The 288,358-nt window shown below is 36.9% G+C and overlaps 12 protein-coding genes across 18 annotated transcripts in view; 5 read left to right on the top strand and 7 right to left on the bottom strand.

Annotated features, from left to right (window-relative positions):
* Positions 1 to 112,770, top strand: part of LOC106071194 (enterin neuropeptides-like) — a 118,727-nt gene extending 5,957 nt beyond the window's left edge. Inside the window, exon 2 of the mRNA XM_056008574.1 lies at positions 110,017 to 112,770. Coding sequence (XP_055864549.1) covers positions 110,017 to 112,326 — 2,310 coding nt within the window. The 3' untranslated portion in view covers positions 112,327 to 112,770. The remainder of the gene's footprint in view (positions 1 to 110,016) is intronic.
* Positions 38,293 to 39,061, bottom strand: LOC106079517 (programmed cell death protein 5-like). Its single transcript, XM_013240688.2, is given in 1 exon segment — positions 38,293 to 39,061. A coding segment is annotated over 1 exon segment (384 nt). The 3' UTR covers positions 38,293 to 38,677.
* A 6,430-nt stretch (positions 112,771 to 119,200) lies between the features above and the next one.
* Positions 119,201 to 135,933, bottom strand: LOC106071193 (putative tRNA (cytidine(32)/guanosine(34)-2'-O)-methyltransferase). 4 transcript variants are annotated; one of them, XM_056008027.1, is made up of 11 exons: positions 135,909 to 135,933; positions 129,913 to 130,059; positions 128,603 to 128,672; positions 127,795 to 127,897; positions 126,705 to 126,783; positions 125,543 to 125,595; positions 125,380 to 125,433; positions 124,020 to 124,122; positions 121,999 to 122,082; positions 120,694 to 120,797; positions 119,201 to 119,538 (listed from the first exon to the last, which is right to left on the bottom strand). In XM_056008027.1, the coding sequence occupies exons 2-11, from the start codon at positions 130,031 to 130,033 to the stop codon at positions 119,218 to 119,220; spliced, it is 1,092 nt and encodes a 363-aa protein (XP_055864002.1). In that variant the 5' UTR covers positions 130,034 to 130,059; positions 135,909 to 135,933; the 3' UTR covers positions 119,201 to 119,217. The 4 variants fall into 4 exon arrangements, with proteins under 4 accessions (XP_055864002.1, XP_055863999.1, XP_055864000.1 ...); XM_056008024.1 differs by lacking the exon at positions 135,909 to 135,933 and adding an exon at positions 135,658 to 135,888; XM_056008025.1 differs by lacking the exon at positions 135,909 to 135,933 and adding an exon at positions 135,706 to 135,888.
* A 283-nt stretch (positions 135,934 to 136,216) lies between these two features.
* Positions 136,217 to 151,749, top strand: LOC106080209 (phenylalanine--tRNA ligase beta subunit-like). Its single transcript, XM_056008022.1, has 19 exons — positions 136,217 to 136,422; positions 137,544 to 137,599; positions 138,059 to 138,156; positions 138,260 to 138,316; positions 140,805 to 140,877; positions 141,544 to 141,603; positions 142,829 to 142,884; positions 143,147 to 143,297; positions 144,394 to 144,502; positions 145,308 to 145,440; positions 146,138 to 146,189; positions 147,005 to 147,066; positions 148,173 to 148,283; positions 148,687 to 148,783; positions 149,475 to 149,555; positions 149,682 to 149,774; positions 150,445 to 150,562; positions 150,873 to 151,025; positions 151,505 to 151,749. Exons 1-19 carry the CDS (start codon positions 136,365 to 136,367, stop codon positions 151,654 to 151,656), a joined length of 1,770 nt encoding a protein of 589 aa, XP_055863997.1. The 5' UTR covers positions 136,217 to 136,364; the 3' UTR covers positions 151,657 to 151,749.
* Positions 151,750 to 152,147: 398 nt separating this feature from the next.
* Positions 152,148 to 169,159, bottom strand: LOC106080210 (fatty acid-binding protein 10-A, liver basic-like). Of its 2 annotated transcripts, none has more exons than XM_056008020.1 (5): positions 169,103 to 169,159; positions 164,024 to 164,104; positions 161,612 to 161,787; positions 157,584 to 157,688; positions 152,148 to 155,880 (listed from the first exon to the last, which is right to left on the bottom strand). In XM_056008020.1, the coding sequence occupies exon 5, from the start codon at positions 154,666 to 154,668 to the stop codon at positions 152,293 to 152,295; it is 2,376 nt and encodes a 791-aa protein (XP_055863995.1). In that variant the 5' UTR covers positions 154,669 to 155,880; positions 157,584 to 157,688; positions 161,612 to 161,787; positions 164,024 to 164,104; positions 169,103 to 169,159; the 3' UTR covers positions 152,148 to 152,292. The 2 variants fall into 2 exon arrangements, with proteins under 2 accessions (XP_055863995.1, XP_055863996.1); XM_056008021.1 differs by having other exon boundaries at positions 154,569 to 155,880.
* On the top strand, positions 164,792 to 166,029 carry LOC129922560 (uncharacterized). The gene is made up of 2 exons (XM_056009202.1): positions 164,792 to 164,857; positions 164,968 to 166,029. The coding sequence occupies exons 1-2, from the start codon at positions 164,792 to 164,794 to the stop codon at positions 166,027 to 166,029; spliced, it is 1,128 nt and encodes a 375-aa protein (XP_055865177.1).
* A 5,411-nt stretch (positions 169,160 to 174,570) lies between the features above and the next one.
* LOC106065264 (uncharacterized) lies at positions 174,571 to 197,641 on the bottom strand. 3 transcript variants are annotated; one of them, XM_056008564.1, is made up of 7 exons: positions 197,093 to 197,641; positions 194,235 to 194,472; positions 187,136 to 187,238; positions 186,040 to 186,205; positions 181,579 to 181,996; positions 181,013 to 181,146; positions 174,571 to 178,761 (listed from the first exon to the last, which is right to left on the bottom strand). In XM_056008564.1, exons 2-7 carry the CDS (start codon positions 194,292 to 194,294, stop codon positions 178,254 to 178,256), a joined length of 1,389 nt encoding a protein of 462 aa, XP_055864539.1. In that variant the 5' UTR covers positions 194,295 to 194,472; positions 197,093 to 197,641; the 3' UTR covers positions 174,571 to 178,253. The 3 variants fall into 3 exon arrangements, with proteins under 3 accessions (XP_055864539.1, XP_055864537.1, XP_055864538.1); XM_056008562.1 differs by having other exon boundaries at positions 187,124 to 187,238; positions 197,093 to 197,640; XM_056008563.1 differs by lacking the exon at positions 197,093 to 197,641 and adding an exon at positions 195,432 to 195,450 and having other exon boundaries at positions 187,124 to 187,238.
* A 5,524-nt stretch (positions 197,642 to 203,165) lies between these two features.
* Positions 203,166 to 214,247, top strand: LOC106065262 (uncharacterized). Its single transcript, XM_056007893.1, has 6 exons — positions 203,166 to 203,521; positions 204,895 to 205,173; positions 206,613 to 206,656; positions 207,101 to 207,137; positions 207,779 to 210,466; positions 211,955 to 214,247. The coding sequence occupies exons 1-6, from the start codon at positions 203,292 to 203,294 to the stop codon at positions 213,735 to 213,737; spliced, it is 5,061 nt and encodes a 1,686-aa protein (XP_055863868.1). The 5' UTR covers positions 203,166 to 203,291; the 3' UTR covers positions 213,738 to 214,247.
* A 64-nt stretch (positions 214,248 to 214,311) lies between these two features.
* LOC106065263 (nuclear pore complex protein DDB_G0274915-like) lies at positions 214,312 to 237,611 on the bottom strand. The gene is made up of 14 exons (XM_056007894.1): positions 236,915 to 237,611; positions 231,743 to 231,970; positions 230,402 to 230,494; positions 228,956 to 229,027; positions 228,477 to 228,816; positions 227,655 to 227,761; positions 226,172 to 226,274; positions 223,999 to 224,115; positions 223,476 to 223,590; positions 222,380 to 222,571; positions 221,285 to 221,347; positions 218,059 to 220,524; positions 217,133 to 217,291; positions 214,312 to 215,741 (listed from the first exon to the last, which is right to left on the bottom strand). The coding sequence occupies exons 1-14, from the start codon at positions 237,442 to 237,444 to the stop codon at positions 215,656 to 215,658; spliced, it is 4,671 nt and encodes a 1,556-aa protein (XP_055863869.1). The 5' UTR covers positions 237,445 to 237,611; the 3' UTR covers positions 214,312 to 215,655.
* A 2,518-nt stretch (positions 237,612 to 240,129) lies between these two features.
* Positions 240,130 to 261,065, top strand: LOC106059996 (transmembrane protein 47-like). The gene is made up of 6 exons (XM_056008983.1): positions 240,130 to 240,423; positions 247,178 to 247,261; positions 253,247 to 253,412; positions 257,750 to 257,899; positions 258,415 to 258,496; positions 259,064 to 261,065. Exons 2-6 carry the CDS (start codon positions 247,190 to 247,192, stop codon positions 259,242 to 259,244), a joined length of 651 nt encoding a protein of 216 aa, XP_055864958.1. The 5' UTR covers positions 240,130 to 240,423; positions 247,178 to 247,189; the 3' UTR covers positions 259,245 to 261,065.
* Positions 261,066 to 264,843: 3,778 nt separating this feature from the next.
* LOC106060002 (cytochrome P450 2J1-like) lies at positions 264,844 to 272,097 on the bottom strand. The gene is made up of 4 exons (XM_056009172.1): positions 271,961 to 272,097; positions 270,774 to 270,979; positions 269,853 to 269,967; positions 264,844 to 266,348 (listed from the first exon to the last, which is right to left on the bottom strand). Exons 2-4 carry the CDS (start codon positions 270,968 to 270,970, stop codon positions 265,194 to 265,196), a joined length of 1,467 nt encoding a protein of 488 aa, XP_055865147.1. The 5' UTR covers positions 270,971 to 270,979; positions 271,961 to 272,097; the 3' UTR covers positions 264,844 to 265,193.
* Positions 272,098 to 281,366: 9,269 nt separating this feature from the next.
* LOC106060000 (cytochrome P450 2J2-like) lies at positions 281,367 to 287,481 on the bottom strand. The gene is made up of 4 exons (XM_013217723.2): positions 287,226 to 287,481; positions 285,797 to 286,002; positions 284,142 to 284,256; positions 281,367 to 282,792 (listed from the first exon to the last, which is right to left on the bottom strand). The coding sequence occupies exons 2-4, from the start codon at positions 285,991 to 285,993 to the stop codon at positions 281,638 to 281,640; spliced, it is 1,467 nt and encodes a 488-aa protein (XP_013073177.2). The 5' UTR covers positions 285,994 to 286,002; positions 287,226 to 287,481; the 3' UTR covers positions 281,367 to 281,637.
* Positions 287,482 to 288,358: the final 877 nt, after the last annotated feature.

Genomic DNA, 288,358 nt, shown 5'->3' with positions numbered 1-288,358 from the left:
CCGTTGCCAAGGTGACATACAAAACACCATATCAATATAACATCAGGTACCTTTAAGCCATATTGCAGAAAAAAACGGAAGTGCTTTGCTTTCTCATAAGATTATAGATCTTGTAATATTATGTTGATTAAAAAAAAGTTTGTTTCTCGGATTAGTTGAATTTTTTTTTATTTATAGATTTAGATTAAAATTCATTTTTCTTTGTTTTAAAGTAGACTAGCAGAAATACCCGGCATTGCCCGAGCTCATTTTTAAAGGTAAAATAAAGTCACCATGACTTAACCTACTTTTGGCTCACAGTGGAATACAAGGATCGCAACAGTACTACAGAAGCATCCTTATTTAGACCCATCCTGCCATCTTAAAATCTCTAAAACTGGGGTATTTTTCGGTACTATCACCAGGTGATGCCGACTGATACTTCCCAACAATTAGTTACACGAATATTCATGCTTAGTCATATGTTCAATGTTCAAAGAGTTAAAATGAATGAAACACTTCTAGTGGTTGCGAGTTACTTTTCTTTTCTCAGTGATAATTATAATAATCTATGCAAATATTGTATTTGTTTTCAAGAAAGTTGCTTACATTAATGATATTGCGCATCTTCGAGGATACTGTGATGTTTTCATAAATCAATGGCTTCCTGGTCGTGCGGTTTGTGCGCTGGAATGTCGTTTGGATTTATCGATGGTCCCGTGTTCAAACCCTGCCCGCTCCCATCCCCCTTCGTCCTACGGAAGGTTTGGACTAGGAAGTAAACTATCTTCAACTCTGAAGGAACATCCGAAACATGTAAAACATTTTTCAAGCAAACACAATTTGTAAATAATTAAAAATTATATTTTTAAATTTACATATATTAATCATGGGTGTGTGACAAATGTCAATAGTTCAAGGCAGGTTACTTCTCTTTGAAACTTAAAACATCGACTTGGAAGTAACTCACTTATAAGAAAGATAGAGTGGCGTCAATGATTGTGAGGGTTTTCCTGGGCCAATTAAAACAAGTCCTCATGAATCACTGCATCGTCAGCAGTACTCTTTTCTTTTAAAGAACAGATATGGTGTAAAAATAGAATGAAAGTAGTCAATGTAATGGGAGATCACTCGCCGGGCTAATCGAAGTTTTAACGTGAGCGGTAACCAAGGGCTTTCATTTCTGTTACCATTTCGGTCTCATGGGTTATCTCCCCCGGTACTCTGGCATTTCGCAGTGCGCTCTTTGGCGCGTGAGGTGTACAGGTCGCAGAGGGGAAAAGCAGGTGGGGGTGTGCGTGGGAGTAGTAAAAGTGGAGGGGGGTCTGGGAGAAGGTCAGGGAACATTAAATAACCTGCTTTGTCAATACTATGCTCTTGTATGCTATATAGGGCATTGAAAAAGGATTCTTGTAGTTCATTTGGCGCTCATAGCTGACCAGTGCTGCCAAGTTTTCCTTCAATACAGAACCAGGCAAGTACCAAACGTTTATCTGCCTGTGGGTCCTAAATTCCAGAGACAACTGTTTCCGCAAACATCTGAATGGAATTGAGCCTTCGGTACTGTAGGTAACAGTTTGAAGAGTAGTATAGCACTGCGTTTCGGGCCAGATTTACCCCGTGGATCGTAATCCGCGCATCACTTATGTATAGATTTATTAAAGAGTAAAGTTTCCATGAAACATAAAGAACAGGTGAAGCGAAGGTCAAAGGATTTAGGGTCAACATTAGAACATGTTATATTAACTCCCTGGATATATGGTGTTGACTTGTAGCACCAGATCGCTAGTAGACAATTAGAGCCGATTTAGGCGTATTATATTTTTGATTGTTGAACTTGATATAATTTTAACAAACTCAACAAAGCTGAATAAAAATTGTATAAACCATATAAACTAATTCAACTTGAGATGAGATATAGATCTAATAGTAATAAAATAAACTACTGTTTAATCAAAATCTAGAACACTACAAAAACACGTCTTTACTGTTTCAAATGTCTAACGTACTTAACAAAGCTTACGACAGTCGCTTATCTAGCATCACTCTACGAAACCTCACTAACCTCTATAGACGTCCAAGCTGTCAAAAGGATGGGGCAAACTTAAATGGTATGATCTCGGGGTCGTCAATGGTTAAAGTTTTAGAACCTTTGTTACAAGCTCTAAAAAAAATCTACGTATTAAATCCTTTCATTCACCTTCCTTTCACCTATTATTTAAGTCTGTTGAACCGCTGGGGCACCACACAATATTTCTTGACCGTCTTTCTCCATTCCTCTCTGTCTTTAGCCTTGTCTCCCACTGACAGAGCTGTCCAATCTCTTAGGTTGCCTTCCCATCACTTTCTCTGTCTACTTCTTCATCTTCTGATACTGTTCCCTGAAGGAAGGTCTATGCGAGCCCTGAGAACCTTATGATATGGCCATAGAGTTGAAGCTAGTGTCTTCATTAAGGGCATTATAGTTTATTTTACAGTAAACAAAAAATCGATTAATTACGAAATGAGACAAAAATTAAGTTGAAAGGTTGGCCCACTCTAGCTTCCACTCTCTTTGCTCGTTGAGCTATTAGGGTGAATGGCCCTTCAGTATGTCACCCTGACGTCATAAGATGGCAGACGCGATGGCACGACTTCCTGACCCACCAGGGCCTCGCACATGTCATAATTACAGGCCGACATGAAATGGTGGCGTCTTAGCTTCGATTGAATGCTGAGAGAGACATTGACTGAAAGACGGACAAATAAAGTAATACTCTGACAAAGTGAAAAAGAGAAGGAGTGAAAGAGAGAGGAAGGGGGAGAGAGAGAGAGAGGGGGAGGGGGAGAGAAAGAGAGAGGGAGAGAAAGAGAGAGAGGGAGGGAGAGAAAGAGAGAGAGAGGGAGGGGGAGAGAAAGAGAGAGGGAGGGGGAGAGAAAGAGAGAGGAAGAGAAAGAGAGAGAGAGGGAGGGAGAAAAAGAGAGAGAGGGAGAGAAAGAGAGAGAGGGAGGGAGAGAAAGAGTGAGAGTGAGAGAAAGAGAGAGAGAGAGGGAGGGAGAGAAAGAGAGAGGGAGGGAGGGAGAGAAAGAGAGAGAGTGAGAGTGAGAGAAAGAGAGAGAGAGAGAGGGAGAGAGAGAAAGAGAGAGGGAGAGATGGAGAGAAAGAGAGAGAGAGGGAGGGGGAGAGAAAGAGATAGAGGGAGGGAGAGAAAGAGAGAGGGAGGGAGGGAGAGAAAGAGAGAGGGAGAGAAAGAGAGGGAGGGAGGGAGGGAGAGAGAGAAAGAGAGAGGGAGAGATGGCGAGAGAGAGGGAGGGAGAGAGAGAAAGAGAGAGAGAGAGGGACGGAGGGAGAGAAAGAGAGAGGTAGGGAGAGAAAGAAAGAGAGATGGGGAGGGAGAGAAGGAGAGAAAGAGAGAGAGAGAGAGAGATGTTAAAGAAAAATGAACCAACCCAATGCTGTAAATAATCGCACTAGAAATCAAAACTCATTCAACCGTGTCGACCTTGGCTCTACTAACCCACATTACTCCGTCCAAGTCGTTTTGTAATCCTTCATTGCTTGGTACCCATTATTTAACAAGTAGTGCCAATTATTGCTCTGGTCCATTCCCCTCAATTTACTGCTATCGCCATTGGGTCTCTTTTTAGCTGTGAGAAACTCGGAGGCAGAGTGTCTAGAACGTAGAAGAGAAAGAAGAAATGAATTTGATTCACTCCAGACACTCATGCGGCACATTAGACAAACACCTGACACTTAATCAATGTTTAACTTTCGCCTTACAGACTAGAATTAGTTCTTTAAGTACTTCAGTGATGCTCAAACGGTTATTGATCCGAGGGGCATATACATTTTCGACTCAAGCGACAAAGACAGCATGACCGTAAAAAAAAAGGGCATCGAGTCCCATGACACCTCTGCTGCTTCATTATGAGCAAAAGTTTTAAGGCACCGGAGAAGCACTGTGTGAAAAGCCGAATATTGGCCGCGGGCCGTAGGTTGTGTATCCTTGAAACGCTTAATACTTTTTAAAACTTGAAACCTGCTTGTTTAAACTATTTCAAAGTGCTCTTTTAGAATTAAAAAAAATGTGATGTGGAATATATTAGTGCTTTTTCTAACCTGACATATTCACGATACAATGGCATGGGCCGATGGGTTACAATGTAGTTTCAGATTAACGTTGTGGGATGTTTGGCTTAATTTCTTTGACTACTTATCAAGAGGCCTCGAATTCGAAATCTCGACTCTAGCTTAGTTGTGTTTATTTCGCGCCTAATGGCAGCACGGAAAACTTCTTCCAAATATCCCTTGCTCCCATATGTCCGCATGATTTTGGACCATAGCCCAAAGCGCACTGAGTCTGGTGTAGATTAAAAGATGTGCCTGACAAAAAAAACAACATATTTAACTGACTTTCAAAATCTTGTTTCAGTAAACTTTACAGTTGTGGTGGCTGAGTGGTTAGAGGCTTAGCTCCCAAGTCTCGGGGTCTCGAGTATGAATCTCAGAGAAGGCTTGCTTTTGAACTCCTGAACTTTTAGACGCCTTTGAGTCCACCCAACTGTAATTGGTACATGACATTAGTAGGGGTAATTAAAGACGGAAGGTTCTTGTTCTGGCCACATGACACTCTCGTTATCCGTTGGTCCCAGAATCAGTCATTCTTCACATTACCTGCGCTACAGATCGCAAGATTTTTAATGAGATCAGAAGAGTTGGAATGAAAACAGGGGAAAACTTTTGAAAGAAATACTTATTAACAGTGTTTCAAAAATGGTGTATCTGTGTGATAATAAAACGTTTTTGCATATTTGATTTTAAAATAAAATATCTCAATTTCAAAACACCGGAAGTAGACGTTTGCACTTAAATTGATCAAGATACAGGCCATTGTGAAATCAGTTTTTCACCACCGTTTTTCAATTCCGTGATCTAAACGTGACAGACAGACTGACAGCTCCAAACGATATAACAGCTTTTCCCTGCGGGAGCCGCTGAAAATACAAACATGTCTGCAACACCATTAAGATTCCTGTACATTCGGATAAACTGCCACAAACATTGCTTTTCACAATTTTCAAGTTCTTGAAATCCAGAGTACAAAGAGGGCAGCAAAGTTTCTCATTTCTTTTGTTTTGAGAGTGTATTTGTGTGCGCGTGTGCGACCTCAAGACCTCCTCCTGAAAGTGCAGACAATTTGAGAACAGAATTGAATCTATTAGTTATTGGCGATGTAGTTTTGTGTTGTCTCGGGGACAGTCTAGAATAGCGTTGTCAGACATTAATTTCAACTCAGCGCTGACACACAACAATAGAAGACACACAGACACAGACACACACACAATAAAACAAAAAACGTTTTTCGTCCTCGAGGCTAGCGTTCGCTGAAGGTCAAGGTTAGTGGGGCTCGACGGAAGTGACGCAGCTTTTACGTTAGTACAAATTTTCACCGATATTCGACCATGACCTAAGACAACTCTGGCAGTCGATACAGAGACCTTGACACACATTTGAACAATGTGAATTCACTGCTTACGCAAAATATCGTTTATAGTCTTTCCATATTATCTCTGGGTCAGTAGGCCAGAGGTAAAGGAATATGCAAGAAGGCAAATAATTTTAATATGAGACTATGACTAAGGACACAAGTCTCTGCATATAGGCAGGGCCGGTCCTACAGATTGCGGGGCCCTATTCGAAACGGATAGCGCGGGGCCTATTCTGGGTTGTGATAAATATAATAAGTGAATTAGAAAATAAATTTGTCTTTGCATTTTATTCATACTTTACTAAGTACAAAATCACTGTGAAATTAGCCTTACCAGCCCTCTACGGTAGATGGTAGTTTTTCAACAAAAAGCTAATAAACATTCAGATCTGCCTTTTCGATTTACTATCCCCTAGCAAAATATTGCTTTTATTTTTTTTTTAAGAGGTCGAGATAGATTTAGATATATGCCAGTGACTATTAAATTAAATTAACAATTTGAACTTCTTGTTTTGGTTCAAATTCGCCTTCATTTGTATTAAATGAGAGCTGACAATGCTGGTTTTTTTTTTTGCTAGTAGGATAAGCGTTATTATATTGAATGACACCCATAAATGACGATTGTGTCTGTTTTTAAGGAGATTTGCATAAGTTCTCAGAAGATTTTAATAATTTCAGATTTTCATGACTTTACGTATATTTTACAATTTATAGTGATTTACTCCAGAATTTGTGCGGGGCCTATGAAAGGCTCGGTGGCTGAGCGCTTGGCTACCGAACCGGGGCCCGGGGTTCGAATCCTGGTGAAGACTGGGATTTTTAACTTCAGGATCATTGGCGCCTCTGAGTCCACCTAGCTCTGATGGGTACCTGACGTTAGTTGGGGAAAAGTAAAGGCGGTTGGTCGTTGTGCTGGCCACATAACACCCTCGTAAACCGTAGGCCACAGAAACAGATGACCTTTACATCATCTGCCCTGCAAGGTCTGAAAAGGGGGACTTTTTTTTTTTTTTTACAAAGAAAGTGCCGCCGTATAGGATGCAGTGACCTAAGACCGGCCCTGCATATAGGTATAAGTTAACGCATTATAAAAGAAACAAAAAAAAAAACTCCCTCCAAAGTTGGCGAACGTAAAGTATAATTGAGGTCGATAAAATGTTTTAGGAACTCAAAGAGTAAGGCAAGAACTCCCTCCCCCATGACGAAAGATAAGTCTTTGTTCGGAAGAGGAAATAATGTCATGTCATTGTTCAGTAAAACGCTTACATTGACGGTTGGGTGAGAAGGAAGAAGCTTACTGTCACGGACTCTTTAAATTGGAAATTGGTTTCAGAACAGAAAGAGACATAGTATTGTGTTATTTCGTTCGTGGTTTATGCAAGGCCGTTGTTAGGCTTTAAGATTTTAAGCTCTAGGCATCGATCGCAGTGTGATCCCGGAAAAATACAAACAATATCGAAGGTTTCATTTATCATTACTTTTTTTTTTTTAAATGTTCTTTTATATAGCGCACCTTCATCTTCTGGGAGAATGTTTCCTTGTTATAAAACACAACTCTGTTGGGTTCGAGGATTCCATCTCAAGCCCTCATTGATAGGTAGCATAGTGGTTTATGCGTCACGCAAGGACAAAATAAACTATGAATGTTTCATCATTTTCCCTTTGCGTTCCTCATGGAACATAGGGCCTCAGTAAAAACACGCTTCTCCACGGTCTCTTGCTAGTTTTTTTTTAAAGGCTTCCCAGCTCTGTCTTGTCCTCTCGGCTTCACGTGGTACACTGCATTGCCATGTTCTTTTTGGTCTTTCCACTACGACTTGAGCCCTGTGTCAGCATTGTCCTGTCTGAACTGTATCAGCATTGTCCTGTCAGAACCTTATCAGCATTGTTCTGTAAAAACTGTATCAGCATTGTCCTGTCAAGACTATATCAGCATTGTCCTGTCACAGCTGTATTAGCATTGTCCTGTAAAGACTATATCAGCATTGTCCTGTACAGCTGTATTAGCATTGTCCTGTCAAGACTCTATCAGCATTGTTCTGTCAAGACAATATCAGCATTGTCCTGTCAAGACTCTATCAGCATTGTCCTGTCAGAAGGGATATACAAGAATAAAGAAACTCCGAAACCCAACTCATTAAAAACAAGATTTCAGCTGCCCATCAACATTAGGAAACTAAATGCGGCTAGATGGCCGACTTACCATGAAATGGGATCCTCCTGACATTTTCTGCAATGTCATGCCTATCAATTTCAGTTTCAAAGTTTACTAGACAATATAGTCTGACTATGTTCGGCTGTGGGGGCGAGTTGGCTGAGTGGGTAACGCGCTTAGCTTTCGAATCGAGGGGTCTCAAAATTGATTTACGGTGAAGATTGGAATTGTGAGCTTCGGGATTTTTTAGACGCACCTGAGTCCACCCTGCTCTAATAAGTACCTGACATACTTTGAGGAAGTAAAAGTGATGAGTCTTTAACCATTGGCCATTCGTGCAATTGAGCTTTCTATTACCCCCCCCCCTGTAGAAAGTTAAGTGTTAAAGGGACGCCTAATAGTATTACATTAAGACAGGGATAAAACCACATTATTACCAAAAAAAAAAAATTACTGATTTGTTGACAAAGATTCAAATCCTAGTTCATTTTAACTCATAAGACTTTCTTAACTTTTATTTTTTTTTTAATTTTTTAACTCTTTCTCTCCTAACAGACGATACCAACGTTGATTCTTACATAATGTGGTAAATAATTACGTAGAGAAAGAGTTAAACACACAACTCGCTAAACCAAGACTTACTATTATTTATACATAAATTAATGTTATCGAATGCTTAAAGACATAAAATAGAATTCTTATTTGGTACTCTAGAACAAACACATATAGAACTCTTTTCTTCAAAGAGCCATGACAATACTTAACCGGGCTTTCCTGAATTCGCTATGAACATAAAAGGAAAGACAAAGGCATAGTCCTCAAAATAAAGCCCTCGAAATTAAACATCAAACTGATTCGTTTCCTGGTGACGGCCACATTCGATTCTTGCCTTTAACTCTATGGCCATATCGTATGATTCTCACGGCTTGCAAAGGCCTTCTTTCAAGGAACAGTACCAGGAAAAAGAAGAGGCAGACTGAGAAAGACAACATAAAAGAATGGAAAGGCCTGCCTTTAATAAACATTCTATTAAAAGCAACAAAAAAAAAACCAGAGAAACATGGAGAAAGTCGGTCAACAGATCTTATGTAGTGCCCCAACCGTTCAACAAACTAAGGGATAGGTGAAGGTGGTGTATAAACACACATGATTTGTTACTGTTAACTATTCGTGGAGTCGCCTTACCTTAAGTTGACAACTTTTGTTATACCACTCTTAACAAAGTACAGAGTCTATCTTGTGCACTCTAACTAGATCTTTCTTGAGCTACTGTTGTACCACCCTTAACAAAGTAAAGAATCTATCTAGTGCACTCTGACTAGATCTTTCTTGAGCTACTGTTGTACCACCCTTAACAAAGTACAGAATCTATCTCAGTGGTTCCCAAACTTTTTTGTCTCGTAGACCCCTTGCCATGTTTTCTGATTTTCGGTAGACCCCCTGCTTAACTTATATTGCATTTTTGCACATTCACAAACTAATTTTTTAAATTAATTTCTAACTGCAGTGAGTCGAAGAGTGAAAAGGTAATTTAAGGCTACATCATAAGTTAGAGAGATCTATCTTTTTTTTACAGATAAAATTCAAATTTAAACCTATTAAAATAACAATTAATATGTATTGCTGGAATCACCATGCACATTGGAAATGTTGTTTTTTTTTTTTGCATGTTCATCATCCGTTTCTACGGATATTGTTTCATATAGGAATTCATTGTTCTATGAAGTAGTCCTTCAAACATTACATATTAATTTATTAATTTGCCTTATGTATTATTGTAAATGTTGTCGCAAAGAGTTTCTCCTGTATTTCTTGATCTTTCACGTTTGGCTCAAATATTGAGCCTGCGGACCTGTTTTCACTAACAGGAGAAGGGGCAAAGGTGAGTTACTGGCGCCTAATCCAGTAAGCTTCGGGCAGGAGGGACTCGTTAGCCTTGGCTTGCAGCCTACCTAGCCGAAGGAAAATAGAATTCAAACCTCTGCTGCTGGGGAAAAATATGGAGCTAAGACCATTGGGCTGTTTGCAGCTTTAATTCTCATCAAACCGATGTGCCCTTGAACTGTAGTGTTGCTAAAAGAAATTCGTTTCATAATATCAGATGAAGGTTTGTGTAAAACAGTTTTTAAAACTACTTCAAGGGCTGGTAAAATCAATGTTTTATCTACATTGTTTTCCGTATTTGGCTATAGGTAAAGGGATCTTGTAAAATGCCCACAAACCACCATCTTTTCTATATGATGTTGAAGAAAGATTTTGTGAGTCTATTCTGAACTGTTTTCTCACTTTTCTCTTTTTATCAGGGTGGCATCGTCTCAAATAATCCTCGATTGTAATTGGTTTCATCTGGTCACAGAAAGGCTCTTATTATAGACAATCGCTTATTTAACTAGAAAATAAATAATCAACGCTTTAAAATCAAGATTTCTTTTTGTTAAACATTACTTACATGTAGACAAAATTAACTATTTAAATAAGCATTGAAATTAAATACATCCATTTTACTTTCGAATTATTCGGTAGATATTTGTAATTAAGTACAAATCATTTATAAGTGTTTGAAATAGTTACATTAATGGGGTGTGAACATTAAAGTCATAGACCCCCATGGACATCTCATAGACCCCCAATTTACTTTTTCACTTTCGTAGACCCCTTGGAAGTCTTCGTAGACCCCTGGGGGTCTATATAGACCACTTTGGGAATCACTGATCTATCTAGTGCACTCTGACTAGATCTTTCTTGAGCTACTGTTGTAGCACCCTTAACAAAGTACAGAGTCTATCTTGTGCACTCTGACTTGATCTTTCTTGAGCTACTGTTGTACCACCCTTAACAAAGTACAGAGTCTATCTTGTGCACTCTGACTTGATCTTTCTTGAGCTACTGTTGTAGCCCCCTTAACAAAGTACAGAGTCTATCTTGTGCACTCTGACTATATTTTACTTGAGCTACTGTTGTACCACTCTTAACAAAGTACAGAATTTATCTTGTTCACTCTGACTAGATCTTTCTTGAGCTACTGTTGTAGCACCCTTAACAAAGTACAGAGTCTATCTTGTGCACTCTGACTAGATCTTTCTTGAGCTACTGTTGTAGCACCCTTAACAAAGTACAGAATTTATCTTGTTCACTCTGACTAGATCTTTCTTGAGCTACTGTTGTACCACTCTTAACAAAGTACAGAATTTATCTTGTTCACTCTGACTTGATCTTTCTTGAGCTACTGTTGTAGCACCCTTAACAAAGTACAGAGTCTATCTTGTGCACTCTGACTAGATCTTTCTTGAGCTACTGTTGTAGCACCCTTAACAAAGTGCAGAGTCTATCTTGTGCACTCTGACTAGATCTTTCTTGAGCTACTGTTGTAGCACCCTTAACAAAGTACAGAGTCTATCTTGTGCACTCTGACTAGATCTTTCTTGAGCTACTGTTGTAGCACCCTTAACAAAGTACAGAAGCTATCTTGTGCACTGTGACTAGTTCTTTCTTGAGCTACAACAGAGTTCTTCGTCAACTAGTTAGCTAAGAAGTGCCAAGCTGCCTTCATTGATTGGTTTGCCTTAAGTTTAAAACAATAATATCCAAGTACTACATGCGTACTATCTATGTACCATGTGTGTACTATATAGGTACCACCTATATATGTTCTACCTAGAAACTAAGTGTGCACAATGATGCACACTCTTAGTATTATGTGTGTTGTTGTATTTTTAGGTACTACGGGTGTACTTTCTAGGTACTACTGGTAAACCAATTAAGTACTTTCGTCTACAAGCAAATGTCCTTTTCATCTGTAGGTGATCGACTCTAGAAAAAAAAAGGCCAGCTTTTTATAAACCGGCTGAAAATAAGATCACGGCTAAAGCAAACATGATACTGAGTTTAATAATGTCAATGAGTAATAACAATGAAAGCGATCATATAGAGGTGCGTCATTATTTCACCATTCAATACGTCTCACTATGATTATTTATGGCTCTGTTGTTTTTGTGTGCCAATAATCTCTAAGACAAACGGTATTAGCTTTCACGGGAGAATATCAGCAGACTAAACAAAAAACCCGATACTTTGACGTCATCGAGATACTCTTGCAACCAGACTCTACATAGGCCAATGCCGTATTTGTTAAAGATATTTTAGTTGATTTTGATTTCTGAATTTTAAAACGAGTTTGTTCGCCCATACTTGTAATTGACACTATACAACAAAATGACTATAGTTATTTTTAATTATAGGATCCTCTTATTTCTAGATCAAAGAAACATTTCTGTCTGTCTGTCTGTCAGGTACAAATTTTGAACACGTTATTTTTCCCACTTCCCATTCTCGGATCAAGTTGAAACTTTGCACTACTATTAATTGTTTCTAATAAATCCTCAATCAGTTTTAAAAAAATAATCATTAACTAATTTTAATGAAATAGTGCATTTAAATCATTTTATCCGATATCGAAAAGCGAAATAAATCTCACAATTTCTTATTTCTAGATCATAGAAAAATTTCTGTCTGTCTGTCTGTCTGTCTGTCAGGTACAAATTTTGAACACGTTATTTCTCCCACTTCCCATTCTCGGATCAAGTTGACACTTTGTACTACTTATTATTGTTCCTAATAAAACATCAACCAGTTAAAAAAAAATAATCATTAAATAATTTTAATGAAATAGTGCATTTAAATCATTTTATCCCATATCGAAAAGAGAAATAAATCTCACAATTTCTTATTTCTAGATAATAGAAAAATTTCTGTCTGTCTGTCAGGTACAAATTTTGAACACGTTATTTCTCCCACTTCCCATTCTCGGATCAAGTTGAAACTTTGCACTACTATTAATTGTTCCTAATAAAACATCAATCAGTTAAAAAAAATCATTAAATAATGAAATAGTGCATTTAAATCATTTTATCCGATATCGAAAAGCGAAATAAATCTTAAAATATTGATAAAGTTGCTGTAAACGTAGACTTCTTCCTTTTATAAAAGTTGGTTTTTATATTTTGCTGTTTAGAACATCTCTTGTAACGTTACTTTCTAATTCTACAGTTTAGTATCTCAAAGAAATTCATACAAAACTCAAACTTTATCAAGGAAACAAATCTTATCATCCCTATTTTCTGAAACAGATGACGTCGTCGGGGGTCCATTATCCTCCATCAAAACCCGAGGATGATGTCTGGAGCAGGAAATGTGTCTGAATCAATGATTCAACAATCTGTCTTGTTGTTTGGTTGTTAAATATAATTGGTTACTTTATCTTCAATTTTACTCTTATTTTAAGCTGAATATATCTGAGAAAATTTTTTTGGGCAAATATTTCTTGCCATAAAACCTAAATTCTCTATGTGTGTCTCAGTGACGTTTGCTGATCCCCACCCCTACCCCCGTATGAATAGACTAGTGTAAGTAAGTTCCCCTTTCAGACCTTGTGGTCTAAAGGGCTGATGATGTAAAGGTCATCTGTTTTTGTGGCCTACGGTGAACGAGGGTGTCATGTGGCCAGCACAACGGCCAACCGCCTTTTACTTTCCCCCAACTAATGTCAGGTGCCCATTAGAGCTGGGTAGACTCAGTCGCCCAAAAATCCCGAAATTAAAAATAGAACACAAAGGAGTTAAATGAAGATGCTACACGAGCTAGGACGGGCCTTTGCTGGCTTGGCTAACACACAGATGAAACTCTACTTACTTGAAAGGTTCTTTTTAGGGCCTATATGGTCATAAAAGGCCCGGTGGCTGACAGGTAAATCACTTGGGTTCCAAATCGAGGAATCCCAGGTTCGAATCTTGGTGTAAACTGGGACTTTCAAATTCGGGATCTTCTTCTGACTGCACCCTGCTCTAATGGGTACCTGGTATCATTTGGGGAAAAGTAAAGGCGGTTGATCGCTGAAATGGCCACATGACACCCTCGTTAACCACTAAAGCAGATGACCTTGACATCGTTTTCCACATAGATCGCAAGGTCTAAATGGAACTTTACTATATGGTCATATTTTAAATTGTTACTCGGATGCTGCCAGGCATTGTGCCTCGTTTGGAGCTTCGTGGCTCGAGTCGGAGCTTATGTTTCGACCTATTTCGTTAGTCGTCTTTTCTATTGTACTCTGTTATATATTTCATCCATCCCAGTGGCAATACAGCCTAGGGAGGTCCTTGGCCTGCTGAAGCATATCTCTCCATTCTGATCTATCCTGGGCTTTACGTCTCCATGCCTGGACTTTTAGCTGTGGTAGATCTGCCTCTACACTCTACACTCACCAAGCCACCGTACTCATGATCTGCCTCTGAGACGCCAGCCTTTTTGGTTTTGAGCTGTGAACAATCTTTGCTCCTCTGTTCTCTGGCATTCTCTCGAAGTGACTTACCCCCAAAGTAATATGTTTCCCTTTTAATTCCGTCACTACGGAGGGGTCTTTCAATATAACTATATATGTCAATAATGTAGAAGTTATTTTCCTTATTCGACATCAAACAAAATATTTAATTAACAATTACTAATGAACTAATGGGTTATACGAGCACGAGTAAGAACGGGCTTTTTCCTGGCTTGGCTAACATACAGATCATATAGGCCCTATACTTGAAAGGTTCTTTTTAGGGCCTATGTGGTCATAAAAGGCGCGGTGGCTGAGAGGTAAATCGCTTGCGCTTATAGCTGGTATATTTTTGGGTTGGTGCGAATCCTCCTTTGTTATGGTCCGTGTGTGTGTTGTGTAGTTTTTGTGTTTAACTGGTTTTATCACTATTCTCTCCCCACCCCCAAGCCGTATATCTCTCTCTCTCTCACTTTCTCTTTCTCTCTCTGTTTCTTTCTCTCTCATCTCTCTCTCTTCTTTCTATTTTCTCTCTCTTCTCTCTTTCTCTCTATTTATCTCTTCTTTCTCTCCCCTCTTTCTCTCTCTCTCTCTCTCTTCTTTCTCTCCTCTCTTTCTTTGACTTTTCTCTCTCCTCGCCTCTCTTTTTCTCTTTTCTCTCTTTTTTTCTCTCTATTTCTTTTTCTTTCTCTCTCTGTATGTCTAGTTTTATCTTTCAAATTTTATAAACTCTAACACTACTCTTTGATATTATCAATATTTCTCTCTGTGTCTAGTGTGTAAATGTCGCTCTCCCTCTCTCTCCCTCGTTCTCTCTCTTTCTCTCCCTCCCTCTCTCTCTCGTTCTCTCTCTTTCTCTCCCTCTCTCTCTCTCTCTCTAGAAAGATATACAGTAACATTAGCTTTCATATGAACTCCCCAGACAAGAAATGCCAACAGGCAAGGGAAGCAACCATTTCAAACCAATGACACTAATATCCTTCGACAGTTCATGCCAGGCCAGAACACTGCAAAACAAAAGTTTACTTTAAACGGAGCCATTATTTTATCATTTTATCCGGATCTTGTGTTTCATCACAAACTCTAAAAAATCTAAACTCAGCTTTCTCTGTTGGAAAGAAAAAAATCTTGTATATATAGGTCAGCATTGAGAACTGAATATCTAATTTGTCAAGGAAAATAAAGATAACGTGGAATATTTCTTTTATATATACATTGTACTTTTAAAATTGTAATTAAATAATGAACTGTTTAATTCGGTAGCAATTTATGAACTAATGATCTAAATTTACATAGGATAAACGAAGTTCAGTGTCGAAAAAAAATGGAGGAGGGGGTGATTTCCAATGCGCGTGTCACAGACCACATCATTTAAAATATTTTCACGTGAATTGAAACCGAGGCTCTGCAGCTTTTAATAGATTCTATTTATTTTGGCTATGTTTTGAAGGCTGCTGGGGAAAGTGAGTGGTGGTACATTGTAGGAATCTGACGAGAGCTCGGCCTTCGGCCTCGTGTCTCACACTGAACTGGTATGATAAAATGATCATCTAGTTGATGGGTGACTTCCATGTCAGAGAGGTCGGTGATGAAGCAGTCCCTCATTGTAATGTCGACTCTTTTGGTCAAGTGCCTTAAAAAGAGCAAGCTCGACCCTTATGAACACTCTTGCACCGCAGGCCATTATTTTAGAAACTCTCTTTATATTTATCTCTTATATATTTCCTGTAGATATAAATCATTTTATGTGAAAAAAAAATATTATTGAATTAGATAAGGCTGACAATGAAAAAAAAAGACGGGCTACTTAATGAGAAAGTCAATACTCTGGTGAACTGTATGAATCTTCATCATTATCAAACTCTGTTTAAGAGGGAATCAGGATAGAAACCCTGCAGTTTAGAACCGGATTTAGATTTGATAAGGCCCTGAAGTAGTTGAAATATAGGCTGTTTAACAAATCCAGCTGTTGTCCGTCATTTTCAATATATGATTATTGAGGCCTAAATATACGATTTATACAGATTCTTCTTCTTCTTCTTCTTCTAGCCAGCTTAATTACTGCTGAGCTGTGAGCTCTTTTGCAGATCGTGCCAAGAAAAAAAAGTGTGCTGTTTTCTTCAGTTGTTCAGCACTGCCGTACAGGGTGTTGGTTATGTTGGGCTGTAGTGGAAGTAGGGTCTGCATAAGGTGGATTTGGGAGAGGCATTCAAAGAGGATATGGTTTAAGGTTTCATAAGGGTGGGCGCAGTATCTGCAAAGGGGAAGTTGTGTGGAGTTTATTTTGTTCAGATGGTAATTTAATAGAGGTGTGTGTCCTGTTCTTAGTTGGAAAATTGTAGATTGTTCTTTGCGGGGGAGGAAGTTAATATTGTCCAGTTTGTTAGGCATAGTCATTTCTTTGTACATGGCTCTGGCTGTGTTTCCTGATGCCCATTGGTTGAGACACTCCTCTTTGTGATTGTTGACGAACATTTACCTTAGGGTGAGGTAGTTAACAGGTCTATCTGGTTGTTCCATAGATGAACCTGCCTTTGATAGCTTATCTGCCTTTTATTTATACATATAAGATCATTACAGATTGTGAAATAAAGCATCTTTTATTTGAAATCATTATTATTCACGAAAAGCTCTTCGACAATTTTTTAGGACCCCCAAGGAAGTAAGGGCTTAAAGCTAAGAGCTTGTGTAGCCTAGAGGTTGCTCCTGCACTGCTGCGCTGTATGTAGTGTATCCTTGTTTCCGTACCAGTCAATCCTAAGATACTTCCAAGACCAGTTGAATCGAAGTTCGACAAGTCTGGCGAATATGAGTCACGATCTCGTCCTACTAGCGGATGGATACATTGCGTATGTCGTCATCGTATGGCGTCATCGTCCTATTTTGTATGACGCACATTTACCATTAGGGTTGTTATTTGTCCGCTGCTGATTGCGACATTTTTGGCTCATGCATTGATGCTAATCTATTTTCTCAAGCCTTTAAGTTCCAAGATTTATCTGCAATCACTTAGTGCTTAGCTTAAAACTGAAGCTCGCGTTAAAAACCTACTTCTACTTTGTGGATGTAGGATTTGGCTTTTCTAAATTTCCTGAAAATTGAAAAAAAAAAAATGTGTTTAACGGTTTCAAGTCTGGAGATAGCGCCGTTTGATTGGCTAATACCCTGTTTGGTACGCATTTGGCTTTCCCAGGAAAACAGCCTTGGTTCAGAGATTGGCTGATGTCATGGATCTGAGCTCCAGGTTGCTGCCCTCTAAATGACATCTAAATGACAAATTTTACATTACGTTCTAATGTCACGTTCCATTTTGTCCCGAGCTTCTCCCCCCCCCCTTTTTTTTTTCTCTTTAATGATTTTCTATTTTGGTTTAGGCATTAATTGTAAGAAAAAAATATTTACATTAAAATAAAAACATTTTTTTTTTTAATTTTCTTTCGAGATAAGATAATAAAATCAGGTTTAAATTAAACAAGACATTCTTCTCAAGACGTATCGACTGTAGATTGCTATCTATCTATCTATCTATCTATCTATCTATCTATCTATCTATCTATCTATCTATCTATCTATCTATCTATCTATCACTCTTTATTGCTCTTGGCTTCTAGACCGAGAGGTTCTAGGTTCGGAAAACAGGGATTTTGAATTTCGGGATTTTTAGGACCCCTTCCCCCCTGAGTCCACCAAACTCTAAAAATTCAATAGTGCATGAGATAATAATAATTCAACAGTAATGTCCCTTAGCTTCTCTAGTTGTTGACTTATTCTTTGAGATTGTTAGGCCAGATTGTAAGACTTCGAGAGTTGAAAGAGTTGGATCCGATTTGTCTAATTAGAGAAATAGTCAAAACACTTAGCCTTACTTTCTTCAGCGAGGTTTTAAATACTATAGCAGTAACAAGAAGGTGGAGTACTGTGTGGGCGTCAATTTGTAGGATTACTTTGATTTTTTTTACATTGCTATAAAATCGTTACAGTTAAGTAGATACTAATTTGATAAATTTCCAGTTATTTTTAATATATAAAGCAGACAGTAAGGCATATGTATGTGTGTTTTATGTATATATGTGTGTTTTATGTATGTATGTATGTATGTAAATATGTATGTATGTATGTATGTATGTATGTATGTATGTATGTATGTAGATCATGGCGGAGACCGTAGTGCATGTTTAATTTCCCTCCCACAACCAGATGGGGGGTGGGGGGGGGCTGAAAATAGACAAAAGTATCTAATTGTATCTCTATTAAAGAACAAAACTTGCTAACAAATCCGATTTCACACTATTTATATATTTGATATGAATATATCGGGCGAACGGATAAACCCATTTCGTGGCGAAATAAAACAAAATTTGAAGGTAACATTCGCCATGGTTGACAAATCTAAATTCATTTTAGTAGATTAGTCTTACCCAAACTAAGGGCCGCGAGTCATATCTGGCTAGTTTTTAAAATGTCGAAATTTTCTAATAAGAATTTTAAGAATTCATGGATTCTTTTGTTGCATCATAGATTGAAAAAAAATATTTTTTTCTTATTTAACTATCTTATGGCCCACTATAAATAGTAATGAAAACGTGATGTTTATAGTATCATGAATATACAATTTCTTGCCCAACGCGTTCTTGCATTATATAGTAACACTAGACATATGTTACCCGCGACCCGCGGGTCTTTATTTGCGCATTACTTTCGATATAGTCACTGAGAGTGTTTTGTAAGCAATTAAACGAAATAATAATGTAATAGGTAAAGCGAATGTGTCAACGTAAAAATAGTGTGAATAATGCTATCAAATCAAAATAGCTAATAGGCTTAAATCCATTTTTATTTAAATTAAAACATTTGCTTTTGAATAATCTAGTGGATTGGATTTAAATGTATGTTAAACGTAGCTAATGATCCTTTCACGTTATTTCAGTTTCGCTACGAAAATAAAATTAGTTTTGCGAAAATGGTTTACCCAAAGTCGATACATTCTTATCTATTAAAAACGAAAAGAGCGATAGCTTTGTTAAATAAATGGGATTATAAAGTGAACAATTAAACGAAATAATTTTTAGTACGCGATTCATGAATGAATATAGATCTAGGCCTATCTCAACTCGGCTTCGCAGCTTGCGTAAGCGAATGTAGCTTTAGAAAACCAAATTTTAATATTTATTTGATCAAAATATGAAATGAATGGACTTTAATTAATATATTTATGTGTTAAAGTATAAAACTATCTGTGCGAAGAGAAGTTTTATCATCTTAGAGTTGGATTAGAGTTTTAGATCTAGGGATGGTATTATAAAGTGAACAATTAAACGAAATAATTTTTAGTACGCGATTCATGAATGAATATAGATCTAGGCCTATCTCAACTTGGCTTCGCAGCTTTCGTAAACGAATGTAGCTTTAGAAAACCAAATTTGAATGTTTATTTGATCAAAATATGAAATGAATGGACTTTAATTAATATGTGTATGTGTTAAAGTATAAAACTATCTGTGCGAAGAGAAGTTTTATCATCTTAGAGTTGAATTAGAGTTTTAGATCTAGGGATGGGATTATAAAGTAAACAATTAAACGAATTAATTTTTAGTACGCGATTCATTACGTATTGTCTAATGAAAGAATGTTCGTCAGGAAATCTGTAGTCACAGATATAAGGAACTAATTAGTGTAAAAAATGCTTTTGAAACACAAAATTGAAGGTTAATTTTATTATATAATGAAATCAATGGATCTTCTTTTGTCTTTTCATGTGTCAAAGTAAAAAACTATCTGCGCAAAGTGTATTTCTTAAAATTAGATCTAGGTCTAAATCCTTTCTATCTTTTCTCATGTCAACATTGTAGACATGGCCTAGATCCATAAAATACTATAGCTGTAATAGAGTCGGACAACTTTATTTTTTTTGAGGGTCTTACGTTTGTTTTAGGGCTACAATACATTCACTAAGGTCTAAGTTGGTACCCAAGGAACATTCCTGCCTAGTTTTATCAAGATTGGTCAAGCGGTTTTGATGTCTATAAGTAACATACATACATACATACATACATACATACATACATACCCCTCACATTCTACTTTATAATATAGATCGTTAGACTCGCTCAATACCACAACCTAAGAAATCATTTAAGTTTATAGAAGCACATTTAATACAACTTAAAGTCTTTATCTCATTCGGATAGCGCAGCAGGGCCGGTCTTCGGCATAAGCAAACTAGGCAGACGCCTAGGGTTTCTGATTGGTGGGGGCCTTGCACAGGACTCTGTAGGCTACATTATTTTGGAGAACAAAATAGCGAAACTGTTCTTCTAAGTTATTGTTGGAGTACACTAGATTTTTAATAGGGCCTCCAATCATCTAAGGCCGGCCCTGATCGCAGGAATAGAACAACTCCGAACTATTCTTTACGTTCACGACTGTTTTGTAAAACAATGAACGCAGATCGATCGGGAACAATTATCTTTCCTATAGGAGTTCTTTACGCCAATATTTCTCGAGAGTTCTCGCCGGCACGCGACATTGCGTTAAATCACTTTCTAAGCACTCAGCCATTGGGCCGTAGACTGGCGACGATCTACTAGTCTAGCACAAAGCCATTTCATTTGTAAGTTGCCGCCGCTTTAACAAAGTAAAAGACTTGAGTAAAAAAAAATGTTAAAAAAAAAAAAAGTATTGGGAAAATTGGGTCGTGGAAATTGAAAGTAAATGAATCTCGTGCGTCAGCGGCGCTGGTTTTCAGGGTTTCAACGCCCCCCTCACCCATGGTTTCCTGCCTCTTTTTTTTTTTTTTTTCGCGATACAAGTACATGATGATTTCCAGACCGCCTCCCTCCTTTCCGCGACACAAGCACCTGACGCAGGCACAAATATAGTCCCTAGAGCAGGAGTTCTCAACCTGTGGGTCGCGACCCTCTTGCGGGTCGATTGATGATTTGCCAGGGGTCGCCAAAGACAATCGAAAAAATGAATTGTTTTTGTCTATTCTTCTATACATGTGTGTGTGTGCGGAATGGGGTGGGGGCGGCAGAGTGGGAGATTGTAAAAAGGGGTCGCCGAGCATAAAAGATTGAGAACCGCTGCCCTAGAGCATCTAAAACACAATTAGGACAAACTTTTGTCTCTGGACAGGCTGGTGTGAAGGGACGGGGCGCTGTCTCGTGGTGGGTGACCGGGGGGGGGGCGGACTAAGACTGAAAGTGTTATTCCGAAACTGGTAGCTACAACCTAGGTCAAAGTCTCAAACTCCTATCAGCATGTGGGCCGCAGAGGTAAGTAACAACCACTCAGCGGGCCGCACCACGAAAAGAATGTTTTTTTCATTAAATTTTACAAACACTTGTCACTGCAGTTAAATGCTAAAATAACGTTTTTATAATTATTAATTACATTTAGTGTAGTTTATTACATGCACAGGCAGTTTAGTTTACTCAAATAAGTTGACGTTGTTTCTGTCACAAATAAAAAAAAAAGAAACTGTAGTTCCCCAAAAACAAAAACAACTATAATTATTAGGCCTACTGCAGATGGCTCGTCACTCATGTTTCTGTCCACTCAGCTGAGAGCGATTGGCAGAGACCAGACCATCGACGTGAGGCCTGAGGTCGCGTGTAGTGGTAAGCCGCAAAGTTGCTCTCAGATTCTCATCAGTCAGTCTTGATCGTAATGCTGTTTTGTTGATCTTCATTCTGGAGAAAAACTGTTCGCAAACGTACGTACTCCCAAACATCACTATATATATCAAACATATCGTAATTTGTATTCCACAATCATTTGTATCCTTTGTTTGCGGCAGAGCTGGCTACCAAGCTAGAATGTTTTATTTCAAGTCCAAGTTTTGGGGGGATTTTTATGAGACCCCCAACCTACACACACACACACACACACACATACACTAATATTTCAGTTGTAATTGTGCAGTTGACGGTCGTTGACTTGTAGCCCCAAACTTCTGCTAGACAATTAAACCACTGTAGGCGTGATATATCTTAACTATATAAAACTTCCAATAACTTGAATGACTTCCTCGTGAGCAATATTAAACATTATTGTTATTATGATGTAGACAAAATCAAGTTGATATGAGACACTGGCGGATCCATTGGAAGGGGGGGTGAGATAGGAACAAGGGAAATTCATTCTTCAGTATTCAAAGATCTCGCTACTTCTCCAACACCCATTCTCAGATCAAGTTGAAAACTTGTGTACCTAACAAAACAAGGATCATTTAAAAATATATCAATCAGTCAATTAATTATTGTGAATTAGTTATTCTGTTTAATATTATAGGATGTGAAGAAATTAGAGGATTAAAAATCGAAATCTTAAAAAAAAAATCATTATTGTCGTGGTCAAATTTAACTTTCATAAATGACATAAGGAACAGTACATTGTTCCGTTCTTTAACAGCCACTATGATTCTACACGTACTTGAAAATCGCGGCCATGTTACATTTAATCTTTAAAAAATCGTTATCAATTCATTCTATTCACATATCTCGTAGCGTTTCAATAGAAACAAAATCTAAGCGTTAGTAGAACAAGTGGAGCATGACTCTGTCCAGCATGATGGGGAAATAATCTCTCAAGGCTCGGCTGCTCATAAGAACACGTCAGGGTTCAAAGTTCACAGAACAAACGAGCAATTAAAATGGCGTCAACTGTTTTTCTCCGTAATTATTTACCACATTCTGGTGGAATCAACGCTGGTATCGTCGGTTAGGAGAGAAAGAGAAAGATTTATGTCCACGTGACAGGAAGAATAGAAACTAATGAAATTTTACACTGATTCCCACCCCATCAGAAAATGTGTTTTGTTTTGTTTTTTCCCCTTTACGCCACATTCTGTTTATACTGTTTTGGCACAGTAGACTCTGATATAAGATCGCGCGTTAAGCAGAAATCCTCGAAGCGTGATTGGCTGGCTTATAAATTACACGCAATTGATTGGTCAGTCGGGTTTGACGCAGACGTTAAATTGAAACTAATGGAGGCTAATGGTGGCTGTGAAATGTTCGTTCTAAAATAATACGGGGGGTCGTGTAAAGCAAGTTTTAATGGCTAGGTGGCGTTTGATGTACCCCAAGAGACATTTGATGTTTGGTTTGGACAACTGCCATCGATTTAGGCCAATCACGTCAATAAAATGTCAGACGAAAACAAAGGTAATGTTAGACAAAAACATAGATAATCTACGTTCCAGGGCCGGCCTTAGGGCCTTTAGGCCACTGAAACCTTTGTGGCCTTAGTAGGCCCCGCACTTTCATAGGCCCCACGAGATTTCTACGTGTAATTTATTAAATTCAACCCTTATAACTTATAACATAGTTCACGCGGCCTCCTGATATTCCAGAAACTAATGGAAATCTCCTGAAATTATTAAAATAATACTGAAAAAAAAGGAAACAAATTGTCATTTTTCGAGTTTCATTCGATTACTTGAGGTCAACAATTCTTGAAGATAGATTGAACAATTTGGCACTTTTTTGCTATTGAGCATTATCTATGTAGGAAATTTGATGATATACTGTATGACTTGCTACACGCAAGACTCATAAAGTTCATTTGATCGGGATTTTGTCCTCACTAAAGAATGAATTAAATGCAAAGACAAATCTTAATTTTCACTTTTTTATCCTTATCCCTACCCAGACTGGGCCCCTGCGCAATCCTATTCTCATAGGGGCCCTGCTATTGTTAAGTCCAGCCCTGGCTATTTCAAAGAATGATCAGCTCTATTTGAAATACGATTAAGTCTATTTGAGAGAGTTTGAGAGATGCTATAGTATTGAAGGAACCTAGTTATCAGCTACAAAGACCGCATTGCTAACGAAGAAATTGGAAACAGGATCACAAGTGGGCCCCACGACCTGCAAACTGAAAACTCGAAAGACCTTCCTTCAATGACAGAACCAGGAAAAAGAACAAAAAAAAACAGAGAAAGCGATGAAAGACAACTTAAGAGATCAAGGCAAAAGACAGAGAGGAATGGAGAAAGACGGTTGACAGATCCTATGTGGTACCCCAACGGCTAAACAGACTAAGGGCTAGATGAAAGGGGAACGTGGCAACAGAGTGTCTGCCAAGAGTGGTCCAGTCTTCATTGGCCTAGGAGGGTCCAATACATTTCACTTGTGTCCCTTGCCTGATCACTGCAAGAGATTGTTGCGTCCAAAGAAATCCTTCCTCGGCGCTTTCATTATGGGAAGAATTTGGCGGGGTCGGATTGCACCACTTCACTGTTGGATAGTACTACTTCATAAGCATAATAGCACCACTTCATAGGTCGGATAGCACCACTTCATAGGTCGGATAGCACCACTTCACCTCTGGATAGTTCTACTTCATAAGCATAATAGCACCACTTCACTGTTGGATAGTACTACTTCATAAGCATAATAGCACCACTTCATAGGTCGGATAGCACCACTTCATAGGTCGGATAGCACCACTTCACCGTTGAATAGTACTACTTCATAAGCATAATAGCACCACTTCATAGGTCGGATAGCACCACTTCATAGGTCGGATAGCACCACTTCACCTCTGGATAGTACTACTTCATAAACATAATAGCACCACTTCACCTCTGGATAGTTCTACTTCATAAGCATAATAGCACCACTTCATAGGTCGGATAGCACCACTTCATAGGTCGGATAGCACCACTTCACCTCTGGATAGTACTACTTCATAAACATAATAGCACCACTTCACCTCTGGATAGTACTACTTCATAAACATAATAGCACCACTTCACCTCTGGATAGTTCTACTTCATAAGCATAATAGCACCACTTCATAGGTCGGATAGCACCACTTCTCCTCTGGATAGTACTACTTCACCTCTGGATAGTACTACTTCATAAGCATAATAGCACCACTTCACCGCTGGATAGCACCACTTCAAGGGCCGGATAGCACTTCATAGGATGGATAGCAACTGATAGCACCACTTCACCTGCCAGAAAGCACCAGTTCATAAGCATGAAAGCAACACTTCACCGCCGGATAACAAAACTTAATAGGCTGGATAGCACCACTTCATTGGCTGGATAGCCCCACTTCATTGGCTGGATATCACGGATATGGCTGCGGGTCGTACACTTTACCTTCACCTGACCTGACTTGTCTTCCCATCGCTTTCTCTGTCTGCCTCTTCTTCTTTTTCCTGGAACTGTTCCCTGAAGAAAGGTCTCTGTAATATAGCCATAGAGTTTTAGTTTGCGTTTCTTGACAGAAGTTTGCAGGTTATCGTGGGTTCAACACGCCTACGCCGTTGGTCGTAATGTATACCAATCTGTTCTAACATTTCTATTCCTATAAATGGGAGTTTTTCACTCAGTGTGAATCAATATAGAAAATGTGGAGAATGTATGTATAGTACCTTACAGTATTTCGTTTATAATAATGTTAAGAGCTTTCATTGTAATTGGTATCGTATAGATTTCAAAATATTGAATTTAAAGTCCACAGCTACGAGAACTGGTCTGGTTTTTAATAATGATGGTTACAAGGGAATGCCCTATCGTGGGGCTTGGATGGTTGCCCCCCACGCCCCGCCCCTGACACCTCATCCGTTCCCTCTCCACCACATCGCAACTGATAGACCTTTCAAATCATTGCATTTACACCATACTTGTTATGCTATATTAAAGCCAAGACTTTTTAGGATTTCACAGTTCGGAGAGCTTACCCAACGCACTTCCTGTTAGTTTCTAAATAGAGAACTTTTGGCCTTGAAGAGTTCTCTCGTGTTGAAAAACATCACGTGAGCTTCGATTAACAACAAACATTCAAGAAAGTAAATGATGTGTCCAAATAATACAACAGTTTTACAAGTAGTGATTATTGAACTCCAATTAAAATAAATTCCCATTTTATTTTTATCTCTTGGGTGTTTACGGGTAGAAATGCTAGTTAAAAAAAACATAAATATTTCCGATGACATACTAGCTTTGGAGAAAAACACACAAAAATATGAGCATTTAAGAATGTCAATGTAATCTTAATGAAATCTTAAAGTACAGAACTTTTGTCTTGTTCAAGTCAGGCAGTTGGATTTGAATGAATAAAGGGAGATAACAGTTTTAAAAAGGTCATCCCAAGTTAATAATTTTAAAATAATAACTATTTATGGAAATTTTATAAAAAAGATTTTGAGAAAATGACCAGAAACACTTTAAGAAGAAAAAAATAATAAAAAAGAATATTTTTTTATTTATTTAGACCAAGATTGTAATTTTTAATTTTATCTTTAAGCTGGTTAATGGAGACATGTATACTGTACAAGGTATTTTCGTAATACACAATTACATAAATAACAGACATATTGTGCATATATATCTATATATGATGAGAGTGTAGTGAATCTCATATAAATATTATTTCGTCGCATACTGCCGAGTCCTAATACAGTATAAAGCGTCGTGACGCTAGCAAGTTGTTTTTTTTTTATCTTTTCTATAACAAGAGCTCACCATGTCTCACTTAGAAGGCGAACAAGAGAGTGGTGACTTTTTTTTGTGGGATCCAGATGTGTATCCTTTTTCTAATTATTTTTTTTAAAGGAGAGTTCAAATGAACAGGCCCGTACGCCCATGGTATGAGCCCCCACTGGAGAATTTGAGTATTTTTTAAGCTATTTTTGTTATTCTAAAGGTATTAAAAAGTATATATTTTTGCAAACTCACATATCGTTCTACATTTTGTAAACATGTTTATTTATTTATTAGCATTAAATTTTAAATTTGTATTATTTTTATCGAAGTTTCTATTTTTCAAGAATTTTATAATCAGAGTTACCCCTAACTGCTTAGGGCAGGGGTTCTCAACCTGTGGATCGCGACCCCTTGAAGGGTCGATTGACGTTTTGTCATGGGTCGCCTAAGACCATCGAAAATATGGATTGCATTTAGTGTATTCTTCTATTGCTGTGTATGTTATGGGGGGAGGGGGTCGCGGCAGAGTGGGGGATAGTAAAAAGGGGTCGCCGAGCTTAAAAGGTTGAGAACCACTGGCTTAGGGTATGTTAAGGATTTTCGAGCCGGAATTCAGCTAGGTTGGGTGGAGAGCGTAGTGAGCATCTTTGTACGTGTGTATGTATGTTACATCCTGGTGTGTTCGAATAATAAGTTCCTATCTTTTCTTATATGATACAGACGTTACTTCAAAAAAGAAGATGATTACGTCCTACGCGTCATGCATTTAGCCATGCATATTAACCAATGGCCTAAATTCTGCCAAGTCACTGGTTTTCCTGGCTAGCTCAGACAACCCATTCCATGCTCTAATAGCAATAGGGAAGAAAGAGCATTTGTAAAAATTTGTCCTAGTATATGGAAAAGAAAATGTATAGTTATCTTTGTGTCTTTCAGAGTATTTAATTTAATTTTGTTTTTGTATTTGAAGCTTATGGTTAAGTGTTTTAAGTATAATTGCTACTTTACTTTGAAATCTTCTATCCTGAAGACTCTCTAAATTTAGTGATTTTACTAAAGGTGTTACTCTAGTCTAGTCAAATGTGAATATTCGTTTGTTATATTATTTCCTCTTAAATAAGTCTTAGTTAAACAAAAATAACAAACAAACTTAAACTAGAGAACAGGTCTAGTTGTTGTTTTTAATAAGGGAAACATTTTAAAATCAAATGGCAACTGGGCTAATTGTACAATGCATTTCTATGTTGTCTATTGGAAGTTCAGGACAGATGTTCCTGCATTCATTTAAACCGATGACAATTTGATATGGCTTTTACCTAATTAGAATACAATCAAATTTTTTATTTTTTTTCAATGAAAAAAATATGGGGACATAATTAACATTGATTATTTCCCTTTGTTTCCATAGAAACGAAAAAATGCAATTTAAAATAAAAAAAAATTGACATTTACAGAATTAATAGGCTTACCTATATTGTTTTTTTATTATGGTTAGTATCATTATGAATATCTGTTTAAAAGCATTTTGTACAGTCTGAAATATCTGAATACCAATGTCGAACCTTTTATTTGTATTCATGTGAAACTAGCATGCTTGAAGACAAATATTCAAATAGTGAGCTTTTTAATGTATAAAAAAGGTAAAGTACCCCTTTCAGACCTTGCATTTGATTATAGGGTCATTTGTTTCTTTGGGCCACGGTTAACGAGAGTGTGATGTGGCCAACACAATGACAGGCCGCCTTTACTTTTCCCCATCTGACGTCAGTTACCCATTAGAGCTGGGTGGACTCGAAATGTACAAGTTATTTCTCTTATTATATATCAAACATAATAATTAATTATTAATCCTTAATTGACTAATTGGTTACTTTTTAAAAAAAACGATTTCTATTTGGTTATGTACAATAAATAATTGTTTAAATTTTCAACTTAATCAGAAAATTGGGGGGGGGGGGGGGGTTAGGAGAAATAACGTGTTCAATTATCTAAGAGGACGAAACCCTACATATTTAGCCTTACTATAAGTCCTGAAGGATAAATTTCTCTTGTTGGTACCAAACAAAATAATTAATTACCAATAATTAATTGACTAAGCAATTTTTTTAATTGATTCGTGTTTTGTCTATACCAATGTATAATTGTACAAAGTTTCAGCTTGATCCAAAGAATTGGTATGAGAGAAATAACGTGTACAAACTTTTTTACCAGACAGACAGACAGATAGATTGGGTTGATATAAGCTTTGTAACAATGAGAAGATTTCCGTGATTGACTATCAGTAATGAAAATCCATAATAGCCTACGTGTGTAATACTTCTGAAAGCAACTATTTAGATTAATTACTAACTAAACATACATTCCATTTAATAACATTTAATTTTAAGTATCTCGAGAAATAAAAAAGTTATTGAGTAATTCCTCCCACAACCAGTGATCCCTAAAGTATGGCCTGCGGACTATATTCAGCAAGTGGCGCGGTGCTACCTAATCCCTTAAAAGTTTTGATAACATAAATCTTACACTCGCTATGCAAAATGCTGCGGACTCCCCTGTGTTACCGGCCGTTGACTTGTAGCACCAAGTTGCTGGTAGACCACTAAACCGCTGTAGGCGTAATGTATCTTAATTAATAATACTTTAAATAACTTCCTTTTATCAACAAACTAGATGATAACCTTAATAACAAATAAATGTATTAGACTTTAGTAATGATATTCTTTTAACAAAACCTAACTCACCACAATAATACAAACTTTAAGTCTCACATTCTGGAGTCGTCTCCCCTAACTAAGATTAAGTGACGACATTGCCACCTATGTTGCATCATTCACAGCCAATCGCTAACCTCTTTCCTCCGTCACCATAGAAACACACACACACACACGCACACTCCATGACACCCTACAATGTAGTTACAGATCCACAACAAATTAGAGTTGGCATTCTCAATGGGAAAAAAAGATGCGTTGATGCAGGCCAGAACTCAGAAGTCAAGGAATTTTATCCCTGGTATACTTTCTTATAAAAAAAAATATCCTAGTTCGCGTTAACAAGAGACCACCAGGTGTCGCTTTTAATTATCTCGAGGGTTTCATTATATGCACATGAAAAAATATGAATTGTATTCATATAGGAAACAATGCACATGAATTCAAATTGTTTTAACTCCGGGAATACCCGCAGTCTATTTTGATATTCTGTGGACAACAGTTGTTTTTTTTAGGTGAACTTAGAAAAAAAGGGCGTGTCTCGATTTGAGCTTAGATTTGAAACTAGGCAAGTAAATAAAAGAAAACTTTTTTTTTTACCTCTTTCTCTAGAATAGTTATCGGAGATTCTTATACATGGCGGAAAACCTATAAATAGCCTTTATAGATTGTCGTCTTAGGATTAGTGAACACAAACATGAAATAGAAACAGTAGATAACTATACAATCTTCCATGTTCATAGACTCTTCGCTAGCAGAGTGGTTACCGCGTTGGCTTGAGAAGCCTGAGAAGGCTTTAGCCTACAAGTTAGAATTCAGGTCGTTCCTTTTTTCAAATACATTTAAAAAGCTATCCCCCAGATACCCCGTTCTCTCTCCTCCTACCCGTTAGCAAATGTATGGTGTCTAGCAGTTCCATCTGATGACCCAAAGTTAAATGTATGCCGAGGACCATTGGTTTTTTGGGTGACGAAATAACTTAATTCCTATTTACGAATTAAGATAATTTAATTATCAGGTAGAACTCTCGAAGAACACACACTGTATATTAAACAACAATACACTCTATAATTCAAATCCAATAATAAATACACAATAGTAGACTCAACATGAAGCTTAAAATGTCAATTTCTACACCTCGAGATATAATTGTCTCCCCTATTTATAGATTTCCAAACTCTGAAACTTCTCTAATTTTCTTGAGCCGGAAAAGGCGGAAACCAAATAGCTCCACTTCGATTATCCACTCTTCGGTGTAGAAACTTGAGCTTCCAGAAGACAATTTGTAGCACAAAAAAACAAACTTCCTGTTTACATTACTGTGTCAACCATGATGCGTAGAACACGTGACATGGTGGAAATTAGGACTTGAAGGCGATTTTTGGTATAAATAAATATACGCGCATGTTCTTATCTTCACTTTCAAAAGAGAATCTTATAAAACCGTTGCATTGCTCTTTCATCTGTAAGCGCGTGGTGTCGTCGCCATTTTCTTTGTAGAGTGTCTATAAGTATCGAGTTTGCGCCTATTTTTTTTACCCTTGGTTAAAGGATTTTAACCAGAAACAAAGAATGACAGGACTCTTCACTGACCTCTGCCTGCATGTCTTTCATGGAATAGATGGTCATTTAATGACATTCGTCTGTTTGAGACACAGGTCTTTGAGTTCTACCCGTCCTCCCCTTTTTTTTTTCAGCGAGGCCGGAGGCCGAGCTCATGAGAGATTTTTCCGTTTTCCTATAATTATACTAGCATTAAAATAGAGTTTTAATAGCGTACACCCACAGAGAATAACAACGTGGCGAATAGGATGGCTTGATATAGTCTTTTAGTTTTCTCTCCATGTTCAATGCGTGTTTGCTAGAACTCTCTGTGAGAGACCACTGGAAGAAATGTTCTTTTTCATTTTTTTTGCCTGGATATCTGTCTTCGTTATCAGATGTTTCCACCAAAGTGCCTTGCTGAGGCTAGAACAAGATCCTCTCGGGTCCCTATCACCACGCCCTGCCATGACTTTAATATTGCATTTTTTTTTGTTAAGTTTATCAACTGTATAACCTTTTATTTCACTTTTTATGTTAGGCGCTTCGGACCGGCAGAGACGCCACTGGATCTAGGCTCGACATTTAGACATCCAATATTTCCCAGCATGCAGTTGCTGATCGATGTGGCCCTGACTTAAGCGAGCGTCGATAAGTCATTTATTGACACAATAATTGCATTCGCAAAGGCGAGCTGGTTCGAGACCTATAATTTCGACACGAACACAAATTTAATGTCATCACAGAGGAAAAAAAAAAGATCTACATTTCTGTCATCTTCAGGCAGTGCAGAAAGTTATGCTATAACATTAGGTTTATTCTGGCCGTACACTTGACCTTTGAGTGTTATGCGTGCTTGTTACATAAAACTAAAGGGCACTGAAATACGCTTTTTAAGTAGCGAGAACTATTTTTTTAAAGCTTTTATCCACTCTGTCTCTGGATGAATGGCTGGAATCTTGTACACGTCACTTCTCCCACATTCCGTACTCGGGTCAAGTTGAAAATTTCCACAATTATTCGTTGTCAACAAGACAGGAATTATTGAAGAAATCGACCAATTATTGTATTAATTATTCTTTTCAGGAAATCTATGTGGTCTAGTGGTTTGTTCTCTTAGTATTGCGTTTCTGGAGGAGTCGAAACCTTGGCTCCATAATTCGTGCCCTGCTAAAGACTGTCCCTTTTTTTTTACTCTAAATATTTCACAATTTTCTCGCACAAAAAATGCTGCCTTTATAAATGTAATATAGGCCTAAATGCGTCAATCAATGAAACATGCTAATCAAAAGATTCATAACTGGAGTTAACTTCTATTTAAGAAAGTAGCAAAACCTGATTTAATTAGGCCATTTTGATGGTCTAGCTGTCCCCTTTAAACATGCATAGTTAGACTTTACCATAGGGTTACCACCAGACATTACACCCATGACTTTTAATGATCTGGTCGATTGGTAGTCCCGCCTGCAGCAAAAAGAGGAACAACCCTCAATCCCCCGAGATAGTCAGACATAAAAACAAAATATGGATATTTAAAAAAAAAATGTTTACTCAATAACAAAGTTTACCTCGGGGCAACAAGAAAACGTTAAACTAAGCAGTTCTCAAAACTTGATATCCTGGGAACATACACTTCCAAGACGTTTCTAAATGTCTGACACCCACACAAAGGTGTCGGAAACAAAAGTTATTCGTAATATCTGTATGTTTATCGTCTTATTTCGCTACTATAAGAAGATAATAAACCTTAACCCTGCTAAATGAGTTCCGGTCCTCTAGTTTCAGATAGAAATGTTTGAGAAACAATTGTATGAGGCCGGAATAACCCCCCCAAAAAAGGGGGCATGAAGCCCCCCCCCCCCCCCAAAAAAAAAAAATCATAGCTGAAAGACACAATGGTTTGAGACACAATGATTTGATAGACATTTATTCCTGACACAATGGTTTGAGACAAAATGATTTGATAGACATTTATTCCTGACACAATGTTTGTTTGTTTTACATGTTTCGGATGTTCCTTCAGAGTTGAAGATAGTTTACTTCCTAGTCCAAACCTCCCGCAGGACGACAGGGGATGGGAGCGGGCAGGGTTTGAACCCTCGACCGTCGATAAATCCGAACGACAGTCCAGCGTGCAAACCGCACGACCAGGCAGCCATCCAATGGTTTGAGACACAAGGATTTGATAGACATTTATTCCTGACACAGTGGTTTGAGACACAATGATTGTATAGACATTTATTCCTGACACAGTGGTTTGAGACACAATGATTGTATAGACATTTATTCCTGACACAGTGTTCATGAGACACAATGATTTGTGTATTCATTTATTCCTGACACAATGTTTTAAGACACAATGATTTGATATTCATTTATTCCTGACACAATGTTTTAAGACACAATGATTTGATATTCCTGACTTAATATTTTGAGGCACAGTTTTTCCAGACACAATGGTTTAAGACTAAATGATTTGTGTCACAATGTTTTGAGAAACAATGGTTATGAGACAGTACTATTTAAGACGAAAAGGTTGCGACACAATCCTTTGAGACACAACTTTCTGTTTTTACCACGCCCCGTCATTCTGACCGACTTCAGAACGAGTGTCTTTAGTTCAGATCTTCTTCAGATCCAAACTATTTCGAAACCTGGGATAACTCTGCCTGGTAATAATGTACCATGAACGGCTGCCAGAGTATCGTTCAAGAGTTATGGTAATCGATTCATAATGATACTCGAATCCGGAATTACGTGTTAATCGCTGTACTTTATTGACTTTATGATTATATTATGTTTACACCTTGAATACGAAAACAGTTTTTATTGGCTAAAACGAGGGCGTTTAGCTTGAGTCGTATTTTTTTTTGTACTGCTAGAAAGATCAAGACAGAGTGGTTAGCGTGCATAAGATCACCAATGTTCTTCAAGATATTTCTAGACAGTGTTGGCTAGAGTGGGGTACATGATTTGTGTGTGTGTGTGGTAGAAGAGAGAAAAGACGTTGGGTGAGGGGGAGAGAGAGAGAGGAGAAATGAGAAGATTTGAAAGAGAGAGAGATAGTAATAAAGAGAAGACATGTATAAATCTAGCGAAAGGCGACCGAAAGAGAGAGACAGAGAGAGTAGGGAGGAAATAATGCCAGTATGTTGAGATGTAAATTTACAGAAGAATATAAAAGTAGAACGATGATAGATAGATAGATAGATAGATAGATAGATAGATAGATAGATAGATAGATGATAAATAGATAGATAGATAGATAGATAGATAGATAGATAGATAGATAGATAGATAGATAGATGGATGGATGGATGGATGGATGGATGGATGGATGGATGGATGGATGGATGGATGGATGGATGGATAGATATATAGATAGATAGATAGATAGATAGATAGATAGATAGATAGATAGATAGATAGATAGATAGATAGATAGATAGATAGACAGATAGATAGATAGACAGACAGACAGACAGACAGACAGACAGACAAAAAGTAAAGTTCCCCTTTCAGACCTTGAGGTCTATAGGGCAGATGATATAAAGGTCATCTGTTTTTGTGGCCTACGGTTAACCAGGGTGTCTTGTGGCCAGCAGCACAACGACCAACCACCTTTACTTTTCCCCAACTAACGTCATGTACCCACATTAGAGCTAGGTGGACTCAGAGGCGCCCGAAAATCCCGAAATTAAAAATCCTAGTCTTCACCTGGATTCGAACCCCGGTTCCCGGCTCGGAAGCCAAGCGCTTTACCGCTCAACCTTCGCACCTCCAGATAGATAGATAGATAAGATAGATAGATAGATAGACTAAAAAGTAATGAAGGCTGTAACAGCCTGCTATTATATATCTATACTTATAGCTTCTAGAAACTACTTTAGTTTCACTCTACGTGAAGGTGTCACTGGGTTCCGCTGTAATTACATCAAACACTTACACAACCCATCAAAACACAGAAACTTTAATAAACGTCATGGCACATATCACACGCTGGCCTGTCTCTTCTGGCTGACAACTCACACACTTCCGGTCATTCGCGCATTTTTTCAAACTAACATATATAAGCAAAAATAGATTATAAACACATACGGTCATACATCCGTGACAAAGACCTACTAGAGCAGGGGTTCTCAACCTTGTGGATCGCGACCCCCTTGTGGGTCGATTGACCATTTACCAGGGGTCGCCTAAGACCATCGAAAATATGGATCGCTATTGCCTACTCTTCTATTGCTCTGTGTGTGTGTGGAGAGAGGGGGGGGGGGTCACGGCAGAGTGGGGGATTGTAAAAAGGGGTCGCCGAGTTTAAAAGGTTGATATGATATCGTAATGGACCAAAAACCAAAAGACTTGCAATAATGGAAAATGTTAATGTCTATAAAGTTTATCTCATTGTTATCAAACTCTGTGTGAAGCTTCTCTAGTACCGTTGTCTAATGTTGTCGCCTTTCATGCGGACTTAAATGACTTGTACACTGGGTCAGAGGCTCTCAAACTTTTTTTTTGACCCGGCACATAAAACTTGCCCACGGACCCTGAAGTGGAAAAGCGACATAAATGCAGAGTACAAAAGTTACAACCGTAAACAAAAACATTTGAAGGAGAGTGTCTATGGAGTTTATAATTTTGTCTAAAATACATTTGCAAAAATAATAATAATAATAAAATATTTCACATCATTTTTATTAACAATGGAGATTTAGCTTTAAAAAAAAAATACATATGGTTAACACTAAAACAATAAGATAGGTTTTCAATAAACAAAACAAAATCATGGCTACACAACAATTATTTTTTTTAGGAAACATCAGAATTTGCGCTATTCAATTTTAGCTTTGTCATCATAGGAATCCTTGGGCCTTAGGCCTCTTTTCTTTGCCTATTTTTTGGGCTTTATATGCCTCCTTTTTGGGTCCTCCAGCCTCTTTTGTGTGCTTTTTATTTATTTTTTTTATTCAATTTTATTTGTGAGTTCTCACATTTCACAAATATTAAATCATAAAGAATTAAAGAGAAAATTTGAAACATGATTAACCTATACGTAAGTGCTTTACAAAAGTATAATAAAAGTAATGAAAATATTATTTATTAGCAAAAGACATACTACAAAACTATTGAAACCATCAGAGACAGAAAAATGATACAAGGATTAGCATATCAACAACTAAAGGATAACCAATCCAAACTTAAAAGCCAAAACACACCAACACGTACACACTAACACATGCATGACCGCACCCACATACCAGATAGGTACTGAAACCATCAGGTGTGATGGATTATTCAGAGGCATAAATTTGATATAAGATATAGCATATCAAAAACTAATAAATAGCTAACCGGGAATAAAAGTAAATACACAAATATACTTACACATTCATTAATAGATGCATAACCATACATACATACTCTTCATACATATATAAACACAAATAAACACTCTTTCTTTTCATCTGTCTTAAAACATATAATATATATTACCAACTCCATTTCTGGAATACTGCTAGAGTATTGTACAACCATTTAAAAATCAAACTAAATAATTCTCTACCCTATGATCAATAATTTTCCTAAATGTCAATTCTAAGTAATTAAAGTCAAACACCTTATTATTATGTAAAGCTTTGAGCCTGCTAGTCCAAACAAGATTCCGATATTCAGAAACAATCAAATTGAAATTATAAACCATTTTATTTTTCAGTTTTGGCCACAAAATTATAAAAGGCAATAAAGAAGAATGTAAATATGTAGCACCAATAAAATTTCGTGGTTTTGATTATAAGCAATAATACATAAAACACTGAACCATAATCTTCAAATACAAAAACAAAATTTAATAAAATACTCTGAAAGACACAAAGATAAAGGCACATTCCTCGTCCCATATGCTAGGACAAATTTGTACAAATACTCCTTCTTCCCTAGTGCTATTAGAGCATGGAATGGGTTGCCTGAGCTAGCCAGGAAAACCAGTGACTTGGCAGAATTTAAGTCATTGGTTAATATACATGACTAAATGCATGACGCGTAGGACGTAATCATCTGCTCTTCTGAACTAGCGTCCGTATTATATAAGATAAGATAAGAAGATAAATATTTTAATATAATGTAGTACGAAAGGTGTTATCTACTTTGAATAAATGATGATTACTAAGGATAATTATTTATCATAGTTTTATCAATTTAATGCTACATATGCTATCTACTATATAAAACTAGCAGCACGCGCCATCTACGCCTGTTGATTTATTCATAAGTTTTAAAATGATTCTTATGGCTGGAACACCCCCCTTCTTTTCTGTTTTCGAATTTTAATAAACGGCCCACATTTGAACGATCAACCTAACTATTTTTAGCCCGTAAATTAGTGTATCAGTTACAATAAAATTTCACAGCCTTCTCTATCTTTCCTTCTCTCTCTCTCTCTCTCTCTCTCTCTCTCTCTCTCTCTCTCTCTCTGGAACTCACATTTCCATAAATAAAATAGCAGGTTTTTTCGGTGTATCTTGTGTACGGAATAATGAAGCGTTGGTAGGCTTTGATCCCCTTTTATACCTTCGATCTAAAGGGTAGATTGGTAGATGATGTAAAGGTCAACTGTTTCTACAGCCTACGGTTAACGAGGGTTTTATGTAGCAAGACCAACGGCCTTTACTTTCCCATGCTAACGTCGGGTACCTGTGAGATCAGGGTGGACTCAGGGGAGTTCTTAAAATCCCGAACCTCAAATTCCCAGGCTTCACCGAGATTTAAACCCCAGATTCCTCGGTTTGGAAGCCTAGCACTTTATCACTCATCCATCACAAATACTTTTTGGTTTATTATTGTGCCCAATTTAGCACTGTGTCATTTTTGTTATTAAGATATGTTTTTTGTTTTTTTTCATATACCAAATTTTATTATCAAAATGTTTTGTCGTAACACCATACAAAAAATCAGAAGCAATCTTTCTTACACTGTCATTAGGAAATCAAATAACATAACTCAAGAACAAGAAGAAAATGAGCACATTTGGCAGAATTTAGATTTTACAATAACATTTCAATGCATTTTTATGATGACCAATTGCACATGAAATGTCTAAGTACAAACTTACTGGTATTACATGCAAATAACTTGGTTCAGTGAGCACTCCTGTACATAGTACTTCAGTCTCAGATACAACATGAGTATTTACTTAAACTCTAGTCATGCGACACAAGACATGACAGCCACTAAATCAAATTTTCTTTCTTGATAATTACAACATGCAGGCATATGTTGGCTTATCTACTGTAGATAATAACCTTGTGTTAATAAAAAAAAATAGCCTGTGCCAGCTTATAAGTAGTTTCTATAAATAAAATTAAATTACAATAATGGGCAAAAATTCATAATCTCTGAAAAGTTAAGCATAGCAATAAGAATATTTTTTTAATGTATTTTTTTCTGAGCAAAAAAAAATTATTAATGAAGTCTGAATTACTAAAATGAAGTTCAAATTTTATGTTGAAATAGAATACTATTACAAGAATAACTTTAAGTATCAATTGCTCATAACTAAAAAAATAATGAACTAAAATAGCTTGTAGCAATAAATAATATACATTCTTTACTAAAGAACTGATAATTCACTAATTAATGAAAAAAAAGGCTGCTTCATAGTGCAGGTTAAATAAAGATCGCTAGTTTCGATGGCTAAGGACTAGAAGATTGTGTGGCCAGCACAATCACTTGAGTTCTGATGTTATAGGGAAGGGTTGTTGGGATTAGGCTGAGCTAATATTTTACAATAATGTTATCAATAATCAATTCTTATGACCAGTAGTTAAATATAAAGCCTTTTAAAATATAAATGCTCTTCCTCAGAGCCAACCAGTGTATAGCCCTTTCTTCAATTAAAAGAAAAATTGCAACTTAAAATTAAAGGCACAGAGAAAATATTGGCAATGACAGACTGTCTAAAACACAGTATATTTAAAGTGACGTAAGTGAGACCACAGTAAATGCATTTTTTAATTGGGCTTATCACACAAGTTATTTCAGTTAAACAATCACTATCTTACAATGCTGGCTTAGAGGTCTTCATCAGAATCATCCATGTGGGCTCGTCGACGGTCAAACTTCACAGTTGTCTTTTTTTGTGTTGATGAGCTCACTTGTTCTAAGAGATCCTAGAGTTGAGCCTCAGACAACTTTTGTCCTTGCAGTTGGCCAGTCCTTGCCATCTGAATAATTAGGTTTTCAACCATGCGTGCTTTTTCTGGTTTTGCAATAGCAATAGTATTTAATCTGGCTCTAGCACTCTGATCCAAGACTTGACCAAGTATGACATTCTTCATCTCATTCTCTCTTGTTTGTTGTTCAGCTTGTGTTTTAGCTCCATCGCCATGCCCCTGCTGACTTTGCAGCTCTGCCATATGCCTTGCTCGAATAGCTTCTAGATCGTCGTCAGCCATTTTTAAATAAGTTTGTAGATTGACATACTTTTTCGACGCTATACAACCGGATAAAGATTCTTGAAAATCTACAATTAAGTAAAACTTTCCTGTTGTAGGGAAGGTGAGAGACAATAAGAATGAGATTGGAAGATCGAGAAAAGAGAAGAAAAAAAGTTGACAAGGACAGAAAGATGTGGAAAGAAAAGAGAGAGAGAGAGAGATTGACAAGAGAGAGAGAGAGAGAGAGAGAGAGGTGAATTAAATGATACAATCGTTTTTTTAAAGAAAAAATAAGCGTGGGTTTGTTATAACTTAATAACTATTATTCTCTTATCTTATTCTCTACTAAGAGAGTATCTCTAAAGAAGTCAAGCTGTTGACCACAGTTCGAATTATAGTTTGTGTTCAACTGATTCGAATGACTAGCTTTCAGAGCAATGCCCTGGAGCGTGAAACTTGTGCCACCAATTTATCAAAAGTGTATTCCCTCTCATAAAAAAAAAAAAGAAAAAAAAAACAAATAACTCAATTCAAACGTCTGAAGAGTTTTCTAAAAAACCCAGACGAGCGATAAATTGTCCGATTCATTAAAGCTGTCAATTGAAATAAGTCGCTGAGTACAAAACATATCAGCTAATGTGAGACACAATGAGTGTCTGTCCGCCTGTCCGTCTGTTAATGAGCGTTAACTCTTTCTCTCCTAACAGACGATACTAACGTTGACTCCACCAGAATGTGGTAAATAATTACGGAGAGAAAGAGTTAATATATATATTATGTTGTTTGTCATAGTTCGACACTTCACATCTTGGAAGTTTTCTCTCCATTCTCTGTTTCTCCTTTATCGGCGTCGTTTTAACTCTTTCTCTCCTGATTGATGATACCATCGTTGATTTGACCCCATTAAATTAACTCTTCTTCATCGTTCCCATTTTTATGTCGGAGTGTTCATAATGACTAGACCAATATATGAGATGAACTGCGCAGTGGTTTCCAAATCAGAGAGCTCTCCATATAGTTTTCTTTCTATTGGGCTGTTTTGGGGCCAGTGTCTTGTACGGGCCTCTTCGTAAAGAGAGCAGTTTTGGAGGACGTGGTATTTACTTTCTTGTCCCTGCTTCTGGCTCCACAGGCAGAGATAGAAGAACCACCAGCTCGCTTGCGTGGGCTCCTTCGAGGCGGAGAGCCCGGCCCCCTACCTGCGCGGCGGGATTCCACAGGCAGGACGCCACATCTATTAGAATCGTTACTGAACTCCAACATAGATGAGGTTGCGTGTCAATGTGTTATCCGCCAGGAGGCCCATTGACTCTGACTTCAGCCTGCTTTTCTTTCTGGGTGTGCTCCCATAGCCTTTGATCATCCAAGATCATCTGCAAGGCAGCAGGTGTTTATTTTCGGAGTTTTCTCTCCTAGATGAACTGCTATCCCTAGCTAACCAGCTTCATCTACCCGGGTTTAGAGTTAGAGCGCCCTATACTCGCTTTTTGCAATCATTTCCCTGGATTTCTGAGATGTTTTTAGTAAATATTCTAATCACTGGAATACTCACCTCATCCTCCATGACTGCAAACCAGTTGGTCCGCGGCTGTTTATTTGCTATTCACAGCTAACCCTTATATCTAAGGGTCTTTCCCCTATACGCCACCTGGGGACGCGCTTGGTAGAAAGTGGAAGCTCCCCCAAGTTAATTAACTAAATTTTTGGGTTCATAAACTTTAATGGGTGTTATATAAAAAAGGGCAAACATTTATCTTGCCAATTATAACATTGTCTGATGAAAAGAAAAACGTGATTGAAGTTAAACCCTAACAGGCTAGTGAAATACAAATGGGAAAAATGAATAAGTCCTTCTGAACGCGGAAATTAATTACGGAGAGAGTTAAAGTAAATCTTCATCTCCTGAAGGCGAGGTGGATGAGTGGTTAGCGCCATAGTGACCCTGTTCCGAATCCCATCATTTGTGGTCTTTGTAGGCAATACCTAGCAGTGGAATTAAGATGCTATAGAAGTATTCTCTTAGCGTGGCCCTTACGCAACGATGACACGCCGAATTCATGAAGCGTTTCATATTTTTAAAGAGGCGCGGTGGCTGAGAGGTGGTAAAGCTCTTGGTTCCCGAACCGGAGGTCCCGCGTTCGAATCCTGGTAAAGAATTGGATTTTTTAATTTCGTAAAGTAAAGGCGGTTGGTCGTTGTGCTGGCCACATGACACCCTCGTTAACCGTAGGCCACAGAAACAGTTGACCTTTACATCATCTGCACTATAGACCACAAGGTCTGAAAGGGGAACTTTTTTAGAAGTATCCTCGGTATCAACTACAAAGACAAAATAAAATGCAATTCCACAAAAACAAAATCCAATTAGGTGGAAATTAAAAAAAAAAGACTGTTGGATTTACCAACTAATGGTTTGTTACAATGGGCAGCATATTGTGTACTCAAGTACGCATGTGTGTGACAGCGTCCATCGTTTCCCATCAAGCCTTGCGGGGATGACGCCAACCGGAAGTTTGGCGATTATACGTCATTCAAACTCATTGACCCTAAAATTTGATAGCCGCTCTTGATCGGACACAGAGCGGTTTCAAGTGGCCGAACGTTCTTGAAATAGAAAGGCCAAGAGTTGGCTGTAATAGTGGCTAGTGTTGCCCATTCAGGGTGTGGCGTAGCTGGGCATAGGAATGCGGTCAACGGATAGGACTAGAATAGAATCCTTGTTTTCTGATGTTTTTTTTCGGAAGTTATTTTCTGCCATATTGTCATCACAGAAATCAGAACGCCTTCCCCATTTTATTTTTGTTTTGTTTAAAGCTAGTGATCTATTGGACAGATGGCGTGAATATGTTTTTAGACTCACAGTCCACGATGGAGGTGCGTTGACAGCACAACGACATATCGCCTTTGCTTTAAAGTGTAGTTATTCCATTTAGAGTTGAGTGAAATCAATGACTGCTGTCCGGGCATTAAATCTCTTGATGTTTAACCACCAACTTACGTATCGGCAACCCAGTTATTAACTTCTTGACCATGTCATTTGGACTCCTCGTAAGGTACTTCATCTTTATCTATAGTTTGTGTCCTGTTGAACCGTCGTTGACCTTCCACGCTCCTTTAGTCTTTTACCTTTAACGGCAAGCCCGTCCATTCTTGCTGTCTTCCCATATTTCCATCGATCATTTTTCTTTTTCCTGGTACTGTTCCGTGAAGGATTGTCTTTGCGAGGGACCTTGTGATATGGTTGTAAATTCAACGTTTAGAGTCGTTGCGTTGATATAGTATGACTATAGAGGGACTGGTCACTACTACATGCTGGGTTCGTGCTTCCTGGAGTACTCTTGACACGTGACAAGCATAGATACTACAAATTGACTTAAGTCCGTTTCAGTAGACACAATATAAAAGTTATTTGACAATAATAATAATAGTGCATTCCTTGTTAGTTACACAACTCAAGAAAATCCTATCCACATAACAGGAGTATCAAATATATCTAATACATTAAACTCTATAGAGTAGAATAAAAATCACGTCCGCATCTCAGCGGGTAATACTGTACAGAATATACAGAATAACTACTAGAAATACATGTCTCAAAAAGACCACTGGCATCAACTGCCCAAAAGTAACTATCTAACTGAAATTACTACTCGACTTTTCTAAGTCACTACTGTCCGTCCCGGAACAAAATATACTTGACCGCCCGGTCTAAAGAATGCCATTTGACTGACTTGACTGAACTCAAAGTCAATTTTAATCATTCTACTTCCTGTTTTCTACATCAGTTGAATCTAAATCAATCACGTATTTTAAAGAGCCTTGGGAGAGGAGGGGGCTAAAACTTTGGGCTCTTGACAGCAAGGTATATGTTACACCCTCTAACCTGCTAATTATCCAGCACCCTCTGCAAAACTCTTTTTATCTGTTCTGTGTTTCAAGCACATTCCGTGCTGCAAAAGGAATATCTGGCTGCGTATTGTAGGCCACGCAGACACAATGATGTATTGACAATCAGGTTAACGGCTGCGGCCTGGTTAATTCCACGATTGTGAATGGGACAAATTGTATTGCGTCAAACTGCATTTAGTGTTAATGGGTTTCTGACGAACTTATTAGAACAGCTGATTGCATGACTGGAGCGCTTTCCAGCTCACGATTCGACACAACCTTGCGGAAATCAGTAAAAAAAAAAAAGGTGTAGAGGTGATAGAATAGAGATCAAAGGACAGTGGCGTAGCTTATGGGGGGGGGGGCTCTTTTTTTACGAGAGGAGGGAGAAATGAGTGGTACTTGATGTTATTATACCCACAGCATTACTTTCCAAACTGAACCACATTTAAGAACTTTTTGGTGTCTGCCTTTAGAAGTATAGAAATAAGATTTGATGAAGAACTGATTTCACCATAAGAGTATACACCCCTGATTATCAGAATTTAAAAAAAAAAAGGACAAAGCTATGGTTTGAAATCCAGGCAAGAAGAGTTCCAACTTGAGCTGCTCTCCCCCTCTCATCGATTCACTACCCAGTTTTAATTATTTATTGCGGATGAAGATGCCATTTCGACAGGTGGGAGAATGCGCGATGACATTTCAGGTCGATAGTTCGGATGTTTTGACATGTCGATATGTTTCAACGCGATGTGCTATTGATATTGTCAGCAACGTGTGACTTCCTGATTCATGTCTTGAGCTATTATATACCCCCCCCCACACACACACACCCCTTCGCACATAACTTATATTTTTGTGTCTGTCTATCAGACAATCAGAGCATCTGTCTCATTATTGAGGCTAAGATCTTATTTTAACTGCTAGACTAGGTTTTTAAACTTAGGCAACACTGTGTATAGCTTTCCTGTTCTTATATGACATTATTAGTAATGATAGTAAAAGCACTGTATATATACAGAGAGAGAGAGAGAGAGATGCGTTATAGTTCTTTCCTTTTGCACATTCTTGTGTGACTAAAGAGGCCAATCCCTGATACACAGCTGCGGTCACAGATTGGACAAATGTAATCACCAGGCGCCGTTGTACTTTCACCCTTCTTTCTATTACTGATGTATATGGCATCTGCAATATATCTGCAATACATCTGCTATACATCTGCAATACATCTGCTATACATCTGCTATACATCTGCAATACATCTGCTATACATCTGCTATACATCTGCAATACATCTGCTATACATCTGCAATACATCTGCTATACATCTGCAATACATCTGCTATACATCTGCAATACATCTGCAATACATCTGCAATACATCTGCAATACATCTGCAATACATCTGCAATACATCTGCAATACATCTGCAATACATCTGCTATACATCTGCAATACATCTGCAATACATCTGCAATACATCTGCTATACATCTGCAATACATCTGCTATACATCTGCAATACATCTGCAATACATCTGCAATACATCTGCTATACATCTGCAATACATCTGCAATACATCTGCTATACATCTGCTATACATCTGCAATACATCTGCAATACATCTGCTATACATCTGCTATACATCTGCAATACATCTGCTATACATCTGCAATACATCTGCAATACATCTGCAATACATCTGCAATACATCTGCAATACATCTGCAATACATCTGCTATACATCTGCAATACATCTGCAATACATCTGCAATACATCTGCAATACATCTGCAATACATCTGCAATACATCTGCAATACATCTGCTATACATCTGCAATACATCTGCAATACATCTGCAATACATCTGCTATACATCTGCAATACATCTGCAATACATCTGCAATACATCTGCTATACATCTGCTATACATCTGCAATACATCTGCTATACATCTGCAATACATCTGCAATACATCTGCAATACATCTGCTATACATCTGCAATACATCTGCTATACATCTGCTATACATCTGCAATACATCTGCAATACATCTGCAATACATCTGCTATACATCTGCAATACATCTGCTATACATCTGCAATACATCTGCTATACATCTGCAATACATCTGCAATACATCTGCAATACATCTGCTATACATCTGCAATACATCTGCAATACATCTGCAATACATCTGCTATACATCTGCAATACATCTGCAATACATCTGCTATACATCTGCAATACATCTGCAATACATCTGCAATACATCTGCTATACATCTGCAATACATCTGCAATACATCTGCTATACATCTGCAATACATCTGCTATACATCTGCAATACATCTGCTATACATCTGCAATACATCTGCTATACATCTGCTATACATCTGCAATACATCTGCAATACATCTGCAATACATCTGCAATACATCTGCAATACATCTGCAATACATCTGCAATACATCTGCTATACATCTGCAATACATCTGCTATACATCTGCAATACATCTGCTATACATCTGCTATACATCTGCAATACATCTGCAATACATCTGCTATACATCTGCTATACATCTGCTATACATCTGCAATACATCTGCTATACATCTGCAATACATCTGCTATACATCTGCTATACATCTGCAATACATCTGCTATACATCTGCAATACATCTGCTATACATCTGCAATACATCTGCAATACATCTGCTATACATCTGCAATACATCTGCAATACATCTGCTATACATCTGCAATACATCTGCTATACATCTGCAATACATCTGCTATACATCTGCTATACATCTGCAATACATCTGCAATACATCTGCTATACATCTGCTATACATCTGCTATACATCTGCTATACATCTGCAATACATCTGCTATACATCTGCAATACATCTGCAATACATCTGCAATACATCTGCTATACATCTGCTATACATCTGCAATACATCTGCTATACATCTGCAATACATCTGCTATACATCTGCAATACATCTGCTATACATCTGCTATACATCTGCTATACATCTGCTATACATCTGCAATACATCTGCTATACATCTGCAATACATCTGCTATACATCTGCAATACATCTGCTATACATCTGCTATACACCTGCAATACATCTGCAATACATCTGCTATACATCTGCTATACATCTGCAATACATCTGCAATACATCTGCTATACATCTGCTATACATCTGCAATACATCTGCTATACATATATCTCGCATCCTCTCCTTATCCTTTTTCTCTCTCTCTCTTCTTCCCTCTCTCACCTTGTCTATCTACCTCTCTACCTATCCTACGTTTATTATTATTATTATTATCTCTCTTTTGGTTAATCTCCTACTCTCTCTCCTTCCCAACCATTTGTCACATCTCCTCTCTTTTAACCTTTCTCTCCTTCTCTCTCCTTCTCTCACACTCTCTCTCAAATCTCTTTTTTTTTTTTGGCCGCTCTTCTATCTCACTTTGTAATGTTTCACTATATTTCTACAGCTGTGACTCCATTTCTTTGTTTCTGTGTTATGGATCTGAAACCAAGGGAAGTAATCGGTTGTATATTCTAAAAGAAAAGATTGTACACAAATCTTAAGTGCCCCTGTTACCTGCAATTAGTGGATCTAAATAAAGAAACAAATGTATCAATGTGATTATTCCTTAGATTTAATATCGTTATAATCATAACACAGCATAATTGTGTTGTAGGCCTCCTAGGCAAGTACAGGTGTAGCAGTGTGTTGTAGCAGCGTTAAGTAGCAGTGTAGTGTACAAATTGTGGTGTAGCAGTCTTGCAGTGTCCCAGTGTAGGCGTGTAGCAGTGTAGTAGAGTAACAGTGTAGCATTGACTTTTTTAAAATAGAAAACTTGTCAAAGCTTCACCGAAGCGATCCTACTCGACTTTTTTAAGACAGAGGTCGAATTCTTTCCTAGTATCGCATCATGCTCTCCTGGCGACTTTTGCGGAACAAAAACAGAATCGCTAGCATATGTCAGAAATAACTTTAAGACGAAACAGTTCATTGTGGTAATGTCTTTTGAATTTTAGTATTTGCCAGTAAGCATCGTTTGCGGACGTATTTCTGCAACTCATATTGTAGGAAAACGTGTGACACTGTCCCTTTTCATCGGACTTTGAATGACAAGCTCACAGAGCTCCTCCAGCTGGCTAAGGGAAGCGCGAACGCAGTTTATTTCGTTTAAGGGGCCCTCACAGAAAGTGGTTTAGAAACACTGCCTTGGTGCCCTGACGTAAACAGGTTTAGAAACACTGCCCTATGGATTTTCTTGCATCGTCCGAGTCTTCAGTTCTTCTATTCACGTTTTTTTTTAAGCACTAAACTATAAAAACAAGACCATGGCTTGAATATTGCTGGTCCATGGGTCGCCTCTGAGTTTGTGTGATAACACAAACTCTCTTTGTTATCTTGTTTTGTGTTTTTTTTTTCTTTTTTTTTTTCTTGCACTGTTAGAATGTTCACAGCACTGTTTATGTTTATATTGTCCAATACTTTTCAGATGTCTTTCAGTAGACGCCCTCGGTGTACACACACTCATCCATGTGCAATTCACAAAGACATAAAGCGGTGACGCCCTAGGCAGTAGCGTAGCTAGGATGGGGGAGGAGGGGGAAATTTTGAGTGTTTTTTTACATTAAAAATTTAATATTACGCAAAATGCAGGGGCCGCCAATGAGGTCAAGCCCCGCGGGCCCCCAAACGATGGAAAATTCCTAGCTACGCCCCTGGCCCTAAGTATAAATATTCAGTGCTGTTGATTTACTGTGTCACATCCTTCAAAGACTCGGCTTGTACGTCAAACAATGTTGTATCGATAAAACTCTCAACGCCCACGATACTGTGTCCCGAGTATTCATATTACAGGTAAATAATGATGGCCATCAAATAGTAATACTCATTTCTGACCGGAGATTATCGTACACGTCTATAATTCATAAATACCCGAGAGATAGAACCACGATACCCCATCCCCTCCCCCTCACCCCTCCCCCGAGTCTCATTTCCTCCCAGTTTCTGCCCCACCCCCCAACTCTCACCCACACGCTTCCTTACATCGGACACCGTGTTAGCCTACTGGTCATAAGCCATCTATTATTGACGCTGGACACATAGTTTTAAATAGGAGTCTAGGGCTTACGGAGAACTGCTGCATATTCAACTCACCGTCGGTCAGTTCGTGCAATGCCCTGTGGTCAACAGCCCAAATCAAATGTTTACATATACCCGTGTTGGATGCCAACAAATGTAAAGGTGAAATGGTGGTCTCTTTAGGAAGTATTAACACTGGAGTTTGGGGAGGGGAGATAATGACTTAAGTCAAGGGAGGGGGGGGGGCAATGTTTAGAGGGGGACGATCCCAGCATGCACGTGCGTCGATAGAACAAAGCGTATGGTCAGGAGATCGTTTTTTAAAAGATATATTGATAGATATGTAGATGGGTGGATAGATAGATAGATAGATAGATAGATAGATAGATAGATAGATAGATAGATAGATAGATAGATAGATAGATAGATAGATAGATAGATAGATAGATAGATAGATAGATAGATAGATAGATAGATAGATAGATAGTAAACTCTAAATATGCAAAACTCTGAAGTTAAAGCTGAATAAAGACACAGTTCGAAAAAAAAATTAAATAATATTTTCACTAGTGTCTGATGTTCTACCGAAGCAGAAAAGCACTTTATATAACCTCCCAATTGATTGATTGATTGATTGACTGATTGATATTTCTTATATAGAGTAATGTTAAATAAGGTATCCCTTCACCCCTAAAACAATGACTCCGAACCGTTTGACCTCTAGAGTCTGTAGAAATGAACGATGAAAGCTAAGCCCAGGCGAGATACATTGATCGGGACCTTTCTTTGAACCTACTCGGGACTCAAATCGGGAACTCAGTCGAGGTCTGAGGGGTGGAGTGTGTCGTCTGTAGCCACTCGCAGTTCAATTAGCCCTAACTAAGAGACAGCAATATGAACCCAGTGCTGATACTAATATCTATGCCACTCACGTAAAAAAAAAGGGGGGAAATCACTGCTAGCTGTTGGTCCCTATGAATTATCTCCCGCTGAAGACTGTTTCAGTTACAGAATGAGTTATCTAAAATCTGATACAATGTATGGGCTACATTTACCTAGTACCGGGGTCGGCAACCTGCGGCTCGCGAGCCACATGCGGCTCTTTGGCTGTGAAGCTGCGGCTCTTTAGTTCCATACGCAAATATTAATTATTTTAACGAAACATTTTAAAAAATAGTTCTGAAATGTTTAACTAGTATTAGGCACCGATTCTATTTCTCAGCCTCTTGTACTCGCTTTTCACCACACCCCTTCCCCGTGACACGAGTCGTCACTGTCGTCAGTCCGTTGGAAGCTCTCGACTGACTTAGTCGTTGGATGTTTTTATGTAGGTTTTAATTCTCTTTCGATGCAAGACAAATTGGCATTTTCACCACACGCTTTGGCTGTGACGTAAAGTGTGGTGTTTTAAGTAAATGAGTTAGAAGCGATTATCTTCTCAAAGTTAGAAGCAATCTACAAGTAACGCTAATCTGGTAGACTTTGCGGTACCACTAGAAATTGCACAATAAGGCAACCCATTTACAGATGGTATGTCAAGACTGCTTCCTGCATGCATCTGAAGAACTGCTTCGTGATTTTAAAAACAAACCATAAATCTTAAAAAAAAAATTTTCCTCTATTCGCTAAAACAGTGAGAGATAGAAAAGCTAAAATGTTTTCAAATATAACATATTTGCAGGTGGAAGATATTCAGCTTTCTTCTGTCTTATCACTTGTTGTGGATGAGTCTTGCGGAATATACACAAAGTGCAAGGTGCCCTTTTTGTCAGGATTATATCTTCCCAAGCTCCAAAAGAATTACTTCTAGGATTACTACCATTCTCATTACAAACTAAAGGGAAAGATAGAGCGAACGCCGTGCAAGAATACCTTGAAGACAATAAGATCGATTTAAATAAAATCATTTCAAAAGAAACTTATGGAGCCAGAAATAGGACAAGAAAAAAAAAAGGGACAACAATGATTCTTCAAAGCAAACTAAACCATGGAATTCTTACATTTCACTACATAATACACCAAGTAGCGCTTTGTGCCTAAAACAATTACAACCGAAATAGTTAAGGTCATAAATTTGGTAATCAAGATTGTTAACAGCATCTTGTCAAAAGCATCCTACCATCGTCAGTTTAAAGACTTTTTAAAAGTCTTTCCAAAGGTTGGGGTTAGGGCTTCTCTCAATATATAATTCTCTACGTCACCCAACCATACGGGACACCACGCAGGCACGCAGACTCTCTAACACTCCTCCCGCGCCTTCCTCGCTCTCCGGGCATGCGCACTCAGTCGTTTGCCCCAAACCCACCCCATTCGGAGAATGGAGTCTTTCAGGAAGTGTTCACCCGTCACTACATAGCGTCGTAGGCTACGCCTTGGGTCGTCAACTAGTACGTCATAATTCTGCTCGTCACGCGACTATTTATAGTGTCTTTAGTGCGCATTTTTAAAGTTGCTGAATTATTATTTTAGCCCAAACCTGCTTCGGACTCAAATGTCAACACAGTGACATATTCAGTTGATATAGTAAATTGTAAGGACAAAAATTCTAATAAAATGTTAATTTTTTAGAAGGAAAAAAAAGGGAATAACTTCGCAAGAAAACTATATCTCTTAATTATGTAGACGTTATTTTCCTTATTCGCTATCAAACAATTTAATTAATTACCAATGATAAATTGACTAATAAGTAATTATTATTATTGATTCATGTTTTGTTAGGTACAATATCAAACAAAATAGTTAATGACCAGATATTAATTGACTAGTAGGTTAATTTTTTTTTCTTGTCTTATCTATGCTAATGAATAATTGTGCAAAGTTTCAACTTTAGCGAGAATGGGTGTGGGCAAAATAACATATACACGCTTTTTACTAGACAGACAGACAGATTGATATAAGCTTTGTAATAAATGTCTTCTGTTTTTTACTTTTTTCTCATCTCTCTCTCTCTCTCTCTCTCATTCTCTCTCTCTCTCTCTTATTTCCACTACATTAAACAACTTAGCTCAAATGCTGCCTAAGTTTATAGACTTGCACCAAGTCATTTGGTGTGATTGGCCCCAGGGAATACAACAAACTTAGATCTGGCTGCTACCAGATAATGTTAAATATAGTACTGAACAAACTTATTTCAGCAAAAAAAAAATCAGAGATCGGCTTTGTTATACAAAGTCCACAGGTTTTGTAGAGTCAACCTTGGCGCCAAAAACAGGTTGTCTAGGCTAATATGCATGACTAGATGCATGACGCGTAGGACGTAATCATCTTCTTTTTTTAAGTAACGTCTGTATCATATAAGATAAGATAAGACAACAGTAAAGTGTCCTTTTTCTTTGGGATCTATAGGTCATCTGTTTCTATGGCTAATGGTTTAGTTTAAAAGGTTGTCATGTGTTAGCACAACCACCAACCTCCGTTAATTTTCCCCCAACTAATGCCAGGCACTCATTATAGTTTGGTGGACTTATGGGCGTCCTAAAAATTACGAAATGTTTGTGTTTTGAACCCAAAACCTTTCGGTTCATAACCCAAGCGCTTTAACGCTCAGCCAGCACGCCCCAAGACATACAGCAAAACATTAAGTAAAACGGAGATCGAAGCTACGTTGTCAATTTGCATACAATCCCAAAATTAAAAATTTGGCTCTTGCTTTTGTTTTTTTCTGAAATACATCGGCAGGCGTCATATGCGTCACATTGACCTGTTTCTTCGGGTCTTCTCAGTGGGGGCCTCTTAAGTTCCCCTTTGAGACCTTGCGATCTAAAGGACAGGTGATGTTAAGGTCATCTGTTTCTTTGGCCAACGGTTAACGAGTAGGGTGTCATGTGGCCAGCACAACGACCAACCGCCTTTACTTTCCCCAACCACAGTCAGGTACCAATTAGAGTTAGGTGGACTCAGGGGCGCTCTAAAAATTCTGTAATTCAAAAACCCAGTCTTTACAAAGATTGGAACCCAGGACCCCAGGTTCGGAAGCCAAGCTCTTAACCACTCAGCCACCGCGCTCCCATATGGGCCTGTTGGATTCTTAATATTCTGCTCCAAGATGCATTACTTTATCAGGTACCATTCGTCAATAGCAGCTGTACGTTGTAAAGTACACTTTTGTTTTCTTGTGTAACTATATATTGCAAGTAATTGATATATATTGCAAGGAATTGATATATATTGTAAGGAATTGTTTTGTGTTATCGTGCCTCTAGGTCAGGGGTTCTCAACCTGTGGATCGCGACCCCTTTGGGGGTCGCCTAAGACCATAAAAAATAAGGATTGATTATTTCTATTCTTCTATTGCTGTGTGTGTGTGGGGGGGGGTCGAGGCAGAGTGGGGGATGGTAAAAAGGGGTCGCCGAGCCTAAAAAGGTTGAGAACCGCTGCTCTAGGTGCTGTCTATTGCCAGGAACAGTTTGATAATGTCCATAGCTCTAATCTATAGCCCAAAAATTTTGTCAATAGCCAGGTCTTGCTATCTATTGCCATAAAATTCTCTAAGTTTTCAATAGCTGTTTTAAATTGTCAAAAAAGGTTTTATGTTGCCTGGAGCTGTTTTATATTGTCAGTTTCAGTTTTATATTGTCATGGGCTGTTTCATATTGACAGTTATTTTTTTATATTGTCAAGAATTGTTTTATATTGCCAGCTTGTTTTATATTGCCAGGAATTGTTTTAAATAGCCAGGATCTTCTTTTACATTGCCACGAGCTGTTTTATATTGCCAGCTTGTTTTATATTGCCAGCTTGTTTTATATTGCCAGGAATTGTTTTAAATAGCCAGGATCTTCTTTTACATTGCCACGAGCTGTTTTATATTGCCAGCTTGTTTTATATTGCCAGCTTGTTTTATATTGCCAGGAATTGTTTTAAATAGCCAGGATCTTCTTTTACATTGCCACGAGCTGTTTTATATTGCCAGCTCGTTTTATATTACCAGGAATTGTTTTAAATAGCCAGGATCTTCTTTTACATTGCCAGGAGCTGTTTTATATTGCCAGGAAATGTTTATACAACGAGGATGTTTTATATTGCCAGCTTGTTTTATATTGCCAGGAAATGTTTATATAACGAGAATGTTTTCTATTGCCAGGAGATATATTTCATTGCCAGGAGCTGGTATTTATTCTCATGAACTGTTGTCGTTCACTGGGACCTTATCGTGATGTCCATGGAAGTATCAAATGGCGTCGCGTTCCTTTTTCATATTCTTGTCTTAACTTAAAATTCTTCATCGTCAAAAAAAAATATATAAAATTTTTTGACGTTTAAACAAAATCATCACTATTATATCTCTCTTTCTGGTCGTTTCGTGTCTGATCACATGACTTCAACTAATGAAGACAGAAGAAAGGGAAAGTAGAAGCAGACATCACGATAGTGACTTCTTTCTTTAATTAAAAAAGTAATCGTCAACTTTACCAAGACATTAAAAAGTATCGAATTCATTCTGATTTTAAAGTTTTTTTATCTTCCAGAAAATTTGATATCCTCTCAAAAATCAAAAACAAGAAGAAAAAAAAACAATTATAAATTTTTTCTAAATAGACTAAACCTCCTTTCAACATCTTATATAGTGATACTGGCAAGCGAATGTATAAATCTACTACACCTTATAATATTCCAATGATAGGCGTCTAGATTTAGACTTAGAAGACGATCCACTTCAAATATCTAGGAAGTATAGTATCAAGTGTCGCCTCGCTTTCAAGGGAAGTTGATAACCGTCTGGCCAGGGCCAGTAGTGTTTTTTGGACGCCTTCAGGCGAGAGTTTGGCGGAATAAATCGCTTCGCCTGCCTACAAAAATCAAGGTCTACCGAGCGGCGGTTCACTCAACCCTTCTATATGGATCTGAGACATGGGTATTATTCAGAAAGGGGCTGTCTGATCTTTGGAGCTGAGTAGGTTTTATTGGGTGACTTCTGGAACATGACTTCAGTTTTCCCGAGGTTTTATAGATACACCGAAAGAGGCGGCAGCGTAAGCAAATTCGTTGACCGCGTCCTGGAGCTCATGTTCATTGTGAGCTAGCAGGGCGCAATCAGCTCCATTATGGCCATTTCTTTTGTTTTTGTATGGTATATATTGCCTCGGTCACGTGGTACTAAACCTACAATTAATTTAATTTCATTGGCTAAATCAACGTTGGTATCGTCGATTAAGAAGGAAAACGTTTTAAAAAAGATATATCTTATTTGTTTCTACTTTGCGAATGTAAGTCTAGAACGAACCTGTTTGTAAGGCCATGTTTAATTCTCTCGCCCCCGCTATGCTACGCTGTTTACGTCTAGTTAATGTGGTTAAATGATACAAACTGTTGTTGTTATTGTTTATATCTTTTATCCATTCTCGTGTCAGGAATAAACCCACAGGGAGAACCATTTGTAAATATCAGCCTTTTACAAACACGCGCATTTATTATACATATGAAGTATTACAGCCTATAAAAAATTCTTTCTTTAAAGCTTTGTTATTAATAGTAAAGAAAATTGCTTTCTTGCTACCAATCACACTAGAGTTACCTCAAGATAATAAACACTCCCTGTATTCACGAGGCAGTCACCTTTTAAAAGCTTTGTTGTTCTTATTCTGTCAGGAGACCGTCAGATGTGAGGTTAATATTTAATGGTAGACTAAGAGAGTCTTTTATTAATCACTGGAATTGTCCTGAATACCGTGACCCAATGATCAAGCCAGCGCTGTTTTAATATTGTGAGAAGGATTTAAAGGATATATCGTTTCTGGTTCAAAGCGAAGCATAAGTGCTCGCTAACGCAAGGGTTCCCAATCAGGGATTTCCGCACCCCTAAGATATAGTCAACAATAAAACGTTTTCAAATGGTCACTTCTCAAAATTAATGGAAACTTTTCAAAGTCAACAAAATAAGAAAGAATATCTCCTCTTTTAATAATAAAACTACATCACTCTTATTCTATTCTTAAAAAGCTTTTATCAACTCACCCAGTCTGTAAGCTTATATCAACTCACCCAGCCTGTAAGCTTATATCAACTCACTCTGTCTGTCTGTCTGGTAAAAAGTTTGAACGCGTTATCTCTTCCACACCAATTCGCGGATGAAGTTGAAACTTTGCACAATTATTCTTTGGCGTAGGCGGGTAGATAATACATTATGCCATTTTAAATAATAGCCAATTAGTCAATTAATTGCTTGTAATTAATTATTCTGTTTGATACCAATAAGGAAAACTAATCTTCAGATATCGCTAACTATTAGGGTTTTGCCCCCTTAAATAAGCGTACACGTTATTTCTTCCACACTCATTCTCAGATCAAGTTGAAACTTATAACGATTATTTGTTGTGCATAACAAAACATGATTGAATTAAAAAATCAACTATTTATTTAATTAAGTATTGGTTACTAATTATTTTATTTGATATCGAATAAGGGAAATAACTTCTTTATCATAGATATTTAAATATATAGTTATACGCGCGGAGTTCTTCCCATTAGATAAGTTTAGTTTTCTTTTTAAAGGATTTTTTTTTATATATCGTTTTTTTTTTTTAGGTTATAGTCTTTACTTCAACAAAAGAAAATAATTACCTCCTACGCGTTTTTATGTGTTCGTCTGGTCGAACATGTCACTAGGGTTTTAAAGTCTACTAGGTCATTGGTTTTACTGGCTGATTTAGGTGTTAGGCGCTTCCGGGGTGTGTCTTATGCCGATAAGTCGAACGGAGATAACTCTCAAATAACGAAATCAAATAACACAGTCGAAAGGCCAACACTAGAAGTTAGTCGACTCTGATAGCGAATGTCGAATAAGACGTTTAAAAATAACAAAGGGAACCGTCGAATGTCGTCGAGCTAAATCTCTACGTCCCTAAAACTGCCTCTCTCTCTCTCTCTCTCTCTCTCTCTCTCTCTCTCTCTCTCTCTCTCTCTAAAAACGTCAACAGTAGTCTGTTTACATTTCGCTGTTCGTCCTAAAATCCTAGCCTAGTTTTTACTCGTCGCGTCATTGTCTCTAAGTCAAAACTTTCCCTTTTAATGAAACAAATAACTCATTCCTAATAGTGCCTTAACTTAGGCAACCTGATTTATTCTATAATGACACTAAGAATGAAAAAGCACTCATATAAATTTGTTCTCGCGTATGGAATAAGAAATGTATTTATATCTTTGCATCTTTTTGAGTTCTTAAGTTGTTGTTTTTTTTAATATCCTTTTTATGACTAGGAAAGTAGAACCTAATCATACAACTTTTCGATGCAAGAGGAAAAAGTTAATTTTTCGATTTATGCACAATACTTGATGGACTACTAGATGAGAACACAATTATTTCTGTCTAAAATAAACATCTGGTCGACCAAACGTATCTACTGTCCAATAAAAGACCGGCTTCTCCCACAGACTAAGTTTGCAATAAAAAACTGTTGACAACAAGTCTAGTGGGCGAATGCTCTCTTTTATTGACTTGCGAGTTATTTTGGGCAGTCAATAAAAACTGATAATGAAGCTTTTGACTTCTGAGGCTCTTAGCATTGAATTGATCACTGACTGAACGGAACATTTCGTATTGTACATCTCCCCCCCCCCCTTTGAGAGAGTCAAATTTAGAATATATGTGTGAGCATGTGTGAGTGTGTGTGTGCTACTCTTTAAAAAAAAAGACACGAAAAACGTGAAAAAGAGTTGTCTTCAATTTTTTCTTAACAATCATTTTAACAAATTACAGACTTTGGTCATTTGTTAAGTGAGTCTGTAACTTTAGTTATGTGACTGTGGCTAATATTTTGTTTCAGCAACTGTATAATATATGTGAATGTTTTTGTTGTGTTGTCGAATTATTGCAATAAAGCTCTTGTAATCACATCAAATTTCCATAAGGATTAATTAAGTAGTCTTAGTCTTTATCTTAGTCTTAAGATTAGTTAAATGATTGTGCGAAAATCTGTTTCATTGACAGTGTAACATTAGTTTCCGTCACTGCGTAACATTTGTTTCAATCACTGTGTAACATTTGTTTACTGTTTCAAATAAAAAACGGCCACTTAATGAAGGAAGCCTCCGAAATTCCCACATATTTTCATGGTTATAAGTCTTCCTCTTCATCTTGCCAGATTTTTTCCAAACTGAATGTAAAACTTTTTTACAACGTACGTCTACGAAAATGAGCATGCTGTTTTTCTCTGCTGTTGCGCACTGCCATACAGAGAGTCAGGTATGCTGGGATATTGACGTAAAATAACCAACCACTTCCGGCAGTAACAACCTTGCGAAACAAAATATCTATTTATTGAATTATTAACTTTGCATCATTCTCCGAAAAAAAAAAATCATTTTTTTTAGAACCGTAAGCAGAATGATGAAAAGACTTGTATAGAAAAGAAATTTGTCAGAAAGAGTCACCCTTGTCTACAGCTTCGATCATGAGTTGTCATGGAACCAATGAAGCAGTCCGCTATCATTCAAGTAACTGACATTAGCTCTAATGGCTTGTTCAATTTCTATCAAACTGCTCATCAATACGTTCAGGTCAAGAGAAGGAACTCATGGCGCCATATTTGTGACTTAAATTAAATGCAAAGAAAATGTAGGGAAAAAAATAATACCATAAGATAATAATAATAATAATAATAATAATAATAATAATAACAATGATTGTTGCCACGTTATAGGTATGTACGACGTGGCAACGAGCTACTGGTCTCGACTGCCTACAGGTTGTGACGTTACAGGTCAGTGATGAGACCTTCTATAACAAATGGTCTCGGCCTGTCGTGTAAGCTCTAAAGAAAATACATTTAATTTAAGAGAGTTAGGGGTTAAAGGGGGAGGGGGGGGGGAGGGAGAGAATCAAATTCACACACTTTTCATTTTGTTCATACGTGAAAGGTCGTAAATCGATTCTAATGAGTCTCTAGAATCGACACTCGCGACCAAGAAGTAGGGGGACATAAACCAACAACTCAAAGACTTCGATTAAATTATCTACCCTTCTTTCATTTAATTATCAGCGACTATCAGCGTAGAGCCAAGGAGGGAAAAAAAAAGTTTAAAATAAAACACACACACTCTCTCTGTTGAGCCACAGCTTCAAAAGCCCCTCAATCTAAAGCCCACCTTTGCCCCTATTATAAAGTACGCCCCCCCCCCTCTCCCTTTTACAATCCTCTCAGACAGTTCAAGTTTTTTCTAGGTTTTTTTTCTTTCTATTCTCCACTTCTTGGGCTTCAATCTGTGGCTCTCCGCTTAGCCCTCTGGTGACGTCAACACACAGTTCTCCGATGGTGACCCGATGTGCCGGTAAGATAAGCCGTTGCTGCCGCTATCCAATGGATGTTCGCCTTCGGTGGTAGTCGTAACATATATTTGTAGCTTTGAAGTTTTGGCTTGAAGAGATGTCGGTTCGATACCTGTCATAGATCTGTTTGTTTCGCGGGAGACGTTTTAGAGTCCTGATCTTTTAGGGTCTCTCTTTCCCTCATATTCTCTTTCCCTCACATTCTCTCTTTCTTTCTCACTTTTTGTCATTCTCTTTCTCTCTTTTTTTCTCTCTCTCTCTTTCTGTCTTTCTCTCTTTCTTTACCTCACATTCTCTCTTTCTTTCTCACTTTTTGCCATTCTCTTTCTCTTTTTATCTCTCTCTTTCTGTTTTTCTCTCTCTTTCTCTCACTTTTTCTCTCTTTCATTCTCCTTTTTTGTCATTCTGTCTCTTTTCTCTCTCTCTCTCTCTCTGTCTTTTTCTCTCTTCTTTCTTTCGTTCTCTTTTTCCTTAATTTTTTCTTTCTCTTTTTTCCTCTCCCTTTTTCTCTCTTTCATTCTTTCTCTCTTCCTCTCTCTCTTTTTCTCTCTCTTTTCTCTTTTTCACTTTTTCTATCCCTCTCTTTTTCTGTTTCCCTAATAACCTGTTTTAAAACTGACTTCAAAAGAACTCCATATACTGAAGAAAGTGGCTGGGTATATAATGGCGGAGTGAAAAAGCTCTTTTATTTTGTAGCAAAAGGCTTAACATTCGAACCCCGGCAAAAAAAAAACAACAAAAAACAAGGAAAGAATAAGCCTGATCGAAAGAATTGTCAGGAATGGAGAAGGAACTCTGCGCCCACGCTTCTGCTTTTAAAGTTCTGCTGTTGGTCGGGACACAGCTACAGTTACAAAACCACTACATCCTTCTACATTTGCGAACTTTGTGTCTCACAGCTCGGAAGTGCTCATTGTTCAGAAGACAAGAGAGACCTCACTTCGTAACTGGGAGGGTGGGAAGGAAAAAAAAAAAGAGGGTGGCGAAGACAGGGTAGGAAAACAACTTTTCTGTGTCCTCACCGAGCATACTGAAGCTTTCTTTACAAAATTGTTTTTCTAACCTTATTTTTTTTATCGTAAGCTCATATCAAGTCCATCTGTCTGTCTGTCTGTCTGTCACACATTTTGAACACTTTATTTCTCCCACTTCCCTTTGTCCCAAGCTGAAACTTTGCACAATTATTTATTGTCGCTAACCTGACAATTAACAAATTTATTAGTGGTAATTAATTAAGTTTGCTTAGTGTAGAAAAAGGGAAATAAACCTTACAGTATTGGGATATATAATTGTAAATGTACAGTTCTTTCCTTTATATAAACGTTGTTGTTGTAGTTTTTTAAGTATTTTTTGTTGATTTGAATATTCTTTCTATAGTTCCTCTTCCCTTCATCACTATGATTGTCTGTTTTAACTCAATGGACTTTGTTGCATGCCGGGTATACGAGATGACGCAGTAATGTAATTTTTGTTTTGGTAGTTGTTGTTTTTTTTTTTTAAGTAGGTGTCGACTTGAGCGCCCTGTTCTGAAACTCACTAAGATGTTCACAGCTGGCGCCTTTCCATCCAATATTTTACTCTCGGCACGCAAGACTTTGAACCTGATATAAGAGTCCTGATTTTTTTAGACCGAAGGAAAGAAAGTGTTTCCTATTTGGATGAATCATATTTGTAGAAATATTGACTTAAATCTCACCGGACAAACAAATACTATAGAAAGACATACACACACACACACAGACACACACACAGACACACACACAGACACACACACAGACACACACACAGACACACACAGAGACACACACACATAGATGCGAACCAAAAAAAAACAAACCACTAGATGAAAACTACTGTAATAAACAAGGAGAAACTAAGCAATATGTTAAACTACTTTAAAAAAAATACAAAAGCATAGCCTTTCTAAGGGAATAAACAGAACTCCACATTTACAGCTATATACATTTATCAATAATGTAGAGCTTATTTCCCTTATTCGATATAAAAAAATAACTAATTAGCAATAATTGATTGACTAACTGGTTAACGTTTTAATGAACTTATGTTTTGTTAGGTAGCTTAAATGCATGCGGTTTTGGAAAAAATAATGTGTACAATTTTGTAAGTGAACAAAAACCTACATATTTAGCCATATCTCTTTATACTAAAAGATTAATGTCCATTTTGGTATCAGACACAATTAATCGTCACTAACTAATTGAATAACTGATTAATTATTTGTAAAAAGGTGAAACTATTCTAATCTATATAAAAATGAAAGTCCAGTGGTTATTTTTTAACCTCTTGGATCTGAAGCCAGATGTCGGCTGCTTCCAAGTTCACTAAAAACATGTTCTCACTTCGCCCCTCGATAGAGCCTCTTAACATCGCGATGACATGGTCCGAGCCTTTTAATCAAGGGAGAGAAGCCTCGCATCTCAATCTCATCTGCAAGCACTCAGTAGTGACCGGTTGTGATACCACCGCTCCAGTAACTGATCTATCGTCATCTCCGCCCCCCCCCCCCCTTAACGCTCTAGTTACTGACCTGGACTACTAAACTACTTGGCCATTTTATCATCGTACTGCTGCTTTTCTTTTATAAATTGGAGAAAGTGGCAGAGATAGGAACAGAATGAGTGAAAGAGAAAGTGGGAAAGATTGGGAGAATGATTGAAAAAGAGACGGATATTGGGAGAGTTTAGGAGTGACAGATTGTGAAAGAGTGTGAGAGGATCGCAGAGATCGGGAGAGAGTATGAGAGATTGAGAGAGATTGGTAGAGATTGACGAAGATTGGTAGCGATTGACGAAGATTGGTAGCGATTGACGAAGATTGGTAGAGATTGACGAAGATTGGTAGAGATTGACGAAGATTGGGGGAGATTGACGAAGATTGGGGGAGATTGACGAAGATTGGGGGAGATTGACGAAGATTGGGGGAGATTAACGAAGATTGGGGGAGATTGACGAAGATTGGGGGAGATTGACGAAGATTGGGGGAGATTGACGAAGATTGGGGGAGATTGACGAAGATTCGGGGAGATTGACGAATATTGGTAGCGATTGACGAAGATTGGTAGAGATTGACGAAGATTGTGGGAGATTGACGAAGATTGGGGGAGATTAACGAAGATTGGGGGAGATTGACGAAGATTGGGGGAGATTAACGAAGATTGGGGGAGATTGACGAAGATTGGGGAGATTAACGAAGATTGGGGAAGATTGACGAAGATTGGGGGAGATTGACGAAGATTGGGGGAGATTGACGAAGATTGGGGGAGATTGACGAAGATTGGGGGAGATTGACGAAGATTGGGGGAGATTAACGAAGATTGGTAGCGATTGACAAAGATTGGTAGAGATTGACGAAGATTGGGGGAGATTGACGAAGATTGGGGGAGATTGACGAAGATTGGGGGAGATTAACGAAGATTGGGGGAGATTGACGAAGATTGGGGGAGATTGACGAAGATTGGGGGAGATTGACGAAGATTGGGGGAGATTGACGAAGATTTGGGGAGATTGACGAAGATTGGGGGAGATTGACGAAGATTGGGGGAGATTGACGAAGATTGGGGGAGATTAACGAAGATTGGGGGAGATTAACGAAGATTGGGGGAGATTGACGAAGATTGGGGGAGATTAACGAAGTTTGGGGGAGATTGACGAAGATTGGGGGAGATTAACGAAGATTGGGGGAGATTAACGAAGATTGGGGGAGATTAACAATGATTGGGGGAGATTGACATAGATTGAGAGAAAGAGATTGCAAGAGTGTGTGGGAGATAGGGAATAAATTAGAGAGATAGTGGGGGGAGTGTGGGAGAGTGGCACTGATTGGAAAGAGAGATTGTAACAAAGAATGGAAGATTGGGAGAAAGCTATTCATTTAGAAAGTGTCCAGGAGAATGTGAGAGAAAGATGAGCGAAACTTGAACATATACACAAAGAGAAATGCAGAGTGATTACAATTTGTTCTATGCAGCAGAAAGAAAAGGTTTCATGTACAAAGCAAATCGAATTTGTAATCGAACTGCAAATTACACGAACAGGAGATAAGACAAGAGTCCAGCTTGAGATAAACCAGGTCATAAGGATATTTACAGCTTTTAGGGGATAAAACTTAGAGCCCCAATGGCACCGCTGCACTTGAATCTTTTCACGCGATCTCAGCAAGTTTCATGGTTAGCAGAAACAATGCTTTAACCCTCATAAAAAAAACCCACAGAATCTGGGTATCATGGTGAAAATAAGGCCTGCCATTTTTTAACGTTTTTGAAATTTAAGTCTTTTTTGTATAGAAGGATTATTATCACTGATAAAAAAAAATATAACATCAAGCATTACGATAGAGGGGTGAGTGCAAGCAGGGTTTCGAGCTGGTGACAATCGTAATGCAAGTCTGAACACTAACCTTATGGCTATGTACCTGTGAAAGTAGACCTATAAGTAGTTTTTTGTTACAGAATTGCAATTTTAGCAATGTAGTGAATTGCCGCTGTGCCAACTTTGGACAATCGCCGCATGGCATTTTGCAAAGTGGCTAGAAAAATTCCAGAAACAACCGGCCTTCCCAAAAAAGTGGTTAATGTGTGATACTAAAATCTTCTTATTTAGATGATCAATTCCCGATTTGGCCGTGTTGATATAATCTCTTCGAAAGAGTGGGCTCATATCCCACCGCTGCCACCATGTTGATATACTCTTAACTACAAGTAGAAATAGATAGACGACAAGGCCGATTTACAAAACATACACAGGCTTTATTCAACCATATTAGATAACCAACAGTAATACACACCTCCTAATCCGCTAAGGGAACTAACACTCACGCAACATTAACAGGCCGAATTAGGGATTTGACAGTACGACGAACAAAGACGCACACACATTAGAAAATTAGATTTTTCGCTTTCAGAAAAGAAAAAAGAACTTTCAATGGTCTAAAATATGATTGTGTCAGATTTTCAAAACCTTTTCTAGTTTACGAGATCTAAACGGGACGGACGGACAGACGGACAGACATTCCACATAAAACTAATAGCGTCTTTTCCCCTTTCGGGGGCCGCTAATATCTAGATCTATATATATAACATATATTCGAAGTAGGCGTTCTTCCATCTATAAAAGACTCTAGTTCAGCTTGTTTTACGAACATTATTACGTCATAGCCCAAATGTTTTCCATCACGGACGAGGATGACGCGCACAGGTTTCGAACTCATGGCCATCGCAACGACAGTACCAAGTACTAACCACACGACCACGCAAATGTTTAGAAACATCTCCTCCTGTTCTTTAATTTACTTCTGAAAACGATGCTCGCGAGTCTTCTGCAGTAAAGTTAAGGTCAAGGTGAGGTGGCGTCTTCTGCTGACCGAAATTTCCCTCCTTTTTTTCCTTCCTTATACTTAATGAGAATTGATCAACTCGTGGCTAAATGGGGATAGGAAAAACTCAGATCTGAGTTAAAATACCTAGCTTTGCACTAACCGATAACAAGTATTCGAATTTACATGCTTTAAATTTAATCTTTGATCTACGTAAACTAGCCGGCCCCAGACTCTCGTCTGCTGTGCCTGTAATATATCTGAGGTGAAAGGTCAAAGTGCCATGGAATGCACGTGGCTTAGGATCTAAAATCCTCATCATCCCCGTCAATGTAATACGTGAGGCGATTTCCCTGGATGCACTGAAGTGGGTCATGATGGGTCACCTATCAAACTGACAAGGCACGTGTAGATTCTGTCATACAAGAAGCATCCCATCAAATCCCAATCTTTGCAAGGATTTGAACCCTAAGCCTTCGACCTTCGATCTTAAGCAATCCTACACAAATTTGACACCTTTTGTTGTGTATTAGGGCCTATAGTAGAACATCATTTTTCTATCTTAAAATGTGTTTAACTTCGAGCCTAGTAATGAAAAAATTTACGGCCAATGGATCTGCCACTCGGACACCCATTATTTCTGAGGAACTGTGGATTTCGAGCATTGCAGAGTACGTTTTGTCTACCGCTTACACCCTTATGTCCTTAGTGGCCTCTTACTTAGATCCTCCCGCGCCGTACGGTGCATTGGGCGGCAAGTTGTCTCCACAAAGATTTGTCACTGGCAATGTCTGAAGCTTCCTGATGTTCACTGCTCTGAGGTCCTCCCTGTTTGCGCTTTCCTCGTATTGGCCTCCATGTAGCAATTAGGATTCGTTGCTTAGCATTGAAGGGCCTCTGTAAACAAAGTCAGCTATATCATTAGTCAGATTTATAAACATTATAACAAAACAAAACATTTTTTTTCTATTTCAACATTTCAGGAAAGAATATACAGAGACATATAGCTTGGTTTTTTTTTGTTTCTTAAAAACACAATATTTCGCAATTCTGGGTTTTTCTAGTCTCTTTCTCACAATAAAAACACTATTGTTTTTACAAATTCACTCCGTCCGTCTGTCTGTCTGGTACAGATTTTGTATACGCTATTTCTCCTTAAGTGTACATTATAGGTTTATTAAATGCTACCTTAAGTGTACATTATTGGTTTAGTAAATGCTTCCTTAAGTGTACATTATTGGTTTAGTAAATGCTACATTAAGTGTAGATCAAAGATTTAATAAATGCTACCTTAAGCAAGTGCTACCTAAAGTGTACATTATAGGTTTCACAAATACTACATTAAGTGTACATTATAGGTTTAGTAAATGCTACCTAAAGTGTACATTATAGGTTTATTAAATGCTACCTTAAGACTTAAGTTTACATTATAGGTTTAGTAGACGCTACCTTAAGTGTACATTATAGGTTAAGTAAAGGATACCTTAAGCAAATCTTGTTTAAAAAAAAGGTTGTTTTAAACAACGCGTTTATTGTTCACTTGAACTTTTTGAACTCAATCAGGTGTAAGAAACCTTTTAATAAGCAAACCCATTAGCTGCTAAAGTTGGCCATATCTTCGAACATGTTGTAGGAACTTGGACATTAGTTTGAAAAGTAAAAATCTGGGGAAGCTCGGATATTTGAGCAGTTTAGTGGAAAATCAATCCCACAATGGTACTTAGTACAGCGTACTTGATCAGATTGAGTCAAAGATTTTATAAACACTGATGGATCCGTGTGTATTTCTTAATTAAGATTTAAGGATGGATATTGTAGATATTTGGATATTTGAAAGTAAATCGGTGAAGGCGGAATTACAATATCGCTATTGGAGATTTTGAATGTTGATACATAAATATTATTATATTAATATTTTAATCAATATTTGCATGCTCAAATTAAAGTGTTGATATTTAATGCAGTGGCGTAGCAAGGTGCTCGTGGGCCCGCTCTCATTGAACCCCTTTGCGTTATGGATGCTACGCCACTGATTTAATGCTGATCTGAATCCTGTTTTCATACTGACACTCAAAATATGAGATTTGGGTGTGAGATTTGATTTTTATGTTTTAATTTGAATGTTGAACTACGATGATGATATTTGAAGTATGGGGCAGATTGTGTTCATTATCTTCGGCCATTTTGTATGGCTGACATGATCTGAACTCATGACCTATAGGTTTTAAAGCCAAGCGTTTCTCCACTAGGCCACCAAGCCCCAATTAACCGTTTCTAAAAGACTTGAATCAAACACTGCACACTAGCTCTATAAGTAACCTATGTTTCAGACTTAAGAACATGAAGATTAATTAGAATATTGACTAACTGTGGAATGTCGCTCACAAATAGCCAGAGGGTCAAGAGAGAGAGAGAGAGAGACTAACAAGAAGACTTTGCTCGCTGTCCGGTCACTCAGACATGAACTGCCACTCCACATTTCCGTCCAGCTCTAAATGAGACCCCTTTCAACGTTTGTCTGGCCCGACTGTGCCGTGACCTGCTGGCCCCCAGGGGACACGACAGTTGCTGGTAGGTCGGTGGCCCCTGCCGTAGAACTTGACAGGACAGCCGATGTCCACATCAGTTATCTCTCTTGGGTGTAGTTAGTCTATTTATGGGCATACCGGGTTTATACTTTTAATGTCCAGTAAGTTTTTCTATGTAATTATCACTTCAAGCTGTTTTTTTTTTTAAAGTGTGTTATTGTGTTGGTTTTAAGTTTTAAAAACAAAGACATCTAGCTTGCAAATAAAATAAGACGAAACTTAGATGGCTGGACGAAAACGAGGCAAACTAAAAATAAACAAAAAAGGTGTCGTCTGCTTCTTCCTTTCTAAAAAAAAAAGTCTCATTCTTCTCCACTTCCGGTAAGGGTTGGAGCCAATGCAGCAATCCAGTAAATGTGTAAAGTAAAGTAAAGTTCCCTTTTGAGACCTTGCGATCTATAAGGCAGATGATGTTTGGGTCATCCGTTTCTTTGGCCGACGGCTAACGATCAGTGTATCATGTTGCTAGTACAACGACCAACCGATAGACTCAGATACCCATTAGAGTTGGGGGATTCAGGAGCGCCCTAAAATTGTTGATAGTCGAAATCCCAGTCTTCAATGAGATTCAAACCCAGGACCCCTAGGTTCGGAAGCTAAGCGCCTAACCACTCAGGCACCGCACTCCCAGTAAATGTGTAGCACAATGGAAAAGATTTCTGACAATTTTTTTCATACATAAAGGCGATTCTTCGATTCCGCTTCTGTCTGAAGAATGCTCTTTGTGGAGTTCGTTCTGGAATTGGCTCACTCCAGGATATAGAGCCCTGATGCAATCTGGGATGGATGGCTGCCTGCTTGTGTGGTATGCGCGCAGCACTATTGTTCGGTCGTCTCGATGGCCCCGGGTTCATACCCTGTTTGCTACCATCCCCCGTCGTCCTGCGGGAGGTTTGGGCTAGGATGTCGATTTTCTACAACTCTGAAAAAAACATCCGAAGCATATACAACATTTTGACAAACATGTGTACATTTGTACAAATTAGATATGTGATAGTGGGAAGCTTGGTCGAAAGGCTAAGTGCGCTTGAACTTGGCTTGTCTTGGCTTGGCTACCTAGAAGGGGGCTCGAGGTTCGACACCCGACTCGGGCAGAGTTGCGTTTACGTAGCGCCTAAAGGCAGCACGGAAAACCAACTCCTAGATACCCCCTCTCCCCCAAAGACATCTACAAATGAGATTGGAGCAAAGCGCTCTGAGCATGCTATAAGCATGAAAGTATAAAACTATAATAATAACAATTTGTTTTCTTCACTTAAAAACTATTTGGTTTATATTATCATAGAAGTTGATGTAGTGAGCTTACAATATATTATAAAACAAAAGATTTATTGAGACTCATTAATTGCCATGTATCAGATACCTCATGACTTGTTAGTGTATTGGACCTATTCAGTCTAATTAGGGCGTTTTGTGTGACTCAAGTATCATTCATTTAGTGTCTGCCTAGAGTCTGGGGGGCTAGACTAATTATCTGCTTCACGTTCATGCTATTGGCACGGATTTGTTTCTGGGTTGATCACTCTACAGCAGTGATGCCCAAAGTACGGCCCGCGGGCCAGAACCGGCCCGCGACGTGGTTTCATCCGGCCCGCCGAAACGTCGGCACAAAAGTAGAAAATCCTCACCCCTTCAAAAATGTTAGGGCTCTTACTTTTTCTATGATGGATTGGTACCATGACCTTTAACGATTGTGTGTTTATGAGTTTATGAAATGGGACTCTGAATGTAGAATCTACCAAGAAAAGTGAATGGATCTTTTTTTGTGGAACATGATAATTAGCCAGCATATTTGTTTTGTAAAGAAAGTCTGGCTGTTTCAGAAACAACAACATATACAGCGGCAATATAAAACAAATATGAAGGTCTTTTTGGTTTGAGCCGCGTATAAAAGATTGGTCAAACTACGCCTAGAGATTGGAGGGTCGATGGGAATATCAATCAAAAAGAGACAAGAAAATAAGTTGGTGGTAAAGGTAGCTACAATGTCGCTCACATTTTAAGTAGAGAAATGAACCCATTTTTAGACACGTAGAAAATGATAGACTTTAAATATCTCATTAATTAATACTAGATCCAATTTCCAATAGTTTCAGGTGAATTTGGATTTCATTTTTTTACCTTTTTGTTGATGTGGCCCGCGACACGCGTGTCGAAAGTTAAAATGGCCCGCAGGTCGAATTCGGTTGAGCATCACTGCTCTACAGAGATTTCTAATTTATTCATTTTCTGTAGTGTACAAGTGATCTATCTCCCAAGGCGAATTGTAAGACCCAAACATCATTTCATTTAAAAACACCGGTTTTAGTTTAGCTCAATGATGCTCGAGTTATCTGGCCAGTGATGCAGTGATATTTGATTCAGTGATATTTAACTTCAACCTACAGTTAACAATGAAGCCTTATATGCTTTTATTGGACTTGAAGACTTTTTGTTTTTACTGTTGCGGCCAGTAACTTTGCTCACAAGTTCCCAAAAAGGTTTTGAACCACTGAGTTAGACATTAGTCTCCTGCCTTCACAACCACCAAGTCCGACAGCTATGGTCGATTGATTTAAGGACTCCAAACTGTCTTCAGTGTTCGAACCTTAACAACTGACAGAACTTTATGCATAAATAAGTGAGAAAAATACATATAATCTCCCTAAAATTTATGTATTGTTTTTTTAAAGGTTTATTTTTATTAAAATACGGTTTGCATATTTTTTTTAATAACATGGAAAGCTTTCTGTAGACAAAACCTAGCAATTGCATCTAAACTTAGCGAGTCACAAAATGTGGTGAAATCAGATTTTAAATAACTCGTCTACTTTTCACATCTGAACGTGACAAACAGACAGACCACACAAAACTAATAACGGCTTTTACTTTTATAGTGTCCTCTAAAAATTCTCTCTCTCTCTCTCTCTCTCTCTCTCTCTCTTTATTTAATTAATGTAGGCCTATGCGTTTGTCTTAACTAAAAGTATGATTAATGAATTATTACTATATGATGTGCACGGATTCTTTCTTCTATATTATATAGATAGATACTGGATTAGCCTATCAGCTACTTCAGCGTCCCTGTAGGCCTAAACTTTAAAAAAACAATTCTTTTAGCTTTTTTTTTTTTTTATATATATAAAAAGATACAAGTTTCTAAAAAGAAATCTTCGAATATAAGAAAAAAAAAGTTGTATCTTTTTGAAACTGAAAATTCAATTTTGTTTGATATTTCTGAAGCTTAATCTCGTCAACGAGATCTCCAACGAGAGTTCGCGTGCTATTTATAGATTTGTTCTCTTCTGCTCGCCGTGTTGAAATGTAAGTGATAGTTATCTTTCCATTAACCCAACCGGAGCTGCAAGTAGTGTGTCAACAGTTCATTTAATAGAGTACCGGGCCCGACAAGTTGGTACTGAACCGTATGCAGGACTCACACTACTTGAATGACTACTCGTAACTGTGGTCATTGATAGCTATCCCCAGTATGGCGAGCTGAACTCTTATTTTGTTTACATTAGAAATAGTTCAATCTACTTCTCTTTTATGATTAAAATTCAGGAATTTCTCAAGAAACATATGTGTGCCTGTGTGTGTGTGTGTTTTGAAAGGTTAAACAGATGTCTGGAAGCTTTGTTTAGACTATGTCTTATTGGTTAGCAACTAATGACTGTTTGAGTCCCAACTTCTGCGTCAGTTAGTCCACAAATAGAAGTGACAGATTTCCAAGGGAAGCTATCCCTTCTTTCAATATTTCGCAGAGTTATCTTCCAGCGATAATTCTTCATTACTGGGCCACGGCTTATATAGATCCTTTCAACAAATAACTCAAGGAGAAATCGGGGTGGCCGGGGTGTCAGAAACCGTTTGGCCATCTATCAATCCCCCTCCATTTTTCTTTGGACATCAACCTCCCGTCTAAGTTACTGAACGATTATCTCCCCTTCATTGTTCCCTCATTAAGCGGAGATTTCAGAGCCGAGGTTCTAGTCTGTTAGGTGCGATGGATCGGGTGAGAGTGAGGAGGAGAGGGGGGGGGCTAAGAGTTTAGAGGGGAGAGGAGGGATTTAAGTGACGGAGGTTAATGCGGCTTCACTCCCGAGCTAAAAGAATGATTAGGCTTGAATATCATTTGATCTCGCTGGCGTGTGAGTGAATGTTTTGATAGCAAACAGAGAATATGACCCAAATAGAGTTCCATAACTACGAAAAGATGTGTTTTTAATTTAGGTACAACACAACTTTCAATGTAGAGTAATATACAGATAAACTAACAGATACAAGACAAATCCTTTGTTTCCTTGGTAATTGTGTTTTTTTTTACATCTCGACAGACGATCATTTTCCCTTTGCTATACTCTCTCATGTGACTAATGTCATGCGCTTTGGACTGCCATTGATATTAGCTGTCAAAGATAAATAGACACACAGTCAGACAGACAGACAGATTGACAGATTAGATAGATAGATAGATAGATAGATAGATAGATAGATAGATAGATAGATAGATAGATGATAGACATATAGATAGATAGATAGATAGATAGATAGATAGATAGATAGATAGATAGATAGATAGATAGATAGATAGATAGATAGATAGATAGATAGATAGATTGATAGATAGATAGATAGATAGATAGATAGATAGACAGATAGATAGATAGATAGATAGATAGATAGATAGATAGATAGATAGATAGATAGATAGATAGATAGATAGATAGACAGCAATGTAAACTACATACATAAAAAGAAGTCAGTTATATTTCTCCCATTATAATCTCGCTCAAAGATTGTAAAAACCATATAAAGTATTAATGTCACGCTTAGACTGATGAGCTCTCATGAATCCCACACGATCGTGTCTTGGCCAGGATCGGACAATGTCATTTCACTCTTGCAATTTTGATGCGAATACATTCAATATTTCAGCGAGAGCGCCATAACGTGAGTAACGGTCACGTGATCTTGAAGACGTATTTAATTTCTAGCGTAAATTATTTCAACAGCGGATATTAAATTTATCTCCGCCTCGTTTTCTCGATTACCTTGGTAACCGAATGCCACGAACACTTGGAAGAGGGAAATGTATTTCAAAGGGCGTTTACTCCATTACGTGATTTTTTTTATTAGAGTGCTTTCCCTTTTTTTTTTTTTTTTTTTTTACAAAAAAAAATATATTATAAATTATTGTTTAAATATAATGCAATAAGAAAGTGTATTGAATAAAGATATTATTTTGCATTCGAATAATTGAAATCTTATGAAATTTGTCCAGTAAATGAATCTAGCTCTTAAAATGAGTTATCTTCTTGTATAGTCAGGACCGGATTTAAGTATGAGAGGCCCCTTCACGTTTTCGAAAGCTTTAATTAAATATTCACTAATAAATTAAAATAATTATATTTAAATTCATGCTATATTATATAAGAAAGAAAAAAGGCAATCCCATATGCTATCGGACTTTCCTGGGGTTTTTTTTTCATGGAGTAGGCTACCTGGTTGTGTAGCCCCACCTGCCCTCCCTTATATCCGGCCCTGTTTATACTGCTAAATAAAAGATAAAACTACGCTTAACACACATTGTTAGGGTTGTCAAATGGTTGTTAAGGTCATAGTCTGTCTACCTGGGGGAACTTAAACTTTATTGGTGATCAATAATTCCATTAAGTATAACTAACACTATGTATCAATCAATATTTTCTACTAGACCTATAAATGACAACGTGTTGCAATAATATCAAACTTACCTCCATTATGATCAAAGATAAGTACAATTTCAAAATTCTATATTATAAAATATGTGACATGTTTCGGATGTTTCTTCAGAGTTGAGGATCTAATCTACTTCTTAGTCCAAACGTCCCTCAGGATGACGGGGGATTTCAGCGGGAAGGGTTTGAACCCGGGACCACAGAGAGAAGGGAACGGACTGTCCAGCGCACATACCGCTCGACCAGGCAGCCGTATGCAGACAAAGATGAGCACAGTCAGTTGTACATTGTGCTTCATTACTTTGACCTGTGATTTATTACAGGGGGGATCACTCAGACATGGCGTTCATCAGCTTTTAAGTCTCGTAATAACCCGGAAGTCGCAACATACGTCCATGTTGTACGTAAATACTGTCAGCACTTATCATTTCGTAACACCTATCCTAACACCTATCCTAACAGCTCTCCAAACACTTATCCTAACACTTATTCTAACACCTATCCTAACACTTATCTAACACCTATCCTAACACTTATTCTAACACGTATCCTAAATTCCAAACACATACAATAAATTCTACACATACATCTATGCTAACACTTATCCTAATACTTATTCTAACACCTATCCTAACACTTATCCTAACACCTATACTAACACCTAACCTAGCACTTATCCTAACACCTATTTAAACATAGGTCCTAACACTTATCTAAACACCTATACAAACACAGTACCTTGAGTCATGGAGTGTGTGTGTGTGTTTGTAGTATGACGGCAGGAAGAGGTCAGCGATTGGTTCTGAATGATGCAACATAGGTGGCATTGTCGTCACTTAGTTGTAATTAGGGGAGACGACTCCAGAATGTAAGACTGAAAGGTTGTATTATTGTGGTGAGTTAGGTTTTGTTAATAGAATATTGTGACTAAAGTCTACTACATTTAATTTATTTCTAATCAAGTTAATTTAATTATATAATAAATAAAGTTATATATAGATGGCTGTCTGGTCGTGCGGTTTGCGCGCTGGACTGTCGTTCGTATTTATCGATGGTCTCGGGTTCAAACCCTGCCCTCTCCCATCCCCCGTCGTCCTGCCGGAGATTTGGACTAGGAAGTAAACTATCTTTAACTCTGAAGAAACATCCGAAACATGTAAACCATTTCACAAACATCTCTCACAAGGAATTTATTCAAGTTATTTGAAGTTTTATTAGTTACGACCTACAACGGTTTAGTTGTTTACCAGCACTTTGATATCATACATTAACAACAGGTAACAACACCCTACATTAAGTACAAATAACAAAAAAAAATGACTTTGTGTTACATTTCCAGCTATTGGACAGTGTTGTTTTACTATGTACATCAATGTTTCACCTTTTTTTTTTTTGTTATCGCATGTTGTTATAAAAAAAATAAATCCCAGACTTGTTAACTTTCCTTCTCTGACTCTAACAAGCATCTAATCCCATGACGTCATGCTTTGGCGCACTCTGACACTCAGGCGCGATTTAACACGACTTTTTTTCGTTGTTTTTTTTTTTGCTCTGAAGGGAACGAAACAAAAATTGTTGCATGTTTTTTTTTATTTTATTTGATTGATGAATTCTGGATAAAATTATCTGTAGATCTACATGGATTGTGGAGTGTCGTTTCTTGTTATTTTAGCTTTGCCGTCATGGCTTAGGTCAGTGGTGCTTGTACTTTGTCGTCATGGCTTAGGTCAGTGGTGCTTGTACTTTGTCGTCATGGTTTAGGTCAGTGGTGCTTGTACTTTGTCGTCATGGCTTAGGTCAGTGGTGCTTGTACTTTGTCGTCATGGCTTAGGTCAGTGGTGCTTGTACTTTGTCGTCATGGCTTAGGTCAGTGGTGCTTGTACTTTGTTGTCATGGCTTAGGTCAGTGGTGCTTGTACTTTGTCGTCATGGCTTAGGTCAGTGGTGCTTGTACTTTGTCGTCATGGCTTAGGTCAGTGGTGCTTGTACTTTGTCGTCATGGCTTAGGTCAGTGGTGCTTGTACTTTGTCGTCATGGCTTAGGTCAGTGGTGCTTGTACTTTGTTGTCATGGCTTAGGTCAGTGGTGCTTGTACTTTGTCGTCATGGCTTAGGTCAGTGGTGCTTGTACTTTGTTGTCATGGCTTAGGTCAGTGGTGCTTGTACTTTGTCGTCATGGCTTAGGTCAGTGGTGCTTGTACTTTGTCGTCATGGCTTAGGTCAGTGGTGCTTGTACTTTGTCGTCATGGCTTAGGTCAGTGGTGCTCATACTTTGTCGTCATGGCTTAGGTCAGTGGTGCTCATACTTTGCCGTCATGGGAAACACGGTTGTGCAGTATAAATACATTTAGACCTGGAGGAGTTTTCACTTCTTCGATGATGTGAAAAAAACATTTTGTTTTACTCTCTTAAAAGAAGACCGAATGAAAGTAGTGTCTTTCCTTTTTTTTTAAGTTTCGAAAAGTCCTTCAGGAATGAAGATAATACGCCCAAGTTCAAACTTTATGCAGGAGTCACACCTTTAGTAAAATTACTCAATTTAGAAAGCCTTCGGGATAGAAGACTCAAAACTAAAGTAGCATAGAACACTGAATCATAATCTTCAAATACAAAAACAAAATTTAATAAAATACTCAGAAAGACACAAAGATAAAGACACATTCCTCGTTCCATATGCTTGGACAAATTTGTACAAATGCTCCTTCTTCCCTAGTGCTATTAGAGCATGGAATGGGTTTCCTGAGCTAGCCAGGAAAACCAGTGACTTGGCAGAATTTAGGTCATTGGTTAACAAGCATGACTAAATGCATGACGCGTAGGACGTAATCATCCTCTTTTTTTTTTTTTTTGAAGTAACGTCTGTATTATATAAGATAAGATAAGATAATATGTCAGAGAGCTGGGTCCGAACTCGGAACGATCGAGATGATCAAATCGCACGACCAGGCAGCCATGGAAGAGTGCTGTGAGCTCTAAGGGGATAAAATAAAGTTGAAAATGGCAAGAGGGAGCCTTGATTTCGGGTCAATAAGTGACTCTCGGGTCAATTACAAGTGAGACGATATTAAATGGGCTGACCACACCCTCCCCTCTCCTCGTTCCAAAATAGCAGCTCAATACGTGAGAGGGATTTGGGGACCTCACACCCTTGGGTGTCTGCCGGGATTACTGCTCAATGACCTGGAGAGATTAATTTAGATTGGACTAGTGACTATCACGCGGTACATGTCGCCGCTCGTGAGGCAGTGTTTTTTTTCCACACCCACTCACACGCATGCATAAACACCCACCCACACACATGCTCACACGCGAAGCGTAAACACTTACACCCACACACCCATAGATTAGAATCTGGTAATAGCAGGCGAGTGTTTTGGAAATTAAGGTTGAGTTTAGTTTGAAGCAGAATGATATCAAATAATCTTAAACAGGGGCGTAGCTTGGAATTTTCCATCGTTTGGGTGCCCTCTTTCAGGGCCCCTGCATTTTGCGTAATATTTAATTTTTAATGTAAAAACACTCGTTTGGGGGACCCTTCCAAGTGGGGGCCCGGGGTGGATTTTCTAATTTCCCCCCTTCCCCCCACCCAAGCTACGCCGCTGATCTTAAATGGTGGTCAAGAATCTGAGCTTTGTGTCACTAGTGGAAGGTTATATGTTCGAACCCTGGTAGTATATGTAGTTTGAATGTAACAAATCAACATTTATACATCAATACATTTACCAATGGGAATCGCAACTCAGTTATTACCTTTTAGATGTATTTGTCACGATTGTATTCAAGAGAGTTTATATTGTCTATACAATTTTATGACAAAAGCAGATTCGGGGGTGCCTAGGAATCTATCCAACACACCAATAGGACTCAGTCAAGCAACTCAGCGCTGAATATTTTTCTCAATTTTCATGATTTCACACTTAAACCAATAAAATTATTCATTCAAATTATAAAATGCGTGTACAATTACAACTAATATTGTTGAAATAAAACACAGTAAAGATACTAGCAGAGACGCGGTAACTGAGGAGTAAAGTGCTTGGCTTCCGAACCGGTGGTCCCAGGTTCGAACCCTAGTGAAGACTGGGATTTTTACTTTCGGAATCTTTCTCTGAGTCCACCCAGCTCTGATGGGTACCTGACATTAGAAAAGGTGGTTGGTCGTTGTGCTGACCACATGACACCCTCGTTAACAGTGGGCCTTAGAAACAGATGACCTTTACATCATCTGCCCCATAGATAACAAGGTCTAAAAGGGGAACTTCTCTTCATCTTTTTTAAAGGTACTAGCCAACAAATAGTAATCCAGTTAAGAATACACATTCTAGAAATAATGACTGTCGACTGTGAATAATATTGTAAGAACACCGGTAGTTGATAGTAATTTTAATACCTTCCCATGATTCCATTTTATGACCCTCTATTTACTTTATGCAAATCAAATGATTTCCAGAAAAAGCGGCAAACATAATTTGACTGCTACTCTTCTGGTCAACACACGGAAGTGTTACAGTATTAATGTCATTACACTCACATCAGTAACAATATATGTTCAGTAGTAATATTTACAAATTGAATACATATGGATCCTTTTGAGGGTTCATATGGTGGGCCCCTATGGAAGAAGACGATATGGTAACAAAACGAAATTAGATTGTTAGTTTAGCTAGCTAGCTACGCCAGTGTGTGTACAGCATTGTCGATATCCGAAATAAAAAACGAGTTTGCGCTCAGTAGTCGATTAGTCTCCATTGAAACACAATACTTTCGCATCAGAGACGGCATGCTTGAATGCTTTATGACCTCACCAGTGGACACCACGTTGCATTTTTAACACCGTGGGATAATTATCATGAATTAAACAGAAAGATGGGACTAAAACCTTCCTCAAATCCTTAAAACCCATACTGGCAATTAGTCTAAATATGACAAGTCCAGTTTACCTGTAAAAGTCATTATAGTTTATCTCATCTGGTCTATTTTAGCTTTGGATATCTAGTCTAGTTTAGCTATAGATATGTAATCCTGTTTAGCTTTAGATGTCTAGTTTAGCTTTAGATGTCTAGTTTAGCTTTAGATGTCTAGCTTAGCTTTTGTTGTCTAGTCTAGTTAAGCACTATATTTTTGGTATAGTTAAGCTGTAGATGTCCATTATAGCTTCAATTTAGATGTGTCGTCTACTTTAGTTCTAGATGTCTAGTCCAGTTTAACTTTTAGATCTCTAATCTAGTTTAGCTCTAGATATATGGTTGAGTATAACTTTAGATGTCTAGCCCAGTTTAGCTTCAAATGTCTAGCCCAGTTAAGCTTTAGATATCTAGTTTAGCTTGAGATGTCTAGAATACAATCAGGAATTGAATGTTTATCAAAATTCAATGGGCCAGCGGTTCTCAGTCAATCTCTCAAAAACTCCTCAATCTTTAAGTTTCACTTTAAATCCCACCCCTTCCCAATTTTTTAATCGAAACATGCAGGACTTGTAGTTTTTTTTTAAAGCGTTTTCAAATCTTGGTCAAGACTGGGATTTTTAATTAAGTGATCTTTAGGGCGCTCAGACTTCAGCCATCTCTATTGGGTACCTGGAATTAGTTGTGGAATAGTAAAGTCGGTTGGTTGTTGTGCTGGTCACATGACACCCTCGTTAACCGTGGGCCACAGAATCAGATGACCTTTACATCATCTACCCCATAGATTGCGAGGTCTGAGGGGAGAACTTTATCCTTTATATATATAAAGCTCGTGCTACAAAATCCCCGTTACAGAATTGTTCCAATGTCACAGTCTGTCTTTGATACTACAGAATTACACTTTGGTTACAGAATCAATCTTATGGTACAGAATCAAAAAATGCATGAGACAATTACAGGACATGACAGTGTCAGGGTTCGACTTTACATATATACTATATAGTGCTGCTATGCTCTGCTTGTCTCTTGTCTTGTTGTGTTTCTTAACTTGGTTCCTGTGGCTCACTAGGGATTTCTTGAATATCAAATAATACTTGCTTGGTACTTTCTTGGTTACTCAATTATAATTCAATACTTGCTTAACTCAAATACGAACACTTAATATACATCAACTCTAACTCCTTATATTCACGAATATCGATAATACTTTAATACTTAATAAAGCACATAATTATATCACTCTTATGAAATACACAAAACACCAGTCCATCAACTTATAAATATATAAATGCATAAATACCAGTCCAGGAAGTAAACGTCCAACCTTCCTGGACCGGGAGCAAGACCTTACTGACTTAACACATTCTCTCGCACATTCAACGAAGACTTAATCACTCAGTTCACAACACGTGCAACACTTCGCATTCATAACAAGGGGATATAACAAGGGGATATAACAATCATACCAAAATATCAAACTAACATTCATTCTCGCCATACCTCTCCATGACAGACAGTTAAACTAGTGTATCCTTTTGTTTACTGTTTTGATACGTATACACTTGGTCATCCTTAATCAGGTTTACGACCCCCTTTTTTCATCTAACGAACACACTTTTGTTTAGTTTTTATGCCAAAAAGCACACACAAGAGTGCAGATCTACTTCGGTGCACACAAGAGTGCAGATCTACTTCGGTGAACACAAGAGTGCAGATCTACTTCGGTGAACACAAGAGTGCAGATCTACTTCGGTGCACACAAGAACGACGTTTTCATTTATATGACTAATCTTATCTTATCTTATATAATACAGACGTTACTTCAAAAAAGAAGATGATTACGTCCTACGCGTCATGCATTTAGTCATGAATATTAACCAATGACTTAAATTCTGCCAAGTCACTGGTTTTCCTGGCTAGCTAAGGCAACCTATTCCATGCTCTAATAGCACTAGGGAAGAAGGAGTAGTTTGATTCACTGGTCAACCGTTACAAGCATTCCAAATTATTAACAGCTAATTAACTATGGCATTTTTTTTTTTTTTTTTTTATTTTAGGAAACCTCAGCATTTGTGCTTTTCACTAAGCTTTTTCATCATGGGTATTCTTGGGCTCAAGGCCTCTTTTGGGGCCATTTTGCCTATTTTGTGGACTTTCTTTCTTTGCCTCTTTTTGGGCCATTCTGCCTATTTTGTGGACTTTCTTTCTTTGCCTCTTTTTGGGCCATTCTGCCTATTTTGTGGACTTTCTTTCTTTGCCTCTTTTGGGGCTATTCTGCCTATTTTGTGGACTTTCATTCTTTGCCTCTTTTTGGGCCATTCTGCCTATTTTGTGGACTTTCTTTCTTTGCCTCTTTTTGGGCCATTCTGCCTATTTTGTGGACTTTCTTTCTTTGACTCTTTTTGGGCCATTTAGCCTATTTTGTGGACTTTCTTTCTTTGACTCTTTTTGGGCCATTCTGCCTATTTTGTGGACTTTCTTTCTTTGCCTCTTTTGGGTCCATTCTGCCTATTTTGTGGACTTTCTTTCTTTGACTCTTTTGCCACGCGTTGTGTTGAAAATCCAATGTGATTAATTGTAAGTTTTCCTTTTCTTTTTCTTTGATACTTTTTTTTTGTAATGGTGTTTATTGGTTTACACTAAAATTACATAGATTGTATTTATTTGTTATAGGTAGATGCGGAATATATAACTTAATTAATTGTGTTATCTTTACTAATTTTTATTCAATCTAATTATGGTTGTTGTTATTTTATTATTTTGTGGAAATATTTAGTGCAATAAACAGTCAAGTGAAATCATTTAATGACCACACTGAAAAAAAAAAGGTCAAATGTTTTGGCTCTAAAACAGTAGTTCCCAAACTTTTTTGTCTCGTAGACCCCTTGCCATGTTTTCTGGTTTTCAGTAGACCCCCTGCTCAACTTGTAACTTGCTTAACTTCACGTTTTTGCAAATTCATCAACATTTTTTAAAACAAATTTCTAACTGTAGTGAGTTGAAGAGTAAACGATAATTTAAAACTACAAAACTACGAATATTATGTTTTATATACGAATTTGTCGTTCTACGAAGTAGTCTTTCCAACATTAAATATTAATTTATTAATTAATTAATGTGCCTTAAGTATCATTGTAAAAGGTTTCGCAAAGAGCAGTTTCTCGTGTATTTCTTGATCTTTCACGTGTGGCTCAAATATTGAATCTGTGGAACTGTTTTCATTAACAGGAGAAGGGTCGAAGGCGAGTAAATGGAGCCTAAACCAGTACGCTTCGATCTGGAAGGGCTCATTAACCTTGGCTTGCTACCCACCTGTTTTGATCAAAGAAAGATACCGCAGATTTCTGATTATAGTATAACACACTTTCGTATTTCCTATCCTATTGTGTCGGGTCACCACATTTCAAAATCCTATTTTTGCAAGTTATGCACTTTCATCATAGGTGAAAAAAAGGAAATGATATAAAATTTTAAGTACACTCATTCTCTGCAAATGTGGCGTAATTTCAAATGTATTAATATTGAAAAAAGATAATCAACAAAAATGATGCCCAGGACATTAAATTACTTATAATCCGTTACTTTTATACACATCATACATAAGTCTGTGCTATTTTGTCTTGTGCTATTATGTCTGGAAATTTCGCGCTATTTTGTCGGCGCTATTTTGTCCGCGCTATTTTGACGGGTCACCTCTTTAGCGCCATGTATTCTTAGGCCGTCCCCTCTTTCTCTTTTTTGGGGGGTTCCAGGCTAGGGCTTGCCTTGTTATGTTGGATGCAGGCTGGCGAAGGATGTGACCTATCCATTTCCAGCGTCTCTGAAGGATATCTACTTCAATGGGCTGCTGCTTTGTTCTTTGACACAGTTCCTCAATCGAGATCTTGTCTGGCCAGCGGATCATAAGCATCTTCCTCAGGCAGCTATTGATGAATAGCTGGATTTTTTTTTATGGTGGTGATGGTGGTTCTCCAGGTCTCCGCGATCTGGAAGCAGATGAGCAAGACGTGACGACAGTTGGAGAGATTCGAACCGAGATGCCTGGAGGAAGCTGGTTGGTAACCTATGCCCAGAAGGGACCACAGGCATAGATGAGATGAGATGGTGACCATTAGACAGTTTGTAGCACACAGCGCTACACCTTGTCAGACCAAACTGTATTTATGTCTTTTGCAAAGATTTACATAAGAAACTTTTGTCACTCATGCCACCGAAGCGAGCTTCAACTGTATTGTTGCTTAAAGAAATTCTTTTAATAATAACAGATGTAGGTTTGTGTAAAACGGCTGGTAGTATCAATGTTGGACCTCTGCTGTTTCCGTATTTTGTTATAAGTAAAAAAAATCTTTAAGACGCTTACAAACCATCATCTTCTCTATGTGATGCTGAACAAAGATTTTGTGGGTCTATTTTGAACTTTGAGTGTTCGAAAGTTTTTCAAATCTTTATTTTTGTCAGGGTAGCATTGTCTCAGAGGATCTTCCAGCGAACCTGGTTCATATCGTCAGAAAAAAAGTCATTTAGGCAACTGCTTGTTTGACAAGGTCGGAAGGAATCCCAATTTTAAATAATTAATGCTGTACTGTCTACATTTTTTTTTTTGTAAATATTAGTTACATGTAGACAAAATTAAGCTATTTAAATAAGTATTGACATTGACTACAACAATTTTTCGTTTGAATAGCAGGCTAAATATTTAAAGCATTAACTCGGGTACAAATCAAATATTAGTGAATGAAATAATTACATTAATGGAATGTGAACATTAAGTAACTCGACCTGCATGAAATCTATTCTCGTAGACCCCCGTGGGCATTTCATAGAGTCATAGACCCCCAAATTATTTTTTTACTTTCGTAGACCCCTTGGAAATCTTCGTAGACCCCTGGGGGTCTATATAGACCACTTTGGGAATCACTGCTCTAAAACATTAAAATGTTAACAGCTGACTCAATGCAATGACCGGGAGGAAAGTGACCTCGCTAGATAGGAATTTTTTTTTTTCTCTTCTGGTAACGATTTTGTGTAGAAATCTGAGCGTTGACGCTACACGGTAGCCATTTAATAATTTCTGTAGTTATATAATTGGACGGCCCCCGGAATAGACTTACGCTTTTTTGTGACACCCGAAGAAACGAATTATCTCGCAAGACTTAATATACAGTTTAAAGTTAGAGAGGATAATGATAGCGCTTTAAGAAGAGCAATTAGTCGACGTAAAAATAATCCCCTTATAGCACCGAGGGAGATAAGAGTGCTCTGCCCTTTTAGCACTTGGAAAGAAACAAATATAGTTGAACGAAAGGAGCTTAAAGGTTGAAAAAAAAATCGACATTAAAAAAAACACAAGATTCTCCAATTGGTCCGAATTAAAGGTCAACAGACATGTTTTGACAGTTAAGGAATGTATAAAAATAAATAAATAATAAAATGAATATATAAATATATATATACAGTCCTTTTTTTTTGTAAAATCCATCAGTGATGGATCTCCTAACTCTGAACTACTAATCTATATATATAATTCTCTTCGTGGCCCAACCATGCGGGACACCGGGATGAAAAAGTCATGGAAAGATAACTCTTATATTTCAGGACTGGTCGGACTAGAGTTACCCCACGTAAATTTCGTGGTGACAAAGAGGAAGGCTCAGAACAAAAAAGAAGGGAGGGCGTATGCTACGCCGCGGGTCGGCTCGTAAGCTAAAAATAAACAAGAAAAGTAATATTTTTTTCCCCACATCGAAAAAGGTACCGTCGCAAAAAAGGACTGTATATATACAATTAGCTCTACTGATAGGGCAACAATTGTTCTAGAAACAAAAGGGGGCTGCTACTCTCGACCATTAAATCTTTAAAAAGTTATACGATCTAAGCTTAGACTGATCCCAGTGCTTTCCCTTGCCACATCCAGTAAATACAAATCTCTTGATAATGTCACCATGCATAATGTATATTGCTTTCATTACAAATATCAGATCAACTGGCATCTATCTTGTCGGGTGGAAAAATGACACCCGGCCAATGCGAACAAAAAGAAAAACGTAAACCTGTCCAGCGTCCTTATCAAAACTGAAGCTCGTGCTACTTGATACCTGTATAACGCACGAGAAAACCGATGTCATTTTTCAACGGACATTTTTTGTTAGCTCATTTCAAAGTACTTGCCTCAAAGCGTCTAAGCTCAAAATCTAGTTTCAATAAACATTCTCAAATAATGCATTTTCTCTGGTCAATTTATTATTACTTTCTCGTTGTCAGAGGCGTAGGCGATTGAGAACGAAGAAGTTCCCATTCAGACATAGCGGTTCCAAAAAAAGCAGATGTACAGCTCAACTCTTTTTTCTGGTACACGAGAGTTTTATGAGGCCAGCACAACGCCCAACGACCTTTACTTTCCTCCTCCTTGTGGTGGCCCCTTTCTAGTGGTGGCGCCTTTCTTGTGGTGGCCCCTTTCTTGTGGTGGCGCCTTTCTTGTGGTGGCGCCTTTCTTGTGGTGGCGCCTTTCTTGTGGTGGCGCCTTTCTTGTGGTGGCCCCTTTCTTGTGGTGGCGCCTTTCTTGTGGTGGCCCCTTTCTTGTGGTGGCGCCTTTCTTGTGGATGCCCCTTTCTAGTGGTGGCGCCTTTCTTGTGGTGGCCCCTTTCTTGTGGTGGCGCCTTTCTTGTGGTGGCGCCTTTCTTGTGGTGGCGCCTTTCTTGTGGTGGCGCCTTTCTTGTGGTGGCCCCTTTCTTGTGGTGGCGCCTTTCTTGTGGTGGCCCCTTTCTTGTGGTGGCCCCTTTCTTGTGGATGCCCCTTTCTTGTGGTGGCCCCTTTCTTGTGGATGCCCCTTTCTTGTGGTGGCCCCTTTCTTGTGGATGCCCCTTTCTTGTGGTGGCCCCTTTCTTGTGGTGGCGCCTTTCTTGTGGTGGCGCCTTTCTTGTGGTGGCGCCTTTCTTGTGGTGGCGCCTTTCTTGTGGTGGCCCCTTTCTTGTGGTGGCGCCTTTCTTGTGGTGGCCCCTTTCTTGTGGTGGCCCCTTTCTTGTGGATGCCCCTTTCTTGTGGTGGCCCCTTTCTTGTGGATGCCCCTTTCTTGTGGTGGCCCCTTTCTTGTGGATGCCCCTTTCTTGTGGTGGCCCCTTTCTTGTGGTGGCGCCTTTCTTGTGGTGGCGCCTTTCTTGTGGTGGCCCCTTTCTTGTGGTGGCCCCTTTCTTGTGGATGCCCCTTTCTTGTGGTGGCCCCTTTCTTGTGGTGGCTCCTTTCTTGTGGTGGCCCCTTTCTTGTGGTGGCCCCTTTGTGTGGATGCCCCTTTCTTGTGGTGGCCCCTTTCTTGTGGTGGCCTCTTTCTTGTGGATGCCCTTTCTTGTGGATGCCCCTTTCTTGTGGATGCCCTTTTCTTGTGGATGCCCCTTTCTTGTGGTGGCCCCTTTCTTGTGGTGGCGCCTTTCTTGTGGATGCCCCTTTCTTGTGGTGGCCCCTTTCTTGTGGTGGCCCCTTTCTTGTGGTGCCCCTTTCTTGTGGCGGCCCCTTTCTTGTGGTGGCCTCTTTCTTGGGGAGCCCCCCCCCCTTGCCCTGTCTCAAACTCAGCCCTGTATAAAAGTAATTACAATAGTGCTAAAAGACACCAGAGAGGAGGGAACGGGGGGGGGTTTACTATATGATGTCTAGTAGAATATATTACAATACAAAGGGTACATTTGGACCTGTCAGAGTATACTGCTTTGAGTCATTAAATAACATTTTGCTTTTTCAAAATTATAAACAATATGTTTATTCAAGTTGGGGTGGGGGGGGTATGAAAAATCCTTTCACTAAATATTAAACACTAACTTTAATAACTTTTTTTCTTCCCTAAAGTCTACGGTCACATTGAAATCACTAGATTTAAAAAATTCAGATGGACTCCTGTAGATCTATTTATACATTTCTCCCTGGACCTAAGGGAAGACAACTCCTGTCGGACAAAGCAATTAAAATCGGGTTAGTGCGAGCTTGACACTGGTTTCATTCTATCAAACAGCGCTTACTCCATCTCGAATTTCAACTAACAGCCAAGCACAGGTCATCTCGACCTGTATATTTAATAGCCTCGGGGGTAGTCCATAAAACATTTCCAATAAATTTGCATGCATTCAGTAAGATGCGTTGAACTGATAATCCCCGTGAACAAGATATTTCAACGCCTAGTTAAGAGTTCGCAGGCTAAAAGAGCGCACTATTCAAATCATAGTGATCATTATTATATTTAACAAGGTCTGTCAATTTTGGTATTGACTAAGTGGAGGAGGTACGATTACCAGATACGTAAATCGCCTAGGGCACCAAAAAAGAGAACAGACTTACAAATGAGTACAAACAATCACGCACTGATAAGACAATGTTTCCTTTAAAAACTAAGCTTATAATCTATTAGGTGAAATATGTCAGTACATTCACTTTCCCTTATCCTTTAGTCCAGTGATGCCCAAACTACGGCCCGCGGGCCAGATCCGGCCCGCGACGTGGTTCCATCCGACCCACCAAAACGTCGGCACAAAGAGTACAAAATCCCTCCTTTCATGAAAACAAAATGTTGAAAAATGTATCTGACCTACACCAGGGCCCTCATTTGTACGATCATGAAATGGGAAAGGTTGAAGTAACTACAAGTAGAACTTAGACTCTACCAGGGAAAGTGAACCAATTTTTTTTTTGGAACATGATAATAAGCAAAAATTTTTTTTTATATAAAGAAAGTGTGACAAATATTACGGCATTCTTGGTTTGTGCTGCGAAAAAAAAAGATTTTTAAACAACGTCTAAAATTGGTGGACCAATGGGAATATTTATATTTTAACTTGAGAAATAAAGCCATTTTCTGACGTGTAGGCCTACCATAATACCAGAGTACCATTAATTAATGTAAGTCCAGTCAGTAGTAAGAACTAAATACACAGGTTTCTATTAAATTTGTTTTTTCGTTTTTGTACCTTTACGGTCATGTGGCCAGCGACACGAGTGTAGGAATTAAATTGGCCCGCAGGTTGAATTATGTTGGGCATCACTTCTTTAGTCTGTAGGACCGTTGGGGCATCACACATGATCTGTCGACCGTCTTTCTCCATTCCGCTCTGCCTTTTGCCTTGACTAGAGCCTCTTTCTGTGACAGATGACGTTTAATACTGAAAAGCAATAATTGAGTCTGACCGTAATATCAAGATATCCCTCTGAAGTCCTAACACCAACTGACTATATTAACATAAATAATCTCTAACCCAACTAAGCCGTGTCGTCACTAAATATAGCGTTTAAAGGCTGTCAACTATGGTGGGTCTCTATACCAACCAAAAGTACTAACTGTCTCATACAACCAATGCGGGTTCCCGGAAGTGGAGTTTCCTACTTTCTCTGAATGCTTATTGGAAATTCGATTACTCTGGCACATTCCAAAGTATCGATACTCCGGGATAAAAAGCAGACGCGAAATTTCAAGCCCTTGGGGGACCTTCATGCCTTCGTTCCAGACTGCGCTTTAGGGAAATATTAAATGTTCCTGGTAAATATTTTATTAAGCTCGTATTTATTACCTTCAGAAAAAAAGAGTAAACTTATGACCAAGATCGAAGAGATTGACTGATTACACCTTTAATGTCTGGGACCACGTAATGGATGGCAATTAATCGTCTGCAAGTAATCAGAGATACACAGAATGTCTAGACAGTATATTTAAAGAGCGGATTTACTGCATTGCAGCTGCTCAGGGCATCGCCCTTAAATGATGGCCTCAACGAATTTTAATAATTAAAAGTAAAAATGAGTAGGCTAAATAAAAGGAAGGAGAAATAAATGAAGACATGTGTCATTGCCCTATCATTATAAAGAAGTCACTTTTATAAGAGTCTTGAAAATAATTTAGTTGTCTCTACAAAAGCCCTGCCAAAGGAGTTAAATGAACCCGGGCCCACGACCAATAGGGGCCCACAGCTGTGTGCTAGCAACCATGGTGCGAAGGAGATCATTACACATGGGCCCATGATTCTTGGCCAGATGGGGGTTGGGGCCCACATTAGAACTTAGGAAGAACATTTATTCGTTCATTAGAAACACTTTTAAGTCGCTTAACTCTGTTAAGAAGTTGTAAAAACATTGACTTTTAAGACACTATTACTTATATGCAGTCCGAACTGAATCAAACGTTATGACAAAATTGCTTTTTTTTTTTTTTTTAAAAGGTACGATCTTTACATTGGAATGTCTTTACATTTAGATTACTCATTTTTTTTATCACACCAAATTTGTCTTATTGGTTGGATGTTCTTGAACCCGGGCCCACGGGTACCTTGCTACGCCACTGCACTGAGTACTGTTATAAAGGACATGGACAAAATTATGAATGAATCATTTGGAAAGATGTCGTGTTTGTTGAAAGGTATACAAAAAGACAAAAGTAGAAACATATTTTTTTCAATGGTTTGCTAAGCACGTTCATTAGATGGAAGTTGTTACTGTTGAGTTTGTATGTCCTCTTTGTCTGTTGGACATTTGGGGTGTCATCTTTTATCTTCGAGTCACGAAGGCACTGCTTCACCTTTGATGAGATCTTCCCATTGTTCGTATTCCTCTTTTCCATTATTCCTGGAACTGTCCCTTGTAGGAAATTAAAAGAAAGTCTGGGGACATTGTGATCAACTGAATCCACTCTGAGGACTTTGTGATCAACTGAATCAAGTCTTAGGACATTATGATCAACTGAATCAAGTTAGAGAACATTGTGATCAACTGAATTAAATCTTAGGACATTATGATCAACTGAATAAAGTCTGAGGACTTTGTGATCAACGGAATTAAATCTTAGGACATTATGATCAACTGAATAAAGTCTGAGGAAATTGTGATCAACTGAATCGAGTCTGTGGACATTGTGATCAGCTGTAGCACCCCAGGAGGTTTGTGATACGGTGTCTTGAGACAAACTAGTCTGTTAAATATTATTTTATAGATTACAGACGTTACTTCAAAAAAGAAGATAAATTATCTAATTGTGATGGGTTTCAATATTATTAATAGCTTTTCAAAGAATTAACCTTTCTTCAGATAAAAAAAAAACACCAACTAACCTGCTCAGAACCAATCTGTATTGGTATCACGTATTTTTTTTCTCTTTTCGAGTAATGTTTAATTTGTCATTCATATAAAACGCATCAGTGCTAACCAGATTTCCTGCGGGAAAATAAAACTTCTAATAGTCGTTAGAACCATGAGCTAATAGGTATTCACGGACATTTCCAAGATCAAGATTCATCAAAGCATGAGATTCTCCGACACATAATGTATAATTTGAATGGCTTACGGCATATGGCTTTTTTTTTTATTATTATTATTTTCATTGATTTTTAACGGAGTATAAATAAAACAGGGATTCTCATAATTCTGCGACTAGTTCATTTGTCTTGTGAGAGTTTATCACATGAGTAAAAGTTATACAACTTTCGCCAATTTCCGGGGGCGGAGGTCGCAGGTCACAGGCTAAAAAATAAATAGATAAAACAAGAGAACTTAACTCTAACCAACTTCCTGGTTCACGCATAGAATTCTCCCAGAAACTTGTAGAGATGTTTTATTAGGTTTACTTCCGGTTCTTCTAAATTTCTAAAAGAAGTTAGATCTACTGGGAACTGCATTTGTGTTTCGTTTCTGAAGGTGTTTGTTACTTCCGGGTCAGATTTTTTTGTTCTTCACAACCAAGTCAGAAATGTTCAAGTATTTTAATTTATTAGTGTACAATATCTTTGCGACATGAAAGTGACTTTTTTTTCCTATCAAATAAACGTGTTTTGTTTTTAGTTTAGTAAAAAAAACTTTTGTCTTCAAGAATAAATAAGTATTTTTATTAGAAAGCTTATATCGACTCCCTTTGTCTGTCTGTCTTTCTGTCTGTCTGTCTGGTAAAAATTTCGTACACCATATTTCTCCCACTTCCCGTTCTCGGGTCAAAGGAAACATTACATAATTGTTCGTTGTTGATGACATCACATGAATCAATCATAAAATTAAACACTTAATTAATTAGTATCAATTAATTAATTTTGAATAGATAACAAAAAATTTGTTGCATTGAGATATATGTCAGTAATTCTGCTGTTCTTTCCCTTATATAAGTTTTAGTTATAAAAACGTTTCTCATTAATAAACATTCTTTGTTTATAAATGGAGTCATTTATGCAGTGACTTATTAAATAGGGAATAACTATTTAGCTCTGTGTAACGATTGAATTGCGTGGCCGATATGTTTGCGTAGATTGTGGTTGAGTTTGTTGGTTCTTAGTTCTTAGTATGAATGTAAACAGAAATACTATTGAATTAAATACGAAGTATTTATTCTAGAACTTTAAATTACTATAATGATAAACACACCTTATAAATAAACAATAAAATTTAATTTCAATACATTTACAACAGTCACAGAGGAAACAAATTTTTAAAAGAAGGAGCATCTCCTTATTTAGTCTCTACAGTCTACGTCTTTCCCTCTTGCTGGAACCATCAAAGCTATTTTTGGCATTCTACTGTCTTAGTTTAAACTAACGAATATAAACATATTCTTGCTGCGCAATTACTATATGTTCTCGAAATAAACCAGTGACTAACAAAACAAGTTTATTTTTTAAACATATGACCTTTACGCGTACATTACGTGATACTTAGTATTTTAAAAGCTTTTTTTTTTTTCACTTCTTGAGTTCTTCGGCTTGAAAAACACTTTGTAACATATATTATTTACTTGGCAGCAGTGATCGTTTAGTATAGCGTCCTAGATATTGTTTATTCTATTTCTTTTTTTTAAATTTCGCTGATCTTCCTCTATTCATTTTCATAATGTTTTTTTTTTCCTCTTTAAGTTCCAGTCATGTTTCCCCAACATTTCTTTATGTCGCTTTCTCTTCTTTTTTTTTCTTTCTAATTAGATTTAATGGCTTAAAGAATTTAAAAGCCGAACTTGAAAATGAAATCCATCAATAAGCTGATAATTGTGATTGACTTGTGTATGAAAAATCTATAATTAGAGCATAACAATTAAGTTGGTCTGAGTCTAAGACCTGGAAATCAGGCATTATTAAGGTCGATTTCATGTAACCATGGTGACTCGTGTTTGGCCCGACACCATCGTACTCTTTTTTTGTAAACTTCAGGCTCTGAAAAGTACTGGTAGAACAACCTATGGTGCAGATAATGCTCACGCCGTAGTGTTTGTAGTGATTCACGAGGATGTTGTGAGGTCATAACAACGACTATCAGCCGCTAAAGTAAACGTTTTCAAAATTCTGAGACCGCACTCCATCCGATCAGACTGATTGGACGACTGTATAAAATGAATTAGAAATAAGTATAGCTCAGCGGTTCTAAACCTTTTAAGCTCGGCGACCCCTTTTTACAATCCCCCACTCTGCCGCGACCCCTTCCCCCGCACACACACACAGCAATAGAGGAATAGACAAAAACAATAAACTTTTTCGATGGTCTTTGGCGACCCCTGGCAATTCGTCAATCGACCCCCAAGGGGGTCGAGACCCACAGGCTGAGAACCCCTGGTATAGCTGAACCTAAGACTGATTTATTAATCCCAATGTGTTCCGTTAAACAGTCAGAATGTGCAAAGTGTTCCGTTAAACAGTCAGAATGTGCGAAGTGTTCCTTTAAACAGTCAGAATGTGCAAAGTGTTCCTTTAAACAGTCAGAATGTGCAAAGTGTTCCGTTAAACAGTCAGAATGTGCAAAGTGTTCCGTTAAACAGTCAGAATGTGCAAAGTGTTCCTTTAAACAGTCAGAATGTGCAAAGTGTTCCGTTAAACAGTCAGAATGTGCAAAGTGTTCCGTTAAAAAGTCAGAATGTGCAAAGTGTTCCGTTAAACAGTCAGAATGTGCAAAGTGTTCCGTTAAACAGTCAGAATGTGCAAAGTGTTCCGTTAAACAGTCAGAATGTGCAAAGTGTTCCGTTAAACAGTCAGAATGTGCAAAGTGTTCCGTTAAACAGTCAGAATGTGCAAAGTGTTCCGTTAAACAGTCAGAATGTGCAAAGTGTTCCGTTAAGGAAAAAGTTTGGGAAACACTGAGACTATTATTATCACATAGACAAAAATACAGACGCATCTCGCACAGTGGCTAAGTGGTAAAGCGTTTGTCCCAAAACCGAGAAGACTTGGATTCAAATCCCGTTAAAGATTGTAATTTTAATTTCGGGATATTTAGTGCCTCGCTGAGTCCACTCCAACTCTAATGGGTACCTGGGATTAGTTGGGGAAAAGTAAAGGGGGCGAGTTGCTGTGCTGGCCACATGACACCCTCGTTATTGGTAGGCCACAGAAACATATGACCTTTACATCATCGGCCCCATAGATCACATATTGTTTAGGATCGAGCAGGCGCATGTTGTCTTCTTTAACTCTTTCTCTCCTAATTGACGATACCAACGTTGATTTGACCTCATTAAATTAAATTAAATTAATGTTTAACTTTATAAACTTTATTTTGTGTTAAATAAAAAGAGCATGCATTCCCCTTTAATTCTATACCAGATTAAAACATTTTCTAATAACAAACAACAAAGCTATTGAAGCTTAATCATAACAGGCTAGTGAAATAGTAATGGGTAAAAGGAAGAAATCAGTCGAAATGTGGAAAAATAATTACGGAGAGAATGAGTTTAAAAAAAATTTACGATTTTGCTGAGACATTTTCATTGAAAAGGAGTAAAAACTATATGGTCGTGCTTGTGATTTTTCCACGCTCTGTTTCTAAGCCTGTCTTCTATAGTTTTGATAATACGTAGATTGCCTACAAGTTATGTTCCGTAAGGTTGTTACTGTACTCCGATATCTATCAAATGCTTTCCTTGGCATGCATCTGACATATCATACTATAATGGGTACCTGATATTATTTGGGGAAAGTAAAGGCGGTTGGTTGTTTTGGCCACATGACACCCTCGTTAACCGTCGGCCAGATGACCTTTACATTATGTGCCCGATAGATCGCAAGGTCTGAAAGGGATAATTCACTTTTAATTAAACTACATTTTTTTTATTTTATTTGCTTGTGTATTTGCTTGTGTAGTTGCTTGTGTAGTTGCTTGTGTATTTGCTTGTGTATTTTCTTGTTTAGTTGCTTGTGTATTTGCTTGTGTATTTGCTTGTGTATTTGCTTGTGTATTTTCTTGTTTAGTTGCTTGTGTAGTTGCTTGTGTAGTTGCTTGTGTATTTGCTTGTGTATTTTCTTGTTTAGTTGCTTGTGTAGTTGCTTGTGTAGTTGCTTGTGTATTTGCTTGTGTATTTGCTTGTGTATTTGCTTGTGTATTTTCTTGTTTAGTTGCTTGTGTATTTGTTTGTGTATTTGCTTGTGTATTTGCTTGTGTATTTGCTTGTGTATTTGCTTGTGTATTTTCTTGTTTAGTTGCTTGTGTATTTGCTTGTGTATTTGCTTGTGTATTTGCTTGTGTATTTTCTTGTTTAGTTGCTTGTGTAGTTGCTTGTGTATTTGCTTGTGTATTTTCTTGTTTAGTTGCTTGTGTATTTGCTTGTGTATTTGCTTGTGTATTTGCTTGTGTATTTGCTTGTGTATTTTCTTGTTTAGTTGTTTGTGTAGTTGCTTGTTTAGTTGCTTGTGTATTTGCTTGTGTATTTGCTGCTTGTGTATTTGCTTGTGTAGTTGCTTGTGTAGTTGCTGCTTGTGTATTTGCTTGTGTAGTTGCTTGTGTAGTTGCTTGTGTAGTTGCTTGTGTAGTTCCTTCCCACTTTGTATCACTTCATTCCAACACAAACGTTTTGCTAGAAAGAATATTTTCTCACAGAGGTGAGAAGTGAAAAGCGTGGCCAGTATTTCATTACTGAAAGCCAAAATCAAACATTTTTTTTTTTTCTTTTTAAAATTCTGGACCAAACTGGTCAGCCCTGGTCAATCAAGATATCAGGTTGGCTTCACCGACCACGATATTGTTCTTCATTATGTTGGTCATTAACTCTCGCGTCACATATATTGGAGAATGGATGTGTTCTGATGAAGTGAGTTTTTTATTTTATTTCCCCCACTTTCTGTGGCATACATTGATGGCTACAAGGGAAACTATCGGCGGCACTGCTTGGATCTAAGTTGTGTGACAAGAGTTACTTCAAACTACAGATGACATATGTTCTGTATAGTGGATATGCGTCCCTTGTTGTTCTTATTTTTTTTATAGCCCATGTAGATCTATTTTCAGTCGCCAGTGAATGACATGTAATTTATATTTCACTTTTGATTTATTATTTGTTTTGTCATTTGAATTAGTAGTTTAGTTGTAGTTTTTAAAAAAAATTCTTCACATTTAAAATATTCCTTTCATTTTAAAGTATATAACACAATTAAGATAAAGTAATTATTCTTATTCATTATTTTTAAATAATAGAATTATCTCCCATGCCGAAAATTTAATAGCATAAAAGGAATATTTCAGTTATTCATATTTCACAGTTTACTTAGATTCTCCCACAATATCCACAATATGAAGGACATAAGCCAACTGGAAAAAAAAGACTCGAAGTAGCGAATGTGTACAAATACTCCTTCTTCCCTAGTGCTATAAGAGCATGGAATGGGTTGCCTGAGTTAGCCAGGAAAACCAGAATTTAGGTCATTGGTTAATATGCATGACTAAATGCATGACGCATAGGACGTAATCATCTTATTTTGAAGTAACGTCTGTATTATATAAGATACGATAAGATAAGATAAGCAGAGAATAAGAAAACGCTTCGCTCTGAATTTGAAATCTAGATACTGCTATGTATGATGATTGCATGAAGTGTAATATCCAATGTCCGATTTGTGGCTAGGGGGATCGTGTTCGTGGTTTCCTGGCTAGCTCAGGCAACCAATTCCATGCTTCGAACTGAAGAAATATATACAGTAAAAGTTTGAATTATTTTAGTTTATATCTGTGTCAATATATGTTGAGGTATAGTACTAGAAAGCCTTTGTATTAAAAATAACCAGAAAAACACAAACAAATGGAGACAAGATTTGTTATTATTTATGTTTAGTGCGGAAGAAAACATGAAGATTCCAGATTCTCCCAGGGGTCACCGAGACATCCTGAAGATATTGTAGCTCTTAATCCATCCCATCATTCCTGCGGCTTCCCAGAGAACACTGACCTAATAACTTGTTGATCTAGCAACTTAAGAGTGTTGTGTTGTTGAAACAGTTTTGTTAAGGGAATATGAGGAGTTGCGATCTAATGCAATGTTGTTTTTTTTTAGTTGTAAGAACAATAACTCATGATATATGCGTTTGCTATTTTTAGCTCCACTAAAAAGTCCGGTGTTGCTTATGAATTGCAAGAGGGATAACTCATGATAAATATGTTTGTACTTTGTGGTTCATTTCGGAAGCCATACTGTAGTGCTATTAATGAGTTGTAAGAGGGATAATTCACAGATTTATAATATCAATATCCAGCCCTTAAAGAGCCCTGTAAGAAGGAGAATAAAAGATTGTGTTATTAAACCAGTAATACCAGTAATAAGACAACTTTGTTATTCAGTTACTAGTGTAATTTGCTATTGCTGATATGGGTCTCTAAACAGGATGAAATAGCGAAACGTTTCCTAAATATTATTGCTGGAGTACATTTGGTTGTTAATAAATTGCATACATTTTTCATCCGTTTATTTTTTTATTTTTCTATTTCATATGAGGCCACCAAATTCACTTCGCCTCCATTTATCTAAGGCCGGCCATACAACAATATATGAACACTATTTTACATGTTTCCGATGTTCCTTACGATTCTGCAGATAATTAAATCCTAGCCTAGACCTTCCGCAAGACATCGGGGAAGGTAGAGGGTACGGTTTGAGACCCGGAACCCTCGAGACCACCGAACGACAGTCCAAAGCGCATACCTCGCTACCAGTCAGCCCTACATAAGTATATATCTCATTATTTAATAAACCCAGTCCGTGCGTACTCTCACGGCTGCTGCTCCGGATCAGACAGATCAGACCGCCATATCGTCTGTCCTATCAGAACAGTACTCATACTCGAAATACCCAATAATTTGTTATTACAAAGCTTGTATCAACTCTTGTCTGTCTGGAATCTTGTTCACCTTACTTTCCCCACCTCCCGTTCTCTCACGTTGAAACTGGTCATATTGTTTAGTATTTACGCTGAGATGGTCAATAGTAGTCAAATCGAATTTCCATTTGATTGGACCAATTCAAAATTATCTTATCTCTTATTTCTTATTTAAACTTGAACCTATTATTTTATCAATTAATTAATTTAATTTCGTTCTATATAGAGGCAGTACTAGCTAAAGGGAGATAAACCTTGTGTAGATAGTTAGGTCGTCACCTAAAAAAATTAAAATAACAATTGATAACTATAAAGCCTTCTTTTTTCATAAGCACTTTGCTAGATTAGTGGCTAGTGTATCGACTTGGGTAGGCTTGAGCCCTCGAAAACAAATTCAAGCCGAGCAACGATTTAAAAATTGCTTTTAAAAAGCCACCACGGAAACCTTATCCTAGATAAACCCTCCAACCCAACTGATCCACACAAAGTGTTAACAAAACAAACAAACCAAAAAACGTTATCAAAGACCGACTTAATAAGTAAAGTTATTTGTTGTTTTTTTTCTTAAATCCCCTCCTTTACTATAAACAGATGTGTATAACAAACCAAATATGTACAAATTACTATACATTAAAGGAAAGTAACATGTAAAATTGCAAGTGGCGCAACTGAATTAGAAATGAAAAAAAAAACATTGGCGCACGGAAGCAAAAGGTTGTCCATCCCTGCGCTAAACAAAAACAATTAGTAAAAATATTTCTAATCGCACAGATTTATTCTTGTTAGTCTAAATCTATTTCAAATGTTAATTACACGAATTACGTATTTTGTTACATAAATCTAACTTGTTTTTCCTTAAAGTACTGCGAGTTATGGGATATAATTAAAGTCATTGGTTAGTTACAAAAAATGCTTTATTAAACTTAGTTAAACTACCTTCCTGGGACGTCCATACCCCTAGGCGCATCAATTTACTTTGTTACTATATGGCTACCAGACGACAGCAGCCGCTGTGGCGGACATACGTCACTACTGATGATGAACTGTTGAACAAACCTATTTTCCTTCAAAAATCAATGTCTAAAAAAAAAAACTGTTAGTAGATAATGTGTCCAGCACAATATCAGAAAAAAAACGTAATCTTCTCTTCAAAGGATGGCAAAGTACCAATTAGAGCTACGTCAATAAACGAATCTCCAACCCCGATTCCAAAGCTCCAAGATAAAATATCATCCATCCTAAGACCCGGGAATTAGAAACCATAGCGCACATTCTTTTTCTACAATACAGTTACGGTTTTCTACGGGCAGAACAAAACTAACCCATACATTTCCATTATATTTTTTTCAAACGTATTGAATCATTTTCATGTAGTTAGTATTACAGTAAAAGTTCGAATCTATCCTATGCTTTGATTTCGAGCTATATTTAGATTGAGATCAATGAGATGTAGAAAATGATTGAGATCAATGAGATGTCGAAAATGATTGAGATCAATGAGATGTAGAAAATGATTGAGATCAATGAGATGTAGAAAAATGATTGATATCTGAGATGTCTAAAATAGATTGAGATCAATGAGATGTAGAAAAATGATTGATATCTGAGATGTCTAAAATAGATTGAGATCAATGAGATGTCGAAAAATGATTGATATCAATAAGATGTAGAAAATGATTGAGATCAATGAGATGTAGAAAAATGATTGATATCTGAGATGTCTAAAATAGATTGAGATCAATGAGATGTAGAAAAATGATTGATATCTGAGATGTCTAAAATAGATTGAGATCAATGAGATGTCGAAAAATGATTGATATCAATAAGATGTCGAAAAATGATTGATATCGATGAGGTGTCTAAAAAAGATTGAAGCTTTGCTCTCAGAAGTTCTGGGGTAAAAAAAAAATGATTGTATTGATCAGGAAGTACATTGACATCTCTTAAGTCGCACACTGAGGTCATGACGAGCACTGAGGAGCAGACGTTTCTTGTCTCGTGTCGCTCCTGTTTGCCGGTCTGGTCTTCCAAAGGTTCCAATTTTTACAAATCTTCTATCAAATCTGTCTGTCTGTCTGTCTAGTGCGATTTTTGTACACGTTATTTCTTCCACTTTCCATTTTAGGATCAAGTGGAAACTTAACACAATTATTTCCTGCTCCTAACAAAACATCAATCAATAAAAAAAGATAACCAATTAATCAATTAATAAATGGTTATTCATTATTTTGTTTTGTATCGATAAAGGGAAACGAATGCTACATATTGAGATATGTGGATGTATATGTGGATTTATTCCCCTTTCTGCTAGTATTATCTGTTGTTGACTATCCTTATTGCCTCGTTGCTAGAATGCATCGACACCGGCGGCTCTATGCCAAAACATGTTCTTGGGGAACTTCGTCTGACAGTGTTGCCAAAACGAGGCTTGTGTTCCAAACGGAAGAATCAGGTGTTTTTTTTTAATAAACATCAACGCACTCATATACGCACGCACACACACACACACACAAGCAGATCAGACTTAATTTTCTGAAAATTTCAAGCGTGGTAATTTAGTTCTCCTGTTCGAACATGAAGGCTTGAAATATAGAGTGCCATCCAATCACTCTGGATGATCTGATTGTAGAATGGTTCCACAGAACTGCTGAACTAATGGCCTGCTACTTAATTGCATCGTCCCTGTAATTTGGCTCTCGTCATGTGCAGCGGTCAGGTCGTTCTGCGTTGCAATAGACCGACATCATTTTCACCCAAAAATTATAAGTTTTTTTTTTTAATGAACTTGAAGTGCCAGATTTTCATTTAAAAAAAAAAATGAATTTTCATGATTGTCTTACTTAAAGATATCTTAGTAGGTACAGAAATTAAAAAAAAATAAAGTACTTGTATCAATGTATCAATAATACGGTAAACCTTTAAATTGTAAAATGTTTGTAGAATTTTTGACGTGTTTTTATTCCTTTAAATTCTGAATTTAATCGACATCCTAGCCCAAACATCCCGCAGGACGACGGGGGATGGCAGCAGGCAGGGTATGACCTTCGAGACCTGTAACACATCTGGTCGCTGGGTTTCACGAATGTGTAGTTCTATTGTCCACGTCTCTCTTGGTGTTTCTGTACTTCTGCTGGCGCGAGTGTCTCTCAGAGCTTACTACTTCAACAACGAGTACATCACACTAAATACCCTGAAAAAAGATTGTTTTGTTTTACATAATTCGGATGTTCCTTCAGAGTTGAAGATAGTTTACTTCCTAGTCCAAACCTCCCGCAGGACGACGGGGGATGGGAGCGGGCAGGTTTTGAACCATCGACCGTCGATAAATCCGAACGACAGTCCATCGCGCAAACCGCACGACCAGGCAGCCATCCTCTTCGTAGCAGACACCGAGTTTATGGAATAAACATAATTTGGCTGTTCCAGCCCCAAAGGCATAAATATTAACATCACAAAATAAATGGTGAAGTCACAACTCCATATCAGAATAAACTAAACTTCACTAAGTACTTATTGTAGCTGAGAACTACATTTACCTTCTTACTCTACGACTAAAAGGACCAGAAAAATGACTGAGGTTTTCACTTCGTGGTCAGTTACAGACCGATCGCTTTTTCCTTGCTAAAGGCACGAGATAATCAAGTGACCACGAAATCAGTTCATGTCACAGTGAGTCTCAAACGAGTATGTGACAAGACCCTAGTCCACCTCGAATACCGCACGACCAGGCAGCCATTCTTCATTCATGTACAACTCTATCCTTATTAGTGAAAATAAATTATCCACCATTTAAAATTAATGCATATTTTTTTAGTACTGATGAGTTTGCACTAAAATGACTACCATATCAAACTATACATCCCTTTATCTAGTAAAAACATTGTGGTAAACTGTTCTCTTTAGTAGTTCATAGTTAAATTTGTAAACAAATCAGTTCTTCTTTTAAAATAAAGAGGAAATTATTGTGCGTAAACTTTGTTGTGCAAATCTAAAAAAAAAAAAATATGTGATGCTTATTAGATTTAATTACATGTATAGGCTCTATTGTAAATTGAAATATGCAAGTCCTTGGTAATTGAACGTACTTGGTTGTCCATTATTGTTGTAAAATAATAATCCCCGGAAAACAAAAAAAAAATAGTTTTATATTTCTTTTCGGGTAGTGCGTTCAGTACACATCTAGTCAGGCATGGTCAGGCATGGTCAGGCATGGTCAGGCGTGGTCAGGCGTAGAGAAACTGAGATGGAAAGTTGGAGCTGGTGCAATAAATCTACTTGTGTAATGAAAGTCGCTGGCTATAAATAGAATGTTGATTGAAACAATCCACTGTAGAGAAGTAAATGAGAGACAAACAAATGAACTTGTCTTCAAATGTTTTTAGGGGCGGACCAATAATGAGGGTGTTTTTATGGAATTGGATTCCTTATTGTTTCTTATTAGTAGAGGCGGCCTTAGGGTGGTGGCGAATGGAGAAGCCCAGCGACGCGCTTAGGGGGGAGAGGGGTCCTCCGTTAAAGAGAATATTTTGTCACCGTCAGCCCATGTAGCCTACAAATATTCGTGGCCCTGATACTAGTCCAGTGCCACGCGCACCGCAAAGGCCGTCACTGCTAAGGTCAACCCTTGTTTCATTGAAAGAAAGCTTGTTATGGAACAACTATTATTTTGATAAAAAAAAACAACAAATTATGACGTTGATATCATTCGAAGGCAAAAAACAATTCCAGTTTAGAAAAATATTTTTTAAAAAGACAATACCTCGTTTATACAACTTATAGAGCCATTTTCTCTTAATAACTAATAAAGGTTGGGTTTAACAAACAACAACAGTATAACATGTTTACCCCTTCTTGCAACGGTTAGCGAGCAGGGTGTCATGTAGCCAGCACAACGATAAACAACCTTTACTTGCCGCTTCAACTAAATTAAGGTACCCATTAGAGCTTGGCGTACTCAGGGGCGCCTCTACAGACCCCGAAATTCACAATGCCAGTCTTCAATGAGACTCGAACCCATGACCTTAGTTCCAGAAGCCAAGCGCTTAACCAATCAGCCACTGCACCTCTGAGTCCACCCAGCTCTAATAGGTACTTAAAAACTAGTTTGGGAAAGTTAAGTCGGTGTCGGTTGGTCGTTGTGCTGGCCACAACCCTTGTTAACCGTGGGCACTTAACATCATCTGCCCTATAGCTCGCAAAGTCTGAAAGGGGAACTTTTTTTTTATGAAGCGTAGTTCCAAACAGGCCAATACAAACATTACAAACTATCCTATTGCAGAATGCTTTGACTTACAAGTTATACCTTCGAAAAAAAAATAGTTTTAACTCTTAAATGTTATTTAAAAGGGGAAAAAAATGCTGGAAATGTCAACAAATTAAATGAAACGTGAAAAAACAGTCATTTAATTAACTTTGTAAGCGGACAAACTGAAGAGGAAGGCTCAGCACGACGTCATGTCAGCTTCCGTGTTTAGCTTTCAATTAATTAAGTACAAGATCAAACATTCATATCCAAACCCACTTTTAAACGTGGATCTATCTAGGACAGTGCTTCCCAAACTGTGTTCCGCGGGACCCTAGTGTTCCGCGAGGCCTGAATAGGTGTTCCGCGAACTACTGGAAAAAATTAACTAGAAGGCCACCACGTGAATCAATCTTTCTAAAATAAAATAAGCAAAGTGTTCCACTAGACAGTCAGAATGTACGAAGTGTTCCGTTCAGGAAAAAGTTTGAGAAAAATTGATCTAGGACAATCAATGTTAAACTTATCTAACACTAACAACGCTAAACAGATCTAGTCAATGAAAATGAACTCTGGATACAAGATTTTAGTCAAAGCTGGGCAATGGCAATTCTTGATAAAAAAAAACAACAACTACCGCCATTTCAGAGACTGACAAACTGAGTTGAACACATTCTTCTTTCGTGCTGTTTAAATGCAGAGTTATGTGCCTTTAAATCTAACAAGTTTCCGTTAAGATTAAAACTCCTCGCAGTCTCGACATTAAGCTAAAGTACAAGTCGCTCCAATCAGGTATCAACGTTGTAGTGAACAAATACTATCACATCCTTGTAGGTAGCTGTTGCGTTACTTTACAGGGCATGGGCGTAGCCAGAATTTTAATACGGGGGGGGGGGTTATACAAAATTATCTTTATTACATACCGCGAAAATCAGTCAAATAATTCCACCACCACCCCCTCAGGCATAGGGGTTGAAACCCCCCTTCCCTTCGGCTACGCCCATGATGGAGGGTTACTATTTTGGTTTTCATTATCTTTTTTTTTTTTCTTCAGATGTGATAAGGCGCCAAACTGGAATTTTATGAAAATTCGTTTAAAAAGCTTGCTTTGTAGTTCAATCTTTTTGTTTGACGTTACTAATACACATATAGCCACGGCCTATTGGAGAGTTACATACATTGCGGATAAACTATAAATAGCTTGCTTTTTGGTGTATAAGGTGTACGGAATTAAAGAAGTGTTGATACGCTTTTTTTTTAAATTCTAATAAAAATTTCTCTGCAAATGTTATCAGTGCAGAGTCAAATCCCCTAACCTCTTCAGGTTTTAAGACAAAATAATTTCAATATTGAAGATTTCAACGATGAGCCAATTAAAGTCCAAGACTGTATCAGAACTACTCGTGGACTAGGAAACGTGAACAGGATCAAGACATGTGTGCGTTGTCACTTAACGAAATCTTTATGTTTTGTCTGCTCTATTTATGTGAATTAAAAATCCCAGTCTTCACCGGAATTCGAACCCGGAATCTTGGTTTACAAGCCAAGCGCTCTACCGCTCAGCCACCTCATCTCCCTTCACTCTGTGACTTGAACCTTATTTAAGAGGTACAAAATGAGATTTGATATGATAAACAACTGCCACACAGTGAGATGGACGCGCGGTGGCTGAGTGGTAAAGCGCTTGGATTCCGAACCGGTTGTCCCGGGTTCGAATCCTGGTAAAGACTGGGACTTTTTACTTTCGGGATCCTTAGGGAGCCCCTGAGTCCACCCAGCTCTTATGGGTGCGTGACATTAGCTGGGGAAAAGTAAATGCGGTTGGTCGTTGTGCTGGCCACATGACACCTTCGTTAACCGTGGGTCAATGAAACAGATGACCTTTACATCATCTGCCCCATAGATCACAAGCTCTGAAAGGGGGAACTTTACTATTACCACGAAGTGAGATACAAAAATTTTAGCTAAATTCTGCTTTAATAGTTGGCAGGAGAGAAGTCCAGCTTAACATCCACAGTGTTTAGTTTATCGTAAACAATCTCGTATATGTGCCTTGTTTGTGACCTCTGTGCTCTACTCTGACCTTGTCTTAGCTCGTCCATTTCAACTCCCATGCTATCTATACATCAATATCGTCCGGACGTCCAGTGTACCCGGGTAACTGTTCGTCCCGTCAGGGAAAATTAAGTTTTTCCATTGACTTATCCGAAGACGAAATGCAGACGACATTGACGTCACAAATGACGTGGTCAAGGCAGGACGTGAGACTTTTCTAGAGAAAACGGAAATTCCTTAACTCTTTCTCTCCTAACTGACGATACCAGCGTTGATTCCGCCAGAATGTGGTAAATAATTACGGAGAGAAAGAGTTAAAAGGTACCGGTACTAGATCTAAATAAGAGAGAGAAAAATTAGATTCATATATAGAACTAGACATGAATAAAAAGATTTTTATAAGCTAAGTATTCATTTGAATAGATAAGATGCGTTAACTTTGTAACCATGCTTTGATTTTCTATTATCGAGATTCCTAGGCTTACTTTTATAACCTTTATATTTTGTAGTGATGCGCTTTGGTTTTTATTTTCAAACAACAGAATGTGTACGGGCGGTCTGACTGTGTGGGCATTTGGGTAAAAGGATAGAATGGGCCTGTACGCAATGGGTCGGTGGGACCCCCGCCGAACGAGCACCCTATGTACATATAGAAACAATATTACGAAAAAAGTTTGTGTGAAAACACAAACTCAGAATCGGCCCCCGAAGTGGTCTACTCGGGAAGGTAAATAGGCAGCTTTCGATATCAGAAGCTATGAACTACTCCAACAAGACAAAAAAAAAAAGACACGTGTACGTACAAAAATTGTGCCGACATGATTAAGTTTAAGACTAAGATTAAGACTAAGATTAAGACTAAGATTAAGACTAAGATTAAGACTAAGATTAAGACTAAGATTAAGACTAAGATTAAGACTAAGAGACTGCTTGATCCTTATGGAAATTTCTTGTGATTACAAGGACTCTTTTCTCACATAAAAGCAATACAACAGAAACATTCACATAAATAGAACAAACACAACATAAGGAATTCATTGAGCGAATACACACATGCATCTTGGTCCTTTTCATGTTTCTTGATCCCATAATGCGGAGATACGATCGTATATTAATCTTATTACTATTACAGTGTTAATATTTCTATGTATTTAGTGAACTAATGATTGCAAAGATATATTTCAGTATAAATCTGGAGTATCTGATGTTATGGAATGACTATCCGATTTTCTAAAGGGGCCAATCTCTCATTCAAGACCTCAAGAAAGAAACGCTTCTCTTTGGTTGAATCTCTTCATTAGTGTCTGCGCTAGTATTTCTGTTGGCGTGTGCATATATGGAACATTGTTTATTAAAGGATGTTTTAAATTAGCCTACATTCGACTAATAGTAATATGCATACTAAATCCATTCTTTCGCTTAAAAAAAAAAAGAGTTTATTTTATTTTAAATGTAAGCAGCATATGTAACAGAATACGCTTAATTTAGTGATACATATTTTTAATATTTTTTTTTAGGAAATATTTTAAAATATTTAAAAATATGCAAATGTAGTGTTTGTGTGATAAAGTATCCTGTGTTTTCTTTTTTTACTATCAATAGTGAACTAGCCGGATGTAACCTGCGGCCTGCGGGCTTTCGTGCTTTAATAGAGATCAATTGGGTACATATTTTTTAGTTTTAAATTGTGTTAGGGGCATTTAAACATACACTACGGTCTCTGTCACGATCTAAGGAACATTTATGCCATGTTGTATTAGCCGGGAGTGTCGCCGTCACATACAAATACTTACGCCTTATTTTCAGTTTTATATTATAGTTGTAAACATGGTGTATATTTATAAAAATAAAAATGCTTGCATAATTATTTTTAAAAAAATAATTAAATGATAAAATGATTCGCTTTCAAAAATACCAATGCGATGGTAGCATCAGAACTTTGAAAAGTATAAAATATTAAAATGTCGAATTTTTAATACTTCTTCAAGGCATCACTGCCTTGCATAAACTTGACTTTGGTCTAAATTTATAAAAAAAAAAAAGGGGGGGAGGGAGGGTACATTTTTCTTTGCTTTTAGGGAAAAAGGGTCGAAATTTGGTTGGTTCTCTGGACACTAGAAATAAAACACAGTCTACGATTAGCACGCGTTGACCACCGGAAGAATAGCTACGACCATTGACGATAGCGTCCTTTAAATAGTGTTGTCCTCTATGACGTCACCGAAACGTCAATGGAGCGGACGACAGAAAGGGACGTAACTCGATGGGCCGTCAATGTTCTCGCATTTATCACATTAAAACCAATTCCAGAGGGCCGGGAACAAGCAACGAGTTTGTTTTTTTTTCCCTTCTCGTCATTTTGTGATGTCGGAAAATTAGGAACGGATGTGGGAGGGGTAAGATGCCCCCCGCCCCCCTTTTTTTTGATGCTTTAATAACCCCCTGACACGCAAGCCATATTGTAAAATCAATGAATGTGCTCATTTTGGGGGTCTTTTAAGTTGGGCTCGCGTTGAATGTAACCGAGGCATTATTGTATAGGTCAGTTAGGTCAAGTACGTCTCAATAACGAAGCTAAAAGTGTCCCCGAAGATTTCCGTTGGATGTTCGCCTATAAAAATTCTTTGACCGACATATTTTAATCTTGTCCAGTTTTTTTTTTTTTTATCTTAAAAGAGGGGAGGCGTCTAGTGAAGGCTATACACGTGAACCACTTATGCCTAACTAGCACACTGACCATATCCGGTCAGTGATAAGGTACTTGGTGCTAAACACGCAGGTTGCGGGGCCCTATGCGAAACGGATTGCGCGGGGCCTAATTTGGGTTGTGATAAGGATAATCATTGAAAGTTAAGATTTTGTATTAGAAAATAATTTTGTCTTTGACTTTACTAATTACAAAAATCACTGTCAATTTAACTTTACGAGCCATCTACAGTAGTTTTCCAACAAAAAGCCGATAAACATTCAGATCTGCCTTTAAGATTTACTATCGACTAGCAAAATATCGCTTTTGTTTATTTTTATATAAGAGGTCGGCATAGATTTAGATCTATATTTGTTTGCTAGTGACTATTGAAGTAAATTAAGTATTTGAAGTTCTTGTTTTGATTAAAATTCGGCTTATTGTTATTGCTGACAATGCCTTTTTTTATCGCGAGTAGGATTGGCGTTTCCCATATTGAATGACACATCGAAATGACAATTTTGTCTGTTTTAAGATTTGCATGAGTTTTCAGAAGATTTTAATAATCTCAGGACATTTTCATGAATTCGCATCGCGCGGGGCCTATGAAAGTGCGGGGCCCACTGCGGCCGCATAGGTTGCAGTGGCCTAAGACCGGCCCTGTATACACGAGTAAACTGGGAGGTGGGAGAGAGAGGAGGAAGACACGCACTAACCATGAGCTACATCAATTATACGAAGTCCCACCTATAAGGAAGGAATATGTTTTTAAAAAAAAGAAGAGACTACTCTGGGTCGGGTTACTTTGAAAGAATGAGAACAGAGGAGCAAAAATTGAATACAGGGAAAAGCAAAAGTCAGGCGACCCAAAGGAAGACCCCGAATACGATGGATTGGCGATGTGGAGGCAGATCTACAACAGCTTGGGGGTTCGGGCGTGTAGATGAAAGGCTCAGAAGAATTGGAGGATGCCAGCGCCCTCCATGGGCAGTAGGCGTAGCGCTTCTGAGAGGAATGGATGGACAAGGTACTGTCCGAGCTATAGGAACTTTTCCTTACTGCACATAATGAAACAACGGAGGATTCAAACCCCCTCACCCCCACTTTCTTGCAGATTTTGTGAAAGCTGCTTTGCTTCCCCCCCACCACCCCGCCCTCCCCCGAAAAAAAAAATATGGCTTCGCCTATGTCACTAGTGTGGGATCTTTTTATGGCCCCAGGCCCAATAATGGGTCACATAAAGCAAGAGTTTTTTAAACAAATAAAAGATGAAAAGAGTGAACGAAAGAAAGAAAAAGAAAGATTTCATAAAAAAAAGAGAGAAAAGAAAAAGGAAAAAAAGGATAATTACAAAGAATGAAAAGAAAGAAAAATGAAAGAAAAAAAAAGAAAGAAAGAAGGAATAAATTAATGTAAGAATAAAGAAAGGTGAGAAAGTAAAAAAAAAAAAGAAGAAAGAAACTCATTTGGCGACTTAAACTTGAAAAAGAAACAATTTCTAAGCCGATATCTTACTATGAGATTTTTAAAGAAACAGTTGTAAACTATTAGCCTTCCATTAAGTTCATGTTTTTGACCCAACCATCTGACAGCATTACTTCTAAGTACATTAAAACAAAATAAGAATTGGGTAGAAGAGGAACCTCGTATCTACCTCCTACCCCAAGGCTGACCTGCCAATCAGGCCCACTGGCTCAACTCACCCCACAAAACCCGCGATCTAACTTAACGAGCCCGTAATAAGAGGTGCAGCCACAAGAGCAAATTAGATCACGTGATCTGCAAGCGCTCCCCCCTCTCTCCCAATTTCTAGAATTCACTATCTGCATTCGTCAACACATTCCTACATCAGCCTGTGGTCGCCAGTAATGCAGGCTCCTCAGGGAAGTTAGACATAATACAGACTGGAAGCTCCAATGAAGGGAATTCCGTAATCGTCTTCATAAACACAATTTGACGATTTTCGCCTCTAGAATTATTGCGTCTATCACTCGAGGACGCTCAATCTTCCAATGTGCATTCACTTAAGTGGGGCGTCACGACTGGGCCTCGGGAAATTCAAATAAAAGCCTGATCACGTCACACAAGCGAACGATCAAAGTAAAACTAAACATAGATAGACTGCCGTGTTGTTTTGTGATATTCTTAATTTGTATATATTTGTGAAGAGAGATGAAGTTCTTGGTGTCAGAAGCAGGATAGGTGAAACTGTATGGCAGTAGCTTGTTTGAAGAAAAGGAATTATTAACAAGCAAAATACTTTTTTTTTAGACAATGCGTATATTAAGTGTATCAATTAGTTTGGATGAGCTATGTAATTAATTTTGTAATAGATTAATAACAATAATTAACTAACAATAATAAATCTGTGTGATTATAAATATTTTACCATTGTTTTGTTTAGCAAAATTTCATGCTTTTAGCTTTCTCAATACGGTATCATCCTATCGCTTGTCTGGACCAGTTGGAAAGGGGTAGGGGGAGAAAGAACGGGGTATCTGGGTGATCGCTTTTTAAATGTATTAATTTTTTTTAAAAAGTAAATGACCTGAATTCGATCTCGTGGGCTAAAGCATTCTAAGACTTCTCAACACGGTAACCACTGTACTAGCGAAGAGTCTATGAACATGGAAGATAGTATAGTTATCTATAGTTTCTATTTCATGTTTGTGTTCACTTAGTCTCAGACGACAACCTATAAAGGGGACTAATTCAGCTTATACCACCCATTCGGTCAAGTTCGAAATACCAAACAAAATAATTAATTAACTAATTGGTTAATGTTTAAATTGATTCATATGTTGTCAGGCAATAATAGTGGCAAAATTTTCCGCTTGATCCGAGATTGGGTTTGGGAGACATAACGTGTACGAAGTGTCCAGATTTAGATTCCACATATTTCTTGGTCCAAACAATTTCTACATAGATAAGTTCATTTCTAAACAACAATTTAGCACTCTAGATGTTCTCGTTACAAGAGCATTGATGTAAATCTTCCATACAGTGCCGGATTTAATCATGAGGTGGCCCCGGGGCAACAGTTTGTGGAGGCCCCTACACTTTTTTCGAAAGCTTAAGTAAAAAATACTAATGTCTAAAAGCATGCCAGAGAGAGAGAGAGAGAGAGAGAGAGAGAGAGAGAGAGAGAGTACTTCTAAATTGCATTTACTTTTCGTTCGTTTAATAAAAATAAATTTCATAATATGCATGTTTTAGTAACAAAAAATGGAATGAAAATTTTTATAGTTTACGCACTATTAGCGGACATCCCGGAATATGCAAATTATTGTAAACTGTAGATTTAAAGTATTGTCGAAAAATGAGAAAAAAAAACAATGAAATATGAAAAAGTCCAGTTGCTGACCCGTCGAAATATGGATTTTTTAAAAACTCAATTGTGGGAGCCCCTTTCTCATGTAGCCCCGCATGCCCCGCTCTTAAATTCGGTCATACTTTTATTACGCTATACTACCATTACTACTACCTTAATTTAAAAACAAAAAAAAAAGCCATTCTAAGATACATTGCGCGCAGAGCGAATGAAAACAAATCATTTCGATCAAATTATTAGCCTTACAGATCAAGGGAAAGAATTACATATCTTCCGATCTATGCTGCGTCTGAACGTCGCATTAGCTCTTCGGCTTAATAAATTAAGACGACACTTCCCGCGCTCTTCAAGGAGATAACTCCACCGCCATCTCATAAACTGATTACTTCCCATTGACCGTACGGCATAAATCGTTTTGTATTTTGCATCGGGTTCCCACTAGGTCGGCTACTTAGTGCGGGAAAGTGTGTTGTCAATAATATTTTGTTTGCATGACATATTTTTGTTAATAGATAAATACATATATAATATAATATATGATATGATATGATATGATATGATATGTTTGTTTGTAAAATGAGTTTACGCACTATTAGCGGACATCCCGGAATATGCAAATTATTGCAAGCTGTAGATTTAAAGTATTGTCGAAAAAATGAGAAAAAAAAAATTAAATAAGAAAAAGTTAAGTTGCTGACCCGTCGAAATATGGATTTTTTAAAAACTCAATTGTGGGAGCCCCTTTCTCCTGTAGCCCCGCATGCCCCGCTCTTCAATTCGATCATACTTTTATTACGCTATACTACCATTACTACTACCTTAATTTAAAAACCAAAAAAAAAGCCATTCTAAGATACATTGCGTGCAGAGCGAATGAAAACAAATCATTTCGATCAAATTATTAGCCTTACAGATCAAGGGAAAGAATTACATATCTTCCGATCTATGCTGCGTCTGAACGTCGCATTAGCTCTTCGGCTTAATAAATTAAGACGACACTTCCCGCGCTCTTCAAGGAGATAACTCCACCGCCATCTCATAAACTGATTACTTCCCATTGACCGTACGGCATAAATCGTTTTGTATTTTGCATCGGGTTCCCACTAGGTCGGCTACTTAGTGCGGGAAAGTGTGTTGTCAATAATATTTTGTTTGCATGACATATTTTTGTTAATAGATAAATACATATATAATATAATATATGATATGATATGATATGTTTGTTTGTAAAATGTTTTCCATGTTTCGGATGTTCCTTCAGAGTTGAAGATAATTACTTCCTAGTCCAAACCTCCCGCAGGACGACGGGGAATGGGAGCGGACAGGGTTTGAACCCTGGACTATCGATAAATCTGAACGACAGTCCAGCGCGCAAACCGCGCGACCAGGCAGCCATCCTGATATGATATGATATGATATGATAATATCTAATATATAAAGCACAGTGTAAGGAGTATGTATGTATGTAGGCATGTATGTACGTATGTCCCAAATAGAGATCAAAACCGTTTGACCAATCTTGAAAAAAATTGGCAAGAATGTTCCTCGGATCACGGCGGAAATCGTGGTGTGTGTTAAGTGTCTCTCGCACAACAAGAAGCCTTAAAAATAAAATAAAAATACCTAAATTTATCTCAAGGAAACTTAGTAATATAATATAATATAATATAATATAATATAATATAATATAATATAATATAATATAATATAATATAATATAATATAATATAATATAATATAATATAATATAATATAATAAAGTGTTTAACATTTATTTATTTTTCTTTTACAGGTCTCAAAAGATGTCAAACTACCCGACTCTGCCGCAGTTACTCAGTCATACGTCGGCATTTCTCCTTCGTCCACAGCGAAAGCCGAGATCAACAATTCATTGTCCGTCAGCTCAATCGTCACCAAAGACAAACCCGCGGCAGATCCAAAGTCCAGCAAGCCTGGCCTGCACGCGGATGTGGTCAAGCGATCCGCGCTCCAAGAAGTGGTGGCACCGTCAGGCCTGGGCCACAGGCATAAGAGGCAATTCAACGACGAAGACAGGTCTGGAGACCTCAGTCGTGAAGAGCTCGGTGAAAATTCAGAATCGAATGACGCTAAAGCTAGCTTTGAGCTGATGTTGAATGGTGTGTCTGGTTCTGGTGAAAAATACGACGCCAAGAGGCACTTCGACTCCATCGGCGAAAGTGGTCTTTCCGGCATTCATCAGAACTACATGGGTAGAAGAAACAATATCGATACCTCCAGTCTTCTGCGTAATCGACTATCCAAAAGACAGTTCGATTCCATAGGTGAAAGTAGTCTTTCCGGAATACATCAAAACTTTATAGGAAGGAGAAATTTCGACTCCATCGGAGAGTCGAGTCTTTCTGGCTTATATCAAAACCACATGGGGAAACGTCAGTTTGATCTGATCAGTGAGAGTGAATTGACAGGCATTCACCAAAACTACCTGGAACCAAGGCGGAACAACAGAAATAATAGGTGGCAATATTCACCAAAACGAAATTTTGACCTCGTGAGTCGAGGCGGTATGTCGGGGATGTATAAAAACTTTATCGGCAAGAGAGATGGAAGATTTTTTGACGGAAAAAGACGGTTCGATTCTATTGGTGAAAGTGGATTATCGGGGATTCATCAGAACTATCTGGGCAAAAGAAGCTTTGATTCCATTGGAGCTAGTGGATTGTCTGGTATGAATCAAAATTTTTATGGCAAAAGAAGTTTTGATTCAATTGGAAGTAGCGGTTTGTCTGGAATTCATCAAAATTACCTTGGCAAACGCAGTTTTGATTCCATTGGAGAAAGTGGATTGTCTGGGATAAACCAGAATTTTTATGGAAAGAGAAATTTCGATTCTATTGGGGAAAGTGCTTTATCAGGGATAGGTCAAAATTATTACGGAAAGAGAAATTTTGATTCTATAGGGGAAAGTGCTTTATCAGGGCTTGGTCAAAATTTTTATGGAAAAAGAAATTTTGATGCTATAGGGGAAAGTGCTTTATCAGGGCTTGGCCAAAATTATTACGGAAAGAGAAACTTTGATTCTATAGGAGAAAGTGCTTTATCGGGTCTTGGTCAAAATTTTTATGGAAAGAGAAACTTTGATTCTATAGGAGAAAGTGCTTTATCGGGTCTTGGTCAAAATTTTTACGGAAAGAGAAATTTTGATTCTATAGGGGAAAGTGCTTTATCAGGACTTGGTCAAAATTTTTACGGAAAGAGAAATTTCGATTCCATTGGAGAAAGTGCATTAACTGGGCTTGGTCAGAATTATTATGGAAAAAGAAATTTTGATTCTATAGGGGAAAGTGCTTTATCAGGACTTGGTCAAAATTTTTACGGAAAGAGAAATTTCGATTCCATTGGAGAAAGTGCATTAACTGGGCTTGGACAAAACTATTATGGAAAAAGAAATTTTGATTCTATTGGAGAAAGTGCATTGTCTGGCCTTAATCAGAATTACTATGGCAAGCGAAGTGTCGGACATAACAGAATGTCAGACTTCGTTCAGAATATACAACATAGCATCAGTCTACCAAAGCGTTTCCTAGACAGAATCTCCGAAAGCCCATTAAGTGGGTTAAATCAGAATTTTTTAAAGAAGAAAGAGTTCAAACGAAGCGCCGAGCAGGTCAAAGGTCATTCTGACAGCTCATCACCCAACGGGAGGTACAATAAATCTACAGAGGAGTCTACTATAATGGAGGGTCAGGACTATTTATTACCGGGAACCGGTGACGATAAGGAACATGGCACAGGCGCAAAAATTGTGCTCAGAAAGAGAAGCCTCGACGCATTGGGTGACGACGGCGTAATTTACGGTCTGCCAGTAAGGCATTACATCCCATCGCTTCAACAGCATCAATATAACCTCCCCTTCGAGAGCGTCTTTGGTGGATCCAACGAGCTGCAATACGAAGACCCTTCTTCGAGCCAGATGAACCCGCTGCTGGAGGAAGCCGATGACGATTCCGTGGAAGCGAACAAAGACGCTGGTGACAACAAGGTCAACGATGAGCAGCAAGCCAACAGCGCGGGACCAGCACAAGAAGCTAGCCGGAAAAAAAGAGCAGAATCTGATCACTAACCATTCACCAGACCTCATTACGCCATCTTTCGTAGCTGTCTGTTCTTGTATGACTGACTGATTCTAGCTTGGTGAAGAAGGCTGGTCATCTTGAAGCTTGAGATGTTCCCCCCGTCCCCCCGCTCTTTTGTCCATTTCTCATCTTGCGACTGCAGGACCTTTTTTTTTTCCCTATCGCCAGAGCTGGTACAGTCCAGTGGAACACTATGACTACTAGATCTAGATCTATCCCAGGATTTGGTCATGTTGGTGAGACTTTTCAAATCTCTCAGCTCTCGAGAACTGTATACACTTTTTTTTTCTCTCTCTCACGTCTGCTGAAATCAACCAATCAAACTACTTATAGTTTTTTTTTCCTCTGTCCTTAATTTCTTCCGTTTCACAAAGAGGGAGAGAGACATTCCATTGAGGAGTTGTGGCTTTAAATAAACAACTCTCACTGTATTCACTTTTGTTGTGTTTGATATTTTGTACAAAGCTTATTTCAAGTCACTCATTTTGTCTGTCTGTCTGTCTGTCTCTCTGGTACAAATTTCGTACACGTTATTTCTCCAATTTCCCATTCTCGGATAATGTTGAAATTTTGCACAAGTATTCATTGTCCCTAACAATACACGAATCAATAATTAAGATTAATAAAAAAAAGGGAAATAAATCTTACAGTTTTTAGATATATGGATGTAAATGTGAAGTTCTTTCCCTTATAGAAGCTTTGTTGTTGTTTTTTAGTTGTTGTTTTTTTTACTTGTTATGACTCTGTGTGTTTGTGTCAGTAATACTGCATATATAATGATATATCAGCAGAAATTTAATAGTCACCAGAACTTAGTCACCACACAAAGGTAGAATAAACAAAGATCAAACCTTTTTCTTGTTAATTGTATCGACCACGTTGAAATATTGGAACCCCCATCATTACAAAAATAAAATACGCCATTGCATTACAACAATAATTAATTGGTTCTGTCTACAACACATGACAACGTCACTTCATGTTTAAAAAAAAAAGGTTTCTATGATTGAAATAATATATACTTGTTAGCTGTCCAAGCGAGAATTTACAGTAGCCAGATGGTAATGCTGCTGGGTGGATCTATCTGTGCACCTCAATCTGTGACCAAGGGGCAAGAGTCGCCTAAGCAACCAGACGACACACTTACAAATAAAAATAAACTAATTTAATAAAATAATAAAAAGCAATTTATTTTAATTCATACAACGATATTTATATATAGGGCCTATATTAAAATATATTTATAATCACAACAATAAATCAATAATCAAATTTAACATCTAACCACTGAGCCCAGACAAATAAACCAAACCATACTAGCTTTATAATTAAACAACCAACCAAAAAAAAAAACAAAAAAATAATAGCTAAATAAGTTACTCAAACTGACTACAGAAAAGGCACATAACACAAACAATACTGACATGCCAACAAAAACTATATCTAACTAAATGCAACAGTAACGCAGCAATATCACTATTTACATACTCAAACACCCACACTAGAAACATACTCTGAGACTTTGGAGTTCATAGACATGGTGTTAAATTGACCATTTTGTCTTGAGTAGCCAGCACAACAACCTAACTAAATGCAACAGTAACGCAGCAATATCACAATTTACATACTCAAACACCCACACTAGAAACATACTCTGAGACTTTGGAGTTCATAGACATGGTGTTAAATTAACCATTTTGTCTTGAGTAGCCAGCACAACAACCAACTGTACTAACTTTCCCAAACAAGTAGTGTGGATTAGCTTGCTTGAAGGTATGTTTGAAATAGCGTTTCAATACTTTTTATCACATAACCTACTGTAAGCTTCAGCTTATTTTCATAGAAAAGATTGATTTTAAGTTGGAAGTTAGTTGGAAACTGAATATTGCAAAATATACCGTGAATGTGGAGAAGTTAGTTGGCAACTGAATATTGCAAAATATACCGTGAATGTGGAGAAGTTAGTTGGCAACTGAATATTGCAAAATATACCGTGAATGTGGAGAAGTTAGTTGGCAACTGAATATTGCAAAATATACCGTGAATGTGGGGAAGTTAGTTGGCAACTGAATATTGCAAAATATACCGTGAATGTGGGGAAGTTAGTTGGAAACTGAATATTGCAAAATATACCGTGAATGTGGAATGGTGCAAGTCGGTGTTGAATTATAAAAATGACAGATTTGGAGTCGACATGTTATGGTGATGTTTCGTATTTATTCGATATAATGGAGATATTCAGACATGAAAGTTCTAGACAGTTTTTATAATTACAATGTAATTCCATCCTTTAATATAATTACTGTCTGTTTGTTTGTTTTCCTTGTTTCGGATGTTCCTTTAGAGTTGAAGATAAGTTACTTCCTAGTTCAAACCTCCCGCAGGACGGCGGGGGATGGTAGCGGGCAGGGTTTGAACCCGGGACCATCGAAAAGTCCAAACGACAGTCCAGCGCGCAAACCGCACGACCAGGCAATCATCACCTAGCCCTAAGTCCTTTTAGAGCGTTTCGGGCACCACACAAGATCTGTTGACTGTCTTTCTCCATTCCTCTCCGTCTTTTGCCTTGGATAGAGTCTCCTTCAATGACAGGTGCGCCTATTCTGTTTTGTTGTCTTCCCATCGCTTTCTCTGCCTCTTCTTCTTCTTGTTGGTATTGTACCATGTAGGAAGGTCTTTGTCATCCCCGTGAGATCTTGTAAATGTAATACGGTAATAGAGTTTTAGTTTATGTTCTTTTTTTTTGTTGTTGTTGTTTTTTTTTGACAGTAGTTAGCAGGTCATCGTTGGAGTCGCTGTACTAATCCTGTCTCCAATCTCTTCGTTTGTGATGCTGTCTTTGTATATGATACCTATGATCTTTCTGTAGCATCTATCTCATTGCAGTGTCCTGTGCTGTAGCAAGTACTATTTTCTTTTTTATTTCAGTCAGCGAACACAGCAGTAGGGCAGGTTAGCAAAGTCGATAGAATTCGTCGTGCTAACAACGCAAATGTAGTGGGTTTGATCCACACCGTGGACTTTTTTTTTTTAATGGCAAATTAGAAATGTATTTTAATTTACTAAATAAATTGAATATGAGCGTAGGAATTGATTTCTACGAATTTTATTTACTTATTTATTTTTGTAAACAGCTTATAGGCTATGTGTGTCTGTCTGCTGTCTGGTTAAATAGTTTGAACACGTTTATTCCACACCCATTCTCGGATCTGACCAGGTTGGAACTTTGCACAATTATTCATTGGCTTAGACTTCTTCTTCTTCCCCGCTCTTATTTTTATGTTGGAGTGTTCAGATGACTAGACCAATACATGAGATGAACCGGGCAGTGGTTTCCAAATCAGGGAGCTCTCCATATAGTTTTTTTTCTATTGGGGTGTTTTGGGGCCAGTGTCTTGTACGGGCCTTTTGGTAAAGAGAGCAGTCCTGGAGGACATGGTCAGCATTCTCTGGTGACACTCCACATGGGCAGATTTTACTGGTTCCAATTTTGAGCTTCCGACACGTCTCATTCTGTTGTGTCGATAGCTTAGACGTTGATCTTGTCGGGATAGCTTATAGTGGGCATCATCTTTCTTGTGATTCGAAAGTAGAACAATTCATAAATCATCTATTTTATTAACTATTAGATTCTTCATTTCTTTTGGATAGAGTGCAATGTGTAATTGTGTGTTTGTTCTCCCACACTTGGCGGGTAAAACCAAAACCAAGGCCTGCAGTCTGCGGGTCATATCCGGCTAGTAATGTAAAAGTCTTGTCTTCAAGTCCGAAGATTAAATGAAGAATGCAGTATTTCTCGTGGCTACGTAATCCCAGCTGTGACCTACCAAAAAATATGTAGACACTATAAAAATAATACCAGTGCCATGTTGTATCTGTTTCTGATCATTCTCCCCTGCCACCATTAAAGAAGAACCTTAAGTCTTAAGACATTTTCAATTGAATTAAGGTTGCCTCACAAAAAAGTTAACCATTTGGTAATTGAAGACATCTGTTAAAAAAATAATTATATAAGTAAATTTTTCTTTCTTTAAGGCTATGGAAAAAAATATATAACTCTAATCTAAAACGAGAAAACACAAGGGAAAATCATATATATCTTATTCCGTATGCAAGGCCAAATTCATGCAACCCTTCATGTTGTTCCGAAGTGTCATAAGAGCAGCGATTCCCAACCTGTGGAGAGGGAGGCGTCTGACTATCTTTTATTTTTCTTCTTGCGAGAGGGTTGCGCCACAATTAAAAGGTTGCATTAGAGCAGTGAAGCCCAACATTAGAAGACCTTCGGGCCATTATAATTTCCGACACTCGCTTTGCGAGATATTTTTCTACATATTGTGCCAAAGTTTCGTCAGGCCGGATAGAACTACGTCGCGGGCCGGATGTGGCCCACGGGCCGTACTGTTATGGGCATCACTGTTTTAGAGCAATGACTTTAAGTCTGTAATTGACAAGAATGACATTGTCAACACTGAATAAAAGTAAAAATCCTTTTTTTTCCCCTCTGTAGGCCTACGTGTATATTGGGTTAGCTCGACAAGTGGTGAAATATCTCTCTTGTGTTGTTTTTTGTTTATTCCTTTTGTAGCTTCACAATGTTTGTTGATTCATGGGAAGAAACAGCCTCCATTAGCTCACGGAGTTGGTCCAATATAATAGTTCGAATGCTTCCAAAACTTTGCTGATAAAAGAATATAGCAACGGGTCAGTCGGTAACACGATACGCTACTCAACTATCGAACTACGTTTTGGCGTCTGGCCGACGCTGAACAAAGAGGACGTAGGAGAGAGACACACACCAGGTCGAGGAACAGAGGGGGTGGGTGGAGGGAGGACTTGAGAGGCCACAAGACATCATAATCGCTTTAAAGTCTGACAGCTTTAGAGCGAGAAGCCGATGGACGCGGAGAGCCACCGACAGAGAAGGAAAAAATGCTTTAAAGAAAATAACAGTTGAATTAATGATAAAAAAAAAAAAAAAAGGTGGGGGAGAAAATACATTTCAAACAAAATGTAATATTTGTAATTAAAACAAACAAAAAAAGATTTGAATAAGATGGAGAGCTAGGCCTATAGATAGCAAGAGACAGCGAGGCTTTGAAGGATATTGTTCAAAGTGAAAAGCGAGAGAGAGAGAGAGAGAGATAGAGAGAGGGAGAGACAGAGAGGGAGAGAGAGAGAGGGAGAGACAGAGAGAGGGAGAGAGAGAGAGAGAGAGGGAGGGGGAGAGAGGAGGTTGAGATGATTGTGTGAGTGTGAAAGAGATACAATTACTTTGTAATTGTCCTAAGAGCTAAGTCTATGACTCTTACAACTCTAGGCCTATAGAAGCTTGCCTTCATCTGCCTGTCTGAACAAACTTCTGTCTGGGAAAGATCCAAGCAGATGTAGATTATTACATCCCTATTACCGATAGTTCATATCCCAAGGTGCTCGGATTAGAAGATTAGAAGAGAGGCCAATGGCCGAGCATATCAGGGAAACTCCCCCATAGTCGTTCTTTGTACCACATCAGCCGTGAAGGTGTACGCCATAACAACGGTCCTTTGTGTGGACAGTGATATGTTTGTTGGGTCTTTCTTCCATCCCCGCCACTGCAATGGACTCGGCCCTTAGGCACCCCAAAGAGAGTTCTTTTTTGCTTCCCTATTGGCTCCTCTAATGGCCGTTTTCACCGAAGCGCCAAGTTGAGGCTGCGAAGCGTCACTCTGGATAAAATATACTTAGAAAAGGAGGAATAGTAAAGGGGGATAACTAGATAGGAGATCAAGGAAATAGTAATAGTTGATTTAATTAGAGCGCTAATAATATAATGCTTATACCTTGAAAAATAAAAGTCTGAAAAATCACTGAGAAAGAAAGAAATAAGGGAATCCTGGCACTAGAAGTACAAATGTAAGAATAGCAAAATATAAACCACCAAGAAAATGATAAAGAAAAAAGAAGGGAAAAAATGTCCTTGCTTAGCAGGTTGTTAATGGTGGCCATACATACATGTAAAGCTGATATATATAATGGCTACCAATACATGTAAAGCTGATATATATAATGGCTACCAATACATGTAAAGCTGATATATATAATGGCTACACATACATGTAAAGCTGATATATATATAATGGCTACCAATACATGTAAAGCTGATATATATATAATGGCTACACATACATGTAAAGCTGATATATGCATATGTATAATGGCCATACATATAAGTATAGCTGATATATTCTTCTTCTTCTTAAACTGTCAGGTAGAGTTGAGCCTTCGGCTCTTGGAACTATAGGCCAGCAAAAGTGAACAAGAGCTCCCTCTCACCGGCCTGAATGAGAACAGTGTACACTGTTCTGTCTGACAGGTGGGTCAGACTCGTGGCAAGAGACCGCATACAGTAATGGCCATCCATTAAAGCTGATATATTATGATATAGACCATTAGTGTGTGAGAGTGTGAGACATTGTGTGACTATGTGAGGACTCAAAGGAAGGGCAACTTTCCATTTGTAGAGAAAGTACACAATTAGTGTAAATAATTAGTTACCAATCAAAAAATTGTTTTTAAAATAGGTCTACTATCATGTCACCCCACATTACTGTAGAATTCAACAATAAAGGAATCCTTAGTAAACATTTAAATGAGAGAGATGGAATGTAACTGTTTAAGAAACGTTAATGAACCGCCCCCCATCCCTATTATCCCATTCTATGCAAACAATTTGGCTTCTAAATAAAGCTAAGAATTTAATGTTATAATATAAGAAAGAAAAATAGATTTTAACTAATATAGCTAAGTGTTGTTAATTGATACAAGAATAGATTTTAAGTTTGTTTTCTTAATGTAAAAATTAAAAACAAAAAGAAAACACATTTTATAAAAAAATTTTATTGAAGAGACATTTTTTCCAGTGACTTTGAAGCTGCAGAAGATATAAGGTCATCTGATATGATGGTTGAATTACTGTCCTGGCTTACTTCATGAGCTAAGTCCTCTGAACTTTTAGGTTTAGCCGATGATAGTTCAAGATCAGGGTCATTGCTGGCTTTTGACCTAGCCGAGTCAACATCGGCACTATTCGGGATTGGAAAGTCCAGCAATGGCTTTGACAGCCGGTCAGTTCGGCGAAGCTCGCAAGCGTCCTTGTACGGAGGGTTGATGGGTGACTGGGTGGGCTCTCTGTAGGTATACGTCTCACCTGGTTCCAGCTGAATGGAGATAAAAAAAACAACAACAGGCTAGTCAAAATTGTCACAGAAATAAACCAGTAACAGCGCAGAGACATCTTGGATTCTGCCAACAAAGCTTAGAGGGCTAAGCAAAACTAGCAAGTTTTAGTTAAACCTTCTTTGTATTTAGTCTGACCAATACCAACCAAAAAGATGTACCCCTGAGTAACCAAGTCTGCCTGTGCAAGATCTATAAGGGATGTATAGCTGAGCCACTTGGCCACCCATCAAATGGTCTTGAGATGAGTAGTGTTTGCTAAGAGCCTAAAGTCAGCACAGAAACATCAAAAATCCTCCCCCCCCCCACACACACACACTGAGGATGCTATAAGCATATACAAAAGCAATATATATATATATATATATATATACATATATATATATATATCAATAATGGCAATAACTTCGATTCTGAAGATTAAGGATCCCTGCAATGATTCACATGACTATGTAGACCCAACTGCGACCTGCATATTTTCCCACATCTCATGCAAAGCCATTGTCTGCTGGAGGTCTATTTAAAAGTTTTCTTTCCATCTTCTGTGCCTGTCTTCAATAATGGCTTTTTTTATATTCATATTTGATGTATACATATTAAATTATATTACATATATATCAAAATATTAACTCAAACTATAAACTAAAAATCATAAAAAATTTTGATTGGCTGTGGCTGTCGGAAAGTGACATTAATATGCCTGAGATGGTTACATGGTTGTCTGGTAAGTGCTTTCGACTGTTGTCTCTATGGTCAAGAGCATGAACCCTTCCTACTTCCATCCCTTGCTATCTAGCAAGAGCTTTGAACTACTAGGATGTAATAGTCCTCATTTTTGAAGCAATGTCTGACGCTTTTAAAAAAAAACAAATAAACAACTATGCTGTCAGTTCATAGCATCATAATGGTGCAAGTTCAAGGTCTAACCACTTAGATAATGTTGACTCTAGACAACTCAACTTCAACATTCAAAAACATAAGCTATAATCCGATTGACAAGCCCGTCAATATTTTACGCTCAAAAGTTCAACAAAATTTGCTGTATCCTAAAAAATTCAATTTTGTTGTGCATCATCTATCAATTTCTTTTTTAAATCAATCTAAACTGTAGAATAAATGGATGATAACCCACCAACCTCAAGAGGATATGTCATGTCTGAGTCAAAGCCACTCAGGTCACCACAGGCTAAAAATGGAATGATGACTCGATTCGGCCCTTCCAGATGGTTGTAATCCATCTCTAGAGAATAAAAAAAAAATTAAAGAAGAATACATTTTTAACAACCTAATTAGAATAGAAATAGGAAAAAATTTTGAGGCTACTGCATTTAAGAAAAGAAGAATGTATAAACTTTTAACTTATTCTTCAGAGAAAATGAGCACTATGTAGTCAACTAACAAGGAGAGCCTTTACAATAATTACAACACATCCTGGAGACTTTCTATCCCTGTTTTGTAGTGTGACATGCACCAGAAGCTAGATAATATATCTATGGGTGTAGTGTAACTGAGTTGTTTATTTTCTGCGTGTGTCCAGCGTGTAAGAAGGTCATGTGTAGTGTGTGTGTTTTCCCATAGAACTTAAACAATGTCATGTGAGACGAGTTTGTGTGTTTGTGCTTGTTAACTGCCTACTGTAATCTTGTTGAATAAAGCCATGATATTGGTATTATAGTAGTTATTTCATCACAATAGGATTGGCCAATGGTCCATTCTCCACCATCTTTAGATCTCTCAAAAAAAAGTTTAGGTTTTGCATTGTTAATCTTGGACACAGGAAGGTAGAAAATATTTGTAAAAACATTGTTTTCTTTTTTACATATAAATAACCAGTTTAGAAAAAAAAGGTAGAAAGCTACAACAATGCTCCAGTTAGGCACCATCCTTGGAGACGAGGTGGCTTAGCAGTAAAGCACTTGGCTTCCAATCCTGGGTCTGAATCCTGGTGAAGACTTGGATTTTTTAATTCTGGATCTTAGGGGGCCTCTGAGTCTAACCAGCTTTAATGGGTAGGCTACCTGACAATAGTTAAATTAAAGGCAGTTGATAGTTAAGCTGGCCACATGACACCCTACTCGTTAACCGTGGGCCACAGAAACAGATGACCTTTGCATCATCTGCACTATAGATCACAAGGTCTAAAATAGGGCTTTAGGCCCCATCCAGAAAGCTTTCCAAAAGTAAAAAAAATATTTGTTTAACCTGAGAAAGTTCTTTTGCATTGTAAATCTTGGATCCAGGAAGATAGAAAATATTTATAAGAACATAGTTTTCTTTACACATAACCAACTTAGAAAAAAAGAAGAAAGAATAATTAGGAAGTGGTAGTTCTGCGATGGAAAAAAAGCAAACGAATAGAAAACAAAGAGGAGGTATTATGCTACTGATATTACAGTACAACTTGTGAATAATCAAAGAACTATAAATTTATATATACTTACCATACTGACAATCCAACAAAGGGTTTGACATATTAGGAACATAGCCATCTGGTGGTGAATACTTCTGACATACAACAAATGCTTCTATATATAAACAAAAATACAACAAATCCTTCTATTAAAAAAAAATAGATTCACAATATATTTATAACTTTGATTGTGAAGTACAATAAGCGTTTCTCTTGAAGAAAACAACAAAACAGCTTCAAATCAACCCTAAAAAAAACACTAAAATTTTAGCTTTTCCTTTTAATTTAAAATTATAAACTGAAAACATTTTAAGACCATGACCTAGGTCTATTTATGTAACATATAACTTCCAATAATTTAACAGAATAAGCTCAAAATAGTATCAAATCAGAACTTTAAGGACTCAGTCTTATTTTTTTAGGCATATTTTTCCCTTCAGTCTGCCTGCAACAAGCAAATTAAAACCATATAAAAACAAATGCTCGTGGAATTCAGATTAGAAGCATGACACACAATCTTTAAAAAAAAAAAAAAAAGGGAATTTTTCAGAAGTCATATGACAACCATTTCTTAGCCTTTTGTTATTACTGACAGGAAAAATGAGCCCAACTGATGAATAAGAAATGTGATTTATATTCTAAGTCTACAAAAATAAATATTTTCCATTGAAAGTAAAAAAAGACCTGAATGATATGAAGCCTTCAGTGTTAAATTACAGTATCATCATGACAAAAGCTATTTAGATTCTTGTTTATATCAGCAAATATTTTAGACAAAACAAGTTGTCAAGTCATTACATTAGCGTTCACTTGTAAATTGATATTGCATGGAAAGAAAAAAAAAACCTAACTATTTTGATAGTTTAGTTATTAAATACATAAAGGGAAAAAAAAGACAGTCAATGATTTTTCTTTGGTTGTTGGCCTCTTTCAGTTATGGTAGAACTATTGTTCATCTCATAGTTATGCATAAGTCTGGACATCAGCTATGGAGGATGATGTGTCTCTAATGGAATGGCGATAGCTGAAACAGTTTGGGATCAGCTGTGTTGCAGGTTCTGCCAGAGTGTAGCACTGTGTGCTGCAAGCTTGCCTATGGGTCACTGGCTCCTGACTTCATTTGACTTTCCCATGTTGGGGTATAGCTGCAAGGCAGCAGAGGTTTGGATTTAGACTTTTCTTTCTCCTAGATGGGTAGTCAGCAAATGCTAATGAGCACTTCCAGCTCAAAGCTTACTGGTTTAGGTGTCAGTTACTCCCCTTGTCCCTTTTCCTGACAGTGCTAACACTTTCACCTAGGCGGACTAGCTATATAGGCTAATGCCCAGTGGGCAGGTACTCAAATGGGCTGGTAGGGCCACCAAAAGGACCATATGGATGCCACTATGTGTCGACTTGTAAAAGTTTTTATCATATTCTCTTGAAAAAAGGGGCCCTCTGAGCATGGTGTTTAAAAAAAAATAGTTTACAGGTTTTACAGTGTATTACTAATTTAATCTAACACATTTTCCGAAATAATGTAACAGCCTACATCCATAGACAAGTGCAACTAGTAAGGTTCATCCTTTTCAAGCCTACACACTTAGTGATTAAAAAGTAACATAAGGGCGATATTTCTTATAAAGATTTAGAGTTCACTGTATGAATGTGTACAGTCATCAATGCATTACCAAACTTAAAATAAGGACTTTGAGGACAGGTAGGCCTATAATTGGATGCCCGTCATATGATAAACAATTTAAGGGCAGGAATGCATGGGGCAATTTTCCCACCCAGTCCGTCCCTGGTTTCATTTGACCCAATATCTAAGCCACACATGATGGCCAGAAGTTGGACAGGTTATCAGAGACTATATTTCAGACATATGTCATTAAAAGGTAGTGGAGTGCTTATATCCATTACCGCTTCTGGTAATTACAATCATATGCAACTTTTTCTATGGTATATCATATAAATTTGAATAGCTCTAAGTCATGGTATTTTTTAGTAGAGGAGACTCCAAACAAGCCAGTATATAAAATTATAAACTACAAACAGTGTCCATCTACTTACCAATACTAGAGTTCCTGCTGCTACGGGGTTTGAAGACAGTTACAAAAGGAAAAAATATTTTGAGTTGGGAATAGAGTAAGGTCACATCTTTGCCTCGGAATATCTGCAATGTATTAAACAGGAAAAACCGTGGATGCTCGAAAATAAACTGAGAGACTTGTTTCAGATCTGCAAGTCAGCTGTATTAACACTAAAAACTTCTATCTTTCTATCTTCAATCTTGTTGGAGTCTTCTACTGTATGCAATCGAAACAGCTAATCAAATACCTAAACTGTCTTTTTATCTTGTTATAAAAATGGTTTAATTGTATATGCATAATATTAATGCTTAACCTTAAAAAAATAAGTATGTTCTTTAAGAAGACCAAAGTAACCATTGCATTTTACACAGACCATGATGAAGGCTAGAATGAAAAAGGATTTTTATAGCACATAAAGTTTTTTAGATCTAAAAATTTGAAAGACAGCCAAAAAAATCAGAGTCCTCTAAAAATAACAAATTTCTGAAAATTAGCACAAAAAAATCAGAGGGACCGCTAACAATAACAAATCTCAGAAATGTATACTTTCATCATGAATAAACTTGAAAATGTTGATAAATTCGAATCTCTCTTTTAAAAAGACTGATAAAAAACAACTTGAAATTGTGCATAGCGCATGACAGTTAACTTCAGAGAGGCTTGTAGTTGTACAGAGAGATGAGCCCTTAAAGTAAAACAAAATATATAGGGTGTGGTGGCAAAGCCATAAAGCTATCGGCTTCCGAACCAAGGATTTTCAATTTCAAATCACTGTGAAGATTGGAATTTTCAACTTTGGGAATTTTTACGAGTCAACCCAACTCCAATGGGTATCTGACAATAGTTGGGGAGAGTAAAAGCACTTGGTAGGAGTGCTGGCTACATAACACCCTAATTAAACTAATCCATAGATTACAAGGTATGAAAAGGAACCTAAGCATTTCGGACGAATGTTGTTAAAAATAGGAATCTAAAAAACAAGTCTTTTTTTTTTAGGCGCAACTTCTCTCACAGCTAACCCTTTATGTTAATGAAGTGGGAAGCGTGGTCGAGAGGCTAAGTACGCTTAAACTTGGCTACCTTTGAAGGGGGATCAAGGTTTGACAACATACTCGAGCAGAATTGTGATTGCTGAGCGCCTAAAGGCAGCACGGAAAACCTTCTCCCAGATACCCCCTCCCCATCCCCTACTGGTCCACAAATGAGATTGGACCATAGCGCTCTAAGCATAAAAGTAGCACTATATAAAAAAAGCCATAATAAAAAAGCTATCAAAGATTAAACCAACAACAGTTAAAAGATAGAAAAAGAAAAGGAAGAAAAAGAAATGTTAAGGTTACCTTAGCAACAAAAGTACCCCCTTTCTTCAACACGTGTGTGGTTATATTTAAAGCCTGTTGAGCATACATAAAACTATTTTTCACAATTAATGTAATGAAAAGTTTTCTTTATCAATAAAAAACAAAACAAAAAGTTAAAAGACTAAAACTGTATTTAACTTACAGCCAGTAAAAGTTGGGCTTGAATATATTCATCTATATCATGTAGGCCAGTAACTGAAAATGAGATGAGCTTTACAATTATTAAAGAATATACTTATCACTAACATAAGTTTCAATTTCACTTTTATTTTTAATATTTTGTAAACATATTTTGTTATCAATTTAATTAAAATACTTTGGTAATTGATATCCTGTCATTATAAAATATTTTTAAAACAAAATTTACTCAAAAGAGTCATTTTTCAGCTTGATATTTTTGTCCAAAGACATTGATACCGATACAGACTAGGAAGTGATGATACCTGCTGGGTTTTTTACATTAATTTTCTAAAGAACTCGATAAAGAATACATTTTCGACCATTGAAACCATTGTGGAAAAATCTGACATTAAATGGTAGTGATATATGAATCACAGAGGCGGCATACTTAGCTTCTGAACCAGGGGTCCTGGGTTCAAATCCTGGTGAAGACTGGGATTTTTAATTTAGGGATCTTTAGGGTGATTTGAGTCTACCCAGCTCTAATGGGCACCTGACATTAGTTAGGGAAAACTAAAAGCGGTTGGTTGTTGTGGTGGCCAAGTGACACTCTTGTTAGCCAAGTGCCACAGAAACAGATGACATCTACATCATCTGCCCTATAGAACGCAAGGTGAGAAATGGGAACTCACCCACTGAACAGGCTGTAAGTTTTCATCATGCTTTAACTATAATTAAAAAAACAGAAATGGAAAAGTGGTTTGAGTGCTGGGACAAGTCCCAAAAGGCCCGTGCGTCCTGACCGCACTTCCCCGTGGTGGAGGCTGTCCAGGCCTGGGCAAGCTATTATAGCACAGTGCAGGACAGGCCACTGTCCTGTTGGCTCATATTTCTCTTTTGATTCACAGTTCCCTGCTGCAGGGAAGAAGAGGAAGCAGTGCCTAATATTCTGTTTGACTGCCCCAGACTTGATCTCCATCTCGACAGGTCTGGGAAACCTAAAATTCTAGATCTGTATGGTGACATGTATGCACTACGCAAGACAGCAGGGTTTCTTCCAGGGCTTTTGCAAGAGAAGATTTGAGCCTCCCAAGCCCTCACTCAAATGGAGTTTGATGATGATGATGACTTTATATAAATCCTACAGATGGTCTTAAAAAAAAAAAAAGATTTAAATGTATTACCATCCGGTGCCCCATCACAAACGACAAGATCTGCCTCTTCACCATCAAAGTGCCCAATTATTGCCTGAGCTGTGGATTTCTAAAAAGAAATATTGCAGCAAGTAATTAAAATAAATTAGTTCTATAAAGGGCATCAGTTAATTTCTTTATGGTTTTTCCCAATGTAGTTAATAGAGCCAACAAAATAAAAAGTTAATTTCTTGAGTTGCCTGATTGCATTTCACTCATTTTCTATGCCATAAAAAGTACAGGGACTTATAATCACAACTTCAACATGTTCAACAAACAGCATTGAACTCTTGTCTTTTTTTTATTCTAATAATTCCTTATTTTATAATTATTTGTAATTCCTAACTAACTTTTGCCATAATTTTAAGAATAAAGACAAAAAAAAAAGCTGGCTTAGGTGACATCAGAAGATTTCCGAGATTTTCCTTAAAGACACCCTTCGACAAAATGTTTTTTTTAAAACAGCTTCTTTATATAACAAATTGCAAAAAGGGCAATTTAGAAAGAGTATATATTGTACCATCACTATCATCAACTGTCCCTTGATTTTTGTTGTAAAAAAAAAGTAAAGTTCCCCTTTCAGACCTTGTGGTCTATAGTGCAGATGATGTAAAGGTTATCTATTTCTGTGGCCCACGGTTAACGAGGTTGTCATGTGGCCAGCACAATGACCAACCCCTTTATTTTTCCCCAACTAATATCAGGTACCCACTAGAGCTGGATGGACACAGAGGTGCCCTAAAGATCCAGAAAGTACAAATCCCAGTCATCACCAGAATTCGAACCCGGTACCCAGGTTCAGACCAAGCGCTTGACCACTCAGCCACCGCACCTCCTAATTTTTGTTGTAGGGGTACTATAACATTGTATGTAACCAAATCCAATATCAGTTACATTTAAAGAAAAGCTAAATGTATAATGTATCTATTTTAGAATATTATCTGACTCTATGACACAAAACATCAATGTTAAAATGAACACTTCTGAAGCATGTTAGACCCTCTAATAAAATGTGATTTTATTTTGTATATTTGTTTTGGATTTATAAAAGGGAAACAATTACTAGAAAGAGATGTCAAACCTTTGTTATGTCCCCTTGAATCTGAATAATGCCTGGGATAGGTGCCATTGCTTGTAAATCTACAGCAACTATTTTAACATCGGATTCACTTCCTGCATCTCCCCTGAAACAAATAACTCAGACACTTCATTGCAGGATAAACAAAAATTTCATTCTATTATTACAACTTTTAAAAGATTTACCATAAGTATGAGGCATGGTGATTAAGTTCTTGAGCCTATGTTCTTGAGTTTGAATCCAGGTGGGGTTTGATTGCAGCCAGCTCTAAAGGATACTAAACAATTTGTTCCCCACCCAATTATATTTTTAAAGTGTACATTTTAAAGGGAAACTCAGATGGTTTTTCAAGTTTGAGTTATTGGCATTTTCATCCACACACCACACCCCATCCCAAAAAGTAAATAGATTGTGTGTCCAACTGATTCTAACAAACTGGTCAGTGTAAGGCTAGCCTAGAACTTAAGTAGGCTATGTGTGTTGGTCATGACAAGACAACCACATGATAGTGTTTAATGTATGTTGAGTGGTCAGGCGATAAAATACACACTGATGTGGTTATTCAAGCATGTAGATCTACTCTTAACACATATTTTATTCTTTGCTTACAAGATCTTGATGTAACAGCATTGACCTAGATCTATGAAGATTACTACACCCTAACCCAAACCTCTTGCAGGATGAAAGGGGATAGCAGCAGGCAGGGTTCAAACTTCCAACCATCAGTAAGACAGTCCTGAGTGCATACCACACAAGCAGGCAACCATTATATAAATAATCCTATGAGCAATTTGTTACCAATTTTACCAACCTCAATTTTTTGGCCAGTACCTGACTCCAACTTCCAGGAGCAGCACAGAGATCCACTGCTTTCTTGACACCTAAGAATAATAATTTTTTTTTTTTAATTTCTAAAGTCATTAATTGGTAAGATGATATCTAGTACTTATGTATATTTCTTCTACTTCTTCTAGCCAGCTTTTTTGCTGCTGAGCTGTGAGCTCTTTTGCAAACTGTGCCAAGGAAAAATAGTGTGCTGTTCTCTTCAGTTGTTCAGCACTGGCGTATAGAGTGTTGCTCATGTTGAGCTGTAGTGGTAGCAGGGTCTGCCTAAGGTGGATTAGGAGGATGGGGCATCCAAAGAGGATATGGTTTACGGTTTCATAAGGGTGGGCTAAGTCTCTACAAAGTGGTAGATGTGTGGGATTGATTTTGTTAAGATGGTAATTTAACAGAAGTGAGTGCCCTGTTCTTAGTTGAAAAATTGTGGATTGCTCTTTGCATGGGAGGAAGTTAATACTGTCCAGTTTGTTTGGCATGGCCATTTCTTTGTACATGGCTCTGCCTGTGTTTCCTTATGCCTATTGGTTGAGCCACTCCTCTTAGTGATTGTTGACTAACATTGACCTTAGGGTGAGGTAGTTAACTGGTCTATATGTATATTTAAGTATATTAATTTAATTCACGTTAATTAATTAAATTAATAAAATTAATTCACATTTATACTTTGAATTCCTTTTGTTTGGGAATTTAATAGGACAAAGTTTTCTTAGATTTTATAATGCAGATGACCCCAAACTGTATTTTCACTTGCCGTTCCTTTCTATACATCAGCTTTGCAGAGAGGATAAGATTTAAGCTTGAAACCCCTATATATAGGTTCGGAAGTCAAGCGCTTTTACCAATCATAGATATACAAATGGAACTAGAATGCTATAGGGGGCATTGAATGGAGGCAACTGAATTTGTAGATGTGTGTTTGACCTTGCAATGGACCTCATTCACCAATCATAAACAAACAACATTTAGCCACGTGGTGCTCTATCTCTTCTATATAATTTACGATCTCATGTTTAATTCATGATGGTTGTCAGGTGACAGTTTTTTCCGTTGTTTTATCAATAAGATCACGTGACTAAATGTTGTTTGTTTACGATTTGTGAATGAGGTCCATTGGTAGTGTTGAAAGGTGATACTGAGAATCAGAAACAACAACAAAATTGAGTTGGTCAGAAACAATATGAAAAGCTTTGATAGTATATATCAACTATTTATTAGAACTCAATGTAACTTTCTATTAAACAAAATAATTTGTACAAAAAAAAGTTTTGTTTGATTTACCTTCAAATATATTAAAATCATCATTTATTTGCAATAATTTATAAGCACTTCTTGCACGCCAGCCTTCTTCTTTAGCACGTCGATAATAGACATCTCTTTTATCTTTAGAGGATCTCCCCATATTGATATTCAATCAAAGACTAAATTCTGAAAAAGTAGAAAACTGTAAAATGGTATCAGACGCAAGACGAACAAGAACATTTACTTGACAATAAAATTTTGACAATACTGACTTGTACAGTAACACCAAAGTAAGATTATTTTTAAATTCAATGGACAATTTCGGGAACATTTTAATAATAATAATTTTTATTTTCAGCGAGGAAATCTGTCTTACAATTTATGCATTCGAAAAATACATTATAATTATAGAAGTAAAATATATATGTTCACAGTAATTTCACTCAAACGTAACATGTGGAATGTTAACAACAGATACACATCAGATCAATTTCTACTCCATGATTTTATTACCTGGAGAACGAAAGGGAGTCTTTTTCTCTGTTGGTTTTTGTAAACAAATGGAGTTTGCTTTCTACCACTGACTAGCAGCATAAAACAATGAAACAAATTGTCATGTGATAACCATTGTTGATTAAAATTAGCTCATAATTTATATAGAAGAGATAGGGAAACATGGTTCAATGTTGTTTATTCATGATTGGTGAATGACAAAATGAGAAGATGTATAATAGACTTTAGGGGGTAGAAGATGGTAAAAAAAAGTCAGATTATTCGCAGACGATTGGATAATATTTAGAACAATAAAAACATCACAAGATACAGAGAATTAGAGGAATTACAGAAATGGGAATCAAATTGGAGCATGTCTTTCCACCCAGAAAAATGTCAGTTATTAAGAGTAACAAAAAAACTAAAACAAATTAATTCCACTTATCGTATTCATGGTAAACCAGTAACACAGACTAAAAACGCAAAATACCTAGGCCTAGGTGTTATAAAAAATGAAAAACTGTCATGGAATCCCCATATTGATGAAGCTATCAAAAATCAAACAAAGCATTAGGGTTTATTAAAAGAAATTTCTATAAATCAAATAAGAACATAAAGCTAAAATGTTATGTAACCTTGGTTAGGTCAATAATAGAATAAAATGCATCCTCTGTTTGGGACCCCTCAACTCAAGAAAACATTAAGAAACTGGAACAGACACAAAATAGAGCAGTGAGATTCATAACAAACGAATTTTCACATTTGACTAGAGTAACACCTTTGGTAAAATCACTAAATTTAGGAAGCCTTCAGGACAGACGACTCAAAAGTAAAGTAGCAATTTAACATAAAACACTGAACCATAATCTTCAAATACAAAAAACAAAATTTAATATAAAATACTCAGAAAGACACAAAGATAAAGGCACATTTCTCATCCCATATGCGAGGACTAATTTGTACAAATATCCCTTCTTCCCTAGTGCTATAAGAGCATGGAATGGATTGCCTGAGCTAGCCAGGAAAATCAGTGACTTGGCAGAATTTAAGTTATTGGTTAATATGCATGACTGAATGCATGATGCTTAGGACGTAATCATCTTCTTTTAAGTAATGTCTGTATTATATAAGATAATTCTCAACTATCCTGTATTCCAAGACATCAGAAAAGGAACAGATTGAGAGAGAAAAAGGGAGTTGGCAAAGCTTTCGGTGCCTAAGTTAAATTCATTATTATTCTTTGGACACCTCCTTTTTAAATTTTCTTTAACAGCAAACAGTGCAATGTGATTTGAATATTTTTCTAAAGAAGATTGGAAGCTTATTTTGATATGCCCATCAGCCTGTGATCAAACGGGCTCATAATCTAGCCCTCATCCCTTATATGGGTGTGAGTTGCAGGGGGAGGTTAAAACAACAGCTTTACATACATGGTTACAGAGAATCTAAAAAAACTGCCATCTGCTTTGGAAAAAACTAAACAAAAATACTGGAACTTGTCTAAAATTGGGCATGCGCAGTCCCGAAACGTCAATTTTTGCCCCAAACATATTAAAAACAATAAAAGCAACGCCTTCAGCAAAGGAGACTTTGATGTGGTGTCCCAAAAAAAAAAAAAAAAAAAAAAAAAAATAAGAGCTTACTCTATACTCTATCAACTCCGCCATATGCCGGTCCCAAGCCCGGGTGAGAAAGGAGGAGGGTTTGGCGTGGGGCTAGCGACCTCACCCTGTAAAACCACTATTGCTACAGAAACGGCAAACTCGACACATAATGAAAACTATACATGCGGCGAGGGCGGCCAAACCCTGATGACGGTGTTGGATCAAAGCCAACTGGAAGTCCAATACCTGATACATGGCAAGCCTTTCAACGCAAGGAAACCGACTCTTATAGGCACGTGGAATGTAAGAACGCTGAATCAATGCGGTAAACTGGCCCAACTTTTAAGAGAGTTTGACTCTTACCGGCTGGACATCCTTGGGATCTGCGAGATGCGGTGGACATCAAGTGGACAAATAATCAATGATGGCAAGACAATAATATATTCAGGACATGACAAGGAGCACATTGGTGGTGTAGGAATCATCATGTCTAAAATAGCAGCTTCAGCGCTAATTGCTTGGAAGCCGGTCAGTGACCGCATCATTACAGCTCGACTCCAAACAAAGCAAATTAAAGTCACTACCATCCAAGCTTATGCTCCTACAGAGGATGCAGAAGATACCATCAAAGATCATTTCTATAATCAACTACAAACCACTCTTGATGAAACACCTACTCACGACCTAATTCTACTGATGGGAGACTTTAACGCCAAAATCAATCCCAACCGAACTGGCTTTGAATATGTAATGGGACCATATGGCTCTGCAGAAAACATCAGTGATAATGGCGAGCGCTTGATTTCTCTCTGCGCATCCAACAGCCTTTCAATTGGAAACACATATTTTAAGCACAAACAAATACACAAAAAAACATGGCGATCACCAAATGGAGAAACCTTCAACGAGATAGATTACATTTGCATCTCCAAACGATGGAGGTCATCTCTGTTAGACGTGCGGACCCGCAGAGGAGCTGATATCGGCTCAGACCACTACCTTGTCAGTGGCAAATGTAAGCTCCGATTGAAGCGCCAACCAAAACAAACCACACGACCCCGCCCATTTAATGTAGAGAAGCTTAAAGACGGCAATACTGCAGCACAGTTCCAATTGAAACTAACGAACCGCTTTGAGGCTCTTGCAGATATATTGACCCTTGAAGAAGAGTGGGCCAACTTCAAAGATACCACTATTGGGTGCGCGGAAGAAGTTATCGGAAGGAGGCGAGGCTCATACAAGGAACGGTGGATACAAGACAGAACATGGAAATTGATAGATGAGAGGAAAGAGGCCAAACGTAGACGAGATCAGAAAAATGAAACACAGGATCGCAGCCTAGCGGAAGAAGCCTATAGGGAAGCAGATCTGAAAGTAAAGAGAAGCTGTCGGCAAGATAAACGGGACTGGATTGAGCAGAAGGGACAAGAGGCACAAGCAGCTGCAAGCAGAAATGACACAAAAACCCTCCATCGTATTGTCCGAGATCTCACTGGAGCAAAGAGTGGACATGGGGCACCAATAAAAGACAAGCAAGGCAAAACTTTGTTAACCAAAGAAGAACAGGATGCAAGATGGGTAGAGCACTTTAAAGAGACCCTTAACCAACTGTCGCCAGACCTAACTTACATATTCAAGGACCCCTCTCCAGACAATGATCTCAAGGTCAAGACAGACCCAATAACTGCTGAGGAGGTTACCATGGCCATAGCAGTGCTAAAGAATAACAAAGCACCAGGACTAGACATGATATCAGCAGAAATACTAAAATATGGGGGACAGTGCATTGTTAACAGAATGACTGATCTCTTAAATCTCTGTTGGCGAACTTCAAAAGTCCCAGAAGACTGGCAAAAGGGAGTGATTGTAAAGCTTCCAAAAAAGGGCAACTTGGCAGATTGCAACAACTGGAGGGGCATTACTCTCCTCTCTGTCCCAGGCAAAGTTTTCAGCACTGTTTTGTTGAGACGGCTTCAACAGTCTGTAGATGAAAGGCTCAGAGAAGAACAAGCAGGCTTCCGAAGAGGCAGATCATGTACAGAACAGATTTTCGTTTTACGAAATATCATAGAACAAAGTCTTGAGTACCAACAACGGCTAATGATCAGTTTTGTGGACTTCAAAAAAGCGTTTGATAGTGTCCACCGAGAATCACTATGGAAAATAGTTAGAGAATACGGTATCCCAGAAAAATTCGTCCAGATCCTACGACGCCTTTACAGTCAGTCTAGTTGCTGCATTAAAACAGAAGAGGGAACAACAGAGTTTTTTACAATCGAGACAGGTGTGAGACAGGGGTGCATCTTATCTCCCTTCCTTTTCCTCCTAGCCATCGACTACATAATGAGGAGAGCAATGAACCAGACTGCCTTTGGTATTCCATGGCATGAACAACTCCGATTGATGGACTTGGACTTTGCTGATGATGTTGCACTACTCGGGGCTACAAATAAATGCATTCAAGAAATGACGGAGAGCCTAGACAGAGAGGCACCCAAAATTGGCCTCCGCATAAACTTGGATAAGACTAAAATTATGCGAGTGGGATATAAGGCAAAGGGTGTCCCCATCAGACTTGGCGAGTCAAAGCTTGAAGAGCTGGACAAGTTCACGTACCTTGGCAGCATCATAACAAATGATGGAGATGCTTACCATGATGTAGCATGTCGAATAGGAAAGGCAGGGAGCATTTTCCAAAGGCTGCAGCCTATTTGGACTAGCCAAGCCATTGGACTCGAGACAAAAATACACCTTCTCAACACAATCGTCATTCCAACTGCTACATATGCATGTGAGACGTGGAAGTCATCTGTCAAAATTGAGAAAAGACTAAATGTGGCTCAACAGAGATGGCTGAGACGGATTTTGGGAGTCAGTTACACAGACCGGATCTCAAACAAGGAAATCCTATGCCGAACTGGGAGTCGAACACTTAGTGAGGTTGTGACTGAGCGTCGCATGAGGTTTGCGGGACATGTTCTACGTCAAAATGAATTACGCACACCAAGAGTTGCGATAACCTGGAAGCCAAAACGAGGAAAGCGCAAACAGGGACGTCCTCGTATTACCTGGCGACACACCTTCATGGAGGACCTCAGAACAGTGGACACCAGATGGGAGGAGGCTCCAGACATTGCCAGTGACAGATCATTATGGAGACAGCTTGCCGCCCAATGCGCCGAACGGCGCGGGAGGACCTAAGTCTAAGTAAGTCTAAGTCTAAGTCTATACTCTATCAGACTCTATCTAGCTTCTAGACCTAGTCTAGGACTCTAAATCTAGAATCTATAGTATCTAGATATCTAGATTTTATTCTAGTACTCTTCTCTAGTAGATAAGAAAGACAGAGTTTACACTTAGACAGACTTAGATCTAGATCTAGATACAATCAACTTAGACACTTAGACTTGACTTAGACTAATATTATAATGACTTAAATTAATACTTAATTGAACTTACTTTAATTCTTACACTGTACTTAAATTTAATAACTTAATAAATAAGTCACTTAAGTCTAAAACTTAAAGTACTTAACTCAATAACTGACTTACTTAGGTCTTAATTAACACTAACAGTTGACTAACAGACTTAGTTAACAGTTACACACTTGACAGTTGACTGTCTTAACTATAACTTCTTAAGTTACAGTTAACTTACGACTTACATTTTTACAGTTACACTGTATTACCTGTAATTGACTGTATCATCTGAGTGTATGAGTCACTGAAACACTCACTTCACTGACTGAGTTCTTCTGGGTTAAACTTAGCTAACTTATACTTAGAGTCAGTTAGAATCTAGAAAAATGTAGACTATGAATAACTATGATTTAATAAAAATTAGTAATACTATTACTACTATTAGATTTCTAGATCTAGTAGAGTATGGTGTACTCATGTAGTCAAGATGTAGATCTAGATTTCTATTGTTATTACTTACAGTGTTACACACTGTACACAACCTTGTTATGTAGTCTAGCATTAAAAAATATAAGGTTTATCTAATTGTCTAAACATTGCAGAGATTTAACAATCTATATCTAGATCTAGATCTACATCATATCCAGGTCTTTAAATATGTAAAATAAGAAAATCGCTAGTAGAGTCTAGATTTATATCTAGTTCTAGAAGATAATTTTAAAAAATGATGGCATTATATCAAAATGTTTTTCTTTCGAAAATATTGAAATCTAGATCCATATTCTAGGCCTAGATTTAGATCTGTTTACTTTGGAGAAAGTTAGACGAACCTCAAATTTCATCACACTTATAGATTGATGTAAACTTCAGTTTTTACACATATCGCCGGCCTTTACATATTGTAAATAATAAATCTATATCTACTAAAATAGATAAGATTAGATTCTAGACTTATATCTAGATATATTTTATAAAAATGCCCACTATTTCGTTAAAGAGAGATGAATTATTTCATGCATTAGGAAAAACATACAGTAAGTACCTGTACACTGGTCACTTAAGAAGTTAAGTCACTACTCACTCACGACTCACTGTCACTCAAGTCACTGTCAGTCAGCCAGTGCCACTGTGATGACTTGGACTTGACTTGAGTGTGACCTGTCACAACGCCGACAACGGTAAACTTCAAATTAAAACTAACTTACTGGAGTAGTTTATTTATTCCAGACATTACATGAATTCAGACACTTGCTGCTTTTGTGGTCATTAAATCTTTATTTTTATTTTATATTTAATATGAAACTAGCACGCTGTATTTATATTTATAATAATTAATAATGATTATAATGTGCTTACAGTCTTAGATCTACACTTACTCTAATTACAGTCCATTTTCAAATGATTCTGACCCAATTTCCTTCCATTTAGGCAATTTAGGACAATTTAGGTTAGCTGTCTTTTTATTATGTAAGAAAAACGAATTTCAAATGTGTAAGTCAGGTTGTTGTTTTTTTCCTATGTCACCCGGATGACTTTACCTCTTCCTAGGGTTAGGACTATATTTTTTGATTGGCTAGGTCTATGCTAATGAGCCCAGCAATATAAATTATAAATTCTGTTTTTGGAGGTGATTTATTTGATTCATAATCATAAGCCAAGTATTTTGATTCCATACTATGGAGAGGTCTTCATAAAGCTGGTATATTTCTTGGTTGGTGCAAGTCCTCCATCTGGTTTCCTCTTACATTTTCTGAGGATTTCCTTTCCTGAGTATTTTGCAGATTTTCTGTTGTTTTTATCAGCGTCCAGGTTTTCTTCTACAAGTTTGCATTTAAGTATGTATTGTGTGTTATAGAAAGTTGCCTGCCGCTAGTAGTTCCTTTACTTCTGACATTAAATTAGGTCATTTTTTGAATGTATTTTCCTAAATATTTAAACGTTTCTCTAAATTAAAGTCTGTACATAATACAAAAATACTACAGTTAGCATTTTACAGTTAATTTAAAAAATACTTTTCCAATTACCTCACTTTAGGAAGTTGGAAGTTTTAACACTCAGAATGCTTCCAGGATTTATTTAAGCCTATAATTTACAATCTGAAACAAAAAATCTAGCTATTGTTATAAAGTTGTATATGTTTTAAATCTATTCCCAGCTGATGAAGAGTTTGATGAACTGTGCTTTCAGTATGGTCTTGAGCTTGATGAAGTGGTATGTATAACACAAATTTAAATATATTAAATTAAAAACATATGGATACCTTGTACCTTTTACATATCTCTACAATGTAAGCAGAACATTACTAAAACATGGTGTAATAAATATTCTAATTATTATAGATATCAGTCTTTATAAAGTTTTTATGAAAAAGTCTTCAAAGTAACAAAGTTGGCATCTGGAAGTTCTGGTTGCCTTCCTATGGAAGCAAAAAATCGTTAAATGATAACTCTATCGTTAAATGATAACTCTAAAGGGCTATTCATGAAGGCTACCTTGTTGTATCGTTTGCGCTCTGAACTTGTCAGCACAATGGTTCTAGGTTCGAACATCTTTTTATGGAGCCAACACATGCTACCAATTGTTTGTCAATAGTTCATTTATAATAGTACTGAAGTATCATAATTATTTAAACTTATATTGTGGTAATTCTCTACTATTATGTATTCCTAGACATCAGAAAAGGAACAGATTGAGAGAGAAAAGGGAGTTGGCAAAGCTGTCGGTGCCTCTGAAGTAGTTGAATACAAGATAGAAATACCAGCCAACAGGTCAGATTTTTCCAGTCTAAGCATTAGTTTTTCCTAGATTGTAATGTAATTAAACATTATTTATTGTTCAAAAATAACAATAATGCTGATCTTAAATCATCAGGTATGATCTGTTGTGCCTAGAAGGTTTGGTCAGAGGTCTTCTTGTATTCTTAGAAAAGTAAGTTTAAAAGGAATTTTACAATTATACTAGGTATCTCGCTATTTGACCATATCTGTTCTTTACTTAATATATGTTTTAGCTATATGCATATGTGCCTATGAATCCAATATTTAAACAATGTATAAAAATACTTAATTTTCTTTAAAACAAAGCTTATATTAACTAAAGGGGGAGCACTGTTCAATGCATTTTTTTTTACAAAGATTCTGTCAGCACTCTCCATCTGTCTGGTTAGAAATTTGTACACATCATTTCTCCCATTTCCCATTCTCAGATCAACTTGAAAAGTTATTAATTTTTTTTTTACAAAGATTCTGTCAGCACTCTCCATCTGTCTGGTAAGAAATTTGTACACATCATTTCTCCCATTTCCCATTCTCGGATCAACTTAACACATGAATCAATTAAAAAAACTAGCCAGTTAATTAATTAGTGGTAATTAACTTATTTAGTTTGATATAGAAAAATAAATCTTAGATTGTTGAGAGATATGATTGTATATTTGCCGTTCTTTCCCTTATATAAGCTTTGATTTTCTTTAACAATATGTTTAAAAATATTTTCTTCTTGTGGCGTCCTTTTTTTTTTTTTTATGTTGTCATTTTTTCATGTTTTGATAAGCCATAAATTTCATGAGCACACTTTTAATTCTTTTCTTTACAATCTTATAAATAAGCATTAAAGTTCATTTTTAGCTGGCCCGAAGGGGGAAAAGTTTTGTGTTGACTGTCTGTCCGTCTATCCATCCATCCTTTTTATATCTCAGAAACTAGAAGAGAAAATGAAAATAGGACATCATGATATTTTAGATCATTCAAAGTTCTGATGCAACTGCTACTTTTTTCTTTTCCAAAAGTGAACCATCTAATTTTTAAAATTATATATGCAAGCAGGTTTTTAAAAAAATTACACCACTTTTCAATGAAAAACTTCAGGGGAGGTAACTTTAAAAAAAAAAAAAAAAAAAAAAAAAAACTCATGGACTTCTTCATTAATAACTCAAGCAAAAAATTTGCATCTAAGTTCACAATGGTAAAGTGTCAATGGTTCATTATAAAATATATTTTCCATTTATTAACTAACTCATTGAATGGATTACTGATTCAAATGCTGTTTTAAAAAAGAATTTTGATACGAACTTCGTTTTAGTTACAAGTTTAAAAAATAACTAACTACTTTTATAGCGACCAGTTTTGACATATCCCCATTATAGTTGACTAAATAAGACTAAATAGAACTCAGATCTATATATATTTATAATAAATGTATAAATTAATTAATTTGAACAAAATTTTAATTATTAAGGCAATAACTTTTCTTCTGACAGCTTAGGGGTGCCGATTTATTTATTATGTAAACAATAGTATCACATTGAGAAATGAATCGGAAATGAACAGCATACGTAGGCCTACACCATTAGTAATGGCATTACCTGGTAACTAAAGGCCTACTATTCATGATCATAACATTGGCCTAGGTCTAGTAATTTTAAGATTAAACATGTAAATTCATTGAGTTCTAGTCTAGATATACTAGATTCTATATCAAGAGACTAGACTAGACTTGGATCTATTTCTACATCTAGACTTAGATCTAGTTCTAGACCTAGACTTAGATCTTGAATCTAGATTTTGATCTAAAACTAGGTCTAGATCTAGCTAGATCTATGTCTAGTTTGTATGACAAATGACAATGGAGATATTAATTTTTATTTTGCAAGGGGAATGTCTGGTCCAAGTAGACCTACTCCAAGTATTTCAAGTCATTTCTAGCTAGCTCACTACCTAACTAAAATAGGTCAAGAATTTTTTTTTTTTTTTCGTGTTGCCAGTTTATCTAATTTTGTAAGAAGAATAAATCTTTTTTAGTTTTTCTTTATTACATGTAACATATAATTAATTTTGAATGTATGGATAAGGTTTAAAAAATATAAGTGTATACTAAATATGGAGATGCTGTGGCTGAGTGGTAAAGCACTTGGAAGCAGAAGTCCCGTGTTCGAATTCTGGTAAAGACTCTAGGTAGACCACTTCGGGGGCCGATTTTCAGTTTGTGTTTCCACACCAACTGTCTTTATAACCTTGTTATTTCTTTATTTTTCGGCCTCTCTCCAAATATGTGTTTTATATTGAAGACAGGAGATAAATATTGCAGTATCCATATATATATATGTGGCAATAATTGTGTGGCTCTTTCCATTATATAAACTTTGTTTTTTTCAAGTATTTTTTTGTTCATTTTGCTTGTGTTTTTCTGTATCCCATTCAATCTAGTGTGTTCAGCACTATCCTGCTGATTTGTTTCATCACCAATCCATATCTTTGTATCTGTCCATTGTTTTCTTACCTTTTTGTATGTTCCATCCTGTGGGGCAGAGGCTTTAATTGCTTCCACTAGGATTTATACTCTTCTGGCATTAATAAGATTACATACTCCTTTTTTTTAAATACCATTCAGTATTTACAATTTTTGTTTTATGTTTCAGGGAGAAGGCTCCATTTTATAAAACTGTGCAGCCTGTTAATGGCAAGGTTCAAAGATTGGTTATACAAAATTCTGTATGTTTGTATATTTTTTTTTATTTTAATAATGTATGATTTAATTTTGATTAAGTTTTTTCTTTTTTATAACTTTTTTTGTGTTGTTTTTAAAGCAAGTTCCCTGTAGGTTTCCCTTTCAGACCTTGCAATCTATGGAGGCAGATGATTGAAACCTCACTGTTAATGATGGTGTCATGTGACCATCAAAACAACCAACCAAATCTTCCACATGTGTCAGGTACCCATTTGAATTGGGTGTACTCAGGGGCATCCTATATATCTCAAACGTTTAAAAATACATTCTTCACAGTGACTCCTTTGATGCCACCATGGCCAATTATTTTACTTTATTTACTTTAAGCAGGGCCACTGTGGTTGAGTCTTTAAGTGCTTGGCTTCCCAACCTGGGTTGCTGGGTTCGAATCTCACTGAAGTATGGGATTTTGAATTTCTGGATTTTTGGTGTGCCCCTGAGTTCATCCAATCTTAAGTTATAGTTGGTGACCTTAATACCATCTTCCCTATAGATGGCATGATCTGAAAGGGGAACTTTACTTTAGCACTTACCAAAACCTTCTCATGCATTATGGCCTTTAACAAGTAGCCAGTATTCATTTAAATAATGTGTTTCTTAAAAACCTCTCAGGATATACTTTATAAGATTGCATTAATTTGTCTCCACAGACAGCCCAGGTTCGTCCATACTGTGTGGCTGCAGTACTCAGGAATATAAAGTTTGATCAGGTGGGAACTTTATGTTATTCTTGTACTAGGAGACCTGTCACATACAAGTTCTAGTTATACTATTAGACCGATCATGTACAAGTTACAGTTGTACTAGTAGACAAACTCTGCTTTATTGGTAATTAGTGTGGATCCTTTTGGTTCATTGAATTTATCAATAACAATAACAGACAGATTCTTTTCACTTTGTATTAAGACCAGTTTTAAGCTTCAAAATTCTGTTTCAATTTTAAATAATTTCAGAATAATAGGTTTAATTTTTTTCCTTTTTTTTTTTTTTTTTTTATTATTTTTTTTTTCTGGTAATCTTAGACTAGTTTTTTTGTGTAAGCACACAGTATTAAACTTAGTAGAAAGATGGATAACATTCAAGTTTGTCAATTATGCTCTGCGCTGGTAGTCATAGAGTAGATCCAGACAAAAAAGCCTTTGTATTATGTGTTTTGTAGGTCCAAAAAAAGTGATAAATGACCAAATTAGAATAGCAAAGTAAAAGTAATCCAATTAAGAGTCAATTATTTAATAATAATTATTGAAATAAAATATTCTAATTTTTTCTAATACTTAAAAACAGCTATGTATTGAGTTGCAGTGGCTGAGCTGTGAAGCGCTTGGCTTCTGAACCGGAGGTCCGAGGTTCGAATCCTGATGGAGACTGGGATTTTTAATTTCATGATCTTTGGGCGCCTTTGAGTCCACCCAGCTCAAATGGGTACCTGACATTAGTTTGGGAAAAGTAAAGGTTGGTTGGTCGTTGTGCTGGCCACATGACACCCTTGTTAACCATATGCCTCAGAACCAGATGACCTTTTCATCATCTGCCCTATAGACCACATTGTCTGAAAGGGGAACTTTATACTAAAGATATGAAATTTATTCTTGTTACCCTGTTTTATAAAATAGTCCACACCTTTCTAAAAAAAACCCAAAGGAATTGTTGCTAGTTAGTAAGTATACATTGATGAAGGATAGTGTTAGCAAATGTGCTTACAAAACCATAATACATGACATTTGAACTCTATGCCATCTGCAATCAATATTTACTTACCCAGAGTCAGCCATTAAAAAAGTCAAGAGTGAAGCTGAATTTTTACTAAAATAAAACTTCAACTCATCAGATCCCACAAAGAGATAGACAAGTGATTTGTTTGTATGTATCAATTAGCTTGATGCCAAGTCTTTAACTTAAGGGTACTCACATTAACACCCTTTGATTTATCTCCAGGCTAGATACGACAGTTTCATTGATTTGCAAGACAAACTTCACCAGAACGTATGCAGGTGAGTTAATAGCAACTCCCTTCTGTTTAACATACAAAACAGTCTTAGGGTTATAAGCAGTGCTTTAAAAAAATTCAATCTCTGATGCCAATGAAGTGTATAGATTACCAATTTTCACAGAATGATTCAAATTAAGAAAAAATGAAAGTGTGCCATATGCTACCTTGCATATTTATCTTAGTCGACTATTTTAGATGTTGCAATAGACATAATTACATTTACAAAGTTTATCCTGATCTGTTATTGGCTTGGTTGATTTCAGGCGCAGAACTCTGGTTGCTATAGGAACTCATGACTTGGATACACTAGAAGGACCTTTCAGTTACGAGGCTTTGCCTCCGTCAGACATTAAGTTCAAACCCTTAGGTCAAACCAAGGAGTTCACTGCCGTAGAACTAATGGAGCTATATTCAGTCAGTAACTCTTTACTTATATTTCTTGTTGATAAACATTAATAGAATTGTATCTAAACAAAGAAAAGGTGCATTTACAACACAAGGTCACTCTTTAAGTTCTCTTCGTTTCACCAAGGAATACTCCTAGAGTTTAAAAGCTGTTCACATTTTGAAATGCAGTTCTCTGTTTGTGTCTATTTAATGCACTCTTTTGGTGCAGTGTTACTTTCGAGGAATTACTTCGCTAGCGCTGGTGAGTGCTGTGTAACTCTTTGTGAGTAACTTGGTATATAATATTCATTTCACTATCTTTTTAATGTTAAACTTTAATCCATAAATATGGAAAAATAACAAAACTAATCATATTTTATCAACTTGAGTGCTGTGTTACTCTTTGTGAGTAACTTGGTATATAATATTCATTTCACTATCTTTTTAATGTTAAACTTTCTGCGTCTCTCTTTTTTATTATTTTCTGGATGTGAAAGTGATTGTAATTTTGTTGTAAATTGGATGCAGGAACAATACGTTTAACAAAAAAAAAAAAAAAAGACAATATTGTGTTAGTGGTTACTCTTTTTTTGTTTATTTGGCGGGACTCAAAAAAAAAAATGAAATAATAAAATTTCTATCTTTTTATCTTATCTTAGATAAGTGCATTTGCTCATCTTTTATCAAATTTAAGTTGATAAAATGTGATTAGTTTTGTTATTTTTCCATATTTATGGATTAAATGTATAATTGTATATTAATTTTTTATGAATTATTTTTATATATTTCTTTTTTCAATGCTTGGCTCAAACTTAATGAAAAAACATTTTCTTGAATAATTTATTTTATTTATTACATTTTGGCTGAGAATTCATTTTCCTTAAAAATGAAATAAAATATGTTAGATTATAAAATAAAATAAAAAAGTTACGTTAGTTTTAGTAACAATACCCCCCTTGTATATTTTTTTTCCCCGAAATATCCATTTTTGTCAACAAAAAAATTTGCACTTAAAAAGTTAAAGTTTAAATTTGATCTCGATGTTTTATTTATACCAAAACATGTATTATGTTCTTGTAATTAATTGTCTTTCTTTTTTTCTCTATGACTCCAAACATTACAGGGTGAAAGCCACCTGAAACCATATCTCCACATCATCAGAGATAAGCCAGTCTACCCTGTGATCTATGATAAGAATAGAGTGGTTCTATCTATGCCTCCAATCATCAATGGTAAGTCATTGTTATTCAATACATTGGCAATGTTACTCAACAAGGATACCACACATATTTACTCTGGCTTTAGCTGTTGCCTCTTACCTTAATCAGTGAAGACATATTCCTTGCAAAGTGGAGACATATTCCTTGCAAGTCAGATTCAGAACTAGTGTTTCATGTATAAAATTTGGTCCAGGCTTTGCTTTGGATAGGACAATCTTTTTATTTGTTATTATTCTGTTAATGTAATGCACTTTTCTTGACATAACAAGACCTTTCAAAGAGCAAACCTCTTTTGTGCTATTAAGTAAAGGATTATTGCAAATTGAAAGGGTTAAATAAATATAAATAATTTATAAGTACTTCAAGATTTGTATAATACTACATGTATTGAACCTTTAACTTGAAATAAAATTTTAAGAAATTATATTATTATAGAACTATAATTTGTATTGTGTGTAGTATTGTTTATGTAATCTAGAGATAAAATTTTATTACATTTGTTTTTCTTTTTTTTTTTTCTTTATTTCTTCAAAGCATGTCCCAGTTTATTTTAAAACATCAAAGAAAGTGAAGGGTGTGTTTGTAGCTAACTCTTCAAAAGAGAAAGATTGACCATGCCTGCTCCTCCTATAAAAAAAAACCCCTACATGACCACTTTTCTATTTTCCTGGTGGAAATACTTGCAGTTTACTTATTAATGTATTGAAGTGAGATGTAACAGAGACTCTAAAGTTAAAGGATGTTTTTATGGTAGTCTCATTGTGGAAACAGACAGATGTTTACTATTTCATTTTTTAAATATTTTTTTTTGCAACAGGGGAACATTCTAAAATAACTCTACAGACTCGAAACATTTTCATCGAATGTACAGCTACCGACCAGGCTAAAGCTTCACTTGTTCTGGACATGATGGTTACCATGTTCTCTTCTTATTGTGAGCAGCCATTTACGTGAGTCACTGTTTTTGTTACTGCTATACAATTTAGTTAAAGACTGGAATATCTCATGTGAAGTATTACATTAACCTGATAGAATTTTTTGTTTTCTTCATTTCATGTTTTGATTTGCTGTTTTTAAGTATGCTCTTTTTACTTATTGTGTTCAATTAAATACATTTTGTTCCTTTGCCTTGATATGGTGAAATCCTTGTTTTCAAACCAGATTGAGCACCCCCTCCTCCATTGACCTTTTTATTGCTTCATGTCGCTAAGAGAAGAGAATTCTGTGCTATCGGGTGATTCATCATCATTTTCTGTCCCTTGACTTTTGTCATAGGATTGCTGTGACAGCTCATTTAATCGGATTCCCTCCACTTTTCCCAGTCAGCAGCTGTTCTTAGCTTAGAGGTCTGTCTATTCGTTTAGGTTATCCAGACAGCATTTCTTTGGATGACCCTTTCTTTGTGATAGGATTTTATTTTTATATACAGTGGCAACAATGACTCAGAAGCAGTGCTGGTTCACTTTACAAATGTTTAAAACCCTGGGTAAAAACAAATGTAAAAACTCCTACCAGCTTGTAAACAAAAAAATGTTTATGCATTGTAGAAAATAGCCAAACATCTTCTTTGCTTAGAATATTTGTTTTAAAGAATGCTTATTACTGCTAAGAGCTAAGAATCATCTAAACTTAATTTTTTTCCTCCAGAGTTGAGGCTGCCGAGGTTGTCCAACCAGATGGTACAGTTAAAGTTTATCCTGTAAGCAAATCTTGATCTCTGTCTCTGCCTTTATCCAGTCCTCTTACATTTCTTTAAAAAGAAACTTTTGTGATCAGTATTATCTACAACAAGCAACCTTCTTCTTAAAATTACTGGATGCCTGCGGATCGTCCTAGTATGTTTTGACCTCTTAACTAAATATTTGTAGGTGGAGGCTGATATTTTTATTTGGAAACAAATAAGGCATCTCTGAGCCCACCCAACTCTCATAGGTAGCTCTTTTGGAGAATTGAGTTGGTTGATGTACCAGATAGAACCTCACCCTCTATAAATCATTTACCACCAAAATGGATAAGCTGAATGTTATTTGCACCTTGGACTTCCATATATAGTTCTGCCACATGAAATTCTTCAATGAATTCTAGTACAATGCAAACTAAAATATATATATGAGAAAAAATAATAATACACCAATTTTTGATTGTAAGTACATTTGATGTCTTAAAGTACTATAATTTGTTGGCGTTACATTAATTGGGGATTGAAATATGGAATGAAAATGCAGTATAAAAATAAATTAATGAAGATTATAGAGTTTTTGATTAGTTTTGAAAAGTTCAAACATTTTATGAATAATTGGTTTTCAATAATAAAGTCACATCAATAATATATATCACATATATATATATATATATATATATATATATATATATATATATATATATATATATATATATATATATATATATATTGTACTTTTAGGTTATAGTTTAATGTTATATGATGTTTTCAATATATTTAAGTTGCACATATTAATAACAAAATCTGACTCTTTGACATTAATTTTAATTTAGGATCTGCCTTACAGGAAAGAGGTTGTCAACTCTGATTTGATATGTCGGCAAGTTGGAGCAAAGTAAGGAATTTTGCTGTAGTGTAAACAAAAGATTATTTGGTAATATTGTATATGCCAGTATCTATGAATTAGCCCCAAGTAGTTTTAGCTATGCTATGTATTTCAACTTATTATATATGACAAGACGTTAGTTCAAAAAAGTAGATAACTGAAATGACACAGTTATTATATAGTGAAATCAATCAAATCACCCAGAAAGAATCAAAGTTAAAGAAACTTTATTTTTCCAAAATATTGGCATTTAATGGGTTATTTGGAATAACCCCACATGGCAGAGCCAAAATAGTTAAAATGATTTTTATCATTTTCTAATTGACCTTGATAATAAAACACCTGCATTACACTGTGCAAAGTAACCTTGTGGCACTCCATGGGCAGCTAAAGGCGCACAAAAGAAATAGTTATGATAGCAAGCAGCAGGTTTAAAAAGAAATATGATTACTGGAATAAGTATTTTCTTGTAAGAGCAATAGCAGATTCTGGGCCTTCAATGGATCATGGATTGCCATATGGCATGGTCCCTCTCACAACCTTGCAGTACTTGTTTTCAACTCTGTTGCTTGTGTTATAGGAGAATACCATGGTGCATAATCCCATTACCTAAAGGGTTTAATCCCATTATCTAAAGAGTTAAACTTCTGATTTTGCCTCGTGGTCAACTTCTAAAGCCCCTATATCCACAAGGCAACAGAGATTAGAAATCTGAGTACCTTTCGCTTACTTAAATTTGATGAGCACCATATGTACAAAACTCCTGGTTTTAGAGGCATCATTTATTCGGTAGAAGCAGTTTTACCAGGTTTATATGTAATCCACACTATTAAACCAATGAGCTAGGCTAGATTTTCTGAGTTTTTTTTTTAAACAAACAATATTTAGGAGAATGTTATAGACTACCGAAGCTTATTACCATAGATTCCCCTCGCCTAGACAGATTTTGATCGGTGTTATGCAGGGTTTTGTTTTACATACTTTAGATGCTCCTTAAGATTTGAAGATTATGACATGATCCTAGCCCCAACCCCCTGCTGGACAACTGGAGATGGTGACTTGCAGTCTGAGATATAAAAGTTTCTATACAATCTTCACTTTTGAAACTCTTGCAGGATCGATGCCAAAGATATGGCCAGGATGCTAACCAAAATGTGTTTACAGAGTGAAGTCTGTCAGGATGGAGAGAATGTAGAAGTGACCATCCCACCAACCAGAGCAGATATCCTTTTTTATTTCTTGCTGTTTGTGTGACAGAATCAGAAGGGTATTTTTATGTTTGATTGTATGATAAAATAAGAGTATTTTTATGCTTGACTTTTTTTATAGAGTTATATTTTTCTTTTATGTTTAGTAAATTACATTTTTATACTTTTAAATTGCATTAAGCTAATAGTGTGTAATATGCCCACTGGCAGACAGTGGCTTTGCCTGGGTCAGATGTGACAAAATTTTGTGTGCATCTCATCTTCTCCATATTATTAAATTGAATATTGTTACAATAAAGTTAATTTATATCATCTTCAAGCAATATGTTATTCTTATTTAATTATGTATTAAGGTTAAGCATAAATATCTTATGATTTTGTTTGTTGTCATTGATTCCTTCCTTGACACTGGCCTACATATTTTGCACCAGTGTGATATAATGGAGGATGTGGCCATCGGCTATGGTTTCAACAATATAGTGAAGACTATACCAAACACAAATTGTATAGCTGAACAGGTCTGTTATTTGATGGAATATTGGGGCACAATATTTTGGAACCTGTTTTTTTATGTCTGTAGTCACTAATCTCTTAACTGTCTATTATCAGCTTGAAAAAAAAACAAAGTTGATTTATATGTTAGTCATATATTTAAAATTTTAAGTTGGATAATTAAAATATTCACCCTACAAATTCTGAACCCCAGACAGGATTAACTTTTTTCACATGCGAATGTACTACTTTTAATAATAATTATTAATCTTTTTTATTAGCCTGGAGGAAATTCACCTTACAATTAGAGTTGTTTCTAAGTATCATTTTAACCATTCTCTTGGCAAGTACCAAATCAATGTCATAGTAAAGAAGTAAAGTTTCCCTTTCAGACCTTGCGATCTCTAGGGCAGTTGATGTAAAGGTCATCTGTTTCTGTGGCCCACTGTTAATGAGGGTGTCATGTGGCCAGCGCAACGACCAACCACCTTGGCAATGTCTGGTACCCATTAGAGCTAAGTGGACTCAGAGGCAGCTAAAGATCCTGGAAATAAAAATCCCAGTCTTTACCAGGATACGAACGCAGTACCTCGGTTCGGAAGCCAAACACTATACTGCTCAGCCACAGTGCCTCCTTATCAATGTTATATTCTTGATTAAATGTTTTTGTGTTGAATGGTATGTTTTCACCTGTTCATATTTCCTCCTTCCATCTAGTTCCCTATCAACAAATTGTCTGACTTATTAAGGAGAGATGTAGCGGCTTGTGGATTTACAGAGGTTCTAACATTCGCTCTGGTAAGGAGTTTCAGCTTTAGTCACCATGATCTTAGGCTTTGATATGCTAAGAGCAGTTACTGTCTCCATCCACTTTTCCCCATATCCTTAGTATGTCATTGTAACCATTTGTCCTGTTACTTTCAGTGCTCTAAAGCCGATATTGCTGACAAACTTGGTAAAAAAATTGAAGACACTAAAGCAGTTCATATTGCCAACCCCAAAACTGCAGAGTTCCAGGTATACTTAAACACAGATCTTTTTTTCTTTGTAAATATAGAAATCTCTCTGAGATGGCAATTAAAACTGTATTGTCTTTATTATGTTAATTGTAAGTCATCATAAGTCTTGAGAATATTTTCAAACATAAGTATTAATTTTTCTTGCAATAAATATATATTTTTAAATTGAAAATATTTTTTTTTCTACATTCCACATTTGTTCAGTAATTAAAGCGCTTTTTTTTTCCCCAAAGGACCTCATTCACCAATCGTAAACAAACAACATTTAGCCACATGATTCACTTTATCTTCTATACAAATTATGTAATCCATAAAGGCTGTCACATGATACATATTTTTAATTGTTTTATCAATATTATGACGTGGCTAAATGTGTTTATTTACGATTGGTAAAGGAGTTCCATTAAGGTTAAATAATTCAACTTTAGTCCATAATCAACCAGTAATGCACAAATTCTCACAGTAACACTTCTCTGTTAGTTAGACCATCAGTGCATTAAAAGTTTATTGAAACATACAGATGTGCTTGTTAAGTTTTTCAGAAGTATTGAATTAGTGATTTTAATTTTTTTTTTTTTTTTCATAGTTTACAGCACTTAACTTTTTGGCTGTTCAAATATTTTAAGGTTAATATAGAAAAATTAAAAGATAACGTGTTTCTGATCTAGGTGGCCAGGACTACACTATTGCCAGGTATTTTGAAAACTATCTTCCACAATAAAGGCATGTCATTGCCACTTAGGCTGTTTGAAATATCAGACGTCATTTATCAAGATCCTTCAAAAGGTATTTGATGATGTTTATTTTCTAAATTTTGATTAGTATATTTCTTATGCACAAAGCATGCTCAGTTCACTGTGGACCAATCTCTTTTATGGACATCTAGGGGAGAGGGGTATCTGGTGAAGGTCGCTGTGCTGCCCTTAGGCATTCAGCAAACACAACTCAGCTCAAGTCAGGTTTGGAACTTGAGCCCTCTTGATAAATAACCAAGCAGTTTATGTACTGAGTCACCCAAACTCTGTTATAAATGTCATTAAAACACTGAATTTGAACTTGACACTGTAAGAAATCAATGACACGTCCTTTGTTGCAGATGTGGGAGCTAGAAATGAGAGGAGGTTGTGTGCTGTCAACTACAACAGGTCATCAGAGTTTGAGGTCATTCATGGCCTTCTAGACAGGGTGATGCAGTTGGTTGAGGTGCCTTTTGGTGGCCCAATGGGCTATGAGCTGGAGTCCGGAGATGGTAATTATATTTCATCTTTTTTAAAAAACATGTTTTCAAACTTTTACATTGCTTCTTAGAATGTTCAGTAGACATTAATCACGATGAAGAGAAACGCCATTTATAGTTTTATTCAAACGTTTTTTTTACAGAGTTTAATTTTTTCTTTTTCAAGAATGTTTACCAATTTTAGCCATATTTACACACCACAATTTAATATTATCTTAATTTTGGTTAAGAAATGGCATGAAATTTGGTCTTGAATTTTTTGTTTCATATAAAAGATAAATACCAATATGTGATAATGCTATGACCAATCAATATAAATCTAGTTCAGACATTTGTCATTTTACCTTCTAACTTTCAAATCAAAATAATATCATTCCAAGCGTGATTACTTAGTGTCCACAAGCAGTTTTTCAACCTGGCATTCAATTTATTCATTTGCTAGTTTGTTTGATCTCAAAATAACACTTGCATCTTACTTTCACTCAACACAGATCCAACTTTCTTTCCTGGACGTTGTGCCAAAATTGTGTGCCGAGGTAAAGTGATTGGTACATTGGGAGTCCTCCACCCTGATGTGATAACAAAGTTTGAGCTCAATATGCCTTGTGCTGCCATGGAGATATCTGTGGAACCATTCCTTTAGGATTCTTTGATCAGTTTAGTTTTTATCCCATTTTTGCATCTAGAATTTCCATCCAGTTTAACAGAGAAATAAATGATGAATAGAAAACTGTTGTGTTATTGTCTACTGTTTCTTTTTTTCATTGAAGCAAAAAACATTTTAAAATAATCAATCCTTTTTCTTCCCTTTTAAAAATGTTTTATATAAAAATACTTTTACTAAAGAATCTTCAATATAATACCAGGTAAATCTAAAGCTTTAAATTATTTTTTTAACAATGTTTTAGTGAAGTTTTAGTTAATGGAATGGAGATCTAGAAATAAATAAATGATACATTTTGTCATTAAAATTGTTATTCCTAGGTTCAAGTCCTTGTTGAGACTGAGAATGTTTTCTTTTAAAGACTCTTATTGAATCTAGGCAAGTCTAAGGTGGTCAGGCATTGTGCTAGTAATATAAATCCTTGTAAGCCATGGCCTGCATAAAACAGCTAAACTCTAATATAATAATAATAATAATAATAATAATAATCTTTATTATCCGTAAGGAAATTTGTCTTACAATTTGTGCATTACACCAAACAAAAAACATTATAACTATAAGAAACCAAAGTGTACATTCACACCAGACGCACTCATAATTTACATGTGACAAAGTTTATACCAGATTGTTCTTATTTAATGATTTGATTGCCAGGGGAACAAAAGAGTGTTTGTGTCTGTTTGTCTTTGCTATCGGTGTCTTGTATCTCTTTTGTGATGGTAAAATCACAAAATCCTGACACAAAGGGTGATTCTTTATTTCGAGGATCTTGTTAGCTTTTTTATAGATGTTTGTCTCAAACAACTGACCAAATGGGGTTTGTTTTTTGCCAATGATTTTGCCAGCAGCATTTAGGATTCTATAAAGTTTATTCTTATTTTTAATGCTCAGATTGCCATACCAGGCAGTGATATTGAAACTTAAAATATTGCAGATGTGAGCGTGATAAAACATAGCCAAGGCCTTTTCGCTAACATTAAACGAGGACAGTTTTCTTAGTAGTCGTAATCTTTGCTGCCCTTTTTTGCTGATATAATCAGTATTTGCAGTAAAATTTAGTTTATTGTCTAGGATAGTACCAAGGTATTTAAAGGTTTGCACAATTTCAATAGTCTCTCCAGCTACAGAAACAATATCATTTCCCTTCTTGTCCCTACGAAAATCGATTATCATTTCTTTGGTTTTTTTTACATTTAATAATAAAAAATTATCTCTACAGTATTCCCCAATGTGTTCTAGTTCTTTGAAATACTCATTTACGTCTGAGCTCTCTGAGAGCAGGGCAAGAAGAGCCGCATCATCAGCGAATTTTGTGAAGGAGCAACAAGAACTATCGGATTGAAAATCATTGGTGTACAAAATGAACCACAATGGCGATGTTACAGCCCCCTGGGGCGCCCCTGTGTTAGCTATGCGTTCATTAGATACAACATTGTTTACCCTAACCCTCTGAGCTCTCTGGGTCAAAAATTCATTAGCCCATAGTATTATGTATGGACTAATCTGCAACGCTTTCATCTTTTCAATGAGTAAATGAAGTTGTATAGTGTTAAAAGCTGATGAGAAATCCATAAAGAGCAATCTTACATAAGTGTTCGGTAAGTCCAGATGTTTGTAGACACAGTTTAAAATATTTAGGATGGCATCGTCTACACCTTTACCCTTTTGGTAAGCAAATTGTAAAGGGTCTAACTTATTACAAAGATCATTCAGAAGAAACATTTTAACCAATTTTTCTAAACATTTAGACACAATGGAAGTAAGTGAAACAGGTCTATAGTCATTCATTTCCTTCGGTTTGGAAACCTTTGGCACAGGTACAATTATAGATGACTTCCACACAGGTGGTATCTCATGGTTTAGTAATGAAGTAGAAAAAATATCTTGGAAAGGTTCAGCTAGTTGTTCAGCACATTCTTTTAAGATTCGCCCTTTTATTCCATCAGGCCCACCAGCTTTCATTGGGTTGACGTTTTTGAAAATGTTACAAACTTGCTCTTTAGTAATCGCTAATTCTAAGCAGTTGTTAACATTGACATCCTCAAGGGCTTTGAGTCTTAGATAATTAAAATCTTTCGTGTCGAAGCGACAATAGAAATCATTTAACTCGTTGGCCAATGTTTTTTCGTCTCTTGTAGCAAGATTATTTTTAAATTTGACTTGTGCTCCTGCCATTTTGTTCATGATGCCCCACGCCTGTCTCATGTCACTTGTATTAATTGAGTCTTCCAGCTTGGTGCGGTAGTTTCTCCTCCCTTCCTCAAGAACGACGTTGAGATTTCGTTGAGCAATTTTCCTTGTCTGTCCATCGCCACTCATAAATGCTCTTTTCTTTTTGATTATTTCCCGTTTTATTTTTGCAGTGACCCATGGTTTATTGTTGGGGTATATCTTGATGCTCTTAGTACTGACACACATGTTTTCACAGAATTTGATGTAATTTGTCACTGCGTCGACCCATTCTTCCAGATTTGAAGTGGTCTCTTTGAACAAACTCCAGTCAGTGCAGTCTAGACATCCCTGTAGTTTGAGAATATTGTCTTGTGTCCATTCTTGTACGTTTTTTTGAATGATTTTTCCTTCTTTAAGTTTTGTGCGGTAGGTAGGCAGCAGTTGTATTGTTTTGTGGTCCGATGATCCTAGTGGTGGCTTTTCACGAGATGTGAATGCTCCTTTGATGTTACAATAACATAAGTCCAGAGTTCTGTTTTCTCTTGTCGGACATGAAATGTGTTGATAGAAGGTGGGTAGGTCAACCTTCAAGGTGCATTTATTAAAATCACCCAGTATAACTACTGGTGCGTCCGGTGACCTTGTCTGAAACTCATGCACTACGTCAGCGATTATTGCAGCTGCAACTTCCGTTTTGGCTGTAGGCGGAACATAAACCAGGACAATGTAAATAACCCCAAAGTCTCGTGGCAAATAAAAAGGTCTCAATGAAAGCGCCAGTAGATGTTTTACAAACATTATCCTATGTATAAGCCCCATTTGTTCCGATATTATCAAACTTAATAATAATGATGTGTCATTTAGGGGCTTGATTAGTAAAGTTGATCTTCCTCAACTGTAGCAGTGTTTTTAATGAGATGTTAACACACGCTACACTAATTGCTTAAGATATCTCAGCTAAATTTAAATATAATGAATATGACATCTTCCTCAGCCAATCTTCACATTTTGATAAAAAAAAGGAAGACATCTCTTTCTTATCTTTCAAAGCACTCTTGAAAAAAAAAATGCAATGTATGTGTAATTCTTTTTTGTTTTGTTTTGAATGATTCTGTTTGTATTTGATTGTGTTATTTAATGTACTTGTCTATATTATTGCCCTGGAAGTGAATAAAATTCTTAACCAATAATGTTGATTAAATCTAGTGTTTTTTTCTGGTTAAATGTACAGAATTTTGTGAGTTTTTCTTTCTAACCATAGGGAAAAGATGTATTGGTATATTTGGGCTTACAATATATATTTGGTTCCTTTGTCTGACCTTAAAGACCAAATATTATTTAATACTGTATACTTCCTTCCCCGTAAGCGCTATAAAGAATAACCCAGGCGCCATTTCGCCCTCAATGGCATAGATGAAAGTAGCTGGCAGCATATGGCCTCTGAAAGAGCCAGACGCTGGACATCCATTCGCGACCCAAAGAAAAGTTCTTATTGAAGACAGGCGCAGAAGACAGAAAGAAAACTTAGACCACCTGCGTACAATGGCATTGTCTGCATCAGGTATTGAAAAATATGTAGGTCGCTACTGGGTTTGCGTAGTCATGTGAAACACTGCACACTTATCCTTAATCTTCGGAATCAAAGACATTACCATTACATTACTCTTCCTTAATCTTGGGCCTTGAAGACAGAATGCGATTTTATTATTTAATGTTCATTTAAATTACCTTACTAAATGCTGAACTTTCAATTAATTTTTTTGCAGTTCTAATTTTGTTTTTATTCAAACATACATAGACACACTCATCCACACACAGTTCTCATTTAGGATCATGTTTTAAGTATTATTTAATATTTAAAAAAAAATAATGAAATTGATAGTATTGTTGAATATTCAGCCTTGAGCTAGGCTAGTGTTGGAGAATGGAGGATGTCTGCATCACATTGTATTGTTCTCTGTTATAGACCACATCTGCCAGTCAACATCTCTTGAAGTACTGTGTCATCTCGCCTGCCTGTGAGGTGGTCACCTGTAACAGTCAAATAAAAATCAGTTTCTACATTATTATTACATTTATTACCATAGACTTTCTTTTTTTCCCAAATGTTCCTTCAGAATTGAAGATTAATATACTCTAGCCAAAACCTCTCGCAGTACGGCTGAGGGTGACGGCTGGCAGTGTTCAAACCCCGGGACTATCCTCCTCACTCCCTTCCAATAAAAAACTAAAGCTCTGCTAGAGTTACCCATTTCTCCAAGTCGCTGGGCTTCATTAATAAAGCTTAGTGAATAGTAGATTTGATATTTGACCTACAATTTTTATTTCCATACAAGATTGATTGTCAATTATGTCAATACACAGTTCCACCTGTCTGTCAATTATGTCAATACATGAATGAACCTGTCTGTTTAATTATGTCGAAACACGATTTTGGTGAGTTATATTTATATTGTCATACCCTATCCCGCATGGGGCACGACCATATGCCAAAGGCAATCTTTTATGTTAGCTGAAAGGCGATCGGCGTAACGATTTAAAGACCAGCTTAGCCGCCAACTTGCTTTAACTGACATAAAAACAGTGGGCGTCTTCCGAACGAGACAGCTGGAGATCACGTAGGCCTACAAATGCCAATGGATACACTTTCGAAGCTAAAAGCAAATTCTCTGACGAGGACAGACGTGGACGGCAAAAAGAAAATCTAAATTGACCAATGGCAAAATGTGTAGGTCGCAGCTGGGACTGCGGGCGTTGCCACATGTAGCACTGCACTTCGCATTAGACTTCATGTTCGAAGACAAGCTTTATTACTACAAAGCTTATATCAAGAAAGAAAAAGAAAGCTGCACTGTCAGCTAGCCCTAGGGCAGATGCATATACATGCACATACTGTGGCAAACTCTGCCGCTCCAGATTTGGCTTGATCAGTCACATCAGATTCTGCCCCGTCTCAAGACGAAAACAAAGCCAGTGAATTACGTGGTCGTATCCATTGTCTTCCGAGACAGGAGGTGCCATTTATAGTCTGGTACACATTTTGAACACGTTATTTCTCCCACGTCTCATTCTCGGATCAAGTTGAAACTTTGCACAGTTATTCACTGTCCCTAACAAAACATGAATCAGCACGTTCCAGACCGCTATATCAAAAGTTCACTTCTGCCAACCTAAATAATAATGGACCTCATTCACCAATCGTAAAAAAAACAACATTTAGTCACGTGATAATATTGATAAAACAACGAAAAAAAAAAAAAAGGGGGAGGTGATAGCCATTGTGTATTAAAGCAAGCCAAACGACACTAGCTCCAGCTGGAATAACCTGCCCAGTGTGCGACCGAACATTCCGGGCTCACATGTCTCACCAGCCACATGAGGAGGCATAAAACCCCAGTGCAAAGCCCTCAGCCCCCTGGATGACAAAGTGGTCTTCATCGAACCACGATGGACGAACTATCTGATTAAAATTAGATCGTAATTTGTATAGAAGAGAGAGAATCACGTCGCTAAATGTTGTTTGTTTACGATTGGTGAATGAGGTCCATTCTTTGTTTTGTGTGCATGATGTCAACAAGCTAAAGAGAAATTTAATTCTGAAAAGTGCGAAAAAAAAATTCAACGCTTGTTTATCAACGATACGACCCAGGATACACAAAAACTTAGCTATCTATAGATTTGCCTTTATTAAATAAAAATGTCTGAAGAAAAGTAAGAACGTAATATACTTTTACCATTTTTAATTCTCCATTGATGATTTCTCTAACAATGTTCAGCTTCAGCCCATTCTCAGCAGTGGCGTCTTCTACAATCTTGTTTCCATCTAACTTGCTGATAGACTTAGAAGAGAAAACGAATTGGTTGCAAATGCAATTTATAATATCTCTTCAAAGTTAAAGCTCTCCTGGCGTATCAACTAAAGAATAGCAATGCCAGCTAGGCCTACATGTATTGAAAAAAAGTAAACTAATTGGCATATCATAAAAAATATTATAACAGTAAAAGTTCATTTGGGTATTTATATAAGACATCGTCTTCTTTTCCTAAGATTACGGATGAGAGCAGTATTTCACGTGACCACTCAAACCAAGTTGATATTTACATATTTTACCACATCTGGTACAGACAAGCCTGTCTCAGTCTGTAGTCTAGTTAACCTTTCGTCGTCTACGCCTGTTTTCGGCAAGTGTTTTCCTTTGGTCTTAAAAATTTGTCTTGCGACCTTCGTGAATCTCTCCCGCTGTCTCTTTCAGAAGCCACCAGCTGACAACTGCTTTCTTCTATGCCAGTGAGGGCAAAATGGCGACTGATTTGATCTTCGCAGAGCCCTCCGTGTGTTTGTGAGAGGGGTAGCCTCTTCTACATCGACCTCTTTTAAGCTCGGCATGCTGTCATCCCCCCCCCCCCCAAACGTGATTGGTGTCCGACCCAGCGCTGGGTATTAACACCAAGCTCCGCACCTACAGTAACTCACAGATGTAAGATGTTTATGACCACTTCACGTACAAGGCATCTCAGAGTACAACGATGCGTCAATGTCTAGATAAATAAACAACCATCTGGCTTAGGCTAACAGCGCTTTTGGTAGTCTTTAAACGAGAGTTTGGCGATATAGGTCTCTTCGCTTTTTTTAACAAAATCACCACATTTTTTGTAGGGACTCTGAGACCTAGGTTTTTTATTTAGATGGAACATCTAAGGCGCAAAGAACGCGTCCATCTGGGTATTTAAAACCAGCAAAAAAGCAAAAGTTACAACACTTATGAAAACTTTCGAGTCGATCAATACAAAGCATACAAACCAGTTTTTCTAGTTATACAAATACTAACCTCTGGAAATTGCAGCGGTGCGCATTCCTTTTTATCTTATCTTATATAATACAGACGTTACTTCAAAAAAGAAGATGATTACGTCCTACACGTCATGCATTTAGTCATGCATATTAACCAATGACTTGAATTCTGCCAAGTCACTGGTTTTCCTGGCTAGCTCAGGCAACCCATTCCATGCTCTAATAGCACTAGGGAAGAAGGAGTATTTGTACACATTTGTCCTAGCATATGGGACGAGGAATGTGCCTTTATCTTTGTGTCTTTCAGAGTATTTTATTAAATTTTGTTTTTGTATTTGAAGATTATGGTTCAGTGTTTTATGTATGATTGCTACTTTACGTTTGAGCCTTCTGTCCTGAAGGCTTTCTAAATTTAGTGATTTTACTAAAGGTGTTACTCTAGTCAAATGTGAATATTCGTTTGTTATGAATCTCACTGCTCTATTTTGTGTCTGTTCCAGTTTCTTAATGTTTTCTTGAGTTGAGGGGTCCCAAACGGAGGATGCATATTCTATTATTGGCCTAACCAAGGTTAAATAACATTTTAGTTTTATGTTCTTATTTGATTTATAGAAATTTCTTTTAATAAATCCTAATGCTTTGTTTGATTTTTTTGTAGTTTCATCAATATGTGGATTCCATGATAGTTTTTCATTTATTATAACACCTAGGTATTTTGCGTTTTTAGTCTGTGTTACTGGTTTGCCATGAATAAGATAAGTGGAATTAATTTGTTTTAGTTTTTTTGTTACTCTTAACAACTGACATTTTTCTGGGTGGAAAGACATGCTCCAATTTGATTCCCATTTCAGTAATTCATCTAATTCTCTTTGTAAAATATCTGTGTCTTGTGTTGTTTTTATTGTTCTATATATTATGCAATCGTCTGCAAATAATCTGACTTTTGTTCCTGAACAAATGCAATTTGGTAAATCATTTATGTAAATTAAAAATAGTAGTTTACTGTTATCGGTGTTGATTTAGAGCCATTAATTATTTACATATTACATATTACATATTACATATTATTACAGTTTGTTCTCTCCCTATCAGAAAATCTTTAATCCACTGATGCAGTGGACCATTAATGCCGAAATATTTTAATTTTTTAAGCAAACTATGGTGGTGAACTTTGTCAAAAGCCTTAGAAAAATCTAGTAAGATAGCATCTATTTGTTCACTATTATCTAAACCTTTTGAAAAATCATCAATTAGTCCTATTAGTTGTGTTTCACATGATCTATATTTCCTAAAGCCATGTTGGTATGGTGTGAGGACATTATGTTTGTCTAAGTGGTTAATGATGTTACTACATATTATGTGTTCTAGGATTTTACATGTGATGCTGGTAAGTGATAATGGTCTGTAGTTTCCTGGGTCAGATTTTTCTCCTTTTTTAAATAGGGGGGTGACATTAGCTTCTTTCCAGTCCTTTGGTACTCTGCCCTGGTTAAGTGAAGCCTGAAAGAGTATTTTGAACACTGGGGCTAGCTCATTGCTTAGTTCTTTGAGTAATCTAGCTGGAATACCATCAGGTCCAGAAGCTTTATTTGGTTTGGTGTTGGCTAATAGTTTTTGAATTCCATTTTCTTGTACTACTATATCTTCTATGTTGTTTACTTGGTTCAAATTCAGTAATATGTCTTTGTCTCCTGGGGCTGAGAATGCTGATGCAAAGTATTTGTTTAGAATGTTTGCTTTAGTTTCATTATCATTATGTATTATGTTATGTTCATCTTTTAATGGCGCTATGCCTGTTGTTTCCATTTTCTTAGACTTAATGTATGACCATAGGTTTTTGTTGTTATCTTTAGATATTACATTGTTTATGTATTCACTCTGCAGCTGTCTGCTTACTTTTTGGGTTAAGTGTTTAATTTTTATATACTTTTTGTAAACTCTTTTTGCATTAGTTTCTTTAAATTTTTTATATAGGTTTACCTTCTGTTTACAAAGCTTCTTTAGTCTATTATTAAACCAGCATTTATTTATTTTGTTTGATGTATATTTAGTTGATATATGATTTTCTATAATGCTTTTAAGATGGTTTTTAATGAAATTCCAGAGGTCATCGACTGGTTGGTTAATGTCTTTTTCTAATAAGAATGTTTGTTGAAAGTTTAGTGCAGCTTGGTGTAGTTGTGTCAGGTTACATTTATTCCAGAGTAAGATTTTTCTTTTGGGCTTTGTATTGGCTAATGCTTTTATCTGACTGTGTATTTTTATGATCTCATGGTCTGATAGACCAGGGATAATTTCATAATCAACTACTAATCCAGGTCTGTTGGTTAAGAAGAGATCTAATGTGTTGTTTAATCTAGTTGGCTTTTTAATGATTTGATCTAAACTTAGGTTGTGTAAAGTTTCTATGAAAAGCTCATTTATGTCCTTAAGGTTTTGGTGTTTATCTATGGTTAGTGTTTTCCAATTTATATCAGGTAGGTTGAACTCACCCATAATCCAAAAAACTGCATTTTTATTTGTCTCTTTAAGTGTAGTAATCTGATTACATAGTTCCTGCATGTATTCTAAACTAGAATTTGGTGGTCTGTAAATGCTGCCTATTATTAGGGATGTTGAGGTGGTATTAATTTTACAAAATGTATGGATGCCATATCATTTCAATAAACATAGCATTTCTATAAACATAGCAGTGCCATAGACAAAATAGACATATTATTGCCATAGACATACTATTTCCATTGACACATCATTTTCATTGACATTTCCGACACGAGTCTCACGAGAAGTGTCATCTCATAATCCTCGTGTCCGACGGTACCCATCCCCTGCATCTTCCACAAACATTGTCGCAAAACTTTCGTGCTGTCGGATAGCCAAGCGTCGCGGGCCGGAAATGGCCCGCTGGCCAGAGCGTGACCATCACTGTTCTATGGGATATTATAATTGGCATTGTGCACGTGCTCTTACCTTTAATTTTAATCCTCCTGGGCCGTCTAGAGTGATCTCTTTCCCTAGCTGGAACTCATTTGATATGGTAGGCGAGCCAGGACTTGTCATCTCTGCTCTATAACCACTGCCGGATTTCACTATCTCCAAAGTGTAACCGTTGGTCAAGATTTTCTCTACCACTTCCGGTGGCATCACTGAATAAGAGGAGTCCAAAGACATATATAGGTCTGTGATTAATTCTTAGTACATAGAGAATAATAGAGAATAATATAAATATATAGGTCACGTACTTGTTGGTATTTATTTCGAATGGTGAGTTCCTTATAAACCGGTGGTGACCGACCTTTTCGGTCTTGGGTTAATTAAAGACACGTCACGCGAGTCACTGGTCACATCACCGAAAAGAAAAAAAACCAGTGAAGTCCATTGGAACTGAACCTCTGCGGCTTCATAATTAAATGTGGGCTGAATTTTCCGTTGGGCCGAATAGCAGCGTGATTCAGACCGGAAAAGACTGACGGGACGTAGTTTGGACACCACTTTTATATTATACTCTTTACCCTTATTGACTTTTGTTTTGCTATTGAAATAGCTCATTCTGTTCAGCCTAAGATTAATAATGCAAATTTCCTTAATACACTTTTGAAACAAATTCGATGGGACTACAAAGCAAAGATTTTAACCCTTAAAGTGCTGAACTATCTCACAAAAAGTGCATACAAAATGGAATTACGATTCTGATGATAAGACGCCAAACTACCAAACGCGTCTTAAGGGTTAATATATTTTTGTTTCCAAAGAATCCTCTAAAACAGTGTTTCCCAAACTTTTTCGTTGACGGTACACTACTCACATTCTGAGTATTTAACAGAACACTTTGCATTTTTTTTTAAAGAAAGATTAACTCTATCTCTCCGTAATTATTTTCCGAGTTCAAAAGGAAGTATTCATATTTCCAATTAGTATTTCAATAGCCTGTTAGGGTTAAACTTCAATTACGTTTTTGTTTTAACTAGGAACTATTTTAAGCGGTATAGATAAACGCACGCCCTTTTTTATATAGCACAAATTAAAGTTTAGAAACGCAAATATTAAGTTGATTTAACGGGGTCTAATCAACGACGGTATCGTCACTCAGGAGAGAAAGAGTTAATTCTCGTGTTATCCCAGTAGTTAATGATTTCAGTAGTTCATGGAACACCCATTCAGACCTCTCGGAACACTAGGGTTCCGCGTGACTCCCCTTTTCAGAAGCTTAATAGGGCTTTACCGCTCAGCCGTCCATTTCTGGTCTAAAAGATGGTAAAAAAAAATGTTGTAAAGCTCTATACATATAAAAAGTATACCTTTTTTTTCTTAGTTGACTATTTAGTTCTGAAAGATTAAATTTCTTTTCAATGCATTTTCGCTTGTAGTTTAAAGTAGTTTCTATTATTTGGTTGGTAACAATGATAATTTATAATATAGTATTCATATGGTTTAGTTTACCTATTGGATTTCAGTTTTTTTTAAATATATTTCTAACATTTATCTTTAGGTTTCATTATATTGCCTCTACATTTCTCCACATTGCCTTTTAATTCTCTATGTTGCTTTATTTTTTTTCTGAAAGAATGTAAACCTTAAACAAGCAAAAAAAAAAAAAACAAAAAAAAAAACAAAGATTATCTAAAGGGAAAGAACGCCGTCCTTAACACTATATATACCAATATTATACAAGTTATTTCCTTTATTCGATATCGAACAAAATATTTTTTTATTAAAGTTCCCCTTTCAGACCTTGCGGTCATTTGTTAACAAGGGTGGCATGTGGCCAGCACAACGACCAACCGCCTTTAGTTTTCCCCAACTAATGTCAGGTACTCAATAGAGCTGGATGGACTCAGAGGCGCCCGAAGATCCCGAAATAAAAAATTCCAGTCTTCACCAGGTTTCGAATCTCGAACCCCGGTTCGGAAGTTAAGCGCTTTACCGCTCAGCCACCTAGCCTCCAAACAAAGTTATTAAATAACAATAATTAATTGTCTAGGGAATTTTTTTCTTTAAGATTCATCTTTGGTTAGGTAAAACTTGATCGCAGAATGCGTGAGGAAGAAATAGCGTTAACAACCATTTAACCCTTAAAACGCGTGTGGTAGTTTAGCCTCTAAACAACACAATTGTAATTCCATTTTGTATGCCCTCATTGTAAAACAGCTCAGCATTTTAAGGGTTAAGGGGACTAAACCCAACACAGCTAAATATGTGAATAAATGTATTATTTTTCCTCCTTGTTGCCATTAAAATAATGAATTACCAGTAATTAATTCTCTATTGGTTACTTTTTTTTATTGATTCATCTCTTATCTATGTCAATGAATAATTGTGCGAAGTTTCAACGTAATCCGAGAATGGGTGTGGGACAAATAATGTGTTAATGAGTAGACTTACGTCCAGCAGACATATATTCCTTAACACCCACATCACGGCTTGTATCCGCCTTCCATTTGCCAAGGAACGCCTCCATCTTCTCTTTAGATTGTCAATAAATGTAAAACCATTTGTATTAGATACGAATATTTACATGTGGCACAAAGTCTATTTACACTGGAAAAAATGTGTTTAAAATTCCTATATTTTCTATTCATTCTTAATGCTTTTATAGTTAGGCCTATTACTAATGATCATAAAACTCTTCTACTGCCTCATCGTCATATGTTGATGTAGGAGCGTAGGCTTGAATGATGGTGATATTGAAGGGTGATGCCTTTAAACGTATGGAGATGAGTCGGCTGGATATAGGGTAACAATTCACAACGCAGTTGTTGTAGTTCCTGTGTACAAGAAATCCTACTCCTTGTTCGTGAACATCTGGTAGTCCACTGTAGTACAGTTTATGGCCATCTTCTGTTGTTGTTTCACCTATGTTTTTCCAGCGCATTTCAGAGAGTCCTATGATGTTGAAACGGAGTCGGTTAAGTTCATGTGTGAGCTCTTCAACTTTTCTTTCGTCTCGTAGTGATCTCACATTCCATGTTCCTATGGTGATTTTATTTCTGGTATTTATTTTAGTTTTGCATGGACCAGTAGTATACTTCTCACCCCCGCCCTGGTCTGTAACGGTAGGCGCGGCCCTTGGTAACCCGGGCGACGGCCGAGCCGGTATGGGTTTATTAACGGTCATCATCTCATTTGGTGTAACAAGGGCTATTTACTTGCATGGCGGCGCCCATCCCTCTCCATGCTGACCACAGCCGAATGCCTCCAATTAGGTGGATCGCCTTGGTCCTGAACACGTGGCCGTTGTAGTCCATCCTGGGACTCTTCCGCCCTGGCCGGTGACCTTAATCTAGAAGGCCTTTCGCCCAGTGGTGCCATGTTATGATCAATTACAGGAAGTGGTCAATAAGGTCCCGAAAAAGGACATCCTTGTTGTACAAGGAGACTGGAATGCCAAAGTAGGAAGTGACTCCTATCAAACCTGGAAAGGCACTTGTGGAAAATACAGTAACCTCTCAACCAATGAACGAGGTCGAAGACTGTTAGAATTTGCAAAATACAACAATCTCTTACTGGCTAACACACTAGGATGCCACAAAAAATCGCGTATAACCACATGGCACAGTCCGAACGGAGAGCACCACAACCAGATCGACTATATCATGGTGCAACAGAGTTTTAAGACAAGCATCCATACAGCTAAAACAAGAAGTTTTCCTGGAGCTGACATTGGAAGCGACCATGACCTTGTTATGACGACCCTTAAAGTACACCTAAAAAAGGTAACAAAACAAGGACCTACCAGGATAAAATTTGACCTGGACAAGCTGAAAGACCCCCAAGTAGCTGCCATATTCGAGGCACAAGTAGGAGGACGCTTTGCAGCCCTCAACATCTTGGACTCCAATGACCAGGATATCGATACGCAAGTCAATATGCTAAACACAGCAGTCACAGATACAGCCCTGGAAATATTAGGGAAGCTCCGCCCGCCCAAAAAACCCTGGGTAACAGAGGATATACTCCAACTCTGTGACAAGCGACGGGAGCTTAAAGGGAAAAAGCTGTCCGACCCAAAATATGTCCAAGAATACAAAAGCGTCAACAAACGGATTAGAAAGGGAATGAAAGAAGCGAAGAAAAAGTGGATAGAGAATAAGTGTCAAGAAATTGAACAGGGACTTAATAGAAACAACAGCAAAAAAGCGTACCAATTAGTAAAGGACCTCACTACTTCAAAGCATGGAAGAACCAACACAATACAAGACAAAAACAACAAATGCTTAACCGAGGACAAAGATGTGTTGAAAAGATGGACGGAATACTGTTCAGAGTTGTATAACTTTGAAATCTCAGGAGATCCAGAGATACTAAATGTCCCGACAGTTTCCAACATTGACGACTATCCGATTCTTCGCTCGGAAGTAGCAGCAGCAGTAAAAGCCCTGAAAAAGTGAAAATCGGCCGGAGTTGACAACATTCCTGGCGAACTTCTTCAGGCGGGAGGAGAAACTATGATAAACGCACTCTATATGATTTGCAACAAGATCTGGCAATCAGGAGATTGGCCCAAACCCTGGACCCAATCACTCATAATAACCCTTCCAAAGAAAGGCAACTTACAACTCTGTCAAAACTATCGCACCATCAGCCTCATAAGTCATCCCAGCAAAGTACTGTTAAAAATCATATTAAACCGGCTAAAACCGATAGCAGACAACATCATATCAGAAGAACAAGCAGGTTTTAGACAAGGTCGCAGCACAACAGAGCAAATCCTAAACCTCAGAATACTCTGTGAGAAATATCTCCAACACCAAGAGAATCTTTTCCATGTCTTTATTGATTTCAAGAAAGCTTTCGATCGAGTATGGCACGGAGCACTCTGGGCGACAATGGAAAAGTACAACATTAATAAAAACATAATCAAAGTTATCCAGAACCTCTACAAGGAGGCCACCAGTGCGGTGTACTTCAACAATAATATTGGGGACTGGTTCAAAACCACAGTTGGAGTAAGACAAGACTGCCTACTGTCACCAACACTCTTCAATATCTTCCTTGAAAGGATAATGGAAGATGCCCTCTAGGGCTATGAAGGTACTGTTAGCATTGGAGGAAGAAGAATTACTAACTTGCGCTTCGCAGATGACATTGACGGCCTAGCAGGGACAGAAGAAGAACTAGCTAACCTGGTGATGCGCATTGACAAGACTTCCGCAGCATATGGCATGCAAATAAATGCCGAAAAAACTCAAATTATGACCAATAGCCATCAGGGCTTTAAAAGAGGCATCAGTATTGGAGGTGAAAAGCTAACTAGTGTTAACAGCTTCAAATACCTCGGAGCTATTGTCTCAGATGAGGGAACAAAACCCGAATTATTGGCCCGAATAGCACAGTCCACAGCAGCCCTTTCAAAACTTAAAATAATATGGAAAGATAAGGGCTTAGCCCTCGGCACCAAAATTAGACTGATGCGCTCTCTGGTCATGGCCACATTTTTATATGCTTGTGAGTCGTGGACGTTGAATGCAGAGCTTGAGAGGAGGATCCTAGCAATGGAATTGAGATGCTACAGAAGGATCCTAGGCATCACATTCAAAGACCGCATCACAAACCAAGAAATCAGAGACAGGGTTACTGTAGCGATCGGAGCTCATGACGACCTGCTTACTATTGTGAAAAAACGAAAGCTTAAAACCTTTGGCCACATTACGAGATCTACGGGGCTCGCAAAGACCTTTCTTCAGGGAACAGTGCCAGGGAAAGAAGAGGCAGACAGAAAAAGCGATGGGAGAACAACATTAAAGAATGGACAGGCCTGCCATTGAGAGAGGTTCTGAACAAGGCAAAAAAAAGGGAGGAATGGAGAAAGACGGTCGACAAATCTTGCCTGGTGCCCCAACGGTCCAACAGACTAAGGGATAGGTAAAGGTAAAAAGGTAATTACTAATGATTCTGGCTTACGCTATTTCCTAAACCAGTTATAGCTTCGTGCAGGTGGAGTTAGTTTCCCTTGGCTGGTTACCCGGCTTAGAAAAGGACAACTCTGAAGACACACCTGTGCTGCCTTGCCTTGCGACTATACCCAAACACGGGGAAGGTTTTGGGAGTCAACCCTGAGGAAAAATCAAGAGCCGGTAACCCTGGTAGCTTGCAGCTTACACTGCTACACTTTGGTAGTTCCTGTGACGCCGCTGATCCCACACTGTATCGGCCCTTACTGTTTCTTTGGAAAAGGGCCTACATCAGGTGCGTGGGGGACTGCTGTGGGCTACCATAGCTAATGCCCAGACATTCATCTTATTTCTATTGCACTAATTGTAACAAATGAACAAAAAAAAAAAAGGAACATTTTGTAACGATGTAAGTCTCTAAACTATTCGTAGGTCAGAAGGTTAGGCTATATCTTCTATAAATGTTCCTTTATTTAAAAAAAAAACAACAAGATTATCACAGCCAACGAGTTTCCATGCACCAATGTAAAATCCAGAAATAGACTACGTTTTGGAGACCTGGATTTCCTGGCCGCCAAAATCATGGCTGATATTATAAATCTATTCCAAGAGCTAACGACATTATGTACAAGAAAGAGCTTATGCGAATTAGTCCCTGCGTAAGGAATATGAAGTGGACTTTTTGTATTCTATTTTATGTTTTTGTTTAGTCTCTCTCTCTCTCTCTCTATCTCTCTATGTATCTATGTATCTATGTATCTATGTATCTATGTATCTATCTATGTATCTATCTATCTGTCTGTCTGTCTTTTTGTCTGTCTGTCTGTCTATCTGTCTGTGTGTCCGTCCGTCCGTCCGTCCGTCCATCCATCCATCCATCCATCCATCCATCCATCCACCTATCTATCTATCTATCTATCTATCTATCTATCTATCTATCTATCTATCTATCTATCTATCTATCTATCTATATATATATATATATATATATATATATATATATATATATATATATATATATATATATATATATATATATATATATATATATATATATATATATATATATAGGCCTATTTATAAAGTATGTAAAGTAGAAATTATACATAAAACACTGAAACGTCTTCAAACATAAAATAAAATCTAATAAAATAAAGGCTAATACTTTGCTCCATATGCCACCGCTAATCTTTACAAACGCTCTTTCTTCCCTAGTGCTATCTCTAATATGGAATGGTATGGGTTGCCTGAGTCAGCCAGGAAAACCAATGATTGGTAGAATTTAAGTCATTGATTCACATGCATGACTAGATTGGCCTAGGAACACTTGTGCAACGTAATCAACTCTTTTTAAAGTAACGTCTGTATTTAAGCTCCCCTACCTTAGTATTAAGAGTCTTAAAAGATGTGAGCACAAACAAATAGTTCAAATCTCAAATGAAATAGAAAATACAAGTCGTTAAGTCGTTACAGACAAATTGTTTAAATAGTCCAACGATCGGTTGTGTGTAGTTGTCAAACATTTGCATACAATTTAAATTTGTAATCGAGATGGGTTTTTGTGACTTACAAGTTTCTCACAACAAGATCTAGTTACTTTGTACTCAAGAGATCTATTCGCGAGTGTGAGTTTAAAGTAGGACATTAAAGTGTGAGTATAACGTATGACATTAAATGTCCATTTGGGAACTACACGTTGAAGCAGTTGGCAAGTGACAAAAAGACGGGGAAAAAAAGGGGGAATTAAACAGATGTGAGTATATATGTGAGAGGTGAGGTAATCAGCGGCGGCACCACAACCTGGCGAAAGTTAAACTCATTAAATTCGCTGATGATACTGCCATAGTCTGTCTTATTTCAGGAGACGAAATTCAGTATCGAAGCTCGATAGAAGAGTTTACAAACTAGTGCACCGACAACTTTCTAGAACTGAATGTCACAAAAACTAATTAACTTATAATAGATTTGAGAAAAAAAAAACTATAGGGGCCTACGTGAACTGCAAATAAACACTACATCTATTGAACAAGGCATATAAATATCTAGGCGTTATCATCAACAACAAGCTTTCATAGGAAGACCACCTTGGAACTCTGACAAAGAAAACAGCCCAGCGACTCTTTTTTCTATACAAACTCAATAGCTTTAAACTAAACCAGAAGATCCTTGAGACTTTTTACGGCGCGACTATACAAATCCTGCTAACATACGGAATAGCTTGTTGGCAAGGCAACGCCTCATCTAAACTGTTGCAACGTCTAGAAAACATCATTAAAAAAGCATCCAAAATTACACTCACAACATTACCATATTTAAAGGAACTTTTTGAACAAAAGTGTCTAAGAAAAATCGAAAAAATCATGGAAGACAACGGCCACCCGCTCCATCAGTCAGGTCGTCGCGAAGTGGGCGACTGCTGTCAATCAAAACAAGAACAGAGCGGTACAAAAACTCGTTCGTACCTCACACGGTCAGACTCTGATCAGGGAACATGAAAAGCACCAAGATACTTGTGTGTAGTCGCTGAATGAACTCTTCATGTTGTGTCTGTTGTATTTATGTGTATTTTTCTGTTGTGTTGTCTTTATATGAGAAAAGAGTCCTTGTAATCACAACAAATTTCAGTAAGGATCAATAAAACAGTCTTAGTCTTAGATAGAGTGTTATTCGTCTTCTCTGTAATTCATCTCATCTGTCACGTGACTTTCGGCGTAGGAGTGCTGTAACCATAGACGCTGTAACATATTGGTATTATATGTACATTTGCACACTAGCGCGTCAGTGCAGTACCGATTGTGTTTACGTAATAAATGGAGTTCCTAATATGTTTTCCCTCTTAAACACTAGTTCCTTATCTGTATAACACGAACATTCTACAAGTGCTGTGATAATTCGCGTAACCCAGTGATGCCCAAAATGCGGCCCGCGGGCCAGATCCGGCCAAAGACGTGGTTCCATCCGGCCCTCCGATCGTGACCTCCGTGACCCATAAAAGTCAATTAATTATGTACAATATTACTATGCTGGATCTAGAAATATTTACTTACTTTAGAGTTTAGAGTACTCCTTTAATGGTACGTAGATCTAATCCTTCTACTAAGCCAAATGTTTTACCGCTGGCCATTTTTTTCTTTCTAAGCCATCATTCATCATATTTTGGTAATCGAAAAGCATCTGCTAGATCTAGATCCTTTACAAAACGAGACATTTGTTCACAATTGTAGATCTAGAGTTCTAATCCATGTTGAATGTTTTGAAAAGTCTAAATCATATTTAGATGAAGATTCTATTTGTTTCAAAAGAATCTTTCTGTCTATGTACACTACACAGCAACACAGTGGTTACGCAAACACGCATCATCAGTGAAGCATAACCTTGGCCTCTGACCAGTGATGACGTAGGCCACGATTTGGTCAGAGCCACTGGCGGATCCAGGGGGGGGGGGCGGTAGGGGCGATCGCCCCCCCCCCCCGAAGGGGGGAGGGCGGACGAACTTAAGTATAGGATTCACACAATTTGTATACCAATTTATTACTGATGTTAAAAATATATACTAATTATTTATATTTCAACCTATTTTTAGATTATTTCGCCTCCCCTCTAGTATGTTGGCCGATTTGGTGGGGTCGGGAGGGGGGCGATGGTATCAATCCCGCTCCCCCTACACTTTCGAGTGGGGGGGGGCGGTCCAATTTGTTTGTTGAAATCACAGCTTGCTAACAAAATCAATTTAATATCAATATTATCAGAACTTGTTATTGATATTTTAACCGATCTTTATATTATGTCGTTCCCTGTTGGCCGATTGGTTGGGGGGGGGGGGCGAATATCTCTACTGCCCTTCCCACCTAAACCCTTTGAGTGGGGGGCGCGGTCCGTTTTTATGGAGAAATCATAGTTTGTGAACAAAATTAGTTGAATTAATATATAAATTTTATATTATGTCGCTCCCTTTCTGGTATTTTGGCCGATTCGGTGGGTGAGGGGGGGGGCGATTGCATGTACTGCCCTCCCCACTCTAGCCCTCTGAAAGCTGGGGGGGGGGCGGTCCTATTTTTGTGGAAAATCATAGTTTTTGAACAAAATTAGTTGAATATCTATATAATATAAACTACGTATAGATATGTGACCTATTGTATATTATGTCGTACCATACTCTAATCTCAAATTGCATCATAAGTAAATTTAAATGAAAAAGGGTTGTACCAGGTGGGAGGGGCGATACATGCAATCGCATTTCCCCTATCGGACAAATCAATACTTTTTCTTTTTGTATTATAGTTAAGAAATTACAAAATTTTAAAAAATCTGTCACTAATATAATTTATATATACTATAAATTAAATTCTTATATCGAGTCGCCCCACCCCTATTCTTTAATGCCAAATGCAATCTTTAGCAGAGATTATTAAAGGAGCGAGGATTAATCGTTTTCACTCTACCGCCCCTCCCATTTCTAGACAGAGTTTATGTAATTTCACATGAATTTATCATAATTATTTTAAGAAAGACTTTGCATTGGAAAAGTTAGAATTCAAACGAAATTTTTCAGTATAAAAGTCATGATTGAGATGAGTTCTAAACTCAAATAATGTATTCATAGTCGCCTTTTCCCAACCTTTACTCAATCTGATATTTTTCTAGTTAAATAAATTTGGGACTATAACTCACAATTTATACTTACATTTTCTTAAATACTATTTATCGAATAATTTTTTTTTCAGCGGCGATCCTCAAAGCAAAAATCTAAATATGTGGGGTATCCTATCTTTTCAAGGAACAATTCAGTTTTATTTGCAATGTATTATGGGCCTATAAAATTATATTAGAATATTTTTCAAGTACAACATTATTCGAAAGGTCCTTTTTTAATAGTATGAATAATGAAATTTAGGTCAGGAGAATACGTTTCTGCAGTGAAAAATGCAAGAAAACGCTTTTTGCGTCGATGCTTCGCCCCGACCTCCATTGATGAATAATGAGCTGTAGATGTCAGGAGAATACGTTTCTGCAGTGAAAAAATCAAGAAACTCTTTTGTCATCGGGGCTTCACCCCGAACTCCATTGATGAATAATGAGTTGTACTTGTCAGGAGAATGCATTTCTGCAATGAAGAATGTAAGAAAACGCTTTTGGCGACGGGGCTTCGTCCCGAACTCCATTGATGTATAATGAGCTGTAGATGTCAGCAGAATACGTTTCTGCAATGAAGAATGTAAGAACACGCTTTTGGCGTCGGGGTTTCGCCCCGAACTCCATTGATGAATAATGAGCTGTAGATGTCAGGAGAATACGTTTCTGCAGTGAAAAAAGCAAGAAACTCTTTTGTCGTCGGGACTTCGCCCCGAACTCCATTGATGAATAATGAGCTGTAGATGTCAGGAGAATACGTTTCTGCAGTGAAAAAAGCAAGAAACTCTTTTGTCGTCGGGGCTTCGCCCCGAACTCCATTGATAAATAATGAGCTGTAGATGTCAGGAGAATACGTTTCTACAGTGAAAAAAGCAAGAAAACGCTTTTGTCGTCGGGGCTTCGCCCCAAACCCCACAAGAGGACCTTATAGCTCTGCTCCAGTTATTTTTGGTTGTCGCCGAAGGTTGAGAAATGATATATATATATATATATATATATATATATATATATATATATATATATATATGTGTGTGTGTGTGTGTGTGTGTGTGCGCTGTACGCACGTTTATGCATAGGGTTAGGGTTTACTGGGGGTTAGGGTTTGGAAAAAAATCGCCCCCCCCCCCCCACTCCAAAGTTCTGGATCCGCTAGTGGTCAGAGCTAAGGCTTTGTATTTTGAAGGCGCCGCTCCGATCCGTCGGCACAAAGTGTAGAAAATCCCTACCACCAAAAAAAAAAAAAAAAGATTGAAAAATGTTATCTTTACCTTCGTTAGGCCCACATTTTTTCTCTGATGGATTGGTACCATGACTTGTAACATGTCTACGTTCATGAAATGGAAGAGCCGAAGAAACTACAAGTGGACTGTTGAATCTAACAGGAAAAGTGAACTATCTTTCCTTTTTTTTTATTTTGTGGAACATGATGATAATCCAAAATATTTGATTTGTAAAGAAAGTGTGGCTGTTTAAAAAAACAGCAACATGTAAACCACATTATAAAACAAATATGACGCCATTCTTGCTTTGAGCCTCGAATAAAAGATGATTAAACTACGTCTAGTGATTGGAGGATCGATGGGAATATTTACCAAAAAGAGACAAGAAAATAAGTCGGTGGTAAAATAGCTATAATGATAATTGATATTCACATTCTAAGTAGGGACGTGAAGCCATTTTCCGACGCGTAAAAACTAAGATCAACTTCAAATATCCCATTAAGAGAGCCACAGGTTTCTAATAAAATTGTTTCAGATAAATTTCATTTCGTTTTTTTTTTACCTTTTCGGTCTTGTGGCCCGCGACACGTGTCGGAAACGAAAATGACCCGCCGGTCGAATTAGGTTGGGCACCACTGGCGTAACCTAATCCCTCCACTTGCTCCAGTCAGCAGCTGTTCTAAGCAGGATATCAAGAGAGAGGCCGATCCGTTCTTTAACATTGCCCATTGGACGATCCCTTGTGCTCCCTACACAATGCCTTGAAGGATGACTTTCGATAGTGAGTTATATCTTGCAATATGACCGAAACAGCTCAGCTTTGGTCTCTTCACAGTAGTGTGGAGTTCTTCCTTTTCGTCAGCCAAAGTGTTGACTTGTACAAACGCATTTGTTTTCTTTTCCTTGTATCAGATACTCATCAGTTTTCTGTAACTTTACTCATTCATCTAGAGATAGAAATTAGTGTGTTCTCTCTCTATCTATCTTTCTGTCTGTTTGTCTGTCCGTTCGTCCGTCAATCTGTCTATCTATCTATCTAAGTGGGAAACATCATTTCATCTTGTGAGATGTCCTATGTCATTAATACTCGTTAAAGGTCTGGATGCGGCCCTAATTATTCAGTTTGTAATATACTTGTATTGCTACTACACATTATTATTAGGCTGAAACACAATCAACACCTATATAAAGAATGAATTTTTATTTATACACTAAATTACAAGACGATGATAGCATCGGAAATTAGGTGTACATTTCTTGACAGTAACTAAAACTAATTAGCTGAAATTACAAGAGAAGATATCTCTGAATAGTTTCCAGTGGCGTCACTAGTTGGGTGCGGACCGCACCGGGTGGCACCGACTATAGTGACGCCCTGACGCTTCTGATAATTTCTATTTCTACCGGTGGTTGAAGCACATGCATATGGAATCAAGGCCGGCATTAGGTAATTGGAGGGTCTATGCGAAGTGTAATAGAGATACAAAAAATAGAGATAGAAAAATACGCAATGAGTTAAAAAAAAACCTTCCACTAAATCAAGAAATAATATGTGCTTCATGGGACGTTTTATGAGTAGCAGGTTTGAAATAACGTTTCAACATTTTAACCAAAAGGAAGAAACATTGGTCTTGTATGTAGTCTTACAAGTAGATCTAAACATTCGTCTATACACCTTGAATCATAGTACAGACTTAGATCTAGGCTAGTAAACATAGAGCCATAGAGTTCTGGTTTGAGATTTGATCCATATTTTGCAATTTTTTTCCCTTAAAAAATGTTTTGAGTTCTGAGCTCCTCCCCCGTCAATTTGAGGCCCTAGTAGGCAGCATAGTTTGCCTTAGCCTAAGGCCGGCCCTGTTGGAATCATGTTACTGGGAATCACCAAGTCTCAACAGGTAAGGGAGGACACTCGTAGTGACAAGCCGTATACGATCTGGGTTCCAATTACATTCGATGCTTACTTCCCTTAGAGAAGTATTGAACGATTGGAATATTTCCGAGCATTCAAGATATATACTCAATAGAAGAGACATATTACCATTGTCGTGGGTATGAACTATGAACCGACATCTAACATTTTATTAATGCTATGAAGTAAATAAATCTCTGTAAAAAAAAAAACAACTGAAAAAGTAAAAAAAGGAATCGTGTGAAAAGACGTTTTGAGGCTAAATAATAAAACTCTTTTAGACATTGCGATCTATAGGGTAATGATGTAGGCCTAAAGGTCACCTGTTTCTGTGGCCCACGGTTTAATTAAACAACGACAAACCGCCTTTACTTTTCCCCAACTAATGTCAGGTACCCATTGAGCTGGGTATGAGGCGCCCTAAAAATGCGAAATTAAAAATCCCATTCTTCACCACGATTCGAACCCGGGACCCCCGGTTAGGAATCCAATAGCTTTACCACTCAGCCGCCGCGCCTCATAAACAAGTAAAAACTATAATATAAAAAGTTTTTTTTAATCAATTCGTAATTCATCATACTGATGGTGGCCTATCGTATCTCATTCTATTTATTACTTGAAATGCTCTATTTTTTTGTTAAGAAATCTTTCCTGTGCGCTTTAAACAATTAAGTTGTTTCATTTACAGTACGGCTAATGATTTTAAAATCTATGGCCATAATACAAGATCTTCGGGGCTCTCAAAGACCTTCCTTCAGGAAACAGTTCCAGGAAAAAGAAGAAGAGGCAGACAGAGAAAACGATGCGAGGACAACATAAAAGAATGGACGGGCCTGCCATTGAAAGAGGCTCTAACTAAGGCAAAAGACAGAGAGGAATGGAGAAAGACGGTCGACGAATCTTGCATGGTGCCCCAACGGTCCAACAGACTAAGGGATAGGTGAAGATTTTAAAAGGACAATGTAGACTGAAGCTTAACGTCTTCACACTCTGCGCAAAAAGTTTATTGACGTCTATCTATTTCTTCGACTCTTTACTGAATACACACACACACACAAACATAGAGTCGAGGGTGATTATTTCCAAAGAAGCCGTATTTGTATTTGAAACCTAAGCCAAATTTAATTTTAAGATGATTATAATTAGAAAAATTGTCATAGTATTATGGTAAGTGTGTGTCTGTGTGTGTTTCTATGGTGACGGTGGGAAGAGGTTAGCGATTGTTTGTGAATGATGCAAGATAGGTGGCAATATCGTCAGCTGTCCTAGTTAGGACAGACGACTCCAGAACGTGAGACTGAAAGATCGTGTTATTGTAGTGCGTTAGATTTTGTTTGGTATACCATTTAGTTTATTACTAAACTATTAAACTATTACTCAACTATTTCATCTCATTTCATTTCATTGTTTCCTTTTATCTCCACTTCGTTTTGTATATGTTGTAATACAAGTTCTATTTAGCATTGTTCACAAAGAAGTTATGTAACTTTTTACAAGTTTTACGAATTAAGCAATAATACGCCTAATGCAGTTTGTCTACCAGCAGTTTGTTGCTACAAGTCAACGACCGTCAACAAGAACGGTCAAACCAGAGTTTTCACTGCATGGTCAATTAGCTAGGATTTTTTTTCCCCAAAGACATACATAAACTGTCAAGATTCTAGAGAAATCGTTTTTTTTTTTCCAAATACCTACCTGGCAAGTTTTTCCCATATGAAGAGAATGCAAGCTAACAGTATGAAGTGTAGAAAGAAAAATAATGGCATTGAAAATTGAGTCTAACGAGGCCTGTGTTTTTAAGAAAGAAGCTTCGATGCCACATTATCTAAATAAAGCGGGATAATAAAAAATAAAGTGGTCTTTAGAGCAAGCGACTCACAGCCCAAACCACGAATAGAAATCAAGATCTTCCTCTAACGGCCTGGCATAAACAGATGTGTTTGTTAAGAACAACCATTTTGAATGGGATAAGCTTATAAAACTACATTTAGCATATGGTCAAAGTGTGGGCCTAACTTTTAAAAAACTATCAAACTTTTTTTAAAATTATCTCCACCTTCCCTCTCTACACGGTTCCTCTTGCGATCTAGAGCGCAGATGATGTTGAGGCCAACGGCTAACGAGCAGTGACCAGCACAATTAAAGTTAGGTACCCATTAGAGTTGGATGGACTTAGGGGCGCCCAAAAAAATGCAGAAATTTAAATTCCCAGCCTTCACCGAGATTCGAAACCAGAACCTCTAGGTTTGGAAGCGAAGCTCTTAGCCCCTCGACCACCGCCCCTCCCCTTTTCTTTGTAAGCCATTCAGAAAGAAAATGTTTTCTGTGTGTGTGTGTGCAGCCATTATTGGAGATTTTCAAGTAAACTAAACAATGTTTAGGGCGCTAAACTGAGCGTTAAGCTTGCCAACAAAATTATATATATAAAAAAAAAAAAAAGATCCACGAGCGGAAGTGATCAGAAAAAATGATTATGTATAGCTAAAAAGTGCACAAAAATTCTAATTACACTTTTAAAAAGCAAAGTTTATCAACACTTTCTTTATTCGGTACATCAGATATACAAAAACACCTTGCTATTTATGGATTTACATGTATGAAAATCTTCGATTATAATAAATGCGAAACTATTGTGGAGGAACATAAAAATTGCGAATATATTTATACATGATTACATAATAATTATTATATATTAAAATGTACATAATGAATCTTTTTACTTTCAAACGACAAAAATGTCTTTATATTATTGCATCAAAGTACATTTCTGCTGCGAAAAACTTTGCAAACTTTCTGCCTCTTTTTGACAACAATTCCTCAAACCTATATAGGTCAGGTGCTGAGTGCTCTTGCTATACAGGTAATCCGATATTTGATAATGACACCGCAGTTAAGACTTAAGTGTTACATTACAGATCACCGAGTGTGTACGTGAAACGTTGACGTTGTCGTCACCACTAGGTGGCTGCTGAGTATTTCAGATACACCTTCAGCATCTCATTATAGACGGCGGTCACCGCCAGGTACAGGTCGTCCATCTGTCGCGCACCCACCTCCGTGTCGGGAACGTCCATCAATGCGAGAGCGCTTTCCCGGGACGGGAAAGCCAGAAGGGCCAAATTTACAGCGGCGCGGACATACCACTCGTGATACTGGGCTAGAGATTCGTCGTAAGCCTCCTTCGCCTTGGAGCTCATGCCTCGGCTGGTGTCCTTATTCCGGAAATGCTTGATAAGCAGCCCGATAAACTTCAAGGCGCGAAGAAGGTACTTGTTCTCGCGGACGCCTTCTTGTTTGCTGGCGTTTCCCGAAGGAGAGAACTCGTATTCAAACATACTCTGTATGCTTGTGTAGTTGTCGTTCTTGAGGAGGTCTCCACTCTGGCGAAGGCTTCGCAGTAAGTCTATTTTTTCTCTGACATCGTCTGCAGCGAATTTAAAAATTGGGCCGAAGAAGTAAAAAATGCTGCAAATAAAAATATCGAAACAAAACGTCAACACACTTTTGATTTGACATTTTAAAACTGAAATTAGTGTGCAATTGAAACACAAAAGTTGTTAATTTTTTATGCATTTCAACCAAAGTTTTAAAATTAAATTTCATTTCATTTTACGAATTACATAGCTTAGGCATGCGCAAACTGTATATTTCATAATAATACACATTTTACATAAACGTTTCTTTCATTTTTAGTTCGAAGTAGAATGAGACCGGTGTGGACAGAACAGAAGAACTACTTACTGTTCGACAGTTACGATGGGGGGGGGGGCAACCGCATGCCAAAAGCGATCTTTTTTCGCGAGCTTCAAGGAGGACGGCGTAACAGAGGTGCCCCACTTAAGCGCCATGAAGATCAGCTCATTTGTCATTTCGCACTCATTGCACTGGCTTAGAGGAACGTAGCTGACAGCAGATGGCCTCTGGGAGAGACAATTGGAGAGCTCTCACGAAGGCCGCGGGGACACACATTTGAGGTCCAGAGGAAGCCCTTGTAAAAGACAGGCGCAGAAGACGCAAGCAAAAATCCTCCCTCCCCCTCCCCCAGGAGAATGGCTTTTTCTGCATCAGATGTGAAAAAATATCCAGATCGCAACTGGGTTAGCGTAGCCATGTGAAACAATGCACTCATCCTTAATCTTTGGAATCGAAGCCATTATCATTATTTTAAGAAATTTTAGTAAATTTGTTTGTAGAATCTATAATGTCCCCCAAAAAAATTATGTATTTAAAGATGTAAGATTGATTTCTATGATTTTGAAAACTGTAAAACTTACATATAAAATACAGTTCATACGTTGGTTTAACATTTAACTCTTACAAGTTTGATAGTTTTGTTTTTCTGTGTTTTGAAGAACAGAGTTGTAACAGTGTAAAGATATCTGTGTACTATCTGACCTTATAGTGACAAGTAAGGGGGGACCAGTCACGAGCTATTCGTAGCATTACAGCGCCACCTTGTTTAATAAACTTTACTATCTATAATTCAGTGATGCCCAACCTAATTCGACCGGCGGGCCATTTTCGTTTCCGACACTCGTGTCGCGGGCCAAAAAAGACAAAAAAAAAAAAACGAAATGAAATTGACCTGAAACAATTTTATTGGGTCTCTTTAATGGATATTGGAAGTTGATCTTTGTTTTGTACGTGTCGGAAAATGGCTTCACGTCTATACTCACAATGTGACTATCAATTATCATTGTAGCTGTTTTCCACCGTCTTATTTTCTTGACTCTTTTTGGTAAATATTCCCATCGATCCTACAATTTCTAGGCGTAGTTTAACAATCTTTTATTCGCGGCTCAAAGCAAGAATGGCGTCATATTTGTTTATATTACCGTTTATAGGTTTACTTTTTTTAAACAGCCACACTTTCTTTACAAATAAAATATTTAAGATTATTATCATTATCATATTATCATTATTATCATGGTGGGCCGGATAGAAACACGTCGCGGGCCGCATCTGGCCCGCGGGCCGTATTTTGGGCATCACTCATCTATTATGTAATGACTCAATAGTTAGACGCGTATAAGCTGGGACTAATCGGGGATTTTCTTAGTAACGCAACTGCACATTAAAAACATAGAACGGAAATAACCCACTTCAGAAGTGCTTAGGATATGACGCGATTTCTAAATCTAACGACACTGGACTTTGCACTTCTTGTGAAAAAAAAATGTGTTTTTATTTATCGAGGTTGTGTTATATTATTCAGTTGTGTGTTCTGGCTAATTGCATCGTCACACGAGTATCACTTAAAACATCAAGTACTCGCATTGAATTTAAAGCCAGTAACACTCTCAACAATGATAAAAGATCGTAGTTTGATACTAAAGTTAGTTGCTATAATAATGAGTTTCTTCAATGTGTTGCTGTGTAGTGATTAGGAAAACGCAAGAAAACACCAAGCTAATATTACTATTATCAATTCAATGACCGGGTCTCCCCTCCTAGTAGTTGGGTTACCCTAGCCACTATCTCACATTAGGGAACCACCAGCCTACATAAACAAACAGCCCCCATATTTCCCTTTAAAAATATTAGTAATAATTAAGGTTGTATATGTTTGAATATTTTGCTAAAAATTACCGACTTTGTTCAAAATAAACTGTTCAGGGCTCACTTTCCTTTCTTGAACATACAACAGTGCAGCTTCGTCTCGAACACAATATGTACATTTTATATGGATTATAATATAAAAGACATAACCGCCTACCGGAGTAATTCATTATAGGCAGCTAGGTACTGGTCCATCCAGATGGTGTAGTCGTTTGGGTTGTCTGTAGAGAGTTTCAAACACTGTCTGAAAAGGTTGGTCAGTCTAGGGACATTGAACTTGTCATCACTTGCCTAAATAACGACAAAAGTGGACTCAGCATAAGGAAATGTAAACTTAATTGTATGTACAGCTAACTGATCAAACTAATAGGTAGGACTAGAAGAAAGGTTTCTTACATTTTCTTTAAATATAATTTGATTAATTATTCACACTGCTATTCATAAGTTCTTACGGGATAACAAGTGAAGTACATTTAGATCTTTTCTCTACCTCTCTTTTTCTATCTCTTTACCACCACCACCCCCCTTTCCTTCTTTGTCTCTACTTTTTCTGTCTTTATCTATCTGTTATCTCCTTACCCTCTCTTTGTCTTTCTTTTTCATCATCCTTCTTTCACTATTTTTGTGGGTATCGAAGTGTATCTTCTTTTTTTTTTAAAGAACATTTCTCGGCACATCACTTAAATCATCTCGTCTATTCCTTTTACTAGGATTGACCCTTACCTTGACGCCCTCCGCCACTCCGCTGCCCCACAACTCCGTCGTAGTTACGAGTTCAGCCATTATCTCTCTGTTTGTGGTCTTAGGTTCCTTTGTCAAGCTGGGGATTGATACCTCTGATGGCGTCATCAATTCTTGTGTAACTCTCTGTGATTTTCTCGCTTTCCTTCTCGGTTTCCGTTTCTGATCTCCAGCAATGCTCTTCTGCTGGCGCCGTCTGCCACTCTTCTTCCCCTTTGATGAATAAGGCATTATGTTGTCATCATTAACCACTGAGCCCTCAGCTGTTTGATTTCGTAGCGTTTTTAATGTTTTCTGTATTCGCATTTTTCGTTTCTTTTCCTTGTGTCGTTCCGACTTTATGTTTTTCTTGGGATGTTTCGATTCTGGTTCTTGGGTCTCATTTGGGTTTCTTTTAGAGCTATCAAAACATACATTAAAACAAAAAAAAAAAAAAACATTTTAAAAAATACCTTTTGTAAAAGAAGCCTATAGGCTAAAAAAAAGTAATTGTATCAATTAATTTTGGTGAGTAGTGTCGTGATATTTGTAAATTAAATATTTCTAACAATTGTTTTTGTTTACGCTTTTGGCTTTCTGAATACTCTATGATCCTATCCCTTATCTAAACCAGTTGGGAAAATGGGGGGGGGGGGCAGAATGAAAGGAATATATGGGTGAATGTTACCGTGATCGCGTTTAAAAAGCATGTATTTAAAAAAAAGGAGGGGTGGTATGACCTGAATTCGAACTGATGGCTAACGCCTCCTCAAGCCGACATATCGTTTCAAACTTACTTGAAAGTGACGACCTATAAAGGGGACTAATTCAGTTTATACCACCACTTCAGTCAAGTACAACTTCTTTCCCTTGTTCGAGATAGCAAACAAAATAATCAATTACCAATAGTTAATTAACTAATTGGTTAAATTTTTTTTTTTATTTGTTCTTGTGTTGCCAAGTAAAAGAAATAATTGTACAAAATGTAAGCTTAATCCGAGATTGGGAGAAATGACGTGTACAAACTTTTACCAGACAGACAGACAGACAGAGTGAGTTGATATAAGAACGAAATAGAACTTTTTATTAACTTTTTACGTTAATACTCTAATTTAATATTGAAAGGAGGAATACATTTTTGTGTTCGTTGACTATTTTGGAAATATCAAATACAATAATAAAGATCTATATTTATATCGATTGCAATTGTTTAAAATAGTTATATAGGGTAGACTAAAATAGACAGCCAGACAAAGAGGAACACGTACAGGAACATAGGCTATATGTAGCTCAATAGACATGCAGTGTTATAGACAGATATATATATATATATATATATATATAGAGAGAGAGAGAGAGAGATAGATAGATAGATAGATAGATAGATAGATAGATAGATAGATAGATAGATAGATAGATAGATAGATAGATAGATAGATAGATAGATACATACATACATACATACATACATACATACATACATACATACATACATACATACATACATACATACATACATGCATAGTGGGAAGCGTGGTCGAGTGGCTAAGTGCGCTTGAACTTGGTTAGGCTACCTGAAGGGGGCTCTAGGTTCGACACCCGACTCGGGCAGAGTTGTGTTTACGGAAAACCAACTCCTAGATACCCCCTCATGCCATAAGCATGCCATAAGCTAGTATGAAAGTAGTGCTATATAAAAGCCATAATTTATTTATTTATTTACATAGATACAAAGATACGTAGAAAGATAGGTATGTACGTAGATAGAGACAACACTTCTAGACAAGCAGGCTCCTGTTAATTTATATATTTATTATCATAACTGTGTCATTTCTAACTCTAATTACATCTTGTCCCACATTCTCGTCTCACAAACCATTGGTTTAAAGCTAGCATTGTCATGAACATATATGACTCCTTAAACATGTGTATTTATATAACACATGTACTCAGAGGCGTCGCGAGAGTTGTGGCGCCTGCTTTGGTTATCAAATGGTGTCAACCCAAACGTCAATAACCCGTTCCCAATTAAAGCTATGTTATTATTATTATTATTATTATTATTATTAAATGTTCAAAAGCTTGTTAATTTCTGACAATACGTCAATACTTTAAAATCAAATGTTGGCTTTAAAAGAAAAAAAAAAAAAAAGAAAAAAAAGTTGAAAAGATACAAATGACCTTTCATTATCTTCCCTGTAGATCACATGGTCTTTTATTCCTGAATGTTTCATTTATGTTTGTCACCATGCGCGGCCTGCACCCCAGCTCCTCTTAAATGACGATACTACACGTTTTGTAATTTTTTACTTAAAGGCAAGAAAATTGGGTGTTGCGCTGTCCCCCACCCCTCGCACCCACCAAGTAAAGCTACTGCATAGTTTAAAACCTTTCATTACGGCAGGAAAATACAACCGCTTCTGTAATACAGCTTGTAAGTCAAAGGTAATATTCAGATGTCCATTTTAATTCGCAGGACTTCGCAATGGAACTGAGATGCTACAGAAAGAGTCTAGGTATCACAGACAAAGACCGCATCACAGACCAAGAGATAAGAAACAGGGATTGTACAGCGATCAAACCCTAAACTACTGTCAAAAAACGTAAACTGAAAACTCTATGGCCATATCACAAGGTCCTCAGGTCTAGCAAAAACCTTCCTTCGTGAATATTACCAGGAAAAAGAAGAAGAGGCAGTCGAAGAAAGCCATGGGAAAACAACATAGAAGAATGGACGGGCCTGTCAATGAAAGAGATTCTATTCAAGCCAAAAGACAGAGTAACGGAGAAGGGGGTAAACAGATCTTGTGTGGTGCCCCAACGGTCCAACAGACGAAGGGAAAAGTGAAGGTGAAGACTTTGCAATCTTCAAATTATTACTTTGTTCTATCGCTCTTGTTTTCTTGTTTTTTTCTAACCATTATTATTATTAACTAGAATTAGTAAATTATAACTTAAAAATTAATCAGGGACTGGTTAAAAGTATATCATTTGTAGAGGGGGATAGGAGATTTCGTGCCATTTAATTAGTCTCTGTGGGCCGAGTTTAGCCCTCGTGCCCTACTTTCGGGACCCGTGCTCTTAGTAATCACCATAACCAAGCTAATAACATGGCACTGTAAAACAGCTTCTTGGGTTTGTTTTTTTCATGGGTTCTAAAACATCGAATAAATGTCACTGTAAAGACGGAAGTACCCCCATGAACTCCCCTCCCCCAGGTACACCTCTCAAACATCTGCTAATCCTTAACTCTTGTGTACCAGGAGGTCAAGTTAGACAAACTTGTGCCACCGCTGCCAAGGTTACATGTTTTTGTTGTTTTAAACAGTTCGGTCTTGTTAGAGTTAAAGCAAGCGGTGTTTGGTTTTTTTTAATCCTGTACTTTCTACTATGTGGGTCAAGCTAGAAACTGGGTCACACTGCTGAAATATGTCTCAATATCTTGTTTTTTTTTTTACTGGTACAGACTGTTTAGCTGACCTACTTCAAAGAAAAGGCGAATACTTAAGTTTGTGGGCGCCCCACTTTCTGCCACCTGGGGTTAAAAGAGATCTAAGAATTTTGTTTTGATAACATTGTCGCATATTATATTCAGTTACACAACTTTACTGTTTTAATATTCTATTATAACATTTTGCTAGTAACAACATTATTGTAGCATTATTCTATGTAATCTACGGTGACACTTTGCTAGTATGTAACAACTTCATTACGACTTGGCTTAATCTTGTGTACTACCCTAGACAAGATCTAAAAAAACAAACAACACATTTTTGTGTTACAAGGTAGTTCCGGTTAAGTATAAAAACCTAGAGGTAATAGTACTGTGTTTCGGAGGTGGACCTGTTTGTGTGTCTGTTGAAGGATTTTCTTCGTGAAGAAATAGCTTAACTTGTGCCAAACGTCGTACAGACCTGTGACGTGGCAACGAGCTATTGGTGTAAACTGCCTACAGGTTGTGACGTTGCTTAACAGTGTTCGGGCCTTCTTTAACAACTGGTCTCGGTTCAGCAGCCATGGGCACCATCCCAGTATCACAACTACAGTTCTAACGGTTGGATTAGCCAGGTGACCAGAGTTTATTGTACACTCTTTCCCCCTTTATAAGATATTTGTTTTTTCAGATACGGAGAGATATTCCTCTCACCTTCAAGGGACCGCATTCGCCCCCAAAGGGGCTTTCACGTATGGAGGGCGAAACGTAGGAGGGCGTACTCGATGTAAAATGTGTGGTTGAGGGGTAATATCTATCAAGGGGACTTGAGTTCGAATCCCAACTCGAGCTGAATCGCGTTGACTGAGCAACTAAAGACAGCAAGGAAACCTTCTCCCAGATACCTCTACATGTCCACAAAAATGATTGGATTATGTCTCAGTGCTACAAGAATGAAATATGTGCTATTAAAAGCATTTTTTAACGATAACAATTTGTTGAATTTTCAAATGTCAAAAAAAAATATCTACCTGAACTTTAGTTCGTACACTTTTTGTTCACCTGGCTGGTCAGCGTACATTTTCTGAATGTCTTCTGTTAGTATTTCTGTAAGTCTCCGGTACTGACCCTCGTCCTCACCATTTAACAGTTTCGTCACTTTGCTGGCGGGTAATTGAAGTCTTACGCTAATGCGGACTGAGGATAAAGAAGGTTTGGGTCTTTTACACACACTCACACACTAGAAAAAAGGTCGCAAATGTGTCTAGTTAATGGTTCATGTAAATTTTCTTTAAAAAATGGAGTCGCCGATGTGTCCCCTTAGATAAGTAAACACGGTATTCCTCCCACACCCAGATCAAGTTGAAGGTCTAAACAATTATTTATTGTACCTAACTAAACCTGAATCAATTAAAACATTTACCAGTCAATTAATTAGTTGTAATTATTATTGTATTTGATATCGAATAAGAGATATAACTTCTACGTTTTCGAAAGATATAGTTGTATGTGCGGAGTTCTTTGCCTTAGATAAGCTTTGGTGTTGTTTTTTTTTTTTTTTTTTTTTTAAGGATTTAAAAATATTTTTGGTTATTTCCTTTCTATGATATTTTTGAAGACTATTTAATACTTATTGCGCGTTGTGTAGAATGCAATTAACTTTATCGCATATTTCCAATAGATTATTTTTAACTCTTTCTCTCCGTAATTATTTTTCAACGTTTTGAAGGAATTCTTGTATTTACACATTATTATTTCACTACCTTATTATGATTGGGCTTCAATGGCTTTGTTGTTTGTTATCATAAAAAGTTGTATTTGGTATAGAATTAAAGGGAAATGCATGCTCTTTTATATGGCACAAAGCCAAGTTTTAAAAAAAAAATATTAATTTAATTTAATGAGGTCAAATCAACGATGGTATCGTCGATTAGAAGAGAAAGAGTTAAATATACGAGACAAAATAAATCAAATACGTAAACATGAATAAGATATCATGTCATGACGTCAGAATCACAGACTGGCTGTAAAAAGCTAAAGAATAAAATACATGGCATGTATGCATATTTTTTTTAAGTAAAACATTTCTGGAAAAAAACTGCTGCCAATTCTGACCTTTTTTCTTACCAGCTTTCTTGTCCGTCCTGCTGGCATTCTGTAATGACTCTTTGCTTTCTTGAATTAGAACAGTTGGCATGGATGTTACCTCTACTTGAGATGAACCCGAATCCTGAATTAAAAAAAAAAATCAATCGAGTGACTGCTTACATTTGCATAAAAAATTAGATTCTTGTGAGTGTATGATAGTGTATGTATGTGTGCGCTTGCGGTGCGAAGTAATTAGGAATGTACAATTTGCATAATCACGAAAGAGAATCAATAAGCGTTATCGATCACTTTGATGAAGCAGTAAACTGATCAGGGAGCCAATGACCCTCGTGCAGGTTGTAGCACACTGTATGAAACTGAAGAAAGACACTGCAACAATTTAATTTTTTTTTAGTTGTTTTGCCTCAAAGCACACGTACTACAAAGGCAGTCAAAATTACAAATAATAACAAATAATAACAAATAGTAACAAATAATAACAAATAGTAACAAATAATAACAAATAGTAACAAATAATAACAAATAGTAACAAATAATAACAAATAATAACAAATAATAACAAATAGTAACAAATAGTAACAAATAATAACAAATAATAACAAATAGTAACAAATAATAACAAATAACAAATAGTAACAAATAGTAACCAATAATAACAAATAGTAACAAATATCAAATATAAACAAATAGTAACAAATAGTAACAAAATAATAACAAATAACAAATAATAACAAATAGTAACAAATAATAACAAATAACAAATAATACCAATATACACATAATCAAGATGAACCCTAAAGTAATAGAAATGTAAGTGGTGATATAAATTATAACGCAACGCTGCTGACCCCAGACTGTTTCCTCTATTGCTGATACTTTGGATCTAATATGTTTGTAAAATGTTTTACATGTTTCGGATGTTCCTTCTGAGTTGAAGATAATTACTTCCTAGTCCAAACCTCCCGCAGGACGACGGGGGATGGGAGCGGGCAGGGTTTGAACCCTGGGCCATCGATAAATCTAAACGACGGTCCAGCGCGCAAACCGCACGACCAGGCAGGTTGAGAAAAGGGGGGGGGGATCGCTGTGTGGGCGACAACGCTCTGACCATGGCCAATGCTCAGCCTCTCATCCACGAGATGAGCCAGAGTCGTCTTACGACTGAAGGAGACCGATGAAAACGTTGTACAGAGGTCCTAAGGTTTGAATCCAAGTTTGAAAGTGCGAGATGAACTTTAAAAGCATTCCGCTCTAATGTCTAGGAGATTCAATGGAATGGGATGTTATATGATGATTGGATAGACGTCTACAATACCAAGGCTGAGAAGACATTTACAGACAGGCAAAAGTTAATTTCGACGAAGCTGAAAACTGGACAGTGTTTATATTCCACAAATCATTTATCAACTGTCAACGGGTCTTCAAAGAATCTCTACCAATCCTTATGTTTCTTAGCATCGATGTAACTGTTATGAACCTAATATTATAAGATATTACGTCATTGTTTGTTGTTTATGTTTTGTGCGAAAGCAAAGGATCGGACGGAAATAAAAAGTTAGTTATATATGTCTACCTTGATAAAGACAGTCTCGTTATTATCATTATTATTTAATAACGTCTACATTAATTAATCTGTGACAACAGAATAGTTATGAAGCTAATAAAGAACTATTTCTGATAATAGACACGACCTTCAGATCTGACATTTCTGACTATTAGAAGAAAACAACGAATCTAGGTCAAAGATGACCCAAATGCGGACTCTGTATTGTACTAGTTTAGAGAGTAAGTTAGTTTTGTCAGATAAATATATTGTGTATAGTTTTAGTGACGGTAAAAGTAGTGACGTAGTAAGACAGACTAATGACGTAGTAGACTTAGGCGAACAAGAGACCAACATGGCGTTTTGTTAGAAGCAGGTTGTGTTTTGAATAGCAGTTGAATAGTAATTAGATATAGCGACGTTTTAGGAAGACTGGACGGATTTCTCAGTGGTTAATAAAGTCTCATTGTATAGAACTGAATGTTGTTATTAACTATATTCAACTTGTAATGTTCTGTGTCTAATGTTAAGTAATAATTGATACATAGTCGAAGTCAGATTAGATTAGCCCACAACATTATTTTGGCGACCCCGAGGCCGGAACGAACGCCACGCCATTATTTTTTGACGTGATTAACTTTATCTTGTACTGAAAAGCGTAACTTGTGGTAACTACAATCTAATGTTTCGTACTCATGGACTGTTACAGAAAGGTTACACTTTGAACTGTGTATCACGTCATGTACCACATTCAATCTTAGTGCTGAACTGTTACCTTGTTGGATGTCAAAGGACTTACTTTGGTGAATTGTCATTGAACTTACCGCAGTGAGATGTCTGTAAACGAACACTGTGAGATACCAGTGAACCTACCTGAGATGTCAAGAGAATCTATTTGTTGTGTTGTCCATCCCCATATTTATTGTATTTGTTTTTTCAAACAAAATTCTCCCTGCTATTCTAAAGACATTTGACTGTACTTTTTGTAAAAAATTGTTAAACAATTTTTTTAGAAAAGGGATTGGGGGGGGGGGGGATGTCATGTACTAGTTTAGAGAGTAGGTTAGTTTTGTTTGGGATTTTGAATTTCGGGATTTTTTTATGACGCTCCGAGTCCACTAAACTCAAATGGTTACCTGACGTTAGTTGGGGAAAGTATAGGCGGTTGGTCGTTGTGCTGGCCACATGAAATCCTCGTTTACCGTCGACCATAGAAAAAGATGACCTTTACATCATGTGCCCTATAGTTTGCAAAGTCTGAAATGGTTATCTTCATTTTACCTGTTGACACTAAACCTAACTACTCATCTGGTTGTACGTGTTACATATAATTTTTTAGCGGCCCCCCGAAACGGGAATAGACGCTATTAGTTTTGTGTGGTCTCTCTGTTCGTCTGTCCGTCCCGTTTAGATCTCGTAAACTAGAAAAAATATTGAAAATCCGACATCATGATATTTTAGACCTTTCAAAGTTCTGATGCAACGGCTACATTTTCTTTTCTGAAAGCGAAAAATGTAATTTTTAAAATCAAGTATGCAAGCTGTTTTTAAATAAAATCCACCATTTTTACAACTATTCACTAGTAACAAACACGGGTGGCTATTTAGTAAGGGGGATTACAGTATGCTATATTTATATGCAAACGGTTTTAGATTTTTGTTAAAAAAAATTTTTTCAATTGTATTGCTAAGTTAAGTAAATTTTGTCATAGTAATTACTACATTTACAAAGAAAATGTTTAAGGTTTTTTTTTTTTTTCAAAGAGAAAAATCTATTTAATATGCATATAAGTGGAACATAATCTAAAACAACAATTAATAGGTAGTTTTAAATTTTACTGCGTGAACTGAAGCCCCACACACCACATTAGATGCATAAGTCAAGGAATTTTATTTAATTTTGTTTATATTTTTACGAATTTTTTTTTTCGACGGTTTGATTGACCCTTTACAAAACAATTAGATCAATTAGATAATCATTATATGAGATCAGTTTGGCCAGGTTCACATCTAACTTCACATTCACTTTCACCTATCCCTTGGGGCACCACACAAGATCTGTCAACCTACTTTCTCCAATTTTCTCTGCCATTTGTCTTTGATATAATTTCATTATGATATTCTTTCTGAAAATATTGAAACCTGCCTTTTTACCTGCCTAAGTGGACCACTTCGGCGGGCCGATTTTAAGTTTGTGTTTCCACACAAACTGTCTTTGTGGCCTTGTTTTTCTCATGCTTCGTAACTAGTAGCAAGAATTAGCAAATTAATATACCATTAAAAAGTCAAGACCACCAAATGCGAGGCGCATAAATATAAGTTAGCTCAACCGAATGGCAGGGAGAAGATCTAGCTTGACAGCAACAGTAAAATTACTCATTCAATTTATGACCGCTGATTCTCTCTCTTACATAACAGAGTTCGGTCCCTTGCACGTGCCAACTTTTTTTTCCTCACAAAACATCAAAACAACAAAAATGTCAACAGAATGAGTTGGACCAATCAACATCATTAAAAGTGCGTCTCATAAATCTCTGATCTGGCTGTGGTGGCTATTTACAACCAGGAGTAGCGCACCTTTTGATTATCCTTCTAGACAAGTGTTTCTCAAACTTTACGAGTGACGCCCAATTATGAATATAAAAAAAAAATAATGTCGCCCGCACCCTCTTTTTTTTTTTTTGCCTGTGTTTACCTGCATTATACCATTCAAGAATCCATTCTCATGGCGTCTTTAACACAATATTTCACCGAGTAAGAAAGGAGCAAATAGAATTAACTCTTTCTCTCCTAATCGACGATACAATCGTTGATTTTGACCTCATTAAATTAAATTAATGTTTAATTTTTTAAACTTTACTTTGAACTATATAAAAAGAGCATGCATTTCCCTTTAATTCTATACCAAAATATATTTTCTGATAACAAACAACAAAGCTAACAAGGTAGTGAAAAAGTAATGAGCAAAATGAAGAAGTCCTTCCAAAACGTGGACAAATAATTACGGAGAGAAAGAGTTAATCAAAGGGGAAAAAAAGGTGAGATGGGCCGATACTGGGCGTCATCATCGAAAGATTGTCCTTCAGAAAGACGTCTTACAGCAGGCCTGCTGTTTCGATATCACGCAAAAGACGTTAAAGGTAAGTTACCGTTGTGACGTAAGAAGGACGGTGCAGCCTCGCATTGGCGGAGACATTTTGATTCAGATGTCCAAATGGTTCGAGGCAAGCACGCCCCTTTTATAAACCATGTGACCCGAGAAAAGCTTTTATCTCGTGGCCAGGATGAGAAATTGACTCTTCACCGATCTCTCTGTCAGGAGGCCCCCGTCGACTAAGTGATCATTTATTCACACCCGTCTTGGCATGTTGCACGTTCTTCCGAGCCCCTGCATCAATTCCTCCTTTCATGTGTGGCCGGAAGCTCAAGCCCCACGTGGGGGCCATCCTTATGCCTATGCTGTCCCATCGTACCCGTGGGGGGACCATCACCACACGTATGGGCCCCTTTGGGAAACGGGCTGATGGGGGTTTCGGACTGGTTTAGCGAGCCTTTTTTCCATCCCTTCGCCGTGTAATGTACCCTCGCTAGAGGATACGTGTGGTAGCCCACTGAGAGCTATGTTTGCTACCATACTTAGCCTATCCACTTTCCCGGGCGGACGTTTCCACGGAGGCGCCACGCTGAGGTGACGGAAGCTGAAATATCCCCCGGAGACATTTTGAAATGTCTTCTCCTAATTAAAACTACAATGCCAAAACAGATTTGATGTTGTCCTCAAAAAGTAAAAGACCGCCTTAGCTATTTCCCTGGGTGGGGGAGGGGGGGGGGCTGAGTCCAACAGTTTGAGAAACACTGTTTTAGACCTAGTCCTGGCTTCACGCATCTCCCCCCCCCCCCGCAGTATACCTTACCTTTCTCTTAAGGACTAACAGATTTCACCTGTTATGAGGGCGTGTGTGTGTGTGTGTGGGGGGGGGGAGGATGTTTGAGGAAATAATTTAGCATCATTTGTTGAGCCTTTCGGCTCAGTGTATGTGTATGTGTGTGTATGTGCGTGTGTGCGAGGGAGGAGTTCACAGCACTGGAGAGGAGATCTTTGGGATGTCCACGAAAACTCCAACTAGTCTTTTTATAGCAACCACAAACAACTTCAGTTGCTAGTACAATAAATAATAAGACTGCAGCTTGATTTTGTTTTTGAACAATTAAAATTGCTCCCTTTATTACAGTCCCTCTATTCAGGTTAGATCTTCGTGGAACCTGCAGAAACCTGAATCCAGGAACATGGACAGTTGGTTTCAAAAATGGTTCTAATGAATTTTTTTTAGAAATTTAACATGTTGATGTATATCGCTGAGAAAAGAATTACTAGCTCGTTGGTCACACGGGGAAAACTCCTAGTTGGATAGTAAAAAATAAATAAATGTAAATTTATTTAAAAAAAACAACAACCAAAACTTGGCGTAGTGTACCGATAAGTCAAAAACTAAGTTGTTTATTAAATATAAAGTTGCTTTCAGTTTATTGATAGATTATCTAAATTTTGCTTACATTTTTACGTAAATCTAATAAAGATTAATTTAATTGAAACAGAAAGCTTTCTATTTAAGCAAAATGTTCTTGAAGCAAACAAAATAGATGGTGACAGACACTGACAGTATGCAGAGGAGTTGGCCTCCTTCGGTCGTAGAGTGACTATAGTTCATTTCGAACACTTTTTCATGTGGCTGTGGAGCCCTACCTCGGAGAGACACTCGCGTCCACAAATATTACAGGTTAAGGTGGCTTTCGCTTTGGTGGTAGTGGAGCTGGTCATTTTTCGCATGACTTACAACAACAAGGGGAACAAATCGGAAAAGGGAAAATAAACTTGTATAAATAAAGCTGCTTTATTGCGTCCGCCTCCGGTCAATCGCACACACTGTGTCTTGAACAGGGCCGGATTTATAACAGTGCAAGACTGAGCCCTCAATCCAAGGTTTCAGGCTTTCCAAACAAAAAAAGGGGAGTGGGGGCCAACTAATTTCAATTTTTCAATAATATTTCATTTTTACAAAATCTACACATTATTATATACATAAGAAAAAAAGAGAAATGAGATTAAATTGACAAGTACTCTTTTTTTTTTCTTCAGAAATATGACAGGCATTATAATGAACATTGAAAAGAAAGCTCAAATCTTGACTTTACTAAAATTCGGCACTGAGCGTGCGATAGGATGGGCTTGGGTTTATGTGTACTGGGAGGGTTTTTTCAGATCCTCTTAACTTCCTTCCACAATCTATTTGTGAATGTGAAAGTCATGATCGGTCAGAGCGTGAGCAGAAGGCCTCAAAACTGACCATGGTCTCACCGACATGTGGCGTGCAACACGTTATAGGTCTTCAATGCCCACAGCTTAAAAGTCAGTGTTTAGGCCTTCTATGACAATCGGTGTTGGTCAGAGGAGGCCTTAGAAGTGCGCGAGGCCCGGGACAAGTGTCATATTTGGGCCAAAAATATTTGAACGACTCCCGCCCTCCCCCATGACCATCCCTCTATGGCCGCCTTAAGCACATTTAAAGTACTCACGCAGAGAGACAAGAGCGTAGCTCCAAGAAGCAAGAGAACGGGACCGCAGAGGAGCATCATTGTTGATACGCCCTTGAGATCTCCACCAAGATTACATCTGAATAACGAAATTCAATCTCACAGTGCCGCGCCCCTTTCGTTGCTCGTTCCGTCAAGTGAGCACCCTAGTCTGTGGCGCAGTTGACAAGGGTCGCTCTGTCTTCTAGTTCCACAAATTTAGGTGTGTTCAAATATTGTTCTGTAAATATAGAAATATATAAAAACAAAGTTAAGTGGTTTTTCCTTCTGTCTGCTATATATATAAAGATTATTATTTAACATTTCAAGAAACATGTAACTTATAAATTACAGACGTTCATTAATAAGATAATTACGTCTTACGCGTATCCATGAGCTAATTTAACCACGCATGTTAAATAGAGACCTAAACTCTACTAAGTCTTTGGTTTTCCTGGCTGATTTAGGCAACCCTTTCCATGCTCTAAACTCTAAACTCTACTAAGTCTTTGGTTTTCCTGGCTGATTTTAGCCACCCTTTCCATGCTCTAAGCTCTACTAAGTCTTTGGTTTTCCTGGCTGATTCAGGCAACCCGTTAGATGCTCTAAGCTCTACTTAGTCTTTGGTTTTCCTGGCTGATTCAGGCAACCCGTTCCAAGCTCTAAGCTCTACTAAGTCTTTGGTTTTCCTGGCTGATTCAGGAGAAGGAGCACTCGTAAGGCTTTGTTCTAGAATATGGAATAAGAAATGTGTCTTTATCTTTGAGTATTTTTGGGGGGGGGGGGGGGGTATTTTGTTGGGTTGTATTATTTTGTATTTATAAGTTATGACTCAGTGTTTATTGCGTATTGCTACTTTACTTTTTAGTCTTCTGTCTTAAAACGTCTCTAAATTTAGTGACTTTTACTAAAGGTTTTACTCTAATCAACATTCGTTATAAATATTACGTCTCTATCTAGGCGGCCTTAGCGGGTGGCGAGTGGGGCAACCGCCCCAGGCCCGCGCATCGAGGGGGGAGGCCGCGATAAAGAGAATATTTGTTTACAGCCAGACCATCAATACAAATATTCGTGGCCCCGAAACTCGCCCAGGGCCCCGCACACTGCTAAGGCAGACTCTGCTGACCGCATGTCTAGAAAACTAGATCTATGTCTATTTTATAAACATTTTACTTAAAAAAAAGGTAAAAAGAGTAAAACCTCCAATTTTTTAAGTAACGTCTGTATTATATATGATAAGATAAGATTCCATAATTTAAAATAAATACATGTAGAATCTAGTAGACAGCAGTCTATATTCTTCTTAAATAAAATAGTCCACAACTTCCGTTCAACAACAACAATAATAAGGCTTGTCTTCGAGTCCGAAGATAAAGTGAGGAATGCAGTAATTCCCGTGGCTGCGCAGCTCCAGCTGTAACCTACATATTTTGCCACATCCAGGGCAAGCATAACCATTGTCCGCAGGTAATCGATTTATATTTTCTTTTCGCCGTCTGCGTCTGTATTCGGCAGCGGATTTTCTTGTGGTCTCAAATATGTGGGACATGTTCTACGTCAAAATGAATTACGCACACCAAGAGTTGCGATAACCTGGAAGCCAAAACGAGGAAAGCGCAAACAGGGACGTCCTCGTATTACCTGGCGACACACCTTCATGGAGGACCTCAGAACAGTGGACACCAGATGGGAGGAGGCTCCAGACATTGCCAGTGACAGATCATTATGGAGACAGCTTGCCGCCCAATGCGCCGAACGGCGCGGGAGGACCTAAGTCTAAGTAAGTCTCAAATATGTATCCCGCAGCCTTTGTGAGTGACCTCCAGCTGTCTCATGCTGAGGCCGCATGCAACCAGGTGCTCTCTTCTATGTCAGCTAAGGCAAGTTGGCGCCTAGTCTGATTTTTAAAGCGTTTCCGTGGGGTGCCTCTGTTACGTCCACCACCTTTTAGCTCACCAAAAAAAGATTGCCTTTGGCATACGTTCGTTTCCAATACGTGCCCTGTCCAGCGTAACTGCCGGACCATAAGAAGTCCCTCTATCTATATATGGAAATGAAAATTCATAGACAATACTTTATATCTGATATCGTCTGCACACCACGTGCAATGTGTAAGACATCTCTAAGTAATAGTGAAGATTGTCATACATGGCGGTAAAAACTATAAATAGCAATATATATTGGTGTATCCGGTGGGCAAAAAAAAAAAAAAAAGAAAAAAAAATGTTGTAAAGCTTTTTTTTAAAACGTTTTTCAAAAGTCACGTGGTATATCTGGCTTGTATTTTTTTTTAACTTCAGAAACAAATTTTAAAGCGCTTCAGTTTGTTTGAGTTGGCAACAGAGAAGTTTAATTTAGCTTCCTTGACTATGCTTAGTTTATGGTGAAAATCTCTATTATCTCTTTATGTACTGAAACCTGAGTGCAGTGGCGTATCTAGGACTGGGGAGGGGGGGGAGAATTTGAAAATCCCCCCGGCCCCCCGCCTCAGGGTGGCTCCCAAAAGAGTGTTCGAAAATTTACTTTACATTAAATATTACGCAAAATGCAGGTGCCCCTAAAGAGGTCAAGCCCGCAACTAAGATCAGGACACACACCTCTGTTAAATTACCATCTGAACAAACACATAGACAATTAAATAAAAAATACATCTGATTTTAATTGATAAAAATGAAAACTCTAAGGTGAACCTCACAGGTCTGCAATACAGGTATGACGGATAGGTTCGACTTTTTCAGTCGACTATAGACTCCTAGTCTAGCCCCCTTTACTTTTACCAAATGTTAATTTGAAGTATCATCGCCTACGATCACATAATAATAATAAATTATTAAAATAAAAATAATTAATAAAATACTTACATTTGTGAGATCCATCTGGCACGAATAAAAAAAAAAGATCTGTTTATTTCATGGATCTTTTGATATAGATTTAGTGCTTCTAGCACCAGGAAATGTTTACAAGATTCATCTTTGCGTGAATCCACTTCTTCATTAGATATGCAATCAAAAACACTTTCAATGCTCTACCGAGCTTAACAAGTAATCTCCCTTGTTACTGTAAATATTGTGTTGTTCGCCTTCAGCACCGATAACTCTCCGAAACACTACATCCATTTGTAATTCTAATTAGTTCCTTGTCCATACAACATGCGAAACATGACTAGACCTATCAATAGCACTGATAAGTGACAACGTTTGAGTTTAATTGTATACTTTAAAATATGTGAAACCATTTAATTACTTTGACCTACATTATTTTTTTTTTTATCTTTCACAGCTCTCACGTGACAGGGGTTATTTATAGTAGTCAAGATTCTACATTACTGTAAACTTCTACGTTTCAACTAATCCGTTACCGAGACAAGCAGCCCTTTTGTTTGATAACTTCTTCTGTCCTCCTTGTGTCTATATCGCCCAGTCTGACGCGAAAACGTGAAGTGTCTGGAGCTGGGGTGAGGAGAGGAGTTGACCTTGTGCTCGCCCTGTCTAGCGCGCTGAGTTTGAAAATGTATGGCGTCTAGGTTTTAGAGGGAAGCGAGCAAACTGCAAGCAGACGCCTAAACTTTTCTTTTTTTTCCTTTATGACTTCCGGCTCATTAAAAAAGATAAGTAAAAATACATAAAAAGTATTCTAACCGGCACACAATGCAGCCTGTTAGCTGAGATCATTATTGTCATACTACTGGTGTTTTTTTTTTATTCTTATTATTAATTTAACTCCTTTTTGCTTCCTGAGGATTTTTATTCACAACTTGAGGGCTAGACAAAATATAAGAGTTCACTAGATTTTTCCTTTCCATTAAGACGAGGTGTTTAGGACTAGAACAGAAAGATTTAAAAACTCCTTTATCCCACTATCGGTCAGAGTGTTACAAGATCAATTAGATCATCCGTCGTCATCGAGAAGTACATAGAAGTCAAACTCATAAAGCGCTGGTTGTGAATGTGTATGTGTTTCATGTGTGAATGTTGTTCGAATTTTTCATCCATATTGTTTTTTTTTGTAAACTAGTTACGCTAAGGTTGTCAATTGTAGTCGAACTGAATTTCCATTTGATTGGATCAATAAAATTATCTTATCTTATTTAAATGGGTACCTAGATTCTGCTGGAAAAAACTAGAGGAAGTTGGTCGTTCTGCTAGCCTTATAGTACCATCGTTAACCGCTGGTCAAGCAATCAATACACAATACACAACGTCCGACTTACGGGTCACATCTGGCTCCAGACGAGGTACAATCTGGGCCCAACAAACTACTGACCATTTTGCAAGATATCAGCATGTCTCAGAACTTAATAGCTTCCCCCTTCCCTTTCTCAGACGAAAGAGGTTGGAAAACGCCGTATGTTTATTTAGTTTATTGATTTAAAAAACAACAACAATATTGTTCATACTAATACTATCAAACGTTTAAAACAGGGAGACACAAACTACTGTCCGCGGGCCATATTCGGCCCATGACTCAGTGCTATTCAATCACTTTAATTTTCTACCGACAGTGCACAACGAAGCCGCAGAAGTTAAGCTCCATTGGACGTGTCACGTGACTTTTTTTCTTTAACCCGAAAACGGCAGGATAACATTGATATATTCTCTTTATGACGAAAACTGTTGGATAACACTGATATAAAATAGCGCTTAGTTCACTCAAATTTAGAAACAAGGGCAACAAACTTAAATGCTAAAAGTACAGGAAAATAATATCTACGAATCAATTTTTATCTGCAGTCAAATTTGTATCTGCAGGACCAAATAATGTAAATTATTTTATGTAATGTACTAACCAGTGTTGTTGTTTTTTTAGTTTTGTAGGTCGCTATTATTTTGTATACAGGCACTCTAAATAATTGGATCGTATTAGGTGACTCTATAAACCATACTAACCTCATTTTCAAGCCCACGGAGAGACGGGTTATTAACTTCGATAGTACGTTTGTTGATGCTGCAAACTTTCACGTAAATTATGACAGCATGAGTTACGTTCTCTTGTACCATATGGAATTGGTGTATTACGTGACGTAGTTGTTTTTTTTAGTGTGATCACATGACATTTGATGATATGTCCCTAATATTATAATTTTCACAAATAAAAGATATTTGATAGGTTTGTGGCTCAATCTTTTTCTAAAGCTTCGGCTCATTCGGAAGTGCGAAAGAGAGAGATAATGGGACCTGGGTAAAACAAATACAAGGAAAATGACTGGACTGGGAATCAGCAGTGGTTCCTAACATTTTCGGTATATGGGCCATATTCCTTTGCAACATACATGTCACGGGCCACACCAACTCTGCAATGTAAGCCGATGTTTCGAAGGGCTAGATAACATTGCGACATGGATAGGATATGGCCCGCTGGCCATGGTTTGGGCATCACTGCACTAGTAGAAAGATAACCAACTCCGAATAATCTCTCTTGTAGCATTAAAGTTGTTAAAGGAACATCAACTGAGCAGATTCGCATAAATTAAAAATCTAATTATGCACAATGAACCCTGGCCAACACCAAACTTTTTTTTTTATTATTCTATTAGGCAGCGGCAGGTAGACAGGAATTTGATTTCATAGAACGTGTCACATCATGCTTAGAAAGAAATAGTTGGATGTGGAGAATACGACTAATTTGTTAGGTTATATGGTCCTATATAGGCCTACACTTTGCTAATGTAATAAAGACAAACTTAATACATACAAAAGCACAAGCCCGAATAATGCATTATTGCGGGGGCCTTGATGGGCATTAATTTCAGTTTATTGGAAAAGGGGGGGGGGACTAGGGGAGTTCTGTAAATGACCCCTTACTGTATTCTGTGTATTGCAGCTTACGCTCAAAATTTTTGGCTCTGATAAGTATCTAAAAATATGTATTTATTTATGGTCTTTAACATTTAGAATAATTTAGAACACTAGGTTGTGACAGAGCGCCGAGTGAGGTTTGCGGGACATGTTCTCCGACAAAATGAACTACGCATACCATGAGTTGTGATGACATGGAGGCCAATACGAGGAAAGCGCAAACTGGGACGTCCTCGTATAACTTGGCGCTACACTTTCATGGAGGACCTCAGAACAGTGGGCACCAGGTGGGAGGAGGCTTCATACATTGCCAGTGACAGATCTTTGTGGAGACAGCTTGTCGCCAAAAGCGCAGAACGGCGCGGGAGGACGGAAGTCTAAGTAAGTCAGGCCAACTCAACTTAATGATTGCTTATGGTAGTGTAAAAATAGCTTAGAAGACAATGGAATAAAAGCTTTATATTCACGCCTTCAAACTCGGACAAAGCACAGAAAGAGGCAATTCTATAGTCACAATCATATCCTTTATAACTGCGTTTCTCACCTTTACCTTCTGTAAACAAATAAAAACAACAACAACAAAACGCTCGCGTTCCAAGCGATTTCCTGCATTGTGAGCTACATGCATGCATTCTACTGGCGCCTACAACAAACACTTTGTTCCAAGGTAAAAAAAAAAGAAGAGCGCATAGGTAATATGGCCGCAGACATATCGGTCAATACTAAAGCGAGAGAAATACAGTTATGGAGCATACTTAAGTCTGGTCATGAACGGCGTGATTATCTTTGTTTTAAAAGAAGCGTCTTGTAGCGGGGTATTTTTTTTTTTTGTCGGGGCTTGGGGGTTGGGAAACCCAAGCGAAACTATTCCTTTGTTCAATAAAACATTTTGATTCGAGCGTGTTACGTAAGATATTCGTGAACAAAAAAATGGTCATACTTCCATGAAGAAAAACAATTTTAAAGTGCCTCTTTCAGACCTTGCGATCTATAAGGCAAATGATGTAAAGATCATCTGTTTCTGTGGCCCACGGTTAACAAGGGTGTCATGCGGCCAGCATAACGACCAACCACCTTTACTTTAACCTAACTTATGTCAGTTTTCCATTACAGCTGCGTGGACTCAGAGGCACCCTAAAAATCCTGAAATTAAAAAATCCCAGTCTTTATGTCTTAGAAACCGGGACTTCTTAATTTGTAAACATGTGTAATAATATATTCTTCATGTGTATGCATTTCAAATTAAATATATAACGACTAAATGAAATACAACTAAATGTGTGTCCCTAAAATGATGACCTACAACGCGAGAGTTGCAGCCAATCTTGTTAATTTGTCACTCTACCCTCTTAGGTTGAGAAACACTGCTCTGGCGAAACGTGAAATTTATTTCACAGCTGAAAAAAAAACTTAGTTTGTCCAAGCAAACAACCAAGCTATTGTCTTCAGTTTCTTGCAGGTATCAAGAGTAATCCTACTGCACTGTGCATTGCCTGGTTACGGACGATTCTAATAAATTCAGAATCGATTATAAAAATCATGGCATCGGATTAGATATGATCGATACCAGGCCAGGTATCGCGTCCACCCTGGAAGTGACGATTGTAGGAAAAGCAACACCAGTTCTATTGTGAGTAAGAGCACAGAGAGCTCCTGTGCGCCATCCGATGCGAAATTTATCAAAAGTGAAAGTGGATTAGTTATAGGCAGCCTAGCTAAAATTCTAATACAGGGAGACTATGTGAATAAACTTTAAGGAGAATATGTAGAGACCAAGCCAGAGGCGTAGCTAGGGTGGGAGGGGAGAGGGAGGTAGATTATTTGAAAATCCCCCCGGGCACCCACATGATGGCATTTTCCTAGCTACGCCACTAGAGCAAGCATATTTAAAAAAAAAAAAAAAACATTAATAAAAATATTTATATTAAAAATAAAACTTACGTAAAGGGAAGAAACCCTCACTTACAACTATATCTCTCAAAATTGTATACCTTATTTCCCTTATTTGATATCAATCAAAATAATTACATTACCAATAATCAATCAATTAACTAATCTGGTTTTTATTGATTAATGTTTTGTTAGGTAAAGTAAAAAAAAAAAAAGTAAAGTTCCCTTTCAGACCTTGAGATCTATGGGGCAGATGATGTAAAGGTCATCTGTTTCTGTGGCCCACAGTTAACGAGGGTGTCATGTGGCCAGCTCAATGACCAACCACCTTTTCTTTTCCCCGACTAATTATTATTAGAGCTGGGTAGACTCAGAGGCGCCCAAAGATCCCAAAATGTAACAACCAAGTCTTCACCAGGATTCGAACCCAGGACCCCGCTCCCAATCTTTTTCTCTTTAGTTTCTTACATTGTTTCTTTAACCTCCACGATTTTTCTAGAAATTAAACAATTGATGTTTGGGTTTGGGAAAAGAATTATTAGCTCGTTGTCCTTACTGGGAAAATTTCTAGTTTTGTTAGGTACAATCATAGACATAAATAAATAATAATTGTTTAAAAAAATCCCTCCCAAACCCCCCCCCCCCCGAAAAAAATCCTGGCTACGCCCATGAACAACCTTATAGGCTACCATCACAAGCCTATATTCGTAAGTAGACTAATGGAATGGAACTAGGTCATAGACATATTTATTTATGTCTATGAACTAGATCTAGATCAAATACATTTATTTTATGGGTGGAGGCAATTTTGCTTATACAATGCTATAATATTAAATCCTTTCGATGCAAGTTCAGGGGTCAATGTTAAGTTCTATAGTCTAGAACCCAAGCAGTGCAACTATACGAAAGCTTACTTCTGCTTCCCACTAGGTTGAAGTGTTTCATCTTATGCTTGCAATAAGTTATAAATAGCTCAAAGCAAAAAAAGTTGGAAAAGTCGGTTCCCGCGCCTGTTTCAAACGCCTTATCGCAAGCGTTGCTCAATAGTAGGCCTACATGGGCGAAATTCAGACATGCGAAGTACCTGGGATGAGCTCTTTTGTCTTTTGTGTATTGAAGATGCCTGGAAAGCTTAAATACCTATTAGACTGATGTGGACTCTTCCAAAAGTAACCTTCTTTGCCAGAACTGAGTTCGACCAATCAAAAATATGATTAATTTTGCGTCATTGCTTTAAAACTTAAGAGATTCGAAACCAGGTTACGTCACAGTTTCATTATAACGGCAAGGTTTACAAATAGATCTAGGTCTAAGATAGATCTAGATCTGATCTATTTTTCGATAGATCTGCCGCTTGCTTAAAACTGTATGGACTATGGATTCCTCGCAAACGTCTGTTTCTCAATCACCTAGTCTTTGTTCAACCTCGTCACCCCCAAAAGATAATGTATCCGATTCTTCCAGCAAAGAGAAGAAGATATTGCCTGGACGTAGGCAGCAGAGACATTCTACCGAAATCGGCTCTGAGTACCATAGGTGGTGGGTAGTTCGGAACGCTTTAGGTTTTGAAACAAACGAACACATAGCCGGCTTACTTCTTGATGGGTGAGCATCGTTTCGTATATTTCTTTTTCTTTAACTTTCAGTTAGATCTAGATCTATCGATTTTAAAAGTAATCGCTAGATCTAGAGATCTACACACACTGTTACTGATACTGTTACAGTAGAGTAAAATGTAAAAAAAAAAATAAGGGGGGGGGGGGGGAAGATAGACTAGGAAGGATTGTAGACAGACCAGTACCGTGTAGATTTCTACAGACCTAAGACAGTATTAAGACTATCGATCTAGATCTAGATTATGATAATCTTTGTCTTTATTATACTAGATCTAGATTAGATATCTTGATCTAGAAAAATAGATGTAGACTACATAAGGAAATAGTTTCAAAGAGTCTAGGGTCTAGATTCTAGATCTGTTCTAGTCTTGATCAGTTTAACTTGTAGATCTAGAAATATTCTAAAAATCTAGATCTAGTCAATCTAATCTAGATATCTAATTAGTAATATGATGTGTCACAATGTGTGACAGATTACTGACTATATTCACATTTGACTAGAGTAACAGTAGTAACACCTTTAGTAAAATCACTAAATTTAGAAAGCCTTCAGGACAGAAGACTCAAAAGTAAAGTAGCAATTATACATAAAACACTGAACCATAATCTTCAAATACAAAAACAAAATTTAATAAAATACTCTGAAAGACACAAAGATAAAGGCACACTCCTCGTCCCATATGCTAGGACAAATTTGTACAAATGCTCCTTCTTCCCTAGTGCTATTAGAGCATGGAATGGGTTGCCTGAGCTAGCCAGGAAAACCAGTGACTTGGCAGAATTTAAGTCATAGGTTAATATGCATGACTAAATGCATGACGCGTAGGACGTAATCATCTTCTTTTTTGAAGTAATGTCTGTATTATATAAGATAAGATATTGTAGAGTAGATTCTCTAGTGTCATATTATACTGTATTATACTGTAATACTACTAGACTAGATCTAGATCTATATATTATTAATCTACATTATACACTAATACAGTAGTGAAAGAATCTAGTTATCTAGCTTTATAGGCCCTAGATATCTACTAGAGACTAGAGTCAATGCAGATCTACAAACTAAATCTAAGGTCATTTTGAACTGAATTGTCTACATTTATATCTGTCGCTCAAGTGATAGAATTTATCAGTTCTGAATGAAATTTACAATAAAGTGATGTGGCCACCACAAGTCAACCCCAATTACTCCCCCTTTCATTAATAACATTCTTAATACATTGAGTGTACTCAGGAATATCTTCAAGAGAAGTTTTTAAAAATTGAACCTTCTTACAGGATTCAATCTAGGTCTTGGTGTTTCAGAACCCAAGCACTTTTCCTCTCATCATGTCTTACTCTATTTAGTATTTCTCATTCAAGATTTCACGGACTTCTGCACCAACTTGTGAAAATGAGTGGAATTGAAACATACCAGCCTCAGGCACACAAGGCATCAAAGGCGTATGGGGAGCCACAGGATATTTTTATGGACAAGCCACCGTCCTCCTTTCAGAGCCCATTCTCTGCCTCTCCACCTGGTGTGATAGAAGACATGGAAGAGTTCATTGAATATAAAGATGCCATTACTTACTACTGTGACAGATTGTGGAAGGTCTATGGGCAACATGAAAACAGGCTACAGGATCTGAAGATAGAAAGGTAGAGTTAACTTTTACTTATATAATTCAGAAAAAAAGTAAAGATCCCCTTTCAGATCATAGGGCAGATGATGTTAAGGTCATTCAGTTCTTTTGGCCAATGGTTAACAAACAGGGGTTATGTGGTTAGCACAATGACCAACTGCCTTTACTTTCCCCAACTAAAGTCAGGTACCCATTAGAGTTGGGTGGACTCAGAGGCATCCTAAAAATCCAAAATCTGTCTTCACTGAGATTCGAACCCAGGACCCCAGGTTGGGAATCCAAGTGCTTAACCACACTCAGCCCCCATACCCCCACTTATAAATTACATATTTAAAAAAAATAAATCTCTTCGAACACTATAAAGAAAAAGGATTGATAGCTTGTTTCTAAATATAGTATGAGGTAGATGAAAAGTTTTTGGAAAGGACAGGAAAGTCAGTTGTAGTTATGAGATTGAATGTAGATAGTTAACTTATTTAAATTGTATTGTACAGTGTATATTTTTTTTTAAAGTGATTCCTAGTTCCAGAATTAAAGCTTTGTATTTATTGTTGAAGGATCTTCATTGTTTGTATTAAAAGTTTACATTTGAATCTCTGGCATAACAATATTATTTGAGTGTTCAGTAATTGTTTAAAATAGAAATATGCACTAAATTATAACATCAGAAAGCATTGTGGGATCAACACAATCTTATAGCAAAATCTATACATCTTCATATCTAGCATTCAAATACTAATGATTGTTACAATAGCATTTGTAGGCCTACAGTGGCTAAATAACTATCTTCTAAAATACATTAATATTTCTTATGGCTTTGTCTGGAATAACTAGTTCTGTACAAGCTATATTACTTCTCTAGAGTCTAAGCTATAGACTTGAAACTCACAATGTTTGTAGATTTCATTGTGAGTTAACTCTAAAAAAAATTTAATTGCCATTCCTTCTACAAACTATCAATGTTGCCCAAATACTAACGAGGTACTGGTACCCAAACAAGTTAGTGGTACCCAAATACTTACAAACTAGTGGTGTCATTCTACACATAAGCTACATGAAACCTTTTGAAAATTTTGTCAGAAATTTGAGTAAAGCAGTTTTCAAAATGTAAATTGTGACAAAAAACTGGTCTCCAAAATTGTTTTGTCACAATTGATTATAAAAGTCTATAAATATTTTATCAAACCATAATATTACTGTGAAGAGCAATAATCTTTATCAGAGACACTTCCAGGTGTCTTGTAACTTGTGGATGGACACATGATTAATAAGAAGCCATTGCTTGCAACACTTTACTGTTTCTTATTCATTGACAATCAAAAATGAAAAGAACAATTAAACTTAGAAGATGGTGGCCTATTTCATACATTTAATACATAGTGTTTCTTAAATTTCATTTGAAATGTCTAAGTGACTTGTTAACATTTTTTTTTTTATTGTTACGTATTTCAACAGTCAGCCGATCCAAGACTTCCTGCTCAAGTTATTGTCTTATCTGAGTAAGTAGAATTGAAGATATTGTTTTGTTTTATGTGTCAGAAGTTCCTTCAAAATGATGAGGTCCTCATTCAAACCTCCTGTGGGGCAGGGTTTGAAGTTAGGAGGACTGAATTGACATTCCAAACACCTACCTCACAGCCATGTTTATGATCAAACAAACCAAAAAAAAAAAAAGGAGACTTGTTTTTCTGTGTTAATTAAACATTTACATAAAAATAAAGTTAATCTACGGTAAGAAGTTTTGAGAAAAAATGAATGTTCAAAATTTTGTTGAGATTTATTTTTGTTTAATTAATTTCTGCCATATGATCTTTTGTTGAAATAATTGGACATGTCAATGTGCTTGACTGTGCATATCATTTTTCTCTGTTATATATATATATATATATATATATATATATATATATATATATATATATATCAAGTACTCCATTTTGTTTTAGGAACTGCAAAAGGTAAAAGTTACTGCCTGGGTCACAAGTAAGTAAAAAGCATTTTTTTTTCTTTTTTGATCTAAAAATAGAACTTTCTGTAGGGTGCTAACCAGGTATGAGAAACTAAAATTTATTTACAATTTGTGACCAATTGAAGCACTTAGTGAAAATTTACTTTTGGAAAAATGAGTAAAAATAATAAGAAAATAGAAATCTAAAAAAGAAAAAATCCCAACTTGGCAGAACTTATTCATTTTGATTAAAAAGAGAGGCATAACATCGGAAGCTTTTCAAAAAACAAAAGAATCCTTGTGGTCATTTTTATCAGCCATTTTTCATTTCTCTTCTTAATTAATGTGAATTCGATTGTGAAATGGAATTTTTGTTAGTAGGTTTATATTTTAATATTTATATTAATGTAAACAAAAATATTTTAAAGCTGTTTAGTAAAAATGTATAATACTGGTATTGCTTTTATGTTTGTCTACTTGTATAAAAAGATTTATGTTATTTTAATGTTTATAATTAATGCTTTTTTAAAATTTGTATGTTTTTAGAAAAATTTCATAGAAATTTACATTTCATATAATTGTTAACAAAACTTTCTATGTTTAATAGATTTATTTTAATTAAGTATTTTAAATTGAATTAAAGAAATTCTAAATTTTGTTTTTCCTTTTTTTTTAGGAAAAAGAGGCTTAAAACTTCAAGTACAACATCAAAAACAATGGGAGACTTGGCCTCGGAGAAAATTCCGACTTCCACTGTCTTACCATCTTCATCTGTCCCAGACATTTCCCCAAAACAGACCTCCAGTCTCACATTACTGTCCACTCCTAGCAGTCAGGGACTGAATCACTCAGACTGGTTGCAAGGTCAGCTTGTACAAAGTCCACAAACGAAAACTTATCAATTAAAGTCTATTTCTTTGAAGGATATTGAACCAGATGTGGAACCTTCTCACCCAGGTGTCTTGGAAGAAAGTAAAGAGGCTGTTGTTAGTGACACCTGGAATGCCCAAGATACAGTTTCTAACGGATCGGAAGAAATTATTTCTTGCTTAAACAGTTCAAAGGAGAAACAAAATAATTCTTTAAATTTAAAAGAGGGGACGGTTATAGGTTTCTTAAAATTTAAGGATAAAAATTTGTGTACTAAAGAAGATAGCATGGACAAATTGTTGACAAATTGTGTTAGTGAAAAAGTGAAACAAATGGAAGAACAAAAAAATGATCCCACAAATAAAGTTAGTGAAGATAATATTTGCCAATTTAATGATTGGGAAAACATTCAACCAGGTTATAATCAAATTCCATATCAAACTTGTAAGTCAAACTTACTGAAGCGTCACATGGAGAATATGTCTCCCGATTCCTCATGGAACTTGTCTGATAAACAAAAGTCAGAAAATGACTCAAATGACTCAGATTTAAGCAACTATGAAGCCATCGCTACAAGGCCTCAGTATGACGACGAATATTTAAAGTCACTTCTGAACAAACCATCAACACTAGAGTGTGATAGCGATAACACTCAAAATCAGCATCTTTGTCAACCTCAGAATGACTCCATGAACCTGAATACAAGAAAAGTTAATAGTAAAAAGCCAGAGGTTTTACAAGATAAGTTCATGGGGACAAACACAAGCTCTGATAAAGATGAGAAAAGCCGCCCTGCAGATGATGACTTGACTCTTAACAGCAAAATGCCTTCTCTAGATTATCTCCCAGCTTTTTCTATTGACTTACAGACTCAGACAGTCAGCAGTACAAAAGTGCATCCCAAGACCAAATTTTCAAAGTGCAACACTAATGCAACATCCTCTGTGGGGACAAATACTTCTGATATCAAGTTGAATTCTCAAGCCTCTAAGAGTCAGCTTTGTTTCAGCCTTAGTGTTGGTGATCCAGGCTGCAAACCAATCCAGAGTTGCAAGAGAAGAGAGATCAATATACATCCAGTAATGCCTGGATCTAAGGATTCCTTGCAAGGGGCCTCACCCCCACTAGGCACTCCTGTCATATTCTATCCTGCTCATAGCTTTTCCTCAGCGGATAGCTCCTTGGCATCCCTGTCCAGTCTTGTTCAAAACATTGTCTGTAATTCTCATGGTGCTATCTTAAAGCCACTGACATTATCGCCAGTCACCACATCGAGCACCTCTTTCAGCTCAGCCCCAACATCTGCAGACAGCAGCTCTTTACACAGATCTGTCTCTGCAGCCTTGCCAGTTTTATCCAGCCAGCTCAATTCAGGAAAGCCTACACTGGTCCCTTTTTACATCAATCATGTTAACTCTTTTAGTGAGTTTGCTAAATTCCAAAATGTGCCAGTGGCACCAAGCCATCGTCCTTTTAATGCTTCTATGCCTAAGCCAATTAAACCATATATGCCACCCTCACAGTTAAGACAGCAAAAGCCATTTTCCCAGATTCATTCAACAGTTATCACAGGCCATAAAAATACTTTGGTACCTGGCACATTCTCTAGTTCATCGCCTTTTCAGAACTACATACCTTCATCAGTACCTGATCATTTCACAAATATCTATGATGCCAACAAATGCCATGATCAACATGTATTAAACTCATCCTTGATGTCACCCTATGTTGAAACTCAAGTAAACCCACCAAATCATACCTTAAATGCTTACAATAATAATATATTTCTAGATAAGCCTTTGCTAAATCCAGTGACCAAAGCATCCATATTTCAAAATCAGCTAGTTTACTCTAGTCATCACTATGCATCAGCCAGTCCTGAAACTCCAGTGCTAGCACCCACTGTAACTAACTTTAGATCCTCTGATGCAGAACATTTTAAACCAGTTCCTAAACAGCCACAGAAAAAGATTCTAACTTCCCTTTTGTCTAGTAGGAAAGTAGATTACAATGGTAGTTGTATCACAAAACCAAAGGCCAGGAATGCTTCTGTTGGCCAGACCATCAAAGCTTCACCTCATGATAGTGGTCATTCTTTGACAAAATTGACATCTCTTTCTACCAGTTGTGCTAATATATCAGAGTCTGCACCTCAAACGGGGTGCACTCTGACTAATATATCAGAGGCTGCACCTCAAGCGGGGTGCACTCTGACTACTCCGATTTCAGTGTCAAGTGGAGCTAAAAAGCGGCGTGACAAAAGTCGCTCCAGGCGTCTGGTGTGCTCAACGTGTGACCTGCTGTTTTATTCTGGCACTGATCTTCTGGTTCACAGGTATGAGCAGCACAGCCATGTGTGTGGAGAATGTGATGGCAGGTTTCTCTCCGTAGCCAGGCTTAAACAGCATAAAGAATCAGATCATCCATCTATGATGAGATGCTCTCATTGCCGATTTCATACGTTTAGCAAGCAAGGATTACTAGAACATCAAAGGTGAGTGAAAACAACTCATTTGAGGATGCCATTTAACAAAAAAAAAATTAAGTTGCTTGTTTTATATTATTTTACAATTTACATTTGTTTATTGCCAAATAATGATGCTTTGTATCTTCAGATTAAACTAAAGACTCTCTTCTCAGTCTTATGAAACTAAACTTACATTTTTTGACTGCCCAAAACTAAACTATCATAGAGCCTCAAACCTTTCATTAAAAACCCTATAGGGTGTTGAGGAGGAGATGGGCAAGACAGCCTTATTTCAGTACAAAATTGATTCACTAATCTCTTTTCATTTATGGGCTGATTTAGCATGAAATATTTGTTAAGTAACAAAATTGAAATATTACTTATTCCTGTGAACCCCCATGGGTGCGAAGGGCTGCAACCACACCTCTCCACCGAACTGGATTCTGAGCAGCTGCTCCCTTGTCATTCCAGTATCCTCAGCTTTGCTGATGAAACAGAACTCTTACAGGTTTGCTTGGGTCTGCCCACTTTCCTTGCAGAGATTTCCATCAGTTCCCTTCTTGCAACATTGCTACTTGGTTTTCACAGGGTGTGTCCTATCCAGCTCCACTTTCACTTTTTAACTCTTTCTCTCCTAACTGACGATACCAACATTGATTCCACCAGAATGTGGTAAATAATTGCGGAGAGAAGGAGTTAATATTCTGGTCTATGGGTTTTAGCTTGACTTGGAATATTATAAGTTTTTTTTTTTTTACATAAGATTTAATTTAAATTTATATTTTACCTTATACATGATCTCCTTTTTCTAGTTATTACTATTTTATTAAGATAATTATTTAAATTGTCAGGTAAACTTACCAAACTGTTTGACTGCACAAGCCCTTTAAAAGTACACAATGGAAATTATTCTTTCATAAATATTAATAATTACCCTTGTTGATAATTATCCACACTACTGAAACTGTTCTTGAAACTCATTCATATTTTTTTTGGTCTTACTATAAAAACTAAACTTTATTTAGTGTATTAAGAGTTCCATGTTTGGAACAGACAGTATTTTGAGTCAGAATAGAGTATAATTGTGATAGCCAATTTTTTTTTTTAAACAATGTGAAAGAGAAATCATATTCATAAAAAAAAGACAGATTCACTTTTTCAAAATAAATTATCTTGTCATACAAGGAAGTAAAAAAAAATTTCACAAAAGAAAAATTGTCCTTTTTTTTTGTGAAGCAAGGTAATTTTTTAAACACAAATAAATGAACAGTGAACAATTCTTAAATGCACTTTGACACCTGGATAAAAGATAAAACCTGTAACATTCATCTCAATATCTGAATTGTAACTGTGCCCTGTTATTCTTTTCTGAGTTTCTATTATTTTGGTTCATTGAATTTGATTGAACCTCTGTGTATAAAATGTTATGTCATAATCTAATCTAGTTACATAATAACTTTAAGCTTTTATAATTTAAATTGCCTTAATTTAAGTTTATGTTTTTTATTTTCTCAGGCAGGAACATGACAGTGAGATGGATCCAGCAGGAGGCAGTAAGACTGAACATAAAGGCAACACGTCCCTTACAAGTAATGAAACTGTTGACTCTCATTCGAAACAAGGGCAGCAAGTGGATAATGACCAAAACCTAAGAGACAGTAATCAGTCTATATCTCTTGATACAAAGAAATGTGATGAAAACATTTGTAATCAAAACACAATCTTCAAGCATTCGAAGGCTTTGAAAGATACAGACAATCCTTTAGTTTCAAAGAGTGGAATGCAGAGAAATGAAAGTCTACCAGTATTTCCAACATTTAGTAAGGAAGTGGTTAAACAGACCTCTCCTATTAGATCAGTGAATCCCATGTATTGCCAGGTAAGTCAACACTGTCACCTAGACTTAGTTCATTCTGTAGACCAGCAGTGCTCCGAGTCGGATGAGCCAAAGCTGATCATTGATACTGACATGTGCAACAGCTGTACAGAAACTGTGTGTGAACCTGCAATTGATTGTACAGATACATCAACCTTATCACAAAACTCAAACATAGTTAGTCCTGAAAATTATAGTTTTGGCATGCCCAAAAGGAAGATATTCAAAAGGTTTTTGTCTCTAGCAGAGAGAAAAAATCAATGCAGATTAAACAGGTTTAGGGGAGGTAAAGCCGATGTAACTAAAAGGCATTTAAGAAATCACACCAGAACTAGCGAAGAAATGAAAGAGATATTTAATGACAAAAATATTAGCAATCCAATGCCAAATGAACCAATAGATTTATCTCTACCTAATGCTTTAAGAGAAAAACTGGTTATGAAAATCAGCTTCGAAAAAAATGCTAATCATGTGGGTGATCAAAAAACTAGGAGTATAAATAAATTGAAAAGAAAAAAACATGACCAAGACTCACCTATTAGTAATGATAGCATCAAGTCTGAAGACAACAAGCCTAACAATGAACAGTTTGATGGTAAGTGTCAAGTGTCCACATCTGGAATAAGTTCCAGTAATGACTTCCCAGCTGATAAAGACTGCCCTAAAGTTACAAATCATAGACTTTTTGGAACTAAATTGGTTGATCAAGTACCTATTGATATCCCAATGGTTTCTCAGCCTGGGACTGAATTTATCAAAGAGACATTGTCCCTAGGCCCACTTACCTTAGAACCACTGGCGAAAGAAGAAAAGTTTCTTTCTTTGCGTGACAGACATGTTATGAGCTCATTGCCCCCAAAGAAAAGAAGATTAAGGAAATCTTCACGCACAACAAAGTATGATAGCACTCAATTAGCTGAGAGTCAGACAAGAGAGCGCAGTGGCGATAGATTTATTAACAAAAACTGTAATAATGCTCAAGAAAGCCTAGTTAAGCAGACAGCCCTGGAGATATCTGAAGATTTTTTGGAAACAAGTTCTATTAATCGGCATCTCTGTCCTGTGTCACGGTGTGGTGCCACTTTCTCACGAAAATGGAATCTTGATGGGCACATAAGCAAAGTTCATACAAAGCTGTCCAATATATCCTGTTCCTTACCAGGATGTCCAAAGACATTTTCTACTAAAAGAGATCTACGGCAGCACATAACCATGGACCATAAAGGAAAAACCAGGAAATATAAATGTAGTTGGCCTGAATGTACTAAAAGTTTTTTTGCACGTACTCATTTGCGTATACACAACTTAACACACACTGGAGAAAAACCTGTTGCTTGTGACATTTGTGACTATAGGTGTCGTCAGCGAACAGCATTAATGTGGCACATGAGAAAACATGGGATTAGTCAGAAAGATCTTTAATACTGATGTGTGTATTTAGATTTTTTTGGTCTGACGAGAATTTGTTAAAAAAATGCTCCATTTTATTTTGCATGTTGATATTTTATGTTACCCTATTTTATTCCTCTTGCCATAAAAAAAAACAACTAATTATACTTTTAGCCATGTATCAATGAATATATAACTTCTTTTAAAGTGTCTTCTTTTGTCAAACCCTAAATTTGAGTTTTAACCCATACTCTTTGAAATACTGTATATCATTCTATATTTCATCTTTGCCATACAAATGTTTCTTGGTTGCTTTGACAAAATAATTGTCATAACACATGTACTATTTTCTATGTATAGTATCTTGTGTGATAATTGGAATAATGTCAACTGTTTTACACTGTTCATTATTGAGTATTGATTGCATGTGCCTGACTATATTGTTGATTATTGCTGTTTTTATTGTTTACATTTTGACTTCACATGAAAGGAAGTCTTGTGGATTTTTAAGCATGTTTTCATTTAATAAATTATTGATACATAGATAGATGGTATTTCTTTTCTTATATTTGCTAACACAAATCACTAACACCAACATAAGATACACTGTCAGTTTAGATGGAAAGTTTTATTTGGAAAACTGTAAATATATATCAAATTTGTACAGGATGTAAAAGAAAAATTTAAAAAAAGAAGCATACATTTATCCTAATATCTAGAACTTTAAGATTTGTTAACATTTTGAAAACTTTCTTAAGCCTATACAAACAAGGCTGATAATGGAAACACTAGTAGATTAGATGTTTTATACATATATTCTGGAGCCAAGGAAGCTGCTTTTAAATCAAGCTTTTAAATCAAATAATGTTAAGACCACACATAGCCTCCAACCTCCTCTGCTGGATTCCTTTTCCTTCCTTAAAGATTCTTTTTACAAATGTGTGATATGAAACTTGGTTAAAAATATTCCATTAGTACACTCAACAAAATAAATACTTTTGCAGTACAAGACAATTTATGCACCCATTTTTAAGCTAAATTTCTACAGTGACAAGCCTTTAAAATTTAAATAAAAGCATTTATTCTCTGCAGTATAAATGGTACTATATTCTATGTATGATAAGATTAGTCATTTATTTAATGTCCAGAGTACAATGCCTATGAACAAATACCTACGTTCTTTTAATAACAAATATATTTATTGCAGTTTCTGTGCAAAATTCTTTTTTTTTGACATTTCATTTAATTTTTCACCTACTGAGGTTGGAACAAACAGGGATAAATCAATATGTGTACACATGATTACTTGTGGATTAAAATTAGTTTACAAGCCAACAATTGGTACGAAGACAGCTGATAACAGACATACATAGTATATAAATGTTTTGTTTACTTAAATCCAGTAAGTTCCATGTTACACATAACTAAACTCATCACATAGAACTCAAATGAAAAGGTCAGTCAAGCATTTATCAATTTCTTATCTAAAATGACATCTGTATCAATTATGACAATTTCAAAAGTCTGCTAAGCCATATAATTTTCTTCACACTTACTTCTAATTATCTTAGATAATGTCTCATTATCTACAAAATATTAATACCTAATAGTCAAGATACACTCAATCATATTGTTGACTATTAATAGACGAGCTAAAAATTGCTCATTATGAAAATGGTTACATTTCCTTATCTTTTCAATACTTTGTAAAATCAAAATAAGTTTAGGATAAACAATCATTGACCTATTTCAAATTTAAAAACAAAACAATGGCAAGCCTAAGAAAAATAAGAATAGGCTTCTTTGGTTTGAACATGTAGACACAGTGTTTTGGGTCGAGGGTTGATTGAAAAAATCATTTGCTACCATGCTATTACAGTTATTCAAATAAGCACAAAAACATAACCCAGAGAAATCGTTCAACCACCAGAAGTAGATAAAACTGCAAACTTTAACGGCGTGCTCCACCTCGTCTTGTAGGTCGTCGGGCAGCAACACGAGGTCTGCTTGGCATCTGTGGTGTGGCTGGTGCAGTATCTAATGAAATAAAATAGTGAAATTCAATTTTTCATTTTATGGACATTTCCCCTCCCCCCTATATTTTGAACATGTGGGCATTTATTTACACTTTGAACATGTGGGCATTTATTTACACTTTGAACATGTGGGCATTTATTTACACTTTGAACATGTGGGCATTTATTTACACTTTGAACATGTGGGCATTTATTTACACTTTGAACATGTGGGCATTTATTTACACTTTGAATATGTGGGCATTTATTTACACTTTGAACATGTGGGCATTTATTTACACTTTGAACATGTGGGCATTTATTTAGACTTAGTTCAGCACTGATGGCTGTAGATTGAACTCAATTTAAAGAGATGATTGCACACTGAGCAGAAGCTTCAACTTGCCATCAATGAATTAGTTGAGGCTACTGCCTTATTTGGTCTGTCTATCAATCTCAGGAACAAGCTCCAGAAGTCCCAGAAACGGAACTAACTCTACAGACCAGTGCTAATGGCCACATGCCTAGGCAGCAAAGTGTCACTGTCTAAAGACAACTGTCTGGCTAAGGTCACCTCTAAATGAGTTTGGCAAAATGGGTCTCTTCGCTTAACAACGAATTCTATGTCTACAAAGCAATGATTCTCATCACATCTCTTTTGTATTGCTCTGAGACATGGGTGCTCTATAAAAGGCATCTCTAGAGGGCTCTTCTTATGATTTCATCAAAGGTGCATTTTATTCCACAATGAACAACCTTACAAGTAACCATGCTCTGCTGGAGGCTAGTGTGGACAGTATAGAAGCACTACTTATGATTCACCTTTGGGTGAGACAACTATGGGAATGACCACATAGCAAAGGCTATGTTTCTGGGCAAGCTTAAATACCAAAGACTATCTTTTCAGCAAGCTAGAAGGAGGGCAGCCCCATGGAAGGGGTTAAAAGATCAGATCAGGCACCATTTTGTTCTTCCTGGCATAGAGGAAAGCATCTGGCCTCTGAAAGAGCTCTCACCAAGGTCACAGGACACAGAGATTCATAGAAGGGCCCTTGCCGAAGCAGGTGCAGATGAAAAGACTTCACACTTCACCTTTGCAATCGATGACAATATTCCTATTTCTTTTGTAAATAATCATTAGTCTTTACAATCTTACAAAATCATATAAGTTAAATGTGGATACAAACAATGAGTTGAGTTGTCCAAAAATATAACTTTTTTTTTACTCTTCTCGAGTCTACCACCTAATCACAGATTTAGCATAGGAATGTAAACACATTGTTCTTTAAGAAATAATTTTTAAAGTCTATATCCAATAAAATTTTATTCATTTATAACTGCAACTACTAGTGATTGACAAATTTGATTAGCTATATTACTAATTTAAAAAACAATTATAAGCAATGAACTTACTAAAATTAAAAGCTCCAGGAGAAGGCATAGCACTAAAATTAAACGAACCAGGAGTTGGTGTAGGAAAACTTGGCCTAGCAGACGTTTGAGCAGAGAAGTTGAATCCTGAGCTGTTGGCTGGCTGTGCTGGGGGCTGGCTAAAGTTAAATCCACCAGTGGCTGTGTTTAGAAAAACACGAGAATTGCTAATCTACAATAAAATAACTAAATGGGAAATTACAAAGCAGAAACTGGGAAATCAGATCAAAAAAAAAAAAAAAAATGAGGCTAGAAAAAATGTAAGCTTTAAAAGTACTAAGGTTAGCAAGAAATGTTCCTATTGTGTTCAGAAAGCATCACATGGGACCAAGAAAGTTTGATAGCACATTACTATTTGGCATAAAAGTCTGCTTCTTAGCAGCAATGAACTGCAGGACATCATTTAGAAGGTTCAATAAATGGAGGCAATACATATATATATTATATATATATATACATATATATTATATATATATATATATATATATATATATATATATATACATATATATATATATATATATATATATATATATATATATATATATATATATATATATATATATATATATATATATATATATATATATATATATATATATATCTGTTTAATGTTTTTAGGAGATAACATCTTAAAAACAATTATATTAATTTTCACTAAGATTCTTATAAAACAAAGAATAATATATGACTGATTGAAACATATTCTTAAAAGATGGAACTAAAAAAAAAACATACACGCTTACTTTGAGTGCTATAAAATTAAATATATATATATTATTTCAATTACACATAAAAATATATTGTTTCCACTTCTACAAATTTAGAAATAGTTAAAGATCATTAGCTTAACCCTAACGTAAAATAACAGATACCCTAGTGAAAAGTTTTTGACTAATGTTACTTACATATGCTAGATGTCTGGTTGCCAAAAGAATTGGCTGGTTGTGACTGCCCAGTAAAATTGAAAGATGGTTGTGTAGCTGGGGCTCCAAATACAGCGGGAGGGTTGGTTGTTCCAAAGCCACTACTAGGAGCACCAAATGCTGGAGGCTGGTTGAGGCCAGATTGTCCAAAGATAGAGCTTTGTTGTGCATTACCAAATGTTGAGCCAGACCCACCAAAGGAAGGTGGCTGTGCTGCTGTTCCCCCAAAACCAGAGGAGGTGATCGAGCCAAAAGTGGAAGAGGCTGTTGTGGTAGTTGTGGCACCAAAAACAGCTCCACTGGCTGCTGGCTTGGCCCCAAAGATGGATATTCCAGGTGCCGTAGCACCAAACGAAACAGTGGTGGTAGCTGAGCCAAACAAAGGTGTAGAGGAAGTGCTTGCAGGCGTTGCACTAAAGGAAAATGGTTTGTTAGCTGCAGATGTGCCAAAAATGGAGCTACCAGTAGAGGAAGTACCAAAAGTATTGGCAGGAGTTATATTAGAACCAAACACAGGTGCTGCAGTTGATGCAGCAGAAAAACCAAATGGAGTTGATGAAACTACAGGATTAAGGCTTTGAGTACCAGAACCGCCAAAAGATGAAGGTGCATTTCCAAAACCTATTGAGTTTCCAAAATTGGTAGTATTACTAAATCCTTGGTTTACACTGCCAAAAACAGAGGAGCTAGCAGGTGCCAGGGTATTGGTACTACCAAATACAGAACTACCAGCAGTGCTAGCCACTGGCGTGGAACCAAAAACACTAGCACTTGGTTGTGTTGAAGATGCACCCAATGAGAAAGGTGTGGTAGCAGAGGTCTTAGCAGCCTGCCCAAAAGTAAACGATGAATTAGCTGTTGTCACTGCAGCCCCCTGGCCAAAACCAAAAGGAGCAGTGGAACTAATTGATGGGTTTGATGCCTGCCCAAAGTTAATTGTACTAGTTGTACTAGTAGGTGCCATTGAACCAAAGCCAAAAGGTGAAGCACCAGTTGCTTGAGTTGAAGTCGCCTGTTGACTAAAATTTAAAGAAGCCACAGTAGTGCTTGATCCTACCTGCCCAAAATTAAATGAAGGCGCTGCTGTAGTGGTTGTGCTTTGTCCGAATGGTGCAGCATTTGTGCTTGTAACAGGCGCCCCCTGGCCAAAACTGAATGGAGCTGTGCTTACATTTGTGGATGCAGTCTGTCCAAAATTAAAGGAAGTGGTGCTAACGTTGGTAGGTGGCGTTTGTCCAAAAGAAATTGAAAGCCCACTAGCTGTAGTTGCTTGACCAAACCCTAATGATGCAGAGCTTGAACTTGATGTAGTGGCTGGAGGTTGACCAAAGCTGAATGGTGTAGAACTGGAAGTAGCCGTTTGCCCAAAACCTATTGATGATGTTCCTGATCCTGCTGCAATGTTAGTTGTTCCAAAATTAAATGTTGGTGTGGTGCTTGACGAAGCGGGGGCAGTCTGCCCAAGAGTAAATGGTGATGCTGTGGACGCAGTTGTTGTAGTGGTTTGTCCAAAGGTCGAAGCTGAGTTCCCAGCTGATGCTCCAAATGTGAATGGGGAAGATCCAATAGCCTGCCCCGAACTGAGAGAGCCAAGCCCTGATGTAGACACGGATTGCCCAAAATTTACTGGCGCAGTCGTGGTGGTGAGATTTGGTAACGTTCCAAATGTTATGCTGCTTGGATTGAATGCAGATTGGCTTGATGCTACTGGAACTGCTGAAGTTTTAATCTCAGAGTTAGCTGCACTAGCAGCTACTGTTCCGAGGCTACCAAACACTGTAGCAGATGGCTGGGAAGTATTGCCTATTGCACCAAAAGTAAATCCTCCTATTCCAGAGACTTTGCTTACAGTAGACTGTTGACTGGATACAGGAGTCTGGCTAGAGGTGGGGTTTATATCAAAACCTGGCATCTTTAGGGCTGATGTATTAGTTTGGTTCAATCCTGCAGCTGAACCACTACTAGTTGAAGTGCTAAAGCCTTGGCTAGTAGATGAAACTGGCTGTGTCTGAAAATTGAAAGGAACTTGAGCAGGAGCAGTGGTGATTCCTTTACTTTCCTGGGCTGATATGACTGATAAAGCACTTGTGCCGGCCGGAGAAATAGATGTCCCAAAATTGATCCCGGTCAAGGGGGCAGCTGTGGCAGGAGGTGCAGCAAAGTTAAACCCTGTTGTGGTCGCTATTGAACTGCCAGTAGTGCTAGAGGGGACAGATGTACTAACACCAAAAGTAAAACCAGCACTGGAAGCTGGTGCCGGCTTATCCTTAGGTTTATCTGCAGTGTTTGTCTGTAGCCCAAAACTGAAGCCTCCAGGGTTTGACGAAGAATTGGCTGGGGTACCTGTTGTAAAGTTAAACCCGCCAACTGTCACAGGTAAAGCTGAGGATGACTGCAGTGGGTTGTTTGTTAAAGGTTGAGCTGAACTGGGGTTCTGTACAGGATTACCTAAACACAAATAATAAGTAAAAAAAAATACATCTACAATACCAAATTACAACTGTACCATGTTATATTTAGCTTCAAAGGCATAAAAATCTCCCATTAATTTAAGATCATAATTTATGCAAGAATTTAAATGCAAAAGTATTTTAAAAATAAATAAATGTTAAGATCAATAAGGTTTGAATATTTTCCAATATAATTGATCCTACAGCTCAAACGATAGCAATTTGAAGACCAGCAAATATTCTTGAAGTTTTTGAATTCCACCACATGGTGCAAAATCCAAATTATGTAACTCTATTTAGTTCTTGGCTGACCTCGGAGGAGTTCAATACTACTGAATACCATTTGGAAACACTAAAGATTCACCAAAATCTGCATCTACTATTCGGTTCATAGTACTTGAATATTAATTTTAGCTAATTTTAATAAAACAACGCATTTTTTTAAAATAAAAAGGTCACGTGATATCCATGTTTGATTCAAATTAGGTCGAAAGTTGTATAGAAATAGATAGGGAAGTATGTGACTCAATGAGTGTTTGTTTACAATTGGTGAATGAGGTCCAATAAGAACTGGACAATATGAAACTGTAGTAGCCTGCAGTTTAAAAACTGGTTAATTTTGTTTCTTAACATTTTATTGTACCTTTCCATAAAGCAAGACATGTGTAACTAACAGAACCAAGGTACATTATATCATCTTGTGTCCACAAATCATTGCAACATTTGTCAATAATAAAGCAGAAAGGTGAAATACCTACCAGTCAAGGAAAGACCTGACCCAGGGTTGGAAATAGCTACAGACGGCTGTGAAGTAGAGGTATCTGGAAAACAAAATACATAATAAGTTGACAGATTAACAAGTATTTCAATTCAAAATAAGAAAAACAAACAAACAGACATCAAGTCAAATATTTATTAAAGTTATGTTATAGAAGATGTCAAGAGATGTTAATTTCATGTTTGTAAAGCTAGTGAGCTGGACACACCATGTGAAAACCATCTACCAATGTTGCAAGGAAAGAGGAAAGTGGGCAGGCCCAAGCAAACCTGGACGAGGTCAGTCACCAGTGAAGCTGAGGATACTGGAATAACATGGGGCTATGCTTCCCAGGAAGTTAATGGATTAAGTAAGTAACTAAGTAAAGTAAGTGATGTATAGTACGTTGGATCAGTACAAGGACCAGATGCCATTACTTTTCCTAGCTAAATGAAGAAAAGCTGCTAGTGTTGGATAGATTTCAGTACAATTACAAAACTCCTAGCCTTTATTAGGATTAGAACTTGAGACAGTAAAGCCTCAGCCTAATGTTGTACTAGATCCCCTGATGATTACCAAGACTTAATACAAGGGTATACTAAAAATAACCAGTATTGGAACTTTAAAAAAATACTTGTGATTCCTCTTAAGCATTATGCGATAATTTAGTGTGAAAACATTTATATTAGCTTTAATTTAAATTGATTATAAAATGGGGAACTTAAAAATGTTTTCTCATCAGCTGCTTGCAGAATGGGAACCACTACTATAATAGGGAATATTTGGAGAATGCTATTTAGAAATAGGGCGCAGTGGCTGAGTGGTTAAGGGCTTGGCCACCGAACCTGGGTTCGAATCTTGTGTGGACTGAGATTTTAATTATCTGGGCACCCCTCAGTTGTCCCCAATCTAATGGGTACCTGGCATTAGTTGGGGAAAATAAAGGTAGTTGGTCATTGTGCTGGCCACAAGACACCCTGCTCGTTAAACATACGCCAAAGAAACAGATGACATTAACATCATCTGCCCTATAGATCGCAAGATTGAAATAAATCTTAATAAATTATTTTTGTTAGTTTACATAATTTAAATATACCTTCATTAGATTTAAGAAGCTCAGACAATGAGTTGGCTGTGGAAGAACTGGGTTGGCTGGGCTGTACAAGTGTGGTAGATTGTCCCAATTTGTTAAGGCTGTCCAGGCTTGCACTGATGGAAACAGATGTGGCTGCAGAGGCCTGGCTAAAATTAGGTAGAGTTGGCAGCACTGAATTCAACGATGTAACATCTGAAGAGGCAAATTTCGAAAAGAAAATAAATGCCAAGGCAAGGATTCAAGATGTATTCAAATCATATTAGAGTCCAAAAATTTCAAGTTAGTTTTAAAAAGGGGGAAACAAATCCTCTTAAGCCTCTATTTTAAAAAGTTGTTAGCAAGAATTTGTTAAATAATTTAACATAAAATTATGTGTTAATCAAAGAGTTGTCCCCCTCTTTAACTTAAAATATTTCCCTTGTTTTGAAAGAACTAGCTTTTTATTTACTAACATAGCTATGCCCAACTAGCTTCAACCTAAGAAAGCTTAAAATTGTGTTCAAGATAAAATACTGTTTAGTTTTCAGTTATACATGAAAACTTAAATATTCCTACAATGGTTTAGTTGTACTAGCTGTTTGGAGCTACAAACCAATGAAGAGCATCTACACTGTCAAAAAATAAAAAAAGAAGCTAACTCCAAATAAAACAGGCAACAATGGTTTTGTCAACAATGGAAGTAGCAAAATGTGTATGTTACAGTTAGGTTTGCATAGCCACATGAAATACTGGACTCCTTGATGTTCTGACTAGAAGACATGCTTCATATGTATAGTAGATCACTATCACATTAGGTTAATATCAGGTTGAGATCAATATATTACTGATGGTACTAAGATTCCCCCCCTCCCCCAAGACAAATCCTAGTCAATCAAATGTATAAATTTACAAGTATTTATAATGTTCTAACGATAGATCTTGACTTAGAATACAGCTTTTTAATTGTGGCCAATGAGCTAGTAACTATTTTCCCAAAATTATATATAAAATGTCCAATTTCTAGGAAAATTGTTAGAACTGTTTTCTAGACCTGAGGTTCCAGATTTTGCAGATAAATGTGTGACCTAAATAGAGGAACTGTAAAAAAAAAAAATACCTTTTTCTTCCTCATTTTCCTCCGCCCCCAAAAGATCCAAGACTCTCCTCTTGTACTCTCTCTTTCTGTCCATCTCAAAGTCACTGGCACTAACAAGGAGATTGCCATGTGAAGTCTGTAGAAAACACATGCGCAAATCAGCAAAGAATACTTAGGGTTATTATATATATATACAGTGCTTTTTTGTGATGGTATGCACCGGTACGGTGTACCGGAACCTTTATCAGTTTGGGGTAAAAGTTATTACTTTTCTTGTATTTTAACGTTTATTATTAATTTTTTAGTAGTTAAAAGTTAGGCAATTAAAAAAAAAAAGCACTGTATACATATTTATATATATATTATATACATACATACATACATAATCATATTAAATATATATATACATTATGTTTGCCTGGATGCAATATTTTGAAATGTGTAAAGCACTTCTAGAAAACTAAGTTTTTTTTAGGATAAAAAGGCATAAATAAATAAATGAATGATATTGATAAATATATATATAATGCTATTACGAGCATACCTTCAGTGGGGGAACTGACTGAGCTGTGGGTGTGATGGTCAGGTCACGCCTCCTCAAGACAACACCTTGGGCTATTTCTCTGCTAGCTGTGCTGAATTGTGTATCAGCTGCAGAAACCTAGAAGACAAACAATGAATCAAAGGATAACATCATGACTAAGACAATCTTTGGTGAAGAGAAGTTGCTCTCAATGTCCCTATTTAAACTCTTTTTTCTTTACTTGCATGCATTTCCTCTCTTGGACATTGCTGGGGAGGTGATGAAAGGAAGATGTGGTACAAATACATTTTTAAATTCTTGCTACATGCAGAAGGAGGTCAAGGGCTTGGCTTCTGAAATGGGAGTCCCAGCAGGGCCGGTACTAACAAATGCGGGGCCCTATGCAAAACGGATTGCGCGGGGCCCAGTCTGGGTAGGGATAAGGATAATAAGTGAAACTTTAGATTTTGTATTAGAAAATAAATTTATCTTAGCATTTTATTCATTCTTTACAAAGTACAAAATCACCATCAAATTAACTTTATTTTACTAGCTTGCATGCAGCAAAATCATACAGTATATCATCAAAATCCTTTTTTTTACTACATAGATCAAGCTCAATAGCAAAAGCAAGAATTGCCAAATTGTTCAATTTATCTTTGTGAATTGTTCACCTCAAGTAATTGAATGACACCCCAATATGACAAATTTGTCTATTTTTCAGGAGATTTTTATGATTTCAGGAGATTTCCAAGAGCCTGTGGAAAATCAGGAGGCCACAGGAACCCTGTAATACAAGTTATTATGGTTTAATTTAATACTATACACCTAGAATTAGCGCGGGGTATATGAAAGCGCGGGGTCCACAGCGGCCGCATAGGTTGCAGTGGCCTAGGACCGGCCCTGGGTCCCAGGTTTAAACTGGTGAAGACTAGAATTTTAAAATTTAAGATTTTTAGGGTGCCTCTGAGTCCACCTAGCTTGAATGGGTAAGGAAAAGTAAAGGCTGTTGGTTGTTGTGCTGACCAAATGACACCCTGGGCCACAGAAACATGACCATTACATCATTTGCTCTATAAAGAAAAACTTTTCTCTTTGCTATGTGTATGCAGGAAGTGATAATGCGGTGTACTTATGTTTAAAAAAATCTCTTTCCTTAGACTCTCTTGTTTTTATATTTGAAGCATCAGTGGAGATGTATTTTTTTCTCACGGAAGTTAGGTTAGATGCTCAAACCAGTGTATTTTCCTAAAACTATCTATTTGAATACTATGGCACTTAACAAGTTTCAGATTTATGTTCTATCTCAATGATGTTTTTTTAAAAATATTTCGTATTGACTTTTATTGAGCACACAGGTCTAACAAGGGACCAAAACTTGGCTTTCATTTTATTGTTTACTCTCGTAAGCCTTAGAAATAGGCTTTATGATAGCTCAGTTCAGCATCTGGTTTCTATATTCTAGTTGTTATCTCTCTAATATAGCGTTAAAAGGCTTTTGCAGATAATCAAATTTCTGGAACTGGTTAAATTGATAACACACAAGTTGAATGAAAAGTGGGTGTATTAACAAAGTTCAAATGCCCTCATTCATAAAGTTTATGATATGGTTTAAAGTAGGTGTAAGCTACTAATTATAAATGGATTCTTCTTCATAAATATTCATATAACACAACAACATGTAAATGAAAAAAAAAATTAATATGTGGACCTTGATTTTATCTAAACTTCATTCAAACAACACAAACCTATTGCTGTCAATGAATGTAAATGATATAACTGTTTTTGTGGTCCATGATTTATACCTAGTACATCTATGAAGCATGAATTGGTTTTGACAATATAGAAACTAAAAAAAAAAAAATATGTAGCTTTGGATTTAAATAAGCATTTGACTTTTGATGTGTATTCCAGTCCTAACTAGATATATTTAATTCTACATTAACCATTGATGCCATTGTCATACTAAGTTGTCTTTTTTTAAGTTGTCTTTCTAACTTTTTTCTTTATACGTTGCCTTTACAATTTTATTTTAGAAGCATTTTTCACAATCAACACTGTAACCTGCAATATGCAGTTTCAATTATTCAAAGCTTCATTAATGCCAGAATGGAAGATACATTTTGAAGCTCAATACATATGCTCAAAAGAAGCTAATCCCAATTTTAAAAAAAAAATGGTTTGAAAGACTTACTGTTATAGAGTCAGAGTTGGTGACTGTCTGAGTTGTTGAAGTAGACGATGCTGTGGTGGTTATAGTTCCTTGGTTTGTACTAGCAGGCCTTGAATCTGATGAACTGACATGAGAGATAAAACAAATAGTGATTCATAATGCAAAATATATGCAAAGTAAGTGTTCTCAATATGAATTTATGACCATTGACCCATAGTTAAAACATTTTCCCATCATTACCAATTTTATCTACTGATACACATGCATAGCACATTGGTAAGCTTTCTTTAGGTCAGCATCCCTTTTTCTCTAAACACAGAAGCCAACTATTAATGAAAGACGGTCTCCAGTCTGAAAGTACCACACCTTCTAATGAAAGCAAGTTCCATATTAAGATAAACTGCTAATTGCTATCACTATCAGATCACTCACAAATGTTTTGTAAAGCCTCTCAATGAAGAGTAATTTATTTGTTACTCAAAAATAACATTTTCATAAAATAAATAATTTTCTAACTGTTAATGCTACTCAGGTTACAAATCTGGTAGCATTATTTCCTCAAATCCATTAAGGCGAAAAACAGATTTGTACCCAAAAATGCAATTTTGAAGTTCTACATTCATTTTTTCTGTAAAGCTACTACCTGTGATGTATTTGCTTGTTGTTGGGTAGGGCAATGTTGTGTAAGCTGTCATATAAATAAAGGTTTTAAATTTGTTTTTATTATGAGTTTGTGCATCCGAGAGTATTACAAAGTATAGAAATTAGGACATACATAATTTACTTTTAACTTCTATGCGTTCTTCTTTGAAAAGGTAAGAAACATATTTTTTAATATTATTGTATGTAAATTTAGTATATTTACGCTTAAAAATGAATGTTGTAAATATTGTTACACAAGAAAATGAAAAAATAACATTATCTTGTCTGAAATAAAAACAACAACAAAACATTACCTTGTGGTTGTGACCTAATTTGTCTGTACTAACACAAGGCTAGAAAAGAATAACAAAAACTTGTTTTTTTAAGGGCTTGCCCGGATGTAGGTCTCAGAGAATCAGGGTCATTTGAATCCGATTAATTTATTTTTTGTTCATTCTCCCGGGAAATTTCAACGTGAGAGCATCTATACAACGTGCATTTTCACCAGTTCTAACATAGAACCATTTGTTTCCAATAGGTCTTTAATATTAAAATAGATTACATGTGTATGTTTGGAAAAGCTACTTTTGTAAGGACTTTGACAATTAGGAATAAAGTAAAGGTCTTTTAAAGAAAAGTGAACTGAAAACATTGAATACATTTTTGCCATTAAATCATTGACTTTGGTACACTATTTAATATATATAGACACTGGGTTTACATATTGATTGTAGAACACCAGAGGACAGAGATATTGCCTTTTTGTATTTTGTACATGAACATTTAAAATTACTCAACAAATATTTACAAATACCTAACAAGATAGAGAAGCTAATCTAATTATAATAAAACAAAACTCTACCTATTAGCACAGATAGATTGGTCGGATGTGAACAGTGCCTTCCTAGGAGAGTCTGAAGATTGTGATAATCCTCGAAGTCTCTTGTGATCTATTCCATGCTGCTGGAGCTAAGAAAATGTAGAGGTTTCAATTTAAGCAATTAAAAATTAAGTGTTTCTACTACAAATGAAAAAGGTTGCAACTTCAATAGTACAATAATAAAACTCACATTAAAAACAATATTTTGTTAAAGACTAAGGGGAAAAGGTCAAGAGTTTTGAAATATTTATGCGTAGTGTTTTTACATTTTTATATCACTTAAAAGTTATTGTTATATCTTAGCACTCAACTTCTGAACAGAAGGGCTCTCCAGTTCAAATCTCGATGAAGATTGAGATTTTGAATTTCTGAATTTTTAGGACGCCATGAGACCACCCAACCCTAATGTTTGGATGTTGTGCTGGCCATCTGACAAGCCTGTTAACTGTCAGCCATAAAAACAGACAACCTTTACATCATCTGTCCCATAGACCACAAGGTCTTAACAGGGTACTTTACTTTTTTTTTTTATATCTTAGTCATGAAATTTTTCAAGCACATTAAATAGAGTTTCTCTTTGAGACTTCAAAATCAGTTCCCCTATTTATGATCATAAACAGTTACATGGCCACAATAAAAAAAACTAACACATCTATTTTGTGCTTGTAAGACAAAGTGTTTCCATTAGAAATCCTGTAGAAAAAATTCTTTGCCAGGTTCCCACTATACTACCATATACACCACTAAGAGGTATATTAAGAATATACTACATGCTACATTTGTTGTGCTTTGGTCATTACTTACTGCTGACAAGTTAGACATCAATCTCTGACTGGAACTCAGTGAGGACTGTATTGACATATACACTGTCTTACTGTTATTAACATTTCTTGATGCAGGCTGAGGCTGCTGGCTAGGGTAAAACTGCTGAGGCTGAACCGAGGCTCCAGGCCCGCCAAGGCCAATTATTCTTTGGTGATGGCTGATAAAAGCATCAATGGCAGGTACGGTGGATGGGCGCTGGTCTGACAAATTTTCAATATGGAGAAGAGATGAGCTTGGGGTGCCGATGAGATTAGGTAAAGTCTCTGGCATAGGTGGCATGGAAACTGAAGAAGCATTTGATTGGCTGCTATCTTGACGCCTGATAAAAATTAAATTACAGAAAATTAAGCTCTATGAATTCTGAATTATTTCAGTAAAATTTGTGAAACATGCATCAAAAGACTAAAAAGCGAAATGTTAATATTTAAGAATGGAATTATCCACAACAAACGTTTTACCGTCTTTTTGCAGAACTTTGCCAAGAATCTTCACTTAAAGTTTCTTCATGCTGAGTCTGACCAAACCTCTTCCTATAAAAAAAATCATTAAATTAAGTTTTTATAAAAGATATTTTAGAAATAATTGCCTGCTAAGTCTAGACACTTAGCATCGAATATTATAAATTTCTAACTGACAAAATACTAAACTATTTAAATTATTAGATATTATCAGATATTAAATATGTGATTCTGTCAAGAAAAGAATGATATGGTCTAGAACTTATAAGTGGCTATGAAAGATGGTATTAACAAAAGATATTAGATGAATTAGAGCTCTGCAAAAGTTGATTAGGAAAACATACACAGTAGAAATGATTAACGTGTTTCGGACAACCAAATGTTACTATTAAGATAAATAAATTTTTCAGTCCAAAATTTACAATGCTGAACTAAAAACTGATCTTAAAAAAAGGTAATCTGTAGCTGAGTATGCCTAAATGAGCTATCAATTTAAAAACAGTTTAATTCATATTGACATTAGTTAAAAATTTTGCATCGCTCACCAGAGGATAACTAAAACCAATTGATACAGTTCAATAAAGAGTTTTCTCTTCAGGAGCTTAACCAATAAAATATTCTATAATGGTTGCAGTTAAAACCTAATTAGTACAAAGAGTAAGGAGCAGAAAGAGAAATAATTGGGCTTGGATTAGGGGAAGCTATTATATGATTGGACCAGCCTTTCTTAACAAGCATGTTAATAATGACACTAGTCTAGCCATACTAAAAAATCAGTTCGAGTCCTCAAAAAGACTTCCTAGGTGATTTCAACAGGTGGTGACAGACTGTTATACCGCTAACCTAAAAGATTGGTTGATGGACATTTTACCTAATTGGACTTCATAACATGATCGTGCAGACCTTAGTTTTCTTCATATCTTCGCTTGGTTACCTTCTTAAAGAAGAATGTGCATTAAACAAAAAAAGCACACAGCTCCTATACTATACAGATGACTTAAGAAATAAGGTGTGAATATAACCAAAGTAAAGGTTATGGAGATTCAGTGTATTAACTTTTTTTTTTTTTAATGCATCATCAGCATCACAAATTAAACTGAAGATGTAATATAATTAAGGTTGCATTTTTACCCTGTGTTTAAAATCTACCTAGAACCTCAAGAAACCTTAAAACCAAAAGTTGACATTTAAACTAAATTTTTTGAAAGGCATTCTTATTTTCAAGCATTCCTCTGATTTTTTTATTAACCATGAAGTAGGCAAACCCAGAAATACACAATGAGCTCTCAAAACCTAGACTAATGGAAACCTGACAGCTCTAAATTTTCTTCTTCCTGTTTGATCTAGTCACTGGGAGACAGGTAATTACTGTGAGCCACATTATAGGCTTCTGTCTTATTAAAAGTTACTAAAAAACTTTAAAATTCTAATTAGGAAACACCTTACCTTTTTTCTCTTAAGGCAGACACCACAGTCTGTGTGTCCACGACACAGGGCCTACTTGCTTCAGTAGTGACAATCAATGGAGTGCTCTTGAAACTGGAAATTTAGAAAATATTAAAATAGTAAACATTTACTCACAGGGAGAATATGCAGTAAGAAATAAAAGCATAAAAGCTCTCAAATACATTTAATACATTTAATACAATACTTAATACACACCAGCAAAATTTCTGTAGGGATCTTTTTTTTTTATTTAGAGCATTCCAACATTTAGATTTAGAATTTATATACATATATATATATATATATATATATATATATATATATATATATATATATATATATATATATATATATAAAAGTTCCCCTTTCAGACCTTGTGGTCTATAGGGCAGATGATGTAAAGGCCATCTGATTCTGTGGCCTAGATGGTTTACGAGGGTGTCATGTGGCCAGCGCAACGACCAACCACCTTTACTTTTCCTCAACTAATGTCAGGTACCCATTAGAGCTGGGTGGACGCGAGGCGCCCAAAGATCCTGAAATAAAAAATCCCAGTCTTCACCAGGATTTGCGCCCGGGACCACCGGTTCAGAAGCCAAGCGCTTTACCGCTCAGCCACCACGCCTCATATATTATATATATAACATATATATAACTAGCTGCTGTTCTAAATTGAAATCTAAGTTTCTGTTGAAAAGTATCATTTCATATTAAGTTCAAAAACTTGATAGTTATATATGAACATATAATATAATATAATTTAATAAGATGGAGTGCTTTTGGAACAATTGATTCCGTTTGGATCTACAGACATTTACAGCCGACTATTCACTGATGGGAGGAGGTACTTATTTAAGATTATATTACCACCTAACTGGAAGACAAATGAAATCGGAGTTTATATTCTTTAAAAAATTGTTTCCAATTATCAAAAAGCACTAGAAGCTAGAAAGAACAGATACTATTCAAGTGCTTCTTGATCTAAGCAAAATATTCAAAATACTTTTTAACAAAAAGCTTACAGCCATATCATTATTGTAAGATATATTCTTCCATTTTAATATGTAAGAAAATTAATAAATCACCACTATTTTCTTTTTCACTTACTGGTTCATTTTCTTTGGATAGATTCATTTTTTTGTGTGGGAAAATGAATAATTGTGCAAAGTTTCAACTTGATCCCAGAATGGGAAGCGCAAGAAGGATTTATTAAATATAAATAACGAGCTCAAAATGTGAACTAGACAGACAGAGTGAGTTGATATTTTTGTATAAGCATATAACAAAAAACTAGAACACAATACAAAAGATAGGAAACAGAAAGAAAAAATGAGCCATTACCTTGGTGCTGATGGCAAGTGTCTAAGCTCAGGTATAGCCAACTTCACAGTGTTTGGACTAAGTGGAATATTGCCACTCACTAAATCATTTAGTCCTATACTGCCTCTCCTTTTTAGCCGAACCCAAGGTAGCTGTCCAGCAGTAGACTTTGTAGGGTTAGGGGATGAATATTTCAAACTCAATGACCGGGCCACTTGTTTACCAGTTTGAGATTTGGAAGACTGTGGACTGTTTAAAAAAAACAAAACAAATGAGAACAAAATATATATATATTGGATTTAAGCCTTAACTAGACAAAGGTCAAATAAGTGTAAAAGTTTTAGAGCACTTATCTATATACTATACACATAATTTTTATAATACTTCTTCTTCTTCTTCTAGCCAGCTTTATTGCTGCTGAGCTGTGAGCTCTTTTGCAGACTGTGCCAAGGAAAAAAAGTGTGCTGTTTTCTTCAGCTGTTCAGCACTGCCGTACAGGGTGTTGGTTATGTTGGGCTGTAGTGGAAGTAGGGTCTGCCTAAGGTGGATTAGGGAGGGGCATTCAAAGAGGATATGGTTTACGGTTTCAAAGGGGTGGGCGCAATGTCTGCAAAGGGGTAGTTGTGTGGCGTTTATTTTGTTCAGGTGGTAATTTAATAGTGGTGTGTGTCCTGTTCTTAGTTGGAAGATTGTAGATTGTTCTTTGCAGGGGAGGAAGTTAATACTGTCCAGTTTGTTAGGCGTAGTCATTTCTCTGTACATGGCTCTGCCTGTGTTTCCTGATGCCCATTGGTTGAGCCACTCCTATTTGTGATTGTTGACTAACATTGACCTTAGGGTGAGGTAGTTAACAGGTCTATCTGGTTGTTCCATAGATGAACCTGCCTTTGATAGCTTATCAGCCTTTTCATTTCCCATGATGCCAATGTGTCCATGGATCCACTGTAGTGTAATATTGATATTTAATTTTGATATCATCTGGTGGATTATCACAATGAGTGTTGTCAACTCTCTTGGGCTGTTTGAGGTGCTGCTGTTAAGTGCTTGCAGAGTAGATTGGGAGTCTGTAAAGACAACAATATCTGATGGTGGTTGCACTCCTTCATATAATTTGTTTTCCACTGTCTGGAGTGCTATGGTAATTGCCTCAATTTCGGCTTGGAAGTTTGAGCAGTAATCACCACAGGGTGCGCTTATCTCAAAGTGTTTATTTTTAGGGAAGACCAGGAAGGCACCAAGACCAGCATTAATGGTAGCTTTTTATAATACAAAAAATTAACCCCAAAAAACTAGATAGTTCACATATTTATTATAATTCAATACGGTTTTCTAAAATTAAATTTTACTCCAGATAAATAGAGATAGCGACATTAGTCGTTACACAGTCAAGAACATTGTAACTCAACAATGACAGAAATTTCAGTAAATTTTATTTAATAATTTTTAAGTGGAAAAATGTATGTTTCCTTGGAAGTGATAGACAAGAATACTGGACTATCAGATTGGTTCTAAGTGTTTTTTTTTTTGTTTTGACCTGCTGAAGTAATCATTATATATATATATTTTTGTTTCATTTGTAAGAGATTTGTAATCTTTTCAAAGACTTTGGACTTGAAATCATTCTGCTTAAAACAAATAGGTATAAATTTAAAGTGATTATTATTACAGCAAAGTGCTAACACTGATATAGTTTGGTGTGTCAGTGAGAGAAAGCAAGGGGGGGGGGGGATATATGTTTTATCAATCAGCCAGACTTTGTCCCTCTATAAGGACACCCATTAAAACTAGACCAATAGCACCTCTACATTGTGTAACATGCCATAAAATTAAACACAAAATACAATTATTTCACAAACTAATGAGCTGCTAGGAAATTATTAATAGCAGCCTGTTGAAGGATAGGGTTAGGACCAATTTCATGCAGGAATCTCTAAACCTAAAAAAGAAACACCAACTTGAAAAAATTACTCTGGAATCCTAGATACACTATAATGAATCTCCACCCTGGGACGAAAGCCCTCTTCCTACTATAAGGGACCATATTGAAAACATAAAAAGAAAATCTGATTACAGACCAACAGAGCTCAAGGAAATAGTGAACTGTTTTCTACATATACCAATTACCCTAGCAATCAGTGGATCAGAGTTTACACGGATGGCTCATCCCATAAAGCCACCACACATGGAGGAGCTGGAATACTTATCGAATGGCCAGATGGAGGAAAACTAGAAAAATCCATTGCAACTGGAGAGCTCTCTGACAGTCACAGAGCAGAAAGGGAAGCACTAGCACTAGCTGCTACCATGCTAGCAAATCATCCAAGTTCCCCTCAGAGTCAGATTGTCTTTCTAACAGACGCGAAAACAACCCTCCAAAGCTTGCAAAACTCTGATTCCCCTTATATTAAAAACCTCAGAACAGCACTTATAAAGCTCAACAACAACAGCAAAAAAAACTGTTATTCAATGGATACCAGCTCACATACAACTAGCAGGAAATGAGAAGGCTGACACACTCGCCAAGAGTGGGAGAACAAACTCACAAGTAAACTCTGCACTCTATCCAGAAGAAATGAAGAAATTAATTGTACATAAAATAAATGAGAAATGGACGAGCTCTCATCCAAATCACAAGAAAGATGACGCTTACTATAAGCTATCCCGACAAGACCAACGTCTAATCTTTCGACTCAGGACCGGACACAACAGAATGCGACAACACATGTTCCGGAAGCTCAAAATTGGAACTAGTGAAATCTGCCCATGTGGAGTATCACCAGAAAATGCCGACCACGTCCTCCAAAACTGCCGACCACGTCCTCCAAAACTGCTCTCTCTACCAAGAGGCCCGTATAAGACATTGGCCCCAAATCACCCCAATAGAAAGAAAACTATATGGAGAGCTCCCTGATTTGGAAACCACTGCGCAGTTCATCTCATGTATTGGTCTAGTCATATGAACACTCCAACATAACAATGAGAACGATGAAGAAGAAGAAGGATAGGTAAAGGGTACAAAAATAATGGCCTGTACACGGGGAGTACACGTTAAAAAGGCATGCAATATATACAAAAAATGTTAGAATCTGTGCTAGATCTTTATTATCAAATTAATCAGGAACTGGGCATAACTAACTTTAAAGCAGATCTCTAACTTTTCTGAAGCAAGGAGTTTTGTGCATGAATCCCGGAGAAGACGGATTTTGAATTTCAGGATTCTTAACTCTTTCTCTCCCAAGCGACGATAATAGCGTCTGTCGTTTTTGTAAAAGCCGATTAAGCGACGATATCGACGTCGGTGCAGTTAAACATCTTTGTTTCGTTCCTATTCTTGGTTAATAATTTTAAATGCTTATATTCTAAATCATTGTGATTTCCGCTTGCAGAAGAGTTCATGTTTACTTCCTTCAACATGGTTTTAATATTACAGAGCGTTTTGAAAGTCGTCTTTTTTTTTTATTATTTATGTTTGGAAATGGAGCCCGGCCCATCTGGAGGTTGATCTACTAAAACTTGTAGATCTAAATTATAATTTGGATCAACGTGTAAAAGACCTTATTGATTCAGATAACAGTGATTTTGTTTTATCTGTTCATAGTGATAGTGATAGTTTTAGTAAACTGTTAGATCTAGATTTTAGATCTGAATCTGATAGTTAATCAGCTGATGAACCTGCCAAACCCCCTCATAAAAACTAGACGTATTAGCACAAAGAATACATCTAGATCTAGGCCTGTTTCAACAAATTTGAAAAATGCAGAGATGGGTACTAAAACAGAAAGCAATTTTAGATTTATTCCTTCCAGTAAGTCTAGATCTACTTCCGCCAATGTGGTATATAGAGGTGTCAACATGAGCAAATCAATTCTGAGTTAACTGAGCTTTACACTACTAGATTCCGCAATTGTTGATAATCTTGTTGTTGCAATAAATAGTTATGCAGTCTACAAAATAAAAATAAACACTACAGCACGCAGGGCATCCATTTTTACAAAATGGAAACCAGTTTCTAACTATGAAATTTATAAATTTCTGGCCATGACTACAATGATGGGATTAGATTCGTCGTTACGTCCCGCACATCCATATGTATTGTTTTAAATACCACAGTTAAAACATTTTGTGCAGGCAAACATTAGTATATAAATAGCAATGAATCACTTTTATTTGAAATAAATCATGTGCAGTGTAATTATTTTCTTTCTGGAATTTGATGTTGCAAGTTGTTATTTTTTTCTCATACATAAACTATGGTGGTGACCTTGGATAATGTGCTCCAGTTTTGTACTCCATGTGTATTTTTATTGTTTTAGTGCCAGTTCTAGTTCATGAACATATGAATAAGAATTATAAATTTAATTCAGTTTGGAATAGAAATGATCTTCTTATTGGACTTGGATTAAATTTTTGTCGTCCATTGGTGAGTTTTCAGATTTTCAATTTTACTTTTCATAAAGCAAAAAAAAAACACTTCAATTTATACACTTGATTTTGTAATATCTAAAAAGAACATTCATTTTCTATTAATTCAATATCAAAAACATTATTCTATGATTGTAAATAAAAAAGTTATGTAATTTTAATTAGAACATGTTAGTGCACTACAATCGGATTAAATTAATAATTCCGCCAGAACGTGGAAAATAATTATACGGAGAAAAAGCGTGATTTAAGAGTTCCCCTGAGCCCTCAGTTCACCCTACTCTAAAAGGTACCAGACATTTATAAGGAGAAAGTCATGCAGTTGGTTATCATGCTCTGGCCACATGATACAATGTTAACTGAGGGTCACAGAAAAAGAAGACCTTTACTAGATAACGACATCTGCCCCCATGGATCACAAGGTCTAAACTTTTTTTTACTTACTTTACTATAAATAGGAAAGTGTTTTTATATAAATTTAGATCTCTACTGACTCTACTCTAGATTCCACTGTCCACTTGCAAAAATATTTCTAATAAATAATAAAACTATAATTAACTAGAGATCTAATCTATCATTGTTAGTTACAGTTATCTGATCTATGTCTTGCTCTTGTATGTATCATGTAATGGTATAATATTATAATGTTTTCTTTTTTGAAGTAATTACAATTTATAAACACTATTTGTCACTATCTATCTAGATTTTTGTAAACTATAAGATTCAGACATTAAAATAATTAATAATTTACTTTAGAAAATAATTTCTTACCTTCTCAGTCCCATATTTTCTTCTATTGTTCGTCTAACTTGCGGAACGATGGGGGAACAAGACAACAAAGGGCCATGAACACCACTAAAACTTTTGTTACATTCCTCTGAAGATTTTGAAAATGTTCCGTTATTTAATGTATCATTTGATTCATTGTGCTGTTTAGATAACCCTGCAGCCGACCTATTCTTTGAACTAAGTCGCAAAGGAGACCTCAGCAAATTCAGATCATTTTCTTGGACCTGGAGTTTATTAGTCACAGATGAATTTTGGTTTAATCCAATTCCATTGTAATTTTGAGATTCATGGCTTCTGCCATCCAAATCATCATACCTTGATCTAGCATGTTGATGCTCATTTTGAAAGTTAGGATTTTTGTCATTGTCAAGCACTCGCACCTTGCCCGTGTCGAGATTGTCTTCAATGATGTTCAACCCATTGACGTTTTCTTTACCACTTTGTCCATTAACATTATTTGTATCATTATCTTCTTTCTGTTTCCTTTTAAACGGGTTCCAACTTTTCCACATTATAAATTTGAACAAAAATAGATCCCAACTAAATCTAGAATCAAATAATTTTCAATATTTAGACAAATTTTAGACTGTAAAATTATTTCTACGTTGATAACACGTAAAGTTCTATTTTTGAAAATCGCAGCAGTAGGCACATAGCGGCTATTTTTAGAGTTCAACTTCCGGAGGAAACTAACATCTAATAAAATTAAAAAGTCTAACTGGCTAATGCTGACGCAGGTAATATTTTCAAGAACTTTAGCTATTTACCCGACGATATGGATAAAATACTTTGTAACAGGGATGCCCAACCTAGATCGACCAGCGGGCCATTATATATTTTCTGACACTCATGTCGCGGGTCACATCAACAAAATAAATAAATAAAATGAACTGACAACTTTCAGATAACTCTTTCTGCCGGTCCTCTGTGACATCCATACATACTTTGCCACTTTTCTTCAAAGTTTTACATTCAGAGTCAACTTTTATAACATCCGTTAGCCATTTTATATTTACTAATAATTGAGTTTTAGATTAGAAAGAGAGGGGGATAATGTATTATGCAGCATATATAACTTAAATTAAGAACTGATTTTCTACACAAATTATTTCGTTTCCCCTCTCAAATATGCCCCCCCCCGTAAGGGTAGGTAATATGAAGGGGATATTGCACTAACCCCCCCCCCCCCCCCCCCAAACCCCACTCCAATTCGCCAATGCTGCTATTATTGTATTCTTTATCAAGTAACTCTCACCCCCCTCCATTTTTTTATTTACTCGTAATTGAGTTTTAATTACAATTATGATATAAAAGGGGGGTGGGGGAGAACGAAAAAAAAAAACACTATAGAATGGCCAATTATCAACATGAAGGATGTTTTATTAAAATAGGTAGCCTAACAAGTACACACCGATTGTGACATTTCTCATAATTATCCCGCCCCTTCTTTTTAAGTGTTAGGGTTGGTGGAGGGGGGTGGGAGAGGTCTATTGCATTTACCTCTCTGCAGCACCCTCTATTTAAAGTTTTATTTTACTGCTAATTGAATTTTAGATTAGAAAATAAAAATGGATGTGGGTGTGCTATATAATACAGTAATTAGTTAAAATTAGGCCTATATATAAAACATTAGGTCTGCTAATGATTGATTTTTAGATTAGTGGAGAGTAAATAATATGTTAGCTATTGGTTAAAATATCAATCATATATCATTAAGAATGGAAAGTACCACGAAATAGTATGATATCTGTACAAAAAAACAAACAAACAAACCCACCCCCTCCCCGAAACTAAGATAGTGAGAGAGAGATATTTAGTTTTAAAAAGTATATATTTTTTAGTTTGTCCCATATGCTAGGACAAATTTGTACAAATGCTCCTTCTTCCCTAGTGCTATTAGAGCATGGTTTGGGTTGCCTGAGCTAGCCAGGAAAACCAGTGACTTGGCAGAGTTTAGGTCATTGGTTAATATGCATGACTGAATGCATGACGCGTAGGACGTAATCATCTTCTTTTTTGAAGTACCGTTTACGTCTGTATTATATAAGATAAGATAAGATAAAGTTAGTAAGTAGGCCTACCAAGATAGCGAGAGAGATACAGTTAGTAAGTTAAAGAGAATTAGTCAAAGTCAGTCAGTTGCGGACAGTTAGATAGATGAATTAAATAAGGTTGAGGTGATTGGAAGATTAACGAAAAGATTTCACAAAATAAAATAAAATGAGTCGATATCCTATCTTATCTTATACTAGCCAGATATTACACGCTGTCGCGGTATCGCTGATATAATCACTGATAAAGTGTATTAAAACAATTAAAGAAAATAATAATGTTATAAGTAAAGCGAATGCATGAATTCATGAATATAAAAATACTAAACAAATATATCCGAATTTCGACTGGTCAGAAACTTTTAGTTTGTTTGGTTTTGTAAAAATTGTTTCGCATTTTTCACGGTTGGCAAATGTGACTTGATTAAAGAGAGTAGGCCTACATTTGTTGCATGCTTAGAATAAGTAGGCCTACATATAGCTCCGGATTTACGTCAGTGCGTCAACAAAGAGCCCAATCCTCCACAGACTCAAAAATGTATACTTTTTAAAACTAAAATATGCACAGTAATTTTTTAAAATGGAAAGTTATATTCAATTTATATAACTCTTTCATTCTTCTAAAATACAGCTCGCTTTTAGATATACGTATTTTTAGTAATTAGTGGATCTGTAATTAAAGCTTTCGAAAAAGTGTAGCGGCCTCCACAAAAATATTTCCCCCGGAGCCTCCCCATACTTAAATCCGGCCCTGTGTATTTTTGATATACAATGGCTGGAAGTGGGAATGTGAGTGGAATATGATGTGTGTGGAAGGTGGTGTATGTGTCAAAGGTGGAGTATTATGCTGAAAATGGAGTAGGCTATGCGTAAAAGATGGAGTGTTAGTGTGGTAAGTGGATTGTTATTTGGCGGTGGAGTATATGCAGAAAAATGTGTGTGAGTGTACACGGTGGAGTGTATTTGGTAAGTGGTTTGTTATTTGGCTGGTGAATAGTGTGAGTGGAAAGTGGAGCTTGTGTTCTGTTTTGAAAAAAAAAAGTGTGTTGGGGATGGAGATGTTCTCATATGTGGAACTGTATAAATATGAGAGGAAGCTATCTGGATTAGTGCGTGTTTGGAAACTGGTGCAGATACGCATTGCTCACATCAACAGGTAAATGATCCTAACTACTCACCATGCATACAGGTGAAACGCTATCACCTCTTACGTCGTAGGCACACACAAGTGTTTTTTTGTCCTCATTCTTCTCTCCCCTCCCCACCCACACAGCTAACGAAACCTCTGACGATGTAGGCCAACACAGCAAACAGGAGTTGTGGAACATGAGCTGAGCTCAAAATAATCCTGGATTAATGCTAGTGGCAATTTGTGTAGCCGAAATTAATACTCAAACTTTTAAGTTCTGTAAATATTTTCGTATCTGCTAATTTGTCACGGTGAGTAAATTATTGTTTTTTTAAGGAGCCAATTAACGAAATTACCTAGGTTATATAGCTCCTCGTCAAAGACATGTCAACGAGAAACGGGTACTTAGCTTTAGATACATGCTCAACATTAGGTATACAATATATGCTGGTTAGCCTGGGCGTGTGGTAAACCTTCAGACTGTCGTCAGTGCGTCACGAGAGAGGTGGCCATAGGGGGTGGCGAATGGTACAACCGTCTCATGTCCCGTGCCTTAGGGGGGACCTGCAGTATTCTTAGGTCACCGTTATATCATCGCATAAATAGTTGTGTGACATTATGACAGATGCCCAGGAACCACTGCTAAATTCGCCTCTGGTCAAAATGGTCACGAGATTTACGTGTTTAGTGTCAAGTCATGTACGTGTTTAGTGACAAGTCAAGTAGGTGTTTAGTGTTAAGCCATGTACGTTTTTAGTGTCAAGTCATGAATGTGTTTAGTGTCAAGTCATAAACGTGTTTAGTGTTAAGCCATGTACGTGTTTAGTGAAAAGTCAAGTAGGTGTTTAGTGTCAAGTCATGTACGTGTTAAGTGCCAAGTCATGTACGTGTTTAGTGACAAGTCAAGTACGTGTTAAGTGCCAAGTCATGTACGTGTTTAGTGTCAAGTCATGTACGTGTTTAGTGACAAGTCAAGTAGGTGTTAGTGTCAAGTCATGTACGTGTTTAGTGTCAAGTCATGAATGTGTTTAGTGCCAAGTCATAAACGTGTTTAGTGTTAAGCCATGTACGTGTTTAGTGTCAAGTCATGTACGTTAAAGTGTCAAGTCATGAATGTGTTAAGTGTCAAGTCAAGTACGTGTTTAGTGTCAAGTCTTGTACGTGTTTAGTGTTAAGCCATGTACGTGTTTAGTGACAAGTCAAGTAGGTCTTTAGTGTCAAGTCATGTAGATGTTTAGTGTCAAGTCATGTACGTGTTAAGTGCCAAGTCATGTACGTGTTTAGTGTCAAGTCATGTAGGCCTACGTGTTAAGTGCCAAGTTATGTACGTGTTTAGTGTCAAGTCATGTACGTGTTTAGTGACAAGTCAAGTAGGTGTTTAGTGTCAAGCCATGTACGTTTTTAGTGTCAAGTCATAAATGTGTTTAGTGTCAAGTCATAAACGTGTTTAGTGTTAAGCCATGTACGTGTTTAGCGACAAGTCAAGTAGGTGTTTAGTGTCAAGTCATGTACGTGTTTAGTGACAAGTCAAGTAGGTGTTTAGTGTCAAGTCATGTACGTGTTTAGTGTCAAGTCATGTACGTGTTAAGTGCCAAGTCATGTACGTGTTTAGTGTCAAGTCATGTAGGCCTACGTGTTAAGTGTCAAGTCATGTACGTGTTTAGTGTCAAGTCATGTACGTGTTTAGTGTCAAGTTATGTAGGCCTACGTGTTAAGTGCTAAGTCATGTACGTGTTTAGTGTCAAGTCATGTACGCCTACGTGTTAAGTGCCAAGTCATGTACGTGTTTAGTGCCAAGTCATGTACGTGTTTAGTGTCAAGCCATGTACGTTTTTAGTGTCAAGTCATGAATGTGTTTAGTGTCAAGTCATAAACGTGTTTAGTGTTAAGTCATGTACGTGTTTAGTGTCAAGTCATGTACGTGTTTAGTGCCAAGTCATGTATGTGTTTAGTGTCAAGTCAAGTAGGTGTTTAGTGCCAAGTCTTGTACGTGTTTAGTGTCAAGTCATATGCATGTTTAGTGTCAAGTCATATACGTGTTTAAGTGTCAATTCATTGCGTTCATAACATTTCTTTTAAATTTTAATCATTATTGTTGGCGTTATTCAAGTTTGTTTAATTAGAAATTTTCACGATAACTAGACAGTAGACAATAAGAAAGAGGCTATATTAATCTTCACTGCTGTCAATTAAATTATAATAAAAACAAAATAATTGATCTATAATTTATAACAATATTTCAATGCGTGGTAGTTAAAATTCGTATCAGATCTCTTTTATTACCTATAGTTAGCTGCTCATTTGGTTTTAACTAAGTTTTAATCCATATGCTATTCTAGACCGAGTTTGAGTAGTCATTTGAAAGACTGCCCTCTTAATCTTCGGAATTTAATACATTTCCATTGCCTGGTAGCCCTAGAGTGAAAGTATAATATGCTTCCGGTTCACTGAAATAATTTTGTGATAGAAATGGTGGAGCTTAGAAAACTGTTTCTTTACGAAAAATTTGAAACTTAAATTATAGTTTAATTCTTTTTTTTTTTATATAAAGCTTATTATTTCTGTCTTAGTTGGAATCTTGTACAAGTTATTTCTCCCACTTCCCATTCTAGAATCAAGTTGATACTTTGCACAACTATTCAATGTCGATGACAACGCATGAATTATTATCAGTTAGTTGTAATTAATTAATAGTGTTTTATATAGAATTGTATTAAGACAAGGTCCTGTGTAGAGAATTAGGTCGCTCGATAAAAAAGTTTAAACTATAGACTTTATTAGACTATCATCATCATCATCATCAAACTCCATTTGAGTGAGAGCTCAAATCCTCTCTTGCAAAAGCCCTGGACAGAAACCCTGCTGTCTTGCGTAGTGCATAAATGTCGCCATACAGGTCGAGAATTTTGGGTTTCCCAGACCTGTCGAGATGGAGATCATCAAGTCTGGGGCAGTCAAACAGAATATGAGGCACGGTTTCCTCTTCCTCCCCGCAGAGGGGGCACCGTGAATCGAAATTTGGCCATAGCCGTGAGAAATATGAGCCAACAGAACAATGGCCTGTCCTGCACTGTGCTATAATAGCTTGCTCAGGTCTGGACAGCCTCCACCACGGGGAAGTGCGGTCAAGGCGCCTCATGCGCTTCCAGACTCCACGGGCTTTTTGAGACTTATTAGACTATAAAAGCTTCCATTTTTTTTTAAATAGTATAACTCAGTGGCTAACGCGTGGGTCTTCCATCATAGAGGCTCTTTGCATTTTGACATTCGACATAATGAGATAATGTAATTAATAAATATATCTTATATCTAATGTGTGGAATACATGCAGCATGGTCACTATTTACATAACAACACGAATAGCAAGATAACATAGCAATTTCTTTTTATTTAATGTCAAAAAATTTCTGACACTTATTTGGGGGGGGGGGCCCTCAAGTGAGGCCCCGGGGGGTAAATTTGGCCCCCCCTCCCTCCCCTCCTAGCTACGCCACTGCTAGGTCTTCAGATAGTTGGAAAATCGATGAAACTGGACGTGTCTAACGGTTTTCCCAAAAGTTGGACGGTGTAGGTATACGTTTAAAAGAAACAATCCCCGAATTGTTCATACAGTGAAATACTTCTGGCAATGTTGAGGCGTTACTAGAAACAAATAGAATGAGAATTTATTGACTACCACAAGCTTTATAAATGAGGAATTAATTAATTAATTTGTTTTATGTTACTTATTTAGTATTATTAGAATCTTTTAAAGACATTATGTGGCTCCACAAAATTATGCTCACGTCTCAGGGTCTCATCTTACTTAAATCCGGCCCAGGTATTCTAATCTAGACAATAATATAAGTATTGAAATGGAACTGATTTCTTATTATACAGTAAATCTATCATCAGTATAGTGGATACGGATGAAAAGTGGTCGCTTAGAAGTAACATTCAGAGTGAATAGCTGTTTGTTGCCATTTACTATTTAAAGAGGTGGGCAGGGACTAATAACTCTCGCGCCTGCTTATCACTGGAGTGGTTGGCCTTTAAGCTGTTCAGGTTACTATACCGCTAGATTGGATTCCGCAACACAGATGGCCACCCTTATGCATCACCCCCCCCCCTCCCCCCCCCCCTATATACACTAATGTAGTCTGATTTGTCTGTCAGAAAAAAACAACAACACAGCTCTAGGTCAGTGGTTCTCAATATTTTACATCATGGGGGGAGGGGGGGCGGCTATATCGAGACCAGTCGTTATGGTAGGCCTGAATACAGACCTGTGACGTGGCAGCGAGCTATTGGTCTCCACTGACCGAAGGTTGCCTCCTCCCAGGCCAGTTTACAGGCATTTGGTAACGATTGGTCTCGGCTATATTCATTACCGACTGCCCAGTCATGGGTCACATAATCGCAAAACGTCGTCAAATCCAATCGAGAAAAAAATGAACACCTGAACACCGAACACCTGAACACTGAATACATGAGCACTAAACACCTGAACACCGAACACCTGAACACTGAATACATGAGCACTAAACACCTGAACACTGAACGCCTGAAACCTGAACACTGAACACCTGAACACTGAACATCTGAACACTGAATACATGAACACTGAACACCAGAACACTGAACGCCTGAAACCTGAACACTGAACACATGAACACTGAACACTGAATACATGAACACTGAACACCTGAACACTGAACGCCTGAAACCTGAACACTGAACACCTGAACACTGAACATCTGAACACTGAATACATGAACACTGAACACCTGAACACTGAACATCTGAACACTGACCTGGGAGGTGGCAACCTTTGGTCACTGTAGACCAATTGCTCGTTGCTACGTTGTACAGACCTATGACAACACACGATGTAATTTACTCAACGTTCTCTTATGTGGACATATGGGGAGGGGGAGGAGATATTTAAACACGACTCGAACTCCAGCCCTTCTTGACTGGTAGTCAAGCGGTTGATACCGCGCTGCCACACATCCAAAAATATTAGAGACATTCAGGGGCGGACTGGCTATATGGGCATTTGGTGGGCCGGTACCCAAATGGGCCGGTAGGGCCACCGAAATGGCCTGATCGAAGTCACTATTGCACATATCAAGTTGTTAAAGTTTTTATAATATTCTTATTATATTCTTATTTTTATTTTTATGAAAGGCCCACTGAGTGTCGTGCTTAAAGAAATCTTTCACAGACATTACAGTGTAATACTCTTTTAATCGAACACATTTTCCGAAAATAAAATGTAGAATGTAGACAGTGCTACTAGTAGGGTTCAAAGTTTTAGGGCCTACATAATTGCTGATTTGAAAAGACGCTATATTGCTTATAAAGATATAGAGTTCACTGTATGCATGCATATCGATACATTATCAAACTTAACAATGATTTTTAAGGACCGATACACCTAGAAATGGATGCCCATCACATGATAGAGATAGATAGAGAATTTGTGGGCCGAATTTTATAGCAATGCCCGGGCCGATTTTGACACCCAGTCGGCCCCTGGAGACATTCAAAAAAAGAATCTTCCTATTTGTGCACCTCGCTTATCACTTATTAGGTACTGGTCTGATCTATGGGAATCCCCCCCCCCCCTTTTTTTTTTATATTAAACAGTTGTTTATTAAATCATTTTCATGTTAAAGTTGTTTATTTATAAAACTTAGAACCAAAATATTCAGCTTGCTTTCCATCCCCCCAAAAAACAAAAAAAAAAAAAACAACAAACAAACAACAACAAACAAACATACAAACAACAATAAAAGAGCATATAAAAATACTTCATAAAAGACATGATAATAATGATAAACAAAACTATCTACGAGGAAGAACTCCACATTTACAATTATACCTCTCAGTAATGTAGAATTCACTAGAAGATATTTGCCTTTTTAGATATTAAAAAAATGAAATTAATAAGCAATAATTAATTGAATAATTGGTTAATTTTTAAAAATTGATTCGTAATTTTTTAGGTACAATAAATAGTTGTTTAAAATTTCAACTTGATCCGAGAAAATGTGTGGGGGAAATAACGTGTGCGCTGTCTAAGGGGACAAAACCCTACATATTTAAACATATCTTTGAATACTGAAGCATTGAATTATTTACCAATTATTAATTGACTAATTGTTTTTTAGCGGCCCCCGAAAGGGGAACTATACTGAAAATCCTACATCATAATATTTTAGACCATTCAAAGTTCTGATGCAACGGCTACTTTTTTCTTTTCTGAAAGCGAAAAATCTAACTTTCAAGCAAGCAGTTTTTTCATAAAAATACACCACTTTTACAACTATTCACTATTAATAGTAACAAACACTGGAGGCTTCTTAGTAGGAGAGATAAACTGAACATATTTTTTAACACATTTATCCAAACGATTTTAGATTTTTTGTCAATTTTTTTTACATTTCTATTGCTAAGTTAAGTAAGTTCTGTTATATTAACTACTACATTTACACACAAAAAAATGTTTGCTTTGTTTTTAAAAGAAAAAATCTATTTAGTATGCATATAAGTTGGACATAATTTAAAAAAAAAATTAATAAGTGGTTTTTCATATTCAAAATGTCATCAAATATATCGCAAGAGATACAAATTATAAAGGAAATGTTTTTTCTTGTGGAATAACAGATTGTCCCTTTACAAAACAATTAGAGCCGTAATTATACATTCATTATAAGACATTAGTTAGGCCAGGTTCACATCTGACTTCACATTCGCTTTCACCTATCCTTTGGTCTTTGGACCGCTGGGGCACCACACAAGATCTGTCAACCTTCTTTCTCCGTTCTTCTCTGTCATTTGTCTTTGATAGAATTTCATTCTGATGTTCTTTCTGAAAATATTGAAACCTGCCTTTTTACCTGACTGGGTGGACCACTTCGGGGGGCCGATTTTGAGTTTGTGTCTCCACACAAACTGTCTTTGTAACCTTGTTTTTATTCATGTATTGTCTTTGCCAATAAATAATTGTGCAAAGTTTCAACTTGATCAGAGAATGGGTGTGGTAGAAATAATGTTTCAATATATTTCTTTTCTTTGCAGTTCTAGAGGATCATGGGAGCGGAAGATGAAGACAAACCCAAAGCTGTCGTCATAGAGAAGGTGGTCATCGTGCGGCCATTAAAGGTATTTATTATGAGCATCAAACACTACACTTCCCTAAGTCCTTGATGATGCGCTCCTTGGTTATGGTCGCATGCCAGCGAATCTTGGACGCTGAATGCAGAACTAGAGAGCGGTGGCGTCACTAGGAAGTGCGGGGACATTCAGGCCCAAAAGGGGGTGACACCCAAGTGGGAAAAATTCACTTATTCAATAGCAGACAATTTAAAAAAAAATAATTGTCAGTGGCGAGGTACCTGACTGTGATTACTCACAATTAATATTTAGATATTTATTGCATCTATTGTATTCTTCTTCTTCTTTTGATTGAAACTCCATCACAATGTCCAAAACATTACACCATAATTTATATCACCAGTGAAACCGTAAACATGTTCTCTTTCATAAACATGACACGCTAGCTCATAATGTCATGGAGAGGGTTCTAAAAAAACAACAACAATAACCTGATACTTCAATCGCAAAAAAAAACAAAAAAAAAACGATAAGAAAATGTTAGTAGAACAATGTTAATATGCCGGGCTCCCTATTCAAGAAAAGAAACAGTTAATATGCCGGGCTCCCTATTGAAGAAAAGAAACAGTTAATATGCCGGGCTCCCTATTCAAGACAAGAAACAGAGTTCAATGCTTGAGTGCATTGATCATTTTTATGCTGAAGCTTCAGCTTAAACTAGATGTCATTAGCGTAGCCAATTAGAACAAATAAATAGATATATTTAAGCAACCGATTAAGTTTTATTCGTTTCAAAACAAGTCACTGTATTTGATGATTTATCATGAATAGAAATAACAAACCAGAAGATAGGCAGCAAAAGTTAATCTTCAAGAAACTGCATGAATGAAATTTTTACACATGGAATGCCATTTGGACTTTATATAATCTCTGCCAATCTTTTCACTACGCCTTCAACTGTTTCTTACAGTCTGTGGAGTCATGTGAAAATACTTGTTAAAATTGAAATTTATTTAGAACTATTTGAAATCAACAAAGGGACAAACACGAAACGTTCATATCAAACAATTCTGTCTATTGAAAGTGAAAACTTTGGATGAAGTTGTTAATAAGTTTGCAAGTTTGAAATTAAGAAAAGTTTTGATTTTTAAGAGCGTTTTATTAGATTTTGTACGCTTTAAATTATCACGTTTATAAACATTTTTTTTGCATCTTTAGATGACGACAGTTTAAACTGTTTCATTCATCATTACAAACATGACAGTACTATGTAGACCAGTTTATTTTAGAAGGTTTTTAAATTTGATAACATTCATAAATTGTCATAAACAACGAACATTTATAATACAACGGATATTCATTTTATAATTGTGTAACCACCAATGGATGAAGAGAATTAGCTCAATATTGACTAGTATAGTCCAACAAAATTAAAAACAACAACGGGAAATATTGACCGCATTGTGTGACATCCACCCTAGTTACGCCACTGGTAAAGAGGAGGATCCAAGCGATGTAATGTTGATGCTGTAGAAGGATTCTATGTATCGCCTACAAAGACCGCATCATAAATGAGGAGATTGGTAACAGGATCGCAACGGAAATATGGCCCTAAGATGACCTGCTTACCACTGTCAAAAACAACAACACAAAAAACTAAAATGTTATGACCATATCACAAGGTCCTCACGATTCGAAAGACAGTCCTACAAGGAAAATTACCAGGAAAAAGAAGAAGAGATAGACAGAGAAAGCGATGGGAAGACAACATAAATGAATAGACAGGCTGAGAGGAGTGGAGAAAGACGGTCGACAGATCATGTGACCAACGGTTCAGCAGACTGAAGAGAATGAAGGTGAAGTCAGGGCCTGGTAAAACTTAAGGATTTGAGATACTATTCGAGCTAGATGAACCTCGCCAGGGTCCCAGCTTAGAACAATATGATTCAGACGTTAAGCAAATTAAAAAAACAACAACAAAATAACAATGTTACAAAAATAGTTTGTGTGGAAACACAAACACAAAATCGGCCCCCGAAGTGGTCCACCCAGGCAGGTAAAAAGGCAGGTTTCAATATTTTCAGAAATAACATCAGAATAAAATTCTGTCAAAGGCAAATGACAGAGAAGAATGAAGAAAGAAGGTTGACCTAACTTATGTAGCACCCCAACGGTCCATCAGACCAAGAAATAGGTGAAAGTGAAGGTGAAGTTAAATGTCAACCTGGCCTAACTAATGTCATATAATGATTATCTAATTGATCTAATCTTTTTGTAAAGGGTCAATCTCTTATTCAAAGCCTCAAGGAAAAAAACAACATTTCATAAAAAAAAATAAAACAAAAACAAAATGTCCTTTAGTTTAGTGTTCTAGGTGTATAGAGCCGCACTGCAGTTCACGTGATAATATGAAAAACTACTTATTAATTGTTGTTTTAAATTATGTTCCACTTATATGCATATTAAATAATTTTTTTTCTCAAGAAAAAAAAACATTTCCTTAAAAAAAATTCATTTAGTTAAGTATTTCATGTCTGTGGTGCAGCGCAACAGTTCACGCGATAATATAAAAAACTACTCATAAATTGTTTTTTTTAGCGGCCCCCGAAAAGGGAAAAGACGCTATTAGTTTTGTGTGAAAGGTCTGTCTGTCTGTCCATCCGTCCCGTTTAGATCTCGTAAACTAGAAAAGATAGTGAAAATCCGACATCACAATATTTTAGAACATTCTTAATATAAGCTTTTTTTAAAAAAAATATTTCTAAAACATATTTCTTGCTATAATTATCATTTCACTTGTTTAAATATACACCTATTTTAAGTTGAATCTCTGTGTATTAATTAATAAATAAAAGGTTATATATAACATGGGACACTCGAGAGCGCACAAAGTTCCCTTTTCAGACTATAGGACAGATGATGTTTCTGTGGCCTACGGCTAACGAGGGCCAACCGCCTTTACTTCTCCCTAACTAATGTCAGGTACCAATTAGAGCTGGGTGGAGGTGCCGAAGATCCCGAAATTAAAAATTCCAGTCGTCACCAAGATTCGAACCAGGAAAGCGCTTGCTTTCCCCAACTAAGGTCAAGTAACCATTAGAATTTGGTGGAGTCATGGGCGTCCTAAAAATTGCGAAATTCTCAATGTCATTCGAACTCAGGACCCCATGTTTGGAAGCCAAGCGCTTAGCCATTCAGCCACCGCGCCCCCTTTCATTTTATAATGTAACTATTTATTGTGTAATATATCGTGTTAAAACTGACATTCTCTAAGCTGATAAAACAACTCTTGAAGCATTGTAAGTTCCAATATTATATTCTTCCTGAAATAAATAGTATTCCCTTGGCTAAACAGTAACATTAACGTAGCTCTCATGGCATGATGGAGTTCATTGCGGGCCCAGAACTTTGAGAGGCCCACAGAGGCTCGTGAAACAAAGAAACGAACGCAAATTTATTTCAAGAATATAAATGTAATGAATTTATATCATGTATTAACTACAAAGGCCGCGGGCTAATGAATTTATATCATGTATTAACTACAAAGGCCGAGGGCTAATGAATTTATATCATGTATTAACTACAAAGGCCGCGGGCTAATGAATTTATATCATGTATTAACTACAAAGGCCGCGGGCTAATGAATTTATATCATGTATTAACTACAAAGGCCGCGGGCTAATGAATTTATATCATGTATTAACTACAAAGGCCGCGGGCTAATGAATTTATATCATGTATTAACTACAAAGGCCGAGGGCTAATGAATTTATATCATGTATTAACTACAAAGGCCGCGGGCTAATGAATTTATATCATGTATTAACTACAAAGGCCGCGGGCTAATGAATTTATATCATGTATTAACTACAAAGGCCGCGGGCTAATGAATTTATATCATGTATTAACTACAAAGGCCGCGGGCTAATGAATTTATATCATGTATTAACTACAAAGGGCGCGGGCTAATGAATTTATATCATGTATTAACTACAAAGGCCTCGGGCTAATGAATTTATATCATGTATTAACTACAAAGGCCGCGGGCTAATGAATTTATATCATGTATTAACTACAAAGGCCGCGGGCTAATGAATTTATATCATGTATTAACTACAAAGGCCGCGGGCTAATGAATTTATATCATGTATTAACTACAAAGGGCGCGGGCTAATGAATTTATATCATGTATTAACTACAAAGGCCGCGGGCTAATGAATTTATATCATGTATTAACTACAAAGGCTGCGGGCTATTTGAGACCAAAAGAAAATCCGCTGCCGAGGACAGACGTAGACGGGAAAAGAAAATCTTAATCAACCACCGGCGGACAAAGGTTATGCTTGCCCTGGATGTGGCAAAATATGTAGGTCACAACTGGGGCTGCGTAGCCACGGGAAATACCGCATTCCTTATTAATCTTCGGACTCGAAGACAAGTCTTATTAACTACATAGAAGTCGTCACTCAATTGAGAGCACTGCTACAGATGGCATGTAATTGTATCTTCCAGCATTGTAATGCCTTTTTTAAAAAAGTGTACTGATCCATGCATCATGAGTCGAATAGGTTTTTACAAAGCTTTTATTCATTCTGTCTATCCTTCTTGTACAAATGTACACATTTTTTCTCTCAGTTCCCATTCTAGGATCAAGTTAAAACTTTGAACAATTATTAATTGTCAGTAACAAAACACGAATTGATTACAAAAATTAACCAATTACTTAAGTAGTGATAATTAATTAATTTGGCTTTAAAACGGAGTTAAATATATATATATATATATATTTCAGTAATTGTGCTGAATTTTTAATTTGCTGATTTTTTTTTTAATTTGCTTGTTATTACACTCAAGGAGGACTTGGTAGGACATCATTTTCTTAAACACGGGCCCACTTGTATTTTGTGACGCTACTGCAGTCGAACTATCTGTAAATGGCTTAAACACATTTTACATTCAAAACATAGGAACAGGAAGTACATTATAGTACTGCATGTCAATGTACAAAGTCAACTTCTGATCACTCAATAGCTCGTGAATACTGAGCAAATAATAGTGGACAGGAGTTAGCGTAAATACGTGCGTTCTGGGATTTCTAGAGGTTTGTTTTATTTTAGCAAATTTAATTTATTTGTTTGCCACGTGATGGCTCATATTGTAGAGTGGACAATCAGGCTAGGATACTTGTTGCTTTCGGACCTTGGGAACATTTTAAGCAAGATTTTTTTTAAAATAGCTTTTTAATATGCTTATAGCATGCTCCGAGCGCTATGGTCCAATCTCATTTGTGGACCAGTGGGGGGGGGGGGGGGGGAAGGGGTATCTAGGAGAAAGTTTTCCGTGCTTCGTATAGGAAATAAGCAAACACAACTCTGTGCGAACGAGACCATTCGTACACACCTGTGACGTGGCAACGAGCTATTGGTCTAAACTGCCCACAAGTTGTGACGTTGCAGGCAAGTGCTCAAGCCTCCTATAACCCCCTTGATTGGTAGCCAAGCCTCTCGACCGCACAGCTAATCTATTGTCTGAGTTTTGTGTGTGGGAGGCAGGGGAAGCTGCGTTATTACGTTACAATATATCGATCAACCGTGCTGAGCCTTCCCCTCCCCCCTTTGGTTTGTAGCCCCAAACACCTAGTACAACTAAACTGACGAAAGCGTAGTTAATTCTTAATGTTTAACTTGAAACAAATATGAAGATACTTCTATTTGAACAAACTTTGGGGGTAGGGGGCGAGGTGGCCGAGTGGTTAAGCAATTGGCTTCCGAACCTGGGGTTCTGAGTTCGAATATTAGTGAAGACTGATTTTGAATTTCGGGATTTTTAGGGTAGGCCTACCTACGGTTGGTCGTTGTGCTGGCCACATGACACCCTGCTCGTTAACCTTTAGCCAAAGAAACAGATGACCTTAACATCATCTGCCCTAGAGATAGCAAGCTCTAAAAGAGGAACTTTACTTTTTTTTTTTTTTTTTTTTTTTTTTACTTTAAAACGGTATACATCCAGCATGAGTAAATTTACTACTCCCAGGTCTTGGGGCTGCTGTGCGGAGTGTTGGCAGTGCTGCTTCTCATGATCTCAGTGGCAGCTACCTCTTGGCTCAAGGCTGAGGATGTTCTGGAAGGCTTGTGGGAGAAGTGTGTCTACAACCGGAGCATCCCAGACTGGGTGGAGTGTGATAACAGCTTGCCCAGAGGTACGACAGTATTCAATCTTACTGTTAGGTACAGAGTCTCTTAGATTGTGACCGTAACACAAAGACGGTCTTTTTTTTTTTTTGATTATTTGTATTGTAGCTATTAATCTTTTTTTTTTTTTAGTACTTATCAAGTGAAAACGACATTAATGTCAATGTTAAAAAATAAAATGTTATTTAATTAAGTAACATCATTTATATTTATTAAAAGCTCTCATCATGGTAGAGGGACACACATTTTAAAGCCCAGAGAAAAGTATTACTAGCGGAAAGGCGCAGAAAACCTAAAGAGAACTTAAATAAAGCAACCGCGGATAACAGTTTCGTCTGCATCAGATGTGTAAAAATATGCAGGTCGAAACTGGGCGTGCGGGGTCATGTGAAACACTGCACTCATCCTTAACCTTCGGAATCGAAGACATTCCCATTGCATATAACAGAATTGAATCAAAATATTCTTTTGAAGAGGACACTTCCATGAGTTTTTCGCCAATTCAATTCTACCTGAATGCCTTACACCAAAAAAGTTAAAAACTTGTCTAAAGCGAGCGAGATCATAATATTTTTGGTCTAAGGAATTTCAAAAAAACAACAACTGATTTACACATTTCTGAATTTTATTTTTTTCCGTAGTCATGTGAATCTTAATCTTTGGCCTAGAAGTCATTGTCATTAATATTTAAAATTAAAGATTTTAAGACAATAAAAGATTTAAAGATTGATTAAAATTTAAAAAAAGTATTAAAAAAAAAAATAGAACGATATATTGTTTAGTTCTATTTCATTTGATAAATGTGGTGTAACGGAGAGATATAGACAGAGAGAGAGAAAGAGAGAGACAAAAAGAAAGAAAGAAAGGGAAGGAAAAAAAAGAGAGAGAAAGAGAGAAAGAAAGAAAGAAAGATTGAAGAGAAAAAGAGAGTGAGAGTAATGAAGAGAAAGATAGAGAAAGAAGGAGAGAGAAAGGCAGAGAAAGACAGAGAGAAAAGAGATAGAAAGAGAGAGAGAGGGAGAGAGAAAGAGAGAGAGAAAGAGAAAGAGAGAGAGAGAGAAAAAGAGAGAGAGGGAGAGGAGATAGAGAAACGGAATGCGGAAATAGGAAATAAAGCAGAGAGATGGAAAACAAGAGATGTGGGGAGGGGGGGGGTAGAAAAAAAGAAAGGAAGGGATCGACTGAAGAAAGTAAGAAAAAAAAAAGAGATGAAAAAATAGAGAAGAATTTTAAAGAAAGAGAAAAAAAGAGAGCGAGAGAAGTTGAAAAGAGAGAAGTGTAAGATGACAAGAGAGAGAGAGAAAACAAAGAGGTAGACTATAAGAGAGGGGAAATAAATGTGCGTGTATGTGAGAGGAGAGAGAGAGAGAGAGAGAATGAGAGAACGTGTATTTCTCTGACATCATAGTTTTTGTTTCTACGTTAACCCTCACCACAAGCTGAGCTCACCTAAAGGGGAGATAATTGTTATAAGTTATACATTATTTTTAACACATAAGAATTTACAGTATTTTGTAATAATGAACAACTGACGACTCTTACTACACGAGGCTTAACTGTACTAACTTGGTCCATGTCTTTCTCTCAACAGGTCACGGTAAGACAGAGTTTACTAGATGTAGACAAATGTGTGTCTTGTTCCAATAATTTAGTTATTAAAAAAACAACATACGGCATGACACGTAGTCAATGTAGAACACAGTAATGAATAAAAGTATTTAGAATATAGGTCAGTGAGCATTTTGATGTTAAATCGCCCCATTTCAATCATACGCTTTTCAATCTGGTAGACTATATTTAGTGATCACGTGACATTGACAGTGTGTTGATAGTTTTTTTGAATGCTCTTCCTTTGTTGGTTGCTGAATCATCTTTTTTTTTTTGTTTAGAGAGTTTCACGTTAGACTAAACAATGTCAAGGACACTAACTAGAACTTTATATAAAAAAAAGGAAACAAAAAAAGAATTAGGCTATAACTTAAACAATATCTTAATGCGAGGCAGTTAACATTCGTATTAAATCTACCTTTTTTTTTCTATCTTATTCTTAGCATTTAGTGTAGGCTGGGTGTTTCCTCAGCCTTTTTAATTTTGTATATATAATATAATCCCAGCATTTTAAGGGAGTTTTCAGTCTTGACGATTTGCTCCAATACTGAATTATAAGAACATCCGAGTCTGAAACTGTAACTGGAATATCCATGGGACAAGGTGGGGTTGGCCAATGGTCCATTCTCCGCCATCCACAGAGCTCTCCAAATGAAACTATTTTGCAGTAGAAAGCTTAAGGTGGACTGTGCCCTGGGCAGGGCCGGTCCTAACAGTTGCTGGGCCATATGCGAAACTGATAGCGCGGGGCCTAGTCTGGGTGGGAATAAGGATAAGTGAAAATTAAGATTTTGTATTAGAAAAAAATGAACTTTGAATTTTAGTCATTCTTTACTGAGTACAAAATTGCGATCAAATTAACTTTACTTTACGAACCTTGCAACCTATGACATATTTTTATGTCAGTAACTATAAAAGTAAATAAAAGTATTGGAACTTCCGATTAAGGTGAAAACTCACCCGATTATTACATTTTATTACATGAAAGCTGACAATGATTTTTTTCTGTTATCGCGCGTAGGATTGGCGTTTTCCGTAATGAATGAAACCAACATATGACAATTTAGTCTATTTTTCAGGAGATTTTTATGAGTTTTCAGGAGATTTTAATAAATTCAGGAGATCTCTAGGAATTTTTCATATATATTTTGCAATTTAATGATTACACCTAGAATTTGCGCGGGGCCTATGAAAGCGCGGGGCCCACTGCGACCGCATAGGTTGCAGTGGCCTAAAACCGGCCCTGGCCCTGGGTATGCCCTGTGGAATCGTAACATCCTGGATCCAGGCCCCTTCCCGCTATCACATTCACCAGTTCCAGCAAAAGAGTAGTAGAGCGTAGTGAGACATAGACATACCTCTTTCTCATTAACTATTTCTTTATTAAAAAAAAAAAACGTTTCAACTAGAGAGAGAGAGATAGAGAGAGCGTCTAATGTTTCTTCCATATTTCCTATTCCATATGCTAGGACAAGCTTGCAAAAGTGCTCTTTCTTCACTAGTACTATTAGAGGATGTAATGGGTTGCCTGAATCAGCCGGGAAAACCAGCGACTTAGCAGAGCTTAAGTCACTGATTAACATGCATGACTAGATTGACACACAAACTACGTAGTATGGAGCTATTCTCATCACGTCTAGATTTCCTTTAAAGTCACCCTGAAAGTTTTTCGACTCAAACCCAAAAAAACTGCACGGTGTCTTGTTTCATGATGTCCTTAATTGTTATGTCCCTAATAAACAGCCACACATTTTTAGCACATCTAGCAATAAGGGATTTTTTATAAAAGGAACCTTAGTTTTTTTTTCCCTGTATACAGAATACAGAAGCTACGTGATTTAAAAACAGCATAAATTTTGATCACTGCTGCATTCAATTTCTAAGCACTTTCGTGTGTATTACATAGCAATGGTCAATCAATTATTTAACTGTCAAAATTGATCTCTGTATAGAGTCCTTCACATTGTTTATTTTTGTACCTTTATTTCAATGTGTTTTTTTAAATGTTGCTACGTTTTTCTTTAGATTCCATTATATCGCCTCCACATTGCGCCCCCCCCCCCCGTCTTTTTTTAATGAAGTGTTACCTTTCTTTAAAAAAAAAGTAAATTAAAACTGAACAATCACAATGCAAACAAAAAAAAATAGGTTACAGTAATTAGCATATAAGACAATACTAGATCTATTTGCTGTTTCATTGCATTCATGTGTTACAAGTTCCTAGTGTAACTTTTCTAGCTCTTGCTTTGAAGCATGTCGGGGCATTAGTTGATTTAAATACCACCAGTTTCTGTATCAAAATAAACCTAGAATTTGTTTTAAAAGTCCATCAGCAATTAGAATGCGTACAGATTTTAAAATACATTGCACATCAGAAGCATCTCCTAGAAATGTTAAAGTTGACTAAGAAATTGTTAATTCATGTTGCATTTGTTCAATTTTTAAACGCGCCAGTCCAAGAATAAAAAGTTGTATTGAAGATTTTCATAAAATGGAGGCACATCCATAAATAACAATGGTGTATCTAGTGTACAGAGATAAGAAGTATTGATAAGCTTTACATTTTTAAAACCATTTAATAATTTTTGTAGACTTTTGTTCGTTTTACTGTAGAATCAAGTTAGAACTAAAATGTGAACAAAGAGCAGATTACTCTGAATAGCATTTAGTATGTAACTCTCCAATGTACAATGTTGCGTTATTTTGAAAAAGTTTTACTTCCCCTATTTCTCTGAAGAGTGGGTAACGATCTGTCAAGCCTTGTGTATCATCTCTCTGATCGTCTGCATGGCCGCCATTGCTATCACCTCTGTCGGGCTCAAGACTACAAACTTCATCCTGAAGTACAAGCTGTATTGGATCGGCCTCATAATCTTCTTTGCTGCAGGTTGTACATTTCACAAGATTTTGACTTTCTAGGATAAAATAAAAATAGCCATTATTTTTCTTCAGTTTGCACTTATAGCTGGGACGTGGTAGCCAGATGGTGGATCGCTTGGCTTCGTAGCCTGTGGGTAGCGTGTTCGAATCTCGGTGAAGAATGGGATTTTGAACCTCGGGATTTTCAGGACGTTCCTGAGTCCATCCACCTCTGGTGTGTAATTGACATTAATTGGGGGAAGTAAAGGCGGTTGGTCATTGATCTGGCCACACGGAAAAGATACCCTCATTAACCGTCAGCCACAGAAACAGTTGACCTTTACATCATCTGCCTCGTAGATCACAAAGTCTGAAAGAGATACTTTCTTTTAGTATTTCCTGCAACGTGAAGATGTAGTGAAGGGCGGATGTCATTTTTTCGTTTTCTGAATTTTTTTTTCTTTTAACCTAATTGCATAAAATCTTTTAAAATGTTTTGAACTATTGATGTTATATCGTGACTAATAAGCAGACGTGTTTCAGCGGCATTTGAGCTGATCTCCTTGGTTATCTTCCCGATCAAATTTCTATCTGAGATGTCGACAAGAAGTGAGATCCACTGGAGGTAAGCCTTTTACTTTTGTTTACTATAGTGTTTCCCAAACTTTCGACCTATGTATACCCCTTTTTATAATTTTTGTAATGCTGAGTACCCCTCGCCGCCTCCACCTTTTAATTTATTAACACAACATAATAAATGGGTAGGCATATTTTTAAAAAATCAGCCTAGTTGATGAGGTGCTATGCGTACCCTTCCAAATTCTTCCCATACCACTGGGGGGTTCGCATACCCCATTTTGGGAAACATTGGTTTGTTAGATACATAGTGAACAGAAGTAATCTTGATTATATAAATATTTCTTAAAATACAAAAATTATTTGATAATTTTGTTTCGACAAAATGAAATCCGTAAGGTAGAAATTTTAATTTAATTATCAATTTAAATATTAGTTTAATTTAGCGATCTCTTCAATCGCTTGCATAAATAAGAAAAGTAACGTAGGTAAACAAAGAGAGGTAACCTGTAAAACATCTTTGACTTCGTCCATAAACTTGTTTATTTCCCTTTAGATTAAAATCAGAATTATTTAACCTGAGTTGATTTTAGAATAATGTGTTACTTCATTGCAGCTTTGGTTGGGCCTACATCGTGGGATGGGCTGGGGCTGTGTGCGAATTCACCGCTGGCTTGTTCCTTCTGCTGGACAAAGGAGCTGAGGAGGTCATCTTCAGGGAGAAGTCCGTGCAGGAAGAGAAGAAAAATGGCGTCGAGGCGATACCGGACAAAGCTGTCAGTGAGGAAACTGTGTAGCTCCGAAATTCGCTGCGGCCACTTGTGATAAATATGTGTTTGCATTAGATTTGTAATTGGGATTGTTCTTGTTGTTAATTGGGTTTGTCATTAATGGATTGTTCTTGATGGAAAATACTTCTGTTAATTGACTTTCTCATTGATTAATTGTTCTTGATCGTAACGGTTCTGTTTATTGGTTGTGTCAATGATGGAATGTTCTCGATGGCATGGTAACCCAATATAGTATCGTGATCGCTATTTTGAAAGCAACATCGAATGCTTCTGACGGTCTTTTGATTCAATCTGAAAATTAAACATATATAAAGCAGAGGACTACACTAACCAATGTTAGACCCCAAAAAAAACAAAACCTTTTTAAGAGTTAATTATGGCGGAAACGTAATTTTACTGAATAGTCCTGAGTACGTTTTACTATATTATAATAGATGTGTTATAAAATCTTTTACAACCATCATCCACCTGTTCCTGCTAATGGGAACCCCCGCCCACCCTTTTTTTTTTTTTTCCAGCGACCTTTTGAGGATTAAAAAGATGGTAGTTTTTGGAAGGGTTATCTCCCTTTACTCACACAGTAGATGAGGGGAAATGTCTCCCACTGGAAAATTGTGTTCGCCTGTATTACGCATTCTTCCAATATGCCATCTAGTCATGTGAGAAATGCTGCGGACTTTCGTTGCAATGGTCCCGGGCTCCAACCCTACCCACAGCCATTCCTGATGTCCGAAAATTAAAAACATTTCAAAGCGAAAGTGGTCACAATGGGGGTGAGGGTGGCGTGAGACAGTTAGTATTATTAGTTAGTATAGAGACGCACCATAGCTGACGGACTTTGAAAGCGACATTTAGTGACGTCACGACTTAGTTGGGTTAGAGATTATTTATGCTAATATATAGACAGTTGGTGTTAGGACTTCATAGGGAGAACGTAATATTAGACACAGAGACTCGATTGTGGCCTTTTCAATATTAAACGTCATCTGTGTTTGTATAACGGTCTTAGTCTTGCCTATTTGTTACATGTGTAGGTCTTCTTACTTGTTTGTTAAGTACATCGAATACACCCATACAAGAAACCCAGACATCTCCAGAGTAATCTGTCGAAGTCAGACAGCCATCATTTCGAGACCCGGGATGTCTGACCTCTTTAAGGCCCATGTTGTTTTTTTTTTGCGTAATATTTAATGTAAAAAAACATTAATTTGGGGGCCCTCTCAAGTTGGGGTCCCGGGGGGATTTTCAAACTCCCCCTCCCTCCCTTCACACTAGCTACGCCTCTGTATACAGTAATCAGCAACCACAAGGGCAAGGCCTATCGCTGGTGGGGGCAAAGAAAAGAATATTTCAATAGAAACGAGACATGTCACTCATGTCTTCATTTAACGACATTGAGTTAGTACTTTGTATACGTTAATGATCCTAAGTAAGTATATGACCTTTCTGACCTGGGGCGGATGATGTAAGGGTCATCTGTTTCTATTCCCAACGGTTAACGAGGGTGTCATGTGGCCAGCACACAACTGCCTTTACCTTTCCCCCCTACTAAAGCCAGGAACTCACTAGAGTTGGGTGGACCCAGGGGCGTGAAATTCAAAATCTAGTCTTCACCGAGATTTGAACCTGGGACTCTTATGTTCGGAAACCAAGCGCTTTACCATTCACCCACTACATCCCTTGTATTTTGTAGAGATGAATATTACTCCGTTGGCTTTAATGTAAAATATATTTATATAACTTATTATATTTATGAAATATAGCACTTTTATACCTTTAACAAAATGTACAAAATAATCATAGAATAAAAAAACATGCGCTATAAAATGTAGTTCTTTTTTTATTTGTTGTGTGATTCTTCAGAGGCGAGTCGCTGAAGTCGTATTACTGTCTGAGTCTCGTCTAAAGATAACTCAGAGACAATGAAAAACAAAGCTTATCTAAGGGGAGGAACTCCGCACATACAAGTAAATATCTCAATGATGTAGAAGTTATTTCCCTTATTTGACATCAACCAAAAATAATTAATTACCAATAGCTACTTAGTTAATTTTTAAATTAATTCATTAATTTGTTAGGTACAAAAAAAATAATTATTTAAAGTATAAATTTGTTCCGACAATATGTGCGGGGGAAATGACGTGTACAGTTATCTAAGGAGATCAAACCCTACATATTCAGCTATATCTGTGAATAGTGAAGTAGATATCAAACAAATAATTAATTACCAGTAATTAATTGAATTTGTTTTTTTTAATTGATCCATGTCTTGTCTACGGCAATGAATAATAGTGCAAAGTTTCAACTTGATCGGAGAATAGGTGCGACACACTTCTTACCAGATAGACAAAAAGCTGATTCACGCTTTGTAAAAAAAAAAAAAAAAAAAAGCAGCATTCTAAATTAAAACGTACATGTCATATTTACTCTGAGTCTAATAATAACTTTTATATAAACTTCACGACACAAACCGTAAGACTAATCCTAATTCTAACTGTAAACCGTACTCAAGATGCCTGGTTTTGTAGTATTTGGTTTTGTAGTATTGGTTTTGTAGTAGGCACAACGGACTTTCGTAATGATAATGTAGAGTTCAAAAGGCATCCTTCCTCCAAGGGGGTTTAGAATTAGGACATTGTATTCTAGATCCGCTCTCTGAGAGTATCTTGCATTAAAATACATCAAATTCCTTTTTTTTTTCAGAGCAGTTGTAATATTATCTTTATCTTTTACTGTCTCCAATATATGGAGAGAAATGTGTATCAATAATTCAATTACGTACTAAGGATAAAAAAATAAATAAAAATAAAGTAAGAAATGAAAATGTCTAACGAAGTTTCTTGTTTTAATCACAAGAGGCTCCATTATCTCGTTTCAACGACAAGCATCTTGACGTAAAAAGAAATAAATTTCCAAAACATGTTTGAAGTCATCAAGTTTCTGTTTGTATATATATTTGTGTTATTACATTGTTTGTTATACACAATTTGTTTTTACCCTCATGTCCATCTCTACATTCTCTTCGTGTCTATTGTTCCAGCACTGTTTTCCTTTTTTTAAAAATACATATCATGAAATAAAGACACAAATATCACCAAATCCCTGATAGCTATGATATTCTAGATCCGCTCTCTGAGAGTATCTTGCATTAAATTACATCAAATTCCTTTAACTCCATAACTTTTGGTTTTGGAATTTATAGATTACATTATTTTATACCTCATCTCCAAAAGCTTTTACGTCTGAGGAATACATAAATCTAAATATTCAACTTAAAAATGGTATTTCGTTTTTCCCACCTACTCATGTAGATAAATATAAAATAACTTTATTAACAATGATTTGTCTTTTGTTTTAATATGTAATTTACTAAAGTAATTTAATAAACAAAGTAAGTTTTTACTTCCATTTCCTTATGCAATCATTTTTAAAACCAACGAAACAAAAATATAATTCATTCTATGTTTATATAAAAAAAGAAGAATCTAATGAGTAAATGAGCCTCCTTGTCCTGCATTATTTAAAATGAACAACAAACAAACATATAATAGCAAGCGAAAAAAATATAAGTTAAAATGAATAAAATTAAGTGTATCAGTCGGCATGGGGCTGAGGGAGAATGAACGAGATATCTAGGTGATCGCTTTTAAATTTATTTTAAAAATAGGGAAACGACCTGAATTCGAACTTGTGGGTTAAAGCCTTCTCAGCTTCTCTATCAAATGCGTTAACCACTCTGCTAGCGAAGAGTGTAAGAACACGGAATAATGTAGAGTTATCTGTTGTTTCTATTTCATGTTTATGTTCACTAAGCCTCAGACCTAAAACTATAAAGGGAGTTAATTCAGCTTATATCAATATTTAATGTTCGAGATGCCAAAGAAAATAAAAAAAATACCAATAGTTAATTAACTAATTAGTTTTTTTTTTACATTGATTCATGTCATGTAATTAAACTTCTGATAGATCTAGATTAACAGTAATTAATCTGTGCGATTAGAAATATTTTTACAAATAGTTTTTGCTTAGCGCCTTTTTAATGCTTTTGGCTTTCTCAATGCGCTATGATCCTTAACACTAGTCTGAACTACTTTAAGAATCAAAGAGCGTATGAACATGGAAGATTGTATAGTTATCTATTGTTTCTATTTCATGTTTAAGTTCACTAAGCCTCAGACGACGACCTATAAAGGGGACTAATTCATCTTCAGTCAAGTACAATCTCTTTCCCTTGTCCAAGATACCAAACAAAATAATTAATAACCAATAGTTAATTTTGTGTTGTCAGGTAAAAGAAATAATTATGCAAAATTATTCCGAGATTGGGTGTCGGAGAAATAACGTGTACAAACTTTTGACCAGACTGACAGACAGAGTTGGTATAAGCTTTGTAAAAACAAGTATGAACAAAATATTCTATATAGACAATATCTCCATTATGAAGCTGTCGCCGTGTTATTTTGAATGGCCGTTTGGTGACATACGGTTCATATTATTACATTACTTGAAGACATTGTCAGGATGGACACTTTCACGTTTCTACGTTCATACATGTCTCGTAAATAAGGAAATAACTCTTTATGTAACAGACACAAATTTTATGTTTAATGTATATAATAATAATAACAACAACACATATAAAATGATACAATCCACGAATATTCAGTAATAATCCTTTATACAAATACTTGACAATAACTTATTGACTCCTTATAGAAATACTGGTACACATCTCATTTAGCTTTATAATAGCTCAATAACTTTCTTAATTGACCACATTCAATGACTGCTCCTTACTGATTGTTTTTAACTGACTGTTTCTTACCAACTGGTTAGCTCAAGGTTAAAAGTGTTCACCTTCTAGATTCATGAGTTGTAAATAATACTCATAATATTAAAACAGGGTATCAACTATATGGCACCAACTTTGAGGATGATAACCATTTGTAATTGCGATTACTTTGAGCTCACAAACTAATGCAAGATGGATAAAAAAAAAAGGGAACATTCATACTTCTCCCCCAAATTACCCTACCTCCCCGGCAAAAAATCCTGGTGACACCTATGTATAAATCTACTCAGAATATAGGAAATTCTAGTTTGGTGAAAAGGATCCAGAATTTAAAACATTAAAACTGAAAAGCTTAGAACATTAGGATCTGCAGTGCTGAAACTGAACAATAGTATCATATAACTCTAAGAAAAAAAAAAAGGAAAAACTAAAAACAATTCATTTATACTTTATTCTGTAAGTCATGCACACACATACACACATACACACACATTAAAAGCTATTTATAGTGTTTTCGTCATAGATGAACGTGGAGAGAGCATACAGGAAGGGTCACGGATTGCAGATGCCCTACACAACAGAAGCAGAAAGAAGGGTAAAAATGCGGTGCAACAGCGCCTGGTGATCACATATGCCCAACCTGCGACCGCAGCTATGTATCAAGGATTGGCCGCTTTAGTCACACAAGAAGTTGCAAAGGGAAATGATTATCCCTAGAGTAGTAAATTGCCATAGAGAACATCTGTAATCAGCACAATGTAATAGACACCACGGCCATAGTGCAATCAGACTCACTTCTTAGCTAAGTACAAGGACACACATTCCTTATGCATTTATAGAGGAGTTTATCCAAACTTCTTTAGCCACTATATGTTTTATAATATGAAATCGTTTGTTAAATAGTACATTCAAAATAACTAGAATGACTGATTACTGTAGAACTCTTTATATAGACTTTGTACAAAATTATGAAGGAGTGAGTCTGTTAGATCGACATCGACCACATCTAATACCCAGGCATTCATCTCATTTCCATGAGGTGATTAAAAGTCACTTTACGACTGAAGGATGCCATATGAAGGAGATGTAGGTGTTTAAACATAGAATTGATTGGGCGTGCTATCTTATTACAAAATCAAATCTTAGAAAGTGTAAACTTGAATTTAAATCGATGCCCGTTCAACAAGTCTTAGTTGGTAAGGTTTGGGAATCATTGTAAGTCCATAAATATAGTCCATTGGTGGAGGTTGATCTGGATGAACTGGAAGCAGGTGAAATCTTTGAATTAAAGAACTTAGATACAGAAACAGCTCAGTTTTAGCCATTGATTCTCCAAGACAAACACGACGTCCAACTCCAAAGGGAATGAACTCTTCGGGTTTCTTTAGCTGCCCTTTTGCGTCAATGAATCTGTCTGGGTTAAAGACGTCAGCATCTGATCCCCAGATTTTTTTGTCCAACAAGACAGAGTCTAGGTTCGGGACCATCAAAGAACCTTTGGGAAGTGTAAATTCTCCAATGGTGAGATCTTTGGAACACATTCTCAAGGCAGCTTGTGGCGCAATACTGGACAATCTTTGTGTCTCTTTAATGGCAGCGTTAAGGTATACGAGCTTAGGTCTGTCCTGAATGGAAGGGACTCGTTCAGTTCCAATATGAGCCTCGATTTCATCAAAAATCTTTTTCTGAATGTGTGGATAGTTCAACATATAGAGCACAAACCAGCAAATAGTGGTCGAGGTGGTCTCAGTTCCAGCAATAAACAGATCAAAAACTGATCGCAATAGATTGATCTCATCCATCGAAGTATCCCCGCCTATTGCAATTCTGGAATCTTTTTCAGAGACATAAGAAGCGATAAAATTATCTTCAGGATCTTTGTCTTTGCTTTTGACTATGAACTCTTTGAGAATACTAAATATGTAATTCATATTCTGCGCCATTTTGTGATGTCCAGGTAAATATTTCAGAAGAGGAAAAAATGTTACGACAGCCTCTTGTTTGTTAGAAGAAAAAAAGTTTTCGATTTCCATAATAAGTTTTTGAAAGGTAGGGTCGTTGTATTCATATCTTTTCCCAGTTAGAATGGAGCAGATTATATTAGCTGTACTTTCTGTGGTTATTTTTCTAATGTCTACGGGCTTACTATCATAACTGCTCAAGTAGTCCAGATAATGCGATACCTCTTCTTGTACTCTCTCAGCCAAAACATTTTTGCCGAAGCCAAATTTGCGTAATATAGATAGAGCTACACTTCTCTGTTCCTTCCAAACGTGGCCAGAATTCATGACGATTCCCCTGCCTTTTTGGCCTGTCATCTGTTAAAAAAAAAAAAAGATTTAAAATTACGCGACGGTTAAAAAACAAACATATTTGTTACTATAAATCTATTATTATCAAGAAATAATTGTGAAGTCCAACAATCGATTTGAAAAACTAATTACAAATAAAACGTGCTAGGTTGTAAATATTTCCATAAAATTGACATTAATTTTGTTTTTCTGTCTTCCTTATAGCCTACAAATGCTAAGCCAGAAAATTCAATACTTATAACTAGAAGCCAAAGGGATTCATCTTAAATTAATTTATCCGAGATGAAATCAATCAATAGTGTAATAAGTTACAGGAAATACTATATAGAGTAAAGAAGTTTGATTTGACGTACATTTTAATTTAGAAGGTTTTTATGTGTATACTTTTCAATCCAATAACATGGTGAGATTTACATATTGTCCTCTTCATTTCATTGCAGTTGACAGACTGTTATTATTTCTATAATTTCTCTATAGTTTCCTATTTTACATTGCTTACTCTTCTCCTCGGAAATAAAGTTTGTTTTAACTTAAGAGATGTCTCTGTGGTTAAAAAACAAAAGTAAAGTACCATCTATCAAACCTTGTAATCTATGAAGTGAAGGTCATCTGTTTCTTATGCCGATGATAAACGAGCGAGGGTGCTATGTGGCCAGCACAACGACCGACCGCCCTTACTTTCTCTAACCAATACAAGGTACCCATTAGAGTTGGGGGACTCAGCGGCGCCCGAAAAATCCCCGAAATTTCAAATCACAGGCGTCATCGAGATTTAACCTGAAACTTAATCGGTTCGGAAGCCAAGCGCTTTGCTAATCAACCACACCACCCTTTCAGTAGGACTCATACATTTCTCTACATTTCTTATGGCTTAATCTATACAAAGAAATGACCATGCCAAACAAAGTGGACAGTATTAACTTCTCCCCCTCCCCTCATCCCCGCATAGAGCAATCTACAATCTTCCAACTAAAAACAGGACATACACCTCTGTTAAATTACCCCCATCTTAACAAAATAAATCCCACTCACCTACACCTTTGTAGACACCGCGCCCACCCTTATGAAACCGTAAACCAAATCCTCTTGGAATGCCCTTTCCTAATTCACCTTAGGCCTACTACCTTACTATCACTACAGCCCAACATAACCAACACAGTGTACGGCAGTGCTGAACAACTGAAGAGAACAGCACACTATTTTTCCTTGGCACAGTCTGCAAAAGCGCCACAATAAGCTGGCTAGAAGAAGATGGCTAAATGAGTGATATTTTTTTGCTGTTGTAATTATCGGAATGGTACTCTATACTGCTGTGGAACAAAACGCTTGAGACTGGCTTGCATCACAAAACAAATGACATTTCCACAGGTAGGTCACAAACTCTTGACTTTTACGGAGACATTCGGACATTCCTCATTACCACAGGGCTCTTGGAAATGAGGAATAGGCCTCTCAAGCCCTCTATCACTTGGAGCTCAATGATGATGATAAATCAGTGGCGTAGCATCCATGGCGCGAAAGGGTTCAAGGAACCCGGGCCCACGACCATTAAGAGCCCACAGCCCGTGGTGTAGCAACAATGGCGCAAACGGACTGATTGCACTTGGGTCCATAACTCTTGACCAGTTAGGGCCCACGTGAAAACTTAGGGTTGACACTAAAGAAAAAAATTGCACTTTTGTAAAAATGAGATGAATATAGAATCTGAAAAGCTCCCTCGAAATATCCAAAACGTTTCACGAAACGTTATAGGCTATAAGTTTTAAAACATTAACCTTGTGATTTAAGCTAGAGTTAATATACCAGTGGCTTGGATTATTTAAATGTAAGGAAATGTTCTCCATCAGGTTTTGTATCATGGTGGTTCGTCTTAAGTGTACCTTTGAAGGGACTAGTGTTGCCAGGTGGTCCCCTTGTTTTCCATGTATGTTCATAAACCATTGCTAGCATTAAAAGGCTGTTATTATAATGAATGGAGTGGGAAGAAGAGAGTTTGATATGGAAACTATGAATGTGCTGTACAGAAAAATAAGGAAAGGGGCGAGTAACAATGATAATTAGGTCTAGTGAGATAGTCCTGAAAAAATAATATTTCGAAACATCTACTAATTATTCAATTTTTTAAAAAGCTTAATCTGTTTCTTTAATTTTTTGTATTTAAGATATTGTAATTATCAATTATTATATACAACGTACGGTACTATTAATTGTACAAAGTTTGCAATCTTAACAGACTAAGAGGCAAAGAATTGAGGCTTAAGGCCCAAGGATTCCTCAGATGATGAAGCTAAAATAGAATAGTCAATTCTGAGGTTACCTAAAAAATGTATAAACAGTTTTATTGTCTTTCATATTATGTTAAGAATGTTTACAACAGAATAAAAGTATCACTAAATATTAAGCAAGCAAAAGAAACATCATAGGTATCGTACTTGTGCTATTACAATGAATGGCGAAACCGAATTGGAGAGCAGGTTTATAACAAAGATTTAGAACATAGATAGTTGTCCAATGGAGAGCAGGCTTACAACACAGATTTAGAACATAGATAGTTGTCCAAATTGATCATGGAATTGTATTAACAGTGAAATAACGCTTAGTATTTATTTTGTTCATAGTTCTTAAAGAAAGTTATTACCATTATATTTATACAAAAACCTCTAATTAGGCTTTATCTATGAATATTGAAATCTGACAGAAAAAACATATTTTAAGAATTTCTATGACACAGAGCAGGTTGGCTTCACCTTGTGTTCCTTCTATTGAGCGAGAAACAGCCAAGTGTTTAGAAATAGATGCACTGGTTACTGACGATGATACATCTATATTAAACATAAAAGAACAGCAGCACCAGGGACCAACTAATTTGTTAATTTGATTCATTTTCATTCTGGATGTAATTATCATTAAGTTCCACTTTTCGCTTATCCCAAAGAGCCTTATTGGAAACATGGAAACTATTCCCATTTCAGACCTTGCGATCTATAGGGCAGATGATGTAAAGGTCATCTGTTTCTGTGGCCCGGGGATAACGAGGATGTCATGTGGTCAGCACAACGACCAACAACAGTTTTTACTTTTCCCCAACTAATGTCAGGTACCCATTAGAGCTGGGTGGACTCAGAGACGCCCAAAGATCCCGAAATTAAAAATCCCAGGATTTGAACTCGGGACCCCCGGTTCGAAAGCCAATCGCTTTACCGCTCAGCCACCGTGCCTCTCGTTTATTATGTATTCTTTAAAAAATTCTTTTGTGTGTGTGTGTGTGTATAAAGCAAAACTTCTGATTTAAACATTGTCAGTGCGCTAGGATCCACTCCCTTTTGTGAACAAGTTTGGGTTGAGGGAAGAGGTACTTGAGAGGAACAGGATTCGAACTTAAGTCCCCTAGATAGGTCGACTAGTGGTTTACGCCATTCTGCCGAACATCTCAAGACGAGAATTCCATAGGTTAATATCATAACATTCATGACAAACTGTGGACGTATTTACATGTCACCACCATCTCACCTCATCCAGAAACATGACTGGCCTGTCCGAGAAGTCGTCTGCTCTTTTCACAAACGTGTCTTTAATGAGTTGAAAGTCATTGATGACCACCAGAAGTTTAGATCCCAGGTAAACACTGAAATTTAAAGGAAATAACTGTTAGAAAAAAATGTGAAATCGAAACGATGATTCTTCATACCTTATAGCAACTCTCTCTGTCTGTCTGTCTGTCTGGTTTAAAATTAGCACACGTTATTTCTCCCATTTTCCATTCTCGGATCAAGTTGTAACTTTACACAGTTATTCATGGTTCATAAGAAAACATGAATCCATCCAAAAATTCACCAATTAACTGACTAAATAGTGGTAATAGATTAATTTTTTTTAGATAGCCAAAAATGAAAATAAATATTACAGCATTGAGAGATAAGCATGCAAATCTGGAGTTCTTATCCTTAGATAATTTTTTTTAATAGGTATGTTTCAAAGCTTTTTTAAATAGAAGATTACTAGACTATTGATCCCATTGATCCTATTAACTCTTTCTCTCCGTAATTATTTTCCCACGTTCTAAATGTTCTTTTTTTCACATTTGTACATTGTACCCTATCATGATAAAATTTCAATAACATTTTCGTTTGTTATCAGAAAACGTTACTTTAAGTACAGGAGAATGCATGCTCTTTTATAAAACAAAATTAAAGTTTATAACATTAAAAATTAATTGAATTTAATGAGGTCAAATCAACGATGGTATCGTTAATTAGGAGAGAAAGAGTTAAAAATATTAATCCCATAAGCCAACGATCTCTAGATCAATTCATTTCCTAAATTTATGTCAAACTGATTTTTAGTTAGTTTTAGACATATGGAATAAATTATATTGAGATAGAAACAAACATTAACACATCTCTCAGACTATACAATCTTCTTGTCACTGACCTAAAAATATCTCCACACTGCTCCCGCCACTGTTTGAACTGTGGTCTCTGGTCTGCCTTCAATGCCAACAAATGACCCACGATGGGCAATGGTCTGACTGGACATGGGGGCACCTTCAGGGTTTTGTTAGAGAGGCGGTAGTAAGCGTAGACTAGTAGTGAAGTGAAGAAGATCAAACCCAGTGTGTAGAGGTCCATAGTGTTACACTGAAATGTTAGAGAGAAATTACAAATATTGAGGCATACCATCTTAGTGCTGGTATAAACTGGACTGCAGATAGTGTTAAGAAAGCTTTGCAGATTTTTAAGCATAATACCATCTGTATCAGGGTTTTAGCATATTAGATCACAAAATCAATTAGGCACAAGGATCTATCTATCTATCTATCTATCTATCTATCTATCTATCTATCTATCTATCTATCTATCTATCTATCTATTATCTATCTATCTAACTATCTATCTATCTGTCTGTCTGTCTGTCTGTCTGTCTGTCTGTCTATCTATCTATCTATCTATCTATCTATCTATCTATCTATCCCTAAAGAGGCCAAGCCCCTGTCCCCCAATTACCTTTCTACGCTACTGAATCTTGTAATGAATTCTTATTAAGTCAATACAAAATTAACGACAGCAATAAATACATTTTATAAAAAAGCAAAATTGTAATAAAAATAAAAAACAATTAATAAAAAGGAGCAAAAACTAAAAAAGTAATATAATAAAAATAAAATAAAATAATAATAATTCAATGTAAATTCATAATTTGAGATTTTTCTCGATAAACAATCTTATGACCACGACGCTAAAAACTTTTATTTATTCTTCCACGTCGCCAACTAAATAAATAGCTAGAAACGAAAAAGTTTCGCACATTTGATTTTGACCTGCTAAGAAGTACGAAAACATTTATCACATAACTAAAAAAAACAACAAAGAAATAAAACTACAAAAATATTAACAGCTTATGAACACCTCCGTTTTTTTTTTAAATGAATGCACCAACAGATAGAATTCTTTTGGTCTTTTTTCCCCGCTTAAAACGGAAATCTCAAATAGTCTAATAATTACAAGTCTATATATGTCAAAGCTAATAATTAAATTGAGTAATTTAATAATAATAATAAACACAATATTTATACCTTTGTTTAAAAAAAACAAAACAATAAAAGTTGTGAACCAATTTACCACACAAGAGAGATGTGCACTTTAAAAGGAATTCACAAAGTTGAGCCTTTAGGTTCTGTTCACTGAATTTAGACTTAAAAGAGGGATTCTTATATACATGGTAAAGTCATGGGCTCATACTAGAAACTAGAAACTGGAACTTTTAAAAATAAATAAAAAGGTGTAACATAATAAAAAAAACTGGAACTTTTGTAAAATTTCAACTAAATACCAAGAAAAACTGGAACTATCAACAATTCTAAAACAGGACTCATAGCCGAATTACTGTTTACTTATGTCAGTGTGACCTGATTCATAGTTCCAGTTTCACGTGTGAGAACTAGGACCAAGTACTTTAACCTTTATTTACCTAACAGCAGACAAGTCTGACAAGGTGAATGTATTTGAATGCATCACATGTACGTCTCAGTTCTGTTGCGTGGTTACAAATTGTATATGTCATCATTTTGATATAAATATATTTGAAATCTAATTGTTTCTTATTTTGTAAAGTTTTATTGGAACAATTCTCGTTAAAATATCTGTTCCATATTTTGTTTTTATCTGCGTCCAGATTGAGCACGCGGTCTAACATTAAAGTTATAGTTTAGTTGTGCCTAAATGAAGGAAGCTGACCATATCCGGTTCTCGAAATTTTTGCCCACAATGAGAAAATCGGCATGTTAAAAAAGAGTGAAGAAAAATTGGTCAATTTCGCGCGTAAAAAATAAATTAATTAAATAATACTTAAAAGGTTAGTAAAATTGCCCTTTCAGATCTTGCAATCTATAGGGCAGATGATAATAAAGATGATATAAAGGTCAAACCCTAACCCTTATCATTTAACGAAAGTGTCATGTGGCCAACACAATCACCAACCACTTTTATCCCGCGACGACCAAATACCGAACTACTGGAATAAATAACTAGTAGGCCACCAGATGAATCTCTAAAAAAAAATAGCAAAGTGTTCGATAAATACTCAGAATGCGCGAAGTGTTCGGTAAATACTCAGAATGTGCGAAGTGTTCGGTATATTACTCAGAATGTGCGAAGTGTTCGGTAAATACTCAGAATGTGCGAAGTGTTCGGTATATTACTCAGAATGTGCGAAGTGTTCGGTAAATACTCAGAATGTGCGAAGTGTTCGGTAAATACTCAGAATGTGCGAAGTGTTCGGTAAATACTCAGAATGTTCGAAGTGTTCGGTAAATTCTTAGAATGTGCGAAGTGTTTGGTAAATACTCAGAATGTTCGAAGTGTTCGGTAAATACTCAGAATGTTCGAAGTGTTCCATTAAATGCTAACAGGTCCTGTTACAATCACTTCGCTGTACAAGGAGGGCAGCCTGGTCACATGGCACGGCCACCCTATGCGGCGCAGTGGGCCCGCACTTTTAGGATCCCGCGCTAATTCTAGCTGTAGATTATTAAACTAAATTAAATCGACTTATATTACAGGGTTCCCGCGGCCTTCTGTTTTTCCAGGAGCTCATGGAAATCTTATGAAATCATAAAAATTTCCAGAAAAATAGACTAAATAGTCATATTGGGATGTCATTCCATTACTTCGGGACAACAATTCACGAAGGTAGATTAAACAAGTTGGCAATTCTTGATATTGCTACTGAGGGCGATCTATGTAGGAAACATAGTTTTGGTAATTTACTGTATGACTTCGATACACGCAAGGCTCGAAATATTAATTTGATGGTCATCTTGTACTTAGTAAAAAATGAACAAATGCAAAGACGAATTTATTTTTCACTTATTATCCTTATCTCTACCCAGACTGGGCCCCGCACAACTCTTAGGGCCACTGTCACACGGTATGCGTTTTGGACTTCTGCTACGAGGGTTACGGCTCTAACTTTTCCTTCCGGGAGTTTGGGCGAGACCAATCGTCATAGAAGGCCTGATCACGTGACTTGTAACATCGCAATCTGTGGGCAATTTAGACCAATAGCGCGTTGCCACGTCACAGCCCTGTACGACGTAGCAGCGAGATATTGGTCTCCCACAGCTCAAAGGTTGCGACATTGCAAGTCAGTGTTCGGGCCTTCTATGAGACGACTGGTCTCGGTTTGTGCTAGGACGTAATAACCTTCCTTTCTGAACGAACGTCCAAAACATATAAAGTGAATAAGAGTCGGCGAATTCTTTATTTCTCATTTTGTATATTGGAGGTTTAGGACGAGTAATCCTATATTTGAGATGAAAAGACCAAACAGGTTCCCAAAAGTTTTTCCTCTGTAGGATATCTTTTAAGATTTGACAGATTTATTCACTTTCTATTACACTCTTTGCTATTGTATAAGCCAACCATATGTATAAATTCAGTTATTTTAATTAAGCTTTTTTACAACTCAGCACAGTGCAATGAGGATGCTCTCGCACACCCTTAGGCACCCCCACGGGAGTCTTGTTTTGCTACCCTTTAGCCTAATCGTTTCCTCCAACGAATGTTTCCACCCGGGCGCCACTATGAGGCAGGGTAGCATGCACGGGAAAACTATCTTCTGGTATCGTAATGGACTGAACAGGTGAACTTTAAAAGGTATTTATTACGAAATTGTTGTATCTAAACACAGTGTAAATAGTAATAGACCTACCTATTTAAAAAAAAAAATTAAATCGTATAATAATAATACTATGCCTTCCGCATTCTTGATGTCCATCCAAACGACCACGACCACATAGTTGAAGGTACCCAACTGGTTAAGGGGAAAGGGGAGGTGTGAGTAATTGTATTTTAATTAGGGGGCGGGGACACACTTTAAAGAGTGAGAAACACTGTTGTAAGCTATTCGGTTTGAAACCGAGTGTATCTGTATCTGTGTGAATACTGCGCGTGTGTGTGTGTTAGTACTATATATATGTGTGAGAGTACTATGTGTGTGTGTCTGTATGAGCACTATATATATGTGTGTGTGTGAGTACTATGTGTGTGTGTTGTTGGTGGATTGGGAAGGTGCGAAGAAATTAAAGGTCGGGAAGTATAACACGACCTGTTGCACACTGTGCTGGCGTAATTATTTAGGTCAAACTGACCTGAGCTCTAGTTGATAATATAAACCGAAATCAGTGACAAGGCAAGACCTAAATGTGTAGATCTGTACCTGCAAAAGTAACAAGGCTGGAAGTCACAGCTCTCGACCTATGGAGTGACTATTTCCTCTGTCGGATAACTTTGAATTTTTTAAAATCAAGAACATTGCCTTAAATAAACTTGTATAGAATAATTGCATGATTTGACTTGCGATACCATCTCATCCCACAGATAGAATAAGTTGTAAACTGACATTTTGAGTAAAGGCTTATCGCCAACAATGAGTGTGGCTGGCGGCTCGATATGATTTTGTAAAACTTTCAATACATTCGCTTGACCTAGTCCTTTACATTCACTTGACTTACTTGACTTAGCCCTTTACATTCACTTGGCTTACTTGACTTAGTCCTTTACATTCACTTGGCTTACTTGACTTAGTCCTTTACATTAATTTGATTTACTTGACTTAGTCCTTTACATTCATTTGACTTACTTGACTTAGTCCTTAACATTCATTTGACTTACTTGACTTAGTCCTTTACATTCATTTGACTTACTTGACTTAGTCCTTTACATTCATTTGACTTACTTGACTTAGTCCTTTACATTCATTTGACTTACTTGACTTAGTCCTTTACATTCAATTGACTTAGTCCTTTACATTCACTTGACTTACTTGACTTAGCCCTTTACATTCATTTGACTTACTTGACTTAGTCCTTTACATTCATTTGACTTACTTGGTTAGCCCTTTACATTCATTTGACTTACTTGACTTAGTCCTTTACATTTACTTGACTTACTTGACTTAGCCCTTTACATTCATTTGACTTACTTGAATTAGTCCTTTACATTTATTTGACTTACTTGACTTAGCCCTTTACATTCACTTGACTTACTTGACTTAGTCCTTTACATTCACTTGACGTACTTGACTTAGTCCTTTACATTCACTAGTGTTAGTTGGTGCTTGTCCATGTCTCTGCGTGAGACCCTCGGACCTCGTGGCCGCTAACGCTTGTCCATGTCGCTTACGCCTTGCGCCGGCTTTGCGCTAACGAAATATGTCTACCACTTACGGATTTCTAGGACTGAGTTTGTAATTTATATGCGTTGTATCATCACAGAATGTCAAGATGGGCACTTCTGCTATTTAACACGGAAGGGTTAGGTTATAAGAAATGTCTAACTCCTTGGTTGGTCTTGAAATTCTTTTCTGGAGGTACCTTTGTTACACCTATCAGCTTGCTAATATCATTGCCTTTATCGCATTGTCATTTCCAAACGCATATCGCAAACTATTGAACAAGTTATGGCGGCTGACTAAGGATAGTTGCAGATGGAGAAGGCTGTGTAATCCGGAGCCATGTTTCCATGAGCAATAACCCCATTTTGCAAAGACTAAGCCAATATTACACACTATAAAAGCGTTAAATTGTTCTATTTTTGTAAAGTAAAAATAAAATGTAAAACTGGTGTGTAAAATGTACATTTATAAAAAAATATGTATGAAGGTAAACATATCAAATATAATTAGTTTTGTAAAATACTTACATTATGCCATTTTTACTTAATTTAAAATATTTTTTAAAGACAAAAAATGCGAAATTTTGTTAATAAAACTTCTTTAGAGTTTTCAATATATTACGAAATTAATAGACCGTAAGGTCATTTGTCAAAGACTGATACCTGTTTGAAAACGATGTCATCTATTTTTAATGTATATAAATAAGCATTACTAGAATGATATTTAAGAAGGTCGACTATAGTTCATCCGCATCAGACATTCACTTTTGCTTTAATAATACGTTGTGAAAGAATACATAATGTTGGAATTCATATAAATTTCATCAAATGAAAGGAATATTTGTCAAATAATGAGGAATAAAAAAAATTTGAAGATATATGTTTTGTATTGAAATATTAATTCAGAGCGTATTTATATAACCTCGATTTGATAGATATATGTCGGCTGTTTGGCACTTACATTGAACGTTGACTTCTAGGGTCCAAGTTACTAATATGACAACAATATGACCAAAAACAGCTCAGCTTTTGTCTTTTTTGACAAACAACATGATTCCCTGCTATCAATCAAATGCATAAAAAAAATTAGTTTGTCGTTGACGGTCACAAGGAATGCAACTTTTTTCTGTTCAGGGACGCAGGCTTGGAACTGCGAGGGTCAAGCTTGATCTGTGGGATGCGTTACTTGACTATCACCCTTGGCATTGGCTTGTGGCCATCGCGAGGCCAATGGACCTCATTCACCAATTTAGCCACATGGTGCTCTATCTCTTCTATATAATTTACGATCTCATGTTTAATTCATGATGGTTGTCACGTGACAGTTTTTTTTTCGTTGTTTTATCAATAAGATCACGTGACTAAATGTTGTTTGTTTACGATTGGTGAATGAGGTCCATTGGAACTGTTGCAATGTTTATCAGGCCTGCTTTAGTTAGGTTGAATGACTTGCTTAACTTGTATTTGACATTGTAACTTATTGTTGTGTACACATTCATCATTCATGTAATAATATTCATTCCTTCATTAAATTGATGAACGTACATTCTTGTTGTTAACAAATGTAAGTTAACTTATCGTTATTATTAATAGTGCTCGTGTTGAGTAACTGTTGTTCAGTTGAGTGATATTTAGTCGATTTTTTAGTAAGCCATAGTTTTAAATACTATTACTCTTTGCTTTGGTTTCAAATTTTGAGGTGGGGCGAAACCCGGGAATTCAAGCTTGAAAAATAAAAGAAACTAAAGAAACTAAAAAAAATATTTTAAAAAGGCAAAAAAAGGTGTCCCCCCCCCCTTTGTTTTAAAATATTTGCATTTTAGTTAGATAAAAGCAACTGTATGTTGTATAAAAACCTATCAGGAACATGTATGAGAAAACATAAAGTTAATATATTCAGTGAAGTCCAAATGCTCTTTAAAATATTATATTGTTGTGAGTTTAGACTAAATATGGGGATACAAAGTAAGTTATATTCAAAGTGCTCATTATTCAGAGCTTAAGTATATTAAAATATTTGTATTATAACGATGTTAGGATATGTCGGTGCGTAGATTATGGCATTCTAGCACCAATGTTTATAAAGTGCACACTTTTTGAACGCACTTTCTTGGTTGCCTTGTTTGTAAGTTTATGGAGTGGTTTTGTTATTATGCTGCTGTAACGTGTGTTTGAGATTCTTCTGTGTTCCCCTGTTTAGGGTGAGTATTTAAGGCATTACTGCATTTCACAGTTGTTTCGCTGCCTTATCGTTTTGGGACTAGAACTTTCAATTTGTCTTTTCTTATGTCTCTACAGGGATTTAGTATGGGAGTGGAAGTTTGGAAGTCTACGCTGGTGACTAGAGTCAGCAGTGTGCTGTGTTGTGGTTTCGAACATTAATGTGTACGTTGTGGGACAGCAAGGTGTAGAATTTATTGTTTAATTAATAGATATCCAATATTAGAATGTTCCCAATTCAATGCCATTACTCCATCAGTTTGTCATCATAACTTATATTCATATCATTAAACAATTACATTGTCAAAGTGAATCACTTATTTATTTGTAAGCACGAAGGGGCCTGTTGAATGTCAGGGGCCCGTGTAAACGAGCTAAGGCCTTAACACAACCTTGACAGGATACATAATTCTTTAAAGATAAAATTTATGAATGATTTACAAGACTAATGGTATACGTTTATAATTTATTATCCACAAATATATATATTATATTATCTACAAATATATATTATATTATATACAAATATATATATTATATTATCTACAAATATATATTATATTATCTACAAATATATATTATATTATCTACAAATACTGACAATGTCAATGTCCTCGATTCCGAAGATTAAAGATGAGTGCAGTGTTTCACATGACTACGCAAAGGTAGTTGCGACCTTCATATTTTTCCTCAACTCATGCAGACAAAGCCGTTGTCTCGGCAGTCTAAGTTTTCTTTTCGCCTTCTGAGCCTGTCTTCAACAAGGGCTTTTCTTTAGGTCTCAAATGTGTGTCCCGCGGTCTTTGTGAGAGCTTTCCAACAGTCTTTTTCAGAAGCTATTTGCTGCTAACTACTTTCCTCTACGCCAGTAAAGGCGAAATTTGGCCCGAGCTTATCCTTTCAGCTCGCCAAAGAAGATCGCCTTTGGCAGGCGTTCGTTTCCCATGCGAAATACATGTCTGATTCAGCACACTTGTCAAATGATTATAGTGTCTATCTAAAACAATGATCTACTCTTTATAGTGCAAGCTAGATATGACCCACTAGCCTTAGTTTGGGCGTTACTGACTGTCAGAACTTTGATCATTTAATCAATTAGTATTAAGTTTTCCAGGTATTACAATTTAATTTTGATTGCAATTTGCTTTTGTTAAAAAATTAATTATATTTTAGTTTTGTTTACTAATTCTATCAGTCCCAAGGTTCAGCCTAACAGACACACCACACACACACCACACACACACCATACACACACCATACACACCCATTTGTACATACATTAATAAACGATGTGAAAGATGATTTACAATTAAAGTATAAATTTAATTCAATGATATTTGTACAATGACATGACCAATTGACTAATGTGGATAAAAAAATCACACGAATACATACGACATAATATGAAGTGAATAATTCATAAGTTCAGTTCAATTAAATACTTAAATAGTATTTAAAAACAAAATGACCTCCTTATAGTATGTTGTCCAATAATATTGACCTCAACAACATTTCAGTTTCCAACACAAGATAAGTCTGTAACAGATTCAGTTCAACTTTCCGTGACGGCGTTCAGGGTAACACAAGGATCTTCCAACCAGAGGAATGATCACGAGCGATGAGATTAACAAAGTTCAGGCTAGCACGAAAACTTACAATACCACAATGTAAGATCAACACTGAAACCTGAAACCCTATAGAAAGACAAATAACATAGATTCTAGATTCCAATGTCTACTCTACAAAGTATAAAAAAAGAACGAATTCCTACTAAACTAACTATACAATGTAAATTAAAAATCACCCTAAACAGGGGTCAAATAGTCCTCTTAGAATACATCCCAATCAATCGTTAAGGCTGTCCAGTAACGTAAAGCACAGGACAAAATACAGGACCACAGGAATAGGACTTGACTCTCAAGTACAAGATGGCGAGAATCCACCAAACAAACAAGAAGAAAAAAAATGACGAAGAGACTAGGGAAAAAATACAGCACAAAAATAAAATAGCCCAAATGACGTCATCGCCTATTGAAAAAAGCGGCGCTATTAGATAGAGTACAGTTTTACCAAACTGCGACAACGATCTAGTGTTATTGATTGATTCCAAACATGTCGAGATGTTTCATGTGGCAGAGGGCTAATGGTTTTAACACTTACCCACAAAAATGAAAGCTGTCTGTGACAATGGGTTTACCCGTTAAATCGACATATTTATATTTAAAATAAAATGCTGTGAAAACGGGCTTACCCGATTTGCATTACAACAATGTTTCTTTCATCTACGGAGACAGACATTTTACTTTTATTCTAGGGTTCTCTGGTTGAAGAGAGGGGCATTTAAACATACTAGTCAACCCACGGCGTAGCATACGTCGCTATTTTGCAGGGCCGCCTCAGGCCACTGCTACCTATGCGACCGCATTGAGACCCGCACTTTCATAGGTCCTGCGCTAATTCTAGGTGTAAATTATTAAATTAAACCATTTTATTTTATAACTTATAACAGATTGCCCACGGCCTCCTGATTTACTAAGAGCTCTTGGAAATCTCCTGAAATTGCAAAATACGAAAAAGTCCTGAAAATCTCCGGGAATTATTAAAATCTCCTGAAATATATAGACAAAAATTGTCAATGTGGCGTGTCATTCAATATGGAAAGCGCCAATCCAACGATCTCAATAATATTCGTAGATCGATTGAAACATTTGGTATTTCTTGTTATTGAGCATGATCTATGTAGGAAACTAAATTATTATGATATACTGTATGACTTCGCTTCACGCAAGGCTTGGAAAATAATTCTGTACGTAGTAAAGAAGGAAAAAAATGCAAAGACGAATTTATTTTGTAATACAAACTCTTAATTTTCACGTATTATCCGTATCCCTACCCAAACATGGTCCCGCGAAATCCGTTTCGCATAGGGCTCCACAATGGTTAAGTCCGGCCATGTTATTTAGTGACGGGTGAATACAGAGTAGATTACTTGTTCTCTCCCCCTCTTTTTTTTTCGCTGCTAGAGTTACGTGGGGTAGAAATAAATAAAAGAGTTATCTTTCCATGACTTCTTGGTCAAAATGGTTAAGTCCGTCCCTGCTATTTAGTGACGGGTGAATACTACTTGTTATTCCGGGTAACTCTAGTCTGACAAGCAGAAATAAAAGAGTGATCTTTCCTTTACTCCTCGGTGTCCAAACTGTTGAGCCATGAAGAGAATTATATATATAGATACTAGCTTCTCCGCACTGATGAATGGAACGTTCAAGCCAAGTTTCATCAAGAATATTCAAAGGATGTTGATCTCTATGAAAGACATACATACACCTTGCATTTTATTTTATATATTAAGATTGTATGTTTAATTTTTTCACAAAATTTCAATCGTAATTCAAGCCTGTATGTTAAATGGCTGCCCTTTCAATGAGTTTTAACTGGTAAGATTTGGGAATCATTGTAAGTCCAAAAATATAATCCATTGGTGGAGGTTGATCTGGATGAACTGGAAGCAGGTGAAATCTTTGAATTAAAGAACTTAGATACAGAAACAGCTCAGTTTTAGCCATTGATTCTCCAAGACAAACACGACGTCCAACTCCAAAGGGAATAAACTCTTCGGGTTTCTTTAGCTGTCCATTTGTGTCAATGAATCTGTCTGGGTTAAAGACGTCAGCATCTGATCCCCAGATGTTTTTGTCCAACAAGACAGAGTCTAAATTTGGAACAATCAAAGAACCTTCGGGAATCGTATAGTTTCTAATGGTGAGAGTTTTTGAGCAGCTTCTTATAACAGACTGTGGCACAATGCTTGCAAATCTTTGTGTTTCTTTAATCGCAGCGTTGAGATAAACCAACTTAGGCCTGTCTTGAATGGAAGGGACTCGACCACTTCCAATTTGAGTGTTAATTTCATCAAAAATCTTTTTCTGAACTTGCGGATAGTTCAACATATAAAGCACAAACCAACAAATTGTGGTCGAGGTGGTCTCAGTCCCAGCAACAAAGAGATCCAAAACTGATCGCAATAAATTTATTTCATCCATTGTGGTGGCCTCTCCATTTACAATTCTGGAATCTTTTTCAGAGACATAGGAAGCAATAAAATTATCTTCAGGATCTTTATCTTTACTTTTAACAATGAACTCTCTAAGAATTTTCAAAATATAGTCCATATTTTTGGTCATGTTTGTGTGGCCTGACAAGTATTTCAGAAATGGAAAACATGTTATAGTGGCCTCTTGTTTGTTAGAAATAAAATATCGTTCAATCTCCTTAATCAGTTTTTGAAAAGTAGGATGAGTGTATTCATATCTTTTCCCAGTTAGAATGGAGCAGATTATATTAGCAGTACTTTCTGTGGTTATTTTTTTAATATCTACTGGATTGCCATCACAACTGCTTAAGTAGTCCAGATAATGCGATACCTCTTCTTGTACTCTCTCAGCCAAAACATTTTTGCCGAAGCCAAATTTGCGAAGTATAGACAGCGCTACACTTCTCTGTTCTTTCCAAACGTGGCCAGAATTCATAACGATTCCCCTGCCTTGTTGGCCTGTCATCTGTTAGAAAACAAAAAGATTTTTAGTAAAAGAAAATGCGACACCTTACTAAATTATAAGTAAAAACATGACTGTTCATTGTGAATAAATAAATTTGCTTTTAAATATACTTTTTCCTGTTTTTTTTGTGTGTTATGGTTGAAGCATTTTGTTCAAAAGCACAATCCTAGTGGATCAATAGTAAGACTATTTTTAATAAGACAAAAGCTTTGATCTACATTTTTTAAAGAAAACTTTGTACATCTTGTTGGTTTTTATTAATTACCCACAAACAATTTAAAAGTTCTAAAGCGAATTCTTTTCAATACCACTGAAATGTAACTGTTTACCTGTTCTTTTTCTCTGTATTTTCTCTGTAGTTGGCAAATAGTCAAATTGTAAACAGTTAAATAGAGAACAACATCGGATAGATAAGTTAACTAAAGACTATTTTGTGTAAATAACGCACAGGCTACCACTTTGTTAGTTTTGAAGGCCTTGTGACCCAAACGTCTTTTGTTTTACTTGGTCCGACATGGTTACATTTATGCATGTTTATCGTAATTCTACAACTAGAAATCCCTTTAATAATATAGACAAAACATAAATGTAAAATACAATTTAATTTCAATTCTTTTACTCTAGTCGTCGATCTCGTCGTCAAAACTGAATTTTTCAAAGATCTTATATACTACATTTTGCCCCTTTTCTAGTGACGTCCAAACTATTTTTAGAGCTTATGGAAAAACCGTCATCGTTTTAAATAAACTGGCCATTACTTGTCAACAACATACAAACGTGACCTTGCGCTGCAGAAGTACAATCTCAAAATAAACTTAATGCAATATTTTACGTTACGTGGCAAGTAAAAATAAATTATTGTAGTTTTATTGAGCACATTAAATTCTTTTCTGTTATACTGCGTTTCACAAACTTTTGAAAATATGGAAGCCTAGGTGTTTAAAAATCAGGATCACCTGAAGTAGTACCAGAGAGAAGGGAAACTTATTTATTCCGTATCTTTGCATTAAAAGGTTCTCACACATTTTTTCGTTTAGTAACCAGCTTAAGGAGGCGCGGTGGCTGAGCAGTAAAATGCTTGGCTTCTGAATCCAAAGTCCGAATCCTGGTGAAGACTTGGATTTTTTTTTATTTCGGGATCATTAGACGCCTCTAAGTCTACCCAGCTTCAATGGGGAAAGTAAAGGCGGTAGGTCGTCGAGCTGGCCACAAGACACCTTCATTAACCGTAGGCCACAGAAACAGATGACCTTTACATCATTTTCCCTATAGATCGCAAAGTCTGAAAGGGAAATTTTATTTTAACCACTTAGCTTTAAAATGAACTACTGGACATCTGGACAACTCACCTTATCGAGAAAACTAACTGGCCTGTCCGAGAACTCGTCTGCTCTTTTCACAAACGTCTCTTTAATGAGTTGAAAGTCATTGATGACCACCAGAAGTTGAGATCCCAGGTAAACACTGAAATCAAAAAGAAATAATTCTGCAGAAATGATACATCTGCTGTTATAGATAAATGTGAAATTGTAACAATGTTCCGGATATTTTTTTTATTTTTTTATTTTTTTTTTACTTGATTTATCACTTATTTTTTTCTATGTAAGTAACAAATATTTTAAAAAAATCTATACTCTAATGAACTGCCAGGTCGCGAGGAAGTGCCTGGTTGTGTGGAACTGCTTGGCTGTGTGGAACTGCATAGACATGTGGAACTTCTTAGTCATGTAGAACTGCCTGGTCATGTAGAACTGCCTTGTCATGTAGAACTGCTTAGTCATGTAGAACTGCCTGATCATGTAGAACTGCCTAGTCATGTAGAACTGCCTTGTCATGTAGAACTGCCTAGTCATGTAGAACTGCCTAGTCATGTGGACCTGCCTTTTCGTGTGGAACTGCCTGGTCATGTGGAACTGCCTAGTCATGTAGAACTGCCTAGTCATTTAGAACTGCCTAGTCATGTAGAACTGCCTTTTCGTGTGGAGCTGCCTGGTCACGTGGAACTGCCTAGTCATGTAGAACTGCCTAGTCATGTAGAACTGCCTAGTCATGTAGAACTGCCTAGTCATGTGGAACTGCCTAGTCATGTAGAACTGCCTAGTCATGTAGAACTGCCTAGTCATGTAGAACTGCCTAGTCATGTGGAACTGCCTAATCATGTAGAACTGCCTAGTCATGTAGAACTGCCTAGTCATGTGGAACTGCCTAGTCATGTAGAACTGCCTAGTCATGTAGAACTGCCTAGTCATGTAGAACTGCCTAGTCATGTAGAACTGCCTAGCCATGTGGAACTGCCTTTTCGTGTTGAACTGCCTGGTTTGTTCGAAGGTACCGAGTTTGAAACCTGCTTACTGTCATGCTCTGCCCTTCTGCTGCAGATTTGGACATCAAGAAAGAAAAGCCTGAAACTTGCATAGCTAAGACAAGCTCCTACTATTTAATCAACTGATCTCTTATTGCTGAAAGATTCCTTTAAGACTGATTTCCTAGTAATTGTCCTGTTTGGATCAGAGGTTTCGGTTATATTTTTTTTTTGAGAAATGTTTGGTTCTGTAAACCAAAATCCAGCATAAATAGATGTATTTCAGTAATGTCTTGCATCTAGTCCTGATATCAATAAGTAAATTTATGTTGACCTACTGTGGCTGTGATGGCTGAATGATAGAACGCTTGGCTTCCGAACCGAAAGGACCTGGGTTCGAATGACTTTGAAGAAAGGAATTTTTAAGACGCCCCTTTAAAGAGTCTGGGGTGTCAACGTGAAAAACTTCTCGGAGGGGGTTAAACTAGAAACCCCCTTTGGCTACGCTCATGGACTTTTATTGAATATATATATATATATATATATATATATATATATGAATATGAATATGAATATATATATATATATATATATATATTTATATATATATATTTATATATATATATATTGAATAGATTATACTTAGAGATACAAACAAATATATAAAAATCTCTCAGACTATATAATTTTCTTATTACTGACCTAAACATATCACCACACTGCTCCCGCCATTGCTTGAACTTTGGTCTTCGGTCTGTCTTCAATGCCAACAGATGGCCCACTAAGGGTAACGGTCTGACTGGACATGGGGGCAAGTTCAGGGTTTTGTTAGACAGACAATAGCCAGCGTAGACCAGTAGTGAAGTGAAGAAGATCAAAGCCAGTGTGATAAAGTCCATGGCGTTTATCTGAAATGGTTAAAAAAAATATGGAAACTGAAACATGACATGTTTTTAGCGCAGGCATCCTCTTGTGAATCGACAGGTTCTTAAACATGGGAACTGAGTGGTTCAGCACTTGGCTTCTGAACCTAGGGTCCTGGGTTCGAATCTCGGTGACAACTGGAATTTTAATTTTTTTAGGGCGCCCCTGAGTACACCTAACTCTAATGGATACCTGACTTTAGTTGGGGAAAGTAAAGGCTGTTCGTTTGTGCTGGCCACATGACACCTGCTGGTCAAAGAAACAGATGACCTTATCATCTGCCCTATAGACTGCATGGTCTAAAAATGGGGAACCTTACTTACCAAACATGCGGACTAAATAAGCTGCTCAGTGATTATAACATGGGAAAGACTTTGGCAAGAAATCAAGAGCCGATGACTCTAAGCCAGGCAGCAGAGCGCAGTGCTGCTCACTGGCAGAACCTGTGACGCCGCTGATCTCACTGTATAGGCGCATTTCATTTCTTTGAACACATCAGATGCGTAGAATGGGAGAGGAAACTGTTATTGTGGCGAAATCGCTCCGACTAAAGTTAATGACCAGGATTTAATCTCATTTCTATGGCATGATATTTAGTAGCTTCGCGACTGAAGGAGGCTGTAATCAGGTGGTTGAATAATAGATATACTAACAAGCAAAATTTAGAAAATCATTTAAAAAACAGCAACAAAAATTATCTAACTGTCCAGTGGTCATACTGAATAAGAAACATTGGAGTTGAGTGCGGGAATTTCCGATGAAGGGTGTTCAAAAGATAAGTCCGTAAAGCACATATAATTTTAAGATGATTATATTTAAAAAAAAAATTATAACGGTCAAACAGGAGTTTTCACTGTGCGGTCAATTAGCTGCCTTCCCCCAAGATATTTTAATGAACTGTCAATTTTATATGAAAATCGTTAAAGCCGTTTTCAAAATTCATGTCCACAATATATAAACCCCATGTAGAGTTTGCAAGCTATGAAAAGGATTTGTAAAAATGAGCGAAACTGCACCTATAATTAGTGAAATGATAATAAAATATATTAGGAGAAAAATGATATAAAAATATTTTAAGTAAATATCTAGAAAAACAACAACAAAAACATATTAAAGTAATAATAAATAGCGGTAGTCCGTTAATAATGAAAGAGTTGTAGTGAAACAAAGAGATTAAAGAGACAGAAATAGTAATGGATAGATTTACCTCAGTGTCATGTATGTAATGCTATTTCTTTCCTCTGTTTTAGACACGAATTTAGACCTACCAGAAGGATTCTTATATACATGGTGACGTCCAGTGGTGATACTATAAACGAGAAACTGGTAGCAAAAACAATACCTCACCCACCCCAAACTGGAACTTTTTGCATGTCAACTTAATACTTCACAAAACTGGAACTATAAGATGTTCTTAAACGGGACTCTTTAATAGCAGAACTGTTCACGTATGTCAAGACAGCCTGATTCAAAGTTCCAGTTTTAAGTGTCAAGACTAGGATCAAGTTCTATAGCCTACATATGACCTTAATAAGAGTGACGCGCTTATTAGACTTGTATGTATTATGTGTTGTACGTCTATGTTGAGGTTATATATATATATATATATATATATATATATATATATATATATATATATATATATATATATACATATATTGGCCTCCGTCAGTTGTGGAACGACTATGGTTCATCTCGTACAAGTGAGATGAAAGCCTGGGCATTGCCTATTGTCGTAACGATGTCGGGATATTTTATGTTACCGACAAAGTGCGAAATGCAGTCATTGTCTAGAATGCTTGGCCTTTTTTTTTGGCAAAGTGACAGGTTTCAAGCCTGAATTTTGTGACTGGCTTTATGCTTTTATTGCGTTTATTGTAAGTGAGATTTTAATGTTAAATCATCACTTTCCTCCACAGGGTTTTTAGTTTAAAACCACCCTACAGAGAGTTTTAAGGTTAAAAATCCTTCTTCAATATTAAACTAAAGAAATTAACTATAGTCACGAAATTCTATGTTCGCAGGTAAAGGGGTTTTGAATTTTAAAATACCCCACTGCAGATGGTTTAGACGATAAAATTTTCCCTTTTGATAATAGCTCTAAAGCATCTAAAGCAGCGGTTCTCAACCCTTTATGCTCGGCGACCCCTTTTTACAATCCACCACTCTGCCGCGACCCCCCCCCCCACACACACACATACAGCAATAGAAGAGTAGACAATTTTCGATGGTCTTAGGCGACCCCTGGCAACTTGTCATTCGACCCCCAAGGGGGTCGCGATCCACAGGTTGAGAACCCCTGATCTACAGTCACCAAAGTTTCATGAGCGAAGCCAAGAA

This window comes from Biomphalaria glabrata, chromosome 13 (assembly GCF_947242115.1).
Source record: "Biomphalaria glabrata chromosome 13, xgBioGlab47.1, whole genome shotgun sequence".
In the NCBI taxonomy this organism is placed as follows: domain Eukaryota; kingdom Metazoa; phylum Mollusca; class Gastropoda; family Planorbidae; genus Biomphalaria; species Biomphalaria glabrata.
The sequence above is the reverse complement of the archived record's forward strand: the minus strand, read 5'-3'. Positions and strand labels throughout refer to the sequence as shown.

Coding starts and splice junctions, on each gene's coding strand:
- LOC106071193 (XM_056008027.1), bottom strand. CDS start 130,033: ATGGGGAGATCCTCTAAAGATAAAAGAGATGTCTATTATCGACGTGCT. Junction 128,673..129,912: donor TGATTTTAATATATTTGAAG/GTAAATCAAACA, acceptor TATTATTCTTAG/GTGTCAAGAAAGCAGTGGAT. Junction 127,898..128,602: donor GTACTGGCCAAAAAATTGAG/GTTGGTAAAATT, acceptor TATTTGTTTCAG/GGGAGATGCAGGAAGTGAAT.
- LOC106080209 (XM_056008022.1), top strand. CDS start 136,365: ATGCCCACTATTTCGTTAAAGAGAGATGAATTATTTCATGCATTAGGA. Junction 138,317..140,804: donor CTTCTTGTATTCTTAGAAAA/GTAAGTTTAAAA, acceptor TTTATGTTTCAG/GGAGAAGGCTCCATTTTATA. Junction 151,026..151,504: donor TGAGCTGGAGTCCGGAGATG/GTAATTATATTT, acceptor CACTCAACACAG/ATCCAACTTTCTTTCCTGGA.
- LOC106080210 (XM_056008020.1), bottom strand. CDS start 154,668: ATGGGGCTTATACATAGGATAATGTTTGTAAAACATCTACTGGCGCTT.
- LOC129922560 (XM_056009202.1), top strand. CDS start 164,792: ATGGCGGCGCCCATCCCTCTCCATGCTGACCACAGCCGAATGCCTCCA. Junction 164,858..164,967: donor CAATTAGGTGGATCGCCTTG/GTCCTGAACACG, acceptor GATCAATTACAG/GAAGTGGTCAATAAGGTCCC.
- LOC106065264 (XM_056008562.1), bottom strand. CDS start 194,294: ATGATGCTCCTCTGCGGTCCCGTTCTCTTGCTTCTTGGAGCTACGCTC. Junction 181,997..186,039: donor GTGTACGAACTAAAGTTCAG/GTAGATATTTTT, acceptor ATGTTTTGATAG/CTCTAAAAGAAACCCAAATG. Junction 178,762..181,012: donor GCCTATAATGAATTACTCCG/GTAGGCGGTTAT, acceptor TTTTATTTGCAG/CATTTTTTACTTCTTCGGCC.
- LOC106065262 (XM_056007893.1), top strand. CDS start 203,292: ATGGATTCCTCGCAAACGTCTGTTTCTCAATCACCTAGTCTTTGTTCA. Junction 205,174..206,612: donor CAGGATCTGAAGATAGAAAG/GTAGAGTTAACT, acceptor GTATTTCAACAG/TCAGCCGATCCAAGACTTCC. Junction 207,138..207,778: donor AGTTACTGCCTGGGTCACAA/GTAAGTAAAAAG, acceptor CTTTTTTTTTAG/GAAAAAGAGGCTTAAAACTT.
- LOC106065263 (XM_056007894.1), bottom strand. CDS start 237,444: ATGTGGAAAAGTTGGAACCCGTTTAAAAGGAAACAGAAAGAAGATAAT. Junction 223,591..223,998: donor AGTCAGTTCCCCCACTGAAG/GTATGCTCGTAA, acceptor TGTTTTCTACAG/ACTTCACATGGCAATCTCCT. Junction 215,742..217,132: donor TCCTGGAGCTTTTAATTTTA/GTAAGTTCATTG, acceptor TTATTTCATTAG/ATACTGCACCAGCCACACCA.
- LOC106059996 (XM_056008983.1), top strand. CDS start 247,190: ATGGGAGCGGAAGATGAAGACAAACCCAAAGCTGTCGTCATAGAGAAG. Junction 247,262..253,246: donor TCATCGTGCGGCCATTAAAG/GTATTTATTATG, acceptor TACTACTCCCAG/GTCTTGGGGCTGCTGTGCGG. Junction 258,497..259,063: donor AGAAGTGAGATCCACTGGAG/GTAAGCCTTTTA, acceptor ACTTCATTGCAG/CTTTGGTTGGGCCTACATCG.
- LOC106060002 (XM_056009172.1), bottom strand. CDS start 270,970: ATGGACCTCTACACACTGGGTTTGATCTTCTTCACTTCACTACTAGTC. Junction 269,968..270,773: donor CAGTGTGGAGATATTTTTAG/GTCAGTGACAAG, acceptor TTTAAATTTCAG/TGTTTACCTGGGATCTAAAC. Junction 266,349..269,852: donor CAGTCATGTTTCTGGATGAG/GTGAGATGGTGG, acceptor TTTTTTTAACAG/ATGACAGGCCAAAAAGGCAG.
- LOC106060000 (XM_013217723.2), bottom strand. CDS start 285,993: ATGGACTTTATCACACTGGCTTTGATCTTCTTCACTTCACTACTGGTC. Junction 284,257..285,796: donor CAGTGTGGTGATATGTTTAG/GTCAGTAATAAG, acceptor TTTTGATTTCAG/TGTTTACCTGGGATCTCAAC. Junction 282,793..284,141: donor CAGTTAGTTTTCTCGATAAG/GTGAGTTGTCCA, acceptor GTTTTCTAACAG/ATGACAGGCCAACAAGGCAG.